This window comes from Salmo salar, chromosome 13 (assembly GCF_965601325.2).
Source record: "Salmo salar chromosome 13, fSalSal1, whole genome shotgun sequence".
Taxonomy (NCBI): Eukaryota; Metazoa; Chordata; class Actinopteri; order Salmoniformes; family Salmonidae; genus Salmo; species Salmo salar.
The window spans coordinates 56,807,983-57,096,340 of record NC_138303.1 but is presented as its reverse complement, the minus strand read 5'-3'; the positions used below and the strand labels follow the sequence as shown (position 1 = coordinate 57,096,340).

General features: G+C 42.7%; 3 protein-coding genes across 7 annotated transcripts; all 3 read left to right on the top strand.

Annotated features, from left to right (window-relative positions):
- The first annotated feature begins 73,214 nt into the window (after positions 1 to 73,214).
- LOC106567434 (beta-2 adrenergic receptor) lies at positions 73,215 to 76,749 on the top strand. Its single transcript, XM_014136680.3, has 2 exons — positions 73,215 to 73,394; positions 75,274 to 76,749. Exon 2 carries the CDS (start codon positions 75,277 to 75,279, stop codon positions 76,510 to 76,512), a length of 1,236 nt encoding a protein of 411 aa, XP_013992155.2. The 5' UTR covers positions 73,215 to 73,394; positions 75,274 to 75,276; the 3' UTR covers positions 76,513 to 76,749.
- Positions 76,750 to 91,346: 14,597 nt separating this feature from the next.
- On the top strand, positions 91,347 to 227,358 carry LOC106567433 (actin-binding LIM protein 3). Of its 3 annotated transcripts, XM_014136675.3 has the most exons (23): positions 91,347 to 92,020; positions 137,704 to 137,856; positions 163,422 to 163,605; positions 178,062 to 178,174; positions 183,229 to 183,355; positions 183,804 to 183,897; positions 186,032 to 186,119; positions 189,096 to 189,154; positions 189,527 to 189,598; positions 204,872 to 205,027; positions 205,601 to 205,630; positions 208,042 to 208,177; positions 209,067 to 209,165; positions 210,378 to 210,428; positions 214,206 to 214,322; positions 219,405 to 219,469; positions 220,064 to 220,229; positions 224,475 to 224,507; positions 225,124 to 225,182; positions 225,356 to 225,416; positions 225,528 to 225,535; positions 225,852 to 225,932; positions 226,085 to 227,358. In XM_014136675.3, the coding sequence occupies exons 1-23, from the start codon at positions 92,008 to 92,010 to the stop codon at positions 226,196 to 226,198; spliced, it is 2,079 nt and encodes a 692-aa protein (XP_013992150.1). In that variant the 5' UTR covers positions 91,347 to 92,007; the 3' UTR covers positions 226,199 to 227,358. The 3 variants fall into 3 exon arrangements, 1 of the variants encoding a protein (XP_013992150.1); XR_014380112.1 differs by having other exon boundaries at positions 91,349 to 92,020; positions 137,707 to 137,856; positions 225,356 to 225,932; XR_014380113.1 differs by lacking the exon at positions 210,378 to 210,428 and having other exon boundaries at positions 91,350 to 92,020; positions 214,188 to 214,322; positions 225,356 to 225,932.
- A 1,449-nt stretch (positions 227,359 to 228,807) lies between these two features.
- Positions 228,808 to 263,448, top strand: LOC106567432 (actin filament-associated protein 1-like 1). 3 transcript variants are annotated; one of them, XM_082960219.1, is made up of 18 exons: positions 228,808 to 228,991; positions 254,269 to 254,394; positions 254,584 to 254,667; positions 254,827 to 254,876; positions 255,002 to 255,122; positions 255,228 to 255,326; positions 255,437 to 255,648; positions 255,812 to 256,084; positions 258,425 to 258,518; positions 259,129 to 259,284; positions 259,582 to 259,793; positions 259,952 to 260,097; positions 260,248 to 260,320; positions 261,040 to 261,157; positions 261,317 to 261,490; positions 261,679 to 261,884; positions 262,269 to 262,397; positions 262,581 to 263,448. In XM_082960219.1, the coding sequence occupies exons 1-18, from the start codon at positions 228,889 to 228,891 to the stop codon at positions 262,605 to 262,607; spliced, it is 2,403 nt and encodes an 800-aa protein (XP_082816345.1). In that variant the 5' UTR covers positions 228,808 to 228,888; the 3' UTR covers positions 262,608 to 263,448. The 3 variants fall into 3 exon arrangements, with proteins under 3 accessions (XP_082816345.1, XP_082816346.1, XP_013992145.3); XM_082960220.1 differs by lacking the exon at positions 228,808 to 228,991 and adding an exon at positions 244,987 to 245,061; XM_014136670.3 differs by lacking the exon at positions 228,808 to 228,991 and adding an exon at positions 246,756 to 246,957.
- Positions 263,449 to 288,358: the final 24,910 nt, after the last annotated feature.

Sequence of the window (288,358 nt, the reverse complement as noted above, 5' to 3'; positions counted from 1 at the left end):
TTAGCAGCACAACATGGTACAAACATTATTGGGTAGAGACAACAGCACAAAGGGTAAGAAGGTAAAGACAACAATACATCACACAAAGCAGCCACAACTGTCAGTAAGAGTGTCCATGATTGAGTTATTGAATGACATTTTGCCACCTTTCCAACGAGTCAGTTTGTCAAATTTCTGCCCTACTAAAGCCGCCCCGGTCAACTGTAAGTGCTGTTATTGTGAAGTGGAAACGTCTAGGAGCAACAATGGCTAAGTCCCGATGTGGTAGGCCACACAAGCTCACAGAATGGACCGCCGAGTGCTGAAGCGTTTAGCGCGTAAAAATTGCCTTTCCTCGGTTGCAACACTCACTACAGAGTTCCAAACTGCCTCTTGAAGCAATGTCAGCACAATAACTGTTTGTTGGGAAAGCAGCCGCACACAAGCCTAAGATTAGCATGCGCAATGCCAAGCGTCGGCTGGAGTGGTGTAAAGCTCGCCGCCAATGGACTCTGGAGTGGAAATGCAATCTCTGGAGTGATGAATCACGCTTCACCATCTGACAGTCCGAATCTGGGTTTGGCAAATGCCAGAAGAATGCTACCTGCTCCAATGCATAGTGACAACTGTAAAGTTTGGTGGAGGAGGAATAATGTGTTTGCTGGAGGAGGAATAATGTTCTGTGACTGTTTTTCATGGTTCGGGCTAGGCCCCTTAGTTCCAGTGAAGAGAAATCTTAACGCAACAGCATACAATGACTTTCTAGACGATTCTTTGCTTCCAACTTTGTGGCAACTGTTTGGGGAAGGCCCTTTCCTGTTTCAGCATGACAATGCCCCCGTGCACAAAGCGAAGTCCATACAGAAATGGTTTGTTGAGATGAGTGTGGAAGAACTTGACTGTTCTGCACAGAGCCCTGACCTCAACCCCTTTGGGATGAACTGGAACGCCGACTTCGAACCAGGCCTAATCGCCCAACATCAGTGCCCAACATCAGTGCCCAACCTAGGGAGTTTTTCCTAGCCACCGTGCTTCTACATCTGCATTGCTTGCTGTTTGGGGTTTTAGGCTGGGTTTCTGTACAGCACTTTGTGACATCGGCTGATGTAAAAAGGGCTTAATAAATACATTTGATTGATTGATTGATAATGCTCTTGTGGCTGAATGGAAGCAAGTCCCCGCAGCAATGTTCCAACATCTAGTAGAAAGCCTTCCACTAGAGTGGAGGCTGTTATTGCAGCAAAGGGGAATAACTCCATATTAATGCCCACGATTTTGTAATGAGACGGTCAACAAGCAGGTGCCCACATACTTATGGTCATATAGTTTATCTTAAGATGAATGCGCTCACTGTAAGTTGCAATGGATATGAGCATCTTCTAAATGACTGAAATGTCAAATGTACATGTTTTACATACAGATCTCATATTACAGTATTGATTTTTTTTTAATATTTTTTTTATATTGATGTCACAAATGGATCATTTGTACATTTCAATATTCAACATTTGTAAAACCTAGTAGTACTACTTATCTCTCTGAGAGTGAGGCGGATACTGCATAGCATTTAACAAAAAACAGGATTATTTGTCTCTGAAATGAACAAAGGGAAACTTATTTTTTTATATTAGGTACATTTGTAATATTATTAGTATATTGTGCATTGTAATTTTCATGTCCTCCAGTTGTGGTAAACTTTTGATTATGTTTTAAGTATGGTTACCCCAGTCAACAAGCCCCAAACCAGCGAGCGTGCAGAGAGTAGAATGATCTGTAGTGGCTGCATTGCAAGAGACACTTGTATCAAACTGAAAAGAAGACACACATGACAATCAGAGAAATGGAGGCAATTATCATTATGATACTCATTATTGTGACACTCAGAACCGGATGACACAATCAATCTTCTAAGCCTCATGCTTGATCTTTGATTGAATCTTTATGCTTGGTACTTAAAATCAGTATTTGATTCAGTAAGCAGCTTATCCTTATCATATCCTCACTGCCAGTCATTCTCCTTATTGCATAGTCATATCCAAGGACATTATGGGAAGCACCTATTCAGCTGTACAGAGAGTAGTGTGAGTAGCGTGCACCAGGACCCTGGGTACAAGAGCTGAGGGCTCACATCCATTGTGTCCTTTACGTTAATTACTTCCTGTTTGATGATGAATGGCTGAATGAATGTGGATAATGTGATGAGGTCCACTCAGATGGCATTTGATGTGACTGGGTCTCTGTTACACTCTGAGAGTTTTCTGCTTTTTTAAGCAATACTCCTGAGGCAAGAGCGGAAATAAAAGTCGCCTGTGAATAGCCATGACATTATTTTGAGAACTAGAGAAACAAAAGGGGTAAAAAATAATAATAATAAATCCATCCAATTGAATAGAGATTCAATCTATTACGTAAAGCAAGGGAGGATGTGAAGGAAGAAGAGAAGTTGCTTAGTTGGTGAAGCCACAGGGTGCAGTCAGATTACACCCTGTGTCAGACTACTACTCAAATGGCCAGAGATGTCAGTGAGTGTTGTTAGCTTTGCTCTCATTTCCCCTGTGAACGACAGTGGGCAAAGCAAAGCGTTTTAATTATGTAGTGATTCTGTGAACCAATCCTTTGTGTGTATTGTCCTGACCATGTAGACTAGGCCTAGAGTATCTTATCTTTTTGTTGCCTTTTCCATCGTTGGTCTTGATCTTCTACAAGTTATGCTTGGTTGTACAAAACAAGCTCCACACTGCCACCCAGCAACAAAAAAAACACCTATGTCACCATCCCCACACTCAGTTTGTGTTTGACATTTCTATTGATCTTTTGATCTATTGATATAAATCTGCTTTTTTCACACAAGAAGCCAGGATTTAATAAGCGCCAGGTAGTCAACCCCTCCAGGATGCTCTCTGTCTGTTTCAATGTCCCCCGGTGGCAAAAATAGGCCCTCACATCTCCTGCCCTATATCTAATTAATTCACTCTCATCCTGCGGAGTTGGAGAGGGCAGATTACTCCCCTACTTTATCTAACATACGCAGAAAAAAAGCTTCACAACTGCATTGCAAGAAGTCAGATACAGTATATTAACCAAACACAAACAGTGACATTTCCTCATGGATATATCTGTCTAAGATCTTTGGGAAATGATTTAATGTATCTGTTTTATAATATCAATCTATTGTCAGTTATTTCCAGGACTGAAAGTCATCTTTTATATAGGCTACGAATATTATATAATTCCTAATTCTATGATGATAACACTGTAATCACAGAGTTCCTAAACTCAGAGGCGCAAGATTGTGAGAGTTCCGGGAACGCTTGCGAAACAGACCAAACAGGCCAGGCCGGGGTTTGGGGTTTGAGAAGTCAATGAGAGAAGTCAAGAGTTATTCCTTAGTTGTTCATTTTCTCAATATCTAAAGGCACAACCTAGATTCGTGCCAATGTCTTAAGTAGTTAAACATGTTATTACTCTAACCTTGTGAAAGTTACAAACTGACCCGTTGAAATGTTTTTAATCAAAAACAACTTTATATCGAAGGAGTGCCTTTGATTTGATGGCCTGCACACGCGCAGTTCGGCGCGAGACAACCGTTAGACCCGATGATGTGTCTATGCATGAGCTTAGCTAGCCAACATCGCCATGACATCCCATACAAGTGTGATCGGGGATTTCTATTGGAGAAGCAGTTTTAGCCTATCTTCATACTGTACTGTCTTTGGTGTAATGGTTTGCTACTTTATCTGTGAAATGCAATCAATGGGAGCATGATAGGACAGTGTAACGCCCTGGCCATAGAGAGGGGTTTTTGTTCTTTATTTTGGTTAGGCCAGGGTGTTACATTGGGTGGGCATTCTATGTTCTTTTTTCTAGGTTGGTTTGTTTCATTGATTTTGGCCGTGTGGCTTCCAATCAGGCACAGCTGTAGTTGGTTGTTACTGATTGGGAGTCACACATAAGTAGCCTGTTTTTCCTTTGGGTTTTTGTGGGTGATTGTTTCTGTCTAGTGTTTTCTGTTTAGAGTATTTCCTGACAGGACTGTTTTGCTGTCGTCTTTGGTTTATTTTTGTATAGTGTTCTCCTTTTTTCATTAAATATTCAAGATGAACACACATCCTCCGCTGCACCTTGGTTTCATTACTACGACAGCCGTTACAGACAAATAGGAGTCTATGTCCTCTGTTGATAGCTAAAGGGAAGCAAGTTTAACCCCATCTCTAGTTACAAAATGTGTCCCCTTTGTGGGCCAAATCATCCTCATTTAACTAGTAACAAGGTCCTTCTCATGTCCTTTCCATGTTGACATCAAGCTTTTTGACAAAGGGACTGTGAACAGAGCTTGTTTGTAGCTGAACACATTGATTGGTTAGCAGTAAGCCTGTTAAATGTGGACTTCTGTTCAACAGTGAAGTGTGTTGTTGCACGGTGTACCCACCATAACAAAGACACATTTCCATGGATACAAAAATATGTGGTCAGGTAATAGAGATGATCTTTGCATCTGAACACACTGACCGAACATTCATCATTAGTGGACGCCCACTGCTTTTCCTGAGTTGCCCTGTTGATGCAGCAAGCAACCCAAACACCATAACTATGGAAGAAGATGTACAACCCACTGGGCACACACTGGTTGAATCAATGTTGCTTCAATGTCATTTTTCTACATATTGTGACATGGAATCCACGTGAAAAATACATTGGATTTGAAAAAAAGTCATCAACAAGTACTGTTTTCATTTAATTTCAACCAGCGTTGGGCCCTCAGTGTTGGGCCCTCAGATCCTCAGCTCCTACTGCTGCACCATTGAGAGCATCTTGACTGGCTGCATCACTGCTTGGTATGGAAACTGCTCGGCATCCTGACCGCAATGCACTACAGAGAGTAGTGCGTACGGCCCAGTTCATCAGTGGGCCGAGCCACCTGCCATCCATGACCTCTATACCAGGCGGTGTCAGAGGAAGGCCCAAAAAACTGTCAAAGACTCCAGCCACCCAAGCCATAGACTGTTCTCTCTGCTACGGCACTGCACGTGGTACCGGAGCACCAAGTCTGGGACCAAAAAGCACCTGAACAGCTTCTACCCCCAAGACTGATGAAAATTTCATCAAATGGCTACCCTGACAATTTATATTGACCACCTTTATTATTTATTTATTGACCTTAATTGGAGTGGCAGGTAGCCTAGTGGTTAGAGCTGTCACGACTTCCACCGAAGTCGTTTCCTCTCCTTGTTCAGGCGCGTTCGGCGTCGCCGGTCTTCTAGCAATCGTCGATCCACTTTTTATTTTCCATTTGTTTTGTTTTGTCTTGTTTTCCTACACACCTGGTTTCCATTTCCCTCATTAATTGTTGTGTATTTAACCCTCTGTTCCCCCCATGTCTTTGTGTGGAGTTGGTTGTTGTAAGTGCTTGTGCACATGTTTACTAGTGCGCGTCGGGTTTTCTGTACCCATATTCTGTTGTATTTTTATGCTGTTGGGTTTTGGATTAAACTGCTCCGGCTACTACCTAGTTCTGCTCTCCTGAGTCTGACTTCCCTGCCACCAGTTACGCACCCCTTTACAAGAGCGTTGTGCCAGTAACCAGAAGGTTGCTAGATTGAATCAGTGACCTGACAAGGTAAAAATATGTTGTTCTGCCCATGAACAAGGCAGTTAACCCACTCTTCCTAGTTAAATTTGCCTAGTTAAATAAAGATAAAATAAAATAATTGTTATCTAGACTCTACTCACACATACAACACTGACACTCCAACACACACTTTCACACTTCACATGCACTGCTACTAGTCTGTTTATTATATATCCTGATCGCCTAGTCACTTTTAACCCTACTCACATGTACATACTGCATGACCTCAATTACTTCAACAACCTCGTACCCCTGCACATTGACTTGGTACCGGTACTCCTTGTATAAAGCCACGTTATTGTTTTTATAGTGTTACTATTTCCTTTTTTATTTAGCAAATGTTTGTCACATTTTTTTTACTCTGGGAATGGGGAATGGGCTTATAAGTAAGCATTTCACTGTAAAGTCTACACCCGTTGCATTCAATAAAATTTGATTTGATTTAAGAAAAGTTAGTTACTTTCTACTATTCAATGTTTTTTAGGTAGTCTACGCAAATAGGTATGGAAGCTGATCAATGTCTAAATGTGTTGACATGATAGATCAGCTGAACTGAACAGAGTACATACTGTAGCGATAGGACTCTGGATGGTAGACTTAGTCTCAATGAAGTGCATTACCCCTCATATACCAGTAGGAGTCACTGTTAGAGCAGAAATCATTGGACTGTGGCTTCACATTTTACTTTAATCTCTTTATTTAGGTAGATGGCATGACGTTGAAACAATGACGTTGATTCAAACATATCATTTTATTATATCTACATTGAAACAAGGTCAAATAACATACAGTATGTCGAATCAAATATAAAATTCAACATAATGTCTATTCAATTTCTATGTGACTTTTTCATGGTTCTGATTATTATGTTGAAATTAATTTGATTTAACAACCTGTCAATGTATTTAAGTTTTAACCTAATATTTCTGGGTAAAACAGAATGTTAAATGTGTACACTAACCATTATTGATTATGTCTAAAGCATATTCAAAGTGAAAACTTAATCTGAATTTCTTCAAAGAGATTGATTTCCCTTGGTAATGTCAACGAAGGAGTCGATTACTGACTTCAGGAAGCAGAGGAGGGAACATAACCTGATCCCCAAAAAATAAAAAATGATTTCCCTGGAGGGGTTGGCTGCCATTTTATTGGCTCTTAAACAACCGTGCTATTATGTTTGTTTTTTAAAACTTGTTTGTAACTTATTTTGTACATAATGTTGCTGCTACCGTCTCTTCTGGCCGAAAATAGCTCCTGGACCTCAGAACAGCGAATACTCACCTCGAATTGGACGAATAATTTTTCTTTAATAAGTCGGACGGGAAGGATATACTCCAAACTTCTGAACAGGCCCTCATCCACACCATTCGCTGGAGAAAGAAACAGAGCTCAGGGTGCCTTGTGAGGATCAGGCGACGAGTGGCTAATCTGCCTTTGCCATCAGTACTGTTAGCTAACGTTCAAATGTTGGAAAAGAAATGGGACGAACTGAAAGCACGTATATCCTACCAACAGGACATTAAAAACAGTAAAATCTTATGTTTCACAGAGTCGCGGCTGAACGATGACATTAATAACATACAGCTGCATATTTGTAAACAACAGCTGGTGCACAATATCTAAGGAACTCTCAAGGTTTTGCTCACCTGAGGTTGAGTATCTCATGATGAGCTGTAGACCACACTATCTACCTAGAGAGTTTTCATCTGTATTTTTCGTAGCTGTCTACATACCACCACAGACTGATGCTGGCACTAAAACTGCACTCAATGAGCTGTATACCGCTTGTATACCGCCATAATCTTGGCTAAAATCCAAGATGGCGTAGCAGTCAGACGTCTTTGTCTTTGTCCTGTCGTGTCCCTCTTTTTACATCTTTTTCTTCGCATATCTTTTTAAAATATTTTCCTAAACCTCAACTTCTAAATACTCTCCTGCAACCCGCCTCACCCAATTTGGTGTGGATCTGTTTTTTTTCTTAAGTATTTCTATTTACTTCGGATCTGGAATCCCTCAACTGAAGCTAGCTAGCTAACTACCTACCAGCTATCAGTCAGCAAACCATTGCTAGCGGTCATCAGCTAACCTTTAGCTCGAAAAGCTCTCGCCAGTTTGAACAACGTGACTCAAACCAGAGCATAACGGACCTATTATTATTTTTTTTTTTTTCCTACCGCAAACTCTGAACATTTTCATCTGGATCTTCGTAACTAGCTAACCGCAATCCCGGGTGACTACTCCTGGCTAGCGTTTCCATCCCGTATCAAGCACCAATTAGCCTGAAGCTAGCTCGGCCAGGGCTCCTGTACTACCACCGAAGCCCACTCCTGGGCTACAATATCCGGACCCCTTCGTCTGCCGGTACGGGGCACGGAACCCCGCCGATCCTCTACGACTGGAATACCGACATAATCTGCCCGAGGATTCCAACAGGCCCCTCAGGTGCGACGTCCGCTGAAGGCCCATTCTGCTAACCACGGCCTACTAGCTACCTAGGGCTACTTGGAACCCTACTAATTCCATGACTTGTCTATCTACGTCCCCGACTAAAGAGGCAAAAACAGACTTACCCACATCGCGACATCCCCCAAAGGCTAACTTGCTAGCCCCGGTCTGTTAACAGCTAGCTTGCTTGCCCCGGTCTGCTAACTGCTAGCTTGCCTGCCCCAGTCTGCTAACTTCTAGCCCCGGTCTGCCAACTGCTTGCTTGCTAACCCGGTCTGCTAACTGCTAGCTTGCCAGCCCAGGTCTGCTAACTGCTAGCTTGTTTAGCCCCGGCCTACTAACTGTTAGCTTGTTAGCATCGGCCTGCTAACTGTCTGAATCGCCGTGTCCCCAGTCAGCCCAACCACTCACTGGACCCATATGTTCACTTGGCTACGCATGCCTCTCTCTAATATCAATATGCCTCATCCATTACTGTCCTGGTTAGTGATTATTGTCTTATTACACTGTAGAGCCTCTAGCCCTGCTCAATATGCCTTAACCAACCATGTTGTTCCACCTCCTACATATGCGATGACATCACCTGGTTTAAACGTCTCTAGAGACTATATCTCTCTCATCATTACTCAATGCCTAGGTTTACCTCCAATGTACTCACATCCTACCTTACCTATGTCTGTATACTATGCCTTGAACCTATGCTATCGTGCCCAGAAACCTGCTCCTTTTACTCTCTGTTCCGAACGTGCTAGACGGCCAGTTCGTATAGCCTTTAGCCGTACCCTTATCCTACTTCTCCTCTGTTCCTCTGGTGATGTGGAGGTTAACACAGGTCCTGCAGTGCCTAGCTCCACTCCTACTCCCCAGGTGCTCTCATTTGTTGACTTCTGTAACCGTAAAAGCCTTGGTTTCATGCATGTTAACATTAGAAGCCTACTCCCTAAGCTTGTTTTACTCACTGCTTTAGCACACTCTGCCAACCCGGATGTCTCAGCCATGTCTGAATCCTGGCGTAGGAAAACCACCAAAAACCCTGAAATCTCCATCGCTAACTATAACATTTTCCGCCAAGATAGAACTGCCAAAGGGGGTGATGTTGCAATCTACTGCAAAGATAGCCTGCAGAGTTCTGTATTGCTATCCAAGTCTGTACCCAAACAATTCGAGCTTCTACTTCTAAAAATTCCCCTTTCCAGAAACAAGTCTCTCACTGTTGCCGCTTGCTATTGACCTCCCTCTGCCCCCAGCTGTGCCCTCGATACCATATGTGAATTGATTGCCCCCATCTATCTTTAGAGCTCGTGGTACTAGGTGACCTAAACTGGGACATGCTTAACACCCTGGCCATCCTACAATCTAAGCTTGATGCCCTCAATCTCACACAAATTATCAATGAACCTACCAGGTACAACTCCAAATACGTAAACACGGGCACCCTCATAGATGTCATCCTAACCAACTTGCCCTCCAAATATACCTCTGCTGTTTTCAATCAAGATCTCAGCAATCACTGCCTCATTGCCTGCATCCGTAATGGGTCTGCGACCAGACGACCACCCCTCATCACTGTCAAACGCTCCCTAAAACACTTCTGTGAGCAGGCCTTTCTAATCAACCTGGCCGGGGTATCCTGGAATGACATTGACCTCATCCCGTCAGTAGGTGATGCCCGGCTATTCTTTAAAAGTGCCTTCCTCATCATCTTAAATAAGCATGCCCCACTCAAAAAATATAGAAAAAGGAATAGATATAGTCCTTGTTTCACTCCAGACCTGTCTGCCCTTGACCAGCACAAAAACATCCTGTGGCGTTCTGCATTAGCATCGCATAGCCCCCGTGTTATGCAACTTTTCAGGGACGTTAGGAACAAATATACACAGGCAGTTAGAAAAGCTAAGGCTAGCTTTTTCAAACAGAAATTTGCATCCTGTAGTACTAACTCAAAAAAGTTCTGGGACACTGTAAAGTCCATGGAGAATAAGAGCACCTCCTCCCAGCTGCCCACTGCTCTGAGGCTAGGAAACACTTTTACCACCGATAAATCTACTATAATTGAGAATTTCAATAAGCATTTCTCTACGGCTGGCCATGCTTTCCACCTGGCTACTCCTACCCCGGTAGTTTTCTCTGCCTATCATCTAAAAATGTTGTAATTAGCAAAGTCAATGTCCTTATCCATGATCGAATCATTTAACAAAGTCTCTGATGAAACAAGAATGTCTGTGTGCGTGTCATGCATCCAGATATCGATAAAGTCCATCTTTGACATCATACTTTGCACATTTTAATGTAACAAACCCAGATCTTTTGCGAGACTTAAAAAAATTCAACTACTTCTCTGATAGAGTTCAGTGTGTCAAATCGGAGGGCCTGTTGTCCGGACCTCTGGCAGTCTCTATCACCATACCCCAGAAATGTGAAATCCTGGTTTTAGATGTGACCATGAGCCAAAACGTGCATGTATTTGTTGCTGGAGTGTATAGGTCTCCTGCTGCTTTAGTTGATGCGATTAGTATCATAACTGAGCATTTAAAACCTTTTCTATCATCTGAACTGGTGGTTTTAGGCGACTTTAACCTGGACTGGCTGAAACCTATCTTTTACTTACTACATGATTCCATATGTGTTATTTCATAGTTTTGATGTCTTCACTATTATTCTACAATGTAGAAAATAATAAAAATAACGAAAAATCCCTGAGTAGGTGTGTCCAAACTTTTGACTGGTACTGTAGGTAACGTTGAGATTAAGGGCCCATAATCAGAAGGATGCAGAAGGTTCTGGTGCAAAGGTGTCCACATTTATTTTCAGTGTTCATTAGTGATAGCCGGCGAATAATATTTACAAGACAAACGGATAGCCAATACACTTACTTCTCAAACAAAATAGCAAACTGCAGTGTAAGCCTAAAACATGCTTAGATAAAGCCAATTTATGCTTGATTTGAAAATGTGGAAGGAGAATCCGTATGGAGGGTGTGACGCAATTGCGAAGCCTGTGGAAACATGCAGAGGCCAAATCACGCTTGGTACCGCATCGCCCCCTTAAAAAAAAATGATTGCACTTTTGAAACTTGGATAAAAGTGTAGTAACTGCAGTCAAATATGGTATTTTGGACGCAGTAATTGCAGAATAATTGCAGCGTTAGACTGCAAAATTACTGCAGTAAAAAAAAATTGATACTTTGGATGAAGTATTTGCAGCATACTGCAGTCTGACTGCAATTTTTTTCATAAGGGCTGTGCGCCTCCCAAATTTTGTAACAATATGGAGGGCTCCATATAACTCCGCATTGACATGATTGTTTGACGGTAGGTCCGTATAAAGACAAACTCACTTCCTTGGCAACTTCCTTCACAACAGCTCTGCGCTGCTCCATGAAGCGCAACAAGTATGAATGCCCTGACTTCTGCAGAGGCCGTATCACCGTAAATGCTGCACGGCCAATGAAGACATCAGATTGACCATGTAGCGCCTTTTACCCTGTAGCTTCAATAGCTATTAGATGTTAGGGGTGTATCTGGCTCCAGCAGCCTACTCTATCGTCAAACCTAATCTACACAGAAACCCAAAACAGGCATTTATATCCTCTAAACCCCTCCCTGGAACAGACACATGTCCAATGACAAGTAACCACATAACTAATAGCCAATGTAACTGGCTTCCTCATAATTACAACATACAGTGGGGGAAAAAAGTATTTGATCCCCTGCTGATTTTGTACGTTTGCCCACTGACAAAGAAATGATCAGTCTATAACTTTAATGGTAGGTGTATTTGAACAGTGAGAGACAGAATAACAACAAAAATATAGAGAAAAACACACGTCAAAAATGTTATAAATTGATTTGCATTTTATTGAGGGAAAAAAGTATTTGACCCCCTCTCAATCAGAAAGATTTCTGGCTCCCAGGTGTCTTTTATACAGGTAATGAGCTGAGATTAGGAGCACACTCTTAAAGGGTGTGCTCCTAACCGCAGCTTGTTACGTGTATAAAAGACACCTGTCCACAGAAGCAATCAATCAATCAGATTCCAAACTCTCCACCATGGCCAAGACCAAAGAGCTCTCCAAGGATGTCAGGGACAAGATTGTAGACCTACACAAGGCTGGAATGGGCTACAAGACCATCGCCAAGCAGCTTGGTGAGAAGGTGACAACATTTGCCGCGATTATTCGCAAATGGAAAAAACACAAAAGAACTGTCAATATCCCTCGGCCTGGGGTTCCATGCAAGATCTCACCTCGTGGAGTTGCAATGAGCATGAGAACGGTGAGGAATCAGCCCAGAACTACACGGGAGGATCTTGTCAATGATCTCAAGGCAGCTGGGACCATAGTCACCAAGAAAACAATTGGTAACACACTACGCCTTGAAGGACTGAAATCCTGCAGCGCCCGCAAGGTCCCCCTGCTCAAGAATACATATACATGCCCATCTGAAGTTTGCCAATGAACATCTGAATGATTCAGAGGACAACTGGGTGAAAGTGTAGTGGTCAGATGAGACCAAAATGGAGCTCTTTGGCATCAACTCAACTCGCCGTGTTTGGAGGAGGAGGAATGCTGCCTACGACCCCAAGAACACCATCGCCACCGTCAAACATTGAGGTGAAAACATTATGCTTTGAGGGTGTTTTTCTGCTAAGGGGACAGGACAACTTCACCGCATCATTTGACGGGGCCATGTACCGTCAAATCTTGGGTGAGAACCTCCTTCCCTCAGCCAGGGCATTGAAAATGGGTCGTGGATAGGTATTCCAGCATGACAATGACCCAAACACACGGCCAAGGCAACAAAGGAGTGGCTCAAGAAGAAGCACATTAAGGTCCTGGAGTGGCCTAGCCAGTCTCCAGACCTTAATCCCATAGAAAATCTGTGGAGGGAGCTGAAGGTTCGAGTTGCCAAACGTCAGCCTCGAAACCTTAATGACTTGGAGAAGATCTGCAAAGAGGAGTGGGACAAAATCCCTCCTGAGATGTGTGCAAACTTGGTGGCCAACTACAAAAAACATCTGACCTCTGTGATTTCCAACAAGGGTTTTGCCACCAAGTACTAAGTAATGTTTTGCAGAGGGGTCAAATACTTATTTCCCTCATTAAAACGCAAATCAATTTATAACATTTTTGACATGCGTTTTTCTGGATTTTTTTGTTGTTATTCTGTCTCTCACTGTTCAAATAAACCTACCATTAAAATTATAGACTGATCATTTCTTTGTCAGTGGGAAAACGTACAAAATCAGCAGGGGATCTAGAAAGAAATGGAAAAATGTCTCATTCGCACACTGGCCCGAATTCCTGGAGTGCCTTTAGACTCTACAGCCCTTATTGCTAATTCTGTCTCCTTCACCCTGTCTCCTATCCAAAGGTGATGAGAAGAGTTGAAGGAGCGACTAGTGTGGAATAAACAATTTTAGTAGAGCAACCAGTGAAAGGATCCTGATTTATCGTATGTGAAAGTGGACTTTATATAACTTATTGCAAATGTCATAAACTCTACAGCACAAGCAGAGAATACATTGGAGAAAATTGGCATCACTGTGAGTGCAGAGTGCAGCTGAATGCTTTTTTTGGTACCCGTGATTTCACAGCCAAAGCCTTCCAAGTAATCCTTTCTACGAATTTCCACCCTCACAAGTCTCTGAGACCGGGTAGAAGTCAGATTTTTTTTGTTTGTGTAATGCTATTTCTCTTTTCCACATTGGACTTTCATTTTTTCTCCAGTTTACTACCCGTACAGTAGATGGCGGCATGCACATAACATTTGCGGGCTCGCCATTATACCAGAGAAGAAGAAGAGGCATGGGCACCCATCAGGCCCAGCGGCTTCTTGTGGTCTGTGCTGTCTCAATTTTTTTTCTTGGTCTTGTTTTAACACAGATGGCCGCAGAAGTAGCCAGTTGCCCTTCCCATATGGACCCTGTTCTCTGAGGGGGTTGAGGAAGGAGATTAGTTATTTACTTAAGAAATAGTTTTTCTTACTGCTTTCCCTGGCTTGTCTCTGTCTCAGTGCAGTTGTCCTTTGTGGCTAATGGTTAGCCTATTATTGTGCCTGTATGATGATATCTGCATCAAAACCTTACACTTCTGAAGAAATTCCAAGAGAACCCTACAAGAAACAACAAAAAAGGAAGCTATACTGTTAGCGGCACACTGACGTCGGTTTCCCTGGTGCTGTTAGACCCGTATCGGCAGTTGGGCTCAGCTCAACAGCCAGGGTAACTCGCTGTGTAGCGAATTTCGAAGGGGTGAGTGTAACGGCGTTAACCTGTTAGGGCTAGGGGGCAGTATTGACACAGCCGGATAAAAAACGTACCCGATTTAATCTGGTTACTACTCCTGCCCAGTAACTAGAATATGCATATAATTGGCTTTGGATAGAAAACACCCTAAAGTTTCTAAAACTGTTTGAATGGTGTCTGTGAGTATAACAGAACTCAAATGGCAGGCCAAAACCTGAGAAGATTCCAGGCAAGAAGTGGCCTGTCTGACAAGTAGTTTTTCATCTGGGCTCTTTTTATTGAAGACTGAGGATCTTTGCAATAACGTGACACTTCCTACGGCTCCCATAGGCTATCAGAGCCCGGGAAAAAGCTGAACGATATCGAGGCATGCTCTGGCTGAAACACTTTATCGCTTTTGGCAAGTGGCCACTCAGAGTACTATGGGCTTAGGCGCGTGCCCGCGTCGACCGAATGCTTTCTTTTCTTATGTCTGTTTACCTAAACGCAGATTCCCGGTCGGAATATTATCGCTTTTTTATGAGAAAAATGGCATAAAAATTGATTTTAAACAGCGGTTGACATGCTTCGAAGTACGGTAATGGAATATTTAGATTTTTTTGTCACGAATTGCGCCATGCTCGTCACCCTTATTTACCCTTTCGGATAGTGTCTTGAACGCACGAACAAAACGCCGCTGTTTGGATATAACGATGGATTATTTTGAACCAAACCAACATTTGTCATCATCCACCACTGGCCTGCTGGCCCCCCTACCTCTGAGGAAGCACAGTTCCCGCTCAGCCCAGTCAAAACTGTTCGCTGCTCTGGCACCCCAATGGTGGAACAAGCTCCCTCACGACGCCAGGACAGCGGAGTCAATCACCACCTTCCGGAGACACCTGAAACCCCACCTCTTTAAGGAATACCTAGGATAGGATAAAGTAATCCTTCTAACCCCCCCCCCCCCCCCCTTAAAAGATTTAGATGCACTATTGTAAAGTGGTTGTTCCACTGGATATCATAAGGTGAATGCACCATTTTGTAAGTCGCTCTGGATAAGAGCGTCTGCTAAATGACTTAAATGTAATGTAAATGTAAATGTAAATTTGTTATTGAAGTAGAAGTCCTGGGAGTGCATTCTGACGAAGACAGCAAAGGTAATAACATTTTTCTTATAGTAAATCTGACTTTGATGAGTGCTAAACTTGCTGGGTGTCTAAATAGCTAGCCCTGTGATGCCGGGCTATCTACTGAGAATATTGCAGAATGTGCTTTCACCGAAAAGCTATTTTAAAATCGGACATATCGAGTGCATAGAGGAGTTCTGTATCTATAATTCTTAAAATAATTGTTATGCTTTTTGTGAACGTTTATCGTGAGTAATTTAGTAAATTCACCGGCAGTGTTCGGTGGGAATGCTAGTCACATGCTAATGTAAAAAGCTGGTTTTTGCTATAAATATGAACTTGATTGAACAAAACATGCATGTATTGTATAACATAATGTCCTAGGGTTGTCATCTGATGAAGATCATCAAAGGTTAGTGCTACATTTAGCTGTGGTTTGGGTTTATGTGACATTATATGCTAGCTTGAAAAATGGGTGTCTGATTATTTCTGGCTGGGTACTCTGCTGACATAATCTAATGTTTTGCTTTCGTTGTAAAGCCTTTTTGAAATCGGACAGTGTGGTTAGATTAACGAGAGTCTTATCTTTAAAATGGTGTAAAATAGTCATATGTTTGAAAAATTGAAGGTTTTGCATTTCTAAGGTATTTGAATAACGCGCCACGGGATTACACTGGCTGTTGAGTAGGTGGGACGCAAGCATCCCACCTAGCCCATAGAGGATAATTAAGAACGTGCTGTAAACTCACTCCACAGTTAGCTTGAAATGTTGATAATGGAGCTATTCAGTTTCCTTTTGTATAGCTCAACCGGTTGGTACGTTGTCAAGGACGGTCAAGTGTGTTTGTGAGCAGAGGATCACTGGTTTCAGCCCGTTGGGGACAGGGACAGTGGAGGAAGATATACTGTGAGCAGCACATTTCAGTTGCACGCCCTGTGTTTCTCTGTTTGCTGAGTAAGGAAGAGCAGGGCCTGTACTGGGCTGCAGGCCTTTTGTGTCTGCCTGGAGCCAGAGTGCCAAAGTTAATCTGACACATTTGAAAAGCAAACCCCTCAATGTCAGCGCTCTCTCAATCAAGCTTGATTATTAAATTCTTCAATTTATCCATCAGTGTAAAGGCCCTGGTGTAAGTGAATTGGGTGATTCCTCACGAAATTAGAACAAAAACAAACATGGTTTTGGGGATATTCATGACATTTAATTCATAGAATGGTCCTTTGGAGAAAGTATTGTTGACATATACAGTATTTGACATTTGTATCTTAAAGCATAATTGAGATATAATTTATTGAATTTGGAATATTTGTGACATTTTGGCCTTACCTAGGCCTCCTTTAAAACTCCATAATGTTCCATCTGTAGGTGCAACAAAGCAACAATTGGTGTCATATCAAGCTTTCCTGCTTGCTCTGTAATATGAGTAGGATTTTGATTTCAATCATGTTTTTACATTAATTTATGATTATTGACAAATATAAACATGAATTTAAAAATACACAATATTTGATTTGTCTTTTTTTTATATATTATATATTTTTTTACATAATATACTCTACGGGTATATCAAAGTTCCAGAGTGAGATCTCATCTGCTTAAAGTTATGATGCAATTTGTAAGCATTTCCAACCGAGTGAATGAGAAAATGGATTCGAAATGGTCGCCCTCTGCTGGTGATTTGCAGGATCTGCAATGATACAAGTAAAAGGAGGCCTGTGATTGGTTACATTGCCTACTTGGCAAATTAATGTAAGAAAATTGTTAAATCAAAATACTACTCATATTAGAGAGAAAGCATACAAATTTCAAAGGACACCATTTTTTCCTTCATAGCACCTTCAGATGAAACAGCATCAAGTGTTATTTTATTATTATTACTTAACTAGGAAAGTCAGGAACAAATTCTTATTTACAATGACGGCCTACCCCGGTGACGGTGGGCCAATTGTGCGCCACCCTATGGGACTCCCAATCATGGCCGGATGTGATCAGCCTGGATTCAAACCAGGGACTGTAGGGATGCCTCTTGCACTGAGATGCAGTGCCTTAGACCACTGCGCCACTCGGGAGAAAGCATGGGTAAGGCGGCATGGGTAAGACCAACATGTCAGAAATATACCAACTTCAATAAATTATTTCTCAATTATGCTTTAAGATACAAATGTCAAATATATGTCAACTCTATGCATTAAATGTTGGGGAAGTTATGGTATTTTTTGTTCTAGTTTCATGAGGAATCGCCCAATTTAGAAGGTTCACTGGGAGGGTTGAGGGAAATGTCCATACTGGAAAGATTGTCCTGTCAGTCAGGGGCTAGTTGGGAGAACCATTAATGAAAGCAGAGACCAAGAGGTTAATGGGTTTAGTTAGGGTCACTTTAACTTCAGAACACAGTTGGATAGTGTTGGACCCTCAGTCATCTCAGTGTGGTTTCCCAGTCTTGACTTGACTTATTTTCTTTAAATGCTAATGAAAATATAATTAGCTATTGAATCAATAAGCACACTTGGGAGAGTCTTCCCACTGGGCACACAAGTTTCAAGTTTTAATGTCACGTGCACAAGTACAGCGAAATGCATTTCTTGCCAGCTCTAAACCCAACAATGCTGTAATCAATAACAATGTAATACTAAAAATAACATAAGGTAGAGCAATAACATGAGAAATAAAAATATGAAATAAGAAGAACATGAGAAAGTAAGTAAACAAAATATATACAGGGCCAGTCAGTTCCAGTACCATATTTACATGTGCAGGGATACTGGAGTGATAGAGGTAGATACGTATAGAGGTAAGGTGACTAGGCCTCAGGATACTATATATGATAAAAAGTGTAGCAGCAGCGTATATGATTGTATGTGAGTGGATGTGCGTGTGTGAAGAGTCAGTATAAATGTATGTGCATATTATGTGTGTGTGAGCAAATGATGAAGTGAGTGTTTGTGTGTGTGTTGGTGTCAGTGTGCATGAGGGTGTAGAGTCCTTTGAGTGTGCATAGAGAGAGTGCAAAAATAAAATACAATGGTCAACTCAGATAGTCTGTGTAGCCATATTGTTAGCTATTTAGCAGCCTTATGGCTTGGGGATAGAAGCTGTTCAAGAGCCTGTTGTTGTCAGACTTGATGCACCGGTACCGCTTGCCATGCAGAAGCAAAGATAAGTCTATGCTTGGGTGGCTGGAGTCTTTAACAATTTTCCAGGAGGTTGGTGTCACCTTAATTGGGGAGGACGGGCTCGTGGTAATGGCTGGAACAGAATGAGTAGAATGGTAATAAACACATGGTTTCTAAGTGTTTGATGCCATTCCATTAGCGCCGTTCCAGCCATTATTATGAGCTTTCCTCCCCTCAACAGCCTCCGTTGTCCGGGATTGCAGGCAGCTCGGCCCCAGTGATGTACTGGGCTTCCATACCAAGCAGTGAGGCAGCCAGTCAAGATGCTTTCAATGGTACAGCTGTAGAGCTTCTTGAGGATTTGAGTGCCTATGCCAAACCTTTTCAACCTTCCATGTGTGTGGACCATTTTAAGTCCTTAGTGATTTGGACACCGAGGAACTTGAAGGTATCGACTCACTTCCCTGCAGCACCGTTGATGTGGATGCAGCGTGCTCGCCCCCCCACATTTCCTGTAGTCCACAATCAGCTCCTTGGACGTTGCGGGAGAGGTTGTTGTTCCGGCACCACACTGCCAGGTCACTGTCCTCCTCCCTGTAGGTGTCATCGTCGCCGGTGATCAAGCCTACCACCATTGTGTCGTCAGCAAACCTGATGATGGTGTTGGCGTCGTGCGTGTTCACACAGTCTTGGGAGTACAGGAGGGGACTAAGCACACACCCCTGTGTTGAGGGTCAGCGTGGTGGAGGTGATGTTGCCTACCCTCACCACCTGGGGTCGGCCCATCAGGAAGTCTAGGATCCAGTTGCAGAGAGAGTTGTTCAGTCCCAGGGTCCTAAGCTTGGTGACAAGCCTGGAGGGGATTATGGTGTTGAACGCTGAACTGTAGACAATTAACAGCATTCTCACATAGTTACTCCTCTTATCTAGGTGGGTGAGGGCCATGTGAAGTGCAACTGAGATTGCGTCGTCTTTGGACATGTTGGGGCGGAATGCAAATTGGAGCGGGTCTAGGGCAGCATTTCCCAAGCTCGGTCCTCAGGACCTAAAGGAGTGCAACGTTTTGGTTTTTGCCCTATCACTACACAGCTGGTTCAAATAATCAACTAACCAGCAAAGCTTTGATTATTTGAATCAGCTGTGTAGTGTTATGGCAAAAACCAAAACGTGTACCCCTTGGGGTCCCCGGGACCGAGTTTGGGAAATGCTGTCCTAGGGTGTCTGGGATGATGGAGTTGATGTGTGCCATAACCAGCCTCTCAAAGCACTTCATGATTACAGATATGACAGCTACAGGGCGGTAGTCATTGTGGCATGAAGCCTTAGAGTTATTGGGAACAGGAATGATGGTGAACATCTGAAAACATGTGGGGATTACAGACTGGGACAAGGAGAGGTTGACAATTACTGTATGCCAGCTGTTCTGTGCTTGCTCTGAGAACGCGCCCTGGAATACCGTTGGGCTCCACGGCCTTGCGGGTGTTGACCTGAATAAAGATCTTACTTACGTTAGCCTCGGAGAGCAAGATCAGCCAGTCCTCTGGGTTGGTGATGGACCTCACACCCGGTGCGATGTTATTGTTAAAGCATGCAAAAAATGCATTGAGTTCATCTGGTACAAAGGCATCGTTGAGCAGGACTTCCTTTGTAATCCGTAATGGACTGTAGCCCCTGCCACATGCGGCGGGCAGCGGAGCCTGTGTAGTATGATTCAACATTATTCCCATATTGTCCTTATACTAGTTTGATGACTCTGCAGAGGTCATAGCGGGACTTCTTGTACTTGTTCCTGTCCTCGGTTGTAGCCTCAGGGTCCTCTACGATAGCCCTGTGTGCGGTAGCCCTGTCCTTTAGTTTAGTGACAACCTTGGTGTTAATCCATTTCTTTTGATTGGGGAAGCAGCGGACCCTCACCGTGGGGACAACGTCGCCGATACATTTTCTAACGAAGCCGGTGATGGAGGTGGTTAGCTCGTTGATGTTTATCGGCGGAGTCCCGAGACATATTCCAATCAGCGCTAGCAAAGCAGTTCTGAAGCTTAATCTCTGATTTTGGTGTCCATTTCTCAATGGAGCGAGTCACACTGGTTGAATCAACATTGTTTCCACGCCATTTCAATTAAGTTATGTTGTACCCATGTGGAATAGACGTTGAATTGATGTCTATGCCCAGTGGGTTTGGACAACAAAAGTGGTTAGGGTTAGTGGAAGGTTGGTGGGACCTTAATTGGAGAGAACAGGCTCGTGTTAATGACTGGAGTGGAATCAGTGGAATGGTATCAAATACATCAAACACATGGTTTCCAGGTGTTTGACGCCATTCCATTTGCTCTGTTCTGGCCATTATTGTGAGTCGTTCTCCCTCTCTCCTGTGATTGACATGGTGGTTGGTTTAAGTGCACCACAGCCTCTTTCAATGGCCCCTCAGGGAGGCCTTTAAATGACCTTGTTTTAGAGAATATATCTAGTGATTAGGCATGGCGAGGGTGCACAAAGCTCCCAAATAATGTTATCACATGGGCAACAGATCATGCTGAGTCTTCCTTCCTCGTGGTAAATAACAAGGTGGTCTGTGCTTTTTTTCCCTACGGTTGGTGAACGTCACATTTGTCATCTGACACTGAAGATAATGTGTTGCCTTTGTGTGTCTTTGATGCTCATGGCTATGGCTGTGTTTGAATAGGATCTTCTCATTGAAAAAAAACCCCTCATTAGTACAGTATCAGCTCTTTTTTACGGACCATATAAACAGCTAATTTAGCAGATTCAGATCTCACTTCATACAATGATCTTTTATTGTTGAGGTCATGTAAATGAATAAGGTGCACAATGGGATATTTGGATGCTGTGATATTTTAAACGGATTCTTCTGAGATGTAAGACTTTTGTGGTCCAATATTGTGCGCATTCTTATAAGAGTTAGGATTAACATTGAGGAGTACTATTGAACATTGAGAAGTACAATTTCTGTTACCAGTATCAATGACTCACAGCGAGGTTGGCTGTGTGTCATATGATACCGGTAACAGAAATGGGGCAATAATGATGACGAAGCGTCCCTCCTCTCTGGACCTGTCCTGGTGCCAGGCGTGTCCTGCCAACACCAGCCATATGTTTAGAGGGGTGATGTTGGCATGCACAGCCCAGATTATATGCATTAGCCACATTACTTTTCCTGATAGACGTTATCCAGTCAAACTCATGAGTGGCAAAACAGGGTCGATCAAACTCCTTTGTAGATATGTTTCTACTACATTTTTAATAGGTTGCACCAAACAAACATTGTGGCTCCTTTGAAATAATGAATTACTGTTTGTCTTTCAGTCGTGATTAACATATATTTAATTGTGTATTTGTGTCAGGGTAATGTATTGCATAATGACATTGGATACATTATGAGTTAAGAAAATTCACTTTACCCCAATGCAGAACAACATTCCGAATAGTCCTCCTATTGTATTATTAAACTAAGGAAGTTGTTTGACGATAAGAGATAATAAAGTATACAGTGTATTATAAAATGACTGTACAAAATAAATCATTTAAATGCTGAGCTAAATTGTAAGCTAAAACAGAATGGGTAAATTATATTATTTTATACTAATAAAATTATTCAGAGAAAGAGATATGTCTAACAAGTACAATTTTTTTCTCTCATAAAGGTAGTGGTCAAAATGATTGACACCCCTGTGTTTTTTTGTCATTCAATGCTTCACTTTACATGTACATTTTAGTCATTTAGCAGACGCTCTTATCCACAGCTGTTCACGACTTCCGCCGTAGTAGGCTCCTCTCCTTGTTCGGGCGGCGTTCGGCGATTGACGTCACCAGCTTTCTAGCCATCGCCGCTCCATTTTTCATATATCCATTTGTGTTGTCTTGTTTCCATACACACCTGGTTTTCATTTCCCCAATTAAGCTACTTGTATTTAACCCTCTGTTTCCCATCATGTTTTGTGTGTAATTGTTTAATGTTTTGTGGTGTTAGCTTACGCGCTTTACTTTTATGTTCCTTTTTTTGAGCGCGTTTGATTTCTGTAGTGCTCTCGTTTTGGAACTATAATAAAAGTGCGCCTGTTCATTATACTCTGCTCTCCTGCACCTGACTTTGCCTCCAATACACCTTTTGACAACAGCCAATGTTTTATGAGTTGGAGAACACATTGAGAGGAATCTTACACCATTTCTCCATACAGAATCTTTCCAGATCCTTGATATCCTTTGTCTGCACGTATGGACTGCCCTCTTCCATTCAAACCACATGTTTCCAATGGGTTTCAAGTCTGGAGACTGAGATGGCTATTGCAAAATTTTGATTTTGTGGCCAATTGACAATTTTTGGTGGATTTTAAACCCTCCCTTTTTGAGAAAAAAATTGTACTTAAAAAAAATGTATCTTACATTTCAAATTTGTTTCCGTACAATATAGAGTGCCTTCAGAAAGTATTCAGACCCCTTGACTTATTCCACATTTTGTTGTGTTACAGCCCAAATTCAAAAGGGATAACATTTATTTTTCTCACCCATCTACACACAGTACCCCATAATGACAAAGTGAAATCATAAAATTTAGAAAGTTTAGCAAATTTCTTGAAATTAAATACAGAAATATCTGATTTAAATATAAGTATTCACAGCCCTGAGTAAATACTTTGTTGAAGCCCCTATGGCAGCGATTACAGCTGTGAGTCTTTCTGGGTAAGTCTCTAAGAGCTTTCCAAACCTGGATTGTGCAACACTTGCCCATTATTCTTTACAAAATTCTTCAAGCTCTGTCAAAATGGTTGTTGATCATTGCTAGACAACCATTATCAGGTCTTGTCATATATTTTCAAGTAGATTTAAGTCAAAACTGTAACTCAGGCCACTCAGGTACATTCATTGTCTTCTTGGTAAGCAACTCCAGTGTAGATTTGGCCTTGTGTTTTAGGTTGTTGTCCTGCTGAAATCTGTATTAATCTCCCAGTGTCTGGTGGAAAGCAGAACCAGGTTCTCCTCTAGGATTTTGCCTGTGCTTAGCTCTATTCTGTTTCTTTTTTGTTGTTGTGAAAAACTCCCCAGTCCTTAAGGATTACAAGCATACCCATAACATGATGCAGCCACCACTATACTTGAACATATGGAGAGTGGTATCAGTAATGTGTTGTTTTAGATTTTCCCCAAACAAAACACTTTGTATTCAGGACAAAAAGTGAATTGCTTGATCACATTTTTTTGCAGTATTACTTTATTTCCTTGTTGCAAACATAATACATTTTTGGAATATTTTTATTCTGTACAGTCTTCCTTCTTTTCACTCTGTCAATTGGGTTGGTATTGTGGAGTAACTATAATATTGTTGATCCATCCTCAGGTTTCTCCTATCACAGCCATTAAACTCTGTAACTGTTTTAAATTCACCATGGCCTCGTGAAATCACTGAGAAGTTTGCTTTCTCTCCGTCAACTGAGTTAGGAAGGATGCCTGTATCTTTGTAGTGACTGGGTATATTGATACACCATCCAAAGTGTAATTAATAACTTCACCATGCTCAAAGGGATATTCAATGTCTGCATTTTTATTTTTACCCATCTACCAATATGTTCCCTTCTTTGCGAGGCATTGGAAAACCTCCCTGGTCTTTGTGGATGAATCTGTGTGTGAAATTCACTGTGCGACTGAGGGACCTTACAGATAATTGTATGTGTGGGGTACAGAGATGACGTAGTAATACAAACATTATGTTAAACACTGTTATTGCACAGAGTGATTCCATGCAACTTATTATGTGACTTGTTAAGCACATGTTTACTCCTGAACTTATTTAGGCTTGACATAACAAAGAGGTTGAATACTTATTGACTCTAGACATTTCAGCTTTTCATTTTTAACTAACTGGCCTACACGCAATACCCCATAAAGTCAAAGTGGAATGATTATTACATTTTTTTGTAAAAAATAATCACAAACATTATGATTCCACTTTGACTTTATGGGGTATTGCGTGTAGGCCAGCGACAAAACAAAATCTCTATTTAATCTATTTTAAATTCGATTTTAAATGCAACAAAAAAAAGTCAAGCGGTGTGAGTACTTTCTGTGGGCACTGTAGCTCAGTATTTGAATTGTTTATTTTATACAGTAATTTTAGCTCATCTTTATCAAGGGTGTCAATCATTTCTGACCCCACATAATGTGTACAATTTCATCTACAGTATACACTATTTCACTATTTCCTCTACAGCCATGCAGGCAGGACACAGTTTTACAGCAGATACGTCCCACAGCCCAGTGTTAACCACCAGATGAGGCTGATAAAAATCCAAAGTACAGCTCTGACACGGGACACCCACCCAAATCATCAGGGGTGTGGTGGGTGAGTAAACCATAACCGCCTCTCACTGTCATATGTTTAAATAGGGGGATCACACACAGCCAATAAACAGCCAAGTCTACAGGCCTTATTGACTTCCTGTAGTCAGTGTGTGTGTGTGTTTTGAATGTCAGGGGAGGACAGTTATTATTCTGACTTGCCTCCTCCCACATACTCAGAGGGGTAGAGCATTACATAATACTCTGTTTATAAGGTAGTACAACACACTGGCAAAAGGAATAGAGAGATATGAACATTTCCTCCTGGCCATATAGATATGAAGAGTTCAAAGTACTTAATGCCACGTCAGTGGGTTAGTTTGTAGTTGGTACTTTCTGTATGCAGGTATTTATAGTAGTGGTTAATTATACTGTATAGATCAAGGGATGGGTTTTATAGAACAACTGTGAGAAGGTCACTTCTGGTAACTTTTTAAAAGGACATTCTACTTCAAAATGCATGAAAATGTAATTATGTTGATACCGTCTGAAACATAACTGATGCACGCTGTAGGGAGATGATGAGGAACAAGTGGTGGCTGTGCGCTTGTGGCTCTTATTCACGCCACTGCTTGCTCTGTTTGCTACAAATATGTTTTAACTTGTCACTCTGATCTTAAAGGGATAGTGCGAGATTTTGGCAATTGAGTCCTTTTTCCACTTATCAAGAGTCAGATGAACTCGTGGATACCATTTTTTAAATCTTTGAATGCATTAAAAGCAGTTGAAGGTAGTTACGCAAGCCATTGACTGGAAGTCTATGGGAACAGCTAGCTGTCCCCATAGCTAGCTGTTCTCATAGCTAGCTGTTCCCATAGACTTCCAGTCATTGCACTAACACAACGCTAGTTAGAAACTTCCTTCAAACTGCACGCAGAGACATCTGACTCTGGGTAAGTAGAAAAAGGGCTTAACTGCCAAAATCTTGCACTATTCCTTAAAATTGCGTCTTGGCAGAAATATATATATACATATATACACTGAGTGTACAAAACATTAGGAACTCCTTCCTAATATTGAGTTGCACCCCCTTTTGCCCTCAGATCAGCCTAAATTTGTCAGGGCATGAACTCCACAAGGTGTTGAAAGTGTTCAACAGTGATTCTGGCCCACGTTGACTCGTTCCCACAGTTGTGTCAAGTTGGCTGGATATCCTTTGGGTAGGGGACCATTCTTGATACACAGGGGAAACTGTTCAGTGTGAAAAACCCAGCAGCGTTGCAGTTCTTGACACACTCAAACCGTTTCGCCTGGCACCTACTACCATACCCCGTTCAAAGGCACTTCAATATTTTTTCTTCCCCATTCACTCTTTGAATGGCACACATAATCCATGTCTCAATTGTCTCGAGGATTGTCTCGATTTAACAAAGGAAACACTGATAGCTCACCCTTACTACAGCCTACAGATAAAGGAAGTTTTCATGCAGTACATTACTGTCTGATTTGGGCTCCTGGAATGTTTGGGTGGCTGCCCGTGGGGGGCAGCCCCCGAGCCAGGGGGCGGGGGCACCCAGGGTGGGGCGACCCACGGGGGGCCGCTGATGTGGTGAGCACCCGTGCGCCGGAAAGGCGTCTGCAATGCGGGGCCCCTCGGTGGGCCAAAATCCGGCCAGTTTTGGTATATGCCCAAGACGTTGGTCCCAAGTACCATGTATTGTGACGTGCAGTGTCTATTTACTGTACAAAAACAAACTACTGGCAAGCTGACATCATATAGGCTATTTGTAACTTGTAAAGTGAACCGTGTGTGTGTGTGTGTGTGTGGTGTGTGTGTGTGTGTGTGTGTGTGTGTGTGTGTGTGTGTGTGTGTGTGTGTGTGTGTGTGTGGTGGGGGAAGCCCAATGAAGCTGACTGTAGACGAAAGTCGGCCAGTGAAGTCGGGGGAGGTGCGTCTGCGACAGCTGAAAGTCGGACACTGTAGTGGTTTTCCAACCGCAAGGCTGAGATCAACATGGCAGTGTCAACATAGCTGCTATTGTTAAAAGTTTTTCTGTATGAACGTCAAAATAAACTTTTCTATACCCTTATATCCCACACTCACAAACTGAAAACGTGTGCAATTATTTGATTAGAGCGAGGTCTCCAATATTACTTTCGTTTGTATCCCCTGTGGCTTTAGAATCACGGCAGAGTTGGTTCCTGTTTCAGCCATGCCTTCGGCCACGTTCGCATGGGTCAAACAAAAACACCCTAATGATTGGTTGACAAATAACGCCTCCCACAATACAGGTGATGGCTGCATAGTGCGAGCGAGCGTGTAGTGTGTGTGTGACTGTGTTTGACTGTGTGTGGTTGTGTGTGTGTGCGTGCGTGCGTGTGTGGTTGGGTGTGTGGGTGTGTGTGCGTGCGTGTATGCAAGCGAGCGTGCCGTGTGTGTGTGACTGTGTTTGACTGTGTGTGTGCGTGTGTATGCAAGTGTACATGAGTGTACATGTGGACAGTAGTACAGTATGTTTCTTTGTATCAGTGTAATACAAATTGTGAATTAGGCGACCCAAACAACTTTGAGCTTAGCACACACGGTATGGTTATCAGCCCTTCTTGCGTTGCTGGTAGTAAATAGGCCACTGTTCAAATCAATAAGTATTTTCCTGATAGGGTCCCACTGTGTTGCTGCTGAACAGAATACTCTGTGCAATGATGAATGTATTGAATGTATTGAATGTCGTGTACAGGCCGGACATTATGATTCTAACAGCTTCCTACGCTAATTCCCCTCTGAAAAATGAACGAGTTGTCTGAGATGGTTACGAGCTGGCTGTCCTTTTAAGGCTGATATGTGTGGCATCATGCATGCATTCTCAGAGAGCTGATACATATGGTTCACGTAATAAAACATTACTGCCTACTTTATGTTCTAACCTAGGGGATCGTTTTACCTGGCAGGGGAAGGAGAGGTGTACAGTGCCAGAGCCCTGTGGCGGGGTGGCGGCACTCTGTAAAAGGTCACTGGAGGACTGCCAGCTCGGCTCTTTATATAACACACTAAGCCAATGCTACACTGTCCTCAGCTCAGCAGAGAGAGTCCTATTGGTTTCTGTAGTCATTCTCCATGGTAGACACCCACCCACTGTAACCCGCCTCCTCTCCACCCCTGCTGTCCCGTCATACTGCCTGAGTGTTCTCTCTGAGGAACAAAAGAATGTAACACCCTGGCTGCTGCACATGTTGGGCTCTGGCTGTCCTAATGCAGTACTGTCTTTAACATGTAGGGGTGGTAGTGGTCATGCACTATTTTAAGGAAAGGGGGATACCTAGTCAGTTGTACAACTGAATGCATTCAACTGAAATGTGTCTTCCGTATTTAATCCAACCCCTCTGCCATAATCAACATCCACGTCTTCAGTGCCTGGGGAACAGTGGGTTAACTGCCTTGTTCAGAACAACAGATTTTTACCTTGTCAGCTCAGGGATTCGATCCAGCAACCTTTCAGTTAGACAAAAAAAAAACATGTAGTGCTAGCTCCATCCTTGTGGCGCAGTTGACTAATTCCATGGATAGAGAACAGAAGATCATAGCTTTTGAATCTCACTGATGTGGTGCCACAATAACATTTAAAAAAATAATAATGATTAATGCCTGAGCAAATGCATTGCCATGTGTCCTATCTGTGCTTGGAGGTCTAAACAGTTAACTCAAACTAGTTAACCCCAAAAAACATATTGAAACATGTTCTCAGAATTTTATTTAATTACCTTATAATAATTTCCATTCTCAGAACGTTAACAAAACCTCCCAAGAAAACCCTAGTAAAACTTTCTCTGCACTTCCCTGCAACCTTAAAATGAACATTCCGAGAAGACTAAATGTTCACTTCCATTCTCAGAACATTAAAAAATATATATTTTACCAATCAGGAATCTTATGGCTTCATTCCCAGAACCAATGGGAAACCAAAAACGTACATTCCCATAACTTCCAAGGAACCAAATATGCTAGCTGGGTTGTTACCTATAGCATAGCTTGGGCAGTGCCCGAAGAAACATGTGTGCATTTAAGTGCAGACAGATGAGAACCTTGACGACCCCACCTAGGTAGTGGCAGTGCTGGCAACACTAGCTGCGGTAACCCATGGGGAGGGGGTCACACTCGAACATTCAGAGAGAGGGCATTATTGTGGCCCAGGTGGCACAAAATAATCAAAGGTCTGACTGCACAGAGATGCTTTGGAAAATGGCCACAATGGGGGACTAGCATGTGTGTGTTTCAGGGGAAGGGGGTGTATCTGATCTCCATCACCTAGGACTTGACAATGGTTAATCAAATCTCCCTATGTTTTCCCATTTTTGCTCAATTTTGCATGCCTTTTCAAACAGCTGCAACTGTATATGCATTCGTAAATCAAGTCCTTTCTTGAGTTGGGCTCTGGGATGGAACAACTTTTGAGCATCTGAGTTCACGGTTATTTGTGGGGGAAAGGGGTTGAGTGTGAATGAGTGTGTGTTGGTTTGTGCCCCAGCTAGCTCGTTGGGATTCCACACCTTAGCTGGCTCGAGAGGTCTTCTTGCCTCGGTTGGCTCGGCAGGCGCCCACCCCACATCATGCTTCAGCCGGCCCATCAGGCTCCCACGCCTCAGTCGGTACATCGGGCTCCCACGCCTCAGCCGGTTCACCAGGCACCCACGCGTCTGCCGGCTCATCGGGCTTCTATGCCTCAGCCTGCTTGTCTAGCGCCTATGCCTCGCCCGGCCCGTCAGGCTCGCCCAGGTGGGACGCAGGGTGGCGCCCCTGGGGGGGGGGGAGGGGGGGACTGTCATGCCTGCTCCCACTCACAATCTCTGGCACTCGTGGGCGCCAGGCTGCCCTTTATTATGCAGACCTGCCACCATCATTACGCGTAGCTGCACAATGTTGGTCTCACCTGGACTACATTACTGTTGATTACCCCCTTCTACAGTGGCTTGCGAAAGTATTCAACCCCTTGGCATTTTTCCTATTTTGTTGCCTTAAAACCTGGAATAATTTTTTTTTGGGGGGGGGGGGGGGGGGGGGGGGTTGGTATCATTTGATTTACACAACATGCCTACCACTTTAAAGACGCAAAATATTTTTTATTGTGAAGCAAACAAGATATAACACAAAAAAACAGAAAACTTGAGCATGCATAACTATTAACCACCTCCAAAGTCAATACTTACCTTTTTGCAGCAATTACAGCTGGGGTATGTCTCTATAAGCTTGCCACATCTAGCCACTGGGATTTTTGTCCATTTTTCAAGGCAAAACTGCTCCATCTCCTTCAAGTTTTTTATTTTATTTTTATTTCACCTTTATTTAACCAGGTAGGCCAGATGAGAATAAGTTCTCATTTACAAATGCGACCTGGCCAAGATAAAGCAAAGCAGTGCGGCAAAAACAACAACCCAGAGTTACACATAAATAAATGTACAGTCAATAACACAATAGAAAAATATATGTACAGTGTTTGCAAATGTAGAAGATTAGGGAGGTAAGGCAATAAATAAGCCATAGAAGCGAAATAATTACAATTACAATTTAGCATTACACTAGAGTGATAGATGTGCAGATGATGATGTGCAAGTAGATACACTGGGGTGCAAAAGAGCAAGAAGATAAATAACAATATGGGGATGAGGTGGTTGGGTGTGCTATTTACAGATTGGCTGTGTGCAGGTACAGTGATCGGTAAGCTGTTCTGACAGCTGATGCTTAAAGTTAGCGAGGGAGATATAAGTCTCCAGCTTAAGTGATTTTTGCAATTCATTCCAGTCATTGGCAGCAGAGAACTGGAAGGAAAGGCGGCCAAAGGAAGTGTTGGCTTTGGGGATGACTAGTGAAATATACCTGCTAGAGCGCGTGCTACGGGTGGGTGTTGATATGGTGACCAGTGAGCTGACATAAGGTGGGGCTTTACAGAGCAAAGACTTATAGATGACCTGGAACCAGTGGGTTTGGCGATGAATATGTAGCGAGGGCCAGCCAATGAGAGCATACAGGTTGCAGTGGTGGGTAGTATATGAGGCTTTGGTGACAAAACGGATGGCACTGTGATAGACTACATACAGTTTGCTGAGTAGAGTGTTGGAGGCTATTTTGTAAATGACATCGCCGAAGTCAAGGATCGGTAGGATAACCAGTTTTACGAGGGTATGTTTGGCAGCATGAGTTAAGGAGGCTTTGTTGCGAAATAGGAAGCCTATTCTAGATTTAATTTTGGATTGGAGATGCTTAATGTGAATCTGGATGGAGAGTTTACAGTGTAACCAGACACCTAGGTATTTGTAGTCCACATATTCTAAGTCAGAACCGTCCAGAGTAGTGAAGCTAGTCGGGCGGGAGCGTGCGGGCAGCAATCGGTTGAAGAGCATGCATTTAGTTTTACTAGCATTTAAAAGCAATTGGAGGCTTTGGAAGGAGTGTTGTATGGCATTGAAGCTCGTCTGGAGGGTTGTTAACACAGTGTCCAAAGAAGGGCCAGAAGTATACAGAATGGTGTCGTCTGCGTAGAGGTGGATCAGAGACTTGTTTGTTAACACAGTGTCCAAAGAAGGGCCAGATGTATACAGAATGGTGTCGTCTGCGTAGAGGTGGATCAGATAATCACCAGCAGCATGAGCGACATTATTGATATATACAGAGAAAAGAGTCGGCCCAAGGATTGAACCCTCTGGCATCCCCATAGAGACTGCCAGAGGTCCAGACAACAGGCCCTCCGATTTGACACACTGAAGTCTATTTGAGAAGTAGTTGGTGAACCAGGCGGGGCAGTCATTTGAGAAACCAAGGCTATTGAGTCTGCCGATAAGAATGCGGTGATTGACAGAGTCGAAATCCTTGGCCAGGTCAATGAAGACAGCTGCACAGTACTGTCTTTTAGCGATGGTGGTTATGATATCATTTAGGACCTTGAGCGTGGCTGAGGTGCACCCATGACCAGCTCTGAAACCAGATTGCACAGTGGAGAAGGTACGGTGGGATTTGAAATGGTCGGTGATCTGTTTGTTAACTTGGCTTTCGAAAGATTTTAGAAAGGCAGGGCAGGATGGCTATAGGGCTATAACAGTTTGGGTCTAGAGTGTCTCTCCCTTTGAAGAGAGGGATGACCGTGGCAGTTATCCAATCTTTGGGGATCTCAGACAAAATGCGAAAGAGAGGTTGAACAGGCTAGTAATAGGGGTTGCAACAATTTCGGTGGATAATTTTAGAAAGAGAGGGTCCAGATTGTCAAGCCCAGCTGATTTGTAGGGATCCAGATTTTGCAGCGCTTTCAGAACATCAGCTGTCTGGATTTGGGTGAAGGAGAAGCTAGGGGGGGGGGGGGCTTGGGCAAGTTGCTGCAGGGGGTGCAGAGCTGTTGGCCGGGGTTGGGGTAGCCAGGTGGAAAGCATGGCCAGCCATTGAAAAAATGCTTATTGAAATGATTGATTATCGTAGATTTATCGGTGGTGACAGCACTTCCTAGCCTCAGTGCAGTGGGCAGCTGGGAGGAGGTGCTCTTATTCTTCATGGACTTTTTACAGTGTCCCAAAACCTTTTGGAATTAGTGCTACAGGATGCAAATTTCTGTTTGAAAAAGCTAGCCTTAGCTTTCCTAACTGACTGTGCATATTGGTTCCTGACTACCCTGAAAAGTTGCATATCGCAGGGGCTATTCGATTCTTATGCAGAACTCCACAGGATGTTTTTGTGCTGGTCAAGGGCAGTCAAGTCTGGGGTGAACCAAGGCCTATATCTGTTCTTAGTTCTACATTATTTGAATGGGGCATGCTTATTTAAGATGGTGAGGAAAGCACTTTTAAAGAGCAACCAGGCATCCTCTACTGATGGGATGAGGTCAATATCCTTCCAGGATACCCGGGCCAGGTTGATTTAGAAAGGCCTGCTCGCTGAAGTGTTTTAGGGAGCGTTTGACAGTGATGAGGGGGTGGGGTCGGTTGACCGCAGACCCATTATGGGCGCAGGCAATGAGGCAGTGATCGCTCAGATCCTGGTTGAAGATGGCAGAGGTGTATTTAGAGGGCAAGTTGGTCAGGATGATATCTAAGAGGGTGCCCATGGTTACGGAATTAGGGTTGTATCTGGTGGGTTCCCAGATAATTTGTGTGAGATTGAGGGCATCTAGCTTAGATTGTAGGACGGCCAGGGTGTCAAGCATATCCCACTTTAGGTCACCTAACAGTACGAACTCTGAAGATAGATGGGCGGCTATTAATTCACATATGGTGTACAGAGCATAGCTGGGGGCTGAGGGGGGGTCTATAACAAGTGGCAACGGTGAGAGACTAGATGGGGAAAGGTGGATTTTTAAAAGTAGAAGCTCAAATTGTTTTGACACAGACCTGGATAGTATGACAGAACTCTGCAGGCTATCTCTGCAGTAGATTGCAACTCCGCCCCCTTTGGCAATTCTATCTTGTCGGAAAATGTTGTAGTTGGGGATGGAAATGTCTGGATTTTTGGTGGCCTTCCTAAGCCAGGATTCAGACATGGCAAGGACATCAGGGTTGGCAGAGTGTGCTAAAGCAGTGAATAAAACAAACTTAGGGAGTAGGCTTTTGATGTTAACATGCATGAAACCAAGGCTTTTACGGTTACAGAAGTCAACAAATTAGAGCGCCTGGGGAATGGGAGTGGTGCTGGGGGCTGCAGGGCCTGGGTTAACCTCTACTTCACCAGAGGAACAGAGGAGGACTAGGATAAGGGTACGGCTAAAGGCTATAAGAACTGGTCGTTTAGTGTGTTCGGAACAGAGAGTAAAAGGAGCAGATTTCTGGGCGTGGAAGAATAGATTCAAGGCGTAATGTACAGACAAGGGTATGGTAGGAGGTGAGGACAGTGGAGGTAAACCTAGGCATTGAGTGACGATGAGAGAGGTTTTGTCTCCAGAGGCACCAGTTAAGTCAGGTGATGTCACCGCATGTGTGGGGGGTGGGACAAAAGGGCTATCTAAGGCATATTGGGAAAGGCTGGGGGCTCTACAGTGAAATAAGACAATAAATCACTAACTAAAACAGCAATAGACAAGGCATATTGACATTAGGGAGAGGCATGTGTTGTCGAGTGATCATAGGGTCCAATTAGTAGCAACAGGTGAGTCAGGTGGGCCTAGCTCGAGGCTAGCTCAAGGCTAACTGGTGCTTGCTTCGGGATGGGTTCCGCTGTTGTACTGCAATCTTTAAGTCATACCACAGATTCTCAATTGGATTGAGGTCTGGGCTTTGACTAGGCCATTCCAAGATATTTAAATGTTTCCCCTTAAACCACTCAAGTGTTGCTTTATCAGTATGCTTTGGGTCATTGTCCTGCTGGAAGGTGAACATCTGTCCCAATCTCAAATCTCTGGAAGACTGAAACAGGTTTCCCTCAAGAATTTCCCTGCATTTAGCGGCATCCATCATTCCTTCAATTCTGACCAGTTTCCCAGTCCCTGCCGATTAAAAACATCCCCACAGCATGATGCTGCCACCACCATACTTCACTGTGGGGATCACTGTGGGGATGGTGTTCTCGGGATGATGAGAGGTGTTGGGTTTGCGCCAGACATAGAGTTTTCCTTGATGGCCAAAAAGCTCAATTTTAGTCTCATCTGACCAGAGTACCTTCTTCCATATGTTTGGGGAGTCTCCCACATGCCTTTTGGTGAACACCAAGCGTGTTTGCTTATTTTTTTCTTTATGCAATGGCTTTTTTCTGGCTGCTCTTCTGTAAAGCCCAGCTCTGTGGAGTATACGGCTTAAGGTGGTCCTATGGACAGATACTCCAATCTTAGCTGTGGAGCTTTGCAGCTCCTTTAGGGTTATCTTTGGTCTCTTTGTTGCCTCTGATTAATGCCCTCCTTGCCTGGTCCGTGAGTTTTGGTGGGCGGCCCACTCTTGGCAGGTTTGTTGTTGTGACATATTCTTTCCATTTTTTTATAATGGATTGAACGGTGCTCCGTAGGATGTTCAAAGTTTCGGATATTTTTTTTAGCCAACCCTGATCTGTACTTCTCCACAACTTTCTCCCTGACCTGTTTGGACGCTCCTTGGTCTTCATGGTGCTTTGGTGGTGCCCCTTGCTTAGCGGTGTTGCAGACTCTGGGGCCTTTCAGAACAGGTGTGTGTATATATACTGAGATCATGTGACAAATCATGTGACACTTAGATTGCACACAGGTGGACTTTATTTAACTAATGATGTGACTTCTAAAGGTAATTGGTTGCACCAGATCTTATTTAGGGGCTTCATAGGAAAGGGGGAGAATACATATGCATCCACCACTTAAGCATGCACCACAAAAACAAGTTATTTTTTTCATTTCACTTCACCAATTTGGACTATTTTGTGTATGTCCATTACATGAAATCCAAATAAAAATACATTTAAATTACAGGTTGTAATGCATCAAAATAGGAAAAACGCCAATGAGGATGAATACTTTTGCAAGGCACTGTGTATCTGTCTGGTCCTCAGTTTGTTCCCTGTGTGTAACGGCCGTCGAAAGGAGTAGACCAACGCACAGCATGGTGAGTGCTCATCATTAACTTTTAATAGAACACTTTCAACAAAACAAGAAAACGAACGACAGCTAAATAGTTGTGTCAGGAACATGAACTAAACAGTATGTAACCACCCACAAAACCCAAAGGAAAACAGGCTGCCTAAGTATGGCTCCCAATCAGAGACAACGATATACAGCTGTCCCTGATTGAGAACCATACCCGGCCAAAACAAAGAAATACAAATAGAAAAAAGGACATAGAATGCCCACCCTAGTCACACCCTGGCCTAACCAAAATAGAGAACAAAAACCTCTCTATGGCCAGGGCGTGACAGAAACCCCTCCCAAAGGTGTGGACTACGGCCGCAAAACCTGACTCTAAAGGGGAGGGTCCGGGTGGGCCTTCCTTACGGCGGCGGCTCTGGTGCGGGACGTGGACCCCGCTCCACCTTCGGCTTAGCCCACTTAGGTGGCGCCTCTGGACTGGGGACCCTCGCCGCCGACCCCGGACTGGGGACCCTCGCAGCGGGCCCCGGACAGGCGGCCGACTCTGGCGGCTCCGGACAGGCGGGCGACTCTGGCGGCTCCGGACAGGCGGGTGAATCTGGCAGCTCCGGACTGGGAATGCACACTGGAGGCCTGATGCGTGGGACTGGCTTTGGAGGTGCCAGACTGGTAACGCGCACCTCAGGGCTAGTGCGAGGAGCAGGATCAGGATGTACTGGACTGGGCAGGCGCACTGTGGAGGCCTGATGCGTGGGACTGGCTTTGGAGGCACCAGACTAGTAACACGCACCTCAAGGCTAGTGCGTACTGGGCTATGGAGGTGTACCGGAGATCTGGAGCTCAGGGCTGGCACACACCGTCCTGGCTGGATGGTCACTATAGCCCGGCACGGGCGCAGCGCTGGCATAGGTAACATTTAGGATAGAGGTAGCCTGTAGAATATGCATTCAAGTAGAGGCCTACACTGAACAAAATAAAATAAAAGAATATACAGTTGAAGTCGGAAGTTTACATACATCTTAGCCAAATACATTTAAACTCAGTTTTTCACAATTCCTGACATTTAATCCTAGTAAAAATTCCATGTCTTAGGTCAGTTAGGATCACCACTTTATTTTAAGGATGTGAAATGTCAGAATAATAGTAGAGAGAATGATTTATTTCAGCCTTTATTTCTTCCATCACATTCCCAGTGGGTCAGAAGTTTACATACGCTCAATTAGTATTTGGTAGCATTGCCTTTAAATTGTTTAACTTGGGTCAAACATTTTGGGTAGCCTTCCACAAGCTTCCCACAATAAGTTGGGTGAATTTTGACCCATTCCTCCTGACAGAGCTGGTGTAACTGAGTCAGGTTTTTAGGCCTCCTTGCTTGCACACACTTTTTCAGTTTTGCCCACAAATTTTCTATAGGATTGAGGTCAAGGCTTTGTGATGGCCACTCCAATACCTTGACTTTGTTGTCCTTAAGCCATTTTGCCACAACTTTGGAAGTATGCTTGGGGTCATTGTCCATTTGGAAGACCCATTTGCGACCAAGTTTTAACTTCCTGACTGATGTCTTGAGATGTTGCTTCAATATATCCACATAATTTTCCTCCCTCATGATGCCATCTATTTTGTGAAGTGCACCATTCCCTCCTGCAGCAAAGCACCCCCACAACATGATGCTGCCACCCCCGTGCTTCACGGTTGGGATGTTGTTCTTCGGCTTGCAAGCCTCCCCCTTTTTCCTCCAAACATAATGATGGTCATTATAGCCAAACAGTTCTATATTTGTTTCATCAGACCAGAGGACATTTCTCCAAAAAGTATGATCTTTGTCCAATGTGCAGTTGCAAACCGTAGTCTGACTTTTTTATGGCGGTTTTGGAGCAGTGGCTTCTTCCTTCCTGAGTGGCCTTTCAGGTTATGTCGATATCAAGTAGAGGCCTACACTGAACAAAATAAAATTTTACTGTGGATATAGATACTTTTGTACCTGTTTCCTTCAGCATCTTCACAATGTCCCTTGCTGTTGTTCTGGGATTAATTCGCACCAAAGTACGTTAATCTCTAGGAGAAAGAACGTGTCTCCTTCCTGAGCGGTATGACAGCTGCGTGGTCCCATGGTGTTTATACTTGCGTACTATTGTTTGTAGAGATGAATGTGGTACCTTCAGGCGTTTGGAAATTGCTCCCAAGGAAGAACCAGACATCTTGAGGTCTACAATTTGTTTTCTGAGGTCTTGGCTGATTTCTTTTGATTTTCCCATGATGTCAAGCAAAGAGGCACTGGGTTTGAAGGTAGGCCTTGAAATACATCCACAGGTACCCCTTCCAATTGACTTCAATGATGTCACTTAGCCTATCGGAAGCTTCTGAAGCCATGACATAATTTTCTGGAATTTTCCAAGCTGTTTAAAGGCACAGTCAACTTAGTGTATGTAAACTTCTGACCCACTGGAATTGTGATACAGTGAATTATAAGTGAAATAATCTGTCTGTAAACAAATGTTGGAAAAATGACTTGTGTCATGCACAAAGTAGATGTCCTAACCGACTTGCCAAAACTATAGTTTGTTAACAAGAAATTTGTGGAGTGGTTGAAAAACGAGTTTTAATGATTCCAACCTAAGTGTATGTAAACTTACGACTTCAACTGTATGTAAGAATACTGTTCATGGACTATAGCTCAGCCTTCAACACTATAGTACCCTCCAAACTCATCATTAAGCTCGGGGCCCTGGGTCTGAACCCCGCCTTGTGCAACTGGGTCCTGGACTTCCTGACGGGCCGCCCCCCAGTTGGTGAAGGTAGGAAACAACACCTCCACTTCGCTGATCCTCAACACTGGGGTCCCACAAGGATGTGTGCTCAGCACACTCCTGTACTCCCTGTTCACCCATGATTACATGGCCATGCATGCCTCCAACTCAATCGTCAAGTTTGCAGACGACACAACAGTAGTAGGCCTGCTTGCCAACAATGACAAGACAGCCTAACCTCTCCCTCAACATCAACAAAATGAGGGAGCTGATCGTGGACTTCAGGAAGCAACAGAGAGAGCACGCCCCTATTCACATTGACGGGACCACAGTGGAGAAGGTGAAAATCTTCAAGTTCCTCTGCGTACACATCACTGATAATCTGAAATGGTCTACCCACACAGACAGTGTGGTGAAGAAGCCAAAACAGCACCTCTTCAACCTCAGGTGGCTGAAGAAATTTGACTTGGTCCCTAAGACCCTCACAAACTTTTACAGATGTACAATTGAGAACGTCCTGTTGGGCTGTACCACCGCCTGGTATGGCAAATGCACCGCCCACAGGGCTCTCCAGAGAGTGCTGCAGTCTGCGCAACGAATCACTGGGGGCAAACTGCCTGTCCTCCAGGATACCTACAGCACCCGGTGTCACAGGAAGGCCAAAAAGATCATCAAGGACATCAACCACATGAGCCATGGCCTAAACATCCCGCTATCATCCAGAATCAGTCGAAGTGCATATGTACATAGACATGGAATCACTACTCACTTTAATAATGTTTACATACGGTTTTACTCATTTCATATGTATACACTGTATTCTACTGTATTTTAGTCTATGGCACTCAGACATTGCTCGTAAGAATATTTATATATTTCTTAATTCCATTCTTTTACTTTTAGATTTGTGTGTATTGTTGTGAATTGTTAGATACTACTGCACTGCTGGAGCTAGGAACACAAGCATGTCACTACTCCCGCAATAACATCTGCTAAATATGTGTATGTGACCAATAACATTTGATTTGTTTTGAATAGTGAAATCTCCTGGGACTACCCTAAGTGCTCCAGGATTTCTACACTGCTAGCTCTGCAAATATTTGTGATTTTTGCAAATTGCAAATTCTGTTGTCTGTATCGTGTCCACTGCAAGCTTGACTCTATTGTACTTTAGTTTATACTACAGTACCCATAAACAGTATCTACTGTAAATGTCCATTGAGAAACATAAATAGTAGTGCATGAAATTGTGTGAAGTTGTACTGAAGTTGTACTGACCAATAACAGACACAGCATATACTCTCTCTGTTTTTCCAGGCCAGTGACTGACAAAGCATGTATTTTATACCTGTGTTTACTCCCTCCAGGGGCCTGATGTATTACTCTGGCTCAATCAGCATTGATTGAGTCCTGATGAATGTCCTCTGCCTTTAATGTTTGCCACAGGCCTCTACTGACATTCATGATTGTGATTAATGGCTTGCTCTACAGGGCTTTGCAGATTGATATCATATTGCAGGGTTCAGGGCCGGCTCTAGTCTTTTGGGGCCCTAAGTGAGATTTGGTTGGGGGTCCCCCCCACCTTGCAACAAAACATTTTAGTGGCCCATCTCTTGACGGTGAGAAAATGTGTAGATTTAAAGTACATTTCCTGCAATTCTACACATTGCCATGGGGCGTAGAGAAAGCTTAGTAGTTTTAGAGCAAGTTTTCTGCGCTGTGCTGTAGATGTCCCTAAGGGCGGCAGTGTGCCCCCGGTGATGCGTTGGGCTGACCATACCACCCTCTGGAGAGCCCTGCGGTTGCAGATGGTGCAATTGCTGTACCAGGCGGTGATACAGCCTGACAGGATGCTCTTCAGCCTCCTGAGGTTGGAGAGGCACTGTTGCGCCTTCTTCACCACACTGTCTATGTGCATGGACCATTTCAGGTGGTCAGTGATGTGCGCGCCGAGGAACTTGAAGCTTTTAGCCCTCTCCGCTGCGGCCCTGTCAATGTGGATGGGGGTGTGCTCTCTCTAATGTCTCCTGAAGTCCACGATCAGCTCCTTCGTTTTGTTGACGTTGAGGGAGAGGTTATTTTCCTGTCACTACTCCGCTGGGGCCCTCACCTGATGCTCGTTGTAATGGCGGCTACTACTGTTGTGTCGTCTGCAAACTTGATGATTGAGTTGGAGGCGTGTGTGGCCACGCAGTCATGGGGGGGCAGGGAGTACAGGAGGGGGCTGAGCACACACCCTTGTGGTTCCCCTGTGTTGAGGATCAGCGTAGTAGAGGTGTTGTTTCCTACCTTCACCACCTGTGGGGCGGCCTGTCAGGAAGAACAGGACCCAAATGCACAGAGCGGGGTTCATACCCACGGCCCCGAGCTCAATGATGAGCTTGGAGGGTACTATGGTGTTGAATGCTGAGCTATAGTCCATGAACAGCATTCTTACGTAGCTATTCCTCTTGTCCAGGTGGGATAGGGCAGTGTGCAGTACAATGGCAATTGCATCGTCTGTGGATCTATTGGGGCGGTATGCAAGTTGAAGTGGGTCTAGGGTGTCAGGTAAGGTGGATATGATATGATACTTAACTAGCCTCTCAAAGCACTTCATGTTGACAGAAGTGAGTGCTATGGGGCGATAGTTCAGTGATGCCTCTTGCACTGAGATGTCTTAGACCACTGCGCCACTCAGGAGCCCATTTGGTTTTGCGTATGAGAGAGTGGAAGTATGGATGTATGGATGTGTCTGTATTTATCATTTGATATACTGGCCAGTATTATAATCGATCCATATTTAATCAATTTACAGTTATATGCATTCTTTCATCATTACACCCTGATCCGTTATTGTTAAGTAGTTGTGTGAATGAGAGTATGTGATGTAATTTTGTTGTATTATCATTTTGTTCTCTTTTTGTTCCCTCTCTCTCCTCAATCTATCTCTAATCACACATGATGAGTTGCACCTGTGACAGAGGGGAAGCGTATTCATTTGGGTGCTATGAGGTGGTGCATCAAGTCTCCTCGGTTCTAGGCCTTGGAGAACATGTGAGAGGTTGTCTCCGTGAGGAGCCTTTCTGCATTGCCATCCACACCATGATTTGTTTGTTATTTTCAAACGGAGGGTCATGTAAGAAGCTACATTAAATCTCTATAGACTTTTCGCATGATACAACGTGCTCCTGAGTTTCATTCAATACAGTCCAGCCAACAGCCTGTCTGTGACAGAGGGAGAGGTTATTTTCCTGGCACCGCTATGCCAGGGCCCTCACCTCCTCCCTGTAGGCTGTCTCGTCGTTGTTGGTAATCAGGCTTACCACTGTTTGTCATCACTAAACTTGATGATTGATTTGGAGACGTGCGCGCCCAGACAGTCATGGGTGAATAGGGAGTACAGGAGGGAGCTGAGCACGCACCTTTGTGGGGCCCCCATGTTGAGGATCAGCGAGGCAGAGATGTTGTTGCCTACCTTCAACACCTGGGGTTGGCTCGTCAGGAAGTCCAGGACCCAGTTGCACAGGGTGGGGTTCAGACTTAGAGCTTAGTGATGAGCTTCCACTACACTATGGTGTTGAAGGCTAAGCTGTAGTTTATGAACAGCATTCTTCCATAGGTATTCCTTTTGTCCAGGTGGGATAGGGTAGTGTGCAATGCAATGGCGATTGCATCATCTGTGGATCGGTTGGGGCGGTTGCAAATTGGAGTAGGTCTAGGGTGTCGGGTAAGGTGGAGGTGATATAATCGTTAACTAGCCTCTCAAAGCACTCTCATGAAGACAGAAGGGATTGCTACTCATTTAGTTCAGTTACCATTGCTTTCTTGAGTACAGGAACAATGGTGGACATCTTGAAGCAAGTGGGGACAACAGACTGGGATAGGGAGAGATTGAATATATCCGTGAACACTCCATCCAGCTGGTCAGCACATGCTCTGACATGCTGACCACACTGCCTGCGTGGTGCGCGTGATCATTGCCAAATAATTGTACACATACATATTATTCAATCATTTCATCCAAACTGCTCGTGCGTGTCAATGAGCGTCCGTGTATCCAGGCGCTAAAATAGAACTTGGTTATATTTTTGGCGCTTGACACGCTGCAAGTCCCGCTTCTCCCATCTCCTCATTGGTTTTTAGGAGCATGTACCCACATGGGTGATTGTAAGCTGAACTGAGGTCCACACTCCAATTGGGGGTGGTAATGCACCTTAAAGTTGGTTGCCAACAGCCATATAAAGTCCACTGAAGAAGAAGAAGAAGAAGACTGAAGGATGAGAGATTACTGGAAACAAACTTCTGTAGGTTTCCTTTTTTATCTGTGCATTTCAGGTAAAATAACAACCCAATGTTTATGTCCCAGGACAAATTAGCTAGCAACAGCAAGCGTGCTAGCTAAATGTCCATGAATGTTTGATGTGTTTCGACCTGTCCCCAAATTCATAAAGTTGGTTCAGAGTTTGTTTTGATATTTCAACCTGCGTGTCCTGATCACATCTGGTGTGGATGGACACACTTAAATGTCTTACTCACATCGGCCATGGAGAACGAGAGAACACAGTCCTCTTGAGTGGCTCGCTAATTTCCTCAAGGCGTGCAAAGTAGGTGTTTAAATTGTCCGGGAGTGAGGCATTGTTTTCCGTGGCAACCGACTTTCCCTTCACAATCCATGCTTGTCTAGAGTCCCTGCCACATACAGTACCAGTCAAAAGTTTGGACACACCTACTCATTCCAGGGTTTTTCTTTATTTTACTGTTTTCTACATTGTAGAATAGTAGTGAAAACATGAAAACTATGAAATAACACATATGACATCATGTAGTAACCAAAAAATAATAAAAAATCTAAATATATTTTAGATTTTAGATTCTTTAAAGTAGCCACCCTTTGCCTTGATGACAGCTTTGCACACTCTTGGCATTCTCTCCACCAGCTTCACCTGGAATGCTTTTCTAACAGTCTTGAAGGAGTTCCCACATATGCTAAACACTTCTTGGCTGCTTTTCCTTCACTTTGCGTTCCAACTCATCCCAAACCATCTCAATTGGGTTGATTGTAGAGGCCAGGTCATCTGATGCAGCACTCCATCACTCTCCTTCATGGTCAAATAGCCCTTACACAGCCTGGGTGTGTTGGGTCTTTGTCCTGTTGAAAAACAAATGATAGTGGGACTAAGTGCAAACCAGATGGGATGGCGTATCGCTGCAGAATGCTGTGGTAGCCATGCTGGTTAAGTGTGCCTTGAATTCGAAATAAATCACAGACAGTATCACCAGCAAGCACCCCCACACCATCACACCTCTTCCTCCATGCTTCACGGTGTAAACTACACATGCGGAGATGTGGTTCAGACCTTTGCAGCAGGTAACTCTGTGTCTTCCTTTCCTGTGGTGGTCCTCATGAGAGCCAGTTTCATCATTGTGCTTGATGGTTTTTGCAACTGCACTTGAAGAAACTTTAAAAGTTCTTGAAATGTTTTGCATTGACTGACCTTCATGTCAGGGCACATGAACCGCTAGCGGGACACCTACGACAACATCCGGTGAAATTGCAGAGCGCGAAATTCAAAATATAAAAATCGTAATATTAAACATTCATGAAAATACAAGTGTCATACGTCATTTAAAAGCTTAACTTCTTGTTAATCCAACCGAGTCGTAAGATTTCAAAAAGGCTTTACGGCGAAAGCATACCATGCGATTATCTGAGGACAGCGCCCCACATCAAAATACTTTTTCAACCAGCACAGGAGTCACAAAATCACAAATGGAATTAAATAAATCACTTACCTTTGAATATCTTCCTCTGTTCGCAATCCCAAGGGTCCCAGCTACACAATGAATGGTCGTTTTTGTTCAATAAAGTCCTTCTTTATATCCAAAAAAGTCTGTTTAGTTGTCGCCAATGATCTCAGTAATCCACTCGTTCAACACGCATACAAACAAATCCAAAAAGTTACTGGTAAAGTTTGTCCAAACAAGTCAAATGATGTTTCTAATTAATCCTCAGGTACTCTAATATCTAAATAAACAGTAATATTTAAGACGGAGAATAGTATGTTCAATAGGGAAGATAAATAACGAAGAGCGTGTGCGCCAACAAGACTACTTTCGAATGAGAGACACCTTGGAAAAACTACAACTACTTGCTCATTTTTCAAAGAACAAGCTTGAAACCTTTTCTAAAGACTGTTGACATCTAGTGGAAGCCATAGGAACTGCAATCTGGGTCGTATCTATTTGTAAATCCCATAGGCTAGCATTGAAATGGCCTGTGACCTCAAAAAAATACAATTCTGGATGGATCTTCCTCGGGTTTTTGCCTGCCATATCCGTTCTGTTATACTCACAGACATTATGTTAATGGTTTTAGAAACTTCAGAGTTTTCTATCCAATGCTACCATTATATGCATATCCTAGCTTCTGGGCCTGAGTAACAGGCAGTTTACTTTGGGCACGTCAGTCGTCCAAAATTCTGAACAATAACCAGTATGCCGAAGAAGTTAACCTTTTAGGGACAGACGTTCCGCTACCAATATCCAATGGTAGAGCGTGGCGCGAAATACAAATACCTCAAAAATGCTATAACTTCAATTTCTCAAACATATGACTATTTTACACCATTTTAAAGACAAGACTCTCGTTAACCTGTTGGGGATAGGGGGCAGTATTTGCACGGCCGGATAAAAAACGTACCCGATTTAATCTGGTTACTACTCCTGCCCAGTAACTAGAATACGCATATAATTATTGCCTTTGGATAGAAAACACCCTAAAGTTTTTAAAACTGTTTGAATGGTGTCTGTGACTATAACAGAACTCATATGGCAGGCAAAAACCTGAGAAGATTCCTTACAGGAAGTGGCCTGTCTGACCATTCCTTGAGCTTCTTGACTCTGTTTATTGAAGACTGAGGATCTTTGCTGTAACGTGACACTTCCTACGGCTCCCATAGGCTCTCAGAAGGCGGGAAAAAGCTGAATGATGTAATTCCAGCCCCAGGCTGAAACACATTAGCGCTTTTGGCAAGTACTCTATCAGAGGACAATGGGCTGAGGCGCGTGCACGAGTCGACCCCATGTTTTTATTTTCTATCGTCTTTGAACCTAAACACAGATTCCCGGTCGGAATATTATTGCTTTTTTTACGAGAAAAATTGCATAAAAATTGATTTTAAACAGCGGTTGACATGCTTCGAAGTACGGTAATGGAATATTTCGATTTTTTTTGTCACAAAATGCGTCGTGCGCGTCACCCTTCTTTACCATTCGGATAGTGTCTTGAACGCACGAACAAACCAGAGGATATTTGAACATAACTATGGATTATTTTGAACCAAAGCAACATTTGTTATGGAAGTAGAAGTCCTGGGAGTGCATTCTGACGAAGACAGCAAAGGTAATAACATTTTTCTTATAGTAATTCTGATTTTGGTGAGTGCTAAACTTGGTGGGTGTCTAAATAGCTAGCCCTGTGATGCCGGGCTATCTACTGAGAATATTGCAAAATGTGCTTTCACCGAAAAGCTATTTTAAAATCGGACATAGCGAGTGCATAGAGGAGTTCTGTATCTATAATTCTTAAAATAATTTATGTTTTTTGTGAACGTTTATCGTGAGTAATTTAGTAAATTCACCGGAAGTTTGCGGGGGGGTATGCTAGTTCTGAACATCACATGCTAATGTAAAAAGCTGGTTTTTGATATAAATATGAACTTGATTGAACAAAACATGCATGTATTGTATAACATAATGTCCTAGGGTTGTCATCTGATGAAGATCATCAAAGGTTAGTGCTGCATTTAGCTGTCTTCTGGGTTTTTGTGACATTATATGCTAGCTTGAAAAATGGGTGTCTGATTATGTCTGGCTGGGTACTCTGCTGACATAATCTAATGTTTTGCTTTCGTTGTAAAGCCTTTTTGAAATCGGACAGTGTGGTTAGATTAACGAGAGTCGTCTTTAAAATGGTGTAAAATAGTCATATGTTTGAGAAATTGAAGTAATAGCATTTCTAAGGTATTTGAAAATCGCGCCACGGGATTACACTGGCTGTTGCGTAGGTGGGACGATTTCGTCCCGCCTAGCCCAGAGAGGCTAAATGTGGTGTTTCGCGCTTTCAGTTTTGTGTGAATGCTTCCATCTATGCAAGTTTTTTGGTTTGGATAAGTTCTAACCCTCACAGTGGGAACAACATCCTTTATGCACTTCCTGATGTATTCAGTCACCGAGTCAATGTATACGTCAATACTATTCTCAGAGGCAACCCGGAACATTTCCCAGTCTGTGTGATCAAAACAATCTTGAAAAATAGAATCCGATTGGTCAGACCAACGTTGAACAGTCCTTACCACGTGTACTTCCTGTTTGTTTCTGTAAATAGGAAGGGAGGAGAAAATGGTGGCGTGTTCTGATTTGCCAAATGGAGGGTGAGGGAGGGCCTTGTAGCCATCCTGGAAGGGGGAGTAGCAATGGTAAAGAGTGCTCAATGAGCGAGTAGCACAGGAGATGTGTTTATAGAACTTCATTAGAGTTTTCCTCAGATTTCCTTTATTAAAGTCCCCAGCTACAATAAGCGGCCTCAGGATATGCGGTTTCCACTTTGCACGAAGTCCAGTGTAGTTCCTTGAGAGCCATTGTGGTTTCGGCTTGGGGAGGCAATATACATGGCCGTGACGATGACCGAAGAAAATTCTCACGGGAGGTAATGCGATCAGTATTTGATGGTGAGGTATTCCAGATCAGGAGAACAAAAGGACTTGAGTTCCTGTACTTTACCATAATTCCACCATGAGTAGTTCACAATGAAACGTACACCTCCAACTTTCTTTTTCCCGGAGAGTTCTTTCTTCAGGTCCATGGGACGAATATTAATGATGATGTAGGCTAAATCAAGTGTTAATCAAATGTTATGCTGCTGTGGCAATACTGTTGACCGCATCTCTCAAGCCATGCATGTCTGGATACCGGGAGCGCGCAATCTCCGTACAGTGTAAATTCTCTCCTTACAGGACAGATCAACAGGCTCAACCAACAGATGGGGATGGGAGATGGCGAACTTGATGACGACCTGCGGGCAGTGGGTTCTAAACAACAATGACAAAAAATGTATAAACAATGTTTTGGCGGGTGGAAATTATACCACCAACCAAAAGGGCACTTAGGAGACTGGAAGGGGCATGTGCTCTGTACAGGTAGTGTATTACCTGGAACTGGCCCTGGCAGGTATAATAAAAATGCTAAATCACATTGTGCTTTAGTTTGGCTGCTTTGCATCATGGATAGGCCTATACAGTACAGTACAGTAGATTGTGATCTTGATTCCTTTCATCGTTTCCCCATGTTTGTGTGTGTGTGACTGGGGGAGGATGGGAAGAGGGACTGGGTGTGGTGGCTCTCAGGCCTCTCTATAATGTCACTCTCCTCCCAGCCGGCCCTGACCTGTAGGGAGCAGAGGAAGACAGATGTGCAGTGACTAAGCAGTGCTGTGGCCGTGACCTCACCTTCAACTGCTTTATATCCGGTCTTTGTCCTCCATGACGGGTGACACCCCAAATCAGATCCAACATATGCTAAATCAGTTGTAAGATTTTTTGAGTGTTTTCAGCTGTTTGGAAACAATCAATGTGTTATGTTTTGCCACGGTGGTCATATCTTTTTAGTTTGGAGAGAAACATTTATTTTGTTCCTATTTGAGTACCTTATCTGACATATTTATTAAAAAAATATATATATTTCACCTTTATTTAACCAGGTAGGCTAGTTGAGAACAAGTTTTCATTTACAATTGCGACCTGGCCAAGATAAAGCAAAGCAGTTCGAAACATACAACAACACAGAGTTACACATGGAGTAAAACAAACATACAGTCAATAATACAGTAGAAAAATAAGTCTATATACAACGTGAGCAAATGAGGTGAGTTAAGGGAGGTAAAGGCAAAAAAGGCCATGGTGGCAAAGTAAATACAATATAGCAAGTAAAACACTGGAATGGTAGATTTGTAGTGGAAGAAAGTGCAAAATAGAAATAATGGGGTGCAGAGGAGCAAAATAAATAAATAAATACAGAAGGGGAAGAGGTAGTTGTTTGGGCTAAATTATAGATGGGCTATGTACCGGTGTAGTAATTTGTGAGCTGTTCTGACAGCTGGTGCTTAAATCTAGTGAGGGAGATAAGTGTTTCCAGTTTCAGAGATTTTTGTAGTTTGTTCCAGTCATTGGCAGCAGAGAACTGGAAGAAGAGACAGACAAAGGAGGAATTGGCTTTGGGGGTGACCAGAGAGATATACCTGCTGGAGCGCGTGCTACAGGTGGGTGCGAAACTATAGCGAAACTATTTCATGCTTCAGCACTGAAATCCACCACCTCAGGCATTCGTGATAAAAATTTGCTGTGTGTGCTTATGTTTGATGACATTTGCACCAAAATACAAATTTTTCTATTACTTTCATAATGGATAGTGATGATAGTGTTTTATTTTATAGGGCTTATTGAAAGAAAACAAATATGTGACTGACTGGCTCAAATTGGTCTTATGTAGCAAAATTTGAAATTGTTTTTTTACATTGGATAAAAGTAGAGACTCAGAGCTACAAAATGGTATTTCATAGATTGTATTTTGAGGAACATTGGGGAAGTAATTCTGCTTTGAAAGTTGATAAACTTGTAAACTCAAGTTTGAGAAAAGGGTCTTTGAATGTTTTGGTACCTACTGGAGAGCTCTCCTTTGTCTATGCCCATTCAGAATTGTTCACACCCTCTTAAGCCAGCCCCACCCATCTCTTTAAGGATTCACATGTGAGGTCATGTGCTAAACAGTGAGTAATGTAGTAAAGACTAAGACTTAAAGTGGTAAAAGTAGTAGCCTTCAATAAGGAAAAATTCCAGGTAAACAGAGTGTCCAGATAAAAATATTTTATAAATATTAGATGATGCTTACACAGACACACTTGTCTAAATTGATGGGTCATGTGAAAGAAATGCTACAACCCCCAGCCACATCAAGTGGTGGAAAAGGACTAAATAAAAAAATCCATATATTAAACCAGACAGCACAATATATATATTTTTTTTTGTTATTGATGGATAGCCAGGGGCACACTCCAACACTGAGACATAATTTACAAACAAAGCATTTGTGTTTAGTGAGTCTGCCAGATCAGATGCAGTAGGGATGACCAGGGATGTTCTCTTCATAAGTGTGTGAATTGGACAATTTGCGTCAAAATGTAATGAGTACTTTTGGCTGTCAGGGAAAATGCTTGGAGTAAAAAGTACATTATTTTCTTTCAGAATGTAGTGAAGTAATCATGCCAATCATGGCTAGCAGGAAGGTTCCTGACTTTTTATTTTGCTAAACCAACTAGGCTGTTCATTTAACAACTTTATTCGTATTTACAGATGGCAAAAACGTTTGTTATTAAGGTACATGAAAGTTCACATGTCCGAGAAGGCATTATTGGCCAAAAATGCATTTTGATAAAAATAAAAAAATCCGTCGTTCAAGCGGCTCTCCTGTGAAGTCGTGACTTGCGACATATGCCTAGTTTCCTGAAACTGGTCACATATGAAAATGTAACCAGAAATACATATCCTACATAACTTCAGTTCATTGAAGTATATCTGATAACAATATGGAACATAGTGAGGAACAGACACATGGATGGAGACAGAGAGACTGGAGACAAACAGACAGACAGACAGACAGACAGACAGACAGACAGACAGACAGACAGACAGACAGACAGACAGACAGACAGACAGACAGACAGACAGACAGACAGACAGACAGACAGACAGACAGACAGACAGACAGACAGACAGACAGACAGACAGACAGACAGACAGACAGACAGACAGACAGACAGACAGACAGACAGACAGACAGCTCATTCGGAATGTTGTGTCATCCATGTGAATGGGGGAATTCACTTTTTACATTCCCACTGATAGATAAATGAGGAAACCAATACGCTGGACATTGCAAGGACAGAGGAAGACAGAAAGCCCATCTCTTCCTCATTACTGTCACTCAGTCAGAGATTGCCAGGAGAGAGTAAGCAGTGCGTATCGGCTTGTGGCATGATCATTTTTTATTTATACTATTCATTTAGTCCATCAGTCCAAGTATGCCTCTCACTCTTTGATGTATTAAGATTTAATGCATCCAATACAGCATTCTGGGACTGATAGAGAGCAGTGACTGATTGAGGGTAGAGTTCTCTCTGCCTTACGTTTATTCGCACAGGGACTGTAAGCACTCAGGGACAGCGAGAGAACTCGACTACCGGTGGTCATTTTGGCAGTTCAGAGATCACACTCACATTGTTGACATTCTCTGGAAAAGCATAAACAATACAAAGTGTAATGTACAGACGACATGGATGAAGAGGGATGAAGTATGGATGAAGTATGTAACAAGCAATGTGGCCCAAGGGACACCTTATCGTGTTACTGTCGGGTTTGTTAAATACTGCCTGTAAAGTGATTGGTCAGAAGCTCCTCTTCCGGCCCACCAAATCAGTCATCCTACACAACAAGCCTGTCTCTTTGAATCTGCTGTAGCACTAAACGTTGGACTGAAGTGACTCCAAAGGAAACCGAGGACGGTCTAGCCATACTTGGTGACAATTCCAGAGCTAATCCCCACAAGGCTCATGAAAATCTGATATGGACAGGTTCCTGGGAAACATTCACGGAATAGGTCACATATAAACCACACTTGTTTAATGCTTTGTATTGTGCTTTGAATCTGAGTCTCTCATGGTTACTGTAACCACCTTGAGTGATAGAGGTCTGATAGAGGTCTATATCATCCTGTAGTAGCCTACAGTATGAAGTCATAACATGAAAAAGGCCCCAGAGTTTAGAACGCTTCTTCTACTGATATACCGTTGCTTATGGGTGATGTTCCATACAGAAAGATGTATAGATAGTGAGACTTCAGGCTTAGCAGCCGATTTGTAAATGCAGTTTTCTCATTAGAGAGGGATTAGGAATGTGTTGCATCAAATTTAGTGATGGCTGTACTTGTTACTTACCTCATGCTAATTAATCACATTAGCGCACGTTAGCTCAACCGTCCATTCCTGTAGAGGTTAGATTCATACACACTTTCCATATTCATTCCTCAACTTTAGGTGCTTTAAGTTCTCCAAACTTTGTTATTCAGTATTGTACAATTTTTGGCTACAAGCCAAACTATCCTCTTCTCTCTTTTGCGCCACACTGAGAGTGGTGGTGCTGACTGGGAGGAAATGACTCTGTCTGTTTATCTGTGCTTCATAAATCTTTCATCTCTGGCCTCTAAAGTAGGGCATATTTATTATATCCCATTTGTCTTTTCCTGCGTCATTGCAAAAACAGAGCCACACAGTCATAAAAAACAATTAAACTCATTAATTTTAATTCCTTTTCTATACATACAGTATAGGCCATACATGCAGTGCCTTCAGAAAGTATTCATACCCCTTGACTTCTTCCACATTTTGACTTCTTTCATATTTTTTTCTCACCCATCTACACACAATACCCCATAATCACAAAGTGAAAACATGTTTTTAGAAATGTTTGCAAAGGTATTGAAAATAAAATGATGAAATATCTTATTTACATAATTCACACCCTTGAGTCAATACATGTTAGAATCACCTTTGGAAGCGTTTAGAGCTGTGAGTCTTTCTGGGAAAGTCTCTAAGAGCTTTGCAGACCTGGATTGTCCCATAGGCCGGGATAGGGCGTCATTGTAAATAGGAATTTGTTCTTAACTGACTTGCTGTCACGTCCTGACCAGTAAAAGGGGTTATTTGTTATTGTAGTTTGGTCAGGGCGTGGCAGGGGGTGTTTCTTTTGTGTGTTTCGGGTTTTTGGGGTTTTGTTCTAAGTTATCTATTTCTATGTGGTTATATAGTTTTCTATTTCTATGTTGGGGTTTTGGCAACGGCCTCCAATTAGAGGCAGCTGGTTGTCGTTGTCTCTAATTGGAGGACATATTTAGTTGGGTTGGTTCTCTCTTGTGTTTGTGGGTGGTTGTTTCCAGTATAGTCTGTGCACCTTATTGGACTGTTTTTGTCGTTTGTTTTGTTTAAGTGTTTTTTCTTCAATAAAATAAAGAAGATGATAAATATACCCGCTGCATTTTGGTCCACCTTCAACGACGCTTGTGACAGAACCACCCACCAAAGAAGGACCAAGCAGCGGAGGAAGGAGCAGCAGGAGAGCTACTTGGAGTCGTGGACATGGGAGGAAATATTAGATGGAAAGAGACATTTTAGGGGGGGCATACGGGGAGTTTAGCTAAGTCAGGGGGGAGCCCTGACCTAACTTCCCGGGCGTACAGGAGAGAGCCGTGGAGCATAAAGGAGCCAGTCAAGGAATCAAGCGAGGAGCTTGACTCGAGATTCCGGAGAGAGGTACTGGCGGAAAGGGCACGGATCAAGCAAGCACCATGTTATGCGGAGATACACACGGTATCGCCAGTGCGCAGCCACAGCCCGCTGCGCTTGGTGAAAGCTTCTCACAGGTGTTATGCTAGAGCCAGCATTGAGCCAGGACCGGTGATGGAAATTGCAAGCATCAGACCGCCGGTGAGGGTTCATGGCCCAGTGTATCCAGCTCCTGCTCCTCGCACTAGCCCTGTGGTGTGTGTTACTGTTCCGGCGCCTCCTAAGTCAGCCCCACGCATCAGGCCTCTAGTGCGCCTGCCCAGTCCAGTACTTCATGCTCCTCGCACTAGCCCTGAGGTGCGTGTCACTAGTATGGCGCCTCCAAAGCCAGCCCCACGCATCAGGCCTCTAGTGCGCCTGCCCAGTCCAGTACGTCCTGTTCCTGCTCCCCGCACTAGCCATGAGGTGCGTGTCAATAGTCTGGTGCCTCTTAAGCCAGCCCCATGCATCAGGCCTTCAGTGCGCAGTCCCCGTCCAGAGCTTCCGGCAACAGTTCCCCGTCCAGAGCGTCCGGCGACATTTTACAGTCCCGAGCCGACAGAGACGACTAACCGTTGACGATCTTCATCAGATGACACTCCTAGGACATCACGTTACACAATACATGCATTTTTTGTTCGATAAAGTTCATATTTATATCTAAAAACAGCATTTTACATTGGCGCGTGACGTTCAGAAAATATTTTCCCTCAAATACTGCCGGTGAATCAGCACAACAATTTACAAAAATACTCATCATACACGTTGATAAAATATTAAACTGTCATTCAAAGAACTATAGATGAACATCTCCTTTATGCAAACGCTTTGAAAGATTTCAAAAAAGCTTCACTAGGAAAGCACACTTTGCAATAATCTGAGTACTGCTCTCAGAAAAATACACTAGGCAATACAGATACCCGCCATTTTGGAGTCATCTAAAATCATAAATTGCATTAGAAATATTCACTTACCTTTGATGATCTTCATCAGAAGGCACTTCCAGGAATCCCAGGTCCACAATAAATGTTGTTTTGTTCGATAAACTCCATAATTTATGTCCAAATAGCTCCTTGTTGTTCGCGCGTTCAGTTACCTACTCCAAATGTAGGAAGCGCGTGGAAAATGTCACTACGGAAAGTAAAAAAAAGTTATATTTACGTTCGTTCAAACATGTCAAACATTGTAAAGTATCAATCTTTAGGGCCTTTATAACGTGAAACTTCAGTAATATTCCAACCGGACGATTCCATTGTCTTGAAAAACGTTTTGGAACACAGCTTCCTCTCGTGTGGATGTACGCCAATGAACTGATGTCCTTCCCTTGGTCAACAACTTCCCCACCTTCTTGTTCGGTCTCTGTTCATCATAGAAGCCTCAAACAACTTTCTAAAGACTGTTGACATCTAGTGGAAGCCTTAGGAAGTGCTAAATGATTAGCTAATCACTGTGTGTTCGATAGGCAATGACTTGAAAAGAGTCCATGCATCAGATTTCCACTTCCTGGTAGGATTTTTCTCAGGTTTTTGCCTGCCATATGAGTTCTGTTATACTCACAGACATCATTCAAACAGTTTAATAAACTTGAGTGTTTTCTATCCAAATATACTAATAATGTGCATATCCTAGCTTCTGAGTTTGAGTAGGAGGCAGTTTAATATGGGCACGTATTTTTTCCGAAAGTGACAATACTGCCCCCTATGCGATTGGTGTCGTAAGAGGTTAATTTGTAAACATTTCTAAACACATAATTCCACGTTGTTATTATGGGTCATTGTGTGAAGGTCAGTGACACAACATCTCCATTTAATCCATTTTACATTCAGGCTGTAACACAATTTCTTCTGGAAAAAGTGAAGGTTTGTGAATATTTTCTGAAGGCACTGGCCTACATACAGTGAGGGAAAAAAGTATTTGATCCCCTGCTGATTTTGTACGTCTGCCCACTTACAAAGAAATTATCAGTCTATAATTTTAATGGTAGGTTTATTTGAACAGTGAGAGACAGAATAACAACAAAAAAATCCAGAAAAACGCATGTCAAAAATGTTATAAATTGATTTGCATTTTAATGAGGGAAATAAGTATTTGACCCCTCTGCAAAACATGACTTAGTACTTGGTGGCAAAACCCTTGTTGGCAATCACAGAGGTCAGACGTTTCTTGTAGTTGGCCACCAGGTTTGCACACATCTCAGGAGGGATTTTGTCCCACTCCTCTTTGCAGATCTTCTCCAAGTCATTAAGGTTTCGAGGCTGACGTTTGGCAACTCGAACCTTCAGCTCCCTCCACAGATTTTCTATGGGATAAAGGTCTTGAGACTGGCTAGGCCACTCCAGGACCTTAATGTGCTTCTTCTTGAGCCACTCCTTTGTTGCCTTGGCCGTGTGTTTGGGTCATTGTCATGCTGGAATACCCATCCACGACCCATTTTCAATGCCCTGGCTGAGGGAAGGAGGTTCTCACCCAAGATTTGACGGTACATGGCCCCGTCCATCGTCCCTTTGATGTGGTGAAGTTGTCCTGTCCCCTTAGCAGAAAAGCACCCCCAAAGCATAATGTTTCCACCTCCATGTTTGATGGTGGCGATGGTGTTTTTGGGGCCATAGGCAGCATTCCTCCTCCTCCAAATACGGCGAGTTGAATTGATGCCAAAGAGCTCCATTTTGGTCTCATCTGACCATAACACATTCACCCAGTTGTCCTCTGAATCATTCAGATGTTCATTGGCAAACTTCAGACGGGCATGTATATGTGCTTTCTTGAGCAGGGGGACCTTGCAGGCGCTGCAGGATTTCAGTCCTTCACGGCGTAGTGTGTTACCAATTGTTTTCTTGGTGACTATGGTCGCAGCTGCCTTGAGATCATTGACAAGATCCTCCCGTGTAGTTCTGGGCTGATTCCTCACTGTTCTCATGATCATTGCAACTCCACGAGGTGTTCAAATAAACCTACCGTTAAAATTATAGACTGATCATTTCTTTGTCAGTGGGCAAACTTACAAAATCAGCAGGGGATCAAATACTTTTTTCCCTCACTGTACATACAGGGATTTTTCTACCATTGAAATCTTTGGGTATTATGTCCAAACAGTTTAGAAATTAATTGGATGGGAAACCTCTTTTAGTGATAACTTAAAAAAACAGATATAAAGTATGTAGAAAAGATTATAATAGACCTATATATTTTTTAAAGTTATTTAATTAAAAAAAATATTTTTTAAATAATATAATCTTTGAGGACTAACAATCCCCGAAATGAAAATTCCCAAAACAATGAATATACCATTAACGACTTTGTTAGTATGTGTCACGGTTGTCGTCTGGAAAGGACCAAAACGCAGCGGGTTGTATACTCATCTTCTTTTAATAGGCGAAAGAAGGAAAACCAAACAAACACGTATACAAAAATAACAATAATGATGAACGACGAAAAGACAGTCTTGTCATGCATAGACAGCTAAACAAGAAACAACCTCCCACAAATAACAAACACAAACACACCCTAATATATAGGACTCTCAATCAAAGGCAACTAGACAACACCTGCCTTCAATTGAGAGTCCACACCCCAATTAACTAAACATAGAAACAGACTAACTAGAAAGAACATAGAAATAGACGAACATAGAGCAGTGACCAAAAAACCCCGGAATACATAAATCAACTACCCTCTACATAATACACACACCCCGAACCACATAAACAAAATACCCTCTGCCACGTCCTGACCAAACTACAATAACAAATAACCCTTATACTGGTCAGGACGTGACAGTATGTTTCATGGCAAAATGCATAGCATTGCAGGCAATTAGCTTTAAAACAGCAACATTTTCTCTCATCTCCATGGCAAAATGTTTAGAATTGGAGGAAATGTACTTTATAACTACAAAAATGTATCTCAGCTTAATGGAGAAATGTGCAGAATTGCAGCAAATTGGCTTTAAATATTAACATTGCTCTACACTACACTGCACTAAATATTAACACTAAACTCTACACTACTACCGAACTGTGTTTACAGAGAGGTGCCGTGGTGAACTCCTGACGTAGTATATCCAGGACAGAGGCTTAACAAGCCAGTGTTAAGCCCTGATAGCCTTTCAATGAATAGCGTGAGTCAAAATAAACAAGATCATGTGTCATCTTGTCTTCAAGGCATTAAAAGCTGGTTTTCATCAAAATGTGGTCCATTGATGCTTTTGTTTTTCTGTACTGGTGGTTTTTCTTGTATCATCTTCCTACAGGCCAAATTCACCCTATTATGATAATGAAAGCAAAATAGATAAATGGGAAGCTTTGGAGGCAGCTGTTTACCTGGTTAGCTTGGATGGTATAGGATAGAGATGGATTACTTAGTATGTATCGAGAAAACAAATAAACCTATATTGATCCAAATGTACATTTTCAAAAACAAAGCCAAAGCAGATCATTTCTGGAAGTTCTGAAGTACAACATTGTGTCTCAGTAGTTTTTCTCAGAGACTTTGTCTTTACTTTGTCTCTGTCTTTGAACTTATCCTCCATCCTTTTGATGTAAAAGGAAAAGATGTTCAGATCAAATCTGGAAGGAGCAAGTCCATTTCATTTGTTAAGTGCACCAGATTTGTCTTCCTGATTGCTTTGGAGCACAGAAAGCTTTCATCTATAATTGACTGGATTGCATCTGTGGCTATTTTCATTACTTCATCACTTGCTTGTCTCCCCTGTACCAATACGAAATTAATCAGGCTGGAGAGAACGTCGCCTTCCCTCCGTGGGGACAAAGCAAACCTTCGTCCATCACTGTTACTGTGGAGACAGAATAGGCAGAACAGGACTTCCTCACTCACTCTGTTTCCCTCAGCATGCCACAGACTGCCTTTAAGGCTACAATCTGGGATTTGTTTTCTAGCAAAATGACAGCCCAGCCACTTGTTTTAGTGTACTGCTGAGGGATGGGTCTAGGGAAATGTAACCCCTCTCATATTCATAGACATTCATACTGTCCAGTAGGTTTTCACTCCAACTGTAATCTAGTGCACCTGATTCTAATTATTAGATGGTTGACATGCTGAATCAGGTGAATTACAGCTGGAGTTGGAGTGAAAACCTACAGGAGGTAGCTCTCCAGGAACAGTGTTGAAGAGTCCTGCACTAGTCTAGATGAGTCTCTAGAAGGACTGACAGGTCATGACATCCACAAGCTATGCATGTTTTTTTAAATATATATTGTATTGTTGTTTGTAAACATTGGAGGAATAAACCCTGATGTAATACGCTATTTCGAGGGTTCAGAGAGCGAAACAGTCAATTTCTACATTCAATTATGAGGAAAATTAAGATTAGACAGCGGCAGCATACAGGAGGTCATAAAACATGACTTGATTCTCTAGTGGCAACTATAATCTCGTGACAGACAGGAATTTATAGACACTCGTCAGGCATTACTAATTAATGATCATCAACTCCAATTTCCACTCTTACGGTAAGAGTTGTACTAAGCTCATGAGGCATTTGTAAGTTATATTCTTCAAGAATCAATGGGTAAATATCAAGATTTGAAATGACCATTCAACAGATTTCCAGATCCCAGACTGCACCTTTAAACATGTCACCAGTGGAAAAATACAATGTTCATTAACCCATTGTTAACCTCTTGATCACCTCATTGGGCATGGGTAATAAGCAACCTCCTAGTTCCTAGAATCTCACACACAAGCATTTCCTTGTAATACTTTGTAACACTCACGTCAAATATTACGCTTAGTACAAAGACGTTTGATTCTTTGTTATGTATGCATGCATGGGATATCCCCCCCCCCCCCCGTCGGCAGGAACCAGAGCTGAACTGCACCACTTCCCCTGGACCCACACTGTCCCTCCACGTCTCATCACACTGACCTGGCACTGAGGTTGTGTCCAAATTGGCACCCTATTTGCTAGTATGTTTGACGAAGGCCAATAGGGCTCTGATTAAAAGTACAGTAGTGCGCTATGTAGGAAATAGGGTGCCATTTGGGACGTATCTTGAGACACCATCTGATTTAGACAGTTCATCAGAGTGAATGTGGTCTGCTGTCTGCTTGGTATCTCCTTCCTGTGGAACGGACCAGACAAAGTATGGAGTTGTTATGAGGAGGGGGATGAAGCGTTTGGCTTATTGTTCTGCTGGATGTTATATTGTAGATGTCTCCTAGGTTAGATCACAGGGCTCACGCCACTTGACAGTTATCTCTAGGATGCAGTTGTACAGATATACTGGAACACGGATGTGCAGATACTGGAAAAACTGTGCCGTCACTTCATGTGAAACTGCATCTGGGGGACATTTATAGTAAAGGCATTCAAAGTTAATCAAGCTGGTGGCATTGTAGTATACAAATAAGTTATTGTACTGTGTTGATTGTGCTGTGTCAATCAAGTGGTTGATATAAGCTTTGCATTCTGCATATGACATAACCTACTGTAAATCCTACTCATTACTCCATGTACTACATTACTTTTGTTTTGAGCCGACGTTGCAGTTGTCCAGTGCGGGGCACCTGACTCACGCTCAGGAGGCAGCCCGGTTCTAAAACGAATGTACCCGCTGGGCATGGACGTCAGTTTGAAATTTGGTTGAGTTGTCAGCTAACCCTGTCATTAGATTTAGGTTAAAAGTAAGGTGAAAAACTACAAAGTTCCCTTACGTTTTACGACTTTTTACAAATCCAATCACTTTTCAGAGATGGTAGGAGCAGTCTAACAGAGACGCTAAGGGCAAGCATCTTCCAAGTACAGAACAAAGTCAGGGAGGACAGCAGGAATAGACAGAAGAAGGAGGTCATCTTTACAAGGCTAAGGATGGGTCACAGCCGGTTGAATAAGGCGTTAAATGTGATAGGAAAGCATCCAACAGGAAGGTATAATTAATTCCAGGAAACAGAGACAATGGTACAGTGTGGGCAGTATGAGAGGGAAAGAGAGAGACTGAGATCCAGTATGAGGGAGAAGCAGATACAGGAATTGAGTTTAAAGAGAATACTGAGTAGAACATCATTAGATACAGTGTAAAATATTTTCGATTTTTTTAAGAGAAACATGGCTGCCAGTTAGAATTCAGTTGCTTCCTGTCTCTGGAACACACTCCAGTACAGTAGGTGGCAGTAATGCCATAACGTTGGATGCCAACCACAGATAAACCTCTCAGAATAAGATGTTGGTACAGTATGTATAGCAACGCGCATGCCCACCCACCTGAGGATCTCTCCTTTTCAACCATCTATTTCCTGTGTTTGAGGGGTGCAAAATCAAATCAAATCAAATGTATTTATAATGCCCTTTTTACATGAGCAGATGTCACAAAGTGCTTATACAGAAACCCAGCCATAAACCCCTAACAGCAAGCAACGCAGATGTAGAAGCATGGTGGCTAGGAAAAACTCCTTAGAAAGACAGGAACCTAGGAAGAAACCTAGAGAGGAACCAGGCTCTGAGGGGTGGCCAGTCCTCTTCCGGCTGTGCCGGGTGAAGATTATAAGAGTACATGGCCATTAAGGCCAAATAGTTCTTCAAGATGTTCAAACTTTCATAGAAAACCAGCAGGGTCAAATAATAATCACAGTGGTTGTAGAGGGTGCAACAGGTCAGCACCTCAGGAGTAAATGTCAGTTGACTTTTCATAGCCAAGAATTCAGAGGTCGGGATAGCAGGTGTTGGAGGGAGGGATGGAGGGAAGAAGAAAGAGAGAGAGAGTTGAAAACAGCAGGTCTGGGACAAGGTATCACGTCTGGTGAACAAGTCAGGGTTCCGTAGCCGCAGACAGAACAGCAGAAACTGGATCAGCAGCATGACCAGGTTGACTGGGGACAGCCAGGAGTCATCAGGCCAGGTAGTCCTGAGCAGAGTATGTCAACGGAGTGGAGCTGGAGCGGATGAAGGAGCGGGAAAGATCCCAATTTCGATTCAAATCAAATTTTATTTGTCACAAGCGCTGGGAAATGCTTACTTACAAGCCCTTAACCAACAATGCAGTTTTGAGAAAAATACCTAAAAAAAAATTGAAATAAAAGCAACAAATAATTAAAGAGCAGCAGTAAAATAACAATAGCGAGGTTATATACAGAGGGTACCGGTACATAGTCAATGTGCGGGGTCACCAGTTAGTCCAGGTAATACATATACTATCGGTCAAAAGGTTTAACACAGTTTCAAGGGTTTTTCTTTATTTTTACAATTTTCTACATTGTAGAATAATAGTGAAGACATCACAACTATGAAATAACACATATGGAATCATGCAGTAATATATATATTTTTTTAAATAAATCAAAATATATTTTAGATTTTACATTCTTCAAATAGCCACCCTTTGCCTTGATGACAGCTTTGCACACTCTTGGCATGCTCTCAACCAGCTGCACCTGGTATGCTTTCAAATTAAATCAAATCAAATCAAAGTTTATTTGTCACGTGCGCCAAATACAACAAGTGTAGACCTTACAGTGAAATGCTTACTCACAGGCTCTAACCAATAGTGCAAAAAAAAGGTATGTGTGTGTGTGTGTGTGTGTGTGTGTGTGTGTGTGTGTGTGTGTGTGTGTGTGTGTGTAGGTAAGTAAAGAAATAAACAACAGTAAAAAGACATTTGAAAATAAGAGTAGGAAGGCTATATAGAGACACCGGTTAGTCAGGCTTATTGAGGTAGTATGTACATGTGGGTATGGTTAAAGTGACTATGCATATATGATGAACAGAGAGTAGCAGTAGCGTAAAAAGAGGGGCTGGCGGGTGGTGGGACACAATGCAGACAGCCCGGTTAGCCAATGTGCGGGAGCACTGGTTGGTCGGGCCAATTGAGGTAGTATGTACATGAATGTATAGTTAAAGTGACTATGCATATAAGATAAACAGAGAGTAGTAGGGGAGGGGGCAGGGGGAGGGCACACAATGTAAATAGTCTGGGTAACCATTTGGTTACCTGTTCAGGAGTCTTATGGCTTGGGGGTAAAAACTGTTGAAGCCTTTTTGTCCTAGACTTGGCACTCAGGTACCGCTTGCCATGAAGTAGTACAGAGAACAGTCTATGACCGGGGTGGCTGGGGTCTTTGACAATTTTCAGGGCCTTCCTCTGACACCGCCTGGTGTAGAGGTCCTGGATGGCAGGCAGCTTTGCCCCAGTGATGTACTGGGCCGTACGCACTACCCTCTGAAGTGCCTTGCGGTGGGAGGCCGAGCAATTGCCGTACCAGGCAGTGATGCAACCGGTCAGGATGCTCTCGATGTTGCAGCTGTAGAACCTTTTGAGGATCTCAGGACCCATGCCAAATCTTTTTAGTTTCCTGAGGGGGAATAGGCTTTGTCGTGCCCTCTTCACGACTGTCTTGGTGTGTTTGGACCATTCTAATTTGTTGTTGATGTGGACACCAAGGAATTTGAAGATCTCAACCTGCTCCACTATAGCCCTGTTGATGAGAATGGGGACGTGCTCGGTCCTCTTTTTCCTGTAGTCCACAATCATCTCCTTAGTCTTGGTTATGTTGAGGGATAGGTTGTTATTCTGGCACCACCCGGCCAGGTCTCTGACCTCCTCCCTATAGGCTGTCTCGTCGTTGTCGGTGATCAGGCCTACCACTGTTGTGTCGTCAGCAAACTTAATGATGGTGTTGGAGTCGTGCCTGGCCATGCAGTCGTGGGTGAACAGGGAGTACAGGAGGGGACTGAGCACGCATCCCTGGGGAGCTCCAGTGTTGAGGATCAGACAGACTTGAAGGAGTTCCCACATATGCTGAGCACTTGTTGGCTGCTTTTTCTTTGCTCTGCGGTAACCGACTCATCCCAAACCATCTCAATTTGGTTGAGGTCGGAGGATTGTGGAGGCCAGGTCATTTGATGCAGCACTCCATCACTCTCCTTCTTGGTAGAATAACCGTTACACAGACTGAAGGTGTGTATGGTCATTGTCCTGTTGAAAAAACAAATGATAGTCCCACTAAGCCAAAACCAGATGGGATGGTGTATCGCTGCAGAATGCCTTGAAGTGTGCCTTGAATTCTAAATAAATCACAGACAGTGTCACCAGCAAAGCACCTCCACACCCTAACACCTCCTCCTCCATGCTTTACGGTGGGAAATACACATGCAGAGATCATCCGTTCACCCACATGCGTCTCACAAAGACATGGCGGTTGGAACCAAAAATCTCAAATTTGGACTCCAGACCAAAGGACAAATTTCCACCGGTCTAATGTCCATTGCTCATGTTTCTTGGACCAAGCAATTCTCTTCTTATTACTGGTGTCCTTTAGTAGTGGTTTCTTTGTAGCAATTCAACCAAGAAGATTCCCAGAGTCTCCTCTGAACAGTTGATGTTAAGATGTGTCTGTTACATGAACTCTGTGAAGCATTTATTTGGGCTACAATTTCTGAGGCTGGTAACTCTAATGAACTTATCCTCTGCAGCAGAGATAACTCTGGGTCGTCCATTCCTGTGGCGGTCCTCATGAGAGCCAGTTTCATCATAGAGCTTGATGGTTTTTGCGACTGCACTTAAAGAAACTTTCAAAGTTCTTGACAATTTCCGCATTGACTGACTTTCATCTCTTTTAGTAATGATGGCCTGTCATTTCTCTTTGCTTATTTGAGTGTTCTTGCCATAATATGGACTTGGTCTTTTACCAAATAGGGCTATCTTCTGTATACCCATCCTACCTTGTTACCAAAGAACTGATTGGCTCAAACGCATTAGATTTGAGTATGTCATTTCAGGCGAAAATTGAAAAAAAGGGGCAGATCCTTAAGAAGGGAAGAAATTCCACAATTAACTTTTAACAAGGCACACCTGTTAATTGAAATGCATTCCAGGTGACTACCTCATGAAGCCAGCTTAGGTAATCTGTCTGGCCCTGCGGCCTTGTGAATGTTGACCTGTTTAAAGGTCTTGTGGAGAGCGTGATCACACAGTCGTCCAGAACAGCTGATGCTCTCATATGCAAGTTTCAGTGTTACTTGCCTTGAAGCGAGCATAGAAGTAATTTAGCTTGTCTGGTAGGCTCTTGTCACTGGGCTGCTCTCGACTGTGCTTCCCTTTGTAGTCTGTAATAGTTTGCAGGCCCTGCCACATCCAACGAGTGTCGGAGCCAGTGTAGTATGATTCGATGTTAGTCCTGCATTGATGATTTGCCTGTTTGATGGTTCGTCGGAGGGCATAGCGGGTTTTCTTATAAGCTTCTGGGTTAGAGTCCCCCTCCTTGAAAGCAGCAGCTCTACCCTTTAGCTCAGTGTGGATGTTGCCTGTAATCCATGGCTTCTGGTTGGGGTATGTTCAGTTGAAGTCTGAAGTTTACCTACACCTTAGTGAAATACATTTAAACTCAGTTTTTTACAATTCCTGACATTTAATCCTAGTAAAACTTCCCCGTCTTAGGCTAATTAGGATCACCACTTTATTTTAAGAATGTGAAATGTCAGAATAATAGTAGAGAGAATGATTTATTTCAGCTTTTATTTCTTTCATCACATTCCCAGTGGGTCAGAAGTTTACATACACTCAATTAGTATTTGGTAGCATTGCCTTTAAATTGTTTAACTTGGGTCAAATGTTTTGGGTAGCCTTCCACAAGCTTCCCACAATAAGTTGGGTGAATTTTGGCCCTTTCCTCCTGACAGAGCTGGTGTAACTGAGTCAGGTTTGTAGGCCTCCTTGCTCGCACATGTTTTTTCAGTTCGGCCCACATATTTTCTATAGGATTGAGGTCAGGGCTTTGTGATGGCCACTCCAATACCCTGACTTTGTTGTCCTTAAGCCATTTTGCCACGACTTTGGAAGTATGCTTGGGGTCATTGTCCATTTGTTCCACGTGTTCTCGCATACCCCTAGAGCATCGAGCCAGCGGGGTGGTGGCACTGGAATCCTCATCTCTCCCAAGTGGACATTCTCTCTTTCTCCCCTGACCCATCTGTCTATCTCCTCATTTGAATTCCATGCTGTCACAGTTACCAGCCCTTTCAAGCTTAACATCCTTATCATTTATCGCCCTCCAGGTTCCCTTGGAGAGTTCATCAATGAGCTTGACGCCTTGATACGTTCCTTTCCTGAGGATGGCTCACCTCTCACAGTTCTGGGTGACTTTAACCTCCCCACGTCTACCTTTGACTCATTCCTCTCTGCCTCCTTCTTTCCACTCCTCTCCTCTTTTAACCTCACCCTCTCACCTTCCCCCCCTACTCACAAGGCAGGCAATACGCTTGACCTCATCTTTACTAGATGCTGTTCTTCCACTAATCTCATTGCAACTCCCCTCCAAATCTCCGACCACTACCTTGTATCCTTTTCCCTCTTGCTCTCATCCAACACTTCTCACTCTGCCCCTACTCGGATGGTATTGCGCCGTCCCAACCTTCGCTCTCTCTCTCCCGCTACTCTCTCCTCTTCCATCCTATCATCTCTTCCCTCTGCTCAAACCTTCTCCAACCTATCTCCTGATTCTGCCTCCTCAACCCTCCTCTCCTCCCTTTCTGCATCCTTTGATTTTCTCTGTCCCCTATCCTCCAGGCCGGCTCGGTCCTCCCCTCCTGCTCCGTGGCTCAACGACTCACTACGAGCTCACAGAACAAGGCTCCGGGCAGCCGAGCGGAAATGGAGGAAAACTCGCCTCCCTGCGGACCTGGCATCCTTTCACTCACTCCTCTCTACATTCTCCTCTTCTGTCTCTGCTGCTAAAGCCACTTTCTACCACTCTAAATTCCAAGCATCTGCCTCTAACCCTAGGAAGCTCTTTGCTACCTTCTCCTCCCTCCTGAATCCTCCTCCCCCTCCCCCCCCTCCTCCCTCTCTGCGGATGACTTCGTCAACCATTTTGAAAAGAAGGTTGACGATATCCGATCCTCGTTTGCTAAGTCAAACGACACCGCTGGTCCTGCTCACACTGCCCTACCCTGTGCTTTGACCTCTTTCTCCCCTCTCTCTCCAGATGAAATCTCGCGTCTTGTGACGGCCGGCCGCCCAACAACCTGCCCACTTGACCCTATCCCCTCCTCTCTTCTCCAGACCATTTCCGGAGACCTTCTCCCCTTCCTCACCTCGCTCATCAACTCATCCTTGACCGCTGGCTACGTCCCTTCCGTCTTCAAGAGAGCGAGAGTTGCACCCCTTCTGAAAAAACCTACACTCGATCCCTCCGATGTCAACAACTACAGACCAGTATCCCTTCTTTCTTTTCTCTCCAAAACTCTTGAACGTGCCGTCCTTGGCCAGCTCTCCTGCTATCTCTCTCAGAATGACCTTCTTGATCCTAATCAGTCAGGTTTCAAGACTGGGCATTCAACTGAGACTGCTCTTCTCTGTGTCACGGAGGCTCTCCGCACTGCTAAAGCTAACTCTCTCTCCTCTGTTCTCATCCTTCTAGACCTATCTGCTGCCTTTGATACTGTGAACCATCAGATCCTCCTCTCCACCCTCTCCGAGTTGGGCATCTCCGGCGCGGCCCACGCTTGGATTGCGTCCTACCTGACAGGTCGCTCCTACCAGGTGGTGTGGCGAGAATCTGTCTCCGCACCATGCGCTCTCACCACTGGTGTCCCCCAGGGCTCTGTTCTAGGCCCTCTCCTATTCTCGCTATACACCAAGTCACTTGGCTCTGTCATATCCTCACATGGTCTCTCCTATCATTGCTATGCAGACGACACACAATTAATCTTCTCCTTTCCCCCTTCTGATAACCAGGCGGCGAATCACATCTCTGCATGTCTGTCAGACATATCAGTGTGGATGACGGATCACCAGCTCAAGCTGAACCTCGGCAAGACGGAGCTGCTCTTCCTCCCGGGGAAGGACTGCCCGTTCCATGATCTCGCCATCACGGTTGACAACTCCCTTGTGTCCTCCTCCCAGAGTGCTAAGAACCTTGGCGTGATCCTGGACAACACCCTGTCGTTCTCCACTAACATCAAGGCGGTGACCCGATCCTGTAGGTTCATGCTCTACAACATTCGCAGAGTACGACCCTGCCTCACACAGGAAGCGGCGCAGGTCCTAATCCAGGCACTTGTCATCTCCCGTCTGGATTACTGCAACTCGCTGTTGGCTGGGCTCCCTGCCTGTGCCATTAAACCCCTACAACTCATCCAGAACGCCGCAGCCCGTCTGGTGTTCAACCTTCCCAAGTTCTCTCACGTCACCCCGCTCCTCCGCTCTCTCCACTGGCTTCCAGTTGAAGCTCGCATCCGCTACAAGACCATGGTGATTGCCTACGGAGCTGTGAAGGGAACGGCACCTCCATACCTTCAGGCTCTGATCAGGCCCTACACCCAAACAAGGGCACTGCGTTCATCCACCACTGGCCTGCTGGCCCCCCTACCTCTGAGGAAGCACAGTTCCCGCTCAGCCCAGTCAAAACTGTTCGCTGCTCTGGCACCCCAATGGTGGAACAAGCTCCCTCACGACGCCAGGACAGCGGAGTCAATCACCACCTTCCGGAGACACCTGAAACCCCACCTCTTTAAGGAATACCTAGGATAGGATAAAGTAATCCTTCTAACCCCCCCCCCCCCCCCCCTTAAAAGATTTAGATGCACTATTGTAAAGTGGTTGTTCCACTGGATATCATAAGGTGAATGCACCATTTTGTAAGTCGCTCTGGATAAGAGCGTCTGCTAAATGACTTAAATGTATGTAAATGTAATTTGGAAGACTCATTTGCTTCTCGTCTCCAGCGTTGCTCCTTACAGGTGAAGACCCAAAATTGTCTATCCTGGAAGTCTGTGTTTCAGACAAAAGGTAGTGTATGAAAAAACAGAATCTGCTGTATGATCTGACAATTAATATTGATGGTTGTACAGTCGTCTCAAATAAAACTGTGAAAGACCTCGGCATTACTCTGGACCTGATCTCTCGTTTGGCGAACACACCAACAATATATATAGCTTTTTTCCATCTTCGTAACATTGCAAAATCAGAAATGTTTGTCCAAAAATTATGCAGAAAAGATAATCCATGCTTTTGTCACTTCTAGATTAGGCTACTGCAATGCTTTACTATCCGTCTACCTGTATAAAGCACTAAGTAAATTTCAGTTATTGCTAAATAGAATCTAAATAGAAGTTGTTAGAATCTTGACTGGAACCCCAAAATTTGATCATATTACTCCAGTGATTTCAAGGTTTTAGTGCTAACCTGCAAAGCATTACCTATTTCTCTGATTTGGTCCTGCCATACATACCTACACGTACGCTATGGTCACAAGACAAAGGCCTCCTTATTGTCCCTATAATTTGCTATGCAAACAGCTGGAGGTAGGGCTTTCTCCTATAGAGCTTAATTTTTATGGAATGGTCTGTGAGAGACGCAGACTCGGTCTCGACCTTGAAGTCTTTACTGAAGACTCATCTCTTCAGTAGGTCCAGGGGTGCAAAGGTGAATGGCTAGGCACTGATGTGACGAACCGCCCTTGCAGTCTCTGCCTGGCTGGCTCCCCTCTCTCTACTGGGATTCTCTGTCTTTGACCCTATTACAGGATCTGAGTCATTGGCTTACTAGTGCCCTTCCATCCAGTCCCTAGGAGGGGTGTGTCACATCATGCTAGGCTTTTTTTGCTATACTTGACTTGAGTGGGTTGAGTCACTGACGTGATCTTCCTGTCCGATCTTGCGCCCCCCCAGGTTTGTGCGGTGGAGTAGATCTTCGGGGGCTATACTCAGCCGTGTCTCAGGGTAGTAAATTGGTGGTCTGTTGACATCACTCTAGTGGTATGGGGGCTATGCTTTGCCAAAGTGGGTGACATTATATCCTGCCTGGTTGACCCTGTCCGGGGGTATTGTCAGACAGGGCCAGTGTCCCCCGACCCCCCGTCTCAGCCTCCAGTATCTATGCTGCAATAGTCTATGTTCCTGGGGGCTAGGGTCAGTCAGCCTCAGGACCGGAGTATGTGAGTGGAGTTGAGCGGCTCATTGCTTAGGCAGTCCACTTCCTTTCCAACCGCTCCACTATAAACCGTTCCGAGCTCACAGGAAAAAAAACTGCTGCTCCAAATTCACTCCGTTCATTAAAATCACAATTTAACCAACATCCATCTATTTTTGTGACTACCTGGACCTACCATTTGGTTTTGAAGTATTGAAATCAAACCATATGATTCGAATGAAAAGTATTTCAATAAATTTATAAAGGTGAATGTAAGAAGCGCACGTAATTTCAAATAGGCTACACATCATAAATAGATCAGGAGCCAAACATTCATTGTATTAAATCATTATAGTCTATAGATTTCACAAAGAGGCTGTGACTTACTTACAATGAAATACAAATTAAACAAAAATTGACTGATTAGTGCCGCTGATGGAATTCTTTTTTTAAACACGAGTTTGGCCAGGCTTATGCGATGGTACCTTGAGAGCAGGCCAGCAGCAGAGAATATCTTCTCCACACTTGCAGAGCCACTGGGGATGCTAAACATCCTTTTGGTCACTCTTGTCAAGCTGGGCAGAGATGCAGAGTTGTTTTTTTATTTTTCTATAGGTAGGCCTAATGGCAAAATAACCCAATCTATAGTATATATAATAGAACAAAACATTACGAAACGTTTAAGAGTTCTGATATTTAGTTCATAAATACCTTTCTACAATGCCACACTTAGTTATCTACCACCTTGTTCCTTTCTTTTAGCATGTGCAAGTAGTAAGTACACCATCATGCTTTTGGGATACGTGTTTCTTCCGATGGCACTGAAGAGTACACCACAACAGTCACTGGCTTCATCAATAACTGCATCGATGACGTCGTCCCCACAGTGACTGTACGTACAGTTGAAGTCGGAATTTACATACACTTAGGTTGGAGTCTTTAAAACTTGTTTTTCAACCACTCCACAAATGTCTTGTTAACACACTATAGTTTCGACAAGTCGGTTAGGACATCTACGTTGTGCATGACACAAGTAATTTTTCCAACAATTGTTTACAGACAGATTATTTCACTTATAATTCACTGTATCACAATTCCAGTGGGTCAGAAGTTTACATACACTAAATTCACTGTGCCATTAAACAACTTATGTCATGGCTTTAGAAGCTTCTGATGGGCAAATTGACATAATTTGAGTCAATTGGAGGTGTAGCTGTAGATGTATTTCAAGGCCTACCTTCAAACTCAGTACCTCTTTGTCACGTCCTGACCATAGAAAGTTGTTATTTTCTATGGTAGAGTAGGTCAGGGCGTGACAGTTTTTTTCTTCTTCTAGTTTAGTTTTTCTATGTTGTGATATTCTAGTTTTGTATTTCTATGTTGGGCTTTGTGTGGGACGATCTCCAATTAGAGGCAGCTGGTCATCGTTGTCTCTAATTGGAGATCATACTTAGGTAGGTGTTTTTCCCACCTGGGTTTGTGGGAGATTGATTTTGAGTTAGTGTATGTTAACTCTTCGTCACGGTTTGTTGTTTTTGTTCGTTCAGTTAATTTTGTATGTATCGCATAGTTTCACAGTTCAATAAAATATGTGGAACGATAATCACGCTGCACTTTGGTCCGCTTCTTCCTACGACAACCGTGACACTCTTTGCTTGACGTCATGGGATAATCAAAAGGAATCAGCCAAGACCAAAAAATTGTCTGGTTCATCCTTGGGAGCAATTTCCAAACGCTTCAAAGTACCACGTTCATCTGTACAAAGAATAGTACGCAAGTATAAACACCATGGGACCAGGCAGCTGTCATACCGCTCAGGAAGGAGACGCGTTCTGTCTCCTAGAGATTAACGTACTTTGGTGCGAAAAGTGCAAATCAATCCCAGAAGAACAGCAAAGGACCGTGTGAAGATGCTGGAGGAAACAGGTACAAAAGTATCTATATTCACAGTAAAACGAGTCCTATATCGACATAACCTAAAAGGCCACGCAGGAAGGAAGAAGTCACTGCTCCAAAACCGCCATAAAAAAGCCAGATTACGATTTGCAACTGCACATGGGGACAAAGATCGTACTTTTTGGAGAAATGTCCTCTGGTCTGATGAAACAAAAATAGAACTGTTTGGCCATAATGACCATCATTATGTTTGGAGGAAAAAGGGGGAGGCTTGCAAGCCGAAGAACACCATTGCAACTGTGAAGCACAGGGGTGACAGCATCATATTGTGGGGGTGCTTTGCTGCAGGAGGGACTGGTGCACTTCACAAAATAAATGGATATAAAATTATGTGGATATATTGAAGCAACATCGAAAGACATCAGTCAGGAAGTCTCAAATGGATCTTCCAAATGGACATTGACCCCAAGCATACATCCAAAGTTGTGGCAAAATGGCTTAAGGACAACAAAGTCAAGGTATTGGAGTGGCCATCACAAAGCCCTGACCTCAACCCTATAGAAAATTTGTGGGCAGAACTGAAAAAGCGTGTGCGAGCAAGGAGGCCTACAAACCTGACTCAGTTACACCAGCTCTGTCAGGAGGAAAGGGCCAAAATTCACCCAACTTATTGTGGGAAGCTTGTGGAAGGCTACCCAAAACGTTTGACCCAAGTTAAACAATTTAAAGGCAATGCTACCAAATACTAATTGAGTATATGTAAACTTCTGACCCCCTGGGAATGTGATGAAAGAAATAAAAGCTGAAATAAATAATTCTCTCTACTATTATTCTGACATTTTACATTCTTAAAATAAAGTGGTGATCCTAGTGGACCTAAGACATGGCATTTTTACTAGGATTAATGTCAGGAATTGTGAAAAACTGAGTTTAAATGTATTTGGCTAAGGTGTATGTAAACTTCCGACTTCAACTGTACATAAGCATTCAGACCCTTTACTCAGTACTTTGTTGAAGCCCCTTTGGCAGCGATTACAGCCTCCAGTATTCTTAGGTATGAAGCTACAAGCTTGGCACACCTATATTTGGGGAGTTTCTCCCATTATTCTCTGCAGATCCTCTCAAGCTCTGTCAGGTTGGATGGGGAGCGTAGCAGCACATTTTTTCAGGTCTCTCCAAAGATGTTCGATCAGGTTCAAGTCCAGGCTCTGGCTGGGCCACTCAAGGATATTCAGAGACTTGTCCCGAAGTCACTCCTGCATTGTCTTGGCTGTGTGCTTAGGGTTGTTGTCCTGTTGGAAGGTTAACCTTCGGCCAAGTCTGAGGTCCTGAGCGCTCTGGAGCAGGTTTTCATAAAGGATCTTTCTGTACTTTGCTCTGTTCCTCTTTCAATCCTGACCAGTCTCCCAGTCCCTGCTGCTGAAAAACATCCCCACAGCATGATGCTGCCACCACCATGCTTCACCATAGGGATGTTGCCAAGTTTCCTCCAGATGTTATGCTTGGAATTCAGGCTAAATAGTTTAATCTTGGTTTCACCAGACCAGAGAATCTTGTTTCTCATTGTCTGACAGTCCTTTAGGTGCCTTTTGGCAAACTCCAAGCGAACTGTCATGTGCCTTTTACTGAGGAGTGGCTTCCGTCTGGCCACTCTACCATAAATGTCTGATTGGTGGAGTGCTGCAGAGATGGTTGTCCTTCTGGAAGGTTCTCCCATCTCCCCAGAGGAACTCTGGAGCTCTGTGAGAGTGACCATCGGGTTCTTCGTCACCTCCCTTACCAAGGCCCTTCTCACCAGATTGCTCAGTTTGGCTGGGCGCCCAGCTCTAGGAAGAGTCTTGGTGGTTTCAAACTTCTTCTATTTAAGAATGATAGCCACTGTGTTCTTGTGGATCTTCAACGCTGAAGATATTTTTTGCTACCCTTCCCCAGATCTGTGCCTTAACACAATTCTTTCTCGGATCTTTATGGACAATTCATTCTACCTCATGACTTAGTTTTTTTTCTGCCATGCACTGTCAACTGTGGGACCTTCGATAGATAGGTGTGTACCTTTCCAAATCATGTCCAATCAATTTAATTTACCGCAGGTGGACGCCAATCAAGTTGTAGAAACATCTCAAGGATAATCAATAGAAACAGGATGCACCTAAACTCAATTTGAAGTCTCATAGGAAAGAGTCTGAATACTTATGTAAATAAGGTATTTCAGTTTTATTATTTTTTAAATGTGCAAAATGTATTCAAACATGTTTTCGCAATGTCATTATGGGGTATTGTGTGTAGATTGATGGGGAAAAAAATATGTAATCAATTTAAGATTAAGGCTGTAACATAACAAAATGTGGAAAAAGTCAAGGGGTCTGAATACTTTCCGGATGTACTGGAAGTGAGATTGTACATAATAACCCAATCTATGCAGTCATGTTAATATTTAAGAGGGTCTAGTGTCTACAGTATGTCAATGGACTATGCCTAACGTCTCTTTTTCAGGTCAGAAAGTGTGAAAGCTATAAGAGGTCCAATTTAATTTCCATTGACATCACATTACACAGTTATGCTCTGCATGACAACCCTTTAGTCCAGTTTATAACTATGGGTTGTACATAATTGCTTGTTTGTTTATTGTGCTTGTCTCCAACAGAGCTTGTTGCAATACTAATTATGTTGCTATGTGAATGACCTTTTCCCTTTCAAAGTACATTTTTTTTAATGACATACAGCATTTGCTCTCAGAAACGTTATCACTATCGCATTGCCTTCAGTAGCTAGATTTTTCTGATAACATAGAACAAATATTACAAATACAAACAAATTTGCAATTTGACTTGTTTAAGTGAAAAAACGTCTTACTGTGCTAAAAGGCACTAATTCACTGCTCCTGTGGTCTGCTTGCCTGCTGATTGGCTGCTGCCAGAGTGTGATGTCATTCTTGCCTGCTATAAGGGCTATGACTAGATCAGGAGCTACATTCAGTAAGAGAGAGTGGTGTTTTAGAACACAGAGCAAGTGGGACTGTGAGTGTGTGACACAGCAAAAGAGGAAGGGAGAAGGCAGTCAGCCAAAAACATTTCTAATGAAGTACAAACGCATAATGGGAGCTACAACATAAAAAAGGAATACTTTTAGATTTTTGGGGAGACCAGGAGAACATTTGGAGGTGGGTAAATGGCTTTAAGATTAAATTATTTATTTATTTGTGTTTTTTGATTGAGCAAATGCATTAAGAATGAAGTTAGAATTTTCTTTATGATATTTTAAATACCATTGCCTCTAAGAGATCTTGGATGAAATAATTCAGAATTCATATCAAACTTAACTTATGCATCCTATCTTGACTTTATATACTTTACATATACAGTAGCCTATATACAGTGGCAAGAAAAATACCTGGATTTCTGCACAAATTGGTCATAAAATTTGATCTGATCTTCATCAGACTAACACAGTTTGCTTAAACTAATAACACACAAACAATTATACGTTTTCATGTCTTAATTGAACATACCGTGTAAACATTCATAGTGCAGGGTGGGAAAAGTATGTGAACCCTTGGATTTAATAACTGGTTGACCCTCCTTTGGCAGCAATAACCTCAACCAAATATCTTCTGTAGTTGCACAACCTGCACAACGGTCAGGAGAAATTTTGGATCATTCCTCTTTACAAAACTGTTTCAGTTCAGCAATATTCTTGGGATGTCTGGTGTGAATTGCTCTCTTTGAGGTCATGCCACAGCATCTCAATCGGGCTGAGGTCGGGACTCAGACTGGGCCACTCCAGTTGGGTGTATTTTCTTCTGTTGAAGCCATTCTGTTGTTGATTTACTTCTGTGTTTTGGGTCATTGTCCCGTTGCATCACTCAACATCTGTTGAGCTTCAATTGGCGGACAGATAGCCTAACATTCTCCTGCAAAATGTGTTGATAAACCTGGGAATCAATTTTTCCGTCAATGATAGCAAGCTATCCAGGCCCTGAGGCAGCAAAGCAGCCCCAAACAATGATGCTCCCTCCACCATACTTTACAGTTGGGATTTTGATGTTGGTGTGCTGTGCCTTTTTTCTCCACACATAGTGTTGTGTATTCCTTCCAAACAACTCAACTGTAGTTTCATCTGTCCACAGAATATTTTGCCAGTAGCGCTGTGGAACATCCAGGTGCACTTTTGCAAACTTCAGATGTGCAGCAATGTTTTTTTTGGACAGCAGTGGCTTCTTCTGTGGTGTCCTCCCATGAACACCATTCTTGTTAGTGTTTAACGTATCGTAGAATCGTCAACAGAGATGTTAGCATGTTCCAGATATTTCTGTAAGTCTTTAGCTGACACTCTAGGATTCTTCTTAACCTCATTGAGCATTCTGCGCTGTGCTCTTGCAGTCATCTTGCAGGACGGCCACTTCTAGGGGGAGTAGCAACAGTGCTGAACTTTCTCCATTTATAGACAATTTGTCTTACCGTGGACTGATGAACATCAAGGCTTTTAGAGATGCTTGTGTAACCCTTTCCAGCTTTATGCAAGTCAACAATTCTTAATCTTAGGTCTTCTGAGATTTCTTTTGTTCGAGGCATGGTTCACATCAGGCAATGCTTCTTGTGAATAGCAAACTCAAATTTTGTGAGGGTTTTTTATAGGTCAAGGCAGCTCGAACCAACATCTCCAATCTCGCCTCATTGATTGGACTCCAGGTTAGCTGACTCCTGACTCCAATTAGCTATTGGAGAAGTCATTAGCCTAGGGGTGCACATACTTTTTCCAACCTACAATGTGAATGTTTAAATGATGTATTCAATATAGACAAGAAAAATACAATAATTTGTGTGTTATTAGTTTAAGCACACTATGTTTGTTTATTGTTGTGACTTAGATGAAGATCAGATCAAATCTGATGACCAATTTGTGCAGAAATCCAGGTAATTCCAAAGGGTTCACATACTTTTTCTTGCCACTGTACGTATATTGATTATTCTTTGTTTTATGGGTCCTTTTGACAACACGTTTCTTATCTCCTGTGGTTTGTTTATTCAACTGGGCCATAGATCATGGAGAATGTGAGCACGCCTGCCGTGTTCAACCTATCGGATCTATCAGTGGAGATGAACTCGTCGTCTCACCAGTGGTCTTACTCGGAGTACAGCGATGCTGTGGCGGTGCTACTCGGCATCCTCATGGCCCTGCTAGTGATGGGCATCATCTTTGGCAACGTGCTGGTCATCACCGCCATCGTGCGCTTCCAGCGGCTGCAGACAGTCACCAACATGTTCATCACCTCTCTGGCCTGTGCTGACCTGGTCATGGGCCTGCTTGTGGTGCCCTTCGGCGCCTGCTACATCCTCCTCAACACCTGGCACTTTGGCAGCTTTCTCTGCGAGTTCTGGACGGCGGCGGATGTCTTGTGTGTGACGGCCAGCATCGAGACGCTGTGTGTGATCGCACTGGACCGCTACCTGGCCATCACATCGCCACTACGCTACCCGTCCCTGCTGACCAAACGCAAGGCATGCGTGGTGGTGGTGACGGTGTGGGGGGTGGCCGCCCTCATCTCCTTCCTGCCCATCCACATGAAGTGGTGGGTGTCTGATGAGCCCGAGGCGCTCAGCTGCCTGGAAGATGCCCACTGCTGTGACTTCAACACCAACGCTGCCTACGCCGTAGCCTCCTCCGTCGTCTCCTTCTACATCCCCCTGGCGGTCATGGCCTTTGTCTATGGACGCGTCTTCCAGGAGGCCAGGAAGCAGCTGGAGAAGATCCGTGGCAGTGAGGGGCGCTTCCACGCCCAGATGATCGACAACAACCAGGGGCAGGATGGTGGGGACGGGAGCGGAGGAGGAGGGGGGAATGGAAAGAGACCTAAGTTCTGTCTGAAGGAACACAAAGCCCTAAAGACGCTGGGAATCATCATGGGAACCTTTACCCTCTGCTGGCTGCCCTTCTTTGTGCTCAATGTGGTGGTGACCATCTGGAAGGTGGACAACATTAAAATACCTTTCAGGATATTGAACTGGATAGGATACGCCAACTCAGCGTTCAACCCCCTCATATACTGCAGGAGTCCTGAGTTCAGGTATGCCTTCCAGGAGATTCTGTGCCTGAGAGGGGCTGCTTTCCCCACCAATGGATACATATATAGGGGTCACAGCTTGCGCCTAAGCCCCAAGGACAAGCCAGGCAGTCTTTCACATAACGCTGGGACCGTGGAGCTGGGGATTGGCTCTCTGTCTAGTGTCACCAACATAAACGGGTATTGCCATAATCCTCCTCTTGCCTCCATTGTCTGAAGCGCAGGGTGTTACATTGAGACTTGTCTTTCTCGTTTAGTCAGACCCGGTATGCAGACACGGGATAGGAAATGACATGTGAATCTATTTCCATATTTAAATGCGTTACTATAAGAATATTATTCTAGTAATGTGTAGGTTAATAAATGTTTGTAATACTTTTCCTCTTAATATTGAACAAAGTCTGCAAAATACTTAGGAAGTCTATGGTTGGCGGATGTGATCATGTGTGTGTGGTTTGTGGACATGAGTATGTGCACATGTTATGTACTCTTGTGCTTACTCCTGTGTGCAAATGAACACCACGGTTCAGGTACTAAGTTCAAGTTTCAAGTTCAGTTGCACAAACATTTGTTATATTGTTCTAAGTTAAAACAAATTACCTCATCAGCATCATTTTCGATTCAGCTCCTTATCTTAGAGCTCCAAGAACAAATAATTATAGTCTGTTTGTATGTTGTATGAAAAATGAATAATGTCGTTAGTTGAACTGACTGTTCTTTCCTGGCAGCGGGCTGAATGAGATAGAAATGCCAGGGTAGGAGAGGTAGGAGAGAATTAACAGGCAAAACAAGAGATCAAATCAGGGTTAACAGTAATATCTGTGACCCCCACTAGCGGCTGTAGCCAGCCCTCTGTCTGTAACACATTCCATATTGATCTGGGTCTCTCCCAGAGCCAGCTCAGGGACTTCTGTCTGTGTGATTCTGAACACTTCCTCTGCCACGGCCCAGAAATCCAACTCTCTGATGAGGGACAGCAGGTGCACATAATCGCAGGCAGGCGCTATTACCAGCTACACCACACACGTTGCCCCATTCCTCCAACCACCCTTCAATACCTCAACCTTCACCTCCCCGCTCAATATCACCATTTAATAACTGAGGTTACAGACGCCTGTCCTGCCGCCTCTCAGACAGTGAATAAGGACACACAGACAGAGAAGTCTTTGAGGTGGACCTTACTTTTGTGACTCAATAACCCCTGCAAGCATAGTGTAGGTCAGAGCAGCAATACCTTAATGCTGGGTAGTGTGACCACCACTGTACGTCATTCTGATACCAATATCCAGCCAGTATACTTAGTCTGTAAAGCTATGTTTAGGGATTGCTTTCACACTCTACCGTGCTGGTTTTCTTTGTTAATGACTAGCGTGGATACTGAGAACTGTTGCTGATGTTATTGTGCTGCTCTCCGTTATTGTCGCTCTTGTTGTTGCTGTGAAGTTTCAGTGTTTACAGAGATTTCTGGACAAACTGTCTGATTGGGGATACAATTAAAGTGTACCATACATTTACACAATGTACTGACTAGCTAAAAGATAAGGAAATAAACCCCTAGACTATAGCTTCGTCAGAATCTGCACATATTCTTGTCTGAGGAAGATAAACTGTAAGATTGGAACTTCTACTTCCAGATGTTCTATATAGGTGCTCAGTATTTTATTTTTTATGTCATTTAGCAAACACTCTTTTTCAGAGCAATTTACAGAAGCAATTATAAGTGCCTTGCTCAAGGGCACATACATTTTTCACCTAGTCAGCTCAGGGATTTGAACCAGAAACCAGCTACTGGACCAATGCTTTTAACCGCTAGGCTATCTACTCCCACAGTAGTGATGAATGATGTAGGAGTCCGGGTGGATTTTGTCCAGGTGTTAATGAATAGAAACCTTGGTATCACATTCAGACTGTAATGAACTAGGTTAACGGTGTAGCACACAGTGTACTTGCACTACAACATATTCGTAGACTGTATCTCAGCATCATGTCAGCCAGCCAAGTGGAAAAAGTACATCTAAAATGTTCACTTGCTGTTAAATGTTCATAATTATTTAAAAAAATGTCTTAGTTTATAGGCCTATACTAAATCCTATTACTTTACAATTGTTTGGATAGCTATGTGTGTGTATGTGTCTGTCTGCATGTGCCTGTGCTAACTGTATGAGTATGACAGTGTTTAGACAATGTTTGGAGCTTTGAATTCACAGGAAAACACGAGGTACCGTGTGTGTTAACTCACTAACCCACCCCCTTTTTATGGACACAAGGACACCTTTGATGTATGTACTGTAAATGTGAATAATGCATTATCCTTACATTGCAAAATGTTACCATGAATGTACTGTCAACTTCAGTCACACACAAAAGTAGGAGAGACATGGTCTTAGATATTTACATATACCATTTTTTTCATTCCACTGCCAAATGAAATTACATTCTCAGTGAGTTATCTAAGGCAGAATATTTAACAGTGGGAATTTATGCTAAATATAATATTTGCTAGGAATATTAACATTTGATTTTGTGATCTGTGACTATTCATGTCTGACATGTGACATGTCTGATATTAAACCCATTTTTGTCTGTTACATTCAGACCCGGTTCTGTGTAAAGGGTGAGAACCTGTCCCCCTCTGGTAGTGCTGTTAACTACTCAGCAGACAGAAGGATCACTCACCACTATTTTGTATGACAGTCTGTTGCTAAGGCCAATGTCCAACATTATGGGACTGGACATTGTGTCTGGATTCCATGGACAACACAACATTGCACATGCCCACAGCTGTTTGCACATGTCCACAGCTGACCACAGATGTCCCTCTGCAGGGGTTAAAAAAATCTGTTCTGGGAAGGAGACTACAGAGATGTCATGCAAACAGCTGCGTCCATGTTAGACAGCAACACTGGACTGAAGAGCAGCTCCTCTTTTTCACAGATCATGACCTTTTCCACTGTGGGGTGGAATGGTGCCCCTGAGCACTGATCAAAGGAACTGAGTTTACATTTCTCAATCTCTGCTGGCCTGATATGAGTCACAATCTAATGCCCCTGAGCGGTTCCCGCACTGCAGGTTCCACACTGTAGCTATGCCATGTTGGTAAAATGGTCCAAAAAAAAGAGGAAAGTGTACAGTACAGTTTCAATTGCATGTACAGTATATTTCAGTCATGTCAAATTACTCTGCAAGTGTAACGTATTTCCAGCATTCTGTATTTGCTATTACCATTGTAAAGCTATGGCTTCTTTCTGCATTGTTGCACTTTATCCGTCCGTGGGTCTGCTGCTGCCAGCCAGTGTTGTGGTTACTGTATATCTTCTCATAAACAGAGGTGATTTATATGGTAACTGGAGAGACCTCTACTGCTGACCAAGAACAGAATCCGGAGGTGACATTTTGTGGTGACGACAGCATTTTCCATGCTGCTTGACGGTCACATGGTATTTAGGAAGTAATCCAGCACCAGTCACTATTACTCAAGGTAATTGTTCACAATTATTAAAGCTAGAATCCTTATTTAAAACAATAACAAATTGGTCACCTTGGCTGTGTTTTGGTTAAAAGCTGAGGGATGGGCATGGAGAAATGTAATCACTCTCAAAATGATAGACAGAACAATGGATGTAAGGACTGATCATCCATGATATCAATATTATAGTGATAACATTGATTTGAGGCTATACAGTGTTTGTTTATGTTATATTGTTTACAAACATTGGAGTAAAACAAGCTGGTATTTTGGGTTATAATAGGGTACGACAGTTGAACTAAGCTCATGAGGCACTTATAAGTTATATTCTTCAAGAATCAATGGGTTTATTTCATTAACATATAGGTCCAAAATGGATGTAGCAACTAAGGATTATAGCTTAAAGGGATACTTCTGGATTTTGGCAATGAGGCCCTTTATCTACTTCCCCAGAGTCAGATTAACTTGTTGACACAATTTTTATGTCTCCGCGTCCAATAAGTTAGCGGTAGTTTTGCGAGCCAATGCTAATTAGTGTTAGCGCAATAACTGGCGATACTGTACTAGCTTCTAGTTATTGCGCTAACGCTAGCTAGCAATTGCGTTCGTGCTAGTTAGCAACTTCATTTAAACTGCACGCATAGACATAAAAATGATCCACGAGTTCATCTGACTGGGGAAGTAGATAAAGGTTGAACTAATGTGACATCGTATTTTTATTTAATAAATTGTTTATTGTTCTTAAAAGGTAATATATACTTTTTGAAGTTGTATGAATCTGTTAGTATCTATTTTCAACAAATATATCTAGACATTCTCTAAAATACGCACACATACACACACTGACCCACACTGAAACACACAGACAAGTTATTTGTGTAAATGTCTTATTAGATCATTTCAGTGGGGCATCAGCCGGTAACCCAAAGACAATGAGGAAAGATTTCCTGGGTATTCTCTGGTCTGCTCTGTAGTAAACAGACCCTATCCAGCAAATATGCCCCACCTGTTGACAGATTGCCTCACTTTAATTCCCCAGAACAAAGCAACAAGCCCAGTGCTTAAACAGAGCCCTATGGGGCTGAACACTAGCAGGCAGGAATGTTGGCCAGGGTCATAGACCGGTAGCCACAATAGAGACCAGTGACACAGACCGATCTGACAGTGTCTGAGATATGGCCAAAGTCCAATGTTTTGTATTTCTCTGCTTTGACACTCTGCTCTGAGAGCTATGAGTTAATCATTTAGAGGTTTTTCAGGCCCTCAGATTCACATTCTTTGAAGAGAATGATGTTCACCATCTGTTTACATCATTGTCGGCCAGCTGTAGTGGACGCGCTGCACGGCATGTAGCCATAGACTCAATATGCTTTTTGAAATGTGCCACCATTTTGTCCTCCTGTGCTGTGCGTCATCATGTCCAGCTGCTTATATCCAGGTTACAGGTCATGCTGAGAAAAGGTCAGATAGTTGTACTATGTACTATAGTGTATATAGTACCAAATGTTAGTTAACAGATTATAAAATAGTGCTTTGCCAGACAGTGTTTTGAATTTTGAAGCCAAATCTCTGACACCAAGCCACTATAAATAAACTATTTAAGACTAACGAGATATTTAAACTTTTTTAAACATATAAAAACCATTTAAACCAAAAGACCTGCAACACATTTAAACCGGCTGAACTCACACATGCTTACAATTAATATCTGCCTTGCTGTGCTTGGCAACTGGTAGAAGGGTGAGAGAAAATGATAGCTTTATAGTATATTCATCATCAGAATTCTGGAATAGGAAGGGCTTAGTCGTAATGCACTGCTAACCGAGGAGTCTATTACATCTACCCAGTTTGGCCATCAAAATGTGCCTAAATTCCAATGATATGAGATCCTCCCTTCCAGGGTCAGAACATTTGCAGTTTTCAAGTTCATTTCCTGCAATTCTACACATTATGCCATTGGGTGGAGTGAAAATGTTATAGTTTTAAAGGTAATTTCCTCAAATTAGTCATATTTTCCCATTTATGGCATGTTCATATGATATCTGAGTGAGATTGACTAACAAAATCAATGCGGCCCCTGGAGGTCAGGGCCCTTGGGTCAGTAATTCGGGCCATGATTACTACAAGGTTTAAATAGCTGGCTACACTAACCTAGCAATCTAAAAAAAATATTAGCTGACATGGGCTAATTGATTTACTGTCATTGAGTGACATAACAAGAGGAAAGCTGCTGATGCACTACCAAATTTTGAAATTGCACCTTCCTTGTTTTGGTCGGGAGCTCCCTAGCGGTCGGGGGCCCTAGGCGCAGAGCATAGTCTGCTTATAAGCACTGCCCCCTCCCTTCTTTATCCTCTTTTGAAGATATTTTTACAGTATGTTCATTTAATCTGGGAGTCCACCTCATAGAGCTGAGCATAGAGCTGAGGTGTTCAGGGGAGAGAGGTGGGTGGTGTTGATACCTGGTGTCGCCTGTATCACATTACCCTGGTTGGGCTCAGGGAAGGTTTAGACTGAAGTGTGTAAATACACAGTCTCCCCAGGAGAACGGGTTCTCTCCAGATGGGCTAAGTGGACATTTATGCAGACAGAATCAGACTGAGGCTTTGCCGCTGATCGCCCATTTTTGTTCCATTTTACAGACAATGTAAATAATGAATGAGAGGTGTTGGATCACCTGTTGAATCCCAATGAGGCTCTTATTTAGTGATGAGGTTTTCAATAAAGCAAGAGATGCAATCATTTTTTGAGAGCTAATAAAGTTTCCATTTATAGGCTTATAGGCCAATCCAGTAGTCCAGCCTACATCAAAGGTGATTGTTGATTCCCCCATTCACTTGAAAAACATTTTGCACATGGAAAAGTTCCAAGTATACACTGAGTGTACAAAACATTAAGAACACCTACCTGCTCTTTCCATAACATGACATAGACTGACCAGGTGAGCAGGGTAAAAAAAACTGAGGAAGCTAAGCATCCCCCCCTCCCCACTGAAGTCCACAAAGCATATTGAATGTACAGTAACAGACCGTTACATGACCTACAGCATGGTCAAACAAGTTAATGTTGCCGACATTTTCGGGCCCACTAAACAACTATTGATTTAGAACCACAGAGAGTTACCGCAAGTTACAAAGAAAACAGGAGCTGCCTCCATAATTCCAGCAACATTTCAACATCATCAAATCGCCTCTGCTTAGTCTAATACAGTGACAACTAAAAGATACCAAAAACAATTGAGTCCAATCTACGTAAGCTAAATATGATGTGCCTGTCCATGGTTCTGATTTCTGTGTGCGTGTGTCTGTGTGCGTGTGTGTGTGTGTGTGTATGCATTTGTGCGTGCGTTCATGCAAGTAGAAAAACATTTTGTCTCACCCTACTTATTGAGAAACGCCAATTTCATCCTCCTCTCTTTCATCTTGTCGAAACGGTCTATGACTCCGTTATACAGTACACACTTACATTTTCTGTAGCCCTAGACTACCTAGCTAAAATGCTTGCTCACTAGCCTAACTTCCATTCATGGGCAACGTTAGCTAGTTAACATTAGCCTTCTACATCTAGCTACCAGGAGCATTCACAGATGTGCTCGCTCAGTTTAGCTCAACGCTGATTGGCAAATTTGTTATACTTTTTTTTGTCAAGGTAGGCCAGATGCTAGCTGGCTTCACTTGCCTTCTATGCTACGTGTGGCAACCATGTCATACTCTTTTGGACCAGACAGCATCAGATAGATGGCCTACACGTAGTGAGACAGAGGGGCGCTGTTTCGCTCACTCGGATGCTTACTCTTGTGAGATACATTCAGCCTTTTTGAAGGAAAAGGAAAAGGAAAAGGAAAATTGAAGGAACATTTTGAAACACAGAGAGACAAAAGATAAATTATTTGATTTAATCATATTTTTTATTGGTCCATTTTTGGGGGGGAAACTGGCTTCCCTTATCATCCATGAATACATGCCACTGCAGGAGAATCCATGTGAAAGCAATGATCCCTTATTTATGTCACCTGTTAAATCCACTTCAATCAGTGTATATGAGGAGGAGGAGACAGGTTAAAAAAATATTTTTAAGCCTTGAGACAACTGAGACATGGATTGTGTATGTGTACCATTCAGAGCGTGAATGGGCAAGACAAAATATTTAAGTGCCTTTGAAAGGGGTATGATAGTAGGTGCCAGACGCACCTGTTTGATTGTTTCAAGACCTGCAACGCTGCTGGGTTTTCACGCTCAACAATTTCCCATGGGTATCAAGAATGGTCTACCACCCAAAGGACATCCAGCGAACTTGACACAACTGTGGGAAGCACACGGTCCCGTGTGGCTCAGTTGGTAGAGTATGGTGTTTGCAACGCCAGGGTTGTGGGTTCGATTCCCCCGGGGGACCAGTACGAAGAAGAAAAAAAATGTATGAAATGTATGCATTCACTACTGTAAGTTGCTCTGGATAAGAGCGTCTCCTAAATGCCTAGAAATGTACACAAAAAAAGCATTGGAGCCGTCTCTGCTGGTCTTTGGCATTCATGCTCACTTATGTTCCCTCTTCTGGATCTTCCTGGTCTAATGTATGGAAGCGATGAGGAATGTAAAGGAGTATTACTTTTTCTACATATTTTACCTTGTTCTTTGTCATCAAATAAGGATTTATCCGTCATCTTAGGCAATTAAATGATATGATTCACTTTTCAGTACGGTATCTGTCTACATACAGTAACACTGGCAGTGTACAGTTCTCCATTTTTTGAATGTCTCTTTAAATTGCTCATTAGCAATGAGTTAGTTATCCTTGCTAAAAGCATTCGTGGAGACCTGAGTCATCCACACATGGGATTCTGCAGAGGCAGAGATGTCTAACATGTGAGGAGAGAGGGCCTTGAGGGCCTTGAGGTGTGTGTGAGTGTGTGTGTGTCATGGTGCCCACAAAGACTTTGGTCAATGACCAGATACCGATCTGGTAGATGAACACCATGTGAGACCCTCAAGATGTTGTGGTCCTTATATAACTACCTTTTACAATCTTGCAAGAAAAATGTTTGATTTTAGAATTCAGTTGTTCACTTAGCCTTGCCTTGTGATCAAGAAAAGCTTCAAGGCAAAAATAATCAAATTCTGTGATAGGTATCTGGATTTGCTGTGTTGTGATAGAAGCAGGAGCAGCCAAGTTCCCCAGTATGATTCTGGTTCTCAAACAGCAGGATTAAAGGTCATTCTCTGAGGTGGGGGCACCAGCAATGTGTCCTGTTAGCATTAATAAGTACAAAGTTAGCTTTTGGCAGCTTTGCTTGTCATCCCTCGCTTGGTCTTGGGTCACAAAGAAGACCAATGCTAACACAGTACTGTAGGAGCAACATGATGCTGCTTCTCCCATCCCATGTACAGTGCCGGCCAAATATATGCAGAAACATTTATTTTTTGTAGCCATCATTGAACTTGCTGCACCTTTCTACTGGAAGTTTGTCCCACTTTTCAGCAGCAAACTGCTCTATCTCTTCCATGTTTGAGGGGTGTCCTCCACCAACTGCTGTTTTCAGCACTCGCCATAGGTTTTGGAGTTGATTCAGATCTGGACTCTTGGCTGGCCAATCTCTTCTTGAACCATTCATTGTTGAACATTGCACTGGGTTGAACATTGCACTGGGTTGAACATTGCTCTGGATGGAACATTGTAAAACTATGTAAAGGTTGAACATTGCACTCCAAATCACCTTGATAATCTCCTGATTTCATAATGTCTTTCACATGTTCAAGGCCTCCAGTACCAGAGGCAGAAAAGCAACCCCACAGCATAATCAAACGTGCCCCATCTTTGATTGTAGGGAGGGTGTTATTTTCTTTGAATGTGTCGTTAAATGACAGAATCTCGCAGTATCCCTTTAACTACTAAAACTATGTAAATCTTCACCTGAATGCGAGTTTGGCTTTTACTCCTGAATGAATCATACCCCAAACACATGCTAACCAATGTACACATTACCAATAATAGCGGAGGTTAGCGTGTCTTGGGGGTATGATCTTTGACCCTCTGTAACTTTCTCACTCATCATTATTCACGACTCATTCAGGATTATCCATAATCATGGTAGCATCCACATTAATGTAGAAGTGTTTAGAAACATATTATATTCTTATTTACAATAAAAGTGACTCAGAAATGACACCTTACATTATTTAATGTTCATTTCTATTGGGCACAAAATCATCTGAAACACAACCCGCCACCATGGCACACTTTGTTCACAACATTCACATCCAGCAAACCGCTTGACCACACGACACCATACATGAAGATCTACATAGTTGAAGTACTTAACATACCTTGACGTGCCGGAGTCTGGTATGGTGGCTTAATCAAATCAAATGTTATTGGTCACATATTTAGGAGATGTTATTGCAGGTGTAGTGAAAAGCTTGTGTTCCTAGCTCCAACAGTGCAGTAGTATCTAACAAGTCACAACAATACACACAAATCTAAAAGTAAAAGAATGGAATTATGAAATATATAAATATTAGGACGAGCAATGTTGGAGTGGCATAGATTAAAATATGGTAGAATAGAACATATGAGAGGAGTAAAGCAGTATGTAAACATTATTAAAGTGACTAGTGTTCCATTATTAATTAAGCTCCTGACCATATATGCCTCCTGCTGACGGGGATTTGAACCCTCTGTCTATGACCCTACTGTCTGTCTCTCTCTCTCTTTACATTTCCTGCTGTACTGTCAAAAAAACATGAATTGTCTTTGTAAGCTCAAATGTATGATGCCTCTTGAGTTGGACATTAAATCAATACGTGTAAATTAAGCATGGACCAAGGTCTCCCCTCCTGTCATAGCACCCTGTCCCCTCCAACTGCTCTCCCCTCTGTCATCTACTGTCATCCATCTATCAGCTTTCAGGGAAGCTCACTGGGCTGCCCATGTGGTAACCATTGGTTACTGTGATGCTGTCATCCTCAGTGTCTTACTCAGTGGTATTCCCATCATAACGAAAGACTCCCACAGTTTCTGTGAAACTAAATCAATACAACCAATAAAAAAGAGGGTCCACTATGGAGAAATAAAAGAGCAAGTCTATAAGAAAAGAAGAGCGCAGCAATGAAGTTGATTTATGTGTTGCTTACGTTTTTACTCAGTGGCTTATTTGCTACTGCTGTTCAGTAGTTGGACAATAAAAGACCTCGCTTTAGTGTATGTCAACACTATTCCACATGGTACTTACTGTTAGAGGAACTGCTTATGTTTGACTATTGTTGCTCTGTGTTTATTATTTAGGGAGGAATAGACAGTGTGTGCATATATGTGTGTGTCTGTCTGTGAAGTATGTTTTGTGGACATACACGAATGATAGGCTTTCATTATGTGACGGTAAAAAAAAGGGTTGAGATTGTCACCAAATAGGACCAAAACGATGGCTTTAGAGCAGTGGTGTATTTCACAGTAGAACACAATGTTTTTTCTCACCTAATGTGCCTCCAATTAAATGAAGGGAACATTGCAGGAGCAAGACAGCAGTCCTAGTCTCCTCACTCAGTTACACACTGACTCACCTTCTCAAGACCCCACAACAACACACATTATATGATCTCCTTTGTCATACAGCTGGTTAAAAAAAACAGGCCTCACATCCTTTATGTAAAGACAACAATACAGTCACTCGACCCCGAGTAAGTTGGTATGAATGTATGAATGCAACACTGATTCACTGTTAGTCGGGAGATAGCACAGAAGAAAAAAAAATGTATGAAATTGTATGAAATGTATGCATTCACTACTGTAAGTCGCTCTGGATAAGAGTGTCTGCTAAATGACTAAATGTAAAATGTAATGTAATGTAATGTAGGTTTACTTTCATTTATACCCTTTGATAAAAAAAAACACATTTATGTTTTTCAGCCCTTATGGCCTTCACCAGAATGATACAAATATCTGTATCATATTCTGACATGAACCTGTGTTTTTTGGCTGAACCTCAACTTGCGTTGGTTGAAGCACAGTCTACCCACTTCCCAATTCACTGTTATGCGAATCACTGCCAGCAGCAGTATTCTGCTTATTCTTATGAGGGTCTTATACTCTACAACTAGAAGCTGCTGCTCACTGGAGTAATTCAACTCAGATATACGTCAGAGGGTCAGGTCATCTGATGAAAACAAATAGATCATTGATTACCTGTTAAGATTTGCCAAATAAATTACATTACTACCGGTTTCACAAACTGTATCTATTGAAATGACTATGTATTATAGTCAATTTGATTTCATTCACCTAGGAGTTATACAAAAATAGTGATATTGTATATTGTTTTGGTGAAAAGATGTAGCAAGTGTGCCTTCGACACGTCTCACATCTCTGTGTGTCTACCAGGCGAGCAGAGATGCATGTCGCCACCTGGGTGTCAGAAGGGGGGAAGAAGAAAAGTAGTTGGGTGTCATCCGCATAGCAATGATAGGAGAGACCATGTGAGTATATGACGAAGCCGAGTGACTTGGCATAAAGAGAAAAGAGAATAGGGCCTAGAACCGAGACCTGCGGGACACCAGTAGTGAGAGCATGTGGTGCAGACACAGATCCTCTCCATGCAACCTAGTAGGAGTGACCTGCCAGGTAGGATGCAATCCAGGAGTGTGCAGAGCCTGAGACGCTCAGCCCTGAGAGGGTGGAGAGGAGGATCTGATGGTTCACGGTGTAGAAATCAGCGGATAGATCTAGGAGGATGAGGACAGAGGAAAGAGCGTTAGTATTGGCAGATCGGAAACCTTCTGTGAAACTGGTTAGGGTCAAGAAGATTGTTCTGAGAGAGATAACGAGGGAGTTAGTCATAGACAGCACCCTCTAAGCGTTTTGAAAAGAAATGAAAGAAGGGATACTGGTCTGTAGTTTTTGATGTCAGAGGGGTCAAGTGTTTTTTTCTTGAAGTGGGGAGCAACTCTGGCCATCTTGACTTCAGAGGGGACACAGCCAGGGGTCAGGGATGAGTTGATCAGGGAAGTGAGGAATGGGAGAAGAGAGGAGGGGGTGGGGTCAAGTGGGCGGACGGAAATCATTAGTCGCAAGATTTCATATAGAGAAAGGGGATAAAAATATCAAGGCGTAGGTGAGTTACACTATATATACAAAAGTATGTGGACACCCCTTAAAATCTGTGGATTCGGCTATTTCAGCCACACCAGTTGCTGACAGGTGTATAAAATCGAGAACACAGTCATGCAATCTCCATAGACAAACATTTGCAGTAGAATAGCCTTACTGAAGCGCTCAGTGACTTTCAACGTGGCACCGTCGTAGGATGCCACCTTTCCAACAAGTCAGATGTAATTGCTGTTATTGTGAAGTGGAAACGTCTAGGAGCAACAACGGCTCAGCTGTGAAGTGGTAGGCTACACAAGCTCACAGAATGGGACCGGCGAGTGCTGAAGCGTGTAGCAGGTAAAAATCGTCTGTCCTTGGTTGCAACATTCACTACCGAGTTCCAAACAGCCTCTGGAAGCAACAACACCACAAGAACTGCTCGTTGGGAGCTTCATGAAGTGGGATTCTATGGCCGAGCAGCTGCACACAAGCCAAAGATCAACATGTGCAATGCCAAGCGTCGGCTGGAGTGGTGTAAAGCTTGCCGCCATTAGACTCTGGAGCAGTGCTAACGCGTTCTCTGGCGTGATGAATCACGCTTCACCATCTGGAAGCCAGACGGACGAATCTGGGTTTGGCGGATGCCAGAAGAATGTGTCCACATACTTTTGGCCACGTAATGTATGTGTGAGTGGGACCATTGGACTCAGTAGGCTAAGTGAATGAGGAGTGGATGTCGTCGACATTTTTTTCAAAGTGGTTGATAAAGTCGTCTTTATCAGGATTAAAGAGTGAGGAGAAGGTGGAGAAGAGTTTCAATGGGTTGGAGGCAGAGGCTTGACATTTAGAGTGATAGAAAGTGGCTTTAGCAGCAGATACAGAGGAAGAGAAGGTGGAGAGCAGGGAGTGAAAGGATGATAGGTTGAGTTTTCCTTCATTTCCGCTCAGCTGCCCCGCGCGCCCTGTTCTGTCAGCACGCAGTGGAGTCACTCACCCTCAGAGTGGGAGGAGAGGGCTGAGCCGACCAGGAGGAAAGGGGACAGTGAAAGTCAAAGGATGCGGAAAGGGAGGAGAGTAGGGTGGAAGAAGCAGAGTCAGAGTAGTGGGAGAGACAGATGCAAAGATTGCGATGGCACATGATCGTGTGGGTAGGAGACTAGGAATTCCACATGTGTTGTGCATGCAGGGTACACTAAATTAGACAGTTCAAACAGCAATGATTAAGTAGGCTAGTAGGTGGTGACAGCACTTAAATTGCCCAAACAAAACAATACCAACGGTAACTTATTGAATCAAAAAGGGATACTTAAGAATAATAATAATTTGTTACATTTGTAAAAGTGCTTTTCATTATACAGAATAATCTCAAAGTGCATAAACGTGCTACTCTTGTAGGAGTTGATATCCTTCCAAACTATTGTTGGTGCAGTTTTTATTAGCTTGACCTAAGACTCATCAATACTGCTCACACAGACAGTGTTGGGTCCATACCTTACATCAGACAATGTTTATTCCATGCCGTACAGCAGACAGTGATAAGTCGCATCCTAATTATCCACCCTTCTCCTAAAGTGTGCACTTGCACACTGCCAGTCATAGATTTAAAAACATTGAATTGCTGCAAGCAGTGGCTGGAGGGAGTTTTCACCATTGGTAAATCTATGACGGGAATTAAGGGCACACTTTGGGAAGAGGTTGGAGAATTGTGATGCAGTCTTGTACACTCCAGGCCAGTATTTGAGTTTCATCTTGATCAACACTGACCCCCTCTGGATGTAAAACCATCATGATTCAGTGTGTCCTCTACATTGAAGGTACTGCACACTCATCTTCAAATTGAAAGATGAGAGTGATTTCCCTTTAGCATTATTAATAGGGAGATCAACTAATGAAAGTGGATTGATTTGGAATTTGCCTATGACACTCACTTATTTTCTGTTACTGTTAGTGTTGATATGAGGCCTTGCAAGAGAACACTGTCCAGAGTTTGTGGGCATTGATGAGCAGGTATCTAAATTACCACTAGATGTCAGTAAATGCATAACAGAGCACACTGACGTCTCATAAATCAGGGGACGCAATCATTTGCAATGACTAGGCTATGATGATTAGGCTGTGTTGGTTATAATCCTTCCAGTCATACGGAAAGCCCAAGTCGTGCACATGATTCTTGAAATAATGAAAATAATAAAATAATTGTCAGACTAATGTACATTTACAAAATCGTGTAGTTCAGTAGCCACATTTATGACTAAAAGTAAAAAGAGAAGACGTTATTACAACAAACGTCTTATCTTTATAGTTCTGTTTTTAGTCACAAATATGGCTAGGAGTTTAAACCTGTATGTAACCTAAGGCTAAATCTAGGCTACATTAGCCTCTGTATTTACTGGTTCTGAGAATAGAAAACGAAAAACATGTACAATTGTTTTAACACAGACTAATTCCGTTGTTTCTATGTCATGTGCTCACTCACATGTAGGCCAACTGCCAATGAAACCGAGCCTGCCCCGTGTTCCTCTCAAAGTGAGTTGTTGAGTAAAAAGCATGTGCGAACACTGTTCGGCGCTCGCGTGCCGTGTCACTGCTGTTCATACCGCCACCGCGCTCAGATCCACTCGAGCTCTCTCATCGCAAAAGCTTCCCCTCTTTACCAAAGCGCGTTGACACCAACGATGTTCAAGTAGGCTGCCCTCAAAAGCGCAGCCTCTCTACTGTATTCCCCGGAAGAAAGGATGCGGTAAGGGTGGAACAAGACGGAGCAGCTCTGTAGTAAGGCATCTGCACAACAATTTCAATCCGGATTTAGTGAAATTCTCAACCAATTAGCAGTCTTTACCAGAGCTCTGTTTGTAATCTGCTTCTCAACACACCCCGTCGTTCCAATCAGGTTTCACAGGTTTATTATTCACCCTGCAGCGAGGACAGACACTCTGGACAGGACAGAGCTGAGCAGAGGCTGAGGAGTTTGGAGCTGCCCTAAGCTGATACAAAATACATATTTCAGCCTTGCTCTAAAGTGTTTTGTTCCTCTACGGTTGAATTTGAAAGGACATTCTTAGTTTTATCTTCTACCTTCTACACAGCAGGAAATGGTGCATATGACAACTGTATGTATACAGTAACCTAATAATAGTTTGGGGATATCACTTTTCGAATGCCAGCTCCGCCATGAACAAAAATGGTAAGTAACCTACTACTATACTGTTATACTGTGTAGTACTGTTTGTTACACCTTTGTAAACAAGGTGAGAGAGGTTTTGAACCGTTATTCTGGTCAAGGAAACTTAACTTGCTAAACCTCTATTTAGTTGACTGCTTTTGCAGTATTTACTGTGGCAATTAATGCCTTACTACTGTATAGGGCTCAGTTGTGCTATAGCCTAGTGAGGGGTAGTGGTGGGGGTATGGAATTGTATTGTATTGGTAATGCTCATTACAAAAACACCTACACACATTCTAAATTGCCATCACATGCTTGCAGTCGACTACATCATAACCCCCCCCCCTCACTCTCTCTACCTAACACACATGCACACACATAATTGTTTATTTCAATATTTCCCATAATAATACTCAGGTTGTATTGTCTCAGAGTGCTGCTGTGTGCTGGACCATGGGGTGGGTGGGGTGGGGCAAGGTGTAACCTGCCCCACTATCTGTGCGTTAGAGATGTCTCTAAGGCCCAGGAATCTCCGGGTTCAAACTCTGCAAGCATTATAATACGTTTGTTTAGTGTTATTACGATACCGGAATTTTTACTTTGATACCTATAACAGGTTTAGTATCATGATACCGAAACGATACTAAATACCAAAACGATACTCGATACAGAAACGATACCACAGCAAAAAAAAAGCGTATTAGCTTAAATCCCAGAATAACCACTGGGCATTATTTTATTAAACATTGAACAATGTCACGAACCGGCTCAACGCGCGTAACAAACAAGGAGACAACGTGGAGATAGGGAATAAAAAATATATATTTATTTACCTAAAGTAAACTAAATAGAATTAACAATGGTGTGTGTAGTCAGTAATCAGTAGTGTAAGTGAGTGGTTGCATGCATAAATGTGATAATGAGGGGTGTTGAAAGGTGCCAACGCAAACAACCAAAAACAGCCAGAAAAATGCCACAACCAAAATCTGTGTCTGCATGGAGAGTCTCCTCAATGAATGGGGAAGAGGTGCATTTATCCTGGGACACACCCGAGCCCAGGTGTGTCCCATTTCACTGATGACTCTCCCGGCTCCGCCCACCGACATCCTATTAAGGAAAACAAGAGCAAAGAGAAAGAATTTGGCAGACAGAGTGGGAGGGTCGTCACAACAATATGTTGATAACTGGTACAACTAAAATAGAAAATAGAACACCATATTAAATAACAGAAGAATATCTTCAATTTCCCACATGCAAAACTATATCTGAGACTCACAGCATACAACAATATTTTACAATTACATCTAAACTGTTTTCAAATGGAATTTGATACATATCAGGGTTAATTTGTTCATCTATCTGCGTAATATTGGTTCAAATGACATTATGATTCATTATTCATTACAACTAAGTCATTTATAGTATTAAATTAATAGCTTAGTTCTAAATTGACATAATAACACTTTGAAGCTAATTTCCGAAGCTTCTATATTGCAATAGTCTACACACTAAGTTTGCTAATCGTTTCTTCAACCTCAGGAGGCTGAAGAAGGGCACTGCCCGTTCTGTGGGTAAGCGAATGCTCCTACCGCTGTCTCTGGTTGGTTGTGGGGTTTGTTTGCGAACTCGTTTTAGCTCACAACAAGCGTTTAGCATGGCAAATGCTAGACAGAAAAAATGCTGCAAAGCTCAATGTGGAAGAGGAATACATATCAAGCACTACTGTACACTCCATGAACTACTCAATGAACACAAATAGTTTTATCAAGATCTAATAGATCTTCAGGAAAATAACTTTTAGTCCTTCCTGCAAATCTTTATGGATTCTACCAACAAAAGGGTTGATGGGCTGTTTAAGGATGTAATGGGATTTAAACACAGTTTGGAATTTATGCAGTCGGAGGTGGAGGAGTTAAAGGGTGCGAATGTCACCAGCCAGACTGCATTCAAAACCATGTCTGAGGATTTCTCAATTTTCCAAACAACACTTGACAAACACTCTTCCAAAGGAGACTACCTCGAAAACCAATCGAGGCACAATAACATTTTAATCAATGGAATTGAGGACGTGAAGACTGAAATTTGGCATGACACAGAAGTCAAGGCCAAGAAACTCCTGGCAGATCAACTCATACTGGACCCTAAACTCATTGAGATGGAGAGGAAAGGGCGCACAGGAATATCACTTTCTACCCCGATGGACAGCCCAAATCTATAATGTTGAAACTGCTCAGGTTCAAAGACAAGGAGGAGATTCTCAGGAGAGCCAAGTGCCTGAAGGGAACCAACATATTCATCAATGAAGACTTCTCTGAAAAGGTACGCCTCAAAAGAAAGGAACTACTGCCACGATTAATTGAAGATAAAAATAGGCAACATCACATACCTGAAGTATGATCAGCTGGTAGTATTAACCCCCCCGTTCAGAGGACAAATAGATCTTTAGATTTTTCACAGCTTTTCTGCTACATATACATACATTTTACATACACATTTTGCATACACATTTTACATACATGGGCCTTTTATACACTGCTCCAAAAAATAAAGGGAACACTTAAACAACACAATGTAACTCCAAGTCAATCACACTTCTGTGAAATCAAACTGTCCACTTAGGAAGCAACACTGATTGACAATAAATTTCACATGCTGTTGTGCAAATGGAATAGACAACAGGTGGAAATTATAGGCAATTAGCAAGACACCCCCAATAAAGGAGTGGTTGTGCAGGTGGGGACCACAGACCACTTCTCAGTTCCTATGCTTCCTGGCTGATGTTTTGGTCACTTTTGAATGCTGGCGGTGCTTTCACTCTAGTGGTAGCATGAGACGGAGTCTACAACCCACACAAGTGGCTTAGGTAGTGCAGCTCATCCAGGATGGCACATCAATGCGAGCTGTGGCAAGAAGGTTTGCTGTGTCTGTCAGCGTAGTGTCCAGAGCATGGAGGCGCTACCAGGAGACAGGCCAGTACATCAGGAGACGTGGAGGAGGCCGTAGGAGGGCAACAACCCAGCAGCAGGACTGCTACCTCCGCCTTTGTGCAAGGAGGAGCAGGAGAAGCACTGCCAGAGCCCTGCAAAATGACCTCCAGCAGGCCACAAATGTGCATGTGTCTGCTCAAACGGTCAGAAACAGTCTCCATGAGGGTGGTATGAGGGCCCGACGTCCACAGGTGGGGGTTGTGCTTACAGCCCAACACAGTGCAGGACGTTTGGCATTTGCCAGAGAACACCAAGATTGGCAAATTCGCCACTGGCGCCCTGTGCTCTTCACAGATGAAAGCAGGTTCACACTGAGCACATGTGACAGACGTGACAGAGTCTGGAGACGCCGTGGAGAACATTCTGCTGCCTGCAACATCCTCCAGCATGACCGGTTTGGCTGTGGGTCAGTCAGGGTGTGGGGTGGCATTTCTTTGGGGGGCCGCACAGCCCTCCATGTGCTCGCCAGAGGTAGCCTGACTGCCATTAGGTACCGAGATGAGATCCTCAGACCCCTTGTGAGACCATATGCTGGTGCGGTTGGCCCTGGGTTCCTCCTAATGCAAGACAATGCTAGACCTCATGTGGCTGGAGTGTGTCAGCAGTTCCTGCAAGAGGAAGGCATTGATGCTATGGACTGGCCCGCCCGTTCCCCAGACCTGAATCCAATTGAGCACATCTGGGACATCATGTCTCGCTCCATCCACCAACGCCACGTTGCACCACAGACTGTCCAGGAGTTGGCGGATGCTTTAGTCCAGGTCTGGGAGGAGATCCCTCAGGAGACCATCCGCCACCTCATCAGGAGCATGCCCAGGCGTTGAAGGGAGGTCATACAGGCACGTGGAGGCCACACACACTACAGAGCCTCATTTTGACTTGTTTTAAGGACATTACATCAAAGTTGGATCAGCCTGTAGTGTGTTTTTCCACTTTCATTTTGAGTGTGACTCCAAATCCAGACCTCCATGGGTTGATAAATTGGATTTCCATTGATTATTTTTGTGTGATTTTGTTGTCAGCACATTCAACTATGTAAAGAAAAAAGTATTTAATAAGATTATTTCTTTCATTCAGATCTAGAATGTGTTGTTTAAGTGTTCCCTTTATTTTTGAGCAGCATATAAAGCAATCACATAACAATAATACATTACCAAACATAAGCTCTTTAATCCCACCTCTCAGCCACTCTCAGCCCATCCCACCTATCACCATAGACCACCCTTGTTTGGTTTCCATGTGTCATATATTTTTCAATTGTGCTGTGAAGTTTTACATACAGTCGTAGCCAAAAGTTTGGAGAATGACACAAATATTATTTTCCACAAAGTTTGCTGCTTCAGTGTCTTTAGATATTTTTGTCAGATGTTACTATGGAATACTGAAGTATAATTACAGGCATTTCATAAGCGTCAAAGGCTTTTATTGACAATTACATGAAGTTGATGCAAAGAGTCAATATTTGAAGTGTTGACCCTTCTTTTTCAAGACCTCTGCAATCCGCCCTGGCATGCTGTCAATTAACTTCTGGGCCACATCCTGACTGATGGCAGCCCATTCTTGCATAATCAATGCTTGGAGTTTGTCAGAATTTGTGGGTTTTTGTTTGTCTACCTGCCTCTTGAGGTTTGACCACAAATTCTCAATGGGATTAAGGTCTGGGGAGTTTTCCTGGCCAAGGACCCAAAATATCAATGTTTTGTTCCCCGAACCACTTAGTTATCACTTTTGCCTTATGGCAAGGTGCTCCATCATGCTGGAAAAGGCATTGTTCGTAACCAAACTGTTCCTGGATGGTTGGGTGAAGTTGCTCTCGGAGGATGTGTTGGTACCATTCTTTATTCATGGCTGTGTTCTTAGGCAAAATTGTGAGTGAGCCCACTCCCTTGGCTGAGAAGCAACCCCACACATGAATGGTCTCAGGATGCTTTACTGTTGGTATGACACAGGACTGATGGTAGCGCTCACCTTGTCTTCTCTGGACAAGCTTTTTTTCCAGATGCCCCAAACAAACGGAAAGGGGATTCATCAGAGACAATGACTTTACCCCAGTCCTCAGCAGTCCAATCCCTGTACCTTTTGCAGAATATCAGTCTGTCCCTGATGTTTTTCCTAGAGAAAATCGTCCCACCTACGCAACAGCCAGTGTAATCCCGTGGCGCAATTTTCAAATACCTTAGGAATGCTATTACTTCAATTTCTCAAACATATGACTATTTTACACCATTTTAAAGACAAGACTCTCGTTAATCTAACCACACTGTCCGATTTCAAAAAGGCTTTACAACGAAAGCAAAACATTAGATTATGTCAGCAGAGTACCCAGCCAGAAATAATCAGACACCCATTTTTCAAGCTAGCATATAATGTCACAAAAACCCAGAAGACAGCTAAATGCAGCACTAACCTTTGATGATCTTCGTCAGATGACACACCTAGGACATTATGTTATACAATACATGCATGTTTTGTTCAATCAAGTTCATATTTATATCAAAAACCAGTTTTTTACATTAGCATGTGACGTTCAGAACTAGCATACCCCCCGCAAACCTCCGGTGAATTTACTAAATTACTCACGATAAACGTTCACAAAAAGCATAACAATTATTTTAAGAATTATAGATACAGAACTCCTCTATGCACTCGATATGTCTGATTTTAAAATAGCTTTTCGGTGAAAGCACATTTTGCAATATTCTCAGTAGATAGCCCAGCCATCACGGCTAGCTATTTAGACACCCACCAAGTTTAGCCCTGACCAAAGTCAGATTTACTATTACAAAAGTTTGATTACCTTTGATGTTCTTCGTCAGAATGCACTCCCAGGACTGCTACTTCAATAACAAATGTTGGTTTGGTCCAAAATAATCCATCGTTATATCCAAATAGCGGCGTTTTGTTTGTGCGTTCAAGACACTATCCGAAGTGTAAATAAGGGTCACGAGCATGGCGCAATTCGTGACAAAAAATGTCTAAATATTCCATTACCGTACTTCGAAGCATGTCAACCGCTGTTTAAAATCCATTTTTATGCCATTTTTCTTGTAAAAAAGCGATAATATTCCAACCGGGAATCTGCGTTTAGGTAAACAGAGGAAAGAAAACAAAGCATTCGGTCGACGCGGGCACGCGCCTGAGTCTCACAGTACTGTAACCAGCCACTACCCAAACGCGCTACTTTTTTTCAGCCAGAGCCTGCAAAGCCACGATTCAGCTTTTTGCCGCCTTCTGAGAGCCTATGGGAGCCGTAGGAAGTGTCACGTTATAGCAGAGATCCTCAGTCTTCAATAAACAGAGGCAAGAAGAACGACACCTTGTCAGACAGGCCACTTCCTGCATGAAATCTTCTCAGGTTTTTGCCTGCCATATGAGTTCTGTTATACTCACAGACACCATTCAAACAGTTTTAGAAACTTTAGGGTGTTTTCTATTCAAAGCCAATAATTATATGCATATTCTAGTTACTGGGCAGGAGTAGTAACCAGATTAAATCGGGTACGTTTTTTATCCAGCCGTGTCAATACTGCCCCCTAGCCCTAACAGGTTAAAATAACATCAAATTGATCAGAAATACAGTGTAGACATTGTTAATGTCGTAAATGACTATTTTAGCTGGAAACAACTGTTTTTTTAAATGGAATATCTACATAGGTGTACAGAGGCCCATTATCAGCAACCATCACTCCTGTGTTCCAATGGCACGTTGTGTTAGCTAATCCAAGTTGATCATTTTAAAAGGCTAATTGATCATTAGAAAACCATTTTACAATAATGTTAGCACAGCTGAAAAATGTTGTTCTGATTAAAGAAGCAATAAAACTGGCCTTCTTTTGACTAGTTGAGTATCTGGAGCATCAGCATTTGTGGATTCGATTACAGGCTCAAAATGGCTAGACACAAATACATTTCTTCTGAAACTTGTCAGTCTATTCTTGTTCTGGCAAATGAAGGCTGTTCCATGTGAGATATTGCCAAGAAACTGAACATCTTTGTAACGATCGTCTGGAAGAGGGGACCAAGATGCAGCGTGGTGAGTGTTCATATTGAATTTTAATAATACAAAAAACTTGAACATAAGACACAAACGAACGCCAACAGTTCTGTCTGTGCAAACCACACAACAGAAACAACTACCCACAAAACCCCAAAGGAAAACAGGCTGCCTAAGTATGATTCCTAATCAGAGACAACGATAGACAGCTGCCTCTGATTAGGAACCCTACTCGGCCCAAAACAAAGAAATACAAAAACATAGAAAAAGGAACATAGAACGCCCACCCAATGTAACACCCTGGCCTAACCAAAATAAAGAACAAAAAACCCCTCTCTATGGCCAGGGCGTTACAATCTTGTACAACGCTGTGTACTACTCCCTTCACAGAACAGCACAAACTGACTCTAACCAGAATAGAAAGAGGAATGGGAGGCCCCGGTGCACAACTGAGCAAGAGGACAAGTACATTAGAGTGTCTAGTTTGAGAAACAGACGCATCAAAAGTCCTCAACTGGCAGCTTCATTAAATATTACCCGTAAAACACCAGTCTCAACGTCAACAGTGAAGAGGCGACTCTGGGATGCTGGCCTTTTAGGCAGAGTTGCAAAGAAAAAGCCATATCTCTGACTGGCCAATAAAAAGAAAAGATTAAGATAGGTAAAAGAACACAGACACTGGACAGAGGAAGATTTGAAAAAAGTGTTATGGACAGACGAATCTAAGTTTGAGGTGTTCGGATCACAAAGAAGAACATTCGTGAGACGCAGAAAAAATGAAAGATGCTGGAGGAGTGCTTGATGCCATCTGTCAAGCATGGTAGAGGCAATGTGATGGTCTGGGGGTGCTTTGGTGGTGGTAAAGTGGGAGATTTGTACAGGGTAAAAGGGATCTTGAAGAAGAAAAGCTATCACTCCATTTTGCAACACTATGCCACACCCTGTGGACGACGCTTAATTGGAGCCAATTTCCTCCTACAACAGGACAATGACCCAAAGCACAGCTCCAAACTATGCAATAGCTATTTAGGGAGGGAGCAGTCAGCTGGTATTCTGTCTATAATGGAGTGACCAGCACAGTCACCGGATCTCAACCAATTGAGCTGTTGTGGGAGCAGCTTGACCGTATGGTACGTAAGAAGTGCCCATCAAGCCAATCCAACTTGTGGGAGGTGCTTCAGGAAGCATGGCGTGAAATCTCTTCAGATTACCTCAACCAATTGACAACAAGAATGCCAAAGGTCTGCAGAGCTGTCATTTCTGCAAATGGAGGATTCTTTGATGAAAGCAAAGTTTGAAGCACACAATTATTATTTCAATAAAAAAATTCTTACTTATAAAATCATTACTTATCATCTTGACTATATTTCCTATTCATTTTGCAACTCATTTCATGTATGTTTTCATGGAAAACAAGGACATTTCTAAGTGACCCCAGCCTTTCTGTATAAAATATTGTTGGTAGCAGTTTGCGTTTTTCAAAATTTTCCATCCAATTCGCTTTATTTTTGTAATAAATTACACTTGATCATTCTTGAATAAATACCTCCAATTCTTTTTGTTTTTCCTCAAATTTATTTTGTGCCTCTATAGTACAGTTTCCATTACTGTCTACCTGCGCTGTTATTTACTCTATTCCTTTATTAGTCTAATCTCTTGACCTAGACTGCTTTGGTTTTAATGATGAGTATTGTATTGAATGGCCTCTAAAAGTACATTTTAACGTGTCCCATACAATAAGGGGATCTGCTGTACCTATGTTGTGCAAAAGAAAGTAAATTATGAATTATTTTGTCTTAGTTAAGAAACAATTGTCATCCAATAGGCTTGGATTAGGAAGTAATCAAGACGGCTAGTTTGATTAAGCCTCCTCCATGTACAGTATATCTCACTGGTTCAGGGTTTTTCAGCCTCCATTTATCCACTAGTTGTAATGTATCCATGATATTCGTGATCTCCTTAAGTGCTTGGGGGTGATAGTTTGTAGTGTGATTTCCTTTACGATCCATTGAGGTACTTAAAACTGTATGATAATCTCCCACCATAATAAAATATTAATTTGTTGCTTGTGAGCTCAATAGATCATTTTATATATATATATATATATATATATATATATATATATATATATATATATATATATATATATATATATTCGAAGAAGTGTGGATCATCATTATTTGACCCATATAGATTAATTAGCTAGATCGTTTTTTGGTCCAATAGCATATTTAATAGAATCCATCTTCATTGAGGATCTGTTTGCACAGTTTACACAATCGGATCAAATGTTTTATTAATTAGTTCAATCACCCCTTTTGAGTTTCTCTGCCCATGACAAAATATATTTCTCCCTCCAAGTCCTTTTTCCACCCAACTTCATCTATATTTGTATAGTGAGTTTCCTGTAAACAATAGATATTATATTATTTTAGCCAGGGAAAAATTGATCTTCTTTTTTTATGATCTGCTAAGCCATTACAATTGTAACTGGCTATACTTGTTTCCCCACTTACCATAATAAAGTTTCAATTATACTTACCAAAACCAATGTTGTAAAGATACCATTAAAAAGCACCATGATTATTAAGTGTCCATATAGCTGTACCATAATATTTGCACTGTTAAGCATACTCTAGCTGCAACTTTGTAAACCTTCAATTGTCCTAATATTCCACCCACTAAAACCTCCCCCCATATCTAGCTCTGTTGTCACCATTGGCGATTTTAGCATGTAAATCTTGCTGGGGCAAAAAAACAAAAAGTGGGATGCAACACAACACTAAACAATACATTAATTGCACTATACCACTGATACACCTGGCTATCAGCAGAGCCTTGTCTGGCAGCGAAACAGTTCATTCAGGGTGCGGCAGGTAGCCTAGTGGTTAGGGCATTAGGCCAGTACCCGAAAGGTTGCTGGATCGAATCCCGCAACGGTAAAAATAGGTTGTTCTGCCCCTGAAAAAGGCAGTTTACCCACTCTTCCCAGGTAGGCCGTCATTGTAAACTTGTTCTTAACTGACTTGTCTAGTTCATTTTTTTTTTAAATTCAGCCTTTTAAAAAAACATAGCTAATTTGGCTGACTTGCTTAAACAAATGTGGTTTCTACTGACAATTGAGATGTACAAACTATGGCATAAGGGGATGACAAGCGGATAAGAGGCTATCTATAATTTTGATTAAGACATTAATGACGGAGCTAGGACGGACGTAGTCATTATAACTATTTGTTCAGCACATTGTACAGCAACAGAATTCAGAACATGGGCTGTTATTACAGTGTTCTCCCTGTACACCAAGTCAGAACAGTAGGATAAATAAAGGGGGCATACAAGCAGACAATGAAAGCTCTTACAATATGCAATGATTACATTTCTCAAAAACAGGTTATAGGCTACATGTGCACCACCAAGTCAGAACAGTAGGCGAAATTAAGAGGTGAAAATAGATCAGATTATTAGGGTGAGGCACATGGGCTACTAACAGCTTACTACACAACATACACTTAGTATTACTTTCTTTGTTACGGTATACATATCTCCCTGGCATATTACATCATTTATGCAGCATCATACAATACATTTTTGAACTCACCTTGTTGTGCTGTGCTCACTTGAACAGATTTACAATTACGAGTTGGATGAAAATTCAAAGCGTATTTTCCTAGCCGTAGCTCGTTTTTCCCGAGTTCCCAGGTGTCTTGAACTCACTAAAGCCAGATTGTGCAGTTCCGAGTTAACAGTTTTTTTGAGTGTGGCACAAATCATGCTTCATTGACAGCATGGCCAATATTGAATGTTTATAATTTTTATCTTGGAAAAGAGACCCTTAGTCTTAGACTTGGAACAACACAGCCACTCCACTGAATAGCAGGCTAGTGTTTACTTTGCAATGCTTGCAGTTAGCCACTGATTCCTTCCAAACCACTCATTGTTGAATTTGCGATTTCCAACTTGTTGTGTAATGTTTATCTCCAATGGCCGATGAGCACCGATACGTTTTATCTATAATTTCTCTTCATATGACAATGATTAAAAAGGATTTGCCAGTAGATTGTCGACTTGATTCATGATGATGACTGCTAGCTAAGATTTTGAAAGTATGATGTTGACGTGATCAGTCCAATCAAAGCTACTGTACATATAATGTGATTTGACGTCATTTTATCTGTGGCCGATGACCTTGAGCCTTCTTGGATGGGCACTTCTAATGTAACTCTATGGCAGCACCCAAGGGGCTTGAATTTTCGAGCTCTACCCTTAGACTAGGCGGTGATGTGGTGTCCCTATGAGTGACAGAACACTGAGCCAATCAAGGCTCAACGCTCCGTATTTTCTGCTGGTTTGGCTTGCCCCACCACCACAGAAAGCACTTAGCTAGGCTGAAACACCTGCATTGTTGAGCTGCCTTACTCAAGAAAACACAAAAGAGACCATGTTTGTATGCGGCCTTGCAAACCGCTTCTTTGCAAACTGATATGTGACATGTATTAATGCCAAAATAACATGCAAAACAGGCAAGCCCAAATAAAATGTATTTATTTTGCTAAAAATGCGAGTCGTCACTGGTTGTCACTAAGACTATCAGACCATCTCCCTGACTCATGACGCACCTTTGCGTCCTAAGGCAAACCCTTGGCCTCCAATTGGCGTAGGCCAGAGGGAAATATGGGCAGTCCCATGATAACATAATTCAATACTGCCACCCTTCACTAACACATTCAAATCCCCGTAGGTCTATTGCATATCTATGAGGGTGCTTTTTAAATTAAGAGAACTAGCCAAATAACATGGAGAACAGTCAGAAAAAATTATAATAACAATAACAGATCATATTAATAGAAATAATAACAACACAATATGATAAATTCATACTCATATCTAGAAAGTCCTAGCAAGGCTATAAGCATGTCAGCCCAGCATGCTCAGTTCAATGGATCCAATTGTTTAAAGAAAATGTTTTAAATGAAGACAAAACGACCTATATAGATCACAAGACCAGTTCTTTATGTCCATTACAATGCATATTTAATATAGTCCTCATTATGTCCTGTTTTATTCCGACAAAAACGGAAGAAGGAAAAAGGAACATAGATTCTAATGGCTTATATAATGACTGCCAGTAAAAATGTGTCTTAGGCATCACACTGCACGCAAAGGAATACCTAATTTTGACTTACAATCGACTCTGACACAGCCGTGGCACAGTACTGACAATCCAGAGCGAGTAAACCTGTAAAGCTAACCCTCTCTCTACGCCATACACATTTAGATTTTTATTCCAGGGTCATTGCTCTATCACCTCGGCTGTTTTACCATCTAAGCCTGTATCATTAGGATCAAGAAGATAAAATGTAGCGTTAATAGCTTATATACAGTGGGGGGGGAAAGTATTTGATCCCCTGCTGATTTTGTACGTTTGCCCACTTACAAAGAAATGATCACTCTATAATTTTAATGGTAGGTTGATTTGAACAGTGAGAGACAGAATAACAACAAAAAAATCCAGAAAAACGCATGTCAAAAATGTTATAAAATGATTCGCATTTTAATGAGGGAAATAAGTATTTGACCCCTCTGCAAAACATGACTTAGTACTTGGTGGCAAAACCCTTGTTGGCAATCACAGAGGTCAGACATTTATTTTAGTTGGCCACCAGGTTTGCACACATCTCAGGAGGGATTTTGTCCCACTCCTCTTTGCAGATCTTCTCCAAGTCATTAAGGTTTCGAGGCTGACGTTTGACAACTCGAACCTTCAGCTCCCTCCACAGATTTTCTATGGGATTAAGGTCTGGAGACTGGCTAGGCCACTCCAGGACCTTAATGTGCTTCTTCTTGAGACACTCCTTTGTTGCCTTGGCCGTGTGTTTTGGGTCATTGTCATGCTGGAATACCCATCCACGACCCATTTTCAATGCCCTGGCTGAGGGAAGGAGGTTCTCACCCAAGATTTGACAGTACATGGCCCCGTCAAATGATGCGGTGAAGTTGTCCTGTCCCCTAAGCAGAAAAGCACCCCCAAAGCATAATGTTTCCACCTCCATGTTTGACGGTGGAGATGGTGTTCTTGGGGTCATAGGCAGCATTCCTCCTCCTCCAAACACGGCGAGTTGAGTTGATGCCAAAGAGCTCCATTTTGGTCTCATCTGACCACAACATTTCACCAGTTGTCCTCTGAATCATTCAGATGTTCATTGGCGAACTTCAGACGGGCATGTATATGTATTCTTGAGCAAGGGGACCTTGCGAGAGCTGCAGGATTTCAGTCCTTCACGGCGTAGTGTGTTACCAATTGTTTTTTTGGTGACTATGGTTGCAGCTGCCCTGAGATCATTGACAAGATCCTCCCGTGTAGTTCTGGGCTGATTCCTCACCGTTCTCATGATCATTGCAACCCCACGAGGTGAGATCTTGCATGGAGCCCCAGGCCGAGGGATATTGACAGTTCTTTTGTGTTTCTTCCATTTGCGAATAATCGCACCAACTGTTGTCACCTTCTCCCCAAGCTGCTTGGCGATGGTCTTGTAGCCCATTCCAGCCTTGTGTAGGTCTACAATCTTGTTCCTGACATCCTTGGAGAGCTCTTTGGTCTTGGCCATGGTGGAGAGTTTGGAATCTGATTGATTGATTGCTTCTGTGGACAGGTGTCTTTTTTTCAGGTAACAAGCTGCGTTTTGGAGCACTCCCTTTAAGAATGTGCTCCTAATCTCAGCTCGTTACCTGTATAAAAGACACCTGGGAGCCAGAAATCTTTCTGATTGAGAGGGGGTCAAATACTTATTTCCCTCATTAAAATGCAAATCAATTTATAACATTTTTTACATGCGTTTTTCTGGATTTTTGTTGTTGTTATTCTGTCTCTCACTGTTCAAATAAACCTACCATTAAAATTATAGACTGATCCTTTCTTTATCAGTGGGCAAACGTACAAAATCAGCAGGGGATCAAATACTTTTTTCCCCCACTGTAGAAATATATAATATACCTCTCGCTTAGAGAAGTGCTTCCATAAGCCAGAGCTTGTGTTGGTTCTACCGTTAACCTGAATCAGTTTATCCCAGTGTTAACCAACCTGGCACACACTAATAGAGACTACAACCCTGTTGACAATACCTAATCCATTTGCCGGTGTGTATCAGAACAATACATTACATTTTTTATATTGAGATTTTTCTTTATGTAAAGGATAATGACACCAATTATTTTAGGATATTATAGGCCGACTCCAATTGAGAACCTAGGCAGGTTTTTAATTCTATAATCCTTCATTCTAGTCCTACATTATATCTATTCATATTTATTACGTTTTATCTTAAAAGGTAATCGTTCGATTCACATCCGCAAACAAGGGCCGCATTATATAACAGCTTTCAAGTCATAATATACCTGTCCTCTACAATTAGGCCATATCATATTAAAAAAACATTAAAACCTTGGTATTTCTAATGTACAATCTTTAAATTGAATAAATGAACAATCAAAAAGAAAAAAGATCAGCCTTACCCATCTTCGCCTTCCCCTAAATCAAAACCTGATTTTAAGTCCATATATTCCAAAGTTCCATTTTGCCTAAATAGAAAAGGGATAAGTTCATCATACCCATTCTGCATTACCATAAGTCCAACCTTATTTTAAGTCCACATGGTCCACGGTTCCGTACTGCATGAATAAAACATTGGTTTTAATAAAAAACAAATGAATCCATAATTGCCTAACCCGCTCTGCTAGGGCGAGTAAAATGGTCAGAGTGAGGTGTTCTCTCATTTGTGTCTGGAAATAGTTTGCCAGTTAGCTTGGGTGCTTGACTGCCGTTGTGAGGTCAGATCGCTCGGGTTGCCTACTCCTCGGCCAGAGCTTCCAGTGACTCGCTCCAATTTGAATTTACAAATGGACAATCTGACAATGCTCTGGATTTTCGAACGCCCAGAGCGCACTCTGAGCTCACTCTGGCACTCCAGATTGAATTTACAAACACACCCAAAATTGTAAAATGTCTAGCTAGTCATTTGTCATGCTAGCAAGAGGTTGCATAGCAACAGCATCAACTTCCGGTAGACAGGCGAAGCGCTAGTATGCTCAACTGAAATGATACCGTTAATTTACAGTGTACTGAAATGAACTAATAGTATATAGTATGTAATTTAGTATATACTCATTAAGTATGTAGTATACAGTATGTTAGCATGGGTATTCAAACACAGCTCTTGACTTTTTCCTCCGTTGACTGATAGTTTTCGTTTTCATTATTCCCATTATAACAATATTATTCTTCATACTTCTGCACTTTAGATCAAGTAATTTGGCTTTCATTGTTTTATTATCATACCGTAGCCTCGCTGTAGTGTCTTTTAGGGAGTCCACGGTAGTTTTAAATATTTTTTGTCCCCCGCTGTTATTTCTTCCATCATTTTATTACTGTAATCCATTCCTGTTTTTAAGGTCTCAACCTCCCCCAGTAGCCCAGGCAATAGATCCAGCTTTTTTAACTGCTCGCTCATGCTTGCAAGCAATGCTCTATCTTCTGGAGACATAGTTATAAAAACGTCCCCTCCAATGTTACATTTGGAATTTTAGACAGCGGCTTCCCTTTAGTTGTTCGCTTTGATGTATCTGATTATTTTTCAAGCATATCAAAATGCTGAGCAATAAATAGTTCAAGGTTCTCTATGTTATCCAGAATGTTGGTTTCGCAGTTATCAGCTAATCCTCCATTTTTATTATTGATTCATGGGACAAGCTGTGCCTACCACACTGCCACTTGCCACGTCATCAACGACCAAACACATACATACACACACATATTTATTCTACTTTGTTCATGTGTTTCAAAACTGACACAAATGTATGGTTGTATTGGACATGTGAGGCATGCACTTCTATGTTTCCGTTCCATTCTGTGGATGATTCCAACTGTGTATCTCTCTTAGGCAGGATATCAATGTTCTTTAACCCATTAGATGTTAATGAAGCAAATAATAAATATAATGATTGTGTTGATCCAGATTACGTTTTCCTGAGATTTACCAGAGATGTGTGTATTACTTGTCTATTTCTTGTGATTACTATAATGTTAAGCAATTTAACAACCTGTATAGCAGTTGATATAATTCCAAGACAAGCTTGTTCATTATCTGTCTTCTCTCAATCATGAAGTTTCCATTGTTGCTTTATGACATGTCTCCTTTATAATGCTGTTCACCACTGTAGAATCTCAAGAGTGGGAGGAGTGTCCATTTTTGTTCATAAAAATGTTCAATTATTTGTAAGAGGGGACCTCGCACTTAGATCTGATAACAGTGATTTTGAATGTCTTTTTATAGAAATTCCTGTTCATTTTTTTTGCTGGTAAAAAAAGTGGTAATTGGATGCATCTATCGGCCACCCGATTCTGACATTGGTAGTTTCATTGATATCCTTGCATCAACGTTGGGTTTGATTAATAATGAAGATAAAATGTGTTTTCTATTGAGTGATTACAACATAATATTATTTGAATGAGAACCACTCACTGACATCTGACTTTTTGAATACTTTATACTCCAGCTATCTGTACCCCCTCATCTATAAATCTTTGAATAATGTGGCTGATACATGTATACTTTATACTGAAATGTCTGACCATTTTCACTTTTCTTTGGCAGATAAATATGAACAGATGGGAATGATTAGTAGCATTAAGGGTAGAATATTTAACAAAGTAATTGTGAGCGCTTTAAGATGTTTATTAATGATATTTCATGGGGAAAATGTTTTTAATCAGCCGATGTGGAGTCTGCTTTCCAGACTTTTCTCACATCTTTCAATTCTGTATTTCACCACCGCTTTCCCTTATTTAAACATGTAAGAGAGCAGCAGATGGCTCCTGGAAACCTTGGTTAACAACCGGTCTAAAAAAGATTTTTCAGTTAAAAAAAAGTTGGGTAATAAGTTTCTTACAAATCCCTCTCCCCTGAATTCTGAAAATTACAAAAAGTATAAGAACAAATTTGTTCACCTACTTCGGATATCCCCCAAAATATATTTTACGAACACATTCCAAGAATCCTTAAACAATATAAAGTCAACTTTGAAAATCAATCAACATAACAAAAATGTATTGTTAGAAATAAGACCTATATTGATCCTCATGTTATTTCATGTGAATTTAATTGAATGTGAGTTCCTCTCTGTCAAAGAAAATAGAGAAAACTGATGGAAATCCCCTGAATTACATTAAGGGACATTTCCCTTCTCTGTATCAGTTTGATCCTCTTGATGGATGGAGGTAATTGGTAATTTAAAGATTTCAGGAGCAGGTCATGATGAGATTGGTGCCTCTTTGGGGAAATCAATGTCTTCCTCGAATACTAAGCCTCTAACCTACTGTATATCCTCACCAAATCAATGCAAACTGGTATTGTTCCTAAATATTAGAAAATTGTCAAAGTTATCCCCCTCTATAAATCTGTGGATCCCAGATCTTTTACAAAGTATCGCCCAATATCTGTACTACCATGTTTTTATAAAATCCTAGAAAAATTGAAACATTTAAATTGACACTGTATTCTATATGAGCACCAACATGTTTTTTTGTAAAAACTACTTCACAGACATGGCTCTTTTGCAACTTGTGAATAAAGTCTTTACAATCCTGAACAACAATGAATATGCTCTTGGCATATTTTTAGATGTATCCAAAGTGTTTGACATGGTTGATCATGAAATATTACTTTCTAAATTGCATCATTACGGCTTTCATGATTATGCATATAATTGGCTATATAGTTATGTTTATGCAGGGGCCAAGATATCCTGTAGCGTGCCACAGGGTTCGATAATTGTACCTTTATTATTCCTAATCTATATCAATGACCTTACTGCTGTGTCTTCTACCGTACTTCTGATTGTCTTTGCTGATGATACCAATTTCATTTTATCACATAAGAATTTTGATTCACTAATTAATGAAGCCAACTAAGGCATGGTCAAATTTTCTGAATGGTTCCAGATTAAAACATCAAATGTAATTGTATTCACTAGTAAGAATAAGAAATATTGTAAAAAAAAAAAAATTAAAAGCCAGAATCTCAGTTGGTGGGAATGAAATGGAACAAGTCACATCAACTAGATTCCTCAGAGTTCTAATTGATGAAAAGTTATCCTGGAAAGATCATATTCAATTTGTCTGTAGCAATGTAATGACATCTGTTGGTATCATCAGACAGATAAGTGGTTTGGTTCATCAGGCTTGCTTCCTAACTCTATACTATAGCTTAATTGGCTCATGTCTCATTTACTGTAATATTGTCTGGGACAGTACATATGCCTCCTACCTACATCAATTACAAATCATACAAAATACATTTGCAAGACTAGCCACCTCCTCTAATTACCTGTCTCCATCTGCACCTTTGTTTAAGAAACGCAATATCTTGTGTATTTACGACATTAATGTTCATCAATTATGCTCTTTCATCTACAGATATTCATACCTCCCAGACAGTTTACCTAAACCCTTCAATGGATTCTTCCAGGTTCATTCTGAAATCTATCTATATAACACAAGACATTGCAATAACCTTCACCCTCCCCATTTCCCCACCTCACATAGTCAATTCTCTATCAGATATAGAGGTACCATACTCTGGAATTCTTATCCCCACATTGCCAAATATCATCATCCCTCAATAACTTCAAGCAAAGAATGGGGGTCGACCTGATGAACCAAACTACTCAGTAATCTCCTCCATATACCCTAAGTCTCACACACTCACATGCACACATGCACACACACACATTTAAACAAAACAAACATTATAATTTTTTATGTGATTACTGATCAATTCATTTATATATTTATAATTAGTTGGTTTACTTATCTGTTTCAACAATCCTTTTTTTTCTCTTATACTTATATTGTACTTATTGTACTTACTTATTATACATACTTATTGTACTTATATTGTATATTATTTTTTTTGTGGTGTGGTTTTCATATAAGCCCTTGGCCTTCCAACCACATCTATCTGTATTGTTGTCTAATAGAAATTCAGCTTGGCCAAAGAGACCCTCACAAACTTCTACAGATGCACAATTGAGAGCATTTTGTCGGGCTGTATCACCGCCTTGTACGGCAATTGCATCTATAGATCCAACTGCAGGGCACTCCAGAGTGTAGTGCGGTCTGCCCAACGCATCACTGGGGGAACATTGCCTGACCTCCAGAACATCTACAGCACCCGGTGTCACAGGAAGGCCAAGAAGATCATCAAGGACCTCAGCCAACCGAGCCAAGGCCTGTTCACCCCGCTACTATCTAAAAGACAGAGAGTACAGGGTCATCAATGCTGGGACCAAGAGTGAGAAACAGCTTTTATCTCCAGGCCATCAGACTGTTAAACAGTCACCACTAGCCTTAGTAAATGTTCTAGCTGTCTACCACCTGGTTTTCTACCCTGAACCTTAGAGACTGCTGCCCTATGTACAGTACATAGTCAGTGAATACTGGTCACTTTAATAATGTTTACATACTGTTTTACGCACTATATGTATATACTGTATTCTAGTCATTGAACGCTAGTCACTTTAATAATGTTTACATACAAAACACACCATTATATGTACACTGCGTGCACAATTATTAGGCAAATTGTATTCCTCGGGATTAATTTTATTGTTGAACAAACACAATGCTCTCAGTTAATCCAAAATGTTATTGAACCTCAAACCTGAATGTTTAACAAAGGAAAAGTGAGTTTTGTCTTTCTCAGGAAAATATCTAAGTGTGCACAATTATTAGGCAACTATTAGTGTGCAGAATTATTAGGCAACTAAATTACAAAAATAATTTCTCTCAACTCACTTGTTTATTCTAAATTTTTAGAGTAAGTGTAACAGATAAGTAACACAAAATGACAATTATATAACATTTTTGGCCTTTCAAAAATATTCAGTGACCAATATAGCCACCCTTATTTTCAATAACTGCCATGAGCCTTCCATCCATGGAGTCTGTCAGTTTCTTGATCTGTTCACGATCAATTTTCGCTGAAGCAGCAACCACAGCCTCCCAAATGCTGTTCAAAAAGGTGTATTGTCTTACATCACTGTAAATCTCACGTTTGAGAAAGGCCCACAAGTTCTCAATAGGATTTAAGTCAGGTGAGCAAGGGGGCCAGGTCATTATTCAGGCATCTTTGAGGCCCTTGCTGGCTAGCCAAGCAGTGGAGTACTTGGATGCATGTGATGGAGCATTGTCCTGCATAAAGATCATGGCCTTCTAGAATGCTGAGGACTTATTCCTGTACCACTGTTTGACGAAAGAATCTTCCAGAAACTGGTAGTAGGTTTGGGAGTTGAGTTTCAGTCCATCTTCAACCCGAAAAGGTCCAACTACCTCATCCTCAATGATAGCAGCCCATACCAGTACCCCTCCTTCACCTTGCTGGCACCTGACTCAAAGTGGTGCCCTGTGTCCATTACTGATCCAGCCACGGGCCCATCAATTTGGTCCATCAAGAGTCACTTTCATTTCATCTGTCCATAAAACCTTTGAAAAATCCGTCTTCAGGTATTTCTTTGCCCAATCTTGACGCTTCAACTTGTGAATCTTATTCAGTGGTGGTCTTGTTTCAGTCTTCTTGACCTTGGCCATGTCTCTGAGCACTTGACACCTTGTACTTCTGAACACTCCAGGTAGGTTGCAGTTCGGGAATACGGCGGCACTGGAGGATAATGGGTTGCTGGTAGTTTGACGTTTAATTTTTCTCAAGTCTTTTGCAGTTAATTTGCGCCTTTTCTTCCCCATGCGTTTTTTGCGCCCCAGTTGACTATTCTCAACAAAACGTTTGAATGTCCGGTGGTCACACCTCAATAGTTTAGCTATTTAAAGAGTGTCGCATCCGTCTGAAAGGCATTTCACATTTTGGGCTTTTCAGTGTCAGTTAAATTTCTTTTTTGGCCCATTTTACCTGGGGTAATGAGGCTGCCTAATAATTATGCACACCTTGATATAAGGTGTTATTCACTTTCGCCACACCCTCCCTCATTACACAAATACATATCACCTGAAAATGATTAAATCCAATAAGCATTGAAGTTTATATGGTTTGGAGTTCGAAAATGTGAATAGAAACAATGATAAGATCAGAATACTCACTTGCCTAATAATTGTGCACGCAGTGTATATATATTTATATACATGATATGTATATATATATATTTATAGTCTGGTTTCTGACATTGCTTGTTCAGATATTTATTAATTTCTACATTTAAAAAAAAAGTTTTTTATTGCTAGGCATTACTGCACTGTTGGAGCTAGTAGCACACGCATTTCGCTGCACCTGCGATAACATCTGCAAATCTGTGTACATAAGCAACCAATACAATTTGATTTGATTTGACACCGGCAATGAAATACAATAAATTCTACACAGCATACTAACATTCCCAGGGTGCATTTTAAACTCCCTGTTGCAATGCTCCGCCCAGGGCTGCTGTCTGGCTACTTTTAGCAAGCCCAGAAAAACTCAAAGTAGTCTAAATATAATAGCCAAGTTATGAGTGCATTTCACATTACTTTTGGGTTTAATCATATTATACTGCTCACATGAATGGCATGCTGAATATACACTACATGTACATGGCCAAAGGTATGTGGATACCCCTTCAAATTAGTGGATTCGGCTATTTCAGCCACACCCGTTGCTGACAGGTGTATAAAATCGAGCACACAGCCATGCAATCTCCATAGTCAAACAGCAGTAGAATGGCCAGTACTGAAAAGCTCAGTGACTTTCAACGTGGCACCGTCATAAGTCGGTTCAGCATGGCACATTTCAACAAGTCCGTTCGTCAAATTTCTGCCCTGCTAGGGCTGCCCCAGTCAACTGTAAGTGCTGTTATTGTGAAGTGGAAACGTCTAGGAGCAACAATGTCTCAGCTGCGAGGTAGTAGGCTTCACAAGCTCACATAATGGGACCCCAGAGTGCTGAAATGTGTAGCGCATTTTAAATCGCCTGTCCTCAGATGCAACACTCACAACCGAGTTCCAAACTGCCTCTGGAAGCAGTGTCAGCACAAGAACTGTTCGCCGGGAGCTTCAAGAAATGGGTTTCCATGGCCGAGCAGCCGCACACAAGCCTAAGATCACCATGCGCAATGCCAAGCGTTGGCTGGAGTGATGAATCGTGCTTCACCATTTGGCAGTCCGACGGATGAATCTGGTTTTGGGGGATATCAGGAGAATCTTAATGCTACAGCATACAATGACATTCTAGACGATTCTGTGTTTCAGCCCTTTCCTGTTTCAGCATGACAATGCCCCGTGCACAAAGTGAGTTCCATACAGAAATTTGTTGAGATCGGTGTGGAAGAACTTGACTGGCATGCACAGTGCCCTGACCTCAACCCCTATGGGATGAATTGGAAAGCCGACTGAGATTAATTGGAATTGGAACGCCGACTGCGAGCCAAGCCTAATCGCCCAACATCAGTGCACAATGCTCTTGTGGTTAAATGGAAGCAAGTCCGGGCAGCAATGTTCCAACATCTAATGGAAAGCCTTCCCAGAAGAGTGGAGACTGTTATAGCTGTATATTATGCCCATGATTTTGGAATATGATGTTCGACGTGCAGGAGTCCACATACAGGCAATGCCTGTAATCGTATCCACAAATGCTGATGCTCCAGATACTGAACTAGTCAAAAGAAGGCTAGTTTTAATGCTTCTTTAATCAGAACAACAGTATTCAGCTGTTGTAAAATTATAAACTTTGATTAGCTAACACAACGTGCCATTGGAACACAGGAGTGATGGTTGCTGATAATGGGCCTCTGTATGCCTATGTAGATATTCAATTAAATATCAGCCGTTTCCAGCTACAATAGTCATTTACAACATTAACAATGTCTACACTGTATTTCTGATCAATTTGATGTTATTTTAATGGACAAAAATGTGCTTTTCTTTCAAAGACAAGGACATTTCTACTTGACCCCAAACTTTTGAAAGGTAGTTTATATATATACAGTTGAAGTTGGAAGTTTACATACACTTAGGATGGAGTCATTAAAACTCGTTTTCAACCACTCCACAAATTTCTTGTTAACAAACTATAGTTTTGGCAAGTTAGTTAGGACATCTATTTTGTGCATGACACAAGTAATTTGTCCAACAATTGTTTACAGACAGATTATTTCACTTATAATTCACTGTATCACAATTCCAGTGGGTCAGAAGTTTACATACACTAAGTTGACTGTGCCTTTAAACAGCTTGGAAAATTCCAGAAAATTATGTCATGGCTTTAGAAGCTTCTGATAGGCTAACTGACATCATTTGAGTCAATTGGAGGTGTACCTGTGGATGTATTTCAAGGCCTGCCTTCAAACTCAGTGCCTCTTTACTTGACATCATGGGAAAATCAAAAGAAATCTACGAAGACCTCAGAATTCTTTTTTTTACACCTTCACAAGTTTGGTTCATCCTTGGGAGCAATTTCCAAACGCCTGAAGGTACCACGTTCATCTGTATAAACAATAGTACGCAAGTATAAACACCATGGGACCAGGCAGCCGTCATACCGCTCAGGAAGGAGACGCGTTCTGTCTCCTAGAGATGAACGTACTTTGGTGCAAAAAGTACATATCAATCCCAGAACAACAGCAAAGGACCTTGTGAAGATGCTGGAGCAAACAGGTACAAAAGTATCTATATCCACAGTAAAACGAGTCCTATATCGACATAAGCTGAAAGGTCTCTCAGCAAGGAAGAAGCCACTGCTCCAAAACCTCCATAAAAAAGCCAGACTACGGTTTGCAACTGCACATGGGGACAAAGATCGTACTTTTTAGAGAAATGTCCTCTGGTCTGATGAAACAAAAATAGAACTGTTTGGCCATAATGACTATCGTTATGTTTGGAGGAAAAAGGGGGAGGCTTGCAAGCTGAAAAACACCATCCCAACCGTGAAGCACGGGGGCGGCAGCATCATTTTGTGGGGGTGCTTTGCTGCAGGAGGGACTGGTGCACTTCACAAAATAGATAGCATCATGAGGAAGGAAAATTATGTGGATATATTGAGGCAACATCTCAAGACATCAGTCAGGAAGTTAAAGCTTGGTCGCAAATGGGTCTTCCAAATGGACAATGACCCCAAGCATACTTCCAAAGTTTTGGCAAAATGGCTTAAGGACAACAAAGTCAAGGTATTGGAGTGGCCATCACAAAGCCCAGACCTCAATCCTATAGAAATTTGTAGGCAGATCTGAAAAAGTGTGTGCGAGCAAGGAGGCCTACAAACCTGACTGAGTTACACCAGCTCTGTCAAGAGGAATGGGCCACAATTCACCCAACTTATTGTGGGAAGTTTGTGGAAAGCTACCCGAAACGTTTGACCCAAGTTAAACAATTTAAAGGCAATGCTATCAAATACTAAATAAGTGTATGTAAACTTCTGACCCACTGGGAATGTGATGAAAGAAATAAAAGCTAAAATAAATCATTATCTCTACTATTATTCTGACATTTCACATTCTTAAAATAAAGTGGTGATCCTAACTGATCTAAGATATGGAATTTTTCCTGGGATTAATTTTGAGAAATTGTGAAAAACTGACTTTAAATGTATTTGCCTAGGTGTATGTAAACTTCCGACTTCAACTGTGTATGTGTATATATATATATATATATATATATATATATATATAATATATATATATATATACAGTACCAGTCATTACTATCTTTGTGTAGTATTGAAAAAACTGTTAAAATATTTAAAATATATTAATATATTTTATTATTTTGCACACTCTTGGCATTCCCTCAACCAGCTTAATGAGGTAGTCGCCTGGATTGCGTTTCAGTTAAAAGTAAATTTGTGGAATTTATTTCCTTCTTATTGCGTTTGAGACAATTTGTTGTGTTGTGACAAGGTAGGGCTGGTATACAGAAGATAGCCCTATTTGGTAAAAGACCAAGTCCATATTATGGCAAGTACAGCTCAAATAAACAAAGAGAAACAACAGTCCATCATTACTTTAAGACATGAAGGTCAGTCGATACGGTAAATTTCAAGAACTTCGAAAGTTTCTTCAAGTGCAGTCGCAAAAACTATCAAGCGCTATGATGAAACTGGCTCTCATGAGGACCGCCACAGGGAAGGAAGACGCAGAAGATAAGTTCATTGCAGAGGATACGTTCATTAGAGTTACTAGCCTCAGAAATTGCAGGCCAAATAAATGCTTCACAGAGTTCAAGTATCATACCCATCTCAACATCAACTGTTCAGAGGAGACTGTGTGAATCAGGCCTTCATAGTCGAATTGCTGCAAAGTGACTCGGCAGCCACACGAGGGTTTGAGCAACACTGCTGCTGCCTAGTGCTGGCCTGGACACAGCCCAAATCAGCTTTAGCCAGATGGTGTAGGCTAGGCTCTCTGTTGATAGTCTTTTTCATAGAGTCCTGACTCCTTTTCCAATGATATTTATATATAGAAAACACTGAAAAGTACCACGTTAACAGCATTTCTTAGACATTACTATTTGCGTAAGTACTGTATCTGATGTGATTGTTTAAACTGCTTTGTCAGAGAGAGCTGTCTCCATCAGTGGCACAAACCCTCTGGTGTAGTAATTACAAAAGTGTTAAAAGCACAACAGTGGCTGCCAATAGCCTGCTATTAAATGTTTCCATTCACATCAGCCATGCGTGATGATATGGCACTTTTTAACCACACTGACATTGATAGCAGTTAACAGGCAGCCTGGGATTTGAGTATAGTTTTGTTTGGCATTAGTAAGGCAAGGCATTGAGTGGTATGGCATGGTTGCTAGCCTGGCATGTTGTCATAGGAAATGACAGACCAAGTGGTCAGGGATGTTGATAAAGAAACTGTCAGATCTGTCCAGCCAACATCAGCTTAGCGGGCTGTGTGAAAGTATTTGGTCCCCGGCTGGTGTAAAGTGACAAGCATGTAAATTGTGACAGGGTCTGGAAATACAGAGAGAGACTCTAACTTTGCAGCCTATTACAACATAAACCCTACTGGGGTCATTTTTTTCCATCCTCAAGGAACCTTGGGAAACTCAGTCTCTTGTCCCACTGACTGCACTTCTCTCGTCATACCTTATCCTTCACACATACACACACACACACACACACACACACACACACACACACACACACACACACACCCACACACACACACACAGCCTTCATTTCAGAATGTGCTGTATCAGCACTAACCCCCGAGGCTGTCACTGTTAGTCAGGCCTGAGCAGTGATGTACAAAATCACCTGCAGTAGTAGTTTGCTGGAATGGCTACACTGACCATCCTCTACTACTGTAGTGTATGTCACTGGTGCTGGTGCTGGAGTGAGGGGTCATCCAGTCTCAACGCCATGCCTTGTTGAGGTCCATCCACTGGAAATTGGCAGGGTGCAGATTGCAGAATTGTCTCTGTGAGAATCAGGCAGGAAAATTTACAGCATTGTTATGGCATCATTTTGTGTTGAAGTTCGGTGTTATGGCTTTATAGTCAATTGCTGCTCTAATTCATAATGAAAAATGTTAATTAAATTATACCAAACCATTAAACAAAGCACAAGTCCCTCCTCTCTTTCAGTTGACGCTTTCTCTGTGTGAGTAGCATGTAGTAAACTCAGCATATGTGACCTGTTTCAGGAAACTAGGCGTATGTTGCTGGTCACTACTTCACAGGAGAGCCATTTGAACATAAACTTTTTTTTTAATCAAAATGTGTTTTTTTGGCAGAAATGCCTTCTCGAACATGTGAACTTTCATGTGCCTTAATAACAAACTTGTATGCCATCTGTAAATATGAATAAAATTGTTAAATTACGAGCCCAGTTGGTTTAGCCACGTTTCTAATTTTGACAGAAAGTGGTTTCATTTCAAGTTAATAAAGTGTACTGTTAGCTACTGTAGCTAACGTTAGCTGGCTGGCTCGCTAGCTAACGTTACGCATATGATCTTATTATTCGTATCTCAGAGCCAATTGCATTGATAGTTATAGCCTAATGTTAGCTAGCTAACATTGAACCTGGTTGGTTAGCCACCTGCAGATTCATGCAGGGTAGTAATGTCATGAGTTGGGATTATGGTTCACTGTTTAGCTAGCTAGCTACATGTCTTAACAAAAGACTCCACTATGCAAGTAACCATTTCGGGTGCGTTCGTAAATTCAGTCTGGCTGTCTACTCCGAATTCAAAGCACTCTCGTCTGAGTGTGGGTATTGGCTCCTGTCCATATAGACCTACTGTACCACAAGGTCAGGTAGGGTTGAAGAGTTGACTGTAAAAAATGTACATCTCCCTGATAACACCACCCACAAATAGACTTTAATTCCCTTTACCTTTAATTCCCCCCACCTTTAATTCCCCTCTCTGCCCCAGAGTGGGCTTACATAAAAGTGGCCATTATAGCCCACTCACAGGTGGCCTTCTGGCCTGTGTGCCCCCTTTCTCCCCACCTCGGGCTCTTTTGGAGGGGATCCCAGGCCGGGCATCGTCTCAGTGCTGTGGATGGATGGAGGCTCTTATGGAATTTCTTTCCTTCTTAATGCATTTTAGCCAATCAGTTGTGTTGTGACAAGTTAGAGGTGGTATAGAGAAGATAGCCCTATTTGGTAAAAGAGCAAGTCCATATTATGGCAAAAACAGCTCAAATAAGCAAAGAGAAATGACAGTCCATCATTTTTTATTTTTTATTTTATTTAACTAGGCAGCAGTTAAGAACAAATTCTTATTTACAATGATGGCCTACCAAAAGGCAAAAGACCTCCTTACTTTAAGACATAAAGGTCAGTCAATCCAGAAAATTTCAAGAACTTTGAAAGTTTCTTCAAGTGCAGTCGCAAAAACCATCAAGCGCTATGATGAAACTGGCTCTCATGAGTTACCTCTGCTGCAGAGGATAACTTCATTAGAGTTACCAGCCTCAGAAATTGCAGCCCAAATAAATGCTTCACAGAGTTCAAGTAACAGACATATCTAACATCAACTGTTCAAAGGAGACTGCGTGAATCAGGCCTTCATGGTCGAATTGCTGCAAAGAAACTACTACTAAAGGACACCAATAAGAAGAGACTTGCTTGGGCCAAGAAACATGAGCAATGGACAGGAGACCGGTGGAAATCAATCCTTTGGTCTGGGGTCCAAATTGGAGATTTTTGGTTCCAACCGCCGTGTCTTTGTGAGATGCAGAGTAGGTGAACGGATGATATCCGCATGTGTGGTTCCCACCGTGAAGCATGGAGGAGGAGGTGTTATGGTGTGGAGGTGCTTTGCTGGTAACACTGTTAGTGATTTATTTAGGATTCAAGGCACACTTAACCAGCATGGCTACCACAGCATTCTGCAGCGATACACCATCCCATCTGGTTTGGGCTTAGTGGGACTATCATTTGTTTTTCAATAGGACAATGACCCAACCCACTTCCAGGCTGTGTAAGGGCTATTTGACCGAGAAGGAGAGTGATGGAGTGCTGCATCAGATGACCTGGCCTCCACAATCACCCGACCTCAACACAATTGAGATGGTTTTGGATGAGTTGGACCGCAGAGTGATGGAAAATCAGCCAACTAGTGCTCATCATATGTGGGAACTCCTTCAAGACTGTTGTAAAACCATTCCAGGTGAAGTTGGTCGAAAGAATGCCAAGAGTGTGCAAAGCTGTCATCAAGGCTGTATCACAACCGGCCGTGATTGGGAGTCCCATAGGGCGGCGCACAATTGGCCCAGCGTTGTCTGGGTTTGGCTGGTGTAGGCCGTCAATGTAAAGAATATGTTCTTAACTGACTTGCCTAGTTAAATAAAGGTTAAATATATATATATTTTTTTTAAGGCAAAGGGTGGCAACTTTGAAGAATCTAAAATCTAAAATCTACTTTGATTTGTTTAACACTTTTTTGGTTACTACAGTCGTGGCCAAAAGTTTTGAGAATGACACAAATATTAATTTCCACAAAGTTTGCTGCTTCAGTGTCTTTAGATATTTTTGTCAGATGTTACTATGGAATACTGAAGTATAATTACAAGCATTTAATAAGTGTCAAAGGCTTTTATTGACAATTACATGAAGTTGATGCAAAGAGTCAATATTTGCAGTGTTGACCCTTCTTTTTCAAGACCTCTGCAATCCGCCCTGGCATGCTGTCAATTAACTTCTGGGCCACATCCTGACTGATGGCAGCCCATTCTTACATAATCAATGCTTGGAGTTTGTCAGAATTTGTGGGGTTTTGTTGGTCTACCCGCCTCTTGTGGATTGACCACAAGTTCTCAATGGGATTAAGGTCTGGGGAGTTTCCTGGCCATGGACCCAAAATATCAATGTTTTGTTCCCCGAGCCACTTAGTTATCACTTTTGCCTTATGGCAAGGTGCTCCATCATGCTGGAAAAGGCATTGTTCGCAACCAAACTGTTCCTGGATGGTTGGGAGAAGTTGCTCTTGGAGGATGTGTTGGTACCATTCTTTATTCATGGCTGTGTTCTTAGGCAAAATTGTGAGTGAGCCCACTCCATTGGCTGAGAAGCAACCCCACACATGAATGGTCTCAGGATGCTTTACTGTTGGCATGACACAGGACTGATGGTAGCGTTCACCTTGTCTTCTCCGGACAAGCTTTTTTTCCGGATGCCCCAAACAAACGGAAAGGGGATTCATCAGAGACAATGACTTTACCCCAGTCCTCAGCAGTCTAATCCCTGTACCTTTTGCAGAATATCAGTCTGTCCCTGATGTTTTTCCTGGAGAGAAGTGGCTTCTTTGCTGCCCTTCTTGACACCAGGCCATCCTCCAAAAGTCTTCGCTTCACTGTGCGTGCAGATGCACTCACACCTGCCTGCTGCCATTCCTGAGCAAGCTCTGTACTGGTGGTGCCCCAATCCCGCAGCTGAATCAACTTTAGGAGACGGTCCTGGCGCTTGCTGGACTTTCTTGGGCACCCTGAAGCCTTCTTCATAACAATTGAACCGCTCTCTTTGAAGTTCTTGATGATCCGATAAATGGTTGATTTAGGTGCAATGTTACTGGCAGCAATATCCTTGCCTGTGAAGCCCTTTTTGTGCAAAGCAATGATGACGGCACGTGTTTCCTTGCAGGTAACCATGATTGACAGAGGAAGAACAATGATTCGAAGCACCACCCTCCTTTTGAAGCTTCCAGTCTGTTATTCAAACTCAATCAGCGTGACAGAGTGATCTCCAGCCTTGTCCTCGTCAACACTCACACCTGTGTTAACGAGAGAATCACTGACATGATGTCAGCTGGTCCTTTTGTGGCAGGGCTGAAATGCAGTGGAAATGTTTTTTTGGGGATTCAGTTCATTTGCATGGCAAAGAGGGACTTTGCAATTAATTGCAATTCATCTGATCATGTTTCATAACATTCTGGAGTATATGCAAATTGCCATCATACGAACTGAGGCAGCAGACTTTGTGAAAATTCATATTTGTGTCATTCTCAAAAATTTTGGCCACGACTGTACATAATTCCATATGTGTTATTTCATAGTTTTGATGTCTTCACTATTATTCTACAATGTAGAATATAGTAAAAATAAAGAAAAACTCTTGAATGAGTAGGTGTCCAAACTTTTTACTGGTACTGTAAATATATGAGGTAGTCATTCAAAAATCATGTTAAACACTAATATTGCACGTAGAGTCAGTCTCTGCAAATTATTGTGTGAGTTGATAAGCAAACATTTACTCCTGAACTTATATTGGCTTGCCATAACAAAGGGGTTGAATGTTTACAGTGGCTTGCGAAAGCATTTACCCCCTTTGGCATTTTTCCTATTTTGTTGCCTTACAACCTGGAATTAAAATAGATTTTTGGGGGGTTTGTATCATTTGATTTACACAACATACATACCACTTTGAAGATACAAAATATTTTTTATTGTGAAACAAACAAGAAATAAGACAAAAAAACTGAACACTTGAGCCTGCATAACTATTCACCCACAGAGAGTCAATACTTTGTAGAGCCACCTTTTGCAACAATTACAGCTGCAAGTCTCTTTGGTGTATGTCTGTTTAAGTTTGGCACATCTATCCACTGGGATTTTGTCCCAATCTTCAAAGCAAAACTGCTCCAGCTCCTTCACGTTGGATGGGTTCCATTGGTGTACAGCAATCTTTAAGTCATACCACAGATTCTCAATTGGATTGAGGTCTGGGCTTTGATTAGGCCATTCCAAGACATTTAAATGTTTCCCCTTAAACCACTCGAGTGTTGCTTTATCAGTATGCTTTGGGTCATTGTCCTGCTGGAAGGTGAACCTCTGTCCCAGTCTCAAATCTCTGGAAGACTGAAACAGGTACCCCTCAATAATTTCCCTGTATTTAGCGCCATCCATCATTCCTTCAATTCTGACCAGTTTCTCAGTCCTTGCCGATGAAAAACATCCCCACAGCATGATGCTGTCATCACCATGCTTCACTGTGGGGATGGTGTTCTCGGGATGATGAGAGGTGTTGGGTTTGCGCCAGACATAGCATTTTCCTTGATGGCCAAAAAGCTCAATTTTAGTCCCATCCTACCAGAGTACCTTCTTCCATATGTTTGGGGAGTCTCCCACATGTCTTTTGGTGAACACCAAACGTGTTTGCTTATTTTTTTCTTTAAGCAATAGCTTTTTTCTGGACATTCTTCTGTAAAGCCCAGCTCTGTGGAGTATACGGCTTAAGGTGGTCCTATGGACAGATACTCCAATCTCTGCTGTGGAGCTTTGCAGCTCCTTCAGGGTTTTCTTTGGTCTCTTTATTGCCTCTCTGTTTAATGCCCTCCTTGCCTGGTCTGTGAGTTTTGGTGGGCGGCCCACTCTTGGCAGGTTTGTTGTGGTGCTATATTGTTTCAATTTTTTTATAATGGATTTAATGGTGCTCCGTGGGATGTTCAAAGTTTCTGATATTTTTTTATAACCCCACCCTGATCTGTACTTCTCCACAACTTTCTCCCTGATCTGTTTGGAGGGCTCCTTGGTCTTCATGGTGCCGCTTGCTTGGTAGTGCCCCTTGCTTAGTGGTGTTGCAGACTCTGGGCCTTTCAGAACAGGTGTATATATACTGAGATCATGTGACAGATCATGTGACACTTAGATTGCACACAGGTGGACTTTATTTAGCTAATTATGTGACTTTGAAAGTAGTTGGTTGCATCAGATCTTATTTCGGGGCTTCATAGCAAAGGCGGCGAATACATATGCATGCACCGCTTTTATTTTTTGTATTTTTTGAAATAAGTTTTTTTCATTTCACTTCACCAATTTGGAATATTTTGTGTATGTCCATTACATGATATCCAAAATACAAATCCATTTAAATTACAGTTTGTAATGCAACAAAATAGGAAAAATGCCAAAGGGGATGAATACTTTTGCAAGGCACTGTATTTACTCAAGACATTTCAGGTTTTTATTTTTTATTCATTTGTAAAAATTTCTAAAAACGTATTTCCTTTTTTACATTATGGGGTATTGTGTGTAGGCCAGTGACAAAACATCTCTATTTAATCCATTTTATATTCAGGCTATAACACAACAAAATGTGGAAAAAGTCAAGGGGTGTGAATACTTTCTGAAGGCGCTGTATTGAGTTACAAAGTCTTCCTAGCAACGTGATGACAGAGTAGCATCCAAAGAGGAGACAGAAGCTTGGTTGGTTCTGCTGCCAGTTCCGGAGGGGCACCCTGGATGCTGGCTCTGCCTCTCTACCCAGATGGCACGAAAGGGACAGGGAGAGTGGCAAAGCGGGCAAAGAAAGCTGCGAGGCGAGCCACCTGGAGTGTGTGTGTGTGCATACGTTTGTGTGTGACTGTGTGTGTGTGTGCGTGTGCATCGTATCATGTCATTTTTTATTCTACCCAACAAAAGTCGAGGAGCTGTGACCTGTCAAATTATACTGTTGTAAAGTCTGGTAACAGAATTTAAAATCTTGTTCAGTTTTTTTATGTGACCACGTTTTCACAAAACTCTGTTTTAATTTTATTTATTTAACCTTTATTTAACAAGGCTAATCAGTTAAGAACAAATTCTTATTTACAATGATGGCCTACCAAAAGGCAAAAGGCCTCCTGTGGGAACAGGGGCTGGGATTAGAAATATATATATTTTAAAATAAATATAGGACAAAACACACATCACGACAAGAGAGACAACACAACACTACATAAAAAGAGACCTAAGACAACAACATAGCAAGGCAGCAACACATGACAACACAACATGGGAGCAACACAACATGGTAGCAGCACAAAACATGGTACAAACATTATTGGGCACAAACAACAGCAAAAAGGGCAACAAGGTAGAGACAACAATACATCACGCAAAGCAGCCACAACTGTCAGAAAGAGTGTCCATGAGTCTTTGAATGAAGATATTGAGATAAAACTGTCCAGTTTGATTGTTTATTGCAGCTCATTCCAGTCGCTAGCTGCAGCAAACTGAAAAGAGGAGCGAACCAGGGATGTGTGTGCTTTGGGGACCTTTAACAGAATGTGACTGGCAGAACGGGTGTTGTATGTGGAGGATGAGGGCTGTAGTAGATATGTCAGATGGGGGGAGTGAGGATTAAGAGGGTTTTATAAATAAGCATCTTGCGACGGGTATACAGAGATGACCAGTTTACAGAAGAGTATAAAGTGCAGTGATGTGTCCTATAAGGAGCATTGGTGGCAAATCTGATGGCCGAATGGTAAAGAATATCTAGCACCCTTACCTGCCGATCTATAAATTATGTCTCCGTAATCTAGCATGGGTAGGATGGTCATCTGAATCAGGGTTGGTTTGGCAGCTGGGGTGAAAAGGGAGCGATTACGATAGAGGTAACCAAGTCTAGATTTAACTTTAGCCTGCAGCTTTAATATGTGCTGAGAGTAGCATAGTGTACTGTCTAGCCATACTCCCAAGTACTTGTATGAGGTGAGTACGTCAGGCTCTAAACTCTCAGAGGTAGTAATCACACATGTGGAGAGAGGGGCATTCTTCTCACAAACCACATGACCTTTGTTTTGGAGGTGTTCAGAACAAGGTTAAGGGTAGAGAATGCTTGTTGGACACTAAGAAAGCTTTGTTGTAGAGCATTTAACACAAAATCCGGGGAGGGGCCAGCTGAGTATAAGACTGTATCATCTGCATATAAATGGATGCGAGAGCTTCCTACTGCCTGAGCTATGTTGTTGATGTAAATTGTGAAGAGTGTGGGGCCTAGGATTGAGCCTTGGTGTACTCCCTTGGTGACAGGCAAGGCTGAGACAGCAGATTTTCTGACTTTATACACTGCACTCTTTGAGAGAGGCAGTTAGCAAACTAGGCCAAAGACCCCTCAGAGACACCAATACTCCTTAGCCTGTTGGGGCTAGGGGGCAGTATTTGCACGGCCGGATAAAAAACGTACCCGATTTAATCTGGTTACTACTCCTGCCCAGTAACTAGAATATGCATATAATTGTTTGATTTGGATAGAAAACACCCTCAGGTTTCGAAAACTGTTTGAATGATGTCTGTGAGTATAACAGAACTCATTTGGCAGGCCAAAACCTGAGAAGATTCCAAACAGGAAGCGCTCTCTCTGACCATTTCATGGCCTTCTTGATCATCTCTAACCAAAACAGGGGATCTCTGGCATGACGTGACATTTTCTAACACTCCCATAGGCTCTCAGAAGGCGCCAGAAAGCTGAATGGTGGCTTTGCAGGCCCTGGCTGAAAAACATTAGCGCATTTTGTAAGTGGTCGATCTGAGAACAATGAGACTCAAGGCGCGTGCCCGAGCCGACACCATGTTTACTTTCTCTCGATTTGAACGAAAACAACCACTCCCGGTCAGAATATTATCGCTTTTTTACGAGAAAAATAGCATAAAAATAGATTTTAAACAGAGGTTGACATGCTTCGAAGTACGGTAATGGAATATTTTGAATTTTTTTGTCACGAAACGCGTCGGGCGCGTCACCCTTCTTTACCCATCGGATAGTGTCTTGAACGCACGAACAAAACGCCGCTATTTGGATATAACTGTGGATTATTTTGAACCAAACCAACATTTGTTATTGAAGTTGAAGACCTGGGAGTGCATTCTGACGAAGACAGCAAAGGTAATCAAACTTTTCTAATAGTAAATCAGAGTTTGGTGAGTACCACACTTGGTGGGTGTCAAAATAGCTAGCCTGTGATGGCCGGGCTATCTACTCAGAATATTGCAAAATGTGCTTTCACCGAAAAGCTATTTTAAAATCGGACATAGCGAGTGCATAGAGGAGTTCTGTATCTATAATTCTTAAAATAATTGTTATGTTTTTTGTGAACGTTTATCGTGAGTAATTTAGTAAATTCACCGGAAGTGTTCGGTGGGAATGCTAGTCACATGCTAGTCACATGCTAATGTAAAAATCTGGTTTTTAATATAAATATGAACTTGATTGAACAAAACATGCATGTATTGTATAACATAATGTCCTAGGATTGTCATCTGATGAAGATCATCAAAGGTTAGTGCTGCATTTAGCTGTGGTTTGGGTTTATGTGACATTATATGCTAGCTTGAAAAATTGGTGTCTGATTATTTCTGGCTGAGTACTCTGCTGACATAATCTAATGTTTTGCTTTCGTTGTAAAGCCTTTTTGAAATCGGACAGTGTGGTTAGATTAACGAGAGTCTTGTCTTTAAAATGGTGTGAAATAGTAATATGTTTGAGAAATTGAAGTAATAGCATTTCTAAGGTATTTGAATATCGCGCCACGGGATTACACTGGCTGTTGAGTAGGTGGGACGCAAGCGTCCCACCTAGCCCATAGAGGTTAAGGTAACCAAGTCTAGATTTAACTTTAGCCTGCAGCTTTAATATGTGCTGAGAGAAGCATAGTGTACTGTCTAGCCATACTCCCAAGTACTTGTATGAGGTGACTACGTCAGGCTCTAAACTCTCAGAGGTAGTTATCACACATGTGGAGAGAGGGGCATTCTTCTCACAAACCACATGACCTTTGTTTTGGAGATGTTCAGAACAAGGTTAAGGGTAGAGAATGCTTGTTGGACACTAAGAAAGCTTTGTTGTAGAGCATTTAACACAAAATCCGGGGAGGGGCCAGCTGAGTATAAGACTGTATCATCTGCATATAAATGGATGCGAGAGCTTCCTACTGCCTGAGCTATGTTGTTGATGTAAATTGTGAAGAGTGTGGGGCCTAGGATTGAGCCTTGGTGTACTCCCTTGGTGACAGGCAGTGGCTGAGACAGCAGATTTTCTGACTTTATACACTGCACTCTTTGAGAGAGGTAGTTCGCAAACTAGGCCAAAGACCCCTCAGAGACACCAATACTCCTTAGCCGGCCCAAAAGAATGGAATGGTCTACCGTACTAAAAGCTTTGGCCAAGTCAATAAAAATAGCAGTACAACATTGCTTAGAATCAAGGGCAATGGTGACATCATTGAGGACCTTTAAGGTTGCAGTGGCACATCCATAACCTGAGCGGAATCCAGATTGCATACCAGAGAGAATACTATAGACATCAAGAAAGCCAGATTATTGACAAGTTTTTCCAACACTTTTGATAAACAGGGCAAAATAGAAATAAGCCTATAACAGTTAGGATCAGCTTGATCTCCACCTTTAAATAAAGGACGAACCGTGACTGCCTTCCAAGCAATGGGAACCTCCACAGAAAGGAGAGACAGGTTAAAAAGGTTGGAGATAGGCTTTGCGATGATTGGGGTTAGAGATCGACCGATTATGACCAAAAAAAGCCGATATCGATTAATCAGCTGATTTTTTATATATATTTGTAATAATGACAATTACAACAATACTGAATGAACAATGAACACTTTTGTTTTAACTTAATATAATTCATCAATAAAATCTATTTAGTCTCAAATAAATAATGAAACATGTTCAATTTGGTTTAAATAATGCAAAATTTTTAGGGGCCAGGAGAGAGTTTAGGGCAGGTAGGGTACAGGCCGGTGCTGATGGAGGACGATAGCACCCAGCAACAGTCAACAAAGAGCTATTTGAAAGTTTAATGCTTAAAACCAGCAATCAAATTGTTTGGGGACAGACTTGGTGGAGACAACCGAGCACTGAAGGTGATCCTTGGTAAAGATCGCCGCTCCCCCACCTTTGGAAGATCTGTCTTGCCGAAAAAGGTTATAACCAGAAAGGTTAACATCAGTAGTCAAAACACTCTTCCTTAACCAGGTCTCAGTAATGACCAACCCATTTGGATTGGAGCTGTGAACCCACACTTTCAATTGATCCATTTTAGGTAATAAGCTTCTAGTGTTAATGTGCAGAAAAGCCAGGCTTTTACGGGAGCAGAAGTCAGTGAAGCAGATATCAGAGCACAAGTCAGAATTGGGGCTAGCAACAGTAGGTGGGCCAGGGTGTACATGCACATTTCCAGATATCATCAACAGTAATGCAATCAAGGCACGGCAGAGAACAGGGAGAGATCTGCAGTGCTGATTTATGACATCTGAAAGTGCATCAGTTGGCAACAAGATCATATTGTACAGCACTTTCGCCAGGTAACATGAATACAACGCCGGCTAGAGGTGGTTAGAATAGGATGGGAGGCCAAAAGTCAGTGTAACCAATAGAGAGTCAAATACACTATTATACAAGAGTGTTAAATACACTATTATACAAAAGTGTGTGGACATCCCTTCAAATTAGTGGATTCTGCTATTTCAGCAACACCCGTTGCTGACACGTGTATAAAATCGAGCACACAGCCATGCAATCTCCATAGCCAAACATTGGCAGTAGAATGGCCTTACTGAACAGTTCAGTGACTTTCAACATGGCACTGTCATAGGATGCCACCTTTCCAGCAAGTCAGTTAGTCAAATTTCTGCCCTGCTCGAGCTGCCCCAGTCAACTGTAAGTGCTGTTACTGTGAAGTGGAAACATCTAGGAGTAACAACGGCTCAGCCGTGAAGTGGTAGGCCACACAAGCTCACAGAACGGGACCAGTGAGTGCTGAAGCACGTAAGAATTGTCTGTCCTGGGTTGCAACACTCACTACCGAGTTCCAAACTGCCTCTGGAAGCAACGTCAGCACAAGAACTGTTAGTTGGGAGCTTCATGAAATGGATTTCCATGGCCGAGCAGCCGCACACAAGCCTAAGATTACCATGCGCAATGCCAAGCGTCGTTGCGATTGGTGTAAAGCTCGCCGCCATTGGACTCTGGAGCAGTGGAAATAGATACTCTGGAGTGACTAAATCACACTTCACTATCTGGCAGTCCTGCGGATGAATCTGGGTTTGGCGGATGCGAGGAGAATGCTACATGCCCAAATGCAATTGTAAAGTTTGGTGGAGAGGAAATAATAGTCTGTGGCTGTTTTTCATGCTTCGGGCTAGGCCTCTTAGTCAGGGGCGAAAATCTGATATCAACTTTGGGGGGGACAATTACATGAAATTTTCTCAAGAGCAATTCCTGAGGGGGACACCAAAAGTAGTGCTGTAACACATAGCCTACATTGTAATATGGTAAATGTATATTGAGGAACCAAAGAAATAAGGTGTTTGCCGTACTCCTAACTACCGTTACCCAAAACTACACAACTACTCACAACAGCAATACCATTGCCTTTAACAAATCTTAGTTCAGTCACCAGTTTAAGTTGAGAGTGGGGGTATCTATGGCATTTTCCAATTATGTTCCTATTTTACAAGTAAAAAAAATTGAGAACCTTTCATAATGTTGCCAAACAAAGACTCAACAAACTTACCTGAGACTCCCTGTCCCTGCATATCTGTCCCCAACTCTGCTGTCTGTGTGCCATCTGTTGCCTGCTCTGCCTAATGACATCATTGTGAAACATTTCCATTTGAATTTCATTTCTTTCTTATGAACATTTTATCAACTAGTCTTTGAGATATTAGGCTACTAGGGTTCTTACTTTGCGTTTTGGTGTACTGAAAAATACTCTGATGTCCGTCTTTTATTTTTCTGCCATTTTTCTACCTGGCTGGCTGGCTACACACACACACAGTGTGTAGGTTATTTACAGTAGGAGATGGGCTTCTATCATCTTATCTTTTATCATTCTATTTGGGCTTCGATCTAAAAGGTAGCTAGCAAATGTGAAACGGATTAAAATGACAAGAGTTGACAGCTGTATGAGTTTACCATTTACACAACATATGCTGCAACCTTTTGTAATTTTAATAGTTTGTTTCATATTGGCTGGCTTCCAACAATAGCTGAATTTGCAAAGCTAGCGAGCACCAATTCAGTTTCAGTGGTGTTTGCTATAATCTTTGCTACCCGGGTTAAATAAAATAAATAAATAAAAGTTCCCTTGCGACAATTTAGCTTTTGCAACGAGACCATTAAATATATTTAAGACAATGGTAGAAGAGAGTGTAGTTCTGTTCAGTTTGGACTTCAGTTTATCGCTAACCTTATCACAGGGACTTTGAAGCACTAACTTACATCATCTGCATGCTGATCTCGGAATAAATTGACGATAGCAAAGATTCCATCTTTGACGAGGCCACATAAATGGAATAGGTACTAGCTAGCTTAATAGTTAATATTTGCGCGCTAGCTCTGCATATTCAGCTAGTGTGTGTGCGCGATTGACTGGATTAACCTCACGTCAGTTACGTTCATTGAGTGCCTTTCAGACAGTGGCTACGACCCCTCTGTTACCTTGCCAGTGGATCAAACCATTGTGAGGAAAAGGGTGGGGGGGTCGCAATCTTTTGAAACTTAAAAACGCGCTATTAAGTGTCTATAATCAGCACAATTGCTTTCATTGCGTATTATTAATATTATTTAAATTACATAGTTATGTTTCACTGATATATTGACTGATATATTGACAAATCATATTTTTCCCAGGATGGGGGGGTCGTGTCCCCCCCGTCCCCCCCGCGATTTCCGCCCCTGCTCTTAGTTCTAGTGAAGGGAAATCTTAACACTACGGCATACATTCTAGACGATTCTGTGCTTCCAACTTTGTGGCAACAGTTTGGGGAAGGCCCTTTCCTGTTCCAGCATGACAATGCCCCCATGCACAAAGTGAGGTCCATACAGAGCTTATTTGTCGAGATGAGTGAAGAACTTGACTGGCCTGCACAGAGCCCTGACCTCAACTCCATCGAACACCTTTGGGATGAATTGTTTGATGATGGTGTCCACATACTTTTGGTTATGTATTGTGACTGTATTATTTTGCCTCTGTGTTCTTCTGCCTGAACTTGACCTTGACTTGACGGAGCCAATCATTGAGTTTCCAGATCCAGTCTGACGTCTCACACCGTCACAGAGGCAAAATAATACCCATAAATCCTGGCGGCAGGCCACTCTTGACATGACGGAGTCCCTGCTGATTACACCATCACGGTGAGGTGACAATGATGCCAGGCCCTCCACTTTTCCCCTCCCCTCTAAGCTTGTCAACATAGCCAGACCTCACAGCCAGAGATCCAATGTACTTAGCAAATCATACTGGTTGTTTACCCAGGATCATATGCAAACAAATCACTTTTATGTGGCAATGTAGGCCATTTCTGATGAGTGTTTTTACAATAGATTGAAACAATCATAAGGATATTTACATTACATTTAGTAGACACTCTTATCCAGGAGTGAGTGCATACATTTTCATACTGTTCCCCTATGGGAATCAAACCCACAACCCTAGTGTTGCAAGCGCTTTGCTCTACCAACTGAGCCACTCGGGACCACGTAAGGAGAAGTTTGCCATGTCAAAGAATTTCTCTCCTGTAAAGAGGTGAAGCTGTCGTCAGCTGACAGAGGGAAAAAAACATGACACACAATGGAATTGCTGAGACTATTAGTCAGTGTCATCGATACCAAAGCATTTCCACCCGATGCAAATATTCACCAAAACCCAGTGTAATGTTTTCCTAATGGAGCGTGGGATGTGGGGAGTTTCGATTGGACTAAAGCTGTGTAATGCTTATGCCAGCAGCGCATTATAAGCAGGTGCACAGCTCCTCTCACAGAATGATTTACAGCTCATATCCTTAGTCAATAGCAGTCGCACCTGATAAATGCCTGGCCTGTGCTCCACTCACCCACACACACGCGTTCAGAGAGCTTGGGTGTCGTTCCTTGGTGGAATAAACAGCACCATCAGACAGAGAGACAGATGAACGGAGGATAAGAGGGAGCTGTCACTCTCAGTGAGTGGAGCTGTGGCTGAGGAAGTTAACTGGATGTTTGTCTCATGCATCTCTTCCTTCCTTTGTTCTCTTGTTCTCTCCTCTCCTCAGTTGGGAGGTGATTTGTGTTGAATTGTAGGCGTACAGATTTGATCAGGTGTTACAGTAGAACTGCCATGCTAATGAGGATGATGATGACAACCATGCATCATTATCTCTTTTTATTATTATTATTATTATTATTATTATTATTATGCTATTTTATTAGGATCCCCATTAGCTGTTGCAGAAGCAGCAGCTACTCTTCCTGGGATCAACAGAAATGACATACAACAAAAACAAAACAACAGCAATAAATACATTAACTCAACAACAACAACAAAACAACAACAATAAATACATTAACTCAACAACAACAACAAAACAACAACAATAAATACATTAACTCAACAACAACAACAAAACAACAACAATAAATACATTAACTCAACAACAACAACAACAAAACAACAACAATAAATACATTAACTCAACAACAACAACAAAACAACAACAATAAATACATTAACTCAACAACAACAACAAAACAACAACAATAAATACATTAACTCAACAACAACAACAAAACAACAACAATAAATACATTAACTCAACAACAACAACAAAACAACAACAATAAATACATTAACTCAACAACAACAACAAAACAACTAAAATGATCATATGACTGGCAATCAGGAGCACGTTTAACTGACCTGTCCTTCGTCTACGTAGTCAGGCCCATCATTATCTCTTTTATAACGCCCCACCCTGTACTCCTTGCAAACGGATTCGCTGCTGGTCTCCGGCTCTTGTCCACACTGAGTCTTAAGTGTGGGAGTTGTATACTATTGCAGTCTACTACAGACAAAGTCTGAGCCTTGGCTGTCAGCTCCAATCTAGGGCCATCCTCTCAGACACTAATCTCCCAGGCAGAACACACTCACACCGGCGACAGGACAATTAGCAGCCCAATTTAGAGCTAATAGCCCTGATTTCACTGCGAGGCCAGTGGACCTCACTGCTGTGGTTATACTGTAGTAGGTCTACTAGCATCAAATGCTTACCGTAAAGCATTTGGTTTAAGGACTACTGTGGGGTTACTGTAGATTATGTTGTAGTGGATTAGAACCATAACATGGATATGTATGACTAAATAGCAAGAAAATATATTGGATTTAAGTTTGTGGCATATCTCTGTCGGGTTTTATTGTGACACTGCATTTAGGCCGGACGTACACAACATTATCCTTTTGAGAGATTAACCATTTTATCTCCATGTATTGTTCCAGTAATGTCCATTGAGGGAGGGGGAAATGAGAGTGTAAGGTTTCCTCTCCTCTAATAGGGATTTAGACAGTTCCACACAGGGGATGAGGGAACTGTAATGCCCCCTCTAAAAAACACTCTGTGTAGTGTGTGTGTGTGTGTGTGTGTGTGTGTGTGTGTGTGTGTGTGTGTGTGTGTGTGTGTGTGTGTGTGTGTGTGTGTGTGTGTGTGTGTGTGTGTGTGTGTGTGTGTGTCGCACGCCTCGTCACCAAGCAGGATACATAGATTACACCTGTCCTCTCCTCTCATTGTGCAGTCTGGGACACAGGCTCCCATGGGCTGCACTGCTTCACTGTTCAAACCCAAACAACCCTCACAAACACACCAGTTCAGGGAAATGGTTAATCTCATGATTCGTAGAAGGTGTTATGAATGCCAATGTCAAGTGCAGTATTAGGCCTACCAAATAAATAACCCATCCCACAAGAGATAAAAACATAGATTTTGTTGTGTGTGTTGTGTAGTGTTCACTTAAGTGATCAGGCTACTGCAGAATGATGGATAACCAGCTCAATGCTTGTTTGTTCCTTCCTGTGGTGGATGAATACAGCCTTTGAGTGGCTGGCGACTGTGAGTTATTTAGGAGGCCATTGTTTGGCGATCCTTCATGAGGAAGACTTGTTGATTTTCCCACTCATCTTCAGCCCCCTTTTGTCTGCTGTCTGCTTTGCTTCTGCGTATGTCACAGATACTCATGGGGCTGCTGTAGCTGTTCTGTATCACTCCCTGCTGTGAATCAATTCAGCTGGACAGCTTCAGACTCTGGCTTAACGTCGTCCTGGGGCACCCTCTTAATGTGGCCTTCTCCTCCAAAGTGCTGACACTGAAAAGGCACTCTGTAATCAATTGGATCCCAAATCCCACTTGATCTCTTGAGAGTGGGTGGCTTTCCAAGAACCCTGGGTAATGTGTGACTATCAAGCCCAGAATAAGCCAATATATTATCGCCAGTAGGTCTGTCTGTCTGTCTCAACGAAACATTGAAGCAGTCAGTAGGCAGGTCAACCAAGCACCAGTCACCATAGCTCTTTTGGGCTTCACTAAACCACTACGGCCTCATTCTCACACTAGCCTGATAGCTGCACTGTACGTTTTCTACTTCTCATCCCATTTGAGTTACATTTTCAGCCCTCTGTTAACGGGTGCCATTGGAAAAAAGTAATCCTCCCAGACAAGAGAGTCTAGTTAGAGAGAGATAAGATAAGACCAGACAGACTTTGTTTCAAATCGCTCCATTTCAGATTTGAAAAGTAGAGCTGGACCTGAGGACATGACCTTCTAACTGAGGGATGATGGGACATTATGAATGATGGATTTTGGTCCAGCCAGAGGACATGCTGCCCACTCTAGGGCTGTTTTAATCCCTTCGGCATTGGACTATTTTAGTTGTTTAGAAAGACTCTAAATAATAGATTTAGCTTCCAAAAATATCACTAATACATAGAGGTCGGGGGAATATTCGGAGGTCTTGTGGTCAACCATGCTGCATAATTTATTATTTGACATTCACATATTGTACACATTGTACATATTTCCATCTCTGACTGACATCTCTGAGAGATGCATACAAAGCTCTCCCGCGCCCACCATTTGGAAATATGACCATGACTCTATCCTCTTGATTCCTGCTTACAAGCAAAAACTCAAACAGGAAGTACCAGTGACGCTCTCAATTCGGAAGTGGTCCAATTAAGCAGATGCTGAACTACATGAATGTTTCGCTAGCACAGACTGGAATATGTTACGTGATTCATCCGATGGCATTGAGGAGTTAACTACCACAGACACTGGCTTCATTAATAAGTGCATTGACGATGTCATCCCTACAGTGACCGTACGTACGTATCCCAACCAGAAGCCATGAATTACAGGAATCATCCGCACTGACCTAAAGGCTAGAGCTGCCCCTTTCAAGGAGCGGGACACTAACCCGGACGCTTATAAGAAGGTCCCGCGTCAATACAGGACTAAGATCGAATCCTACTATACTGGCTCTGATGCACATCGGATGTGGCAGGGCTTGCAAGCTATCATGGATTACAAAGAGAAATCCAGCCACGAGATACCCAGTAACTGTAGAACATGAAGAAAGCGCATGTAGACTCAATTAGCCTAGCTGGTTAGCTAATTTAGCTAGCTACAGTATCTTAGCCAACTAGCTTCTCTTGGTTTGATGGAGTCAAGACAGGTACTACGTAATTATATTGGATGATAAATAACCTAGTTATGACAAGCTATAAGTTAGTCTACTAGCGCACGTCTGCTTGGTTGGTTGCTGCCTCTCCCTCCTCCTCGCTCCCATTTCACTCACTCAAAGTACACACACCGCAAGGCGCCTCCGCCACCTGCTCTAACTCGCGCTGTATCAGCTCTGACTTTTCTGCTAATTCCCTCAATCGGATCCGACCACGTCTATATGGAACTGGACGTCTTCGGGTCCGTTTGGGAACGGGTCTTTATATTGAAAAAATGAATTTATGAATATTTGTCAGGGTGGGAAAGTCCCATGTCCATTATGGAACAGGTCCAACTTTTTAGACCTCTACTTGAGGCCAGACATAACAATCCCTGTCACAACAGACAATGCCAGGAGCATTGTTTATGATGTCACAGAAACTGGTTTTGGGCCACAAATAGGGTGCTTTTTAATTTAGCATATTTTGCCCCCAAAAAACTCAAATTAACTACAGTAACTGTTGGCTTTTCATTTTTTCGTTGTACCGTAACTGAATCCGAACCGTGACCCCAAAACTGCCAGATGTACCGAACTGTGGGTTTGGTGAACCATTACACCACTACTGACGGCTGCATGTTAATTGCATTGGCAGGTCTAAAAGATGGCCCTGCCTATGATTTAGGTCCACACTGACAACCATACCGCAACCCTTTTTCTGAGGGTACTATACATTTTCCGTCTGTTCCTTGACTCATTAGCACTGATGAAGTTTAACGTTGAGATTGACCTTGAGCTACACCTTCTGGTTGTTGGCTCTGTTTCCACAACGTATCTTTTAATCCAATTCACCACCACAGATGTTGCCCCTTATTCTTTGCACTGTTGTGTACATTGCTGTTTTGTAGCGTCTGCTCTGCTTCCGCTAACAACTGAACAGATGTACAGTACAGCAGCTGTACAGCACTTGTGATGGCTGATCTAACCACTCCTCTCCGTTGGTCTCTAGCAGGGCCGTACCAGCACAGCGGAGGCAGCCCGAGCAGCAACAGCGGGCGCGGTGCCGCGACCATCCACTGTCTCCGCTGCCGGGAGGTCTGCAAGGGAGAGGTGGTGCGTGTGCAGAATTTCCACTTCCACGTCAAGTGCTTCACCTGCCAAGGTAAGACCCTCAGCTTCCTTCCTTTCTGTCGGTCTGTCTGTCTGACCGTCAGTCTGTCTGTCTGTGTGGCTGTTCTCTAGACAGCCCAGCCTCCACAGTACAGCAGCACTCAGCCAGTCCCATTAGAAACCATTAGCTGTCAGAGAGAGAGACAGAGATTATATGTCTCCATGACACCCCCTGGGCTGCTCAAAGGCTCTGATCAAGAGAAAAACACACAGCCTAAATAAAGGAATAGCAAGGGAAGCCTGCTGAGAGCTCACCATGGTAGACAAGAAAATAAAGACAAGCTCAACTTCCATCTTGTAATTTTTTCCTTATTATTAAACCTATAAATGAGCATTTCATATTTTCAGAATGCTCTTTTCTACTCGTATTTCACCTAAGACATGAAAAGTAGCTTGTAGTGCCTGTAACAGTCTGTATTTGTAAGGAGAAGAATAGGCAAGCCATTTCACCTCCCATTGTCAGGAAGGATTTTCAAAATGCCGGCGCTCACGTGGTCTTGTTTATTATGCAAGCTGTTGCTGTGGTAACGGTGTTAGGGGGCAACCTGCCTTAAATGATGGTTCCTCTCTCCGTCAGTATCAACCAATAGGAGCCCTTCCTGCATGCTCTGGAGCACAGCAATCGGGTTTGCCATTAGAACATTTCGAAATCTCCCTTTATCGCTCTTCTCTTTCTCGCTTCTTTTCTTCCTGTTTATCTCTCGCCCCTATCCCTTCTCTTTCTTTCATTATCTGTTCACTCTCTCTTTCTATCTCTGTCTATCTCTCTCTCTCTGTCTCTATCTTCCTCTCTGTCTCTATTTCTCTATCTCTCTCTCTCTGTCTCTATCTTCCTCTCTGTCTCTATTTCTCTATCTCTCTCTCTCTGTCTCTATCTTCCTCTCTGTCTCTATTTCTCTATCTCTCTCTCTCTGTATCTATCAGTCCCTGCCTACGGTATTTTCCTCTTGTTGTCTGTTTCCACCATTAGAACCAGCAGCAGCACTCCCTCCACCCACACTCTCTCATTCACTGTGCCCTACCAAGGCTAGTGAGAGTCTGAGAGCTGCAGACTGAGGGTGCTGATATGACAGCTCCAACTCCACCACCACAGACACCTCAGCTCCTGGCTGACCTGCCCTCCTCAGCCTCTCCTCCTACAGCAGAGAGGAGACTGGGCCCTGGGATGCGTGCTGGGGGTATGCTGGTGGAGATCCTGCTGAGGATTGTGTGTAGGGTTAGTCAGGGCTGGTGGTTGGTTGTGGAGGATGTGGATTGTGTGTAGGGTTAGGTAGGGCTGGTGGTTGGTTGTGGAGGATGTGGATTGTGTGTAGGGTTAATCAGGGCTGGTGGTTGGTTGTGGAGGATGTGGATTGTGTGTAGGGTTAGGTAGGGCTGGTGGTTGGTTGTGGAGGATGTGGATTGTGTGTAGGGTTAATCAGGGCTGGTGGTTGGTTGTGGAGGATGTGGATTGTGTGTAGGGTTAGGTAGGGCTGGTGGTTGGTTGGGGAGGATGTGGATTGTGTGTAGAGTTAGGTAGGGCTGGTGGTTGGTTGTAGAGGATGTGGATTGTGTGTAGAGTTAGGTAGGGCAGGTGGTTGGTTGTGGAGGATGTGGATTGTATGTAGGGTTAGGTAGGGCTGGTGGTTGGTTGTGGAGGATGTGGATTGTGTGTAGGGTTAGGTAGGGCTGGTGGTTGGTTGTGGAGGATGTGGATTGTGTGTAGGGTTAGGTAGGGCTGGTGGTTCCAGACACAGGAGTCAGATGGTTGGAGTCTTACAATGTTTATTAATCCAAAAAGGGGTAGGCAAGAGGATGGTCGTGTGCAGACAAAAGGTCACAACCAGTTCAGAGTCCAATAGGTACCAAAGGGCAGGCAGATTCAAGGTCAGGGCAGGCAGGATGATCAGGCAGTGGTCGACACCGGGAAGACTAGCAAAAGAGAATAGAAAAGGAGTGCGTGGAAAAACACGCTGTTGACTTGACTAAACATACAAGACGAACTGGCACAGAGAGACAGGAAACACAGGGATAAATACACTGGGGAAAATAAGCGACACCTGGGGGGGGGTGGAGAAAATCACAGGGACAGGTGAAACAGATCAGGGCGTGACAGTGGTTGGTTGTGGAGGATGTGGATTGTGTGTAGGGTTAGGTAGACCTGGTGGACAGCAAGTGTTTTTCCTAACCTGCTGCAGGTCTCAGGCGTTTAGCTCAGAAACACAGTCTATCCACCTGATAGCCCACTGTGAGCTGATAGTGTCTGTCTGCCTTTCAGAGTAGATGTTTCCCACTGTAGTCTCATGGCTTTAGGCAGAGCACACCATGCATGGTCTTCTACACTGTGCATTTGTTTTACACTGGCCATCCTTAATCCTCATGACAAATCTAATCTCCAACTGTGTACTCCTCCCACACAGCAGATTTTTAGAAAGTTGTGTTGCAGCAGCGGTACTGAGTTGGTGAAAGTGTGCCTGACCTTTTAACTGAGCCAAACAACAAGCCTAAGCCCCTGTGTTGGAGTGGGAGTAAAATTGAATTAGGGAAGGAAAAAAACATTTTGTAAAAGCCTCATTGTTGTTTTTTTTTTTTGTCACGCAAGTTTGAAGTCCTCTGCTCGGGTTGGGATGATGTCCTTTTTCAGTGTGTTGTGTGCTAGCTGGGAGGGAGACAGTGAGAGAGGGTGGGATGCAGCGATGCACGGGGAACATCCACGCCAAGATGCCAATACAGACGGTCTGTAGTGTTCCGACAGCCCAAGCATGAAATTGATTTTCCCTCACCACACAAAAAGCCATTGATGAGTCTTGTGGTCGCCGAACGAGCCATCATCCCACACTGGGAGCCAGTGGCCAGATGAAAACTCAAACTCAAACGTTTCATATTATACCTTATCAGTGTGAGGAAGCGTAAAGAAATACAATGACATGAGCACCTGGAAAGAACTGAGCATGTGGAAACAGAATACCTAATATAGAATCCTGGAGTCAGCAGTCTATCCAGTATCCACAGTCAGCAGGTACCTAACCAAATCAGCTTCTTAGTCTGGGCCCTCTCTGGCCCTCTCTCGCTCTCTCTGGCCCGCATGGGCCTTCCCTGGCCCTCACTGGCCCTCTCTGGCCCTCACTGGCACTCCCTTTCTGAAAGATGTCAGGTCTGGTGTAGAAGCAGGTAGTTAGCACAGAGGGTCTCATCTCTCCAAGATATTAGTTACTGTTGTTGCAATATTGTGGACACTAGATTGTCTATGTTAATCCAGTATTCCTAAGAACAGGGTTTCCCAAACTCGGTCCTGCCCCGCCCCGGGTACATGTTTTGTTTTTTGACCTTGCACTAAACAGCAGATTCAAATAATCAAAGCTTGATGATGAGTTGGTTATTTGAATCAGCTGTGTAGTGCTAGGGCAAACACCAAAATGTGCACCCAGGGGGGGCCGCAGGACCGAGATTGGGAAACCCACGCTGTAGAACACCACAGAGTTGCATACAAAGATGGAGGAGAACAAGTGAGAATTGCCTCTAAAGATGGGTGGCAGGTAGCCTAGCAGTTAAGAGCTTTGGGCCAGTAACCTAAAGGTTGCTGGTTTTCGAATCCCCGAGCCAACTAGGTGAAGAATCTGTCTATGTGTCCTTGAGCAATGCTGTTCACCCTTATTTCTCCTGTAAGTCACTCTGGATAAGAGCATTTACTCAAATGTAAGATAAAGAGAGAGAGCAAACTTCCCCTGTAGGTGTATGAGAAGCAGTGTGGTCATCTATTTTAGGAGGCCTAGATTTTAGAAGAAGGTATGTATTATTTTGTATTTTATTCAGATTAGCTGTTGTTGAAGCAGCAACTACTCTTCTTGGGGTCCACCCAAAACATAAAACATGACTTAATACAGAAGAACATCAATAGTCAAGAACAGCTCAAGGACTGAACTACACAAATGTAAAATAAGAGCAGTAGATAGCCTCAAATTCATTATGGATTTGGAGACTGTGAAGAGACCCCTGGTGGCATGTCTATGTTAGTTGATTATACAAACGTTTTGGAATTTTCAACACAATAGCATTTCTCACAAAAACAAAAATGTATGCAGTCAATCTTTCTTGTACTTACATTTGAACATTTTTACATTTTAGTCATTTAGCAGACGCTCTTATCCAGAGCGATATACAGTTGGTGCATTTATCTTAAGATAGATGGTGGGGCAACTACATATCACAGTCATAGTAAGTGAATGCACTGTAAGTCGCTCTGGATAAGAGTGTTTGCTAAATGTAATGTAAATGTTGTTCAGGGTCATGCCAAGGTTCTTTGCACTCTGGGAGGGGGTCACCATGGAGTTGTCAACTGTGATGGTGAGAGACTGACATACATACTGTTGACGTTAGCCTTCTGTGTACATTGAAGGGCAAGACATGCTGCTCTTTTCTGGGCCTGTTGCAGCATTTCTAGGTCCTTCTTTGCAGCACTTGACCATATCACTGGGCAATAATCAAGATTAGATTCAACTCGAGCCTGCAGGAATTGTTTGGTCGACTGTGGTGTTAAAAATACAGAAAATTTCTTTATCACAGATTGACCTCTCCTCATATTTACAACAATTGAATCAATATGCCTTGACCATGACCATTTACAGTTTAAGGTGACACAGCATGTACTACCAGATTCAGCTGAGGTCTAGAATTTAGGTAACCAAATACAATCCTTTTCGTTTTATAAATGTTCAGGACTAGGTTATTACTCGCCACCCGTTCCAAAACCGACTGCAACTCTTTGTTTAGCGTTGCAGTGATTTCACTAGCTGAAATAGGGTCAATAGTGCTGTGATTTCGCTAACGACCGTTATTGTCCTCAGGCAAAGAAACTTGGAGAAACAAAAATGTGTTAATAGACCAGAAAGAGAGTACCAAACCTCTCTGCCAATAACAACTAGTTTTCAGTTTCCCCTCCCACTCAGACCACTCCCAGACAGTCCTAGCAAAATTATTGCTTGAGAAATGGCTCTTTGCTACGAAGGTTTTTTTGTTTCTTTTTTTACCATTTTAATTAAAACAATCACAGTAAGGTACTTAATTGTCACCCAGAAATGTTTTGATATTGAGATGAAAACAGCTGCATTAGCCCTTTAAGGATTAAAGTAATTAATACTTTATAATATTGATTCAGTAGTTTTCCCTCAACAAGGGCTAATGATTCTCCGTTGGACATCGACATTCTGTTTAGATGAAATCTTCTACCGTATCAAGCCATGAACTCTTAAGTGCACTAATGAATCAACCATCTCTTCCAACTGGGTCTGTAGAGACTTCTCTTTTTGCCTCTGTGTTTCTAGCTTTGAACCTCACCGATCCACAGAGCCTATCTGTGTCAGAGACAATGCAATCTCTTGTTAGTTGTTGGGAGATGTGTTGGGAGATGTGAGTGAGCGTCCTTGGACAAACTCCAGGCAGTAGAAGGACCTGGCTGGGATTGAAGTGGGGAGGAGGCCAAAAAGGACAGTGAGGAGAGGCAAAAAAATGTCATTTCTATACAAACAGTGTCTGCCAAACCATATATTCCCATTAGGCACCACTTGTGAGGACAGTATGAGTGGTGCCTCTAGAATGGAGGCTGTGGGAGGGAAAAGGAGAGGAGCAGGGCTGGACCAGCCCACTGTCTCTGTCTGTCAGTCCTGGGGGTATGGGGTGGCCCAGGAAGTCATCTGTCGGCCCATGGCGAGGAGGACAGAAGAGAAAAAAACAGGAGGGAGCTGCCAGTCTGTAGCCAGTCATACTGCAGAAATAGACCAGTAGCCTGCAGCTCCCACATTCATCTGATTAAAAAAACAAGCACACTCACACACCCACGCGCTCACACACGCACACACACACACAGACAGACACTCACCCACACTGGTCCAGTCTTCTTGGCATATACTGTAACTATTGTATCTAGATGAAAGAAGATAAAATGAACATGGTCTTGAGGAGGGGAATTTTTTGGACTCATTGACGTTTATGATGGTATTTATAGGGATGCAACGTATCTAGTAGTGCACTTCTCTCTAAATCATATCAAAGTTTATTGGTCGCGTACACAGATTTGCAGACATTATCGCAGGTGCAGTGAAATGCTGGTGTTTCTAGCTCCAAAAGTGCAGTAATAACTACCAATACACACATAATCCAAGAAATTAAAAGAAAGAAATTAAGACATTTCTGAACGAGCAATGTCAGAGTCCGGAATATGTATATATATATATATGTATATATATATATATATATATATATATATATATATATATATATATATATATATATATATATATATATATATATATATATATATATATATATATATATATATATATATACACACACATGTGTATAGACATTATGGACAGTACATGAATAGAAAAGTTGGGTACAGCAGTAGTTATATAGGATGAGCCATGACTAGAATACAGTATATACTGTACATATAAAGTGGGTAAAACAGTATGTAAACATTATTAAAGTGAACAGTGTTCAATGACTGTATGCCTTTAGAAAGTATTCATACCCCTTGACTTATTGAACATTTTGTTGTGTTACAGGCTGAATTCAAACTTGATGAAATATATTTTTCTCACCGATCTACATACAGTACAATACCCCATATTGACAAAGTGAAAACATGTTTTTAGTAATTTTTGCAAAGCTACTGAAAATGGAATACAGAAATTTCTAATTGACATAAGTATTCACACCCCTGAGTCAGTACATATTAGAATCACCATTAGCAACGATTACAGCTGTGAATCTTTCTAGGTAAGTCTCTAAGTGCTTTGCACTCCTAAATTGTCCAATATTTGGCCATTATTCTTTTCAAAATTCTTCAAGCTCTGTCAAATTGGTTGTTGATCATCACTAGACAACCATTTTCAAGTCTTGCCATAGATTTTCAAGCAGATTTAAGTCAAAACTGTAATTCAGCTACTCAGGAACATTCACTGTCTTCTTGGTAAGCAACTCCAGTGTAGATTTGGCCTTGTGTTTTAGGTTATTGTTCTGCTGAAAGTTGAAAGAAAAAAGAAAGTTTAAAGATACCCAAGAACACAGTGGCCTCCATCATTCTTAAATGGAACAAGTCTGGAACCACTAAGATTCTTCCTAGAGCTGCCCACCCGGCTAAACTGAGAAATCGGGGGAGAAGGGCCTTGGTCGGGGAGGTGACCAGGAACCCGATGGTCACTCTGACAGATCTCCAGAGTTCAATCAGGCCTTTATGGTAGAGTGGCCAGACGGAAGCCACTCCTCAGTAAAAAGCACATGACAGCCTGTTTGTTGTTTGCCAAAAGGCACCTAAACGACCCTCAGACCATGAGAAACAAAATTCTTTGTTCTGATGAAACCAAGGTTGAACACTTTGGCCTGAATGCCAGGCGTCACGTCTGGAGGAAATCTGGCACCATCCTCACGGTGAAGTATGTTGGTGGCAGCATCATACTGTGGGGATGTTTTTCAGCAGCAGGGACTGGGAGACTAGTCAGCATGAATGGAGCAAAGTACAGAGAGATCCTTGATGAAAACCTGCTCCAGAGCGCTCAGGACCGGACGAAGGTTCACCTTCCAAAGGACAACAACCCTAAGCACACAGCCAAGACAACACAGGAGTTGCTTCAGGATAAGTCTCTGAATGTCCTTGAGTGGCCCGGCCAAAGCCCGGACTTGATCCTGATCGAACATCTCTGGAGAGACTTGAAAATTGCTGTGCAGCAATGCTCCCCATCCAACCTGACAGAGCTTGAGAGGATCTGCAGAGAAGAATTGGAGAAACTCCCGAAATACAGGTGTGCCAAACTTGTAGCGTCATACCCAAGAAGTCTCGAGGCTGTAATATCTGCCAGAGGTGCTTCAACAAAGTATTTATTCAACATACAAAATCTGAATTTCTCAAAACTACAATTTTGTTCATTTGAAGACATATTGTTTGGAACAAAATACTCTACAAGTACAGTACATCACATTTCCAGAGTGGGCTCTCTGCTAATTCTGAAGGTATGATACATTTTATCATCACCACAATACAGTGAATGGGAAAGGGGATTCAAAAGGAACTCCCTCTGCTGGTGACTTGCTGAATGTGCAATCCAGAAGGAGGACTGTGACTGGTTAATGGCCTATAATGTCAATTTCTCTGTATAAAATGGGTCATATCATTAACTTCTACGGGCTACGTGGGACGCTAGCGTCCCACCTGCGGGACACAGCCAGTGAAATATCAGGGCGGCAAATTCAAAAACAACAAAATGTCATAATTCAACTTTCTCAAACATACAACTATTTTACACCATTTTAAAGATACACTTCTCCTTGATGTAACCACATTGTCCGATTTCAAAAAGGTTTTACAGCGAAAGCAAAACATTAGATTATGTTAGGAGAGTACATAGACAAAAATAATCACACAGCCATTTTCCAAGCAAGGACATGTGTTAATAAAACCCAAAACACAGCTAAATGAAGCACTAACCTTTGACGATCTTCATCAGATGACACTCCTAGGACATTATGTTACACAATACATGTATGTTTTGTTCGATAAAGTTCATATTCGTATCCAAAAACAGCATTTTACATTGGCGCGTGATGTTCAGAAAATGTATTCCCACCAAAACTTCCAGTGAATGTGCACATCAATTTACAACAATAGTCATCATAAACGTTGACAAAATATATAACAATTATTTAAAGAATTATAGATATACTGCTCCTGGATGCAACCGCTGTGTCAGATTTTAAATAGCTTTACTGAGTACATAGCTCAGTCATCACTGCGAGCTATTCAGACACCCGCCAAGTTAGGGGCAATTTAAACTCAGAATTAGTATTAAAAATATTGTCTTACCTTTGCTGATCTTCGTCAGAATGAACTCCCAGGACTGCTACTTCCACAAGAAATGTTGTTTTTGTTCGAAATACTCCATATTTATGTCCAAATACCTCCGTTTTGTTCGTGCGTACAGATCACTTATCCAAAGGCATAACGCACGAGCGCGGAACCAGAGACGAAAAGTCAAAATGTTCCATTACCGTACTTAGAAGCATGTCAAACGCTGTTTAAAATCAATCTTTATGGTATTTTTAACCTCTATGGGCTAGGTGGGACGCTAGCGTGCCACCCGTGGTGCACTCCATCAACAGCAGGTGCATTTCAAGAGCGGCAAATTTGAATCCAAATAAATGTCAAAATTCAAATTTTTCAAACATACAACTATTTTACACCCTTTGAAAGATAAACATCTCCTTAATCTAACCACGTTTTCCGATTTCAAAAAGGTTTTACGGCGAAAGCATAAATTTAGAGTATGTTAGGACAGTACATTTACAAGAGTTGTGTGTAATGTTTTGTCAATTCAAAGACAGGGTCACCAAAACCATAAAACCAGCTAAAATGATGCACTAACCTTTTACAATCTCCATCAGATGACACTCCTAGGACATTATGTTAGACAATGCATGCATTTTTAGTTCTATCAAGTTCATATTTATATCCAAAAACAGCGTTTTACTATGGCATTGATGTTGAGGAAATCGTTTCCCTCCAATAACCGGCAGTCAAGTCAGCGTCACAAATTAAATAATTAAAATTAGAAAACATTGGTAAAATATTATATTGTCATTTAAAGAATTATAGATTTACATCTCTTGAACGCAATCAACTTGCCAGATTTAAAAATAACCTTACTGGGAAATCACACTTTGCAATAATCTGAGCACTGCGCCCAGAAAAATACGCGTTGCGATACAGACTAGACGTCATGTTGGGGAGATCTAAAATCGAAAATACTATGTAAATAATCCATTACCTTTGATTCTCTTCATCAGATGTCACTTCCAGGTATCACAGGTCCATAACGAATGTAGTTTTGTTCAAAAAAGCTCATCATTTATGTCCAAAAATCTCCGTCTTGTTAGCACATGATCTAAGCCAGCCGGACTTCTCGTCATGAACGAGGGGAAAAAATATATTTACGTTCGTTCAAACATGTCAAACGTTGTATAGCATAAATCATTAGGGCCTTTTTTAACCAGAACATGAATAATATTCAAGGTGGACGAATGCATACTCTTTTATAACGTATTGGAACGAGGGTACCCAACATGAACTCGCGCGCCAGGTGTCTAATGGGACATCATCGTTCCATGGCTCTTGTTCGGTCAGATCTCCCTCCAGAAGACTCAAAACACTTTGTAAAGGCTGGTGACATCTAGTGGAAGCAATAGGAAGTGCCAAAATATTCCTCAGCCCCTGTGTTTTTCAATGGGATAGGTTTAAAGGTAATACAACACATCAGGTATCCACTTCCTGTCAGAAAATGTCTCAGGGTTTTGCCTGCCAAATGAGTTCTGTTATACTCACAGACACCATTCAAACAGTTTTAGAAACTTTAGAGTGTTTTCTATCCATATATAATAAGTATATGCATATTCTAGTTACTGGGTAGGATTAGTAACCAGATTAAATCGGGTACATTTTTTTTATCCAGACGTGCAAATGCTGCCCCCTAGCCCTAACAGGTTAACGTAAAATTGCGATAATATTCCAACCGGACAATAGCATATTCATTCAAGAAGAAAAAGAAGGAACAGCGCCCTCGCGTGACCGCGCATATCCAATCCCTTTGTTGCCAGGCAGACCACTCAGTAACTGAGCTCCTATACTCTGCCCAGTGACAGGAGAAGGCTCAAACCACTTTCTGAAGGCTGTTGACAGCCAATGGAAGCCTTAGGAAGTGCAACGTCACCCCACAGACACTGTAATTTCGATAGAGAATCAAAAGAAGAACTACAATTCTCAGACTTTCCACTTCCTGCTTGGATTTTTCTCAGGTTTTTGCCTGCCATATGAGTTCTGTTATACTCACAGACACCATTCAAACAGTTTTAGAAAGTTCAGAGTGATTTCTATCCAAATCTACTAATAATATGCATATTCTAGTTTCTGGGCCAGTGTAGTAACCTGTTTAAATTGGGTACGTTTTTCATCCGGCCGTGAAAATACTGCCCCCTAGCCCAGACAGGTTAAAAGTACCAGAGAGTCCACTCTGGAAATGTGATGTATTTGAAGAGAATATTGTTACAACCAATATGCCTAAAAATAAGCTAAATCAAAAAGGGTAGTTTTGAGATATATAAATTCATATTTATAATGTCAGATAAATTAATTTGAATATGTGTATTTCAGAATTTAGGCATACTCAATATTTGAGAGAACACTATAAGGAGTATAATGCCACCAAAATGTTGTCTGTATCATGTACAGATCACAGATCAGGAGGCGCCTATACTGTAGGTATAAAATAGGCCTAAAATAACCAATTTCAGCATGATTTAAAAAATATTGTTTGTGATACAAATGCAGAAAACACGTTAAACATCCTTCCTCCCAATGAAGTTCCTATGTGAGAATTGCCAGAACAATCTGAGATACCAAAAATATGTTCCTCTCCCGCTGTCTTGGATTCACCCTCCTCTAAAAACTGGGCTAATATGATCTTGTATCTCTGACAACTTTCTACAGAAAGCCATGGAGAGAGATTTGGGTGTGTTTGTTTTTCGTCTGACTGACTGACTGATTGTCGGTCTGTGTCTCCAGATATACTGTAACTGCCTGGATGAGATGAGCCAAACAACATGTAGGATGCCAGCAGGAGGCCTCCTCTCCTTCCCCCCCATCTCTCTCCATCTCTCTATTCACTTTGCCAACAGTAAACATGGAAGATGGGAGCTGTGTAAAGTCGTTATCATCTTTGTCTCTGTCTTTGCCAGGCTGGCAGCACTGCTGCAGCTGCTGCCGCTTTGTAGCCTACATCCCACTGGCTCTCCCCTCCAACAATGACTACAGGGTAGCAGATATGAACCCGTTTTTCATTGCGGTGATGCCTGCTGTCACTTCTCTCTTTCTCTCGTCCGTCTCTATTTCTTTCTCTCTCATCTAGCTCTCCATGTATTTTTCTCTCTCTTTTTCAGTCTCTGCCTTTCTCTCCCACACTAGGGAGCACTCACTGTATAGCAGAGGTCTTCTCATGTACAGAATCAAGCATTAGCTACACTACCAGTCCAAAGTTTTATAACACCTACTCATTCAAGAGTTTTTCTTTATTTTTACTATTTTCTACATTGTAGAATAATAGTGAAGACATCAAAACTATAAAATAACACTTATGAAATCATGTAGTAACCAAAAAAGTGTTAAACAAATCAAAATGTATTTTATACACTGCTCAAAAAAATAAAGGGAACACTTAAACAACACAATGTAACTCCAAGTCAATCACACTTCTGTGAAATCAAACTGTCCACTTAGGAAGCAACACTGATTGACAATAAATTTCACATGCTGTTGTGCAAATGGAATAGACAACAGGTGGAAATTATAGGCAATTAGCAAGACACCCCCAATAAAGGAGTGGTTCTGCAGGTGGGGACCACAGACCACTTCTCAGTTCCTAAGCTTCCTGGCTGATGTTTTGGTCACTTTTGAATGCTGGCGGTGCTTTCACTCTAGTGGTAGCATGAGACGGAGTCTACAACCCACACAAGTGGCTCAGGTAGTGCAGCTCATCCATGATGGCACATCAATGCGAGCTGTGGCAAGAAGGTTTGCTGTGTCTGTCAGCGTATTGTCCAGAGCATGGAGGCGCTACCAGGAGACAGGCCAGTATATCAGGAGACGTGGAGGAGGCCGTAGGAGGGCAACAACCCAGCAGCAGGACCGCTACCTCCGCCTTTGTGCAAGGAGGAGCAGGAGGAGCACTGCCAGAGCCCTGCAAAATGACCTCCAGCAGGCCACAAATGTGCATGTGTCTGCTCAAACGGTCAGAAACAGACTCCATGAGGGTGGTATGAGGGCCCGACGTCATCAGGTGGGGGTTGTGCTTACAGCCCAACACCATGCAGGACGTTTGGCATTTGCCAGAGAACACCAAGATTGGCAAATTCGCCACTGGCGCCCTGTGCTCTTCACAGATGAAAGCAGGTTCACACTGAGCACGTGACAGACGTGACAGAGTCTGGAGACGCCGTGGAGAACATTCTGCTGCCTGCAACATCCTCCAGCATGACCGGTTTGGCGGTGGGTTTGTCATGGTGTGGGGTGGCATTTCTTTGGGGGAGCCGCATAGCCCTCCATGTGCTCGCCAGAGGTAGCCTGACTGCCATTAGGTACCGAGATGAGATCATCAGACCCCTTGTGAGACCATATGCTGGTGCGGTTGGCCCTGGGTTCCTCCTAATGCAAGACAATGCTAGACCTCATGTGGCTGGAGTGTGTCAGCAGTTCCTGCAAGAGGAAGGCATTGATGCTATGGACTGGCCCGCCCATTCCCCAGACCTGGTTCCAATTGAGCACATCTGGGACATCATGTCTCGCTCCATCCACCAACGCCACGTTGCACCACAGACTGTCCAGGAGTTGGCGGATGCTTTAGTCCAGGTCTGGGAGGAGATCCCTCAGGAGACCATCCGCCACCTCATCAGGAGCATGCCCAGGCGTTGTAGGGAGGTCATACAGGCACGTGGAGGCCACACACACTACTGAGCCTCATTTTGACTTGTTTTAAGGACATTACATCAAAGTTGGATCAGCCTGTAGTGTGGTTTTCCACTTTAATTTTGAGTGTGACTCCAAATCCAGACCTCCATGGGTTGATAAATTGGATTTCCATTGATTATTTTTGTGTGATTTTGTTGTCAGCACATTCAACTATGTAAAGAAAAAAGTATTTAATAAGATTATTTCATTCATTCAGATCTAGGATGTGTTATTTTAGTGTTCCCTTTATTTTTTTGAGCAGTATATTTGAGATTCTTCAAAGTAGCCACCCTTTGCCTTGATGACAGCTTTGCACACTCTTGGCATTCTCTCAACCAGCTTCACCTGGAATGCTTTTCCCACATATGCTGAGTTCCCACATATGCTGAGAACTTGTTGGCTGCTTTTCCTTCACTCTGCAGTCCTACTTATCCCAAACCATCTCAATTTGGTTGAGGTCTCTCCTTCTTGGTAAAATAGTCCTTACACAGCCTGGAGGTGTGTTGGGTAATTTTCATGTTGAAAAACAATTGATAGTCCCACTAAGCTCAAACCACATGGGATGGTGTATCGCTGCAGAATGCTGTGGTAGCCATGCTGGTTAAGTGTGCCTTGAATTCTAAATAAATCACAGACAGTATCACCAGCAAAGCACCCCCACACCATAAGACCTCGTCCTCCATGCTTCATGGTGGAAAATACACATGTGGAGATCCTCCGTTCACCCACACGGTGTCTCACAAAGACACAGCGGTTGGAACCAAAAATCTCCAATTTGGACTCCAGACCAAAGGAAAAATTACTACCAGTCTCATGTCCATTGCTCGTGTTTCTTGGCCCAAGCAAGTCTCTTCTTCTTATTGGTGTCCTTTAGTAGTGGTTTCTTTGCAGCAATTCGTCCATGAATGCCTGATTCACACAGTCCTCTGAACAGTTGATGTTGAGATGTGTCTGATACTTGAACTCTGTGAAGAATTTATTTGGGCTGCAATTTCTGAGGCTGGTAACTCTAATGAACTTATCCTCTGCAACAGAGTTAATTCTGCATCTTCCTTCCTGTGGTGGTCCTCATGAGAGCCAGTTTCATCGTAGCGCTTGATAGTTTTTGCGACTCCACTTGAAGAAACTTTCGAAGTTCTTGAAATGTTCTGTATTGACTGATCTTCATGTCTTAAAGTAATGATGGACTGTAGTTTCTCTTTGCTTATTTGAGCTGTTCTTGCCATATTATGGACTTGGTCTTTTACCAAATAGTGCTATCTTCTGTATACCCAATATCCCCCCTACTAATGACGGCCTGGCTTATGACGGCCTGGCTTATACTGCCCTTCACCCTGCCTCCTCTCACCTCTCCTCTCATCTATTTCCCTCTTTCCCCTTCTGCTGTCTGTATGACTGGACTGGCTCCTGTGGAGTAGGACCCAGTTGTACATACTCTGTAGAAACCTTTCCTTTAAATCATTGCGTTATGTTTCTGTTCTGCCTGTCTGGATCAGCAGATTGGGCTGGATCTGGAGCTACCGGGAGGATGTGGACTGTTTGTTAATGTGCTTGTTCTCTGTTCACGCTAAGAAAAAAGCGGTAGAAAAACATTTTCTTTGAATTGAAATCGAGGGAACCTACCCTGCAGTTGTTCAAAAAATTATGCAACTTTCGTACTATTGAGTATACGTGTATACTTGTTAATTTATGACCCCTCAATATCACTACTATGTTGCATTCCTAGATTAAACAATGTTTGGGTGATATAATGACATAGTTAGGCCTATATGAATAGAAGTGAATGATTGAAAGAGAGATTGAGTGTGTCAGTGCTTGTTTACAGTGGCAGGCTCCGTTAGCCATGAAGGTTCATGGGAGGATTATGAAGGTCACAGGTAATCAGGGTGCTGAGTCTCTTACTACACTGTCATGGATCAGCTCCAAGCTCGTGTCTTCGCCAATCAAAATCACCAGAATGCTTAATGAGCCATTTGTTTGGCTCACATGTGATTACGAACAGACTGAATGTAGACCTGAATATCGGTCCGTTTAGAACCAAGTTTGAACCCTTAACATGGTTCTAAAATGGTAATGTGGACAGGGCTTTACTGTCTGTCTGCCCTCATACTAGACTGTTGGCTGGAATTTTTGAGGTGAGGGCTGAGGGGGGAATGTAAGACAGACAGGTAACTATTTAACATGGAGTGTAATGCACTGACAGGTTACAGGTCAGAGACCTCTTGACTCTCTGCCCCCACCCTCAGCCCTATGCAGGTCCCCCAGGGTGTGACCTCTGTCCTGCTGGGTCAGTCCTGGTCAGTCCCAGCCCAATGGGTGATGGGGGGTGTACCTCTGACCCTCTCTCAAACAGCTGCCCATAATACACCACAGCGCCACTGTCTCTGGCTACGTTTGGACTCCGATGGTCGCTTTTGATCGGCGTGTAACGTGTGCGGCATTCAGAGTTGGTGATTGGTGGAGACTATTCCTGGTTGCAAGGACAGTCGTCTGAGAGTGAGAGAGAGAATAATAGAAAGAGAGAGAGGGGGGGGGTTGGTGGTGGTAGAGGGGGTTCTGTTGCCATGGCAACCCCCTGGCTGCCCCATGTTTGTTATCGCCAAGCCAGAGAGAGAGAAAGAGAGAGAGAGAGGTTTTTGCTGCCAGCATGTCTGGTGCTCTGTGTATGTGTGTGTGTGTGACAGCCAGGCCTGGGCTGTGGCTGCAGCTGGGACCTGGGACCAAGAGTCTGCATTGCGCTGTAGTAGCCCTGGCTGGCCTGGCTGGCCTGGCATGCTTCTCCCAGATTGGTGATAGATGGCCAGGATAATCCCTTTGCTTACTGCTCAGCAGGCCCAGAGCCAGAGCTAGAGATTAAGACATACTACTGCTGTCTGTCCATGTCCACCTTCCCTAATCTGCCTGCTAGAAGAATGTTCTGAACAATGGACACAAGATGAAATATGTGGGAAACAAAAGTTCTGCTTTGAGAGGAAAACGTAAACATTGACCACAGGAGAGAGGACCGCAGAGACAAAATGTATGTAATATGATGATAAACTGAAACTTTATAGCCCCATATGATACTGTATGGCAGGTTGAGAGGATTGTGGCGCCACCGTGGTGAAGTTGTGTGTGTGTGGTCTATGTAACACAAAGCCTGTCCAAGCATGCCAAATTGACACACACAGACAGGTGGGATTAGTGACTGCTCGTCCTCTCTGTTTGGGAATGCAAAGGTATCCTATGACTGGGCTGTGGGAAGTGCACTGTGGGAATCTGATGCCATGCATCTGTTCGCATGCTAGGCAATATCCTTGGATGTTCTTGGAGGGAGTAGGGTGCCTTTTGGAACCCATCCTTTGTGTCTCTGTGGGAAGCTGTTGGGAGGTGGGTCTGTGGAGATGCTAAATTCATCTGTGGTTGGGTCAACACTAGAGGTCGACCGATTGTGATTTTTCAACGCCGATAGAGATTATTGGAGGACCAAAAAAGCCGATACCGATTAATCTGACGATTTTTATATATATATTTATAATAATGACAATTACAACAATACTTAATGAAGACTAACTCAGTTTCTTAACCTGTTCCAAACCCAGACTAACTCAGGTTCTAAGCCTGTTCTAAACTAAGAGTAACTCAGGTTTTTAACCTGTTCTAAACCCAGACGAACTTAGGTTGTAAACCTGTACATGTAGGTAGGGGTAAAGTGACTATGCATATGCAATACCCTGATGTAGCGATGGAGAACTCTGAACTCCAAGGAGGGGTCATCTCAACGGAATCTTTTTCTCACCACCTCATGGTGTCTTCTTGGAGTGGGATTGACTCACTGGGCTCCTGGAAATTAAATCCATTAGATTGACTCTGTATGCTAACTAGAATTGATGACTCTAGTCTAAACTGCTGCTCCACTAGGGAGTGAGTAATATGATTGCCTCCGGTTGAATTAAATGAAGAATCCAGGGGCTGAACAAGGCTGACATCCTTCACAGCCTCATCTTACAGTCAGGCATCTTACTAACAAATGGAAGGACGCTTATCAGTGTTATAAAGGCAACTCTTACACTCTAAGCTCTCTGGCAGTCCCGTCACCATCTCTCTTCCTGTGCCAAGGTGACACAGAGACTTGGGTTGTGTTCGCCTGGTGATATCTGCAATTCAGATCTTGCGGTATATGCATTTCAAGGTGCTTGTTCATCTGCTACACTAGACACGTACAGCCCAGCCCAGCCCGTGGCTTTCCAGGAGCCTAGGTGGTAGAGCCATAGTGTTGTGTTCGTGCCTCTAGTTCATGAGGGATAAATCATCAGCACTCCCCTTTCTCTGCTGGTGTTGCTCTGTGAACAGCTGTTAGTAAGGTAGCGTACAGTAGGTAGCATCTGGTTGGTTCTGCTGCTGAAGCTCATGTTTGAAGTCTCAGGGCCTGAGTTAGTCTGGGTTTAGAACAGGTTAAGAACCTGAGTTAGTCTGGGTTTAGAACAGGTTTAGAACCTGAGTTAGTCTGGGTTTAGAACAGGTTAAGAACCTGAGTTAGTCTTGTTTTAGAACAGGTTTAGAACCTGAGTTAGTCTTAGTCTTAGTTTAGAACAGGCTTAGAACCTGAGTTAGTCTGGGTTTGGAACAGGTTAAGAACCTGAGTTAGTCTGGTTTTAGAACAGGTTAAGAACCTGAGTTAGTCTTGGTTTAGAACAGGTTTAGAATCTGAGTTAGTCTGGGTTTAGAACAGGTTTAGAACCACTCTGGGAACTGAGCTCTTACACTACGATTATGCAGCCCATAGTTTAAGGAAGGGACAACTCAACTATATGTGGATATTAGGGCCGGCCAGACAACTCTATCTGTAGATTAATCCAGTCATCCATTACTGTGCTGTAAATTGAGGGACAAACTACATTTATGCTGACTCGTTGAAAATCTAGCATTGAATATTCGTAATGATGGTACTGTCCTTCATTTCCCATCCACAATCTCTTTTACATTATTACATTATTTTACCGGCAATATCATTTCCCTTACAAGTACTACCCCACAACGTCTCCCTCCCACTTCCACTGTGACCCAGCAGACAGTGTTGACTGGTTTGGTCCCCCACACATGCTTACTGCATCCTGAGTCAAACACACATCAAAGGGATCATCTGACAGGCCCAAAGGCGTCGGGGAGTGGAGAAGCGGAGGGAGCAGAGGCACGGTCGACACGTTTTGAACGCCAAGGAGAGGCAGGCAAGCGGCACGGTCTCGGTGGGGACTACATTAGTCGTGGCGGGCGGCGTAGCACTCACGTACCCATTAGCATTTGTTACGCTTGAATGGGGAAAGGTCGTTTCAGTCGCGGCCGGGCGGCGACAGGAGAGGAATAATGCAGAGGAGAGATAGAGAGGAGAAGGTATAGTGATACCTTTCTGTGACTGTAGACCTGTACTGAACCCATCTCTCTCTCTCTCTCTCTCTCTCTCTCTCTCTCTCTCCTCTTTCCATTCCTTCCCTCCATCCTCTGGGGTATTGTGTTAATCATTCTGGGTGAGTGTTTTCACAATGTCACTAATGAAACTCTATTGATTAGTAGTTTGCTCTGTACCTGCAGGCCTCTAGCATGGTAACACGTTCATGTCTGGAGCTACAGTAGTCAGGAAGCAGCGCCTATACCATAGAAAGGACTGCTCCTAGATCAGCATTAGATTCCCCCTGCTCAGCTATCTGTTATCTGTTGGTGATGTAATGCCTTAGGAAGAGAGCCATGGCTGTAGAGTACCTGTCTTATGGGCGTTTTATTAACCAATTATGAACCTGGCCAACTGCTGAGCTAGCCAGTCAGAGTGAGTCAGTGCCATGAGACACATTACATGTGGCACACACAGCTTTAAACAGAGGGAAATGGTGCGTATGGACTCAAACAAACACACCCCTAGCACCCGTATGCTCAAACACACACACACACACACACACACACACACACACACACACACACACACACACACACACACACACACACACACACACACACACACACACACACACACACACGTGCACACACACACAGAGACAGATTTACTCATTGTCATTTCAGGGTTGGCCTCTTCAGATGTTTGCTACATGTGTAATCAACCCATAATGTGGCAGTGTTTGCTTTACTCTGTGTGTGTTTGCATACAGATGCCCAATCCACGTAACAGGAGGCCAAGCCAACTTGGCCATCTCTTTACTAGACGTAAATCTGCATGCTAGCTCTTAGTTAAAATGTGTACCTTGGCATCGTTTCTGGTTTCCGCCGGTGCTTTAAGTATCAAACAACCACTTGCCGTCCTTTCTGCCTAGATTCCTCCTCTGATGTGAGCAGTGCTTTGTTGACTGGCCATCTCCTTGGCTGTGGAACGGAAGACCAGGCTAGGCGTGGGCTCTGATCCCAGCCCAGGCTAAACAACTCTCTCTCTCTCACACTCTCTCAGAAGACGGCAACTGCTCCTTATCTGGCCCAGGCTAGGCGATCTTGCTTGCCTCCTGCCTCTGCCCGCCTCTACCGCCACAAAGAGCTGGCGGAGGAGGAGGAAGCGATAAAGCCTAATTGCGTGCCTTGCGATTACCAGGGGATGGGAGGGGAGGAGAGGAGAAGATGAGGGCATAGAATTTTAATTGTGTCTGTTGGCTGTTGATAAATACATACCCCCTCCCCCATCCGGTCCTGGCTGAACTGGCATCAGACTGTAGGAGTAGCAGTAAGTGTGGCACAGCTGGGAGCAGCATGCTGTGGTGTAGTGCTGTGTGGTGTGGTGGCCGCAGATTCCTCATGCACAACACAGCCCGTCTTTATTTATGGCCTAGCTGAATTATTCATTGGGCCAGATAGAGAGGGTAAACTGTAGGGCGTGCAGATGTCACCGCTAGCCTTTCAAAAGCTTTTTCTCTGGCAGTGAATGGGCTGTGGTAAGCAGTGATTTGTCTGGCTGACTGGCTGGCTGGCATGGGCTCAGGCTCTGCTGTTGAAAGGCAACATGTGCACCAGGTGGGTCAGTGAGACAAAGAGGAGCAGTGTGTTACAATAGAAGAATAGTGTAGCTAACTGTACTAGTGCTGATGCTCTACAGATGATGTAGGATACTGTATGCCGGTCTTTTCTACTGTCTAGATGTCTTCACTGGGGGGGAATAGGTGATGGTAACAGTGGATCCTCTGATTGTGAATCTCAGTCCTGCAGATTTAGCTCATGCATTGCGATTCTCTAGGTTTAACTGAATCATTTATATGCTTATAACTTTTGTTTTCATGGTTGGTGTGCTATATTTGGTGCCTTATTGCTTCATTCAAAGGTCCCCAATGTGGGCAGTAGAAGTGGTACCCATGACACACATACTACTGATGTATGAAAGTTCAACTGAGCCCAGGGGCGGTGGTTAAATTGCTCTTCCACTACCTCATCTGCTGCCCTGACACACTCACACAGCATGGTGCTGTAGCAGAGAAAGGCAGGGCCTCCCTAAGAGGCAGCATGTGCAGCTAGGTGCCCCAGGGGGATGTGTGTGTCTTGTCCTTGCTGCAGCGTTCTGTAGCCAGCCGGTGTTATTGGAGACACAGGGCACAGGATCATGTTTCACTCCTGAGGGGCAGCTGCTAGATAGGATCAGATATTCAAATGCTTTATTCAAATTCTCATGCCGTTCATTACAGCCAGGTGACCCTGTGATACAAGTCAGTATTCGGCATCCATCCATGTCTGAGGATGTCGGGAGATGATGTGGAAACTGGACCACTAGGGGCGACAGTGAGCGCTGTTACCTTCCAAGTAGGTTTTAATTTGGGTAGGAAGTTGTGGATGGGCATAAGCATCTGCCTCTGATTCCATTGGTTGCAAATTTAAATCCAGCGATAGAAAATAGTTTTTGAGATTTTTCTTTAAAGCCTATCCCAAACCTTAACCCTTACCTTAACCATTCAGAGTTAATGTCTAACCTTAAGATTTCGGAGTTAATGACTCTGATTCCAAAGGTTGCGAGTTTGAGTCCAGCAACAGAAAAATTGTTCTTGAGATTTTTGTTTTAAGCCTATACCAAACCTTAACCGTTACCTTAACCATTCGGAGTTAATATCTAACCTTAAGATTTTCAGAGGTAATGCTTAAACTTAACCCTAAACACTTTGACCTTTGACTTGAGCAACAACTTCAAAATTTGATGTTTGAAAACATTGATGAACGTCTAATTCTGTTGTAAGACTGTGAGAGCTAGTTGGCTCCTTCAGCAATAATTGTGCAAGGCATCATTTACCCGTCATTCTCAATTTGAAATCATTTTGGCTGACAGTTGGCAATCCTATCTATGCTTAGAGAGATAGTATCTCTGTCTCTTTGTCCCTGTCTCATAATCCTTATTCTCTGTCAGTGGCTGCATCTTTTAGGAGTCAATAGGAGCCTGATGATTTAGTGGGGCTCTTTCTATACAGGTAGGCTTCTAAACGCTTTGGCTCAGGTACTGTCACACTCAGCTACATCTCAAGCCATTTAGCTAATTGACTGCCTGTTTATTTAACGTGAACACTGAAGTTTAAGTTACAGCACGAGCCATATCAATGGTCTTTTACAGAGCATTTACTCTACGTCGACATTTGGGTTAAAGTGATTATACAGTATTGCTGTGATAATTATTATTATATTCGCTTTTTAAAATCCTCATGGATGGATTATAGGGGTCATGCACTCCAGGCTAACATACTGCATTGACCCACACACACACATACACACACGTGTACCTACAGCCGTGCTAAAATAAAAGCCATTTAGCACGCCCTCTTGTCTACAATTGCTTTTCTACAACGGGATTCCAAATAAGTAAAAAAACGTTATTTTGATAAATGTATTCATAGGCTACTATTTCATCCCTTCACGAAAATATAGTCCCAACACAAATCTATGGTTGCTAGCCAAGCCGGCGCGTCGTTCATTCGATTTGCGTTGTTGCTATGGGCATGCACTGCTAATGATGCTGACAGTGATAGAGCGGTCCATGGTGCTGAATTTAGCCCATCTATCATCATGCTCATCAAGCAGAAATACACCATACATTTGTAGCCTACTGCCAGACTATTTTACAGAAAGAGGAAATATTTGAACCATAACATTGACACGATTTGGTTATTTCAATCATCCACGACTTCTTGTAAACGTTAATGTGCACGTTGCCGTTCATTTGAGCAGCCTTTGAAGTATCATGCATCTGATGGGGCCACGTCAGCAGACTGCCGTTTAGCTGGAACTGGCGGTTGGTTCTTGGAGTCGGAACCTGTCAGGATGTTGCTCCATCTTTTCCTGCTGTCCAGGGAAGGGGTCCAGTAGCTCTCCGCCCTGGTCATGATCTCTATGACCTCCAGGTCAGCATCAGACAGCTGCCGGATGGTGATGCTTCTGATGGAGTGGTTTGTGTATTTTTGTGTGCCGACCTCCTGGAGAGAGAGGGAGAGAGAGAGAGAAGAGAGAGAGAGAGAGAAAGATAAGAAACTTGGAATCAACAAGATTTGAGAAGACTAATATAGTGTCTTAGCTCTAGTATCAAAATATGTAGGCTACTTATTCTACCAGCTGTCACAGCCTCAAGTCAGAATTAGATGTTCATCCATGTTTCTCAAACGTAACATTTCGAAGTTGTTCCAAACGTCCAAATTTCCAAACGTCAAAAGTGTTTAAGGTTAAGGTCAGGCGTAAACTCCAATTTCTTAATATTAGGCTTTAACTCTGAATGGTTAACCTCTATGGGCTAGGTGGGACGCTTGCGTCCCACCTACTCAACAGCCAGTGTAATCCCGTGGCGCGTTATTCAAATTCCTCAAAAATGCAAAAACGTCAATTTTTCAAACATATTACTATTTTACACCATTTTAAAGATAAGACTCTCGTTAATCTAACCACACTGTCCGATTTCAAAAAGGCTTTACAACGAAAGCAAAACATTAGATTATGTCAGCAGAGTACCCAGCCAGAAATAATCAGACACCCATTTTTCAAGCTAGCATATAATGTCACATAAACCCAAACCACAGCTAAATGTAGCACTAACCTTTGATGATCTTCATCAGATGACAACCCTAGGACATTATGTTATACAATACATGCATGTTTTGTTCAATCAAGTTCATATTTATATCAAAAACCAGCTTTTTACATTAGCATGTGACTAGCATGTGACTAGCATTCCCACCGAACACTGCCGGTGAATTTACTAAATTACTCACGATAAATGTTCACAAAAAGCATAACAATTATTTTAAGAATTATAGATACAGAACTCCTCTATGCACTCGATATGTCCGATTTTAAAATAGCTTTTCGGTGAAAGCACATTTTGCAATATTCTCAGTAGATAGCCCGGCATCACAGGGCTAGCTATTTAGACACCCAGCAAGTTTAGCACTCATCAAAGTCCGATTTACTATAAGAAAAATGTTATTACCTTTGCTGTCTTCGTCAGAATGCACTCCCAGGACTTCTACTTCAATAACAAATGTTGGTTTGGTTCAAAATAATCCATAGTTATATCCAAACAGCGGCGTTTTGTTCGTGCGTTCAAGACACTATCCGAAAGGGTAAATAAGGGTGACGAGCATGGTGCAATTCGTGACCAAAAAATTCTAAATATTCCATTACCGTACTTCGAAGCATGTCAACCGCTGTTTAAAATCTATTTTTATGCAATTTTTCTCATAAAAAAATGATAATATTCCGACCGGGAATCTGCGTTTAGGTAAACAGACGAAAGAAAATAAAGCATTCGGTCGACTCGGGCACGCGCCTAAGCCCATAGTACTCTGATCGGCCACTTGCCAAAAGCGATAAAGTGTTTCAGCCAGAGCCTGCCTCGATATCGTTCAGCTTTTTCCCGGGCTCTGAGAGCCTATGGGAGCCGTAGGAAGTGTCACGTTATTGCAAAGATCCTCAGTCTTCAATAAAAAGAGCCAAGATGAAACACAATTTGTCAGACAGGCCACTTCCTGCATGGAATCTTCTCAGGTTTTGGCCTGCCATATGAGTTCTGTTATACTCACAGACACCATTCAAACAGTTTTAGAAACTTTAGGGTGTTTTCTATCCAAAGCCAATAATTATATGCATATTCTAGTTACTGGGCAGGAGTAGTAACCAGATTAAATCGGGTACGTTTCTTATCCGGCTGTGTCAATACTGCCCCCTAGCCCTAACAGGTTAAGGTTTGGGATAGGCTTAAAACTAAAATATCAAAAACAACTTTCTATAGCTGATTTTGAACTTGCAGCCTTTGCGGTCAGAGGCATATGCTTACACCTATCCTCCATCCCCGTACACAACGCCGAGCAAAACCGAAACCTACTTGAAGATAACCGCACGCGCTGTTGCTCCTAGTGGCGGGTCATCTCCCTACATCCTGAGACATGGATGGACGTCGAATACTAGCTTGTATCACTGGTGAAATGGCTGACTTATTTGCACAGCAAACCTTGGATCCCAGTGTGTTAACTCCGACTGGCTCTCGGCTGTACCACACTGTCATCCGCGGAGACCACTCGCTTGGGATGCAGGTAGAAGGCCGGAGCGTTTGCAACCATGTCAGGTTCGACATGTCTCGCTCCGATGGATCTTTAAGGTTCTTAGTGTGTTCGTTAAATTACAATTCAGATAGCACAGAGAAAACAAGATGCCCATTTTTGTGTCATATGCCTACCCGTGCTAAATAGGTTTTTCAGAATGGCTTAGAACATGTCTCAAGCAATCACAATGCTTGTTTTGACCAACCCGTTGTAGAACAAGTTGTTTACCAGGCACTGTCGTGTACAATTGCTTTTTAACTGCATGAGGAACACTGCTTGTCCAAACATGTTGTGTGTTCATGCTATTTGCATTGGAGGCTATTAGCCAAGTTAACTCTGTACTGTTGGGAATTTGTGCTTAGTGTTTACCAGGCTTTCACTTACCGATTAAATGTGCATTTTGCTCTTCCTTTTTCGTCTATTGTGTATATACAGCCTGATCGATCTTTTAACCATTTTTTTTCTTTGCTAACATCTCACTTCCTTGTCTCTGTGTGTCTCCAGTGTGTGGCTGTGACCTGGCACGTTCAGGCTTCTTCCAGAAGGGAGGAGAGTACATCTGTACAGAGGACTACCAGCGCCTCTACGGCACCAAGTGTGACAGCTGTGGAGACTTCATCACAGGGGAGGTGGTCTCGGCGCTGGGGCGTACCTACCATCCCAAGTGTTTTGTCTGCAGCATGTGCAGGTAGGTACTGTGGGGAAACACACACACACACAAATAAACTCAGCAAAAAAAGAAACGTCCTCTCACTGTCAACTGCGTTTATTTTCAGAAAACTTAACGTGTAAATATTTGTATGAACATAACAAGATTCAACAACTGAGACATAAACTGAACAAGTTCCACAAATCAAAAGTAACAGTCAGTATCTGGTGTGGCCACCAACTGCATTAAGTACTGCAGTGCATCTCCTCCTCATGGACTGCACCAGATTTGCCAGTTCTTGCTGTGAGATGTTACCCCACTCTTCCACCAAGGCACTTGCAAGTTTCCAGACATTTCTGGTATAGGTCGACCGATTATGATTTTTCAACGCCGATCCCGATGCCGATTATTGGAGGGCCAAAAAAGCCGATACCGATTAAGCGGACGATTATTTTCTATTTTTTTTGTAATAATGACAATTACAACAATACTGAATGAACACTTATTTTAACTTAATATAATACATCACTAAAATCAATTTAGCCTCAAATAAATAATGAAACATGTTCAATTTGGTTTAAATAATGCAAAACAAAGTTTTGGAGAAGAAAGTAAAAGTGCAATATGTGCCATGTAAGAAAGCTAATGTTTAAGTGCCTTGCTCAGAACATGGGAACATATGAAAGCTAGTGGTTCCTTTTAACATGAGTCTTCAATATTCCCAGGTAAGAAGTTTTAGGTTGTAGTTATTATATTATTATAGGAATTATAGGACTATTTCTCTCTATACGATTTGTATTTCATATACCTTTGACTATTGGATGTTCTTATAGGCACTTTAGTATTGCCAGTGTAACAGTATAGCTTCCGTCCCTCTCCTCGCTCCTACCTGGGCTCAAACCAGGAACACATCGACAACAGCCACCCTCGAAGCAGCGTTACCCATGCAGAGGAAGGGAAAAAACTACTCCAAGTCTCAGAGCGAGTGACGTTTGAAACGCTATTAGCGTGCACCCAGCTAACTAGCTAGCCATATCACATCGGTTACACCAGCCTAATCTTGGGAGTTGATAGGCTTGAAGGGGTGGGTATCATTTGTGGAACGTTCCAACAGGAATCTGTTCCAAAAATCGTAAAGTAAAAGGTTGCCAACCAACAACGCATACAAAGTAGCAAAGCATACAAACCTAGCTAACTAGCTGCCGAATAGGCATCAACTCACCACGTAGCTTATTCTTAATGTTTGTCCATAGGCAAACAGACATGTGAGGACAGACATTTTTCAGAATAAACGTGATGAGTGAAAAACGCAATGAAATAGACCACTCCCTACCCGGTATCTTATTCTGCCGCTATACAACTTTGTATGCGTTGTTTTTTGGAAACCTTGTTATTTACGAAGTTTTTGGAATAGATTCCTGTTGGAACGTTCCACAATTTATACCCACCCAGGTTGAAGTCATAAACAGCGCAATGCTTGAAGCACAGCGAAGGGCTGTTTGAATGAATGCTTACGAGCCTGCTGCTGCCTACCACCGCTCAGTCAGACTGCTCTATCAAATCATAGACTTAATTATAATATAATAAACACACAGAAATATGAGCCTTGGGTCATTAATATGGTCGAATCTGGAAACTATAATCTCGAAAACAAAAGTTTTTTTCTTTCAGTGACATACGGAACCGTTCCGTATTTTATTTAACCGGTGACTAAGTCTAAATATTCCTGTTAGGCATTGATGTTTATGGTTAGGTACATTGGTGCAACGACAGTACTTTTTTTCGCAAATGTGCTTGTTAAATCAACACCCGTTTGTCAAAGTAGGCTGTGATTCAATGAAAATTAACAGGCACCGCATCGATCATATGCAATGCAGGACACGTTAGATAAACTAGTAATATCATCAACCATGTGTAGTTTACTAGTGATTATGTTAAGATTGATAGTTTTTTATAAGTCTAATGCTAGCTAGCAACTTACCTTTGCTTCTTGCTGCCCTCGCATTACAGGTAGTCAGCCTCTTAATCCTTGTGGAGTGCAATGTAAGGCAGGTGGTTAGAGCGTTGGACTGGTAACCGAAGGTTGCAAAAACGAATCCCCCCTGAACAAGGCAGTTAACCCCCGTTTCTAGGCCGTCATTGTAAATAAGAATGTGTTCTTAACCTCTTACATCTAGACGTTCCGCTAGCGGAACACCTGCTCCAATATCCAATGATAGGCGTGGCGCGAATTACAAATTCCTCAAAAATACAAAAACTTCAATTTTTCAAACATATGACTATTTCACAGCATTTTAAAGACAAGACTCACCTTTATCTAACCACACTGTCCGATTTCAAAAAGGCTTTACAGTGAAAGCAAAACATTAGATTATGTCAGCAGAGTACCAAGCCAGAAATAATCAGACACCCATTTTTCAAGCTAGCATATAATGTCACAAAAAACAAAACCACAGCTAAATGCAGCACTAAACTTTGATGATCTTCATCAGATGACAACCCTAGGACATTATGTTATACAATGCATGCATGTTTTGTTCAATCAAGTTCATATTTATATCAAAAACCAGCTTTTTACATTAGCATGTGACGTTCAGAACTAGCATACCCCCCGCAAACATCTGGTGAATTTACTAAATTACTCACGATAAACGTTCACAAAAAACATAACAATTATTTTAAGAATTATAGATACAGAACTCCTCTATGCACTCGATATGTCCGATTTTAAAATAGCTTTTCGGTGAAAGCACATTTTGCAATATTCTCAGTAGATAGCCCAGCCATCACGGCTAGCCATTTAGACACCGACCAAGTTTAGCCCTGATCAAACTCCGATTTACTATTACAAAAGTTTCATTACCTTTGTTGTCTTCGTCAGAATGCACTCCCAGGACTGCTACTTCATTAACAAATGTTGGTTTGGTCCAAAATAATCCATCGTTATATCCGAATAGCGGCGTTTTGTTCGTGCGTTCCAGACACTATCCGAAATGGTAAAGAAGGGTCGTGCGCATGGCGCAATTCGTGACAAAAAAATTCTAAATATTCCATTACCGTACTTCGAAGCATGTCAACCGCTGTTTAAAATCAATTTTTATGCAATTTTTCTCGTAGAAAAGCGATAATATTCCGACCGGGAATCTCCTTTTCGGCAAACAGAGGAAAAAATCACAAAGACGGGGGCAGCCAGGTCACGCGCCTAAGCCCAGAGTCCCTTGATCGGCCACTTGAGAAAGGCGATAATGTGTTTCAGCCTGGGGCTGTGATGACGACGTTCAGGTTTTTCCCGGGCTCTGAGCGCCTATGGACGACGTAGGAAGTGTCACGTTAGAGCAGAGATCCTTAAAGATAGAGATGGCAAAGAAGTTCCAGAAATGGTCAGACAGGCCACTTCCTGTAAAGGAATCTCTCAGGTTTTGACCTGCCATTTGAGTTCTGTTATACTCACAGACACCATTCAAACAGTTTTAGAAACTTTAGGGTGTTTTCTATCCATATATAATAAGTATATGCATATTCTAGTTACTGGGTAGGATTAGTAACCAGATTAAATCGGGTACGTTTTTTATCCAGCCGTGAAAATACTGCCCCCTAGCCATAAGAGGTTAATCTGACTTGCCTAGTTAAATAAAGGTGCAACTTTTTTTTTTAAATAAGGAAATCGGCAAATCAGTGGACAAAAATACCGATTACTGATTGTTATGAAAACTTGAAATCGGCCCTAATTAATCGGCCATTCCGATTAATCGGTCGACCTCTAATTTCTGGTGGGAATGACCCTAGCCCTCACCCTCCGATCCAACAGGTCCCAGACGTGCTCAATGGGATTGAGATCCGGGCTCTTCGCTGGCCGTGGCAGAACACTGACATCCCTGTCTTGCAGGAAATCATGCACAGAACGAGCAGTATGGCTGGTGGCATTGTCATGCTGGAGGGTCATGTCAGGATGAGACATCAGGAAGGGTACCACATGAGGGAAGAGGATGTCTTCCCTGTAACGCACAGCGTTGGGATTGCATGCAATGACAACAAGCTCAGTCCGATGATGCTGTGACACACCACAAACGTGAATCCGACCATCACCCCTGGTGAGACAAAACCGGGACTCATCAATGAAGAGCACTTTTTTCCAGTCCTGTCTGATCCAGCGACGGTGGGTTTGTGCACATAGGCGACGTTGTTGCCGGTGATGTCTGGTGAGGACCTGCCTTACAACAGGCCTGCAAGCCCTCAGTCCAGCCTCTCTCAGCCTATTGCGGACAGTCTGAGCACTGATGGTGGGATTGTGCGTTCCTGGTGTAACTCAGGTAGTTGTTGTTGCCATCCTGTACCTGTCCCGCAGGTGTAATGTTCAGATGTACCGATCCTGTGCAGTTGTTGTTACATGTGGTCTGCCACTGCGAGGACGATCAGCTGTCCGTCCTGTCTCCCTGTAGCGGTGTCTTAGGCATCTCACAGTACGGACATTGCAATTTATTGCCCTGACCACATCTGCAGTCCTCATGCCTCCTTGCAGCATGCCTAAGGCATGTTCACGCAAATGAGCAGGGACCCTGGGCATCTTTCTTTTGGTGTTTTTCAGAGTCAGTAGAAAGGCCTCTTTAGTGTCCTATGTTTTCATAACTGTGACCTTAATTGCCTACTGTCTGTAAGCTGTTAGTGTCTTAACAACTGTTCCACAGGTGCATGTTCATTAATTGTTTATGGTTCATTGAACAAACATGGGAAACAGTGTTTAAACCCTTTACAATGAAGATCTGTGAAGTTATTTGGATTTTTACGAATTATCTTTAACCTGTTGGGGGTAGGGGGCAGTATTGACACGGCCAGATAAAAAACGTACCCGATTTAATCTGGTTACTACTCCTGCCCAGTAACTAGAATATGCATATAATTATTGGCTTTGGATAGAAAACACCCTAAAGTTTCTAAAACTGTTGAATGGTGTCTGTGAGTATAACAGAACTCATATGGCAGGCCAAAATCTGAGAAGATTCCTTACAGGAAGTGCCCTCTCTGACAAGATCTTGTTCTTCTTGTCTCTGTTTATTGAAGACTGAGGATCTTTGCTGTAACGTGACACTTCCTACGGCTCCCATAGGCTCTCAGAGCCCGGGAAAAAGCTGAATGATATCGAGGCAGCCCCAGGCTGAAACACATTTGCGCTTTTGGCAAGTGGCCGATCAGAGGACAATGGGCTTAGGCGCGTGCACGAGTCGACCCCATGCTTTATTTTCTTTCGTCTTTTTACCTAAACGCAGATTCCCGGTCGGAATATTATCGCTTTTTTACGAGAAAAATGGCATAAAAATTGATTTTAAACAGCGGTTGACATGCTTCGAAGTACGGTAATGGAATATTTAGACATTTTTTGTCACGAAATGCGTCGTGCTCGTCACCCTTCTTTACCCTTTCGGATAGTGTCTTGAACGCACGAACAAAACGCCGCTGTTTGGATATAACTATGGATTATTTGGGACCAAACCAACATTTGTTATTGAAGTAGAAGTCCTGGGAGTGCATTCTGACGAAGACAGTAAAGGTAATAACATTTTTCTTATAGTAAATCTGACTTTGGTGAGTGCTAAACTTGATGGGTGTCTAAATAGCTAGCCCTGTGATGCCGGGCTATCTACTGAGAATATTGCAAAATGTGCTTTCACCGAAAAGCTATTTTCAAATCGAACATATCGAGTGCATAGAGGAGTTCTGTATCTATAATTATGAAAATAATTGTTATGCTTTTTGTGAACGTTTATTGTGAGTAATTTAGTCAATTTTTTGTAAATTCACCGGAAGTTTGCGGGGGGTATGCTAGTTCTGAACGTCACATGCTAATGTAAAAAGCTGTTTTTTGATATAAATATGAACTTGATTGAACAAAACATGCATGTATTGTATAACATAATGTCCTAGGTGTGTCATCTGATGAAGATCATCAAAGGTTAGTGCTGCATTTAGCTGTCTTCTGGGTTTTTGTGACATTATATGCTAGCTTGAAAAATGGGTGTCTGATTATTTCTGGCTGGGTACTCTGCTGACATAATCTAATGTTTTGTTTTCGTTGTAAAGCCTTTTTGAAATCGGACAGTGTGGTTAGATTAACGAGAGTCTTGTCTTCAAAATGGTGTAAAATAGTCATATGTTTGAGACATTGAAGTAATAGCATTTCTAAGGTATTTGAATAACACGCCACAGGATTCCACTGGCTGTTACGTAGGTGGGACGATTTCGTCCCGCCGACCCTAGAGAGGTTAACCTGTCTGGGAACCTGGGATGCTGCGTCCCACCCTAGTCAACAGCCAGTGGAATCGCGTCGCGCGAAATACAAATACCTCATAAATGCTATAACTTCAATTTCTCAAACATATGACTATTTTACACCATTTTATAGATACACCTCTCCTGAATCGAACCACGTTGTCCGATTTCAAAAAGGCTTTACAGCAAAAGCAAAACATTACATTATGTTAGGAGAGTACCCAAAAATAATCACACTGCCATTTTCAAAGCAACTAGCATGCATCACAAATACCCAAAACACAGCTAAATGCAGCACTAACCTTTGACAATCTTCATCAGATGACACTCCTAGGACATCATGTTACACAATACATGCATTTTTTGTTCGATAAAGTTCATATTTATATATAAAAACAGCATTTTACATCGACGCGTGACGTTCAGAAAATATTTTCCCTCAAATGCTTCCGGTGAATCAGCGCTACAATTTACAAAATTACTATTCGAAAACATTGTTAAAATGTAATATTGTCATTCAAAGAATTATAAATTAACATTTCCTGAATGCAACCGCATTGCCAGATTTAAAAATAACTTTACTGGGAAATCACACTTTGCAATAAACTGGGTGCTATGCTCAGAAAAATAGGCTAGGCGATACAGGTTAGCGCCATCTTGGAACCATCTAAAATCCAATATACTATTGTAAATATTCCCTTACCTTTGATTATCTTCATCAGAAGGCACTTCCAGGAATCCCAGGTCCACAACAAATGTAGTTTTGTTCGAAAAAGTTAATAATTTATGTCCCAATAGCTCCTTCTTGTTAGCGCGTTCCGAAGGCTACTCATAATGTACGAGGCGCGCGGGACTTGTCGTCACGAATGTGCAAATTAAATATATCTACATTCGTTCAAACATGTAAAACGTTGTATAACATAAATCTTTAGGGCCTTTTTCAATCAGAGCTTCAATAATATTCAAGGCGGACGATTGCATTGTCTTACTAAACAAAAGGGTACCCACGGGTGCCCGCGTCATAGTAGTAATGGCCCTCCCCCTATGACCAACTTTCCAGGCCTCTCGTTCGGTCAGTTTCTACCGGAGAAGACTCAAACCACTTTGTAAAGACTGTTGACATCTAGTGGAAGCCTTAGGAAGTGCTAAATGAATCCTAACTCACGGTGTGTTTCATAGGCAAAGTGTTGAAGGTGATTCCACAAATCAGATTTCCACTTCCTGCATGGAATCTTCTCAGGTTTTGGCCTGCCATATGAGTTCTGTTATGCTCACAGACACCATTCAAACAGTTTTAGAACCTTTAGAGTGTTTTCTATCCAAATCGACTAATTATATGCATATTCTAGTTACTGGGCAGGAGTAGTAACCAGATTAAATCGGGTACGTTTATTATCCGGCCGTGCAAATACTGCCCCCTAGCCCCAACAGGTTAAAAGACAGGGTCCTGAAAAAGGGACGTTTCTTTTTTGCTGAGTTTATGTACAGTATATCCACCACATTGATCATTGCTGGCCCTTCGATGCACATCGGAGGCCAACTTTGTGCTGGATCATGTTTGATTAAATTATTGAGTTTACCATGGAGACAACGAGTGGAGGAAAGTAGTGAATCATTTGTTTTATTGGGGATGCTGGCATTTAATCAGTGCTGAATAAAATTGATAAAGAAGAGAAATCAGCATAATCAGAAAACAAAGAAATTATCAGATGTTTCATCAGATCTTCCAAGACAGGGAACAGTTCAGTGAGGAGGGACGTTGTCTTTAGATGAGAGAAAGGGACATACAGCCTCGTTCAGTGAGGAGGGGACGTTGTCTTTAGATGAGAGAAAGGGACATACAGCCTCGTTCAGTGAGGAGGGACGTTGTCTTGAGAGGAGAGAAAGGGACATACAGCCTCGTTCAGTGAGGAGGGACGTTGTCTTTAGATGAGAGAAAGGGACATACAGCCTCGTTCAGTGAGGAGGGACGTTGTCTTGAGAGGAGAGAAAGGGACATGCAGCCTCAGTTCAGTGTGGAGGGACGTTGTCTTGAGAGGAGAGAAAGGGACATGCAGCCTCAGTTCAGTGTGGAAGGATGTTGTCTTGAGAGGAGAGAAAGGGACATGCAGCCTCTTGTTTCTGCTTGTCATGCTGGGAATCTAAGACCTCAGGGGTATTACAATGTCAAAAGCGCTCTCTCTGATTGTGTGGTTCACTGTCACTGTTTTAGAGTCTTTAGAGGGTTTTTGACGAATTTGTGGTTTCTTCTATATTGGTCTGCTGGTTGAGATGTCTCGGGATATATAGTTGCAGGAGGATGTTAGTGAGGCCAGACACACACTGCAGCAGCATGGGCCAGAGAGAGAGAGAGACCTTACAGGCATACGGTAGTAGAAATATGTGCACAGTATGTACAGTCGTGGCCAAAAGTTTTGAGAACATCACAAATATTAATTTCCACAAAGTTTGCTGCTTCAGTGTCTTTAGATATTTTTGTCAGATGTTACTATGGAATACTGAAGTATAATTACAAGCATTTCATAAGTGTCAAAGGCTTTTATTGACAATTACATGAAGTTGATGCAAAGAGTCAATATTTGCAGTGTTGACCCTTCTTTTTCAAGACCTCTGAAATCTGCCCTGGCATGCTGTCAATTAACTTCTGGGCCACATCCTGACTGATGGCAGCCCATTCTTGCATAATCAATGCTTGGAGTTTGTCAGAATTTGTGGGATTTTGTTTGTCTACCCGCCTCTTGAGGTTTGACCACAAGTTCTCAATGGGATTAAGGTCTGGGGAGTTTCCTGGCCATGGACCCAAAATATCGATGTTTTGTTCCCCGAGGCACTTAGTTATCACTTTTGCCTTATGGCAAGGTGCTCCATCATGCTGGAAAAGGCATTGTTCATCACCAAACTGTTCCTGGATGGTTGGAAGAAGTTGCTATCGGAGGATGTGTTGGTACCATTCTTTGTTCATGGCTGTGTTCTTAGGCAAAATTGTGAGTGAGCCCACTCCCTTGGCTGAGAAGCAACCCCACACATGAATGGTCTCAGGATGCTTTACTGTTGGCATGACACAGGACTGGTGGTATCGCTCACCTTGTCTTCTCTGGACAAGCTTTTTTCCGGATGACCCAAACAATCGGAAAGGGGATTCATCAGAGACAATGACTTTACCCCAGTCCTCAGCAGTCCAATCCCTGTACCGTTTGCAGAATATCATTCTGTCCCTGAGGTTTTTCCTGGAGAGAAGTGGCTTCTTTGCTGCCCTTCATGGCACCAGGCCATCCTCCAAAAGTCTTCGCCTCACTGTGCGTGCAGATGCACTCACACCTGCCTGCTGCCATTCCTGAGCAAGCTCTGTACTGGTGGTGCCCCAATCCCACAGCTGAATCATCTTTAGGAGACGGTCCTGGCGCTTGCTGGACTTTCTTGGGCGCCCTGAAGCCTTCTTCATAACAATTGAACCGCTCTCCTTGAAGTTCTTGATGATCCGATAAATGATTGATTTAGGTGCAATCTTACTGGTAGCAATATCCTTGCCTGTGAAGCCCTTTTTGTGCAAAGCAATGATGACGGCACATGTTTCCTTGCAGGTATCCATGGTTGACAGAGGAAGAACAATGATTCAAACTCAATCAGCATGACAGAGTGATCTCCAGCCTTGTCCTCGTCATCACTCACACCTGTGTTAACAAGAGAATCACTGACATGATTTCAGCTGGTCCTTTTGTGGCAGGGCTGAAATGCAGTGGAAATGTTTTTTGGGGATTCAGTTCATTTGCATGGCAAAGAGGGACTTTGCAATTCATCTGATCATGTTTCATAACATTCTGGAGTATATGCAAATTGCCATCATACAAACTGAGGCAGCAGACTTTGTGAAAATGAATATTTGTGTCATTCTCACAACTTTTGGCCACGACTGTACAACACAAATGAACACATCCAAGCGAAGCCACATGCACCACCCCCACACATACATACCCTACAGCAACAAGTTGACCTACTACACCTCTGCTGGCATTTTCTATCATTTCTTGAAGGACATTTTGACTTGAATTGTTCCCTCTAAGCCATTTTATTCATTTTTATTTGATTTATTATGTTATTTGTTTTGTTATTTTTCAAACACCCACACTCTCAACTGTCGTGTCTCTCTGTGTTCTAGACTCTCTGTGTGGCGTGCCAAGGCAGACCTGCGTCTGGTTGGTTGGTGTAAGTGGCATGCTGTGTTGTACTATGGAATGCCCAGGTGGTCTGGGCAGGCAGGGGGTCACGCACGGTGGCAGGTGGCCGTAGCAGGTGGCACCAGGGCTGGGGTGGATTTACAGTCTAACCCACAGTAACCTCCCCACCTAGGGCCCTGATAGGCTGAGAGCACTACTGCTTACATGGCTGTGCGTGTATGTCCCATGGTGCACAGATGTGTATGTTAATGAATGTGTTTTGCACTGTTTGCAATCTGTAGTTCAATGCTATTACATGCTGACCTGACACACTGTATGGTGTTATGAGATGTAATTTGGGCAGATGCTTGACAGTGATATGCAAGGTGATAGGGAATATACCACTGTCAGTTGGCTAGTGAAACAGTACATGATATTGAATGATGTTACGGAGTAGTCCATGTGTAAGGGACATGAATCTTCACCAAACATTGCCCTAATAGCGCTGCCTGCCCTGCTAGAGATGCTGACTCTTAGCTTTCGGTAGCGGCAGCAGAGCTGGCATCCCCTCATGCAGTCAGCAGTCACCACAAGTAAAACACTCATCATCAGCCACAGATCAGCCCCACGTCTCCCAAACCTCACTATGCAGGATGCGTTGTTTGCCCGAGTACATTCGACAGTATTGTCTGTCGTTCATAGCACACTGCATCGTCCTCAGCATGTTTGAAACAGCGCCTGCATCCCAAATGGGCCCTGGTCACAAGTAGTACACTGTCTAGGGAATAGGGCGCCACTTGGGACGCGGCCAGTATGTTTGTTTCAATGTGCAGCATGAAGATCACCTCTGCTGGCCCAGTTTAGCTGCTGTGGCCAAGCGGGTGTGACGCATATTCCCCTGCATGCCTGGCTGCCGTGTGGCTGGATACAGGATCTGTCCAATGGCCCATCATGACTCCAGGGAGGGTGGATATCTCTGTCAGCCTCCCTGTCACCGGATATTACCACTGAAGCCCTCAGGGCCACCCTGTCAGCACACAACACACCAAAGAGACGTGTGTGTGTGTGTGTGTGTGTGTGTGTGTGTGTGTGTGTGTGTGTGTGTGTGTGTGTGTGTGTGTGTGTGTGTGTGTGTGTGTGTGTGTGTGTGTGTGTGTGTGTGTAATGAATGCAGAGCAGAGGTTGGGATTTGCCAACGAGTTGTAGCCCTAAATACCCATCCTGTCTGCTTTAGTATCTCCATGTCTTTTCTCTGTTTTGTTAAGAATCATTTGTCTTGGCACTTTTCTTTGCAGGTCGTCTACATAACGATATTGTTTATATAGGCTAGTTGTGTCACTGTGTCACAACCTATTACATTTGCATAAGTCTTCAATTTAGGTTGCTACGGTTCGGACAGGCCTACATTTGAAAGAGTTTGCCATACCTTTTCACGATGATAGAGAAATGTGCAAATGGACGTTTTTTTATTTTATTTATATAAAAAAAATATATATATATTTTTGTGATATCAAAATGGTAGTTACAGTCTTGTCCCTTCGCTGAAACTCCCGTACGGACTCATGAGAGGCAAAGATCGAGAGCCATGCATCCTCCTGAAACACAACCTTGCCAAGCTGCACTGCTTCATGACACACTGCTCTCTTAACCCGGAAGCCAGCCGCACCAATGTGTCGGAGGAAGCACAGTACACCTGGTGACCAAAGTCAGCGTGCATGCACCTGGCCCGCCACAAGGAGTCGCTGGAGCGGAATGGGACAAGGACATCCCGGCCAGGCAAACAATCCCCTATCCCGGACGAGGCTGCGACACAGTTTGGGATCGAAACCGGGTGTGTAGTGATGCCTCAAGCACTGCGATGCAGTGCCTTAGACCACTGCACCTCTCGGGAGGCCCTTTATTTGTCATTTAAAGATTATACATACAAACAGGTAGAGGGTAAAAAAATATAAGATCCCCTACCGCATCAACCCCACCTCAACCCCCCCATGCTCCAACAAAGCCCCACCCCAACCCCCCATGCTCCAACAAAGCCCCACCCCAACCCCCATGCTTCAACAAAGCCCCACCCCAACCCCCCATGCTCCAACAAAGCCCCACCCAACCCCCATGCTTCAACTGAGCCCCAACCCCCCATGCTTCAACAAAGCCCCATCCTAACCCTGCATGCTCCAACAGAGCCCCAACCCCCCATGCTCCAACAGAGCCCCACCCCAGACCTCCATGCTCCAACAGAGCCCCACCCCAACCCCCCATGCTCCAACAAAGCCCCACCCCAATCCCCCATGCTCCAACAGAGCCCCACCCCAACCCCCCATGCTCCAACAAAGCCCCACCCCAACCCCCCATGCTCCAACAAAGCCCCACCCCAACCCCCCACTCTCCAACAAAGCCCCACCCCAACCCCCCATGCTTCAACAGGGCCACACCCCAACCCCCCATGCTCCAACAAAGACCCACCTCAACCCCCATGCTTCAACTGAGCCCCAACCTCCCATGCTTCAACAAAGGCCCACCCCCAACCCCCATGCTCTAACAGAGCCCCACCCCTCCCCCATTCTTCAACAGAGCCCCCCATCCCCCCATTCTTTAACAGAGCCCCAACCCAACCCCCCCATGCTTCAACAGAGCCCCACCCTAACCCCCATGCTTCAACAGAGCCCCCCCAACCCCCCATGCTCTAACAAAGCCCCACTCCATCCCCCCATGGACTAACAGAGCCCCACTCCTACCCCCATACTTCAACATAGCCCCACCCCATCCCCCCATACTTCAACATAGCCCCACCCCAACCCCCCATACTTCAACAGAGCTCCACCCCAACCCCCCATACTTCAACATAGCCCCACCCCCAACCCCCCATACTTCAACATAGCCCCACCCCCAACCCCCCATACTTCAACAGAGCTCCACCCCAACCCCCCATACTTCAACATAGCCCCACCCCCAACCCCCCATACTTCAACATAGCCCCACCCCCAACCCCCCATACTTCAACAGATCTCCACCCCAACCCCCCATACTTCAACAGAGCTCCACCCCAACCCCCCATACTTCAACAGAGCTCCACCCCAACCCCCCATACTTCAACAGAGCTCCACCCCAATACCAGAAAAAGAAACAAACAAACATAAAGTAAAGAAAATACAAATAATGATATCAATTCTTATTTGGGTTCGTTTAAGGAGTTATGAAATTAGCTGGGTCCATGCCTTCTACAAAAGATAAGAAAGTTTGGCAGATGATCATATTTAATTGCAGATCCTCTAACGGAATAATGTCTTTTCTCTGCTTTTAAATGTTGCATGACATCCTTTATCCACTGGCTAAAGATGTTTGTTTTGATGAATATTTTGGAAAGGGGCTCCGTCCTCGCTCTTTCATGTGCGAGAGCGTGCCTGTGTGTGTGTCTGCGTGGAGAGTGACCTTCTAATCAGTATGAATGCGATTAGAACGGAGGTCTGGGCCTTTGATGCCGTTTCTCTCTCATGTGCTACTAAAGAGAACCACATTTCCCTCCTTGACCAAATGAAGCGCCCTCTGCTCAAAGGTTTATTTTTTTTAAGAAACCTTTTCTAAACATAATATAATCCCAAGTGCATGCAGGAATAATCACGTCTAATCTTCTTCAGTCACATCAAAGCATCATTAGTCTCAGTGCTCAGCTGTTCAGTGTTGGGTAGTTAGTTAGTGATACATTAGCAAACACTTCCAGAATGGCTGTATAGAACGGTACCACTGCTGTGCTGTCGTCGTCTCTGCTCTGTCCTCCGGCAGGACCCCGGATTTCACTGTCATTGTTGGACAAAAGTAAATATGGCACCCCCTGTAAAGGACATAAGCCTACTGCAGGATTTTCTCATCGATTTATTTTGAGTGTTTTTTTTAAAGGGAGAATTTACAAAATGTATTATAATTGGACCACCAAACAGTACATCATGAAAAATTACTAAACACAACATGTGCAGTTGTGTAAAATAATATTGCCTAGCTGTCTATTACACAGTATACGTACTGTATGATGTTACAGGTTCAGCAGAATACATGTCTGATGTCTTCCTTTGTCTTGTTTCCCAGAAAGCCTTTCCCTATCGGAGATAGGGTGACCTTCTGTGGGAAGAAGTGTGTCTGTCAGCAGTGCTCTCATTCACTGGTCAGCAGCGAGCCGGTCAAGATCCACGGACCCAGCCGTAAGTCTCCATATCAGAATAACCTTCTCGTAGTACAGGGCCTCAGCTGGACTTACACGATCAGTGTCATACAGCACAGCAATGGTCCCATAGGACAAGGCTTCAGCACACCGCACCTCTCAGTGGAATCACTATATCCTGATGATGACCTCGTGAATTTCTGATGCAATAGCAGCATTTGTAGATTCATCTGCGACAAAAGCGAATACAGGAGATGCATAGACCAGATCTCAACATACAGTAGGACCCCCCCCCCCACCAGATCTCAACATACAGTAGGACCCCCCCCCCACCAGATCTCAACATACAGTAGGACCCCCCCACCAGATCTCAACATACAGTAGGACCCCCCCCCACCAGATTTTAACATACAGTAGGACCCCCCCACCAGATCTCAACATACAGTAGGACCCCCCCCACCAGATCTCAACATACAGTAGGACCCCCCCACCAGATCTCAACATACAGTAGGACCCCCCACACCAGATCTTAACATACAGTAGGACCCCCCCACCAGATCTCAACATACAGTAGGACCCCCCCACCAGATCTCAACATACAGTAGGACCCCCCCACCAGATCTCAACATACAGTAGGACCCCCCCACCAGATCTCAACATACAGTAGGACCCCCCCCACCAGATCTTAACATACAGTAGGACCCCCCCACCAGATCTCAACATACAGTAGGACCCCCCCACCAGATCTCAACATACAGTAGGACCCCCCCACCAGATCTCAACATACAGTAGGACCCCCCCACCAGATCTCAACATACAGTAGGACCCCCCCACCAGATCTCAACATAAAGTAGGACCCCCCCCACCAGATCTCAACATACAGTAGGATCCCCCTACCAGATCTCAACATACAGTAGGACCCCCCCACAGATCTCAACATACAGTAGGACCCCCCCACCAGATCTTAACATACAGTAGAACCCCCCCCCCCCCCCCCCACAGATCTCAACATACAGTAGGACCCCCCCACCAGATCATAACATACAGTAGGACCCCCCCACCAGATCTCAACATACAGTAGGACCCCCCCACCAGATCTCAACATACAGTAGGACCCCCCCACCAGATCTCAACATACAGTAGGACCCCCCCACCAGATCTCAACATACAGTAGGACCCCCCCCACCAGATCTTAACATACAGTAGGACCCCCCCACCAGATCTCAACATACAGTAGGACCCCCACCCACCAGATCTCAACATACAGTAGGACCCCCCCACCAGATCTCAACATACAGTAGGACCCCCCCACCAGATCTCAACATACAGTAGGACCCCCCCCCACCAGATCTCAACATACAGTAGGACCCCCCCACCAGATCTTAACATACAGTAGGACCCCCCCACCAGATCTCAACATACAGTAGGACCCCCCCCACCAGATCTCAACATACAGTAGGACCCCCTCCCACCAGATCTCAACATACAGTAGGACCCCCCCCCCCCCACCAGATCTCAACATACAGTAGGACCCCCCCACCAGATCTCAACATACAGTAGGACCCCCCCACCAGATCTCAACATACAGTAGGACCCCCCCACCAGATCTCAACATACAGTAGGACCCCCCCACCAGATCTCAACATACAGTAGGATCCCCCCACCAGATCTCAACATACAGTAGGACCCTCCCACCAGATCTCAACATACAGTAGGACCCCCCCACCAGATCTCAACATAAAGTAGGACCCCCCCACCAGATCTCAACATACAGTAGGATCCCCCTACCAGATCTCAACATACAGTAGGACCCCCCCACAGATCTCAACATACAGTAGGACCCCCCCACCAGATCTTAACATACAGTAGAACCCCCCCCCCCCCCCCACAGATCTCAACATACAGTAGGACCCCCCCACCAGATCATAACATACAGTAGGACCCCCCCACCAGATCTCAACATACAGTAGGACCCCCCCACCAGATCTCAACATACAGTAGGACCCCCCCACCAGATCTCAACATACAGTAGGACCCCCCCACCAGATCTCAACATACAGTAGGACCCCCCCACCAGATCTCAACATACAGTAGGACCCCCCCACCAGATCTCAACATACAGTAGGACCCCCCCCCCACCAGATCTCAACATACAGTAGGACCCCCACCCACCAGATCTCAACATACAGTAGGACCCCCCCACCAGATCTCAACATACAGTAGGACCCCCCCACCAGATCTCAACATACAGTAGGACCCCCCCCCACCAGATCTCAACATACAGTAGGACCCCCCCACCAGATCTTAACATACAGTAGGACCCCCCCCACCAGATCTCAACATACAGTAGGACCCCCCCACCAGATCTCAACATACAGTAGGACCCCCCCCACCAGATCTTAACATACAGTAGGACCCCCCCCACCAGATCTCAACATACAGTAGGACCCCCCCACCAGATCTCAACATACAGTAGGACCCCCCCACCAGATCTCAACATACAGTAGGACCCCCCCACCAGATCTCAACATACAGTAGGACCCCCCCACCAGATCTCAACATACAGTAGGACCCCCCCACCAGATCTTAACATACAGTAGGACCCCCCCACCAGATCTCAACATACAGTAGGACCCCCACCCACCAGATCTCAACATACAGTAGGACCCCCCCACCAGATCTCAACATACAGTAGGACCCCCCCACCAGATCTCAACATACAGTAGGACCCCCCCACACCAGATCTTAACATACAGTAGGACCCCCCCACCAGATCTCAACATACAGTAGGACCCCCCCACCAGATCTCAACATACAGTAGGACCCCCCCCACCAGATCTCAACATACAGTAGGACCCCCCCACCAGATCTCAACATACAGTAGGACCCCCCCACCAGATCTCAACATACAGTAGGACCCCCCCCACCAGATCTTAACATACAGTAGGACCCCCCCACCAGATCTCAACATACAGTAGGACCCCCCCCACCAGATCTCAACATACAGTAGGACCCCCCCCCCACCAGATCTCAACATACAGTAGGACCCCCCCCCCCCCACCAGATCTCAACATACAGTAGGACCCCCCCACCAGATCTCAACATACAGTAGGACCCCCCCACCAGATCTCAACATACAGTAGGATCCCCCCACCAGATCTCAACATACAGTAGGACCCTCCCACCAGATCTCAACATACAGTAGGACCCCCCCCCACCAGATCTCAACATACAGTAGGACCCCCCCACCAGATCTCAACATACAGTAGGACCCTCCCACCAGATCTCAACATACAGTAGGACCCCCCCACCAGATCTCAACATACAGTAGGACCCCCCCCCCCCCCCGTCATATAACCAGTGCATATGGTTGTTAATCATGTTAATCCGCCCACTACTACAGTCCCATTAAATCTTCATTGAGTTGTGTGTAGAGATTTCATGATGTACCTTGGACACCTGGTTAAGTACATTAGTGCAGAGAGAGGGGGGGATGGCACAGTAGCAGTAACACACTAGAGGGCTGAGCGGGTGACGGGCTTGATATCACATCAATCAATAATATCTCTCATCCTCAAATGACTGCTATTAATCTACCTGGCAACAGACACATGCTTTGATATTGCAGTCCTCCAGTCGCAGTACGATCAGGCAGACATGGGCTCATGGTAGGCCGTCATTGTAATTAAGAATTTGTTCTTAACGGACTTGCCTAGTTAAATAAAGGTTAAATAAAAAATAAATGACCTAAATGAATGGGAGTTTGATTACCAAACAACTTCCCTGCTCGGCATCTGGTGTCTTTTGTTTTAATGGTTATCTATAAGAGATGAATAAATGAAATTGTCCCACAATGTCCCACGGTTATGACCTAAAATAGATGATAATGTCTGCCTTAATATGACTGGCAATATCAGGTATTTGAACTGAGTCTCCCAGGATCCAGGCGGACTGGTACAGTGCCTACCTGCCCTGAGTGAGTGGTGTTGAGTTAGCCACCTTGCCCTGTCCAGATGGCTGCCCTGTCCATGTGTCACCAGGTGGAAATACTGCCTGCCTGTCCAGCAAAGCCATTTCCCTATGGTTATTAGCTGGAAGATACTGTTTTATCTGAGAACAGCCAGAGTGTTAAACGCTCAGTATGGGTGTGGATGTGCCAGGCAGAGTAGGCCTGACAAACAGCACTGAGCCAGAGTGGTGAGAAACACCTGTTAACCAAACAGCAGGCAGCAGAGTCATATCACAAATGAGGACTGAGGAGCCCTGGGTGTGTCCGTTGTGACCTGAGACTGGAGTGTGAAAAATGTACAGGCATGACCGAACTCAAGATGTTTGTGGAGTGTAAAGGATGATACATTCAGTATAGGTGAGTTTGGAGTAGGACTCTCCATCTCTCTCTCTCTGGGAGGAGAGCAGGGGTGGGGGACAGGCGAGACGTCGAGCTTAAATGATCACAAATGGGAGCCCGACCCTTTTCCAACGTTTATTGTCATGTATCTTGCCCTGGAGGCAGAACTGAGCGATTTCCACTAGATGGGCCAACTGCAAAGTCAAAATTGGCTATATCGTAAAAATGGACTAAAACAACAATTGATTTAAGGTTAGGCATTAGGGTTAGCGGTGTGGTTAAGGTTAGGGTTAGGTTTAAAATGCAGTTTTGCCTCCAGGGCAAGATTAATGACAATAAATGCAACCTTCCCCCGTCACGGCCATGAGTCATCGTCTGCCATAACTCCCTCTGCTCTGCTCCTCTCTGCCCACTCCTATCCTCCACTCACTACACCCACAGCCTCCAGTAGAGCTACTTGATGCTCTAGACTGTATCTGTACTGGATAGTACATCACATCCGATCTGATGCATATTTGTGATTCCTTACCGGAGAGAATACGTTTGGTTCAATGTTGTTTTAGCCCCATCTTGCCGCTCTTCCATTTTCATTCTGTGTTTATTCTCTGTTCATCTCAATCTTTCTCTCTCTCTCTCTCCATCTCCCGTCCCCACATCAGCACACTAGCATATTGTAGGCTTATTTTAATGTGAATTCAGCGGTGTAAGAAATATTTAAAAAGGCGTCTCTCTCTTCTCTCTCTCAGACTGTGCGGGTTGTAAGGAGGAGATCAAACATGGCCAGTCCCTCCTGGCCTTGGAGAAGCAGTGGCATGTCAGCTGCTTCAAGTGTCAGACCTGTGGCACTGTGCTGACCGGGGAGTACATCAGCAAGTAGGTGCACTCTGTGGTAACGTCACAATACCAGTAAAGTACTAGAAGTACAGCAATAGTATCTTCCTCCGAAGAATCCTCCTACATTTGACCTTTATTTAACTAGGCAAGTCAGTTAAGAACCAATTCTTATTTTCAGTGATGGCCTAGGAACAGCGGGTTAACTGCCTTGTTCAGGGGCAGAGCGACAGATTTGTACCTTGTCAGCTCAGCGATTCAAACTTGCAACCTTTCGGTTACTAGTCCAACACTCTAACCACTAGGCTACGCTGCCACCCCATACATATACTGCACTGCACATTTACTGCACACATAGCCGCGACATGCCATCCATAAACTGTATCCATCTGTTATAATGGACTGTTTTCATTTTCTTTTGACTAATTGAAAGACTAGCTACTGACTACTACGTGTGTGTTTATCTGTGTGTGTGTGTGTGTTTTCTCAGGGATGGTATTCCGTACTGTGAGACTGACTACCACGCTCAGTTTGGCATCCAGTGTGCAACGTGTATCAGATACATCAGTGGCAGAGTGCTTGAGGTGAGTCTGTCTGTCTGTCTGTCTGTCTGTCTGTGACCTCATCTCATACTGCTTCCGACCGCTCACTAATTATAAACCAATGACAAACTTCACCACAAAGCATTGATTTATGAATGAGACATCAGCATCAATCTTTGCATTAAGTGTGTGTAGTGCCTATTCATTACCTCACAGACAAGACAGCAGTTTTGTAATCTTAGCGTCGATCTAATTTTAAAGAATCAAACCTTGACAGACATGGAGGGGAAGTGAAAATCAACCTCTTGTTTTGTCTTGATATGAACCACATTAAATAAGTAAAGTACTCTGGTATTTCTTAGAGATCACACTAAAGAATACAAATGAACAAAACACTATGACACCATCAAAGGTATCGCTGTATTGCCAGTCATAATGTCCATGCATATGATTAGTGCTGTTGAGTTGAAATCAATCCAGGCTCCTTGAATGCGCTGAGTGCAGACGAGAGCAAATGTATGCAGACTGCGTGCCGTCACAGCTCTAAAAATAGAGAGGCTTTTAATGCTCTGTCATCATGTCTAAACATGAGGGCCTCTGACAACCCCTGCACCTTAAGGTGGGACACTGTAACACACACACACACGCACACAGACATGCATTTTAGGAGGAGTGGAAGACATTCAGAGGCTTCACAGGAACACATTTAGCATTTACCCCAAATGATCCAAGATGACTCAGCTGGCTCGCTTTCCATCTCTTTGTGGTGTTAGAACTAACTGTTTTTAACTTGTAGCGCTATACTGTATTTGTATGTGATGACTGAGGTTCTTTGTCTCACTGCTAGAATCCATCCAGAATCATTTCACTCCCTAAAGAGAAACGTATGGGTGTATTGGTGCTGCTCGTTTTGTGTTTTTCTGTAGGTGACTGTAGAATAATGCAATATACTCTTAACAGATATCTGCTCTGCTAAAATTACAATTCATTTTAGAGGGACATTTTTAAAAATACTGGAACCTTCTCTTCTCTGCACCAGATCAGATGTGCCTGTCATTTTCTATGAGAAGGCTGTGAACTGTGAATCGACTGGAGTGTGTGTATAAAACGTTGTGAAAGGCACACCTTGGACACACAGTGGCTAATTGAAACTGACATAATCACTGAGTGATTATGAAATTGCTTTGGAAGAGAGTGGAATTGGAGTGTCCTGGAGCTGTGTCTGAGTAGCATCCATCACTTACATGCTTTTTCTCTTCTTTCTCTTTTTCCATCTTCTCACCTGCGTGCCTAAAATCACCTGGGCTGGAACCGTCTTATATCTTCTGAAATCCACTCCCAATGATATTATTATCTTTTTCTCTCACTCTCTTTCCCTCTCTCTTTCCTTCACTCTTTCTCTCTCTTTATCTCTCTCTTCATCCATCCCTACCTTTCTCTCCTTCCCTCCCTCTCTCTATCTCTCTCAATTCAATTCAAAGGGCTTTATTGGCATGGGAAACGTATAATAAACAAAAGTGAAATAATCAATCAAAAATTTACAGTAAACATTACACTCACAAGTTTCAAAGGAATAGACACATTTCAAATGTCATAGTATGGCTATAATAATGATGTGCAAATAGATAAAGTACAAAAGGGAAAATAAATTTGAATAAAGTTGAATTTACAATGGTGTTTGTTCTTCACTGGTTGCTCTTTTCTTCTCTCTCTTTCTCTCTGCCCCTCTCTCTCCCTCTCTCTCTTTCTCTCTGCCCCTCTCTCTCTCTCTCTCTCTCTCTCTCTCTCTCTCTCTCTCTCTCTCTCTCTCTGCCCCTCTCTCTCTCTGCCCCTCTCTCTATCTGCCCCTCTCTCTATCTGCCCCTCTCTCTCTCTGCCCCTCTCTCTCTCTCTCTCTCTCTCTCTCTCTCTCTCTCTCTCTGCCCCTCTCTCTCTCTGCCCCTCTCTCTATCTGCCTCTCTCTCTCTGCCCCTCTCTCTCTCTCTCTCTCTCTCTCTCTCTCTCGCTCTGCCCCTCTTTCTCTCTCTCTCTCTCTCTCTCTCTCTCTCTGCCTCTATCTCTCTTTTTCTCTCTCTCTTTCTCTCTCTGTCGCTCTGTCTCTCTCTCTCTTTCTCTCTCTGCCTCTCTGCCTCTCTGTCTCTCTGTCTCTTTGTCTCTCTGCCTCTCCGTCTCTCAGGCAGGAGGAAAGCACTACCACCCCACCTGTGCCCGTTGTGCCCGCTGTCAGATGATGTTTACAGAAGGAGAGGAGATGTACCTTACAGGTAAGTAAGGCTCTTTTCCTGTCGACGATAGTAACATCATGATTTACTTTGATGTGCTGTATGATTAACTTTAATGCACAATGCACTTTGATGGTGAGCCCTATTCACTTGTGCAATCATCCAGTGGTAATTTGCTCTTGGGTGATAATAACCCTTCCCTAAAATAACACAAAGTAACATCCATTCTCTAAAATGGATTTCCAGACATCATGCACTTCCAAAACTCAGTATAGGATGAATCGGACAAACTCCTCACTTCAGACTGTTATTCAGCAGGGCCTTGGCCTGCCATTACTTTGAATTATGACAGTTTCATAAACAGTCTCCCACCATTATTGATCACAGCGATACTGTACATAATTGAATAGACTGGCCTTAACTGACTCTTCTACAGAGCCTCTGATGGCCACTCAATACAGTACACTCTGTTCAGCTACTATAGCTCACTGTGAAGAATGTTAAAGTGGTCTGCCGGCTTCTCATCGCCCGTTAGCTCCATCATTATATGCAGTCTTCATCCCAGAGGCCACCCTATTCTCTATATAGGGCACTACTGGTCAAAAGTAGTGCACTATATAGGGCATAGGGACACTGCCACAGTCTCCAGAGGTCAGACAATGCTAACCCATGCTACTCCACATCATTAACATGCTACTCTGAATCACGGCGAGACCACTAACACACACCATTAGCATATTGTAACACAAGAGCATGCAGCCCCCAAGGTTATGTTTCCCCTGGAAGGTTAATTTAAGAGGGGGACATCAAGGAGGGCTGAGTGATCGGAGCTCAGGGAGCTACTCAATTACCAGCCACATAACAAAGGCCAGTGAATCAATCCAACACACTCTGACTGCATGGCAAATTGTTAAAGGTAGAGATTGATCCTTCAGAGCATGTCATGTGGCCTCCTCCATTGCTTGGGCCCCTGATATTCACTACGTATGTCAACACCGCAGCAAGCGACCCGGCTGTACAACACTGGAAGTTCCTCAACAACATTAAAGGAAAATTCCACCCAAAAACGATATTTTGGTATTTGTTTCATTAGTCCATTGTATATAGTCCCAAAATGATTTGCATGTCAGCAATCAAGTTTTTCAAGATACAGTGTATAACTTTCAAAATAGAGACATACAGCCAGTATGATACATTTTGCATCATATGATGCAAAGCGCATAATATGTTTTCCTTTAACCTACTGGAGGTAGAAAGAAGCCTTTCAGGTGTTAGAAAGAATTATCCAACAAAATTCTCCAATTTACAGATGGGGGGGGGGGGTATAGCCATCATACTGGGCATAAAATACAACGGCTACAGCTGCCCCAGTCTGCCCTCCCTGCAAACATATCGGGAAAACCTGAACGTAGAGTTTGCAAAGACCCTCCTCAATCCGGCCCCCTACCACCAAGTGCTGTCCCCGAACACACCTCCATCTCTCGTCGTGTTACCCGGTCCTCGACAATGTTGAAACCCATCAGGTGCAGAACCAAGCGCGACCAAAGCAGCACGATACCATACATGACTATGCTGCTCAACCACTAAGCTATGGACTACCTGTCTTACCCTCAGCACTGACGGTTTTCCTAAATATATCTATTTAAGTTGTAGTTTTTATTGTGTTGAGGATTTTCTTGTGCACAGTGTATTTATGTAAATTGTGTCAAATAATTCAGCATCGGCTGCCATTGATACTTTGTCATTTCGAATTTGTGAGAAAAAGAACATCTATAGAGCCTTGGTTCTGATTTATTTCTGTCTGAAGGCTGCTACCGCTCAGGTTTCGCTATTTAGATAGTGTAGCTACAGTATTTCTACCTATTTTCAGAGTGGGGTGAAAAGCATTCTTTATTTTTTATTTTTTTAAGTTTAATGCATTTTTGTAAAAGGTTGATGCGAATTAGATTTATTTCCTGTAACCCTTCATTCACAAATAGGGTTACCGAGGTTGTGTTAGGAAACCTAGGGAGGAGACTTCCTCTCACAACATTCATGCGGGAAGTTTTGAAGGGGTCTAACTATCGATTGAGGGAGATAGGCCTAGGTGCTGTTGAGCGTCAAATGCATGGTGGGTGGACTATTGATTACCACAGATCGTGCTCTAGGCCTATCTATGGCTGTGCTAGATTTATAGGACTGATATTAACTGTAGATTGTAAGCATGAAATCCTAATTGAATTGACTGGAGGCCAAATGCTGCATTCTGTACCGACTTCCCGCAATGCTTCTGATGTGGAACGTGATATCCAGGCAGGCAGCCACTCAGTCCCGCGTACAGGAACAGTGGTGTATCGCCCTAGAGGCTGGGGAAACCGGATGTACGAGAGGAAGTACCTGGTACTCTCTCATTAGCAGTTAATATGCACTGAGGAGCACTGAGGAGGAGCATGACATTAGTGGTTTAGTGTTTCCATCCCTCCCAGGAAGAACTAGAATGAAATAACCTTTTAGTCTATCACCCTGTGTGTGCGTGCGTGTGCGTGTGTGTGTGTGTGTGTGTGTGTGTGTGTGTGTGTGTGTGTGTGTGTGTGTGTGTGTGTGCGTGTGCGTGCGCGTGCGCGTGCGTGTGCGTGTGCGCTTGCGTGAAAAAGCGCGCGAGAGAGAGTGAGAGAGGAAGGGGAAAGAGAGGGAAAAGAGAGAGGGAGAGTTACGACTTCAGCCTCCAAGCCTCTCTGAGATATGTACTCTAGGTCACCTTTGATGTATGGCTGTTGTTGAGAAGTGCTGATCTACTGTCACATGCGTTTGATGTGTGTGTGTTAAAAAGTTTACGAACACGCGACACACTGTAAAAACATTTCTGAGCTGTGAACCGCAGAAGAACTGTGGCCTTCTACTCCAGTTATCAATAATAAAAAGCACCCCAGTGCTTTTTTTACAGTATTGTAATTGCAATAGCCGTTGTGTAGTGGAATGAATGTGAAGTTATTTTTTTTTACAACCGTATGTTTGATTGCGAATGTGTCTCCACTACAGGTTCCGAGGTGTGGCATCCCATGTGTAAACAAGCAGCGCGGCTGGAGAAGAAACTCAGGGTGAGTAGAACCCTGTGTCTCTGTCTCCCTTCCTGTTAGAACACTTTGACCTCAACTATAGAACACCACTATTACACTACTATATCCTCCTAGAAACTCCTGCAGTTTAGTCTGAACTGAATCCCTCTCGTTCCTATTCTTGGAATAAGATGTCGTGTCAGGCTGGGGTATAATCGAGCAGACTCGGGAGAGGATCTGAGGTAAATGCAGGGGTGTTGTTGTTGGTTGGTTTGCCTCTGTCAGTTTCTGTCTCCCTCAGCAGTAGTCTGGCCTCTGCAGGCTTACTCTGACACACATGGTGTGTGTGTGTGTGTGTGTGTGTGTGTGTGTGTGTGTGTGTGTGTGTGTGTGTGTGTGTGTTTGTTCCCACAGTTAAGACGTACCTCTGAGGCCTCCATTTCCCCCCCTGGCTCCAGCATCGGTTCCCCGAGCCGCGTCATCTGTGTGAGTAGTCTGTCGCCATGGTTATTTGATTACATGTACACCTGTTGGCTGCCAGCCTGTCCTGGAGGTGTAGCCCTCTTTGCAGGACCTGTTACTCAGAGCCATCAGTCATTCACATGGGTCGACAGTCCACCATGTGCAGTTATGTGTTTATGTCATTTATGTGGTTTGCTTCAGGTGTTTGTATGTCTGTTTGAGACAACAGTGTTTGTTATATCCAATGTATTAGTGATGTATGTTAAAGTAGGTTCACATACTTTCTCCGTTGTTGACTGTTGCACTGTGAAGCTGACCTTGGGTATACTCTATTACATTGTAAAGGAAAGCAACCATGGTAAAGATCTTTTTTAGAGACGTCTGCTGTCGTTGAGTTGAGTGTGGGCCGAGCCAATAGAGGTCCTTTAAATTGTTATCAATAAAACGTCACGATACGGTGCCAAGCGTTCGATTAGGCTGCTGGGGAGCAAGGAGAACCCCAGCTCCGCTAAACCATTGACAACCACGTGCCGTTTTTCAAGGGATTGTTAAATAAATGTTATAACTATTTGGTTTTAATATTATCACCTCTTGAAGAGAATAGTCAGAACTACACATTTCCACATGATTCTACATTTAGCTCTATCATCATAGTTATACAGTAAGTAACTGTATGCTTTTCAATTGATCATGTAATTTCAGATACGTGAGGGTAGCCTATCCATTTCACATTTAGCTAGCTAGCTAGCTAAGCATTTAGCTTGCTTCATCAGAGATTAAGCTTTTGGAAAGTCTTTGTCCTGGTGAAGTTGTCAGTCGGACTACTGTCATCACCACTATAGATGACAAGCAAATGAAACTATATTTGGATATAGCCATCTAGTTTATCCACTAAAAGTTAGCTTGTTAACTAGTCAAATTGACATAATCCTTTCTTAGCTAGCTAGCCAATTTGACGTGGTCCATCAATCAATGCAACGTATCATGTCTGTCAGCAAAAATCGGGATTAAACACTCTTTATAACAATGTAAAAAACGGGGAAGTTTGCTAACTTTGCTAGGTAGGCCTAATTGGATACAAAATTATATTAGGGGGCCTCCTCGAGTGGCACAGTGATCTGAGGCACTGCATCGCAGTGTTGCGGCGTCACTACAGCCAGGCTGTGTCACAACTCTCCGTGACTGTGCAGCGCACAATTGGCCCATCGTCGTCCGGGTTAGGGGAGGGTTTGGCCGGGGGGGGGGCCTTAATTGGCTAATTGCGCTCTAGCAACTCCTTGTGGCGATCCAGGCTTCTGCCCGGCTGATTTCAGATCCTCGATTGAACAGTGTTTCCTCTGACATATTGGTGCGGCTGGCTTCCGGGTTAAGCGAGCGGGTGTTAAGAAGCGCATCTTGGCGGGTCATGTTTCGGAGGACGCATGACTCGACCTTAGTCTCTCCCGAGCCCGTTGGGGAGTTGCAGCGATGAGATAAGATTGTAATTGGAACGTAATTGGATATCACGAAAACAGGGGTATAATTACAAAAATAAACTCAGCAAAAAAAGAAACGTTCCTTTTTCAGGACCCTGTCTTTCAAAGATAATTCGTAAAAATCCAAATAACTTCACAGATCTTCATTGTAAAGGGTTTAAACACTGTTTCCCATGCTTGTTCAATGAACCATAAACAATTAATGAACATGCACCTGTGGAACGGTTGTTAAGACACTAACAGCTTACAGACGGTAGGCAATTAAGGTCACAGTTATGAAAACTTAGGACACTAAAGAGGCCTTTCTACTGACTCTGAAAAACACCAAAAGAAAGATGCCTAGGGTCCCTGCTCATCTGCGTAAACGTGCCTTAGGCATGCTGCAAGGAGGCATGAGGACTGCAGATGTGGTCAGGGCAATAAATTGCAATGTCCATACTATGAGACGCCTAAGACGGCGCTACAGGGAGACAGGATGGACAGCTGATCGCCCTCGCAGTGGCAGACCATGTGTAACAACAACTGCACAGGATCGGTACATCCGAACATTACACCTGCAGGACAGGTACGGGATGGCAACAACAACTGCCCGAGTTACACCAGGAACACACAATCCCTCCATCAGTGCTCAGACTGTCCGCAATAGACTGAGAGAGGCTGGACTGATGGCTTATAGGCCTGTTGTAAGGCAGGTCCTCACCAGACATCACCGGTAACAAAGTCGCCTATGGGCACAAACCCACCATCGCTGGACAGGACTGGCAAAAAGTGCTCTTCACTGACGAGTTGCGGTTTTGTCTCACCAGTGGTGATAGTTGGATTCGCGTTTATCGTCAAAGGAATGAGCATTACACCGAGGCCTGTACTCTGGAGTGGCATCGATTTACAGGTGGAGGGTCCGTCATGGTCTGGGGCGGTGTGTCACAGTATCATCGGACTGAGCTTGTTGTCATTGCAGGCAATCTCAACGCTGTGCGTTACAGGGAAAACATCCTCCTCCCTCATGTGGTACCCTTCCTGCAGGCTCATCCTGACATGACCCTCCAGCATGACAATGCCACCAGCCATACTGCTCGTTCTGTGTGTGATTTCCTGCAAGACAGGAATGTCAGTGTTTTCCCATGGCCAGCGAAGAGCCTGTATCTCAGTCCCATTGAGCACATCTGGGGCCTTTTGGATCGGAGGATGAGTGCTAGGGCCATTCCCTCCAGAAATGTCTTGGAACTTGCATGTGCTTTGGTGGAATAGTGGGGTAACATCTCACAGCAAGAACTGGCAAATCTGCAGTACCTAATGCAGCTGGTGGCCACACCAGATACTGACTGTTACTTTTGATTTTGACCCCTCTTTTGTTCAGGGACACATTATTCCATTTCTGTTAGGCACATGTCTGTGAAACTTGTTCAGTTTATGTCTCAGTTGTTGAATCTTGTTATGTGCATACAAATATTTACACATGTTAAGTTTGCTGAAAGTAAATGCAGTTGACAGTGAGGACATGTCTTTTTCTGCTGAGTTTATATACAGTACAAGTCAAAAGTTTGGACACACCTACTCATACAAGGGATTTTCTTTATTTTTACTATTTTCTACGTTGTAGAATGATAGTGAAGACATCAAAACTATGAAATAACACATATGGAATCATGTAGTAACCAAAAAGTGTTTAACAAATCAAAATATATTTTAGATTTTAGATTCTTCAAAGTAGCCACTCTTTGCCTTGATGACAGCTTTGCACACTCTTGGCTGTCAACCAGCTTCACCTGGCATTCCAACAGTCTTGAAGGATTTCCCATATATGCTGAGCACCTATTGGCTGCTTTTCCTTCACTCTGCTGTCCGTCTCATCCCAAACCGTCTCAATTTGGTTGAGGTCGGAGCATTGTGGAGACCAGGTCATCTGATGCAGCACTCCATCACTCTCCTTCTTGGTAGAATAGCCCTTACACAGCCTGGAGAAGTGTTGGGTCATTGTCCTGTTAAAAAATGAATGATAGTCCCACTAAGGCCAAACCAGATGGGATGGCGTATAGCTGCAGAAGGCTGTGGTAGCCATGTTTGTTAAGTGTGCCTTGAATTCTAAATAAATCATTTCTAGCATCCCCACACCATCACACCTCCTCCTCCATACTTCACGGTGAGAAATACACATGCAGAGATCACCCGTTCAGCTTCTCCGTGTCTCACAAAGACACAGTGGTTGGAACCAAAAATCTAAAATTTGGACTCATCAGACCAAAGGACAGATTTCCACCTGTCTAATGTCCGTTGCTTGTGTTTCTTGGCCCAAGCAAGACTCTTCTTCTTATTGGTGTCCTTTAGTAGTAGTTTCTTTGTAGCAATTCGACCATGAAGGCCTGATTCACGCAGTCTCCTCTGAACAGTTGATGTTGAGATGTGTCTGTTATTTGGGCTGCAATTTCGGAGGCTGGTAACTCTAATGAACTTATCCTCTGCAGCAGAGGTAACTCTGGCTCTTCCTTTCCTGTGGTGGTCCTGATGAGAGCCAGTTTCATCATAGCGCTTGATGGTTTTTGTGACTGCACTTGAAGTAACTTTTAAAGTTCTTGCAATTTCACGTATTGACTGACCTTCATCTTTTAAAGTAATGATGGACTGTCATTTCTGTTTGTTTATTTGAGCTCTTTGCCATAATATGGACATGGTCTTTAACCAAATAGGGCTATCTTCTGTATACAGTTCCACCCCTACCTTGTCACAGCATAACTGATTGGCTCAAACAAATTCCACAAATGAACTTTTAACAAGGCACACCTGTTTAATTGAAATGCATTCCAGGTTACCTTATGAAGCTGATTGAGAGAATGCCAAGAGTGCGCAAAGCTGTCATCAAGGCAAAGGGTCGCTACTTTGAAGAAACTCAAATATAAAATATATTTTGATTTATTTAACACATTTTTGGTTACTACATGATTCCATATGTGTTATTTCATAGTTTTGATGTCTTCACTATTATTCTACAATGTAGAAAATAGTAAAAAATAAAGAAAAACCCTGGAATGAGTAGGTGTGTCCAAACTTTTGACTGGTACTGTGTATATATTTATATTAGGTCTACTTACCACTATATGTTTAGCCAACTGTACAATGTTTCAACCGGTAGCTTGCAAGGTAAACAAAGAGTACATCGGCAAATGTGCCCTTCTGCTGCTTGACAGGCAGAGCCCGCATATAGTAGGATGGGAACTTAACCTAAACCACTCAACTATCAAATTAATGGTGGTACATTTTGAGAGATATTGTGAGGCTATGCTCACGTATCTGAAATGACATGATCAATTAATCTTTACTGATCATGAAAAGCATGCAGTTACTTGATGTATAATTGATGATAGGGCTAAATGTGCACAACCCGATTCGTCTTATGTTGCAAAATTTGAAATGTTTTTTCATGTATATCATACACTGCAGTTGAGGAACAATAGGAAAGTAATTATGCTTTAAAAGTTGATAAACTTATAACCCCACTTTGAGAAAATGGCCCTTGAATGTTTTGGTACAGCTACTTGAGTGCTCTTTTTTGTCTACAGCGATTCAGCGTCTTAAAGCCTTAGCCCCACCCATCTCTTTAAGGATTCACGTGAGGGCATGTGTTAAAGAGTGATGAAGGTAGTGTAAACAACCAAATATTTAAAAACTAAAAGTGGTGAAAGTAGTAGCCTACAATAAGGAAAAACTCCAGGTAAAAATACACTTTATCTGATCCTTGAGCTACAGTATATCCTAATCTGACATTGGTGCAGTCATGCTGTTCTTCACATTACTGTCTCTGGTAAACACACACTATATCAAATAAAATCAACGTTTATTTGTCACGTGCACAGGATATAGAAGGTGTAAACAATACAGCTAAATGATTACTTGATATATTTGCATAGTAGCAATATCAAAAATAGAAAGTCTCTAGATCTAAATATTTTATCATTTTTAGATGATGCTTACCCAGACACACTTGTCTAAATTGATGGGTCATGTGAAAGAAATGCTATAACTACCCCCCAGACACATCTAGCTAAGTGGATGGGTCACTGGCGAAGTGGAGTCTTTTGTTTAGACATGTAGCTAGCTAGCTAGTTAGCTAGCTAAACAATGAACCATAATCCCAACCCATACTACTAGCAATACAAACAGATTGTCATAGCTATGCCACCATGCATGAAATGCTGTAGAATGAATCTGCAGGTAGCTAAAGGTAACCAACTAGTTTCAATGTTAGCAAGCTAGCATTTTAATAAATAAATAAAAAATGACATTCAAATGTCTCTCCTGTAAAGTAGTGATGTGCAACATACGCCTAGCTTCCAGAAACCGGTAACAATTGTTTGGCATGGAATAATCAGAAATGTGTAGTTCTGACTATGCTCTTCAGGAGGTGATGATGTTACAACCAAATAGTTAACATTTATTTAACAATCCCTTGACAATGCCACGCAGTTGTCAATGGTGTTAGCGGAGCTGGGGGTCTCCTTGCCCCTCAGCAAGCAAATTGAATGCTCTGCATCTTATTGTGACATTTTATTAATAACAACCTAGTCAATTGATAGAGGGACTATGTCATAAACCCTCAAAGTTCCCGAATGGTATGGAAATGGCAGCCATTGTTGTCAGGGAGAAATCCCAACCAGTCTAATAGCGGAGCTGCATAAATATGGCAGCCCTCATGCACTTACCACAAATTCCTAATTTTTGCTAAGTTTTCCGTAATATATATCATTCTGTTACTCTTTTTTTGTATGGTCGTTAGCAGAGTATACATGGCCCCAATTTTAGCTTCAAGATGCCGGCAATTAAAAAAAAAAATAATAGTAAAAAAAGTAGATTGTGCTGATTTATTGCTGTAGTTGTCACGATTGTTGGGATAGACGGACCAAGGTGCAGCGTGATTCGAGTTCCACATTTTTTATTAGTGAAACTTAAACAAAACAATAAACAAACAACGACCGTGAAGTAACAGAGCGCACATCAGCACTCAACAAAACAATATCCCACAACCCAGGTGGGAACAATGGAGAACTTAAGTATGATCCCCAATTAGAGACAACGAACATCAGCTGCCTCTAATTGGGAACCATACCAAGAGCACCAACATAGAAATGAAAAAACTAGAACACCCCTAGCCACGCCCTGACCTGCAACACCATAGAGAACCAAGGGCTCTCTATGGTCAGGGCGTGACAGTAGTTTAAAAACCCAGTGGATAGTGCTAAAACAATGGCATCATATCTGAATTCTGCCATCTTTATGCACATTTGCCATTTGAATAAATGGCAGTAGAGGCATAGGTGGTGCATTTCCTGCTTTCACTTATGCAGGAATAATAGTAAGGCATGTGATGTATCAGAAATCTGTGCAATATAATTATTTTCTCACCAAAATGTGTCATGTAATTCAAAATACAGTTTATGCAGGATTTATACACATTTTCTGTATATATAGCCTCTGAAATATATGTAAACAGACCATAACATTAGAAAAAGTTTAAAGGCCCCCACCAGAGGGCAATGCTGCCCCTATTTCGACATAATTCCTGGCCTATAGTGTAAATTGTCCTTTAGGTTCTACCTACGAAGAATGACTCAGGCTGCTAATACAAATTCCAGAATTGAGGATGGGAATGTTGTGGTGATTTCCATGTGAAGTGGAGAAATAATAACATGTAGGGCACTGACATCTGTTAATGTAGCTAGCTAGCATGCTAACCTTATCTAGCTAACTAATCTTTTTTTAATTTAACCTTTATTTTACTAATGTTATCTGGTTTTCTTACACTTTATTGAAAAGATTAGCTGGATTTGTCATAAGCATGTAGGGGAAACTTTGCCACTTTGTCATCTTTCTCTCTGGCCCTATGCTATCCTCACCAGGTAGCTGTGATTAGATCCAATTCAAATTCCGTATCAACCTATTAAAATCGTTAATGTAGTTGGACGTCATAGAACACATGAGAGCATCCTTAACAGCATCCTTAACAGCAGTCAAACAGCACATTCTGCTAATCAAAGTTACTAAAACACAAATTTTCAATTGGATGAATAGCTCAGTGTTGTGATCCTGGTTCCTGGTGATTTTTGATGTTTGCGGCAAGTTTGAATCCTAGCTGAGATACCCAATATATACAAAAGCATGTGGACACCCCTTCAAATTGGTGCTGACAGGTGTATAAAATCGAGCACACAGCAATGCAATCTCCATAGACAAACATTGTCAGTAAAATGGCCCTACTAAAGAGCTTAGTGACTTTCAACATGGCACCGTCATAGGATGCCATCTTTTCAACAAGTTAGTCAAACCTCTGCCCTGCTAGAGCTGCCCCGGTCAACTGTAAGTGCTGTTATTGTGAGATGGAAACGCCTAGAAGAAACAACAGCTCAGCCGCGAAGTGGTAGGCCACACAAGCTCACAGAGCGGGACCGCCAAGTGCTGAAGCGCGCAGCACACAGAAATCGTCTGTCCTCGGTTGCAACACTCACTACCAAGTTCCAAACTACCTCTGGAAGCAATGTCAGCACAAAAGCTGTCCGTCGGGAGCTTCATGAAATGGGTTTCCATGGCCGACCAGCCACACACAAGCCTAAGATCATCATGCGCAATGCCAAGCGTCGGCTGGAGTGGTGTAAAGCTCGCCGCCATTGGACTCTGGAGCAGTGGAAACGCGTTCTATTTAGTGATGAATCACGCTTCACCATCTGGCAGTCCGATGAACAAATCTGGGTTTGGCGGATGCCAGGAGAACGCTACCTTCCCCAGTGCGAAGAGCCAACTTTAAAGTTTGGTGGAGGAGGAATAATAGTTTTCATGGTTCGGGCCAGGCCCCTTAGTTCCAGTGAAGGAGAATCTTAACGCTACAGCATACAATGACGTTCTAGACGATTCTGCGCTTCCAACTTTGTGGCAACAGTTTGGGGAAGGCCCTTTCCTGTTTCAGCATGACAATGACCCCATGCACAACATGAGGTCTGTACAGAAATGCTTTGTCGAGATCGGTGTGGAAGAACTTGACTGGCCTGCACAGAGCTCTGACCTAATCGCCCCAACATCAGTCCCGACCTCACTAATGCTCTTGTGGCTGAATGGAAGCAAGTCCCCGCAGCAATGTTCCAACATCTAGTGGAAAGTCTTCCCAGAAACATGGAGGCTGAAATGGCAGCAGAGGGGGAGCGAACTCCATACTATTGCCAGTGATTTTGGAATGAGATGTTCGACATGCAGGTGTCCACATACTTTTTGTTATGTAGTGTATATATTTTTTTATTTGAAAAGTACAATTACATTTATTGTGTTAATGTGTTGTGAAGAGAAGATAAGTGCAGCTTAAACCTTGTAAATTAAGATTACGAATACATTTAATGAGTCCCTCTTGCAGACTGATACATAGGCTACTGGCACGGCTACATAAATAATCGTCACTACTATAGGCTATATTGCATAGACGTGTAGGCCTACACTAACATGTACCACATTTTATATGCATTATTATAATCATCCACTTCGTCACGTATGTGTGGACCAGTAGTGAACAATGTTTTCCTGAACAATAATGCTTGATAGAAGGGGGCTCTTAAAATGTGTATGTCACGTCCTGACCCTAGTAAGATGTCATTTTCTATAGTAGAGCAGGTCAGGGCGTGACAGGGGGTGTTTTGGGTGGTTTTCTACGTTTTCTATTTCTATGTTTAGTTCTAGTATTCTATTTCTATGTTGGAGGTTTTTGGGATGATCTCCAATTAGAGGCAGCTGGTTCGCGTTGTTTCTAATTGGAGATCATATTTAAGTTGGGGTTTTTTCTAGTGTGTTTGTGGGCAGTTGTATTCTGTTTAGTTGTCTTCTGTGTAGTCTTCAGTACCTGACGGAACTGTTAGCTGATCGTTTACTTTTTGTTATTTTCTTTAGTGTTCTGAGTTTAATAAACAGTAATTATGAGCACTCAACACGCTGCACCTTGGTCCCCTCTATACGACAGCTGTTACAGTGTATCTATTTATCTCTTAAAAATCTTTTTGGGGACAATGTACAATAAACTTCAATGTTGTATAGTCCAATCAAAAAAAGCTAAATAGGATGTGACTGCCCATGGTGCTGATTTGTGTGCGTGTTTGCATTCAAGTAGAAAACCTGTGGACTCACCCTACTTGTAGAGAAACACCAATGCCATCCTCCTCTCTTTCATGTTGCCGACACAGTCTCTGTCATATACAGCACATGCTTTTAGTTTTTGTTGTCCAAGGCAATCTGGCTAAAATGCTTGCTCCCAAGCCTAACTTCCGTTCATGGGCAACGATGAGCCAACTAGTTAACATCAGCCTACTACATCTAGCTACATATTGAACTTCCATCCTCTCAGGCCAGGGGCACAATTTATTAATTTATGGTTGGATCAGAATCATCATTATAATCATTGGCCATTAGGGTTGGGCGCTATCCAGATTTCCAAACCTTCAAACCATGCATGTGCCATCCCGGGATATACGGTATTACTGGTAGTGTACGCAAGGGGTGCTATATATATTTTTTACTTAAAAAAAACCCCAAAAACGTCACTTACCAGAATGCTAACAAAATGCTAACAAGTACTAAGGAGTTCTCATATCGGATGTTAGGCAAACGCTAATGAGCACATGCAAACATTTACTACTAGGACAGACAACCCAGATCATAAAGTTCTGCAAGTATCTCAAAACAAAGTTTGTCAGGTTTGTAGGCCTCCTTGCTCGCACACACACACATTTTTTCAGTTCTGCCTACAAATCTTCTATAGGATTGAGGTCAGTGCTTTGTGATGGCCACTCCAATACCTTGACTTTGTTGCCCTTAAGCCATTTTGCCACAACTTTGTGGTCGACCCATTTGCGACCAAGTTTTAACTTCCTGACTGATGCCTTGAGATGTTGCTTCAATATATCCATATAATTTTCCCTCCTTATGATGCCATCTATTTTGTGAAGTGCACCAGTCGCTCCTGCAGCAGAGCACCCCCACAACATGATGCTGCCACCCCCGTGCTTCACGGTTGGGATGGTGTTCTTCGGCTTGCAAGGCTCCCCCTTTTTCCTCCAAACATAGCGATGGTCATTATGGCCAAACAGTTCTATTTTTGTTTTATCAGACCAGAGGACATTTCTCCAAAAGTAAAATGTTTGTCCCCATGTGCAGTTGCAAACCGTAGTCTGTCTTTTTTATGGAGGTTTTGGAGCAGTGGCTTCTTCCTTGCTGAGCGGCCTTTCAGGTTATGTCGATATAGGACTCGTTTTACTGTACCTGTTTCCTCCAGCATATTCACAAGGTCCTTTGCTGTTGTTCTGGGATTGATTTGCACTTTCCGCACCAAAGTACGTTCATCTCTAGGAGATAGAACGCGTCTCCTTCCTGAGCGGTATGATGGTTGCGTGGTCCCATGATGTTTATACTTGCGTACTATTGTTTGTACAGATGAACGTGGTACCTTCAGGCATTTGGAAATTGCTCCCAAGGATGAACCAGACTTGTGGAGGTCTACAATTTTTTTCTGAGGTCTTGGCTGATTTCTTTTGATTTTCCCATGATATCAAGCAAAGAGGCACTGAGTTTGAAGGTAGGCCTTGAAATAAATCCACAGGTACACCTCCAAGTGATTCAAATAATGTCAATTAGCCTATCTAAAGTCATGACATCATTTTCTGTTTAAAGGCACAGTCAACTTAGTATATGTAAACTTCTGACCCACTGGAATTGTGATACAGTGAATTATAAGTGAAATAATCTGTCTGTAAACAATTGTTGGAAAAATGACTTGTGTCATGCACAAAGTAGATGTCCTAACTGACTTGCCAAAACTATAGTTTGTTAACAGGGAATTTGTGGAGTGGTTGAAAAACAAGTTTTAATGACTCCAACCTAAGTGTATGTAAACTTCCGACTTCACCTGTAGCTGGCAAACATTAGTAATGAATTTCAGGAATGACTCACATCACAACGCTCATATTTTGCTTGTTTTTCTTCTTTGTTAACCTCTTAGTGATCCCTTCACACGCCAATCCCTTTAGCGGGATCGATTTGACTACAGGAATATCAATATTCAACATTCACGAGAAATATAAGTGTAATACATCAAAATAAAGCTTAACTTCTTGTTAATCCAGCTGCTGTGTCTGATTTCAAATAGGCTTTACGGCGAAAGCAGACCATGCAATTATCTGAGGACAGCGCCCCGCATACAAACACATAAAAATAATTTTTCAACCAGGCAGGTGTGACACAAGTCAGAAATAACGATATAATAAATGTCAATCCAACCTCAGGTATCCTAAAATGTAAATAATAAGATGGATCTATTTCCAATACCGAAGAAAAATAACACAGAGCGCGTTCCTGTTCACACGCACCAAAATAGTAGGGACCTTCAGAGTGACACATGGAATGAATAGCACTACTTCTTCATTTCTGAAAAGAAAAACATCGACCAATTTCTAAAGACTGTTGACATCTAGTGGAAGCCATAGGAACTGCAACCAGGTTCCTCATAAATAGGGTTTCCCATAGAAAACTATTTGGAAATCCTATGACCTCAATTTTTGTTTCCCTGGATGGTTTGTCCTCGGGGTTTCGCCTGCCAAATCAGTTATGTTATACTCACAGACATTATCTTAACAGTGTTAGAAACTTTAGAGTGTGTTCTATCCAAATCTACCAATTATATGCATATCCTAGCTTCTGGGCCTGAGTAACAGGCAGTTTACTTTGGGCACGCTTTTCATCCGGACGTCAAAATACTGCCCCCTAGCCTTAACAAACACACGTGACTGTCTCAAACCGCTATTTTGGGAAACTAGTACCGGTAAGCTTCATAATGAAAAAGCTTCGTAATGAAAAATGTGGTAATGGGCGAAATGATGAACTCGATCTGCTTTATCTATTACCTAGTGCACAAGTTGACAGCAGGTATTTATTTAAAAAGTACTAATATTCAATGCCCAAAAAAACATAACTTACCAGAATTCTAACAAAATGCTAAAAAGTACAGGGGTTCCTCCTTTAAAAGTTGCGTCATACTGTGGCACACTCTGCGTGCTGCTGCAGCATTCTGTGGTACGTCATTTAATTCTCAGCCATTTCTTCTGTTTCTGCAAGTTATTGCTAGTTTGACCACCAGAGGGCATCTTTGAAAAGCATTTGATAGTATTCCTTATTGGCATGACCAGAGAATTTTAAACCTTTTTTGTAATAACATGGTATATGGGATTGATTTTTAGAAATTTGGCTTATTTAAATTGATTAATTTTATGATGTTAAAATGTAAACAACAAAATGTAAACAACAAAAATAATATTGGAACTCTGCGGACTTCCCACGGTTTCCTATGGGGGAAATATAGGCATGTCTGTCTATTTCGCTAAATATCTCGCAATGTGTATGTTTTTTTATTCCAAGTCGGGTGTAACCAGTGTGAAATGGCTAGCTAGTTAGCGGGGTGCGCGCTAATAGTGTTTCAATCGGTGACATCACTGAGACCTGGAAGTAGTTGTTCCCCTTGCTCTGCAATGCCGCAGCTTTTGTGGAGCGATGGGTAACAATGCTTTGAGGGTGGCTGTTGACTATGTGTGCAGAGGGTCCCTGGTTCGAACCCAGGTAGGGGCGAGGAGAGGGACAGAAGCAAAACTGTTACACAGGCACCATTTTAATCAGGAGAATCTCCTCTTTATAATTATGTAAGTCTGGGCAGCGAGCTCATTTGTCATCGATTGCTAGACCAGAAATAGTCAGAAGTTTTTATTTTTTCCCTACTTTTTCATTACGCAGACCATCGAAGTGCGGATGTTTACTTTCTACACAAGTTGTTTTTTTCCAGTTTCGGCCGATGAACAGATTGTAGAGGTAAAATAAAAAGGGATACATTTTAAATGGAATTCTAAGCATCACTCCAGTCAAAACAGTCTCTGCGGACATTCAATTCCATTAATTTGCTATGGCTCGCACTAGTGTTCCAGTTTAGCCAATGTTCTTAATGTTCTTAAGCCGTTTTTCAGCCTTGGGTGAATTTTGACTCGTTCTATTGTCCAGCCTATACAAAACGAATATCAGCCAGCAAGGCTCTTGATCCAGGAAGGGATTTTCTGCTGTTACCACGTGAATGCTTGATTTTGGAAGAAGCTAACCACTTAGCTAGATAGCTAACTAGCTACTAAATTTGCAAACCAAATGCCCAAATCCCTATTGGCATCCACGGCTAATTTAGGAAAGGGGCCATTTTAGCTTGCTAGCTAGCCACCAGAGGACAACAACACAACAAGATGCAACAATTCAAGTTTTTTCTGTCAATGACGTTTGCTTGATGTGAAGTGATTGGTGTGAAGACAAATCCGAACTGGCTTCCATTGACATTTTTTGGGGGGTTCGCCAGGATCATTCACAGTTGAGCTTGTTCAGGTTAGCTCAACGCTGATTGGCTATTATTTTATCGGGGCCAAATGCTCGCTGGCTTCCCTTCCATTCAATGCTATGGGAGGGAACAATATCATACTATTTTTGACCAGACAGCATCAGATAGATGGGCTACACATATCGAGACAGAGAGGGCGGCTGTTCACTTGTTCTGATGCTTTCTCCTGTGTGATACATTCAGCCTCTTGTAAATTGAAAGAAAATGATGAAACACAGAGAGATGAAAGAAACATAACAAAAATTGTTTCCATGAATACATGCCACTGAGCCTAGTCAAGGATGATCATGAAATATTAGCACTCTACACTTAAAACAGATGAAGTGAAGGGGAACAAAAGTAAACCTTGAATTAGGAGTTTTAAATATACCTCTGGTGGCCAAGTTGACCTATTTTAAGAAATGCCATTGGTTTGTAGAGAAAACCTTTAAGATATTTGATAGGCTAATGCGAAATTTGTTACAGGAAATAATTACCGCCACCTGGTTAGCATACCAGGTTATGTAATGGGAACAGCTAACATGTAGCTATTGATCACATGCAACTACGTCAACGGTTTTAATTGGCTGATGTTTAAACTTTTTCTACTTGTTCGCAAGTATGGCCCTTCAATGTTTGTTTTCTTGGAAAGCTGTGAGTGTTACTGTATAATATGATACAATACCAGTACTTGTTGCATTTACAATTTGTCCTATCAACTTCTTTCAGCCAGTGTATGGCTGTGTAGTGACTGCATTGTTTGTATGCAATGTTGGCATATTGGCAGTTAATTTTTAACATTTATGGAATCATTCCTTTAAAACTGGCTGGCTAACTAGCTAATAAACACACTGTGAAGATAATCGTCAAATTCATTGTTTTACACAATATCTTGTCACAGCACTGGCTGACCATGGTTGACCAACTCCTTGACCAAAATGGCTGACCCTTTATACTGTCATAATACCTTTCATGTCAATTCTAGAATTTTAATTCTAGTTTTGTAATTCTAGTATTCTAATTCATAATTATATGGCTGGACCAATGTCCCACTCTCCAGCTCTCTCTCTCTGCTACAGGGTGTGTGTCTGTGTTTGTTTCTGGGATCTCTCTGCTTTCTCTGTCTCTGTCTCTGTGTCGTGCGTGTGTGTGTGTGTGTGTGTGTGTGTGTGTGTGTGTGTGTGTGTGTGTGTGTGTGTGTGTGTGTGTGTGTGTGTGTGTGTGTGTGTGTGTGTGTGCTCGAGCTCTGTCTTACCCAGGATGCCATCAGCAGCTTGCGGCTGACCCTGATTCGGCCTCCCCTCCGGATTTCTCTGTCTGTCAACGCAAGCTTCGTCCTCTCTCTCTGTCTCACGCCTGCTTCTCTGTCTTCTCCTTGTTCTGTCTTGTTCTGTGTCCTCTCTCCAGGCCAAAGTGGAAAACGAGGTCCTAAATTACAAAGATCTGGCCGCTCTGCCTAAGATTAAAGCTATTTATGATGTGCAGCGGCCCGATCTCATTCCCTATGAGTCTTATCACAGATACTCCTCTGATGACAGGCTAGAACGCTACAGCTATGGGGAGGTACTGAGACGCTAGTGCTAATCTAGTTGCCTTTTATGTGTGTGGGTGTGTGAGTGTGGGTGTGTGTGTGTGTGATGCCCCTGCACTGTGCCTGCCGTCTCTGTGTCTCCCTGTTGCTACATCCCCCCAGCTTCCCACTTTAGCCCCTGTATGGTTGTACCGTGGTCACGTCTCGCACCATCTTAAAACATGACTACATCCTTGTGAGGCTCCTGCTTTGGTCACAGATTTAAATTGATCTTTGAGAGACACTCAACGATAAATCATGTCAATTAAGCTTTATGTTTTCACGCCAAGGCCTCTCTTAACTATTAATTTAGATTATTTTACACCAGTAAACCAAAGCCGCAGACACAATGGATTCCTCATGTTTACTGTCAGATTTCATATGTGCTTGTCTTAACGTAATAACTTTATGAACAACTACACAGAAAAAGGACTTTAAGTCATATTATTCATGGTTTAGTAAGCTCACGGGTCCCATTTGAATAGCACACTGCTAAGTAATTCTGGAGAGCATGGTGCTATTGACTGACTGATTCCAACTCCTCTATTCATTCCTCTTCTCTACAGTCTCTGGGAACTCTCTCTCCATACTCTCAGGTAATTACATTCCATACCCTACTGCACTGAATCAGTTGACAGGGAGGGGGATGGCTGAATAGGAATAAGTCTGGGATGGACATATTTGGATTGTGTACAGTGTACAGTGGGGGAAAAAAGTATTTGATTCCCTGCTGATTTTGTACGTTTGCCCACTGACAAAGAAAGGATCAGTCTATAATTTTAATGGTAGGTTTATTTGAACAGTGAGAGACAGAATAACAACAAAAATATCCAGCTAACCCGGAGTCCAATCAATGAGATGAGATTGGAGATGTTGGTTAGAGCTGCCTTGCCCTCTCAAAAACACTCACAAAATTTGAGTTTGCTATTCACAAGAAGCGTTGCCTGATGTGAACCATGCCTCGAACAAAAGAGATCTCAGAAGACCTAAGATTAAGAATTGTTGACTTGCATAAAGCTGGGAAGGGTTACAAAAGTATCTCTAAAAGCCTTGATGTTCATCAGTCTGAAAACACTGAACAAGAATGGTGTTCATGGGAGAACACCACGGAAGAAGCCACTGCTGTCCAAAAAAAACATTGCTGCACGTCTGAAGTTTGCAAAAGTGCACCTGGATATTCCACAGCACTACTGGCAAAATATTCTGTGGACAGATGAAACTACAGTTGAGTTGTTCGGAAGGAACACACATCAGTATGTGTGTAGAAAAAAAGGCACAGCACACCAATATCAAAACCTCATCCCAACTATAAATTATGGTGGAGGGAGCATCATGGTTTGGGGCTGCTTTGCTGCCTCAGGGCCTGGACAGCTTGCTATCATCGACGGAAAAATTAATTCCCAAGTTTATAAAGACATTTTGCAGGAGAATGTTAGGCTATCTGTCAGCCAATTGAAGCTCAGTAGAAGTTGGCTGATGCAACAGGACAACGACCCAAAGCACAGAAGTAAATCAACAACAGAATGGCTTCAACAGAAGAAAATACGCCTTCTGGAGTGGCCCAGTCAGAGTCCTGACCTCAACCCGATTGAGATGCTGTGGCATGACCTCAAGAGAGCAGTTCACACCAGACATCCCAAGAATAGTGGTGAACTGAAACAGATTTGTAAAGAGGAATGGTCCAAAATTCCTCCTGCAGGTCTGATCCGCAACTACAGAAAATGTTTGGTTGAGGTTATTGCTGCCAAAGGAGAGTCAACCAGTTATTAAATCCAAGGGTTCACATACTTTTTACAACCTACAATGTGAATGTTTAAATGATGTATTCAATATAGACAAGAAAAATACAATAATTTGTGTGTTATTAGTTTAAGCACACTATGTTTGTTTATTGTTGTGACTTGGATGAAAATCAGATAAAATCTGATGACCAATTTATGCAGAAATCCAGGTAATTCCAAAGGGTTCACATACTTTTTCTTGCCATTGTATATAAGATCCCACAGTTGAAGGTGCATGTCAGAGCAAAAACCAAGTAATGAGGTCGAAGGAATTGTCTGTAGAGCAGGATTGTGTCGAGGTACAGATCTGGGGAAGGGTACCAAAAAAGTTCTGCAGCATTGAAGGTCGCCAAGAACACAGTGGCCTCCATCATTCTTAAATGGATGAAGTTTGGAACCACCAAGACTCTTCCTAGAGCTGACCGCCCGGCCAAACTGTGCAATCGAGGGAGATGTCACATCTGGCGGAAACCTGGCACCATCCCTACAGGGAAGCAAGGTAGTGGCAGTATCATGCTGTGGGGATGTTTTTCAGCAGCAGGGACTGAGAGACTATTCAGGATTGAGGAAATGGAGCAAAGTACAGAGATCCTTGACGAAATCCTGATCCAGAGCGCTCAGGACCTCAGACTGGAGCGACTGTTCACCTTCCAACAGGACAGGTGAACATTCAAGACTACGCAGGAGTGGCTTCGAGACAAGTTTCTGAATGTCTTTGAGTGGCAAAGCCAGAGATCGGACTTGAACCCAATCGAACATCTCCGGAGAGACTTGAAAATAGCTGTGCAGGAATGATCTCCATTCAACCTGAAAGAGATTGAGAGGATCTTCAGGGAAGAATGGGAGAACTCCCCAAATATAGGTGTGCCAAGCTTGTAGCGTCATACTCTAGAAGACTCAAGGCTGTAATCACTGCAAAAGGTGCTTCAACAAAGTGCTGAGTAAAAGGTCTGAATACTTGTGTAAATGTAAATTTGATATTCCGTTTTTTATTTTGGATAAATTTGCAAAAAATTCTAAAAACTTGTTTTTGATTTGTCATTATGGGTTATTGTGTGTAGATTGATGAAGGGGAAAAAATTATTCAATCCATTTTAGAATTAGGATGTAACGTAACAACATTTGGAAAAAGTCAAGGGGTCTGAATACTTTCCAAAGGCACTGTAGATGGTGCCAGACAGACAGACAGAGCCCTGCAGACAATGACCTGCTACTGTGTTTCCCAGGACATCTATGACAGCATGGAGCTGAGACAGAGGCGCTTGTCCAGCCCAGGCTTCATAGACTCTCCCACCTACAGTCACCATGGCATGTCCCCCACCATGTCCACCTCCCGCTCCCCACAGCACTGCTACCGCCCCGGTGAGTTACTTAACGTCACTCGACCACGTCACACAGCACTACACATAGGCAGGAGAAACTCCTCCATGAAAATGTTCATAAAGATGAAATAGCGTAAATCATTTTGCCGTAAAATGTCAGCAAGATAGCAATAGTAGACTGAGTTTGATCATGTTGGAAGGTGTCGGAGTGTGTGGAGATGTGTTTTATCCCTATGCCTTATGTTTGCTTCCTGTATAGGTGACTGGAACAACATTAGTTTCAGGTTAACCCACTCAGGGTTAGGCGCCACTCATGCACCCACATCAGAATCCCCTCCAGTACTACCACTCACATCACACCACTGCCATATCTTCTCTAGACTCCTCTTTGAGTCTGATAACACTGTAGTATATACAGTACTGTGCGTATTATGTTCAGGTGGTGGTGGTAGTGGTGGTGGTGGTATACTACAGAGGATTGCTCTTCCCACCATTCTCTCACGCTACAACATCCATCCCTATCTAATAGCAGGTCATGAACCCTTGTTAGACCCTGCTAAACTAAATTCACTGAAGCAGGCATTAGATAGTTTGTATCACGCTTTGCCACTGTTCAAAAGACGTATCAGTCTTCTCTAGTGGAGATTCATACAGCTATGCTAGTTTTAAAGTCATCAAATATGTAGAATACCATCATGGCAGACTTGGCAGTTGCTTTATATTTTTGTTTCCTCTGCACACAGTCAGGCATAGTAGACATTTAGTCCTATAAACTAAACGGTCTACTGTCTCTGACTAGCTGTGTCTCTGTGAGTGTGGGCTGAGCTTTGGCTGTGGGATGGAATGGGTCTTGTTAAGGGGTGGTGCCAATCCTTGGCTCATGCTCTCGTTTCTGTCACTGTCATTGGTCTTGGGCTGACTGTCTGCAGGCACTGAGAGTGGCAGGAGCTCTCCCTATTACAGTCAGCTTGATGCCAGACCCACCACGCACACCGCCTACCAAGCCCCCAAGCATTTCCATGTGCCAGGTAGGCCTCTGGTTTTCCTGTCCTTCACACCCATCCTCCTCCTCTTCTTCCAGACTGTCCTCTACTGAAGTCAGACCTACAAGGTTTTCCAAAGGTCACAATATGGGGATATGTTACAGCCTACTTACTTCATTACCCCAACCTCAACTGACTGTGTGTATTACCATGTCTCTCTGCATTGCTCATTTACAACGACATCCTCACCCCATCAATCATGGCCGTTATTCAGACTTAATCACTTCATCACAGGTTGTATGGCTTTATTACCCTGTGTTGTCTGTCAGTAGCTGAGCAGTAGCTCTTCCTCTTCTATTCTCTGTACTGAGCGTCTATTGTAATCAGATGCTGTGGCCGTCCCCTTCCATCTGTTGATACCGTGTATAATTTGCCTATGTACATGCACAGCAGCAGCCATTATACACTCGTCTGTTTTATTGATGGTGTCACTTTTATCTCAGCCGCCTTACTCATGCTGTGCCATGTGTTGACACGTTAATTTCCAGCTGAGCTAAGGGTTTCTGTGTGGTTGGAAAGACAATGAATACATACAACAACCTTGGTTTATGAGTCAACAGACAGACAGACAGACAGACAGACAGACAGACAGACAGACAGACAGACACAGACAGACAGACAGACAGACAGACAGACAGACAGACAGACAGACAGACAGACAGACAGACAGACAGACAGACAGACAGACAGACAGACAGACAGACAGACAGACAGACAGACAGGTTTGTTAAGGATCCAACATGTGAACGAGGTATAACAGGCTCTGTAGGTGAAGAGTGCCCTACTCTGGGGGTTGTCTGTTGTCTGTTCTCTACTCTGTCCAGACAAGGATGGCAAATGATTGGCAAAAAGTGTTATTCATTTCATATGTAGGATGCATTTTTCCAAAAAGTCTACAGTACGACTTCTAACAACTTTAACACCTACAACACTTTCCTCTTCTACCATGAACCGTGTCAGGTAGCCTAGCGGTTAGTGTTGGGCCAGTAACCGAAAGGTTGCTGGTTTGAATACCCGAGCTGACAAGGTGAAAAATCTGTTGATTTACCCTTGAGCAAGGCACTTAACCCTAATTTGCTCCATACTACTATGGCTGACCGTGTTAAACAACACATTTTACTGCACCTCCCCCCTCTCTTTTTTCCCTTTTCTCTTTTCACTGTTTCATTTCCTCTCTCTCTCATTTTGTGTCCTCAGCCACAGGCGAGCCCAACATCTACAGGAAACCTCCCATCTATAAGAGACATGGTATATGTGTGGGGCTGCCTGTCGTGAGGCACGGCTCCTCTCTGTTTAGAGACATTGTCTGTGATGTGTTTCAGCTGTGATTGATGTGTGTGTTGTGTGTGTCCCAACAAAACCCCACATCTGAATGTATCAGCCTCTTACAACAATAATCAAGCTAAACCATGAACCGCCATCAATGGTAGCTACCTGATTGGAAGCAAAAAAAGAGTCTGAAAGGATGGAATGCTATTGGCCATATTTATCTTCCATAATATCAGATTGATTTGATAACCACAGATCTAATCTGATATGATACCTATTAACCCTCCTGTTGTGTTCATTTCATGTTAATTCATTCTGTGTTCCCGGTCCAAAATGGCCACCCCATTATAGCTGATTATAAATCCATAAGAATACATATATTATCACCTAATGTTGTGTTAGATCTTTTTATCAACTTAAGTTCTTGTGGACATTACACGTTTTTAACTTCTATTTTCTATTTATGGCCTGTAGGCCTCATTGACCTGAGCTCATACAACTAGTTTTTGAGTTTAAAAAAAAGCATAATGTATGGATTATTTGGACTATAACAAATACTCAGATGAAACATCTTGTGCTATTTATCACAGACTACTTTGTGTCAAAGTTTAACAAGGACTCTCTCCTCCTCACCAGTGTCATGATCAAAGATATGATCAAGAGCCTCACATACAGTATATCGTTTGTTCATTGTGCTGCCACAGAATGAATTGTGAACAAGACCTCAAAAAGCTTTATATACCAGAGCTGTGAGAAAAGTTCTATATATTATTGAAACAATGTTGCAATTGTTTGTGAGAACGCCAACAGGTGTGGTTCCCCTGGGGGAACGATTCTATTTGGGAAAGGTTCCTGTGGGGGTTGCCATGGAAGCCAAGAAGGGAGTGAGGTGTGTGTGTGTGTGTGTGTGTGTGTGTGTGTGTGTGTGTGTGTGTGTGTGTGTGTGTGTGTGTGTGTGTGTGTGTGTGTGTGTGTGTGTGTGTGTGTGTGTGTGTGTGTGTGTGTGTGTGTGTGTGTGTGTGCGCGCGTGCGCTCAAACACACATGCATGTGGGGGTCTGGGAGAGGAAGTGTGTCCATCTGAGGAATGAGAATGTGCCTGAACTCAATTTTATACACTAATTGTAGTCTCACCCATTCATTTCTAATGACCGGGAACAGCACAGGTGAAAAAAAGTTAGATAAAACACCCAAAATGTAATGAAAATCATCCAAATGTATTTTGTGTGTTCAGATGCCCTGTGTGGACAAAGTCATGGAACCTTATGACAATCAGATTGATTAAATGAAGTAAATTTTTCAGAGAGAACACAGCAGGAGGGTTAGAACACTTCTCAGTGCTGAGGCTCTACATCCTAGTTTGAAGCTGGCTAACTGTTTCTGTAATACTGTATATACTTTGCATGCTATTAACCAACTTGAACAGAGTGTACCTCAACCTAATTCCCACCACGGTTAACTGAGAAGGAACATGCTGATCCTGTTTCACGGATTCACTGGGTTTATTAGTGAGACTTGTCTTGCATGATCTTAGTACATTATACTAGTGCTAGTACGTTATGTCAAACTGCTGTTGGCAAGAAAGAAGTATCAATATTCCTTCCTTTTTGCTAATATTTTGAATGAAATTGTATTTTAATGGCCCAGTAATGGCAGCTATTTTTTTTACGCACTTGTTTTGTTTGTTTGTGGCGTGACTGTGAATATCATTTCTGTTTCTTGTGCTACAGTATGTGATGCACGGTCATTTTACCTCTAGACTTCCGAGATACTCAGTTTCCCTATTTCATGGTTAAGTAGTTGTGCATGTCATTAATATATATATATATATATATATATATATGTATATATATATATATATATATATGTATGTATATATATATATATATATATATGTATATATATATATGTATATATATGTGTGTGTCAGTGTCTCTCTGTACTGTTCACTGTCCTGTATGGTTGTGTACATTACAGACTCATGGTGTTTCTCTGTTAAGGTACAGTAGCATCAAACATACCACAGAGACGTTCAGATCATATGCTTCAGCATTAATATAGCCTACAGTAATTATTTGCACATAAAACCATTGCTCCCAAGTTGTCGCGCTAGTAAAGATCCCCTCTCAACAGGTACTATCACATTAGACAAAGACTGTGCATTGAGGCCAATATAAAAAGTCCTTCCTGCTACTCTGAAAAAGCACATCATATTGAGCAGCACAATCTCATTGTTCACTGAGAGGAAACATGGTTTGAACGCGTTCCCATTTCCCATTCAAACACCAGAGAGAGGAGGAGAAACAGAGCAGAAAGGATCTCTTTCATTCATAATACATTCAAGGGGATGTCACATCTCTGGATACAAGCGATAGGGATACACGCAGGCTGTCGTATGCGCACAGGCTCAAAATAGCACTATGGATCACAACAGTTTATAGACCACACTACACACACACACACCTAACACAAGTATAATATGTTGAGAATGAGACACCTGCCTTAGGCCAAGGGCTACCACTTCCACAGCCCCTTGTGATCCAGCCTGGGCTCATTGTCCAACCTGTTGAGAGCTGATTCTGAATTCCATCAGCACACGCAGCTTTCTGACTGACTCAGTGCTCCTGTCCTCCAGTAGTTATTGCCACCTTATGATTTGCAATGCAATCGTCTCATGCTGGAACCCCGCAGAACCTGTGCAGAGGTAGCTAGAAATTGATAGAAATCATTGAGAGCGGAGTGGTCATCTATCAACAGAGAGGTGGACAGAGGTACGATGACTTGACATCAGGCGCTGAGTTACAGGACTTGACAGGCTTCCTTCCACGGTCCACCTAGTAATTTATGACAGGGGGGGTGGGGTCACACTATGTCTCTGTGTGTGGTTATACCTGTGGCCTGTAATGCACATAACTGTTTGCTTAATCCACATGGAGGGTAACAGTGTTAACTTTGCTAGAGAGCTTTACAAGTTTCCTTGTCTGTTTAAATCCTAGCTGATTGGTTTACCTCCATGTGCGTAGAAGATCTGTTTGGCCGTTTATTTTTTTTTATCTATGTGGATAATATAACCTTCCTTCTTTTCACTCTCCCTCTCCCTTTATCCTGCTTTACTGTCCTTGGTCAACTCTCCTCTTTGTAAGTACCTGGGCCAGTCTATCCATCTGCAGTCTATCTTTATCTGAACACTTACCAGTGCCTCAGATACAGTATTATTTGTGGTTAATATTGGCATCTCTATCCTTATTTACCTCATCTCTCCCCCTCGCGCTGTCTTTCCCTCTGTCGTCCATGGCCTTGAGAGTCATCTTGCTGTGTATTAATTAGCTCATTAACTTGAGTGATCTTTTGTCACTCCTCTTAGAGACTAACTAGACTGCCTGCCTTCCCACCACGTCTCTGACTGCCTCACTCGGTCTGCATTACTGTAAGACCTAAACAAACAGGCTAGACACAGTCATTACTGGGAGAGGAATACTAGTCTCTCTCAAGGAAGGCTGTCATCGAGGGTGTGTGTGTGTGTGTGTGTGTGTGTGTGTGTGTGTGTGTGTGTGTGTGTGTGTGTGTGTGTGTGTGTGTGTGTGTGTGTGTGTGTGTGTGTGTGTGTGTGTGTGTGTGTGTGTGTGTGTGTGTGTGTGTGTGTGTGTGTGTGTGTGTGTGTGTGTGTGTGTGTGTGTGTGTGTGTGTGTGTGTGTGTGTGTGTGTGTGTGTTTCCCCTCATCATGTTCTCTCCCTACAGATGATTCTGACTACTCAGCCACGAAGAGTAAAACCAGCGAGGACATCCTCCAGACCTCCCAGTTTCCCGACTCGTATTCTCCTGACCACTACCACCAGCAGTCTAACTACTACCCCTACACTCCCTCTCCCAAAGGTACTGCTTCCGGAGGACCAAGAGCACTCACTGTTGGCTAAATGGGTTATTGAGAAATTGACTCAAATGTATATCGATCAAGTTGTTAGATATTTAAAGAGAGCACGTCTTGGTCATAGATTTCCTGTGTCATTTCAACTCTCAACTCCATGTCTTACAGTAACCAGGTTTCCATCCAACTTTTTTATGTGAGTAAAGTACATCGGATAAAAAAAAAATCACGACAGGCCTGATGAAAACAGCTAATTTGTCGATAAACTTAACAAATGTCGACAAAACAAAATACGGAAGACTAGGTGGGATCTTATTTTTGTCTGTAAAATTAATACTGCGAGAAATGGCAGTGGGAACACCTTTCTGCTCAAATATTGAGATAATAACCTTCAAATTGAAGTAGAATTGGAATCACCTGATGATATGTTGTGTGGTCGTCCCACTACGACTCAGGAAAGCTGGCAGTTTATTATACCACAGCTGAAATAAATGATGATGAACTTCACAGTAAATATTGAGGGTGACATGATGATTGATGCTTGGCTGCTGTTTGACAAGTAAAAAAAGAATCTCTTTTGTCCATAATAATCTCATCATGTAGGGTATATCTGTGAGCTGTTGGCTAGAGCACATGTGTCAAGACCAGAGTGGGCACAATCACTATATAACAAATCAAATTTACTTTGTCACATGCTTCATAAACAACAGGTGTAGACTAACAGAGAAATGTTTACTAACGGCCCTTGTCAACAATATAGAGAGATAAAAAAGAGAAATAGTAGAAACATTTGAGTAATAACACAAGGAATAAATAGAAAAAGAATAACACAAGGGATAAATACACAATGAGTAACGAACGATAACTTGTCTATACAGTACATTCGGAAAGTATTCAGACCCCTTGACTTTTTCCACATTTACGTTGCAGCCTTATTCTAAAATCAACATTTTTCCCTCATCAATCTACACACAATACCACATAATGACAAAGCAAAAACAGGTTTATCTGAAATATCACATTTACATAAGTATTCAGACCATTTACCCAGTACTTTGTTGAAGCACCTTTTGGCAGCGATTACAGCCTGGAGTCTTCTTGGATATGACGTTACAAGCTTGGCACACCTGTATTTGGGGAGTTTTTCCCATTCCTCTCAAGCTCTGTCAGGTTGGATGGGGAGCGTTGCTGCACAGCTATTTTCAGGTCTCTCCAGAGATGTTCAATCAGGTTCAAGTTCGGGCTCTGGCTGGGCCACTCAAGGACATTCAGAAACTTGTCCCAAAGCCACTCCTGTGTTGTCTTGGCTGTGTGCTTAGGGTCGCTGTCCTGTTGGAAGGAAAATCTTTGTCCCAGTCTGAGTCTTTGCTCCTTTCATCTTTGCATCGATCCTGACTAGTCTCCCTGTCCCTGCCACTAAAAAACATCCCCACAGCATGATGCTGCCACCATTCTTCACCGTAGGGATGGTGCCAGGTTTCCTCCAGACAGGACGCTTGGCATTCAGGCCAAAGAGTTCAATCTTGGTTTCATCAGACCAGAGAATCTTGTTCTCATGGTTTGAAAGTCCTTTAGGTGCCTTTTGGCAAACTCCAAGCGCGATGTCATGTGCCTTTTACTGAGGAGTGGCTTCCGTCTGGCTACTCTACCATAAAGGACTGATTGGTGGAGTTCTGCCGCGATGGTTGTCCTTCTGGAAGGTTCTCCCATCTCCACAGAGGAACTCTAGAGCTCTGTCAGAGTGACCATCGGATTCTTGGTCACCTCCCTGACTAAGGCCCTTCTCCCCAGATAGGACTTCCAATCAAAGGCAACTCAACACACCTGCCTTCAATTGGAAGTCCCAATCAACAATACAAACATACCCAACACAAACATGCCACGTCCTGACCAAAACTAAAACACTAGCTCCATCTGCTGGTCAGGACGTGACAGTGTGCATGTTAATGAATATCGTACAGATTGGTTTCCCACACCCTCGGGTGTAAAACAAGGAGACGCCTTATTACCAACTTTGTTTGCTCTGTTTATAAATGATTTGGCAAAATAAAATAAACAGTTAAATATTGGAGTAAGATAAGATGATGAAATGCTAAGTATGAAATGCTGATGCTGATGATATTATTTTGATGGCAGAAACTGAACAAGACCTGCAGAACATGTGCTGTCAATTGGTGTATAAGATGGAAACTCATGATTAACCAGACAAAAACACAGATAATGATTTTTAGAAAACCAGGTACTAAGATAAATGTTTTTCAGTTTCGTTTTGGTGAAGATTGTGATTTACCTGATTTATTTGATATTAATAGTTAATGATTATTTACTTAACAAATAGTAGGACATTTCTGTTCCGTTTAATTCTGTGTTTCTGTAAAGAGATGGTTTCCACTCTAGCTTCCTGCAGTTAGTCTGGGCGTATGGTCAAGGAAATGGGTTTTGCTAGAGATAGCTTGAGCTGACAATGACTTGGTGATAAAAACCTAAAGCTGGCATTCCATACACAAGATGTGGCGTGTGTGACCCGAGATAGAGATAGCCTGGAAGAGTTTAGAACAATCCCTCATTGTCTCATTTTCCTGGCATCTGGGAAACTAAGCCGGGTTGGGGGTAAAACAACATCCCGTGCAGATAACCAGGAGACGGACCAAAGTGGCTTATGAGAGGGGTGGAACCAGCCATGACTAAGCATTTTAGGTCCTATATAAGATCTCTGTTTTTTCATTATCAGTTAGTCAAGACTGTTGGGTTGACTAGTCTCATTATTGCAATAATGAATCGATATTGAATAAAGATGATTGTTTGAAGAAATGACAAAGTCTCTCTCACTTGATTAGAATATTCCACGACAAGACATTCTTGAGTTTACTAGCTATTATAAATATTTGGTTATTTTTATTGATGAAAAACAAAAATACTCAAAATATTGGTAATGCTACGTATTCCAAACTGTATCAGACATACATGTGTCCTGTTCTTGACTATTCAGCAGGGGTGTGGGGTGCTAAGAGGTATTTTAAAAACGAACATGTTCATAACAGAGCAGTACGTTACTTTTTATCGTCCACAAGTTTGCACCTATACTTGCAATAACTGTGGATATGGGCTGGGAACCCTGTGAGGTTAGATGGAAGGTGTGTAGGGTGAGACTTTGGAATAGACTGTTGGATATGTCAACTTCCAGAATAACTAATAATGTATCCATAAGGGATCTATCCATAGGGGGAGCCTGGGAAACTGAAATGGCTGACCTTTTTCAACAGTCTGACTGTGAACATCTGTATGAAAACCAAATTAAGGGAGACATAGATATGATTTAAAAAACAACTGTTGATGCAATATGAAAAAAATGGGTGGAAAGATTAATCATAAACCCAAATTGACAACCTTTTGTTTGATTAAGGGTGCATTTGTGTGTGAGAGATATATGATGTTTAACCTACCTAAAAACAAGAGATCGCTATGTGCACAGGTAAGATCAGGGATATTGCCTCTGTGTTTGTGGTGAAATGGAAGTGGAAAGACTATGCAACTATTGTGACCTCGAAGAAATAGAGAATGAAACTAATTTTAACCTCTATTGCCCTTTCTTCCATGATATACGCTTGCTCTTATTCCAGAAAGCACACCAGATATACCCTGGCATTATGTGGCTGAGTAATGAAGAGAAACTGAAATGTTCTTTTGTCCATTGTGTATTTCCGTTTGTGAAATATTTAGATAATGCCTGCAATAAAAGAAAAAGGGCTACCTATAATTAGATTGTAAAAATATTTAGCTCCTATGTGGTAATTGGCACGTGTGTACAGTTGAAGTCAGAAGTTTACATACACCTTAGCCAAATACATTTAAACTCCGTTTTTCACAATTCCTGACATTTAATCCTAGTAAAAATGTCCTGTCTTAGGTCAGTTAGGATCACCACTTTATTTTAAGAATGTGAAATGTCAGAATAATAGTTGAGAGAATGATTTATTTCAGCTTTTATTTCTTTCATCACATTTCCAGTGGGTCAGAAGTTTACATACACTCAATTAGTATTTGGTAGCATTGCCTTTAACTTGTTTAACTTGGGTCAAACGTTTCGGGTAGCCTTCCACAAGCTTCCCACAGTAAGTTGGGTGAATTTTTGCCCATTCTTTCTGAGCTGGTGTAACTGAGTCAGGTTTGTAGGCCTCCTTGCTCTCACATGCTTTTTCTACCCACAAATTTCCTATAGGATTGAGGTCAGGACTTTGTGATGGCCACTCCAATACCTTGACTTTGTTGTCCTTAAGCCATTTTGCCACAACTTTGGAAGTCTGCTTGGGGTCATTGTCCATTTGGAAGACCCATTTGCGACCAAGCTTTAACTTCCTGACTGATGTCTTGAGATGTTGCTTCAATATATCCACATAATTTTCCTTCCTTATGACGCCATCTATTTTGTGAAGTGCACCAGTTCCTCCTGCAGCAAAGCACCCCCACAACATGATGCTGCCACCCCCGTGCTTCACGGTTGGGGTGGTGTTCTTCGGCTTGCAAGCATCCCCCTTTTTCCTCCAAATATAACGATGGTCATTATGGCCAAACAGTTCTATTTTTGTTTCATCAGACCAGAGGACATTTCTCCAGAAAGTACGATCTTTGTCCCCATGTGCAGTTGCAAACTGTAGTCTGGCTTTTTTATGGTGGTTTTGGAGCAGTGGCTTCTTCCTTGCTGAGCGGCCTTTCGGGTTATGACGTTATAGGACTCGTTTTACTGTGGATATAGATACTTTTGTACCTGTTTCCTCCAGCATCTTCACAAGGTCCTTTGCTGTTGTTCTGGGATTGTTTTGCACTTTTCGCACCAAAGTACGTTCCTCTCCAGGAGATTGAACGCGTCTCCTTCCTGAGTGGTATGACGGCTGCGTGCTCCCATGGTGTTTATACTTGCGTACTATTGTTTGTATATATAACAATATAACAATATATATATTGTTTTTATGCAGATTTTTTTATATTCACATGAAAGTCTGTCGCCAATTGGATGGAAACCTAGCTAGAAATGTTGATTTCTCTCTCTGTCCTTGATCTCGCTCTCTCTCTCTCTTTCTCTCTCATCTCAGCTACTCGTGCTCGGAGGTTTTCCTCAGGTGGAGAGGAGGATGGATGGAATCAAAGTCTTAACAGGGTCAGTATGACACAATAAATCCTATTCAAAATATTGTTAATTTGTAAGTCGCTCTGGATAAGAGCGTCTGCTAAATGACTTAAATGTAAATGTAAATGTATTTGTGACTGAGAAGGTGTGGACCAATAAAAAGGAAATCATAGCAATATACATTTTATTTCATATTATTGATTTCTCAGAATGTTTTATTTCTTTAAAAGAATTGAAATGCAGAAAGATTCAGTAAATATCTCTGAGGCTAGCATTACTCAACATTGCTTGTTTGTTGTGGGGTGAAAAAAACAAGGCTGTAAATATTTCATGAACGTTGTCTACAGGGCTAAACAGTCTTCAGCACCAGACATTATTCATATTGTACTGGTCAGGCCATATTCCTCTCTTTCTTTGTCTGTTTTACCTCTCTCCTTTTCCTTTCACTTCTCTCTCTCTTTCTCTTTCTCTCTCTCTTTCTCTTTCTCTCTCTCTCTCTCTTTCTCTTTCTCTCTCTCTTTCTCTTCTCTTTCTCTCTCTCTTTCTCTTTCTCTCGCTCTCTCTCTTTTCTCTCTCTCTCTCTCTCTCTCTCACTCATTCTCTCCCTCCCCCTCTCTTCCCTAGCTCCAAAGTGGTATAGGCCGTATGATACTGAAGGAGGAGATGAAAGCTAGGTCGGGTTCCTATGACAATGACCCATGGGGCAGCGCCCGAAACTCCCGTAGCAACTCCCGCAGTGGCAGCAAAGAGGCCCTGCACAACGTGGGCTACAACAACACTGTCAACGGATGTAAGAACACCATTATCCACTTATATTACAGCTCTGATAAAGATTTAGTACTGGTGCTAAACACCAGTCCATAAACATCACTGTCATCCTTTTATCCACACTGACATAGCATTGAGGCTAGATTGTGAATCTCAGTGTCGGCAATATTTGATAAGCCAGTTGTTTTCTCTGCTCTGTCATGTGCATTGCTCATCCGGATCCTGGTGTTATATGAATAGCTATGGGGAAGGTGTGCCTGTCCGTCCTTAGCTAGCTCCTCAGCAGCAGTGTGGAGGTGAGAGGAGGGCAGAGTGCCAGGGGTCTGAGCCAGAGAGATGAGTCAGTTAGATGAGTCAGTTAAATCCCAGCCTGTGATGGACTGACTGACTGACAAATGCGAGGAGCCACTCCATAGTGACTCAGCGGTCCAAAAATATAATATATGCCTCCCAAATGGCCCCCATTCGCTCTATAGTGCATTGCTTTTGACCATAGTAGTGCACTACATAGGGAATAGGTTGTTATTTGGGATGGACACCATGTAATGTACCACCTGGAAGTTATGCCTGTACGTCAAGATTGTGTATAAATTCAAGTGCGCTGTGTTGTTGTGATTGAGATCCCCCTCAGGTTGCCATACCTGATATGTGGTCAGATCTTCCATCCCTGTGGCTTTGGGAATTAATATATCTGTCTCTGTACAGACAGACAGACGGACAGAGAGAGAGAGAGAGAAGGAGAGAGAGAGAGAGAGAGAGCGAGAGAGAGGTGTTGCTGTGTCCTCTCCTGCTGTTAATGAATTAGTCAGGGAGAGACAAAGTCCCCAGCTTCAAGTTGCAGCACATAAACATACACACCTTGACACACACAGAGGTAATTGAACATTCTGTATAGTGTCTTGCAAAAGTATTCAGACCCCTTGGATTTCTTCATATTTTATTGTGTTACAAAATGGGATTAAAATTGATTTAATTGTCCTTTTTTTAAACAATCTACACAAAATACTCTGTAATGTCAAAGTTCAACAACAACAAAAAAGATTACTAGAAAATCAATAACTAATATAGTAGTTGCATAAGTACTCAGCTCCCTAAGTCAATATATGTTAGAAAGACCTTTGGCACTGATTACAGCTGTGAGTCTTCTTGGATAAGTCTTAAAGAGCTTTGCACACCTGGATTGTGCAATATTTTCACAATATTATTTTCTAAATTCTTCAAGCTCTGTGAAGATTTTGGGGATCATGTCTAGACAGCAATTTTCAAGTCTTACCATAGATTTTCAAGCATATTTAAGTCAAAACTGTAACATTCACTGTCTTCTTGGTAAGCAACTCCAGTGTAGATTTGGCCTTGTGTTTTAGGTTATTGTCCTGCTGAAAGGTGAATTTGTCTCCCAGTGTCTGGTGGAAAGCTGACTGAACCAGGTTTTCCTCTAGGATTTTGCCTGTGCTTAGCTCCATCCCGTTTCCTTTTTATCCTGAAAAACTCCACAGTAGTTGCCGATGACAAGCATACCCATACCATGACGCAGCAACCCCACCATACTTGAAAATAAGGAGGCACTTACTCAGTGATTTGCCCCAAACATAAGGCTTTGCATTTAGGCCAAAAAGTGTATTCCTTGTTGTGTTTTTTTTGCAGTATAAATTTAGTGCCTTGTTGCATACAAGATGCATGTTTTGTAATATTTTTATTCTGTGTATTTGTATTCTTCTTTTCACTCAGTCATTTAAGTTATTATTTTGGAATCACTACAATGTTGTTGATCCATCTTAAGTTTTCTACCATCAAAACAACTCTGTAGCTGTTTTAAAATCACAAATGGCCTCATGGTAACATCCCTGAGCAGTTTCATTCCAGTCCTGCAGCCCAGTTCAGAAGGACAACTGCGTCTTTGTGTCTGGGTGGTTTAATATATAATCCACAGCGTATGTATTAACTTGACCATGCTTAAAGAGATAGTTAATGTTGGATTTCTTATTGTTACCCATCTGCCAATCACTGCCGTTCTTTATGAGGCCTTTGAAAAGCTCTCTGGTCTTTGTAGTTGAATCTGTGCTTGAAATTCAATACTTGACTGAGGGACCTTACAGATGTTGTATGTATGGGGGACGGAGGACGGGTTAGTCATTCAAAAAGTGTCCATGTAACGTTTTATGTGATTTGTTAAGCACTGTAGCAAGACATGCACAATGCTGCGCATCCCAACACACACACACACACACACACACACACACACACACACACACACACACACACACACACACACACACACACACACACACACAACCTTGGCCTTCAGCCCCTCTCCATGATTAAACTGCATACGAAGCCAGCACGGGAGAGAAATCTGATACACTGCGACCAACTGACCCTATTTATCTATTATCTCTCATCTCTAATGATAACGCACAGGCAGGTAGAGAGCAGAGCAGAGCAGAGCAGGGAGGAAACGGTGCTCTGCTGGAGATGTCAATCAGTCCACATCCTCGTAGAGCTGAGACTGTGTCGTAGGTAACCATGTGTTTCTGGCTGCTCTGATGAAGGATGTGCACACTAACATCGAGCCTCCTCTCTCCTATCTCCTCCTTACTCATCACATAAAGTGTATGTTTACATGTTAGGGTGTGGAAACGAGAGTGAGAGAGCGAGAAGGAGCGAGAGGGAGAATGTGCGTTTTGTTGTGTACTGCAGGGCGTACATATATATGACTTCCCCCACCGCCCCACTCCAGTTGAAGGCTTATGTCCCTCTTCCTGTTTTATTGATGAGTCATTAAAGCTGCCGCCATGTTTAAAGGATGTTGTCATTCTCTTTGGGGAAAGTGAGAACACAACCAGCAACAGCACCAGCCAGCCACACTGAGTAATGTGATGCACATGAAAGCTTTCTTAAGGAGCCATTAATTTGGGTGTTTAACCTGACTGTTGGGTTGCGTCCCAAATGGCACCCTTTTCCCTGTATTGTGCAGTACTTTTGACCAGGGCCCATGGTCAAAAGTAATGCACTACACTACCGGTCAAACATTTTAGAACACCTACTCATTCAAGGGTTTGTCTTTATTTTTTACTATTTTCTACATTGTAGAATAATAGTGAAGACATCAAAACTATGAAATAACACATATGGAATCATGTAGTAACAGAAAAAGTGATACAAAAATCGAAATATATTTTATATTTGAGATTCTTCAAAGTAGCCACCCTTTGCCTTGATGACAGTTTTGCACACTCTTGGCATTCTCTCAACCAGCTTCATGAGGTAGTCACCTGGAATGCATTTCAATTAACAGGTGTGCCTTCTTAAAAGTGGAATTTCTTTCCTTCTTAATGCGTTTGAGCCAATACGGAAGATAGTATACAGAAGATAGCCCTATTTGGTAAAAGACTAAGTCCATATTATGGTAAGAACAGCTCAAATAAGCAAAGAGAAACAACAGTCCATCATTTCTTTAAGACATGAAGGTCAGTCAATATGGAACATTTCAAGAACTTTGAAAGTTTCTTCAAGAAACTGCCTCTCATGGGGACCGCCACAGGAATGGAAGACCCAGAGTTACCTCTGCTGCAGAGGATAAGTGTTATTTAATAGTTTTGATGTCTTCACTACTATTCTGCAATGTAGAAAATTGTTCAAATAAAGAAAAACCCTAGAATGAGTAGGTGTTCTAAAATGTTTACTGGTACTGTAAATAAGGAATAGGGTGCCATTTGGGACTCACACGTTAATACACATATTGTTGGGAGATGAAATGGTTATTCATCTCACTGAACCCACTTCTATTTAAGTCCTCCTTGTTGTATATCTCTTGTATTCTTGTTATAGTCCTTGTTATATGTGTTAAGTCCTACTAGGACAAACAGTGGCGTTGTTGTCTGGCATTGTTCGTACAGACCTCTTCCGTCTCTCCATCCTCACTGTAATCCATGAGAAGCTGTGTCACGCTATAGCTCCTAGAACATTGTTTCTCTCAAACTTGAGAACCGCATCTGCTATGTTTTTGGTATCTTTCATCATTGTCATGACCCTGGATTCAAGACTGATTGTATCAGGAGGGCCTTTTAAGAATCCGTTGAGAAACCATTATAGGATCTTTATGAGACCAGATGAGAACACTTAACCATGCACCTCTACAAGCAGAGGCTGTATCTAACCATGTCAAACCTCCCTCTCTCCCCCCTGCTCTCTCGCTCTCTCTCTCTCTGTCTTTCTCTTTCTCTCTCTGTCTCCATCTGTCTCCACCTATATATCGCTCTCTCTGCAGCTCCCACCAGATCCCACTACAATGCAGGCAGTGGTGAGTGATATGACTCAGTGTCCTGCTGTGCCTTGTCTGTCTGTACAGCGCTGAGGGTCATCACAAGGGCACAGTACAGTTATATCAGTGTAGGCAAGATGAGCTCTTTAGCCATGTCACTCATCTGAGGTTGATTGATTCGTGTATATTACAATGTATATTACAATGATTACAATGATCAACAATGATCAACATTTGACAACAAATGCCATTTTAATGAAATCAATTATGCTCATAGTTGTTTACACAAGGATTACAAATCATGCATGTTGCATAGTAGAGATTAAAAATAACAATGAAATAAAAATGTAAGAAACAGTACATATTCTGCTGCATAATGGCTTTTGATACAGGCTATGACATTTCTTTGTAATGTCATTGCCTGTAAATGAAAAAGACAGAGAGAAAGACAGGGATTCTCCATTGTGTTTGCTCTTAGCGCCCCCTGCTGTCTCTTATACAGATCTGCATGTGTTCTCTGTTAGAAATGCTAATTGCCCCATCCGTCACTGAGTGTTTCCACTGATGTGTGCTGTGTTCTGCTGGGACCCAGTGTGTGGGTGTGTTGTAGCTCACAGGCTGAACGGCAGGGATGCTTGTGTTTGCTCACTTCCAGACTCCTTCATCGCCAAGTCATCCTCGTTGCCTGGGTACGGCAGGAACGGACTGCACAGGGTGAGTTCACTGAGGGTGGGGGGGTGACGAATGAGGGGGGTGGGGGGGTGTCACAGGGCGTGGGGGTTGAACATGGGCCCTGTGGATCCAAATCAGCTCAAGACCAATAACGTGTGGCTATGGCCTGATGTGGGCTTTGGGTAATAATTGTACTTGTTGTCTGTCTCTTTCAGCCCCAGAGTGCGGATTATTTCCAGTACGACAGCAGCAATGTAGTGAACTGGGGGATCAGAGGTTAGCAAAAATGGGTTTGCCTTTCAATATCATGAGTTGAATACAAAATACATACCAAATGAGAATATGTATAAATGTGCTGATCAGTTCTTTTTCTCTCTTTTTCTACAGAATACAAGGTAAGATGTTATGCAAATTCAGTAACAAACTGACCATCACTAAACCAAAGATAAGCGGACAGTAGAGAACTCTAGAACAGAAAAGAGGAAATTGAGCCTAATAAGAAAGGAACAGTGAGAGCGTCTTCCTACTGATCTGCTGCTGTGGCTCTGAGAGGAAGTCATTCATCTGTACTTCAGAGGAATGTATGACACAGGCAACGTCTTTGAGTCATTGGCAATAGGATGGGCGCCATTGCTTAGTCTGCATCCGGTGTGAAAATCTAAACTTGTTGAACGTTTTGCTCATAACCACAGTGTGCCACTCCTCCCTCAGATCTACCCATATGACGTGTTGGTAGTCACCGTAAGGGGGCGCAACCAGCCCCCCAATGACGTGGACAGAGCCAGACTAGAGGTGAGTTTCTCTCAGGTTTGTAAACATGCAAGTAATGAAAACCTCTCGCTTTACACACTATGGAGCAAGTCGATTGTAGTTCTATTTCTGAGATGGTTATGACAATGTCACTCCAACAACACTAACATATGTGTTTAATCTCTCTCTGCCAGCGCCACCTGTCTCCTGAGGAGTTCTACCGGGTGTTTAGGATGACTATGGCTGACTTTGACCGGCTGGCACTGTGGAAGAGAAACGAGCTGAAGAAACAAGTCAGGTTGTTCTGAAAGGACTGGCGTGTAGAAGCTCAGTGTAGCAGCCTGCTGGGCTTAACGTTAGAGACGCCTAAGTCCTCACTGAGAGCCATAATAACTAGTCTGGATAGTCCGCCACACTGGCCAGAGACACAGCAGAACCAGAACTAGAACCAGCACGGTTCTAGCCATAGACATATAATGCATTTTAATTCTCTGGTTCTATGGTTCCATCACATGCTCTGGGTCAGAGAAAACCATCCAGTCTGAGTCTATACATCAATAATATCTCTCTGGCGAAAGAGGACTAACCTACTACTACTCCTCCCAAGCTATGTCTGTCCGTGGAAACCTAAATCTGCAGAGAGGCCTAGACCATGCTAGTTCTGCCTATGCTTTCAGTATTATGTGTTTGTTTTATTATTAGGAGTTTAACTATAGTTTATGGCTGTCATGTCATGAGGTTATAGCATCTTTGAAGCCTCTTCTAGGCTGCAGGTTTGGAGAGCTCTGAGACATTGCCTTATGGTCAAGCAGGAAAGAGAACACCAACAAACTGTCCAAACAGAACGTGCTGCCAGATTAACCTTGTCTTTGCTTCCTTTACTCTAAACATATTGTTTCATTCACCGCCTTTTTTTTAACAGAACGTGCTACCAGATTAACCTTGTCTTTGCTTCCTTTACTCTAAACATATTGTTTCATTCACCGCCTTTTTTTTAACAGAACGTGCTACCAGATTAACCTTGTCTTTGCTTCCTTTACTCTAAACATATTGTTTCATTCACCGCCTTTTTTTTAACAGAACGTGCTGCCAGATTAACCTTGTCTTTGCTTCCTTTACTCTAAACATATTGTTTCATTCACCGCCTTTTTTTTTAACACTGAGACTAAAACGTTATTTCTTTATAGAGCGAGGGTTCACCTCGGAGCGAAAGGCTAGACTGAGATATTGCGGTAGCCTACAGTTGAATTAAATGAGTGGATTATATTGTATGTTTACTGAAAAGCCAAAGTAATATTATTATGTTAAGAAATTATGATTTGTATTCTTTTTGTAAAATGCATAAACAGACTGAATGCATGTTTCCAGAAATGGTTCCCGTGTGAGTATGAGACCAGGCTCTTGCCTACGTACTGAAAGTTCATTGATTTACTATACTAAATTGATTAAAAAGATCTGAACAATGTAATGTAAGTATTGGAGTTCTGGATTATTTAGTACTCTCAATTTCAATTGAACCAAAGGGCATGTCATTTACAGTAATGGAATACCATGTTATAAATGGATATTGGATTGTATTTAGAGCTGGGATTGTATTTAGAGCTGGGATTGTATTTAGAGCTGGGATTGTATTTAGGATAACAGCTGACCTGTGAGTGACTTGTCATGGGGAGACTTGACCTGATTCTAACTCGACACATAGAGATGGAGAAAATGAATAGAGATAGAAATGAATAGCATGGAATCTAAACTGCTTATGAATACATATTTAGAAAGTGGATTGAAGGGATTGGTGACCAGAGGTCTGGATAACAGATGAATTAGTGATATGGATCTGAATTAGATTACAACTCAAAGGGGTTGAATGGAATCTTCCCTTAACAGTACAATGTGAGGAAGGAAGGAATCGGGGTGAGGGAATTTTGTAGATGTTGAAGTGGAATTGATTTGATGGAATTGTCCTGATTGGTCTGTGTTGACGCCGGTCCCAAATGATAACCAGGGTTGCTGTGCTAAAGTTTACACTATAGTGTACATACAGTAGAACTAAGAATTCTCCTGTTGGTTTTTGAAGAGGTGACTCGTAGTTATCCAATAGATTATCCAATATTGTTGGTACATTATATACATGCAAAACTGTCCCTTTTCATTCTTTCCTGTTTCTTTTCCCATTGTTTCCCTTTTTATTTCTGTCCCTTTTGTTATCCTGTTGTTTCCCCCTTCATTTCTGTCCCTTTTGTTTTGCTGTTGTTTCCCCTTTCATTTCTGTCCCTTTTGTTTTGCTGTTGTTTCCCCTTTTATTTCTGTCCCTATTGTTTTCTTTCTTAGTATATACATGCAAAACTGTGTCTTTTCTTTTCAATTGTATTTGAATGGTCTGTTATGAGGTTGTGTCAGAGGAAATAATGGTTCTGATTGTTAGTGTATGGAGCACTGCCTTTACCAGACTGTAATATTAGTCATACTGACTAGCAGTCATTTAGTATAACTACTCTTACTGCCATCTTCGTAATGGCTGTTTGTTTTATTGATTCGTTTGTGTGTGTGTGTGTGTGTGTGTGTGTGTGTGTGTGTGTGTGTGTGTGTGTGTGTGTGTGTGTGTGTGTGTGTGTGTGTGTGTGTGTCACAAGATATCATAGACATTTACAATACAGTACTTCCAGAATTCACAATCTCATCTTTTAATCGACATTAATTCAAAAAGCTTTGGGCGACTTTTACATTGATGTTTTCATTTTGTAACTGTACAAAGCCATCTGCTTATTATTTATTTCCCTGTCAGACCTACTGCCCAATACATGATGTATATATTGTATTTAAATAAATGCAGTTTACATGTGGATAAATGTCTGTTTTGATTGTGCAAAGGTGATGTCATCATGTGTAGTAGCACAGCAGCCAATAGGATTCGCTCTATATTCGCTAAGGTCCCTGTGAGCGCGAGCAGATGAGGTGAACTCGCAGCTGTGCCTCATTTCTGTGTCACTTTACGCCACGCATGGGGGATAAATCGTGTAATGCAGCGCAAACTTGTCCAAAATCAATGAATGTCAAAGAAAAACCGTCTTGGAAAACACACATGGATACCAGTAGCGATAACTGTAAGTAACGGTCCTATTTCTACCATAATGGCATGCAAATGAATAGCGAAAACTAGTATTGGTAACTATTGAAGGAAGGTTTGGACATATCTCTATCCCTATCTCTCTGTTACTGACATGATAGATTAGTCTGATTTAGGCTATGCCATATCGCAGTAAAGTCGGTGCATAGATGCTGTGTGAGTTGAACACGGATTAATTCATCTAGTTTCAGCGGGGTGATGCAATCTGATGCTAACAGAGTCCCTGTGGGAAGCTGAGCTGGAGTATGTGATGTGGAAGCGCGCTGTGTTGGCTTGCCTCTGCTTCTTCTCTGCGCATAGCAATACACTGTATTTTGTGGTGGACGGAGAAATTAAATATTTATTTCCTAAATGTTCATTTATTTTTTATCAGAGGACTATAATCATTTTTTTTAACGACTAGAAAATAAAATCAATTGAAGTTTCAAATAGCCTACACAACAATACAACATTATTATCTCCATGTAGATACAAAGGTATTACTTCTTGATCCAATTTGAATAGAAAAAGGTAAGACTAGTTAGTAGAAAACAGTTGTATTTTTTTCTGTGTTATAATGAATCCTTTCCACCTCTCTTCCTACTCTACATCATTGTCATGGACCTTGACCTTTATCAGTGTTTCCTAGTCTTTCCCTTCCTCTCACTACCTTCTGTGCTCTGCTAGTTGAAGGCCAGGCCGTTGGGATTACTATTTATGACTGGAGTGAAAACTAACTACCTTACTCCGCATTCAGGATGCCAGTCCGTCTTGTGCCCCAACAAACACCAGGAAAGAACACTCATTACCATACACTGTGTGTGTGTGTGTGTGTGTGTGTGTGTGTGTGTGTGTGTGTGTGTGTGTGTGTGTGTGTGTGTGTGTGTGTGTGTGTGTTTGAGAGAGCGCATGCGTGCGAGCATGCCTGTGTGTGTTTACATGCACAGCTGAATGGAAATTATTATAATTTCTCTCCCTCTAAATAACTCATTCACAAAATAGGCAGCCATAGCACAAAGACACGCATTGCTCAGTGACCTACAGTACATGTTGCATATCTAATGTGCTTTGCAATGGTATGTTCTAGCTACAGTACATTCCCTGTACTGTCTTTGCACATTTGTGTTTGAGCCTTTAGTCTTGGCCCACATTCTGTTCCCACAGGGTCGTTCCACCTCAAAAAGCACAAGAAAGAGGATTTCGACATCCACATCTCAGATTGTGCTGTAATTGTTTAAGACATTATTTTGTTGAAATATAATTTGATCTCTGAGAAATTAAGCTAATTGATTGCACCCAAATTGGCTATTTTAATTTATAGGATTCATATAATATTCAATAAATATAGTACCAAACATCCGATTTGGACCAAACTTCTTCCTGCCATTGAATAAGACATGAGGAATCCAATTAAATGAGAAAAAAAGCCACCCACAGGCCCCCCACACCCTCGCCAAATCCCACCCCAACAACCAGTATATAGTATCAGTTCTCTATGTCTGACAAGTAGTATGGAGCTGTGGCTTGGAGTATTGCTTTTTCATACTATATAATGTATTCCCTGTGAATCTCGTGATGTCCTCCATGAAAGCAATTCAGTTTTTTCTTTTTTCTTCTGTCCAGGAAACGGCCCGTGTGTGTGTGTGTGTGTGTGTGTGTGTGTGTGTGTGTGTGTGGGTGTGTGTGGTGTGTGTGTGTGTGTGTGTGTGTGTGCGTGTGCGTGTGCGTGTGTGTGCGTGTGCGTGTGTGTGCGTGTGTGTGTGTGGTTTATTCCCTTAAAAAAGGTCTGGATTAGTTCCTGGTGAAGAAGCAAACCATCAGGCTACGGCAGTTCTAATGGTTTCAATGTTATGTTCTCTAACGGTCTTCTATGGTAAAAGACTCAAACACACACTGTAGTTTTTTGCAATAGTAATAAAGTTGGGTTTAATCGAAAACGTCACTAATCACACTACATATAGAGATGTTTTCTCATATTTTTATTGAAAAATGTATGACTGCCATGGAATGGTTTATAATTGTATTATTTTATTAGGGTTTTCACAATATTTTGGTCACTAGCCCATTTCGCCATCAAAGTTTTGGGATTGTTGGAAAAGTTTTCATATGAGCATTGCACCATAGGGATAGCCGTCTCAGAGAGATGCAATTATTCAAGGAGAGTTGGGTGGAAGCTTTAGGTTGCTAAGAGAAGTACAAATTGAATTGCTTTCATGGAGGACTGGCTTGATTTGTGAAGATGATCACACAATTCATTTTCATTATCGGTTGTCTACCCAAAATGCAAAAATAATTATTGTGATTAATTTATAAATAATAATAAACACCAGAGACCAGCAAACTTTTAAAAGAGGGCAAGACCTGGTACTTTAACATAGTTTAACAGGAAATAAGGCAAGCACTGTGCTGCTCGAAAAGGGAAAGAAAACATCACCAGATTCACAGGGAAGACAGATGCCATATCTTCATTTGATCATCCTGTTGTTGCAGGAATTTTCATGCACAGCAGGAAATGCAAACTTGTACTGTATTTGAGGTTCAAAAAGGCTTCTAAAGTTTGTCATTTCTACTGTAAAATGTCAGACTTGATTTGCAAAAAATGGCCATTTATTATAATCTACATAATAATTCACATTTCCTGTTGCTGCAGGATTATTTTTCTGCTGTAGCAAACTGGCTCAGATTGCTACATCTGTACATTCAGGCGCGGCTCCTGGATGACATGCCTGATGGGACATTTCAAATTTAACTAGAGCCCTAGTAAAACAAGCTTCAAACGTACAAACGTATCTGAAATGTAGCTGTACACATCAACAACCGTTGTTTTACATAATAACACAAGAAAGATATGCGCCCCACTAACACATACTGTACAAGTGTATCCGAAATGGTTTCCTGAGTGGCGCGGCGGTCTAAGGCACTGCATCGCAGTGCTTGAGGTGTCACTACAGACCCGGGTTCGATCCCTGGCTGTGTCGCGACCGGGAGAACCATGAGGCGGCGCACAATTGGCCCAACGTCGTCCAGGTTAGGGGAGGGTTTGGCCGGTCGGGATGTCCTTGTCCCATCACGCTCTAGTTACTCCTGTGGGGGGCTGGGCGCATGTACGCTGACATACCGCCAGTTTTACGGTGTTCCTAATGTTTGGTATACTCAGTGTATATATACTGTATTCTAGAAATTATTCATACCTCTTAAATTAGTCCACATTTTGTTGTCTTACAGCCTGAATTCAAAATGGATTAAATATATATTTGTTTAGCCATCTACACACAATAGCCCATTGCACTGCAAATAGCTCAAAGTGAAAACATGTTTTTAGATTTTTTTTATATATATTGAAAATTAAATCCAGAAATATCTCATTTACATAAGTATTCACACCCCTGAGTCAATACATGTTACAATCACCTTTGGCATTGATTACAGCTGTGAGTCTTCCTGAGTAAGTCTCTAAGAGCTTTGCAAACCTGGATTGTACAATATTTGCCCATTATTCTTTTAAAAATGATTGAAGCTCTGTCAAGTTGGTTGTTGGTCATTGCTAGATAACCATTTTCAAGTCTTGCCATAGATTTTCAAGTAGATTTAAGTCAAAACTGTAACTCGGCCACTCAGGAACATTCATTGTAAACAACTCCAGTGTATACTTGGCCTTGTGTTTGATGTTATTGTCCTGCTGAAAGGTGAATTTGTCTCCCAGTGTCTGTTGGAAAGCAGACTGAACCAGGTTTTCCTCTAGGATTTTGCCTGTGCTTAGCTCTATTCTGTTTATTTGTATCCTAAAAAAACTCCCTAGTCCTTTCCGATGACAAGCATAACCATAACATGATGCAGCCACCACCATGCTTACCATGCTTGAAAATATGAAGAGTGGTACTCAGTGATGTGTTGTGTTGTATTTTCCCCAAACATAATGCTTTGTATTCAGGACATAAAGTTCATTTATTTTCATTTTTTTTTTGCTGTTTTACTTTAGTGCCTTATTTAAAACAGGATGCATGTTTTCAAATATTTTTATGCTGTAGAGGCTTCCTTCTTTTCACTGTCATTTAGGTTAGTATTGTGATGTAACTACAATGCTGTTGATCCATCCTCACTTTTCTCTTATCACAGCCATTAAACTCTGACTGTTTTAAAGTCACCATTGGCCTCATGGTGAAATCCCTGAGCGGTTTCCTTCCTTTCTGGCAACTGAGTTAGGAAGGACACCTGTATCTTTGTAGTGACTGGTTGTATTGATACACCATCCAAAGTCTAATTATTAACTTCATCATGCTCAAAGGGATATTCAATATCTGCAATAGGTGCCCTTCTTTGTGAGGCATTGGAAAACATCCTTGGTCTTTGTGGTTGAATCTGTGTTTGAAATTCACTGCGCGACTGAGGGATCTTACAGATAATTGTATGTATGAGGTACAGAGATGAGATAGTCATTCACAAATCATGTTAAACACTATTGTTGCACACAGGGTGAGTCCATGCAACATTATGTTACCTGTTAAGCACATGTTTACTCCTGAATTAATATAGGCTTTTTTTATTAATTTGTAAACATTTCTAAAAACATAATTCCACTTTGACATTATCCCAATTGAATCCATTTAAAATTCAGGCTGTAACACAACAAAATGTGGAAAAAGTCAAGGGGTGTGGATACCTTCTGAAGATACTGTAACTACTGCTGAACTGTCACAGGCGTCGCAGTGAACGGACCAAGGCGCAGCGTGTTGAGTGCTCATCTTTTATTTTGAATGAACGCACTTCACAAAGAAAAAACAAAGGACAGCCAAACAGTTCTGTCAGGTAAACTCACATACTAAACAGAAAGCAACCACCCACAAAACCCAAAGGAAAACAGGCTGCTTATAAGTATGGCTTCCAAATCAGAGACAACGAAAGACACCTGCCTCTGATTGGAAACCATACTCAGCCAAACATGGAAAACGAAGCATAGAAAAGAATACTAGAAAAACCCACATAGAAACAGAAAACCCAAAATACATACAAAACAAACCCCCCTGCCACGCCCTGACCATACTACTATGGCAAATTACCTCTTTCACTGGTCAGGACGTGACATGTACTCATGTTTTCTATTCATATACTGTCAATACTGTCTATACACACCATGCTATATAACTACTGCTGTACTCACCTTTTCTATTCATATACTGGCCATACTGTCTATACACACCATGCTATATAACTACTGCTGTACTCACCTTTTTTATTCATATACTGTCCATACTGTCTATACACACCATGCTATATAACTACTGCTGTACTCACCTTTTTTATTCATATACTGTCCATACTGTCTATACACACCATGCTATATAACTACTGCTGTACTCACCTTTTTTTATTCATATACTGTCCATACTGTCTATACACACCATGCTATATAACTACTGCTGTACTCACCTTTTTTATTCATATACTGTCTATACACACCACCATATACATAGATATGTATATTCCTGACTCTGCAATTGCTCGTTCTGATATTTCTTAATTCCTTTCTTTGAATGTTTTGAGATGTGTGTATTGTTTTGTATTGTTAGTTGTTACCACACTGTTGGAGCTAGAAACATAAGCATTTCGCTGCACCTGTGATAACGTCTGTAAAAAATGTGTACGTGACCAATGATATTGTTTTTGATTTGATTTGAACCTGCTCTGAGCTCAAAGGCTTATTGTTCCTCTTTGGAAGACCTTTTGAGAGGTCCAGTCATTAACATATGGAAAACATTAATAACAAAACAATCACTCCCACACAAAAAGTTCCTGGAGTATCCGTTAGGGGTCCTTAAAATTGAAACTGTGGGGGAACCCTATAAGTTCTTCGAAGAACCTGTTTAATGGATCCTCGAAGAACTTTTTGAAGAACCTTTTGGGGTTCATTTTTTTAACTACCCCCCCCCCCCATTATTATTATCATTATTATTAATAATAATAATAATACACATGACAATAACAACAATAAACACAATATTTTAGTTGTCAGTGTTTATTATGATTTTAGTGGTAAAGCAGAATTAAAAAATCCAAATATGAGGTAAACTTCCAGCAGAGACCCACGTTGAATGGGTATATCCTCTGGCTTGTTGATGTTAATGTGTTGATGTTCTCCATATCCATAGCCAGAATGATTTTGCAGTGCATGGAGATCAAATAGGTTTCCTGTTATATTCATCAGAGGTGTAGGAGGGTGAAGTCTGTGAATCCAAAAAATAGTAATTATACAGATGATTAACAAAACATGCACACAACAGTATTCATACCTTGGTTTCTGTGGTGAATGAAAAAAAACGCTATACCTTGTCCATAATGTAGAGGCCTATGTGATATTCATTGAAGAGGTAAGGGAGGAGGATGGTAAATGTGATCTGCATAACATACCAATACCAGTTGACATACCTTTGTATGCCTCCTCGTCTGTATACCTGCAGACACAGACACAAAAGTGAGCTGTTCAGTCATCTCCACCCAATACAGCTAGTCTTCAACATATTCGTATAGCCTACAGTACATATTCCGACCTCTTTGTTGATTGATATCAATTGAATTGTGTCCATTTTCTGGTTTTAGAAAGATTTGCACAAATATGAAAAGATAGATGGTACCTTCATAAAACAATATCAATTTAGATCCTACAAGGGACAAACCTTACCTTAAATTGAGGAGATCTTTACATTTTTCAGTTAAGTGCCTGCACCTGCTGTCCTTTCAAATCCAAATGTTTCAGTTGGGTTTTTTAGAGTGCACCATAAGTCCCATTAGAATAAATATGTGATTCATGTTCTCCTTGTCCAAATAAAAGAAGCTTAACTCAAAGGTCTCCACCTATGCACTGAGCGCTGAGAGAAGTTCACACTCACTTGGGACACATCAATACACATGTATGTAAAAACACATCAAAGTTGGAGTGGAGTCGAATTGAACTTGAATGTAAAAGTGGACAAGAGATGTCTCACAGGACGAGGACTTTGGATAAACATTATAGTGCTGGTTGATTTAGGAATGTATACAAGGTGTGATCTACTGCAGAATGTTACAGTATATAATTCTGTGGGGCATGAAAAGGTATTTCCTTCTGAATCTTAACTGGGGCCCTGTTTTTTTTCTTTCTTCTCCTGAACACGTTACCCGACTTGGAAAAAACAGGGTCCTACTTATATAATATACACCAAAAGCCACTGCACATGGTAGGTCAATTCTGATAGAGTTGTACATATTTTGAGGCACAGTATTTTGGTGGTTATCGTCGAGGATTCATCGAGTGGTTCTGGATTGAGACCCCTCTCACAGCTGTGCACATGGCACACTCCTATAAATACCCTAGGCCACAGAGACAAAGCCCCCAGTCTTTTGCTGCTCATAAGGCCTGACAGCCTAACACTGTCTGTCTCACACACTGGAATGCCTGCTGAGACCAGCCTGACCAACAGCTCTCTCTCACATAGAGGCAGGGTGAAATCATATGCTATTATGGACATATGAATAGAGATGTAAGAGCCGACGTGGTCTTTGTCCGAGAGTGGCCCGCCACACTTTGGCTCATGCCCCCAATGCATGAAGGGGCACTCTGTATCTGCTGACCCCAAGGTCAAGGCCCAGAGCAGGGGAGGCTGAGATACTCTCTGACTGGGCTGTTTTTATTAATCATGGTCATAGATGGGAGTTTGCTGAACTGAGACCTAATTTTCATGACTTGTCCCTCCTCTAACCTCTGAGAGTGTCACGGATAGCCAAGCAGGTCGTAGAATAACGATAAGAGACATAGAGAGAGCTGTTCAAGCACGCACATCCCTAAGAGGTTTGGAGACATTTTATGAATGATTTGAATTCCGTCCTCAAATCTCACAAAGCGCCCCAGGAAGCCCATTACACAACCATCCTCACTGTTCACTTTTCAAGTATGTCGGTTATACTGTGTAATGTGTGTGTGCAGCATATTCTAGACTTCGCAGTATTCCTCCATCTCAGTGGATCTGTTGGGGGTGTTGTCCTGCAAATGTACAAATATAACTCCCATGACTGCATGGTTGAGGTCTCATGACTGGGTCTTTAGCTGAGGAGTCTATCCACTCACAAACACACACACACACACACTCTTGTATCTCTTCCATTCTTCTGCAGTATGGTCTAAAAAGCGTTTTGTGAGGAATGGGGGGGGGGGGGGGGGGGAGAGGGAATACTAGGGGAATCATTCTCTCTTGGGGTCAGTGTAGCAGGAGCAGGACAGGCTGTGCCTCTGGACAGAGGAGGTCCAGTAGTTTCTATCATGGCTGTGCTGCTGATAAATAGGTCTGTCCTCTGCAGAGCATTGTCACAAACTTCCTGTTGATGTGCAGCAAACCGTTTTGTGTTGAAATAATGGGAGAGCAGCATCCTGAGTCTAAATAGAGACATTCACAAAAACAACTGAGATGGTAAAAATAGCTGATGCTATGGTGGGTTAATCTTGCAATGGGGTGTCTTGACAATGAGGATGCGGCCAAAGTAAACATTTTTTGTAGACTTCCTGAAGACTCAAAGTCAGTCACACTGACCAGTTGTTGTATAGACCACCTCTGGGAGATGGATGTTCTCAGGAAATATCTCTTATCTCCTGAACGTGTCTTATAATGCTTCACTTCTGTTCTTACTGCCTTTTAATCTTCTGAGGACTGCCCTGGTGTCAATACTATGTAATGACACGTGTAGCCAATGTCACCCTACAATGCTGTCCTGTTCTTCCCCTCCCTCTGAGTGCTGTGGCCTGTTGTCTGTCTGAGATCTGTGATTGACCCAGTCCAACTTGTTGTTGTTGTCAACATTGAATTACATCCTCCCTCCCACGAGGGCCATGTGGCCTCCATGTGACCGGACTCTGGTTGCACAAAGGCCCTCTCTGTGGATCCCTCTGCAGTCCTCCCTATGTGTGATGAACAGCAAGCCTCTTTCCTGCAACAGCTGATATGCATCTTCAGAGGGAGTCTGTCCTGTCCTTGTTTGTGTACTGTAGGGAGGACAGGGCAGGTCAAACCAGACCACATAGCTCTCTTTCCCCTCAGCTCTCGCACATCGCTCGCTCTTCTAGACTGGAGACCATCGTTGTGTGCAGATATATCTCACTAAGCTTTGGTCTGGAGAGCACATTACTGGACAGCGAGATAGGAGACATACAGTAATGTGATATCATTATTAAGACTCACAGACAGAGATAGAATCAGCTGATCTTTTGTGCGATGCAAAGGTAAAAGAAGGTGATGGGATGAAGGCGATGATGAAGTGCATTTTGGATGTTGTAGGGACGAGTGTATAGGAATAAGAAGCAAAAGGGTTGATAGAAGCTGCTTCATCAGCCTAGACCGGAAATCTCAGCTGCATGACATGGGGTGCTGATCGAGGACTATAGGAAAAGGAGAGCCGAACAGGCCCCCATTAACATCGACGGGACTGAAGTGGAGTGGGTCGAGAGTTTCAAGTTCCTTGGTGTCCACATCACCAACAAACTATCATGGTCCAAACACACCAAGGCAGTTGTGAAGAGGGCATGACATCACATTTTCCCCATCGGGAGACTGAAAAGATTTGGCGTGGGTCCCCAGATCCTCAAAAAGTTCTACAGCTGTACAATCGAGAACATCCTGACTGATTGCATCACCGCCTGGTATGGCAACTGCTCGGCATCTGACAGTAAGGCACTACATAGGGAAGTGCCTACGACCCAGTGCATCACTGGGGCCAAGCTTCCTGACATCCAGGACCTATATACTAGGCAGTGTCAGAGGAAGGCCCAAAAAATTGTCAGAGACTCCAGCCACCCTAGTCATAGACTGTTCTCTCTGCTACCACACAGCAAGCGGTACCGGAGCGCCAAGTCTAAGACCAAAAGGCTCCTTAACAGCTTCTACCCCCAAGCCATAAGACTGCTGAACAATTAATCCACCCGGACTATTTACATTGACCCCCCACACCCCACCCCCTTTGTTTTTACACTGCTGCTACTCGCTGTTTATTATCTATGCATAGTCACTTTACAAATTACCTCGACTAACCTGTACCCCCCGCACATTGACTCGGTACCGGTACCCCCTGTATATAGCCTTGTTATTGCTATGGAAATGTATTGTGTTACTTTTTGATTGATTAGATTTATTTAGTAAATATTTTATTAACTCTATTTCTTGAACTACATTGTTGTTTGATTTAATATCCATGTACCCATAATGCCGATGGATGCCTCTGGACCGCACATAGCTGCCTCCCAACGCCTCTGCACATATCAGCTACAGTGTGTGTGTATGTTTGTGTTTTTTTATTTTTTTATTATAGTTTCTAACATTGCCTTGTCGCCCTTTCTTTTTTGTGTGAGCGGTAAAATCAGACAGGCTATAATCTTCCAAAAGTATATATATATATATATATATATATATATATATATATATATATATATATATATATATATATATATATATATATATGGACACCCCTTCAAATCTGTTTCACCTGTCTTTGTGATTGTCTCCACCCCCCTCCAGGTGTTGCCCATCTTCCCCATTATTCCCTGTGTATTTATACCGGTGTTCTCTGTTTGTCTGTTGCCAGTTTGTCTTGTTTGTCAAGTCATCCAGCATTTTTTTTGTATCAGCACCTGCTTTCCCCCAGTCTCTCTTTTCTTGTCCTCCTGGTTTTGACCTTTGCCTTTCCTGAACCTGAGCCCGCCCACCTGACCACTCTGCGTGCCCCTGACCCTGAGCCTTCCTGTCATCCTGTAACTCTGCCCCTGTTATAAACATTGTTACTTCGACACAGTCTGCATCTGGGTTTTACCTTTATCCTGATAGTTATTGTGAAGTGGAAACATCTAGGAGCAACAATGGCTCAGCCACGAAGTGGTAGGCCACACAAGCTCACAGAATGGGACCGCCGAGTGCTGAAGCGTTTAGTGTGTAAAAACCGTCTGTCCTCGGTTGCAACATTCACTACCAAACTGCCTCTGTTCATCGGGAGCTTAATGATCACCATGCGCAATGCCAAGCATCGGCTGGAGTGGTGTAAAGCTCGCCACCATTGGACTCTGGAGAAGTGTAAACGCGGTCTCTGGAATGATGAATCATGCTTCTTCATCTGGCAGTCCGATGGACGAATCTGGGTTTGGCAGATGCCAGGTGAACGCTACCTGCCCGAATGCATAGTGCCAACTGTAAAGTTTGGTGGCGGAGGAATAATTGTCTGGGGCTATTTTTCATGGTTTGGGCCAGGCCCCTTAGTTCCAGTGAAGGAGAATCTTAACGCTACAGCATACAATGACATTCTAGACGATGCTGTGCTTCCAACTTTTTGGCAACAGTTTGGGGAAGGCCCCTTTCCTATTTCAGCATGACAATGCCCCTGTGCACAAAGCGAGGTCCATACAGAAATGGTTTGTCGAGATCGACTGGCCTGCACAGAGCCCTGACCTCAACTCCAACGAATACCTTTGGGATCAATTGGAACGCCGACTGCGAGCTAGGCTTAATCGCCCAATATCAGTGCCTGACCTCACTAATGCTCTTGTGGCTGAATGGGAGCAAGTCCCTTCCCAGAAGAGTGGAGGCTGTTATAGCTGCAAAGGGGGGACCAACTACATATTAATGCCCATGATTTTGGAATGAGATGTTCACGGAGCATGTGTCCACATACTTTTGGTCATGAACTGTATATATCAGCTACCGTTCAAAGTTTGGGGTCACTTAGAAATGTCCTTGTTTTTTAAAGAAAAGCACATTTTTGTCCATTAAAATAACATTGAAATGATCAGAAATACAGTGTAGACATTGTTAATGTTGTAAATGACTATTGTAGTTGGAAACGGCTGATTTTTAATGGAATATCTACATAGGCGTACAGAGGCCCATTATCAGCAACCATCACTCCTGTGTTCCAATGGCACGTTGTGTTAGCTAATCCAAGTCTATCATTTTAAAAGGCTAATTGATCGTTAGAAAACCCTTTTGCAATTATGTCAGCACAGCAGAAAATAAATACAATTTCCTTCTTTAGACTAGTTGAGTATCTGGAGCATCAGCATTTGTGGGTTCGATTACAGGCTCAAAATGTTTAGAAACAAATAACTTTCTTCTGAAACTCCGTCAGTCTATTCTTGTTCTGAGAAAGGAAGGCTATTCCATGCGAGAAATTGCCAAGAAACTGAAGATCTCGTACAACGCTGTGTACTACTCCCTTCACAGAACAGCACAAACTGTCTCGAACCAGAACAGAAAGAGGAGTGGGAGGCTCCGGTGCAAAACTGAGCAAGAGGACAAGAACATTAGAGTGCCTAGTTTGAGAAACAGATGCCTCAACAGAAGTCTTCAACTGGCAGCTTCATTAAATAGTACCCGCAAAACACCAGTCTCAACGTCAACAGTGAAGAGGCGACTCCGGGATGAGTTCCTCTGTCCAGTTTCTGTGTTCTTCAGGAGGAATAGCGTTCAAACCAAGTGATTTGCCTTTATGTTATCCAATACCATTTTCAGTTAATGGAGAGAGATTTGGTCTCCCAGCAAGCCGTCTTCCTCAGTTGAGAGAAGAGGAGTTCTTATATCTTTTAAAATTGACTCAATCTGGCTTGGTGTGGATTTACAATGAGAGATGTACAATTCTTTAAACTGGAGAATCTTTGGTTGATTTATTTGGGTTCTGATAGTAATTCACAAGATTCAGATTCAATAGTTGCAATATCCACTAATTGATCATTACTACGAAGCTTGTTATCCAGTAGACGACTGGGTCGATTACATGGAAGTAATGGTTGGGTCTAACTTGATGGATGTCAAATTCTGCTCTCTGTCTATCAATAGATTTTGTTCTGTCTTGACTTTGAAGAGAGTAGTCGCTTCCTGGTCTGAAAAAAGTTTTTGTTGAGAATGCACGTATATCGCTAATAACTTTTGCAATTCTTATATCTTCTTTAATTGTGGTTTATTCAGCCCAAATGCAAACAAAGTTTCTGTCACGTTCTGACCAGTAAAGGGGTTATTTGTTATTGTAGTTTGGTCAGGACGTGGCAGGGGGTGTTTGTTTTATGTGGTTCGGGGTTTGTTGGGTTATGTTATTATGTAAGAGTTAGATCTAGGTTGTTTAGTTCTATGTTTAGTTTATTGGGATTAGTTTATTGGGATGAGTATACACGTTCCCGCTGCACCTTGGTCCAATCATTATGACACTCGTTACAGTTTCATTGTTTTTAATAAACTCTTAAATGGCGTCCCATAAAATCCAGGGATCGTCAACGTAATTTTTGTTAATCATTATGAATTCATTCAATTCCGTTTCAAATTGTTCACTGAAAGTAGGATTTTGTAGTAAGCAAACATTAAAGCACCATTTTTGAGGAGATTCTGAAATGTGTATCTTGCAGTAATAAGCATGATCATCAGATAGGCTCGTGTGTCGAATTTCAATTTTATTGATGAAAGAAAATAGAGGAGTACACTCTTACAAAAAAGGGTTCCGAAAGGGTTCCCTCGGCAGTCCCAATAGGATAACCCTTTTTGGTTCCAAGTAGAACCCTTGTTGGTTCCAGGTAGAAACCTGTGTGGAAAGGGTTCTACATGGAACCCAAAAGGGTTCTACCTGGAACCAAAAAGGGTTCTTCAAAGGGTTCTCCAATGGGGACAGCTGAACAACCCTTTTAGGTTCTAGATAGCACCTTTTTTTCTAAGAGTGATATGAAATTGATTCAGGAAAATGTTTTGTGTCTGTTTGAATTGAAAGTGTAGTCTTTTGTTTAGGGTTATGAGCTCGCCAGGCTTCAATGAGTATGTAATCAGAGAGTAGATGTTGGAGAGCCTGGGTTGCCTGTAGGTTGTAGTTGGTCTAGATTTGGCATTCATGTCTGTCATTCATGTCTGTCCCAATCACCGACTGGAATTCAGTTTAATTCTAACAATATAGTGTTCAGAGAATTAAAATAACTGGATCAAATGAATTTGGAGCATACACATTAATAAAGACATTTTTCTTTCCATTATGGAAACATTTAATGAAGGTGATTCTTCCTTCTTGGTATTGGCCTTTACCAAGGATGGTGATTTTGAGTTTCTTATGTATCTTTGTGATTACACCCAGTTTTGTTTGGGGCTGATGAACCATTAGCCAGTTTCTATGTGTGTCCTTTTGGAGCAGGTGTGTTTCTTGGAGCATTGCTATATCAATATGGTTTCTTGCTCGGATATCAAGACAGCTGGAATATTTTATAGGAATATTAAGGCTTGTCAGGCTAGTGTTGCCATTGTTAAAATGTAATTAAAAAGCAGGACCCACAGGGAAACCTACCCATTGGTCGCTCCCCACCCAGAAGCCCCTCTCCGTAAACCATTCCCCCTGCCCCCCCTTCCCCAGCTCCCCTCCTCCCTAGCTCCCATCCCTCCCTCCCCAGATCCCCCCGCCCTGTACTATAATGACAGGGTTGTAACATAATGACGAGTGGGTAATGACCAAATGTTTGGTCTTGACGAGTAAGGGTGGGTAATGAAGAAAAATATAATTAAAATGAAACAAAAAGAAGATATGACTGATATGCAAGCCTAATGCCTAACCAGTTAAAAATAGGATCGCTGTAGGATCCATATTTTGTCGATTGTTCATTAATTGGCATGGTGTAATCACTGTGTAAATGTCCTGGACCTTAGGCAATATAATTGTAACAAATACATTGCTCAGCGATAATAGTAATATTGTTCCTTGTACATGAGGGGGGGTCCTCCTCACTGCCTTATGCTGAGGGCAGCACCATAGCCATAGGCTAGGACTGAGATGCGGCTTCATCCACCACTTGACAAAACTCATCTTGACCTTTCAGAACACAACACACGTTTTCCACTGCCAAGGATTCTCAAGACTTCTTCGATGAGCACATCAAACCCAACACACAAGGGGACAAGCCGACAGATGGAACCTCATGACTGGCTCATTATTCAGGTATGCTATCCACAATATTGGATAGCATACCTGCATCTCAGTCTTAGCTTGCGTAGCCGGGATCTCACCTCGTTGTTGTTCTCCCTCTTTTTAGCAATTTGGCACTTAGGTCTGGGTAGACGCTGATCCTCTTCCCTGCATAGGTCAGACCCCCGTATTCCGCTGCAAGGTAAACAATTTGCCACTTGACTTCAATGCTGTGGATCCACACAATCATACATACGAGAGCTGCTGCGGAGTTGACCCGTGCGATGCAGTGTTAATTAGCGGCATGGGACCCAGCTTCTCCTGCACGAACACTTCATAGAAAAGATTGCTCATGAAGGAAGTGACTAGCACACTGAATTTACGGGAATGATTTTCGAGCGATTCCGTTTTCTCTTTTAGGAGTTTGTGTTTTTCCTTCCAACTTAGCTTGTGCTGTTTCCAGGTCATGGAGTCGCACCTCTGTCACATTGGCTGTCTTCTCCAGACTTTCCACTTTGGTTGAATAGGTATCCACTTTAGCAGTGAGCACTGCCAATGATTCATTCACTGGTTTTATTTGTAAATCGAGGGCAGATATAATCTCCTCACGAACAATCTCAAGTATAGTAGCGGCCAGCTCTTTCTGTTGTCTGGTGTTGAGAGCCGCCATGTTCCCACAGTTGAATTGTGGATGTACAAATTCTAGCTGCTGGAGTTTAATAGACCTACTAGTTATTTATTGTCACCCAATGAATGTCCCACACCTTAATAGGATGTTTAAGTATTGACAAGTTTTAAGAAATACGTTTGTTAATTCATATTAATTTGCAAAAGAAAGTTACGAAAAAGCCACGCGTTTCAATGCATGCCACCAGAACCACAACTCACCAGACTGCATTGACCCCGTTTCTTCAAGAGCATTGTCGTTGTCATTGTTTAATTTTGGCCCTTGTCTGGACAATGGTGTATTGTTAGGGTGCGGAAAGGCTGAGGGCAAGGGGCTTGAATGAAGGCTCAGGATAACCTCCCCTCTCTGTGTTTGTGACCTATCCAGTGTAGGATGTAGCTTTGGAGACATTACGGTTGTCACTACCTCTTGGCGCAGTCTACTTCGGCTCTGTTGGATTAGCACAAAGATCTTTGGTAAGTACTTGTAAATATAAGAGACTGTCTGTTTCTTTGTTAGTGGTAGCATCAGTGCTGGTCAGTTGGCTGATTTGACATTACTTGTACCAACTTTGATGATACTGGATAAAGTTCTCAGGGGAGAGAGTGCACGTCAGGTTTCATAGTCTTAGCTGACAGCTCTGTGATCTGGGAGTGTTGACAGTTGACAGGCAAGGCTTTGTTGACCTGAACTCACAGAACCATGGCAGGGGTCAAAAGTCATAGTGTTCAATCACTCTGTGTAGGTGTGGCTGCAGGGGAACGTGACTAGATGAGGCCTCTCTGAGCACTGTGACTGTACTAAACTAACTGTAACACCACCATGATCCCCCGGCCAGGCTGGCTGACACACTTCCCAGAGGTGTGTAGGATTGAAGGAGTTGCATGGGAACGCGAGCAGCGGAAGGGTGGAAGGGCCTCTCTCTGGCCCAGGCAGTAGGGTTCACACACAGACAATGGACCCCTGGAGACCCAGGGCTGTGGAGTTGTGATTGCACCCCGCACCGCAAAAATAACACACACATCCTACCACACCGCTTAGCCTGCTTCCGCTCCGCTCCCCTTGTCCTCGTTTTCCTCATCCTTGTATCCTCATACACACATACTGTAGTATATCCATGCACTCTTTCTCTCTTACACACACACACACACACACACACACACACACACACACACACACACACACACACACACACACACACACACACACCACACACACACACACACACACACCCATATCTCTTTTGTATAGCAGCAGAACTACGTTTTTTTCTTATTTTGTTTGGCTTCATTTCCTTGTTTCAAGGGGAAGGAAACCGACCATTCTCTGTGGAAACAATCTGCTGTCCTTCAAACGTCTCTCAATAAATTAGAGTGAAATTCCATCTGCTTTCTGTGAGAGAAAAAAAGTCAGCAGCCATTCATTAGCTTACAAACAGTCTCTCTAAAGACACACTCAAACAAGTATTTTTTTTAAGATGGAACCAAAGGAGCAGTGAAGCTGATTCATATGCATATGAAGCTCCCTGGTATGTGTGAGTGTTGAGTCTAGTGAGTTGGAGGAAGTGCTGTCCTGCTGTGAGTGCGTTGGCAGGTATTTGGCTCAGGTCAGTCAGTGGCTTTTGGGGTCACCATGGTTTCCTTGTGTGTCGGCTGTAGCCGTGAGGACGTGTCAGAGTGTGTCAGCGTGGTGAGCAGTTAAAGAGAGAGAGAGGCAGCAGTGTCAAGGTCACTGGATCATCCTCACCCCCCAGCGGATATTTTCTCTGGAGCGAGAAACCCAACCCAACACTATTCCTGTTGGATGGAAACCTTTTACTGACTGACTATGCATGCAATGAGACATCCATTGTGGTTTCTTAGACATTGCCCAGTGATCTGTCATGTAATTGCCAGTCGATAACCCCATCACATCATCTCCAGCAGAAGTCACTTACTTCATAAATCATTGAGCTTTGACTATCATCCCCCATCTTTTTTTTGTGATTCAGTTTCAACCACCAGAGACCAGACCCTGAGAAGTGGAACTCCTCAAAGAGAAGTAGAGATGAAAGTCTTTTTGAGTAGTTCCACCCCCCAGCGGGAAAGAGAGAGGGAGGGAGGAAGAGAGAGGAAGAGAGAGTAAAGGAGGTGGGGTGTAACAGCGGGAGAGTCAATCATTTGAGCCCAGCCTACTGTATACCACAATACCAGGGAAAGAGAGAGGGAGTGAGGGTGAGGGTGAATGAGAGTGACACCTCAGCCGAACTGTGTGTTTAGAGCTCTGCAATCCCAGAGACAAGCACAGCTGATGTGTGGATTACCACAGCAATTCTCACTGGAGCTGTTTTTGGAAAATGGTGGGCTTCTCTTCCTCTTCAGCTGTTGAAGCCGGTAAGTAACCAAATTGACTGCATGCCTGCATTATACTTGGTCTTGGCAGCCCGCTATTGTCCCTCAGTGGTCTGTGTGTGTTGTGTTTGTCACAGTCTCTCAGGACTGTAACATTTGAGTTGGAGATACACTAAAAGTATGTGGACACGCCTTCAAATTAGTGGATTAGTCTATTTCAGCCACACCCGTTGCTGACAGGTGTATAAAACCGAGCACACAGCCATGAAATCTACATAGACAGACATTGACAGTAGAATGGCCCATACTGAAAAGCTCAATGACTTTCAATGTGGCACTGTCATAGGATGCAAACAACCTTTCCAACAAGTCAGTTCATCAAATTTCTGCATTGCTAGAGCCGCCCCGGTCAACTGTGAGTGCTAATATTGTGAAGTGGAAACGACCAGGAGCAACAACGGCTCAGCCGCGAAGTGGTAGGCCACACAGGCTCACAGAAAGGGACCTGGTTGCAACACTCACTACCGAGTTCAAAACTACCTCTGGAAGCAACGTCAGCACAAGAACCGTCTGTCGGGAGCTTCATGAAATGGGTTTCCATGGCCGAGCAGCCGCACAGAAGCCTAAGATCACCATGCGCAGTGCCAAGAGTTGGCTGGAGTGGTGTAAAGCTTGCCGCCATTGGACTCTGAGTCACATTTCCCCATCTGGCAGTCCGACGGACAAATCTGGGTTTGGTGGATGCCAGAAGAATGCTATCTGCCCGAATGCAAAGTGTAAAGTTTGGTGGAGGAGGAATAATGGTCTGGGGCTGTTTTTGATGGTTCGGGCCCCTTAGTTCCAGTGAAGGGAAATCTTAATGCTAAAGCATACAATGACATTCTAGACAATTCTGTGCTTCCAACTTGTGGCAACAGTTTGGGGAGGGTCCTTTCCTGATTCAGCATGACAATGCCCCCGTGCACAAAGCGAGGTCGATACAGAAATGGTTTGTTGAGATTGGTGTAGAAGAACTTGACTGGCCTGCACAGAGCCCTGACCTTAACCCCATTGAACACCTTTGGGTTGAATTGGAACACCGACTGCAAGCCAGCTTAATCACCCAACATCAGTGTTTGACCTCACTAATGCTCTTATGGCTGAATGGAAGCATATCCCTGCAGCAATGTTCCAACAGCTAGTGGAAAGCCTTCACAGAAGATTAGAGGCTGTTATAGCAGTGAAGGGGGGACTAACTCCATATTAATGGCCATGGTTTTGGAAATAGATATTCGACGAGTAGGTGTCCACATACTTTCGGCCATGTGGTGTAGTTGTATGTGTGTAGATCGTGTGTACAGTCTTATCAGAGGTCCTACTGAACACCGTATCTCCACTTCCTGAGGCTATGTGGACGTTTTCTCAAATAATTATCTCTGACCCTGTCTACTTTTCAGACAGATTTCTGTTTTGATAGGACCAATTCATTTCCCTTGCTTGTTCATTCATTTAGACGTCGGTGTGTTGTTATTACAGAGATATCTGTTTTACGTCTTGATACCTGCCATGTTTCTCTGGATAGCTGTGTTCTAATACAAACCATCAAGTTAATCTCATGAACATTCTTGTCAGTCAATGCACTTTAGACATACAAAGACAATTTTATGACTGCATCCGGTGTTGTTACATGCTGGAGTTCTGTCATGTTAATTAGGTTCCTTTTGTGTCTTCTGTGTGGTATAACCTGAATGTTGCCTCAACTGTTCAAATAAGCTGACCAGGCAACGTCTGACTTTCTGACCAACCCAGACATTACGGCACCCCCACTTCTAAACAACACTCTTACTGGATTATTTTCAGAGGATTGCGAAATCATATGAAATCATAGTGTTTGTGTTAGGTGCTGTGCTTGTTTGCCCTTGTTTCAAAGGTAGGCCTAATGGTTTTGTTGTGTTATGATGGAGTAACTGCTGGTAATGCAGAAATTCAAGAAAGCAGACCGTTTTTTAATAAGATTGTGGAAGATCCTGACTGTGCTAACATAACCTTACAATTAGACTTGTTCTCACATGAAGGCATCTGCTCACAAAACACTTCAGGTCTGCGCTTTGAAGCTGCTCAGTTTGTTGCTGTAAGACATGGTGAAGGTCCAGTGGGCAGAGAAATGAAACACTTTAACCGACAGGTTATTTGATCTGCCATGAGCAGAGATAAAGACAACAACCTTTTGGACTAAAGCAAAAGAAACAGTCCCATATTGTAGTGATTACTCTAGACCAGGAAAAACATCTCTCAGATCCAGAGACCTCAAAGAAAAACAGGTGGTCTTGAGATTACTGAGATTACTGTCTACACACGCTGAGTTTTTCAGTCTCTTCCCGACCACTGTGGTGTGTGTGTGTGTGTGTGTGTGGGTGTGTGTGTGTGTGTGTGTGTGTGTGTGTGTGTGTGTGTGTGTGTGTGTGTGTGTGTGTGTGTGTGTGTGTGTGTGTGTGTGTGTGTGTGTGTCAGGTCCAGTGCCTGGTACTGAAGTTCTGGTGTCTCCTCTCAGCTCCAGGAATGCCCAACTACAGATAAGATAAGAGATGTGAAGCCGCTCATCTACTGAGAGAAACAACTGATCACCAGGGTAGCTGATGAACAGATGTTTCTGTATAATGAAATGGTCCTGTCATGGGTTTGAGGGTGCCAGGAAGAGAGGTGTGGAAAGTCATCCAAAATGTGGATTTCATTCAATCCAAGATGGCGTAGCAGTCGGACGTGTGTCTGTCTGGTCCCGTCCTGTCCCATGTATATATCGTTTTCTTCATATATATTTCATATATATTTTAATCTCACTTTCCATCTACGGACTGAATATACTCTCCTGTAACCCGCCTCACCCAATGTGGTACAGATCTGCTATTTTTATACTTTAGAACCGGAACCCCAATCAGAAGCTAGCCAGCTAACTAGCTTCTAGCTAGTAGTCAGTTAGCCACTGCTAGCGGTCCTCACCGTCCGGACCGCCAGCCTCAACCCGGTCAATTCCTGCCAGTGTGCACAGCGCGATAATAACCCAGAGCGTATCGGACCTCTTTTTTTTTCTCCGGATTCCTACCGCAAGCTCTGAACTTTTACACCGGATCATCGCAGCTACCTAGCTGCTGTCCGAGTGGCTACTCCTGGTTAATATCTTGTCCCGAAGCAAGCACCAGTTAGCCTGGAGCTAGCCTCGAGCTAGGCCCATCTCCCGGCTTGCCAAAGAGGTCCACCAGCCAATTCTTGGGCTACAATACCTCTTTTACCAATTGGCCTGGACCCTTTACTGCCGACACGGAGCCCCGCCGATCCATTACGACTGGTCTGCCGACGTAACCGTCCGTGGTAGTTTCAACAGGCTCTTCCATTGCGACGTCGCCGGATGCCCATCTGATAGCCCCGGCCCGCTAGCTGTCTGAATCGCCGTGTCTCCAGCTCGCCTAGCGTAGCAGTGACTACGGAATTGGCTCCCTGACCCATCTAGTGCTACTCATTGGACCCTATGATCACTCGGCTACACATGCCTCTCCCTAATGTCAATATGCCTTGTCTATTGCTGTTTTGGTTAGTTATTATTGTCTTATTTCACTGTAGAGCCCCTAGCCCTGCCCAATATGCCTTAGATAGCCCTTTTGTTCCACCCCCCACACATGCGGTGACCTCACCTGGCTTAACTGGTGCCTCTAGAGACAAAGCCTCTCTCATCGTCACTCAATGCCTAGGTCTACCTCCACTGTGCTCACATCCTACCATACCCTTGTATGTACATTATGCCTTGAATCTATTCTTCTGCGCCCAGAACTCTGCTCCTTTTACTCTCTGTTCCCGAACGCACTAGACGACCAGTTCTTATAGCCTTTAGCCGTACCCTTACCCTACTCCTCCTCTGTTCCTCTGGTGAAGTAGAGGTTAACCCAAGGCCTTGCAGCCCCCAGCACCACTCCCATTCCCCACGCATTCTCATTTGTTGACTTCTGTAACCGTAAAAGCCTTGGTTTCATGCATGTTAACATGAGAAGCCTCCTCCCTAAGTTTGTTTTATTCACTGCTTTAGCACACTCCGCCAACCCTGATGTTCTAGCCATGTCTGAATTATGGCTTAGGAAGGCAACCAAAATCCTGAAATTCCCATCCCTAACTATAACATCTTCCGACAAGATAGAATGCCAAAGGGGGCGGAGTTGCAATCTACTGCAGATATAGCCTGCAGAGTTCTGTCATACTATCCCGGTCTGTGCCCAAACAATTAGAGCTTCTACTTTTAAAAATCCACCTTTCAAGAAACAACTCTCTCATCATTGTCGCTTGTTATCAACCCCCTTCAGCCCCCAGCTGTGCCCTGGACACCATATGTGAATTGATTGCCCCCCATCTATCTTCAGAGTTCGTACTGTTAGGTGACCTAAACTGGGATATGCTTAATACCACGGCCGTCCTACAATCTAAACTAGATGCCCTCAATCTAACACAAATTATCAAGGAACCTACCAGATACAACCCTAAATCCATAACCATGGGCACCCTCTTAGATATCATCCTAACCAACTTGCCCTCTAAATACACCTCTGCTGTCTTCAACCAGGATCTCAGCGATCACTGTCTCATTGCCTGCATACGTGATGGGTCCGCGGTCAAACGACCACCCCTCAACACTGTCCAACGCTCCCTAAAACACTTCAGCGAGCAGGCCTTTCTAATCAACCTGGCCCGGGTGTCCTGGAAGGATATTGAACACATCCCGTCAGTAGAGGATGCCTGGTTGCTCTTTAAAAGTGCTTTCCTCACCATCTTAAATAAGCATGCCCCATTCAAATAATGTAGAACTAAGAACAGATATAGCCCTTGGTTCACGCCAGACTTGACCTCCCTTGACCAGCACAAAAACATCCTGTGGCGTTTTATATTAGCATCGAATAGTCCCCGCGATATGCAACTTTTCAGGGAAGTCAGGAACCAATATTTTCAGTCAGTTAGGAAAGCTAAGGCTAGCATTTTGCATCCTGTAGCACTAATTCCAAAAGGTTTTGGGACACTGTAAAGTCCATGGAGAATAAGAGCACCTCCTCCCAGCTGCCCGCTGCACTGAGGCCAGGAAACACTGTCACCACCGATAAATCTACGATAATCGATCATTTCAATAAGCATTTTTCTACGGCTGGCCATGCTTTCCACCTGGCTACCCCTACCCCAGCCAACAGCTCAGCACCCCCTGCAGCAACTTTCCCAAGCCCCCCTGCTTCTCCTTCACCCAAATCCAGACAGCTGATGTTCTGAAAGAGCTGCAAAATCTGGATCCCTACAAATCAGCCGGGTTAGACAATCTGGACCCTCTCTTTCTAAAATTATCAGCCAAAATTGTTGCAACCCCTATTACTAGGCTGTTCAACCTCTCTTCCGTATCGTCTGAGATCCCCAAAGAATGGAAAGCTGCCGCGGTCATCCCCCTCTTCAAAGGGGGAGACACTCTAGTCCCAAACTGTTATAGACCTATATCCATCCTGCCCTGCCTTTCTAAAATCTTCGAAAGCCAAGTTTACAAACAGATCACCGACCATTTAGAATCCCACCGTACCTTCTCCACTTTTCAATCTGGTTTCCGAGCTCGTCATGGTTGCACCTCAGCCAATCTCAAGGTCCTAAACGATATCATAACCGCCATCGATAAAAGACAGTACTGTGCAGCCGTCTTCATTGACCTGGCCAAGGCTTTCGACTCTGTCAATCACCGCATTCTTTTTGGCAGACTCAATAGCCTTGGTTTCTCAAATGACTGCCTCGCCTGGTTCACCAACTACTTCTCAGATAGAGTTCAGTGTGTCAAATTGGAGGGCCTGTTGTCCGGACCTCTGCCAGTCTTTATGGGGGTGCCACAGGGTTCTTATCTCTGTATATATCAATGATGTCTCAATTGCTGCTGGGGATTCTCTGATCCACCTCTACGCAGACGACACCATTCTGTAATACAACTGGCCCTTTTTTGGACACTGTGTTAACAAACCTCCAAATGAGCTTCAATGCCATAGAACACTCCTTCCGTGGCCTCCAACTGCTTTTAAATGCTAGTAAAACTAAATGCATGCTCTTCAACCGATTGTTGCCCGCAGCCGCCTGCCTGTCCGGCATCACTACTCTGGACGGTTCCGACTTAGAATATGTGGACAACTACAAATACGTAGGTGTCTGGTTAGACTGTAAACTCTCACATTAACACTCATATTAAGCATCTCCAATCCAAAATTAAATCTAGAATCGGCCTCCTATTTCGCAACAAAGCCTCCTTCACTCATGCTGCCAAACATACCCTTGTAAAACTTACTATCCTACGATCCTTGACTTCGGCGATGTCATTTTCTCTGCTGCCAATGACTGGAACGAATTGCAAAAATCACTGAATTTGGAGTCTTATATCTCCCTCTCTAACTTTAAGCATTATTTGTCAGAGCAGCTTACCTGTACCTGTACACAGCCAATCTGTAAGTAGCACACCCAACTACCTCATCCCCATATTGTTATTTATCCTCTTGATCTTTTGCACCCCAGTATCTCTACTTGCACATCGTCATCTGTACATCTATCACTTCAGTGTGAATGCTAAATTGTAAATATTTCACCTCTATGGCCTATTTATTGCCTTACCTCCCTACTCTTCTACATTTGCACACACTGTACATAGATTTTTCTATTGTGTTATTGACTGTACGTTTGTTTATGTGTAACTCTGTGTTGTTGTTTTTGTCGCACTGCTTTGCTTTATCTTGGCCAGGTAGCAGTTGTAAATGAGAACTTGTTCTCAACTGGCCTACCTGGTTAAATAAAGGTGAAATAAAATGTCATTTAAATAAAATTTGGACACTGTTGAGAAGTTCTCAGGGATAGACGTTAAAGGTTGCTCTATTTCCTGGGCCAGGTGATTTTTTTATTACTGATAACAACCAGGATGCAAATAATTCCAGTAGTCTGGTCTTTCTGGTTTATTTCCCTGTGTGTAGGTGAAAAGAGCTACTTAACATTTGTAAGTGATCATAAGTGATCATAATCTTCAGGCAACCAAAAAACACTCCTGACTTGCCCAATTGACTGTTAATCACTGGTTCTGTTTTTGTGACTATCATACCCGTTTATTGCATTAATCTGCCAGACCCCACGCTATTATTATTTTGTCTGGGTTCTTCCAGCCACCGTGTCTATATAACCAGATATCTGAGGTTAGCTCTTCCCAAAGCCACTTATGTTGTCAGCACAAAGTTGACCTATGAATATGGATTTGCTCAGTAATTATATTGTCCAATCTCTTGAAATTGTCACTCATTGTTTCATACGTGACCTCTGACCTGTGTTCTTCTTTCCCCCCAGCGATGGAGTACCTGGTGAGTGAACTGGACGTGTTGCTGAAGCTGCTGGACCATGAGAGTGTGAGCACAGCCACAGCAGAGAAGATGAGTGTGATACGGAGCCTACTGGGGCAGCTACAGCCATCCGGTGAGTGTGTGTGTGTGTGTGTGTTCCACATTTAACCCAACCCCTCTGAATCGGGGGGGGGGGGTTCCTTAATCGTCGTCCATGTCATCGGCGCCCGGGAAGTAGTTGTTGTTGGGGTTTAACTGCCTCGCTCAAGGTTAGAACGGCAGTTCATTTTTTCCATGTACTCAGTTCTCTTCTCTGTTAAAGTGAATGGATCAGACTTCGTATACATGAACACTTCCCTTTATGGAAATGGCACCAGCTTTGTGGAATCTTTGTTTGAGGAATTGGGTGAGTTAAATATCATATCTGTATTATTTCATATGAAAGAAGGAGAACTTGCTAGACAATCCTAGCCAGTATCACATGATCCTAACCAGTAGCACATAATTTAATTCTTAAAGGAAATCTTAAAAATGATTTTATATTTTATTGTCCCACTCCCAACAGATTGTGACCTGCATGAGCTCAGAGCCTCCCCAGAAGAACTGAAGGATCAGGTAAAGGAGAAAACCTCCAAAATACCGTAGTCGAAAGTAAGATAGCCTTTTTGACTATACTGTATAATTGCGTCTATAACACATTTGTTATTGAATTTTGCCTAACCCTAACCCTATTCCCCCAGAGTCCCACTGACACCCCCCCTCCTCTGCCAACCACCCCTCCTCCAGAGGACTACTATGAGGAGGCAGTGCCCCTGGACCCTGGCACGGTACCTCAGTACATCACCAACGTCGCCACATGCAGTGAGTACTCACATTTCCTCCCGACAGTCACCATCTGAAGTCACTATCCATACACATTGTTATTATTAGGTTACATCTAATCTGTTACCTCCTGCTTCCTTCTAGTCAGCTCAAGTCCCCCAAATTCCATTGAAGATGCATACTATGAAGACGCTGACAACAACTACCCCACCACCCAAATCAATGGCCCGCGCAAGAACTCCTGTGAGTATGAAATCATAACACCCTGTTGAGATGAATGTGTACATGTGCTATATTTGCTTATTGGGAGGGAGGAGGAACCTTCTTATCCATTAACCTTTGTTTTTCTCCAGACGCTGATTCAGACGCGCTGAGCAGCTCCTATGAGTCATATGATGAGGAGGATGAGGAGGCGAAGGGCCAGGACAGGACTCGGCGGTGGCAGTCAGAGGAGAACTCTGTGGGCCCCATGAAGGACTGTCGCATCTGTGCCTTCCTGCTGCGCAAGAAACGCTTTGGACAGTGGGCAAAACAGCTGACCGTCGTCCGTGACAACAGATTACAGGTAGGACAGCAGGAACTTTTCTGCTGTCTGTTGCATGTGTTTATTATTAAATGTTTATTACCCACCAGGTCTGAGGTAACTAAGACACATTTTTACATAAGTGATATGCTTAAAGTCCCTTGTAGAGTATAAAAAACGATTGTTTGTGTGTCTTTCTCTGCAGTGCTACAAGAGCATCAAAGACAGCAGCCCACACATTGAGCTGCCGCTGAATCTGTGTAACGTCATCTACGTCCCCAAAGAGGCGCGCCGCAAGAAGCACAAGCTGCGTTTCTCCCTGCCTGGGGGAGAGGCCTTGGTGCTGGCTGTCCAGAGCAAGGAACAGGCGGAGCGATGGCTCAAGGTGATCCGGGAGGTGGTCAGTCAGGCCAGCAGCAATGACGGATTAGAGGGCTCCTCCTCTCCTATGATCCAGAGGAAGAAAGATCTGGACAAGGTGGGCCTCCCCTCAGTAACCCCGCTGGCTACCACACTCAGCCTATAGGTCTGTAATCTAACACACTGTATGCACTGAATAGACCCCTATGGGCCTCCCTGTTTTCCTCAAACCGACTCAGACACTCTGGGACTGGTGATTTCACAAGCTATGTTTAACATCCACATATATCACCATGCTGCAGTAACCAGACAAACAAAGAAGTGTGATGGGTCCGCACTCAAAAAGATGTCACATAAAGCTTCCTGCATTATTATTATTTATTTTTTTTCACTGCATCAGGGATAGTGTACACAGACGTTTCAGCTTTACAGCCTTCTTCAGAGTGTAGGTACAATTTTCTTTTAATTCAAAGAAGAATTTGTAAAGAACAACATATAAGTAGCAGGTGCTTCCAATCAGGGTTGCCACTCATCTGCCAATCAGGGACGGGTCTTTTCTGGTCTATCTGTATACAAATTAGTGACGAAGAAGTACAGAATTATAGGGTATGACAGCGGGCACGAAGGGCAACTCACAAATCAATCACCCCAGGTGTCCGCTCACCTGAATACATCACATCAATTCATGAGTTAGCCCACCACGAAGGACATCAGGCAAAGCCGTTCATGAATATGTGTGTCCTACTCATAAACAACATACAAAATCTGATATGGATAGTGTTCTTGTATAACAGTATAATTGAGGCTTATAGGAAGGAGGTGAAATCTAATTCTTTAAGATACAGAATTGAATTTATATATCCACATGGCTTCTCTTTGGAGTAATTTGTTGTCATAGTAAATAACCAGACAGAATGAAAACAGTCCAGTGAAGAGACAGACAGACATACTCCCTGTTTGACACCCCTGGTGTAACACTGCCTGATCTTTATCAGTTAATGATGGTGTGTTTACTCAGTGTCAACACTCGATCAGAGGGGGGTTGACGCTCATGCTGCCTGCTGACTGTGGGAAGGAAACAGCTGTCAAAGTAAAGGGCTAGCAATCAGCAACTTAAACTCCACATCGAGGAAAACAGAGTGATTTCATTACAGCCTGAATATATGGCTTTGGACAGACAGACTGTTGAACCCATTTCAGGATTATTCTGAGACGATAATGGCTTTTAGGCAGTGTGCCACCATGTGGGTATGTCCTAGCTGGAAATCGTTCTCTCATTGCAGGGTCCACAGTTGAAGTCGGAAATTTACATACACCTTAGCCAAATACATTTAACCACAGTTTTTCATAATTCCCGACATTTAATTCTACAAAAAATTCCCTGTCTTAGGTCAGTTAGGATCGCCACTTTATTTTAAGAATGTGAAATGTCAGAATAATAGTAGAGAGAATGATTTATTTCAGCTTTTATTTCTTTCATCACATTCCCAGTGGGTCAGAAGTTTACATACACTCAATTAGTATTTGGTAGCATTGCCTTTAAATTGTTTAACTTGGGTCAAATGTTTTGTGTAACCTTCCACAAGCTTCCCATAATAAGTTGGGTGAATTTTGGCCCATTCCTCCTGACAGAGCTGGTGTAACTGATTCAGTTTTGTAGGCCTTGCTCGCACACGCTTTTCAGTTCTGCCCACAAATTTTCTATAGGATTGAGGTCAGGATTTTGTGATGGCCCCTCCAATACCTTGACTTTGTTGTCCTTAAGCCATTTTTCCACAACTTTGGAAGTATGCTTGGGGTCATTGTCCATTTGGAAGACCCATTTGCGACCAAGCTTTAACTTCCTGACTGATGTCTTGAGATGTTGCTTCAATATATCCACATAATATTCCTCCCTCATGATGCCATCTATTTTGTGAAGTGCACCAGTCTCTCCTGCAGCAAAGCACCCCCACAACATGATGCTGACACCCCCGTTCTTCACGGTTGGGATGGTGTTCTTCGGCTTGCAAGCCTCCCCCTTTTTCCTCCAAACATAACGATGGTCATTATGGCCAAACAGTTCTATTTTTGTTTCATCAGAGCAGAGGACATTTCTCCAAAAAGTACGATCCTTGTCCCCATGTGCAGTTGCAAACCATAATCTGTCTGTAAACAATTGTTGGAAAAATTACTTGTGTCATGCACAAAGTAGATGTCCTAACCGACTTGCCAAAACTATAGTTTGTTGAAGTGGTTGAAAATCAGGTTTAATGACTCCAGGTTTAATGACTCTAAGTGTATGTAAACTTCCAACTTCAACTGTATGTGTGTGAGTGTGCGGGGATGCGTGTGTGTGTTTCAAGTTTCAAGTTTTTAAAGCCACGTGCACGAGTACAGTGACATGCCTTTCTTGCGAGCATGGCATGTGCCGCCACTAACCTAATCCCTCCCCCCCCCCTCCCTTCTTCTGTCTTAGTTACTAGGAGCTGACAAGCACACCTCCGACTCTGACAGCGTGGCTACTGGTGACAACATGCCCTCTGGTCAGCTCCGGGACAACTGTGACCAAGGTTAGGCCCCAATCTGCCTCAAAATACCTGACCATCCCCTTATGGCTGTATTCTTATATACATACTGCAGCTTTGTATTTACCTGTCTGCATTCTGATAGTTCTACATTGTGTGAGACCACGTCAGTTACGAGATGTAAGGAGGATCTGTATTTTCATTTTAGAAAAACATTCTGTTCTGTATTTTAAACTGTGAGTCACAGGCCCAAGCAGAGTGAAATGTAGCACTATGTTGGGAAGTAGATTGTCAACATAGAGAAGGAGAAAAATATAATGAATTAACAAGGAGAGTGATCCATGTTCTTGGGTCAGAAGAGGGGTAAACATTTTGATGTTTTACCTAAAGCACATAAAAGACAGGAAGTGTGGCTCAGAGCAGAAACATCCTTCCTGCCCTCTTCCTGCCTTTGTCTCACAGTGACATCAAAGGACATATACTGTACTTAGTACACAAGGCAGAGAGAGTAGCACCTGATAGACAGAGCGGGGAGACTTCCAAACAAACCAAAAATATTGTGCCACATTATAACTTTAGCTTCCGGTAAATAAGAATCCTAACAAAAAGAGGTGTTTTCAGACACATTTGTAACCAGCTGTGTGTTTCTTTTCAGGGAAAGGGAAGAGGGGGGCGTTTACAGAGCTGACGGGATCTATGAGCAGAGCGGCTGGACGGAAGATCAACAGGATCATCAGTTTCTCGAAAAAGAAGCCTCCTCTCCCAGGAGACACTCTGACCTCTTCCTACCGTGACGACAATCCCCGCTGTGGTGAGCACACTGCATCCATGTCATATTTGAAATTTTTCTCTCTCTCAGTCATAATCTCTGGGCTGAACCCTGTGCGTAGCTAGTTGTAGCTACTTATTACTGCAGCTTTATGTGTTACAAATTGAGATTCTGCAGCCTCCCAGGCTCTACATGATGTACTCTGCATTATGTTACTATTCTCATCTTTCTTTTGTCCTCCCACCTTTAAAACCTGTTATTTTCCACTTCCCCATATAATAACCTTTATGGAAAGTCCAACAGTGAGAATATGTATGTATTCCTTTCCCTTGTCCCCAGGTTATCTGAATGTGCTTGTGAACCAGTGCTGGAGGGAGAGATGGTGCTGTGTAAAGGGTGGAACACTGTACCTGCACAAAGAAAGGGGTGACCTGCGTACTCACGTCAGCGCTGTGGTCCTCCATGGGGCTGAGGTCGTACCTGGACTGGGGCCCAAGCACCCCTTCGCTTTCCGCATCCTGCAAGGAGGCAACGAGGTGGCTGCATTGGAGGTATGTCTGTGTGTGTATTTGTGTCCCAATGTATGATATTTTCTCCCCTATTACAGACTTAAATCTCTTGCCCAGTATCTCCGGTCTGTCTCATGGGTTCTAGTCCCCTTTGGGATCAGTGACATGTGATGATGTAAGTGTCTCTGTGTGTCCATCAGGCCAGCTGTTCTGAGGAGATGGGCCGCTGGCTGGGGGTCCTGCTGGCAGAGTCTGGCTGCGCCACCACCCCAGAGGCCCTGCACTACGACTATGTGGACGTGGACACCATCACTAACATCACAGACGCAGCAAGACACTCCTTCCTGTGAGTCTGATAGAGTGGGGCCCTTTGGCCTGGGATTGGCGTTTCTAAATGTTCAAAGTGCTTTACATTGTAAGGGGAGTGCATTGCTAATGCGAGATGGTCATTATTGGTAAATGCTTATGTCTCTTTCCTCCTCATCTTGTCTCATAGTTGGGCTACCTCCTCCAGTGGCGCCTCCACAGACACCAGAACCTATGATGAGGTTCCTTACGAGAGTGTATTGGTAAGGAGATTTACAGCAAATGGAATGAATCCACACGTCTGTGTCCACCCTTAACTGCAGCTGAAGTTTAAAGGATCCAGTTGATGAATGATCTGTTCCACTATCCTCTCATATCTCAGGGAGTAGGAGTCAGAGGGTTTTTTATTCTAGCGCAGTCTGAAGGCCTGCTGAAAGTCGATAGGCTCCTCTGTGTGTATGTGGGAGGGTAGATAGTGTTCCAGGGATGATTTCTGATGAGCTTCTTTCAGAGCAGTTCTGAGTTGTGTAAGCAGTACAGAGATCTCGCACACAGCCCTGACTCTTTTGGGAAAACTCTTTGCTGGAAAGTATGACAATCATATCCAACTGTGTATCCAGCTGTGTCAAGTCTTTTCATTCAATCCAGCTTTCACAATTTCACTGTAATACTTTGTGACATCTCTCACATTCCAGTTTACTCAACTTGAAGTGGTTAGTTTATTTAACTTGTGGTCCAGTTTCTCAAAAACAGTACGTTTCCAGTAAGTTTTCTAATACCAAACTTTACATATCACACATTAGTGACAGAGTTCATTTGTTCATTCCTCTCTCCTTCCTCTCTCTCATCACTGGCCATCACCTCTTTTCAACTCTTTATTATCTCATATCTTTCTCCACTGCACACCTTTCCCTCCCTGTTACCCTGTCTTTCTTATCATATCTCCTTTTCCGATCCCCCTTCCCTACGCTTCCCTCCACAGCAGCCAGAGGAGCCAGTACCCAGACCAGGAGCTCAGGTGAAACGCCACTCTTCTTTCTCCAGCAGCAGAGAGATAGAGAAGGCGGATTCCTTAGTCACCATAAAGAGACACGGCTCTAGTAAGTCCCCCGAAGGTCAGCCAAGACTGTGTGTGATGCTGGGAACATAGGGGGGAATTGGACATTATCTCACCTTTTTAGAGTATGCCTAGAAAATACCTATATGATGTATAAATGTAACCACTCAGAAATGTATTTTCGGGGTTTCTCTGTCTTTAGATGCGAATCAGTATGTATCAGGGAAGTATGGCAAAACACGAGCAGAGGAGGATGCCAGGAGGTACCTGAAAGAGAAAGAAGAGAGGGAGAAGGAGCGAGAGGTCATAAAAAATGCCCTGCTCGTATTACGCAATAATAGGAAAGAGGTGAAGGAACAACTGAAGGATGCTACAGGTAAGAAAGTAAAATACATTCAATCTTGTAATACATTTCCTTAAATAGAGAGAGCAAACCTAGACCGTTTCTTTTGCATAGATTAATGGTCTACCTACTGCTTGGCCACAGTATAGGAATTCATCACTCAGACATATTGAGGAGCCATGGAGCCTAACAAATGGATGACTGTGTGTGACTGTGTTCAGGTAAGCAGCAGAAGCAGCTAGAGAAGCATTTGGCCCAACTGGAGGAAAGCTGCAAGGGGAAGGAGGGGGAGCGGGTGGACCTGGAGCTGCGTCTCAATGAGGTGAAGGAGAACCTAAAGAAGTCCCTGGCTGGAGGGGTGCTGGAGCCGCTCACAGAGAGCAAACCCCCCACTAGCAAACCCCCCACTAGCAAACCCCCCAGAAAGGTACCTGGCCTACAGCTTCGCCTACATCACGAAGAGTTATATCAAGTCTACTCTAGACCATGGTTTATTGTAGATAAGCTAAACCGTATACTTTTGGGGTCAATTCGAATTGAAGGCAACCAATTCAAGAAGTCATTTGAATTTCAAATAAAATAAATGGGCCAAGGTTCGAAAAAAATTGCTTATAAGTTTCAGTTGATTGATAATTCATTGAATTGACCCCAACGCTGCTTTGCATTATTAGGGTTTTTATGTTGAAGATTTCTTACTGTCTTAGCATGTATTTCCATCTGAGGTGTTTTGTTGAGTATTGTAAGTAGAAATAGTATTATTTACCCATAAACAGATATTCTCAAGCTCTCTTTCCTCATACTGTATGTCCAGGTCCGGATCAGTAAAGTTGACAACACATACACTGAGGCATCCATGCCAGTCAACTGTGCTGCGGAGATGCGGAAGTGCCCCCCATCCATCTGTTCATCTAGCAAGGGGAACGTCATGCAGAAAGCCAAGGTAGGCTGTCATAAAACAAGATCCAGGGCACCCATTGACATTAACCTGTTTTATTAAGTATCACTGTGTCTCAATGTTCAATATCACAATCAGAACGCAGACTGTAACAAACGTACAGCAAGATCAGCACTCATAGGTGTACTTTATGTACAAACACTAAATGTGTACCCCGTTTCTTTTTAGGAATGGGAGTCCAAAAAGGGGACTTAGAGAGACACTGCTCATTCAGATGGTCAGTCAAATGCTTGTTGTCTTGGAACATGTTGGAGCTGAAGCAAGGACTCCATTATCTTCAACTTTTCCACTTCCCTCTTGAGAGCCAAATATTTACTGCACCTCGCTGAGCTGAGAATATTGTGACAGGGGAAGACAACTCCTGGAATTGTTGAAAAACATAATTCAAAGCCCTATCAGTCACTAGGAAACACTGAATGCTCATTCTGTAGCATGACACTTGTTTTGTGATTCAGTAATTGCTTGTGTTGCATGTGGTATTGTTGTTCCTTCAGAGTGTGGAAGAGGATATGTTATGAGGACTCCATGTGGACACATCAGGCTGGACTTGAGATGTTGAGAGGAGAGATTTTTAGAGGGTGAATATGCATACACCTTATGCACATATCTGCAAGAATAGATAATAATGGGAAAGAGAATATTGTATTGACTGAGAGTTTGTTGTTGGAATAGTTGCCTAAAAGAGATACTGTATCCCATAGAAATACCATTTTATGCTGTATCCACTATGTAAGTAATTTCAAAACATGCACAGTAAGATGTTCAGAGTGGGAGGGGAAAAAAACCTTCCATGAAGTGCATCAAACATTATTCCAGATCTTGTTTTAACAACTTGCTGGACCACAGACATTAAAACAGACACATTATGACACCTGTATAAATGAATTGTTATGGTAATGTGAGACTAATTATGTGACTAAACAATGATGTTTCCTTATTACGTAATTCACTCACTGTAATGAGCCTTTTACTTCTAATGACTTTTGCACTTTACTTTATTTCTATGTGTATTGTACATAAAAGCTCTTCATTGAAATTGTCTGACTTTTTCAAACCTACCTGATGGTCATGTCACAGAAAGGATAGCAGAGAGAGAGAGAGAGTGTGTGTGTGTGTGTGTGTGTGTGTGTGTGTGTGTGTGTGTGTGTGTGTGTGTGTGTGTGTGTGTGTGTGTGTGTGTGTGTGTGTGTGTGTGTGTGTGTGTGTGGCAGGAAGAAGATGTTAATACGCCTGTAATAGACTATTGAAGAATTCATTGAAAGAATGATGGGATGACACACCTCCACCAGTTTGGTCCTTGCTATCCGGTATCCTTGGGATGCCCCTACCCCATTGAAGTTGAAATTGAAAATGGATACAGTATTTGGGTTATTATTAGGATCCCCATTAGCTGTTGCGAAAGCAGCAGATACTCTTCCTGGTAAGGGTTAAGGTTAGGTAAGGGTAGGGGTTAGGGTTTAGGGTAGGGATGTCCCAAGGAACCCTGTATAGAACTAACCAACAGTTGGAAGGAGGAGCAGGACAAGGGTGGGGCAGTCGTCGCTAGCTTCTATAGCCACAAAGTAATGAACCCTGCCCATTTCTACAATTTCTCTTAACCTCTTACATCTAGATGTTCCGCTAGCGGAACACCTGCTCCAATATCCAATGATGGGCGTGGCGCGAAATACAAATTCCTCTAAAATCCGAAAACTTCCATTTTTCAAACATATGACTATTTCACAGCATTTTAAAGACAAGACTCTCGTTAATCTAACCACACTGTCCGATTTCAAAAAGGCTTTACAGCGAAAGCAAAACATTAGATTATGTCAGCAGAGTACCCAGCCAGAAATAATCAGACACCCATTTTTCAAGCTAGCATATAATGTCACAAAAACCCAGAAGACAGCTAAATGCAGCACTAACCTTTGATGATCTTCATCAGATGACACACCTAGGACATTATGTTATACAATACATGCATGTTTTGTTCAATCAAGTTCATATTTATATCAAAAACCAGCTTTTTACATTAGCATGTGACTAGCATGTGACTAGCATTCCCACCGAACACTGCCGGTGAATTTACTAAATTACTCACGATAAACGTTCACAAAAAACATAACAATTATTTTAAGAATTATAGATACAGAACTCCTCTATGCACTCGATATGTCCGATTTTAAAATAGCTTTTCGGTGAAAGCACATTTTGCAATATTCTCAGTAGATAGCCTGGCATCACAGGGCTAGCTATTTAGACACCCAGCAAGTTTAGCACTCACCAAAGTCAGATTTACTATACGAAAAATGTTATTACCTTTGCTGTTCTTCGTCAGAATGCACTCCCAGGACTTCTACTTCAATAACAAATGTTGGTTTGGTCCCAAATAATCCATTGTTATATCCAAATAGCGGCGTTTTGTTCGTGCGTTCAAGACACTATCCGAAAGGGTAAATAAGGGTGACGAGCATGGCGCATTTCGTGACAAAAAAATTCTAAATATTCCATTACCGTACTTCGAAGCATGTCAACCGCTGTTTAAAATAAATTTTTATGCCATTTTTCTCGTAAAAAAGCGATAATATTCCGACCGGGAATCTGCGTTTAGGTAAAAAGAAGAAAATAAAGCACGGGGTCGACTCATGCACGCGCCTAAGCCCATTGTCCTCTGATCAGCCACTTGCCAAACGCGATAATGTGTTTCAGCCAGAGGCTGCCTCGATATCATTCAGCTTTTTCCCGGGCTCTGAGAGCCTATGGGAGCCGTAGGAAGTGTCACGTTACAGCAAAGGTCCTCAGTCTTCAATAAAAAGAGCCAAGATGAACAACAACTTGTCAGACAGGCCACTTCCTGTACAGAATTTTCTCAGGTTTTTGCCTGCCATATGAGTTCTGTTATACTCACAGACACCATTCAAACAGTTTTAGAAACTTTAGGGTGTTTTCTATCCAAAGCCAATAATTATATGCATATTCTAGTTACTGGGCAGGAGTAGTAACCAGATTAAATCAGGTACGTTTTTTATCCGGCCGTGTCAATACTGCCCCCTAGCCCTAACAGGTTAAAAAGTAATACAACGGGAAGCTCAACATTATGGAACAAATGCGACCACCGACTACTCTGAACCTAGAGGGTCCCGTGTGGCTCAGTTGGTAGAGCATGGTGTTTGCAACGCCAGGGTTGTGGGTTCGATTCCCACGGGGGACCAGTACGGAGAATAAAAATGTATGAAATGTATGCATTCACTACTGTAAGTCGCTCTGGATAAGAGTGTCTGCTAAATGACTAAAATGAAATCTAGCCCAAAATTGGAGTGTGTGCTTAGGGTCGTTGTCCTGTTGGAAGGTGAACCTTTGCCCCAGTCTGAGGTCCTGAGCACTCTGGAGCAGGTTTTCATCAAGCAAAGAAGGCCTGAAACCAGAATCCGAAAAGGTCAGAGCAATACAAGAAATGCCAAAGCTACAGGACAAAGCAGCGCTTCAGAGGTTCATAGGAATTTTGCATTATCTTACAAAAGTTCATCCCACCACCAGCACACCACTGAGACATCTGCTGGAAGGAGACGTTCAGTAGCACTGGGAGTCTTCAAAGGAACAGAGCTTCAAAAGCTTGAAAACACCCATCAGCAATGTGCCAGTGTTAAAGTACTACGATGTGACAAAAACTCTGACACTATCTGTGGATGCAAGGTCAGAAGGCTTGGGAGCCGTCATCCTGCAAGATGGTCAGCCAATCGCATACGGGTCAAGATCCCTCACAGACTGTCAAAAGAGATACGCTCAAATTGGAAAAAGAGCTACTGGCGATAGTGTATGGCTGCGAGAAGTTTCATCAATACCAGATCCAGGTGGAATCAGACCACAAGCCCTTGGAAACAAGGAATCTTCAGAAGTTTCTCCAGAAAGCACCAGCCAGACTGCAGAGAATGCTGATAAGACTACAGAGACACAGTCTACATGTGACATACAAACCAGGAAAGGAGACGCACATTGCTGATACATTGAGCTGAGCATACCTGAAGGAACAGAGAAATTGCTGGATGTAAACTATATCGCTCATCAACTTTCTGTTTCAGAAGAGAAATGGCAGAAATTCAAAACAGCAACAGCAGAAGATGAAGAGTTGAGACTGGTCACAGAAACAGTTAAAAAAGGATAGCCAGACATGAGAGAGAAAGTTGCAAAGAAAACAAAGCACTACTGGACCTTCAGTGAGGACTTGACATACTCAGATGGACTGCTGTTCAAAAGTTCAAAACTTGTCGCTCCTCAGAAAATGAGAGAAGAAATTATGGAAAAAAAATCCATAAAGCACACAAGGGAATTGTAAAATGTAAGGAACGAGCAAGGGATGTTCTGTTCTGGCCAGGCATAGCTAAACAGATTAATGTGCAGTCTGCAACACATACAAAAACAACAACCAAAGGGAGCTTATCTCATCCAGTTCCAGGAAGAGCTTGGGCCAAAGTTGGAGTGGACCTCCTCCATTACAATGACACAGAATATCTACTATGTGTGGATTACTACTCTAAATACCCAGAAATCTCCAAGCTCAGAGGAACAACAAGTAAACACATCATTACAGCACTAAAGTCAATCTTTGCAAGGCATGGGGTGCCTGACGTTTTGTTCTCCGACAATGGAAGACAATTGGTGAGTCAATAAATATCAGAGTTCACTACCAGCTGGGAGTTCAAACATGTCACGTCGAGCCCTAGATTTCCACAGTCAAACGGCAAAGCTGAGAGAGCAGTTCAGACTGTGAAAACCTATAGAAAAAAGCAAAAGACAGCAACGGAAATCCTTACATAGCTCTCCTTCGACTACAGAAACACACGCCTGGACGGAGTAGGTCTCTCACCTGCACAACTAATAATGGGAAGAAGGCTGAAGGCAAAGATTACGGATTAAAAGAGTTTGTTAAAGCATGTCAGGTGCCATCTCATAAGCAGACAGCAGAGACAAAAACACTACTTTGACCAAGGCACACGTAAGCTTTCGGTCATGAAGGAAGGAGAACAAGTAAGGATCAGACAAGTCAACAAATGGCAACCCGCAATTGTACTTGGAAAACGTGACCAGCCAAGGTCATACATAGTACAAAAAACTAAACAAATCTACAGAAGGAACAAGAGATACCTGTTACAAATCCATGAAACAACACACTCAGAAACCATAATAGACTTACCTTATCTGGTGGAAAGAGAACCTGAAACAAGTGTCAGCCTGGAAGAAAACTACTCACCTGTGTGTTCTCCAGCACCAACAACACCAAAACAAACAGTGGAAAGCAACAATGTAAACACTGACACACCAGTGAAATCAACTATCAGAATGCCAAAACGCTACCAGTACTGAAAAGACTAAAATACAAAATGGAAGAAATAAATAAATAAAATGTTGAAAAGACATTAATAATAACAATGTGATTACAATTGTGGTCTATGTTATGTTGTAAAAAAAATATGTTTATTTGCATATTGTTTGCAATGTGAAACTGAGTTTAACCTCTTACATCTAGACGTTCCGCTAGCGGAACACCTGCTCCAATATCCAATGATAGGCGTGGCGCGAAATACAAATTCCTCAAAAAACCCAAAACTTCCATTTTTCAAACATATGACTATTTCACAGCATTTTAAAGACAAGACTCTCCTTTATCTAACCACACTGTCCGATTTCAAAAAGGCTTTACAGCGAAAGCAAAACATTAGATTATGTCAGCAGAGTACCCAGCCAGAAATAATCAGACACCCATTTTTCAAGCTAGCATAGAATGTCACATAAACCCAAATCACAGCTAAATGCAGCACTAACCTTTGATGATCTTCATCAGATGACAATCTTAGGACATTATGTTATACAATACATGCATGTTTTGTTCAATCAAGTTCATATTTATATCCAAAAACCAGCTTTTTACATTAGCATGTGACGTTCAGAACTAGCATACCCCCCGCAAACGTCCGGTGAATTTACTAAATTACTCATGATAAACATTGACAAAATACATAACAATTATTTTAAGAATTATAGATACAGAACTCCTTTGTGCAAGTTAGGTGTCCGATTTTAAAATAGCTTTTCGGTGAAAGCACATTTTGCAATATTCTGAGTTGATAGCCCAGCCATCACGGCTAGCTATTTTGACACCCACCAAGTTTAGCCCTGACCAAACTCCGATTTACTATTAGAAAAGTTTGATTACCTTTGGTGTTCTTCATCAGAATGCACTCCCAGGACTGCTACTTCAATAACAAATGTTGGTTTGGTTCAAAATAATCCATAGTTATATCCAAATAGCGGCGTTTTGTTCGTGCGTTCAAGACACTATCCAGGGGTGACGAAGGGTTACGCGCCCGACGCGTTTCGTGACAAAGAATTTCTAAATATTCCATTACCGTACTTCGAAGCATGTCAACCGCTGTTTAAAATACATTTTTATGCCATTTTTCTCGTAAAAAAGCGATAATATTCCGACCGGGAGTGGTGGTTTTCGTTCAAAGAGAGAGAAAGTAAACATGGAGTCGACTCGTGCACGAGCCTCAGTCTCATAGTACTCTGACCGGCCACTATCCAAACGCGCTAATGTTTTTCAGCCAGGGCCTGCAAAGCCACAATTCAGCTTTTTGCCGCCTTCTGAGAGCCCATGGGAGCCGTAGGAAGTGTCACGTAACAGCAGAGATCCCCTGTTTTGGATAGAGATAATCAAGAAGGCCAAGAAATGGTCAGACAGGGTACTTCCTGTACAGAATCTTCTCAGGTTTTGGCCTGCCAAATGAGTTCTGTTATACTCACAGACACCATTCAAACAGTTTTAGAAACTTTGGAGTGTTTTCTATCCAAAGCTAATAATTATATGCATATTCTAGTTTCTGGGCAGGAGTAATAATCAGATTAAAATCGGGTACGTTTTTTATCCGGCCGTGAAAATACTGCCCCCTATCCATAACAGCTTAAATAACATATCTATAAACTCAGCAAAAAAAGAAACATTCCTTTTTCAGGACCCTGTCTTTCAGAGATAATTTGTAAAAATCCAAATAACTTCACAGATCTTCATTGTAAAGGGTTTAAACACTGTTTCCCATGCTCGTTCTGTGTGTGATTTCCTGCAAGACAGGAAGGTCAGTGTTCTGCCATGGCCAGTGAAGAGCCCGGATCTCAATCCCATTGAGCACGTCTGGGACCTGTTGGATCGGAGGGTGAGGGCTAGGGCCATTCCCCCCCAGAAATGTCCGTGAACTTGCAGGGGCCTTGGTGGAAGAGTGGGGTAACATCTCACAGCAAGAACTGGCCAATGTGGTGCAGTCCATAAGGAGGAGATGCACTGCAGAACTTAATGCAGCTGGTGGCCACACCAGATACTGACTGTTACTTTTGATTATGACCCCCCCCCCCCCCCCCTTTGTTCAGGGACACATTATTTCATTTCTGTTAGTCACGTGTCTGTGGAACTTGTTCAGTTTATGTCTCAGTTATTGAATCTTATGTTCATACAAATATTTACACATGTTAAGTTTGCTGAAAATAAACGCAGTTGACAGTGAGAGGACATTTATTTTTTTGCTGAGTTTATATATATAATTATGTATTTACCTGGAGTGCCTGATGGTGGCGCTGTCACTAATAACTACATATGATAATCTGTACTTGCACTTGAACCATGACATCAGATAAACGTTATTTTACAAAGCATCCCTGCCTCAGTGTGCTAATATATTACAGTGCCTATAGAGCAGGGGTGTAAAACTCATTCCATGGAGGGCCGAGTATCAGCGGGTTTTAACAACCAGATAAGGGGAGTTCCTTACTAATGAGTGACCTTAATTAATCAATCAATTATAAGGGTGGAGCGAAAACCTGCAGACACTCGGCCCTCCATGGAATGAGTTTGGCACGTGTATAGAAGCTAGTGGGAACCGGCCGGGGCGGGTCCAAATACCCCATGCCGCGGCACATGGAACTGGGTGGGGTTGGCCTAGGCCGGTCTCACCCAGCATACGTTTTCATTGGTTGAGGCTCATTAAACCACGCTCGACACAACGTAGCCTGCGTGGTGATATACATCAGCACGTACACGTAACAGATCGCTACTCTAGCTAGCTAGTTAGCTGGTAAACATTATAGGTTTGCAGATTCACATCTAACAATACAAATCATTGTTTTCTAATCGATTTTTGGGTTCATAATTTCTGTAGTCTGTAAATACTTTTCATGCAGGCTTACGGTTTTATAGCGATTCACTTTTCCACACGTCGAAAGTGTTAGTTTACTCCGTTGCTATGGTCACAGATGGCTGTCGTCTTCCGTGTGTGGTTGTTCTTATGCCACGTTCACGTACTTCTTGGAACTAGGAAACTCGGAAATGTCTGACTTGCTACTGGTTGTAGTTATATACGTGCTGTGTTCAACGAATCAGCAAGTCGGACATTTCAGAGTTTCCTAGTTATGACTAGGAAACCAATTATGTAACGGGGCAATGTTAAAACAAACTGCAGAGAACACATGCAAAGTTACCCCCAGTTGAAACTTACGTGAACAAAACATTTATAAAATCATCAAGACTAAAATGAAAGCCACAACAGACCGCACTATACACAGCCACACAGCAGCCATGACATGGAGCAGAGCTGATGGATGATGGATCCTAGTCAAGCCAACAGAAGAAAATAAATGGAAGAAAAAAAGGAACATCTTTACATCTCAGTGGTGTGGTGGTGCAGGAGTCTACTGTGTCCGGGTGCGACTTCACCATTCATTTTCACTCAAACATTGTTTTAAGCTTTGTTTTACTATTGACAGTTATAGCTGATTTCGGGATTGTATAAGGATTCGCTCTCCTTAAAGTCCGACCTGTCCTAGAGCGGAAATTCTCATTTAGGTTTCACCTTTAAGACTGATGCAGGCTGATAGAACAGATAGAACAATGAGCCAGATATTTCACTGGATGTATAAATGTGAAGCATCCGGTTTGCTTTTCCACTTACTACCAAATATGGTGATGAGAGGAAGCCCTGAAGCCGTCAGTGGGAGAAGATTGAGAGAGATGGATTTTTGTGCTAATTTTCTCATCGATGAAACATTTGAACTCCATACAGTTTTCTGTTTCCAAAACTAGAATATGTAGCTAACAGAGTGAACAGCGTTTCGTAGACTTTACCCTTTACCAAAGTAAAAAAAAACGGAAATATGCAAATAAATGCTAGAACACCACCAATAAGACCTTGGCTCTGCCCACCTCCTTGCGTGTTCTGCCCACTACGATACATTTTCTCCCATTGGAAACAACAGGCTCTGGTCTATCTTGGGTTAGTTATAAAAAATGTTTGCTGCTAATATATATTCAGAAATTGGGGGTGGGAACATTGTGGTCATTTCCACATGTAGCAGAGAAATAACAAATAAGGCACTGACTGACAGCTTATCAGTGTAACTAGCTAGCATGCTACCCTTAGCTAGCTAATGAAAGTCATGTGAGCACCATTTCAATTAAGACAGGTGAAAATAATTATTTCAGAAAAAGACTACCAGCCTACCTACCTGTCAAGATAGGAGTCTCAGCAAAACGGTGCCTATATGAGCTGTTGACATTTGTCTGACTCTTGCTGTTTGACAATTCCAGTGAAACTGTGTCGGATTCCAGACATCACTCATATTTGGACATGCACACATACATTTTCAGATAGCTATATTCTTTCTCTTTTAGCATTTCAGCAAGCTAGCTATAAATGCATTAACTAAATTGCGGCTGCGAATCGGCCATAGAAAGAGAAAGAATATAATCTCTGGCAATATGGATAGCATAACTATTGATGAATGGTTTTGACCACTAACGTTTTAAGCAAATTCGTTTATCATGGCCCAGTGCCCCGGGTGGACATTTATTTTTAGGATCAACAGAAATGAGCAACCACTGCACACCCGGGGCACCGGGCCATGCAAAGCGAATTTGCCTAAAACATTAGTGGTCAAAACCATTCATCTTAGGGCGACTGGGGGAGCGGGGTTCTAAAATGCAATCATAACACGCAATTTCAATATTTATATATATATATATCTATCACTGCTCAAAAAAATAAAGGGAACACTAAAATAACACATCCTAGATCTGAATGAATGAAATAATCTTATTAAATACTTTTTTCTTTACATAGTTGAATGTGCTGACAACAAAATCACACAAAAATAATCAATGGAAATCCAATTTATCAACCCATGGAGGTCTGGATTTGGAGTCACACTCAAAATTAAAGTGGAAAACCACACTACAGGCTGATCCAACGTTGATGTAATGTCCTTAAAACAAGTCAAAATGAGGCTCAGTAGTGTGTGTGGCCTCCACGTGCCTGTATGACCTCCCTACAACGCCTGGGCATGCTCCTGATGAGGTGGCAGATGGTCTCCTGAGGGATCTCCTCCCAGACCTGGACTAAAGCATCCGCCAACTCCTGGACAGTCTGTGGTGCAACGTGGCGTTGGTGGATGGAGCGAGACATGATGTCCCAGATGTGCTCAATTGGATTCAGGTCTGGGGAACGGGCGGGCCAGTCCATAGCATCAATGCCTTCCTCTTGCAGTAACTGCTGACACACTCCAGCCACATGAGGTCTAGCATTGTCTTGCATTAGGAGGAACCCAGGGCCAACCGCACCAGCATATGGTCTCACAAGGGGTCTGAGGATCTCATCTCGGTACCTAATGGCAGTCAGGCTACCTCTGGCGAGCACATGGAGGGCTGTGCGGCCCCCCAAAGAAATGCCACCCCACACCATGACTGACCCACCGCCAAACCGGTCATGCTGGAGGATGTTGCAGGCAGCAGAACGTTCTCCACGGCGTCTCCAGACTCTGTCACGTCTGTCACATGTGCTCAGTGTGAACCTGCTTTCATCTGTGAAGAGCACAGGGCGCCAGTGGCGAATTTGCCAATCTTGGTGTTCTCTGGCAAATGCCAAACGTCCTGCACGGTGTTGGGCTGTAAGCACAACCCCCACCTGTGGACGTCGGGCCCTCATACCACCCTCATGGAGTCTGTTTCTGACCGTTTGAGCAGACACATGCACATTTGTGGCCTGCTGGAGGTCATTTTACAGTGCTCTGGCAGTGCTCCTCCTGCTCCTCCTTGCACAAAGGCGGAGGTAGCGGTCCTGCTGCTGGGTTGTTGCCCTCCTACGGCCTCCTCCACGTCTCCTGATGTACTGGCCTGTCTCCTGGTAGCGCCTCCATGCTCCGGACACTACGCTGACAGACACAGCAAACCTTCTTGCCACAGCTCGCATTGATGTGCCATCCTGGATGAGCTGCACTACCTGAGCCACTTGTGTGGGTTGTAGACTCCGTCTCATGCTACCACTAGAGTGAAAGCACCGCCAGCATTCAAAAGTGACCAAAACATCAGCCAGGAAGCAAAGGAACTGAGAAGTGGTCTGTGGTCACCACCTGCAGAACCACTCCTTTATTGGGGGTGTCTTGCTAATTGCCTATAATTTCCACCTGTTGTCTATTCCATTTGCACAACAGCATGTGCAATTTATTGTCAATCAGTGTTGCTTCCTAAGTGGACAGTTTGATTTCACAGAAGTGTGATTGACTTGGAGTTACATTGTGTTGTTTAAGTGTTCCCTTTATTTTTTTGAGCAGTGTATATATATATTTTAAACAGACTAGCTAAAAAATAAGTGAAGTTTTACAAATGATCCAATGGATTATATTTTTATTGCAGTGGGCTGACTCGGGGTCCCACAGAGTGATTCTTGTAGTGTTAAAAAAAATCTACTTAGGATCAAAAGTATACACTGCACACACATAGTTATGGGCTTAAAAAACTAATTGAACTCAGGTGCATCCTGTTTCCGTTGATCATCCTTCAGATGTCTCTACAACTTGATTGGAGTCCACATGTGGTAAATTCAATTGATTGGACATGATTTGGAAAGGCACACATCTGTCTGTATAAGGTCCCACAGTTTTCAGTGGCAGGGGCTGGTGGACTAGTCAGCATCGATGGAAAGATGAACGGAGCAAAATACAGAGAGAGATTCTTGATGAAAACCTGCTCCAGAGCAATGAGGACCTCAGACTGGGGTGAAGGTTCACCTTCCAACCGGACAACGACCCTAAACACATAGCCAAGACAACGCAGGAGTGGTTGAATGTCCCTGAGTGGCTCAGCCAGTGCCAGAAATTGAACCCGATCAAAAATCTCTGGAGAGACCTGAAAATAACTGTCAGCGACGCTCCCCATCAAACCTGACAGAGTTTGAGAGGATCTGCAGAGAAGAATGGGAGAAACTCCCCAAATAGAAGTGTGCAATTCTTGTAGCATCATACCCAAGAAGACTCGAAGCTGTAATCGCTCCCAAAGATGCTTCAACAAAGTACTGAGTAAAGGGTCTGAATACTTTAGTTTTTTAAAGAAATTATACATTTGCAACAACTTTTAAAAACCTGCTTTTGCTTTGTCTTTATGGGATATTGTGTGTAGATAGATGGCGGGGGGGGGGACGATTTAATACGTTTTAGAATAAGGCTGTAACATAACAAAATATGGAAAAACTCAAGGGGTCTGTATAATTTCCGAATGCACTGTATAGTTAACCAGATCATGGCTACAACGATGTTACTAAGTCTTTGACCACACTGTGTTATGTCTGAAGACAGTATGGTGTGAAGTGACTGAAATGCATCAGAAAGGTTCTGCGAAGTTCAGAAGATCATCAGCCAATAATGTTGTGTGATCTTCTGTGTGAATAGAACATCATTATTGATGATTATCTTTTTCCTCCAGTCTGATTTACATACGTGTTCCTGAGAGTCTGATCTTCCAGTGATGGGGTTCACAATATTTTGTTGCTTAAACCATTCAAAAGATATAGCATTTGTTGGAAGAAAACATAAACCTCTCTGTTTATTACAAACACACCTAGTTGCTACCGGAGGCTACTGATGTATCCGCGGTTCAATGAACCAGGCACAAATTTTCTCTCGCAACCCCATTTTCAAATCCCCCTAGTTTGGGAAACCCTGCTTAAACCTTTTTTAAACTGACTATGGTAGTATTTATTGAATCAGACTATTAGTATGATGAGTCATCCAGGAATGTCACGAGTTAATTGACATGAGAAGACTTGAGAAAATACCAACTCTACAGAGCGCCATTGGACTAGATAATGCTAAACAAGGTTGGAATGTTATATAATTTAAAATGAGATACAACAATTAATTAGTTTGAAAAAATAATTATTACAATTTGAAATCCCACTGTGGATGTATTACTTTTTATAAATTGCCTTGGGGGCATACTCAGACCCGACACCAGGATAAAGTGAAATCGGCAAGGGGACAAAATTGTCACGCATCCCTCAGGAACTGTCATTACGCACACCTGGTCCCCATTCCCACTGATTGTAATTGTTTAAATGTGCCCTTTGGTTGCCATTGGGCTGTTGATTATTGTTCCAATGTCCGTTGGTTGTGTGAGTACTTGTGCTGTGTTTTGGCTTTCGTGCAGCGTGTATTGCACAGATGATTACGGGTCTCGTCCCATGTGGTATCATTGTGCCCTTGTGTATTTATTCGAGGTACTCCTCACTCTTTTGTTTGGGTCTCAACCCTGTGTTTTGTATACGTGTTTGTTTGGTCTTCGTCCCCATGCCTTTACATGGCATGCTGTAATTTGAGTAAATAAAAAAATGTATTACGCATTCCTGCGCCTGTCTCCCGATCCCTTTATACCAACGTGGCAGGTTCTTGCATTGGTATTATATTCGTTTCTGCTTATATTACGCAATCCCACCAACAAACATAAGTTCAAATTCCTAGCTCATTCAGTGCTTTTGAAGTGACAGGTTGGTGCAAAATCTGTAGCCTATCTCCGCTGCACTCTATCATCACAATGGACAGCACCTTCCACAATAAAGCAATGCCGTTTTGGTAATGAATATAGGCTACAAAATAGATAGGTGAATTACCCTATTACAAACAGCTGCGCTCCATCAGCACCATGGACAGTGCTAGATTGTTTACCTTTTCAGAACAGTTGCAGCCTCCTTGATGCTCTATCGAACTTCCTGAGTAATCAATCATTCCATTCTCCCAAAAATATTATTGTAAGATCCCCCTCATATGCCATTTGAATTAATTGAGCTTTCGTCTGGTGTCAAATCAATTTGTATTTGTCACATGCGTCGAATGCTTATAGCATTTCACTGTAAGGTCTACAACAATGCAGTTTTAAGAAAAATACCTAAAAGAAATAAAAGTAACAAATACTTAAAAACTAGCAGTAAAATAACAATAGTGAGGCTATATACAGGGTGAAGGCCTTGTCTACGTTAACATTGAACCCAACACAGAACATTCGACATGGGAAACAAAAGGCATCATCTACAGTCACCGAGTATTCCGGCCATTCTCTTCCTATGATCCAGTTGCTATTAAATGAACGTTTTTTTCGGACAGAAAACCTGCAGCTACGGTAGGATTCTAAGCTAACCTGGGATGGCTCCTCTGTTCCAAAATCGTCACGAACAGTCGAGAGGAGGAGGGAGCTGTGGAGACATTATCCTGGCAGCGCTTGCGGAAGAGAGGGAAGGCTCTGGAGGCTGAGATATCTGGTGCTCGGCAGCATCATTGCTGCTGGGCTTGGTGAAGGCCTCACTGGTTTGATGTTGCTGCTACTCATCACTCTCCTTTGGCTTTGTTTGGGTACTTTGGCTAAGCCAATTTCTGATATCCATCATGGCAGTGGCAGATTAGCTGGTTCGAGCTAGCTAAATAGGCTAATGCTAAAAACACTAACACTTTTTGCAGCTAGCTAACTAAACTAACTAAGCTCTGTAGTGGTGTGAGGCAGAGTTGAGCGAAGCAGCTTCAATGGTAAACTTGACCCCGCCCTTATATATCAAAATCAAATATTACAGCCGGCATAGCATGTTATTCACTTAGCCTACCACAGATAAGAAGCGTTTTTTCAAGCTTTTTATGGAAAACCAAAGGAGTCATAGCTAACTGCTCCAGTGGCTTTCCATAGCCCCCCTACACATACCACAGCACACTCTGTCCATTATGTTGATACAGGGCAGCAGAGACAGATTTTGCGCCAACCTGTCACTCAATCATTTTAAACTTTTTTTTGCTATTTTTATATAGGGACATCAGAAAGTATTCATGCCCCTTGACTTATTCCACATTTTGTTGTGTTACAGTCTGAATTCAAAATTGATAACTTTTTTTTATCTCACCAATCTACACACAATACCCCATAACTTCAAAGTGAAAACATGTTTTTAGAAATGTTTGCAAATTTTTTGAAAATGAAATGCAGAAATATAGCATTTACATAAGTATTCACACACCTGAGTCAATACATGTTAGAATCATGTGCGTACATTTCTAAGAGCTTTGCACACCTGGATTGTACAATATTGGTTGGTTGTTGATCATTGTTAGACAGCCATTTTCAAGTCCTGCCATAGATTTTCAAGCTGATTTAAATCAAAACTGTAACTAGGCCAGTCAGGAACATTCAATGACGTCTTGGTAAGCAACTCCAGTGTATATTTGGCCTTGTGTTTTAGGTTATTGTCCTGCTGAAAGGTGAATTTGTGTCCCAGTGTGTCACGACTTACGCTGAAGTCGGTCCCTCTCCTTGTTCGGGTGGCGTTCAGCGGTCGACGTCACCGGCTTTCTAGCCATTGCCGATCCACTTTTCATTTTCCATTTGTTTTGTCCTTGTTTTACACACCTGGTTTCATTCCCCTAATTACTTGTTCATTATTTAACCCTCTGTTCCTCCGTGTTTGTTTGTGAGTGATTGTTTGTTGTATTTACGGTCCGTATTGTGGGCTAGGTATTATTGACTTGTATTTGTAAGTCTTGAGTAAAATTCTGTGTATTACTCATCTCTGCTGTCCTGCGCCTAACTCCTCTGCACCAGCTACACCCAGACCAATTACACAGTGTCTGTTGGAAAGCAGACTGAACCAGGTTTTCCTCTAGGATTTTGCCTGTGCTTAAGCTCTATTCCATTTCCTTTTATCCTAAGAGTCTCCCTAGTTCTTGTCATTGACAAGCAAACCCATAACAAGATGCAGCCACCACCATGCTTGAAAATATGAAGAGTGGTGCTCAGTGATGTGTTGTGTTGGATTTGCCCCAAACATAACGCTTTGTATTCAGGACAAAGTTAATTTCTTTGCCCAATTTATTTGCAGTTTTACTTCAGTGCCTTATTGCAAATAGGATGCATGTTTTGCAATATGTGTATTCTGTACAAGCTTCCTTCTTTCCACTCTATCATTTAGGTTAGTATTGTGGAGTAACTACAATGTTGTTGATACATCCTCAGTTTTCTCCTATCACAGCCATTAAACTCTGTAACTGTTTTAAAGTAACCATTGGCCTCATGGTGAAATCCCTGAGCGGTTTCCTTCCTCTCAGGTAACTGAGTTACAAAGGACAAACTGTATCTTTGTAGTGACTGGGTGTATTGATACACCATCGAAAGTGTAATTAATAACTCAATGTCTGCTTTATCTATTTTTACCCATCTACCAACAGGTGCCCTTCTTTGCGAGGCATTGGAAAACTTCCCTGTTCTTTCTGGTTGAATCTGTGTTTGAAATTCACTGATCGACTGAGGGACCTTACAGATAATTCTATGCGTGGGGTAAAGAGATGAGGTAGTCATTCAAAAATAATGTTCATGCAACTTATTATGTGACTTGAACAAAGGAAATTATTAGCCCTTGTAACGATCGACGTCGGGTGATGAGGAAGCGGACCAAAACGCAGCTGGGAGCGAACACATGTTTATTCTTTACACTGAAATAAACACGTACACAAAACCAAGAAAATGCCGATACGTTAACTGCTCAAAAACAAAGAGACAACATCCCACAAACAGCGTGGGGAAAAAGGAACTTAAATGTGATCCCAATCAGAGACAACTAGCGACAGCTGTCTCTGATTGGGAATCGACAGAACCCAACATAGAAATAACCCACATAGAGCTAACACAAGGCTGTAACGCAAACATAGAAAGCAAACCAAGGAAAAATACCCAACATGACACACCCTGACCCAAAATACCCGAGTTCACCTGGTCAGGGCGTGACAGCCCTGAACTTATTTAGGCTTGCCATAACAAAGGGGTTGAATACTTTTTCAATATTTTCTATTAACCCCTTTTCGGAGGACAAATTTCTTTGTTTTTGTACCACTTTTCTGCTACATACACTACCGGTCAAAAGTTTTAGAACACCTACTCATTCAAGGGTTTTTCTTTATTTATACTATTTTCTACATTGTAGAAAAGTAGTGAAGACATCAAAACTATGAAATAACACATATGGAATCATGTAGTAACCAAAAATGTGTTAAACCTGTTGAGGCAAGGGGGCAGTATTTTCACGGCCAGATAAAAAACGTACCCGATTTAAACTGGTTACTACTCTTACCCAGAAACGAGAATATGCATATAATTAGTAGATTTGGATAGAAAACACTCTAACGTTTCTAAAACTGTTTGAATGGTGTCTGTGAATATAACAGAACTCATATGGCAGTCAAAACCCTGAGACAAATCCTAACAGGAAGTGGAAATCTGATTTGTGGAATCACTTTCAAGTCTTTGCCTATGAAACACACCGTGAGTTAGGATTCATTTAGCACTTCCTAAGGCTTCCACTAGATGTCAACAGTCTTTACAAAGTGGTTTGAGTCTTCCCCTGTAAAAACTGACCGAACGAGAGGCCTGGAAAGTTTGTCATAGGGGGAGGGCCATTACTACTATGATGCGCGTGCCCGTGGGTACTCTTTCATTCCGAAACGTTTTGTAAGACAATGCAATCGTCCGCCTTGAATATTATTGAAGTTCTGATTGAAAAAGGCCCTAAAGATTTATGTTATACAACGTTTGACATGTTTGAACGAACATACATTTTAAAAAAATGGCACATTCGTGACGACAAGTCCCGCGCGCTTCGTTCATTTTGAGTAGCCTTCGGAACGCGCTAACAAGAAGGAGCTATTGGGACATAAATTATTAACTTTTTCGAACAAAACTACATTTGTTGTGGACCTGGGATTCCTGGAAGTGCCTTCTGATGAAGATAATCAAAGGTAAGTGAATATTTACAATAGTATATTTGATTTTAGATGAGTCCAAGATGGCGCTAACCTGTATCGCCTAGCCTATTTTTCTGAGCATAGCACCTCGTTTATTGCAAAGTGTGATTTCCCAGTAAAGTTATTTTTAAATCTGGCAATGCGGTTGCATTCACGAGATGTTAACTTACATCTAGACGTTCCGCTAGCGGAACACCTGCTCCAATATCCAATGATAGGCGTGGCGCGAATTACAAATTCCTCAAAAATACAAAAACTTCAATTTTTCAAACATATGACTATTTCACAGCATTTTAAAGACAAGACTCTCCTTTATCTAACCACACTGTCCGATTTCAAAAAGGCTTTACAGCGAAAGCAAAACATTAGATTATGTCAGCAGAGTACCCAGCCAGAAATAATCAGACACCCATTTTTCAAGCTAGCATATAATGTCACAAAAAACAAAACCACAGCTAAATGCAGCACTAACCTTTGATGATCTTCATCAGATGACACACCTAGGACATTATGTTATACAATACATGCATGTTTTGTTCAATCAAGTTCATATTTATATCAAAAACCAGCTTTTTACATTTGCATGTGACGTTCAGAACTAGCATACCCCCCGCAAACCTCCGGTGAATTTACTAAATTACTCATGATAAACGTTCACAAAAAACATAACAATTATTTTAAGAATTATAGATACAGGACTCCTTTGTGCAATTGAGGTGTCTGATTTTAAAATAGCTTTTCGGTGAAAGCACATTTTGCAATATTCTGAGTAGATAGCCCAGCCATCACGGCTAGCTATTTAGACACCCACCAAGTTTAGCCCTGACCAAACTCCGATTTACTATTACAAAAGTTTGATTACCTTTGGTGTTCTTCGTCAGAATGCACTCCCAGGACTGCTACTTCAATAACAAATGTTGGTTTGGTTCAAAATAATCCATAGTTATATCCAAACAGCGGCGTTTTGTTCGTGCGTTCAAGACACTATCCGAAGTGTAAATAAGGGTCACGAGCATGGCGCATTTCGTGACAAAAGATTTCTAAATATTCCATTACCGTACTTCGAAGCATGTCAACCACTGTTTAAAATCAATTTTTTTATGCCATTTTTCTCGTAAAAAAGCGATAATATTCCGACCGGGAATCTGTGTTTAGGTAAACAGACGAAAGAAAATAAAGCACGGGGTCGACTCGGGCACGAGCCTGAGTCTCACAGTACTGTGACCAGCCACTACCCAAACGCGCTACTTTTTTTCAGCCTGCAAAGCCACGATTCAGCTTTTTGCCGCCTTCTGAGAGCCCATGGAGCCGTAGGAAGTGTCACGTAACAGCAGAGATCCCCTGTAATGGATAGAGATAATCAAGAAGGGCAAGAAATTGTCAGACAGGGCACTTCCTGCATGGAATCTTCTCAGGTTTTGGCCTGCCAAATGAGTTCTGTTATACTCACAGACACCATTCAAACAGTTTTAGAAACTTTGGAGTGTTTTCTATCTAAAGCTAATAATTATATGCATATTCTAGTTTCTGGGCAGGAGTAATAATCACATTAAATCGGGTACGTATTTTATCCGGCCGTGAAAATACTGCCCCCTAGCCATAACAGGTTAATCTATAATTCTTTGAATGACAATATTGTATTTTACCAATGTTTTCGAATAGTAATTTTGTAAATTGTAGCGCAGATTCACCGGAAGCATTTGAGGGAAAATATTTTCTGAACATCACGCGCCGATGTAAAATGCTGTTTTTATATATAAATATGAACTTTATTGAAGAAAAGAATGCATGTATTGTGTAACATGATGTCCTAGGAGTGTCATCTGATGAAGATTGTCAAAGATTAGTGCTTCATTTAGCTGTGTTTTGGTTATTTGTGATGCATGTGGTTGGTCGGAAAATGGCGGTGTGGCTATTGTGTCGATGTACTCTCCTAACATAATCTAATGTTTTGCTTTCGCTATAAAGCCTTCTGGAAATCGGACAACGTGGTTCGATTCAGGAGAAGTGTATCTATAAAATGGTGTAAAATAGTTCTATGTTTGAGAACTTTGAATTATGACATTTTGTGGTTTTAAATCTGCCGCTCTGATTTTTCACTTGCTGTTGAATAGTGTGGGACGATTTCATCCCACTACCCTAGAGAAGTTAAACAAATACAAATACATTTTATATTTGAGATTCTTCAAATAGCCACCCTTTGCCTGGATGACAGCTTTGCACACTCATGGCATTTTCTTCATGAGGTAGTCACCTGGAATGCATTTCAATTAACAGGTGTGCCTTCTTAAAAGTTAATTTGCTCGACTGAGGGACCTTACAGATAATTATATGCGTGGAGTACGACTCTGTCAATCACTGCATTCTTATCGGCAGACTCAACAGCATTGGTTTCTCAAATGACTGCCTTGCCTGGTTCACCAACTACTTCTCAGATAGAGTTCAGTGTGTCAAATCGGAGGGCCTGTTGTCCAGACCTCTGGCAGTCTCTATGGGGGTGCCACAGGGTTCAATTCTCGGGCTGACTCTTTCCTCTGTATACATCAATGATGTTGTTCTTGCTGCTGGTGACTCTCTGATCCACCTCTACGCAGACAAACACCATTCTGTATAACTCTGGCCCTTCTTTGGACATGGTGTTAACAAACCTCCACATGAGCTTCAATGCCATACAACACTCCTTCTGTGGCCTCCAACTGCTCTTAAATGCTAGTAAATCTAAATGCATGCTCCTCAACCAATCGCTGCCCACACCCGCTCGCCCGTCTAGCATCACTACTCTGGACGGTTCTGACTTAGAATATGTGGACAACTACAAATACTAGGTGTCTGGTTAGGCTTAGTGTTTCACAACAAAGCATCCTTCACTCATGCTGCCAAACATACCCTCGTAAAACTGACTATCCTACCGATCCTTGACTTCGGCGATGTCATTTACAAAATAGCCTCCAACACTCTACTCAGCAAATAGGATGTAGTCTGTCACGATGCCATCCGTTTTGTCACCAAAGCCCCATATACTACCCACCACTGCGACCTGTATGCTCTCGTTGGCTGGCCCTCGCTTCATATTTGTCGCCAAACCCACTGGCTGCAGGTCATCTATAAGTCTTTGCTAGGTAAAGCCCTGCCTTATCTCAGCTCACTGGTCACCATAGTATCCCCCACCAGTAGCACGCACTCCAGCAGGTATATTTCACTGGTCATCCCCAAAGCCAACTCCTCCTTTGGCTGCTTTTCCTTCCAGTTCTTTTCTGCCAGTGACTGGAATGAATTTCAAAAGTCGCTGCAGATGGAGTCTTATATCTCCCTCACTAACTTCAAGCATCAGCTGTCAAAGCAGCTTACCAATCATTGCACCTGTACACAGCCCATCTGTAAATAGCCCACCCAACTACCTCATCCCCATATTGTTATTTATTTTTTTACTCCTTTGCACCATCTCTACTTCACATTCATCTTCTGCTCATCTATCACTCCAGTGTTAATGCTAAATTGTAATTATTTCACCACTATGGCCAATTTATTGCCTCACCTCCCTAATCTTACTACTTGCACACACTGTATATATATTTTTCTATTGTGTTATTGACTATAAGTTTGTTTATCCCATGTGTAACTCCGTGTTGTTTGTGTTACACTGTTTTGCTTTATCTTGGCCAGGCCGCAGTTGTAAATGAGAACTTGTTCTCAACTGGCTTACCTGGTTAAATACAGGTGAATAAAAATAATAATTGTGGAATTTATTTCCTTGTTAATGCGTTTGAGCCATTCAGTTGTGTTGTGACAAAGTGGGGGGGTATACAGAAGATAGCCCTATTTTGTAAAAGACCAAGTCCATAATATGGCAGGAACAGCTCAAATAAGCAAAGAGAAACAACAGTCCATCACTATTTTAAGACATGAAGGTCAGTCAATACGGAACATTTCTAGAACTTCGAAAGTTTCTTCAAGTTCAGTCGCAAAAACCATCAAGCGCTATGATGAAACTGGCTCTCATGAGGACCGCCACAGGAATGGAAGACCCAGAGTTATCTCTGCTGCAGAGGATAAGTTCATTAGATTTACCAGCCTCAGAAATTGCAGCCCAAATAAATGCTTCACAGAGTTCAAATAACAGACACATCTCAACATCAACTGTACAGAGGAGACTGTGTGAATCAGGCCTTCATGGTTGAATTGCTGCAAAGAAACCACTACTAAGGGACACCAATAAGAAGAAGAGACTTGTTTGGGCCAAGGAACACAAGCAGTGGACATTAGACCGGTGTAAATCTGTCCTTTGGTCTGGAATCCAAATTGGAGATTTTTGGTTCCAAACGCTGTGTCTTTGTGAGACGTGGTGTGGTGAACGGATGATCTCTGCATGTGTATTTCCCACTGTAAAGCATGGAGGAGAAGGTGATATGGTGTGTGGGTGCTTTGCTGGTGACATTGTCTGTGATTTATTTAGAATTCAAGGCACACTTAACCAGCATGGCTACCACAGCATTCTGCAGCGATACACCATCCCATCTGGTTTTGGCTTGGTGGGACTAAAATGTGTTTTTCAACAGGACAATGACCCAACACACCTCCAGGCTGTGTAAGGGCTATTTTACCAAGAAGGAAAGTGATGGAGTGCTGCATCAGATGACCTGGCCTCCACAATCCCCCGGTCTCAACCAAATTGAGATGGTTTGGGATGAGTTGGAGCGCAGAGTTAAGGAAAAGCAGCTCACAAGTGCTCAGCATATGTGGGAACTCCTTCAAGACTGTTGGAAAAGCATTCCAGTTGAAGCTGGTTGAAGAATGCCAAGAGTGCGCAAAGCTGTCATCACGGCAAAGGGTGGCTATTTGAAGAATCTAAAATCTAAAATATATTTTTATTTGTTTAACACTTATTTTTAACACTTATTTTCTACAAAGTAGAAAATAGTAAAAATGACGAAAAACCCTTGAATGAGTAGGTGTTCTAAAACTTTTGACCGGTAGTGTACATGCATTTTGCATATACATTTTACATACATGGTACTTGTATATAAAGCAGTCATTCCTCAGTAAAAAGGCACATGACAGCCCTCTTGGAGTTTGCCAAAAGGCACCTAAAGGACTCAGACCATGAGAAACGAGATTCTCTGTTCTGATGAAACCAAGATTGAACCCTTTGGCCTGAATGCCAAACGTCACGTCAAAAGGAAACCTGGCACCATCCATACGGTGAAGCATGGTAGTGGCAGCATCATGCTGTGGGGATGTTTTTCAGCAGCAGAGACTGTGAGACTTGTCAGCATTGAGGCAACTCCACACGTAGGGGTTGAATACTTATTGACTCAAGACATTTCAGATTGGTATTTTTAATTAATTGTTAAAAATGTAATAATTCCACTTTGACATTATGGGTGGGGTATTGTCTGTTGGCCAGCAAAACAAAATCTCAATCTAATCCATTTTAAATTCAGGCTGTAACACAACAAAAAGTGGAAAAAGTCAAGGGGTGTTAATACTTTCTGAAGGCAATATTAAACTAAAACTGAGGGGACACAAATTTCAACTGAGGGGGCTAAGACTTGTGGAATCAGGTATGGGCATACTTACAGTATATGTACAGTATATGTTTATGCACTGTACAGCTTTACCTATGTGTTGTGCACCCATCCTGTCAACAAACAAAGAGTGGGCAATTTACCTGAAAGAGATGCCAAAATTTGAACAAGTAAACTGATAGTGAGTCTAGGGGTCACGGTTACACTGGATTGAAAAGAATTACCCGGTCCCAACATCTCCTAGTACAGTGTTTGTAGAACTGAGGCAAAGCATACCCATTGCATATAACATACATTTCAAAATGATTCCTAAACAAACAGAACATTGATACCAAACTATCATCTTACTCAAGTGGATTGTCAGCAGTAGCACCAGCAATCCTCATTGTGAAGGAACTCTACGATGGTGTTTGTATCAACTTCTTTGTTTTATTAATCTAGATAATTTTTTATAAGTGGTAATAGTATTTTTTTTATTTTATTTTGTGTCATCCACGATTATTTTAAATGCATTGTGTCCACATGTGTGGTTGTATTGTATTTTTAAATTGTCATATAAATGTAAAAAAAAATTACAAATCTTAATTTGTGTTAATGTTTTTTCATCAGCCTACTCAGTGACACCCACAGATCAGAACTATGTAGAGTTTACACAAATATTTGCATGTTATTTCTTACTGGATGACTCTGAAACCACTGTGAAATGAGCTACATTAGCTATAAATGTTTTATACACATATAGCAGAAGGTTGACTGGTGAGCTAATGTGACTTATTTCACAGTGGTTTTAGAGTCCTGCAATAAGAGCTAAGATGCTAATATTTGTGTAAATTCTACATAGTTATGATCTGTGGGTGTCACTGAGTAGGCTGATACCCCATTCCACGGGTACACAGTCCGTAGGTTAGGCTGTACAGTGCAATTTGAATATTCAATAGGCACAATAGGCTGACTCTGAAGGTGATTTCCCACAGTCAAAGTCCTGCAATAAGAGCTAATATGCAAATATTTGTGGAAACTCCTGAGAGTTGTTTTCTGTGGGTGTCACTGTGTAAGCTGATACCTTGTTTCAGGGTGCACAATTCATAGCTAAGGCTGTGTAGTGCAGTACAGTGTAATTAGAACAGTGTTTTCTGTTTATTGTCAAACTAATTCATTATTGTATTTAATCTTAAATTATGTAACATTCTCTAGCATTATCTAGACTAGCCCAATATTGGACTAAAGGAGCCAAACGTTACTCCTTAGTCCAAGGACCTTACATGTTCTGTATAAAGGGAAAATTGGCTCTGGAAGCCAAAACAGTGAGTCGATTATCAATTGCAATACGGTTCTAGAAACATAAATCCTTGTACTGTAATATCACATCAAAATAATTTCACAAATGCAAAATACACACTTACTGTACAAAATACACACTTACATAACCGGTTTTAACAGTTGCAGCTGACAGTATTTTTCAGTGACAACACGTTTGTGGCGCCCGTCTTCCGTTTACACACAGGTGTTTGAAGATGCAGATAGCTAATTAGCACAGGTAATCCACTCTGTCTTGCGTCTGTTTTCCGTTAACAAGTGCTGTAACAAGGAAATATGGCCGTGCAAGAACCGTAAAGGTGGGTATAATTAAACTTTTTAAAATTATTATTACTTCTGCTTTCAAAACCGTACTGCAAGCGATGCGGCTGTAAACAAAACTCCCACCTACAGAAGACGCCTTCGTCCAATGACTCTTATGTGTAATGTAATAATGGAACTTAGAGTCATGATCAAGGGCTATATCTAGTACAAATATGGAATGATTCCACTATTTGTATCTTTCAAATTTGTATCTGTTTGCATCACTTCAAACGAATGACTTTTGTTTTGAAGGGGAACCTCAAATTCGTTATTCTGGCTAGCTTCACATAGGTAGGGAGAAGGCCAGGGCGCGTTCAGCAGGAGAACTTACACAACGTTGTCCAACGTTCAAATAGAAATGTATTATGTTGAACAAACATGCAGTGGTGTAAAGTACTTAAGTAAAAATACTTTTTAGTACTACTTAAGTCGTTTTTTGGGGTATCTGTACTTTACTTTACTATTTATATTTTTAACTACTTTTACTTCACTAAATTCCTTAAGAAAATAATGTACTTTTTACTCCATACATTTTCCTTGACACCCCAAAGTACTCGTTACATTTTGAATGCTTAGCAGGATAGGAAAATGGTCAAATTCTTGCACTATCAACCAAACATCATCTCTACTGCCTCTGATCTGGCGGACTCACTAAACACACATGCTTCGTTTGTAAATTATGTC

Excerpts from the sequence above, each read along its gene's own strand:
- LOC106567434 (XM_014136680.3), top strand. The coding sequence starts at position 75,277 with ATGGAGAATGTGAGCACGCCTGCCGTGTTCAACCTATCGGATCTATCA.
- LOC106567433 (XM_014136675.3), top strand. Across the intron at positions 189,155-189,526 it reads GGCTGGAGAAGAAACTCAGG|TTAAGACGTACCTCTGAGGC; the intron begins GTGAGTAGAACC and ends TTGTTCCCACAG. Across the intron at positions 205,631-208,041 it reads CTCTCTCTCCATACTCTCAG|GACATCTATGACAGCATGGA; the intron begins GTAATTACATTC and ends TGTGTTTCCCAG.
- LOC106567432 (XM_082960219.1), top strand. The coding sequence starts at position 228,889 with ATGGGGGATAAATCGTGTAATGCAGCGCAAACTTGTCCAAAATCAATG. Across the intron at positions 228,992-254,268 it reads GGATACCAGTAGCGATAACT|CGATGGAGTACCTGGTGAGT; the intron begins GTAAGTAACGGT and ends CTTTCCCCCCAG. Across the intron at positions 261,491-261,678 it reads ACAACTGAAGGATGCTACAG|GTAAGCAGCAGAAGCAGCTA; the intron begins GTAAGAAAGTAA and ends GACTGTGTTCAG.